The 243,793-nt window shown below is 39.2% G+C and overlaps 3 protein-coding genes, 1 long non-coding RNA gene, 1 other non-coding gene and 1 pseudogene across 7 annotated transcripts; 2 read left to right on the top strand and 4 right to left on the bottom strand.

The window, feature by feature from the left end:
- Positions 1–25,903: 25,903 nt before the first annotated feature.
- Positions 25,904–31,653, bottom strand: HHEX (hematopoietically expressed homeobox). Its single transcript, XM_059899591.1, has 4 exons — positions 31,226–31,653; positions 28,954–29,132; positions 28,706–28,756; positions 25,904–26,980 (listed from the first exon to the last, which is right to left on the bottom strand). The coding sequence occupies exons 1-4, from the start codon at positions 31,587–31,589 to the stop codon at positions 26,768–26,770; spliced, it is 807 nt and encodes a 268-aa protein (XP_059755574.1). The 5' UTR covers positions 31,590–31,653; the 3' UTR covers positions 25,904–26,767.
- Positions 31,654–54,506: 22,853 nt separating this feature from the next.
- Positions 54,507–114,935, bottom strand: KIF11 (kinesin family member 11). 2 transcript variants are annotated; one of them, XM_059899790.1, is made up of 23 exons: positions 114,859–114,935; positions 110,850–110,982; positions 110,522–110,619; positions 110,355–110,433; positions 109,078–109,263; positions 108,825–108,949; positions 106,252–106,342; positions 105,457–105,699; positions 103,970–104,065; positions 99,717–99,805; positions 95,684–95,771; positions 94,746–94,934; positions 93,904–94,111; positions 92,499–92,671; positions 90,686–90,811; positions 83,831–83,989; positions 79,321–79,427; positions 65,815–66,094; positions 63,164–63,386; positions 61,786–61,937; positions 60,769–60,885; positions 58,606–58,752; positions 54,507–54,579 (listed from the first exon to the last, which is right to left on the bottom strand). In XM_059899790.1, exons 1-22 carry the CDS (start codon positions 114,933–114,935, stop codon positions 58,621–58,623), a joined length of 3,171 nt encoding a protein of 1,056 aa, XP_059755773.1. In that variant the 3' UTR covers positions 54,507–54,579; positions 58,606–58,620. The 2 variants fall into 2 exon arrangements, with proteins under 2 accessions (XP_059755773.1, XP_059755772.1); XM_059899789.1 differs by lacking the exon at positions 54,507–54,579 and having other exon boundaries at positions 58,532–58,752.
- LOC132350619 (heterogeneous nuclear ribonucleoprotein A1-like) lies at positions 81,904–82,916 on the bottom strand (annotated as a pseudogene).
- Positions 114,936–127,572: 12,637 nt separating the features above from the next.
- On the bottom strand, positions 127,573–131,796 carry LOC132350350 (uncharacterized). The gene is made up of 4 exons (XR_009497900.1): positions 131,389–131,796; positions 130,760–130,932; positions 128,486–128,552; positions 127,573–127,898 (listed from the first exon to the last, which is right to left on the bottom strand). It is a non-coding gene; the product is annotated as an uncharacterized LOC132350350 (long non-coding RNA).
- IDE (insulin degrading enzyme) lies at positions 131,709–243,212 on the top strand. Of its 2 annotated transcripts, none has more exons than XM_059899491.1 (25): positions 131,709–131,915; positions 174,891–175,075; positions 176,441–176,648; positions 179,734–179,903; positions 192,914–193,036; positions 197,530–197,642; positions 198,212–198,374; positions 199,093–199,185; positions 199,623–199,714; positions 200,533–200,613; positions 202,129–202,232; positions 212,729–212,831; positions 214,760–214,882; positions 217,096–217,178; positions 220,901–221,045; positions 222,903–223,013; positions 224,977–225,097; positions 227,916–228,007; positions 229,006–229,117; positions 231,308–231,475; positions 232,814–233,086; positions 234,174–234,235; positions 239,405–239,477; positions 240,185–240,252; positions 240,906–243,212. In XM_059899491.1, the coding sequence occupies exons 1-25, from the start codon at positions 131,818–131,820 to the stop codon at positions 240,999–241,001; spliced, it is 3,060 nt and encodes a 1,019-aa protein (XP_059755474.1). In that variant the 5' UTR covers positions 131,709–131,817; the 3' UTR covers positions 241,002–243,212. The 2 variants fall into 2 exon arrangements, with proteins under 2 accessions (XP_059755474.1, XP_059755473.1); XM_059899490.1 differs by lacking the exon at positions 220,901–221,045 and adding an exon at positions 220,269–220,413 and having other exon boundaries at positions 131,711–131,915.
- TRNAG-GCC (transfer RNA glycine (anticodon GCC)) lies at positions 147,268–147,340 on the top strand. Its single transcript has one exon. It is a non-coding gene; the product is annotated as a tRNA-Gly (tRNA).
- Positions 243,213–243,793: the final 581 nt, after the last annotated feature.

Genomic DNA, 243,793 nt, shown 5'->3' on the forward strand with positions numbered 1-243,793 from the left:
ATCTAAAGCTAACACTGGAGGGGCTGGCTTGGGTGGGTTAAGGCCAGGATAGAACCAGTAGTGTGATTAGAAGACCCTCTGCAAGGGTCCAGAGCTCCAAAGTATGGGATGTAGTCACCTGTTGTATAAGGGATCATTGTAAGGGTTAAATAACAGTAAATTACTTCAAGAGAAGGGTATTAGCTTTTCAGTTTAAGATCCATCATTTGGATTGAAATCAAATGGAAAAAATCTGTTTGGTGCTCAGATCTGAGTTTGAGGGGCAGTGTGTGACCTCCGCCCCCCAACAAATCGTCCTCACCAGCCTCCCCACCCACAAGCATGGGTCTGACACGCATGCTGTTTGGTTTACGAATAGAAGCAGGAATTGAAATTAAGTCACATCAGCTGTTCATGACCTCAGGTCCAAGCAGTCCCACAATGAGATCAGGAGCCTTGGAAAAACAAGTCCTTGAGGAAGGGAGGCTTTGGATGGCTGAAGAACTTGAAAGGGAGTGCAGGGGGGAATCCCAAAGGGAAGGGGGGTGCAGTCACACAGCTGGAGGACCACTGAACGCCATTTTGCCTGCTTCCCCATTTCAATCAGGGTCATGCCAGCCGGGATTAACGTGAACGAATCAGCTGGCATTTGTAAATGATAGTTTGTTGTGGTTGTTAAATATTTCAAAAGTACAAGCAATTGAAGGAGTATTCTAACAGCCATGTATGCGATTGAACAGATATTGACATATTTTTAGCCTAATTCCATAAGCCATCTTTGTAAAAAGTGTTGGAAGTGTGATTCCTCAGGGGGCTCTGGGGTAAATCATCTAGAGAACAAGACCTTAGATGTCATCCGAGGCAGTTGCGCTGTACAAACGAGGGGGGAGAAGGAGGCCAGGGGTGGTCATGTGACCACCCACCCAAGGTCTGACATGTGCTCGGAGCCAAGCCTAGACCCAGGTCTCCTGACTCCCACGCAGCACTCCTTCCCCTCCACCCACAGCCCGAAGTCCTCCAGCTGTCTGCCTGTACCTCCCTTTGCCTTTTCAGAAGCCTCAGGCCCCACCCAAAATCTAGCTACGCCTTTTTCCTTTTATTGATTTATTTACTTTTAAGTCAGTGTAAGATTTACTGGCCTCTCAGAAAGATTCTTTGGAATAGGGCGAGTTCCTGACACACTAGTCAGAGAAGAGTCAAACTGCTTTCAGCAGTCATAACAACAGTAACAATAACAATGACAACGGCTAACATTTCTTCAATGCTCACTCAGTGCCAAGCCCTCTGCCAGGTGTTCCGTGGACACTGTCTATCTAACCTGCACATTAGGACTCTGGGGTCATCACCATGATTCCCATTTTAGAGATGCGATAACTGAGGCTTTGAGATGTTAACACCCGTGGGCACAGCTAGAAGGAGCTGGGACACCAGAAACGGCCCACCCCACTGGGGCATGGGTGGAGCTGAAGTGTTTTGCCAACGAGACTCCTCTAATCTCCTCTATCACACTATGACCTAAACCAACGGGATTCCCAAGCCCGACTGTGCACAAGAACCCCCTGGGGAGTTTGTTAAAAATAAGATGCTCAGGCCCACCATTTACCTACTGAATCAGAGTGTTCTAGTCTATAGCCCACAAATCTGTCTTAGAACAACCTCCCCAGATGCTGCTGGTGTACACGGGGCTTGGGAACCTCTGTTTAAGGCTGTTGACTTTTCCGGCCGGCTGGAGCCAAAGAGTCTAGGCTGCAAGACCTCCTGCCCTTCTCTTCCCTTCACGGTGGGCTGCTTCTAGAGTTCCATGAGAGTGAGGCTGCTGTGTCAGGGCAAGGGTCCTGGAAGGTGCCTGTTTGCTTAAGAAAATGTAGACATCTGGGCCCTCCTGCCACTTGCTTGCTGCCCAAAGGGAGAATTGTTACATGCAAGCAGAGGCCAGGTGGCCAGGAAAGCGGGGGAGACATAGCCGTCCAGCTGCCCCACCCTTTCCTTTCTGAGGAGTCACTCAGGAGAAACCCCAGTCAGGCAGCTGTCCTCCTGCCAGGGGAGAAAGACAGTTTTTCCCTTTGTATCCATCAACTCTTCTGGTCGGTTGGTGTCTGGCAGAGCCAGGGGTCAGGAAGTCCAAAACAGCTTGGTCAATATTACCGAACTGACTTCACCGCATCCAAAGAAGGCAGAGCCATGGGAGGTTGGCCAGGGGAGGGGCTGAGAGGCTGCGTGGTCATTTGATGAATGGGAATCTGAGGCCCAGAGAGGGAAACAGAGGGGACGTATCTGTATTTTGACCCATATTTATCTATGAGAAGATTCAGCCTCAAAGAGACATTCAGAGGGTCACCCTGAGTCAAATTGTGTTAAATAGGCAAGCAGTTAGTCAGTTCATTTGTTAGCGATCCAGAACAGGGACAGAGTGGCCCCCTGGTTTACCAAACTAGCTCTCTGAACTGTGTGAGCATCTCTCTCTTTGTCTGTCCCTCTGGTATATAGTTATTAGGTAGGTTTGGAAAATATGACACCTGTGTCAGTGGAAAGTCATTGTCAGAAAGCATTATACATATTGCCTACACTTCTTCCTTACATAAATCTCATGCCCACATCCTGGACTGCAGCTGGAGTACACTGTTGGGTCCAAGCACGTGGTGAATCCAAGGCTTGCCAAAACCTGGGTCTTTGCAATCATTTCTCTTTCCATATCTTATCTGATTGGTCATCATCAAATGGTCCTTCAGGTTTGTCAGTTCCACCATAGTTCAATCCAATCCCCCTTCCTTTAGATTTTAAAATTGTAGACAAATCAAGTGCCACATAGTTTCTTGCTATGCTGTAGAATCTCCAGCTTTCAGAAGAATAACAGCCAACGTTTATTGAGCATTTTCTATGTACCAGGCACTGTTCCAAGCACTATGCATGCCTTATCTTATTGAAATTTTGCAACAGCCTTTTGAGGTAGGTACCATTATTGTTCCTACTTTATATAGTAAGAAATCTGAAATTCAGAGAAGCTCTGTGACTTGCCTTAGGTCATTCGGCTGGGATTCAAATAGAGGGAGACTTCCTGCAGGACCTGCCCCTTCACCATGGAGTTCCTCATAATTCTGGAAATAGGATTTGAGATGTTAAGATCCATCTATTTTATAAAAATTTTAATGAACATTCATTATCTTTGATAGGGACAGTCCTACAGTGTTTACAAAGGTGATCTGAGAGATAACCCTTCCTCTCACAGGGAGTCAGACAGGTATTCAACTAATATAATCAAAGGTTGAAAGTCCTGAGGGCTACATTGGAGGCACAGATAAAGTGCAATAAAAATACAGTAAGAAGAGGCTTCCATGGTGGTGCAGTGGTTGAGAATCCGCCTGCCAGTGCAGGAGACACGGGTTTGAGCCCTGGTCCGGGAAGATTCCACATGCCACAGAGCAACTAACCCTGTGCGCCACAACTACTGAGCCTGCGCCCTAGAGCCCAAGAGCCACAACTACTGAAGCCCGGGCACCTAGAGCCCGTGTTCCACAGCAAGAGAAGCCACTGCAATGAGAAGCCTGTGCACCGCAACGAAGAGTAGTCCCCGCTCACCACAACTAGAGAAAGCCCATGTGCAGCAACGGAGACCCAACGCTGCCTAAAACAAATAAATTTATACAAAAAAAAAAAATTAACAAGGATAGTCAACAAGCAGGCAATCAGCAATGACTTCCTAGTGGAGGTGACACAGGTAACCTCCTTGAATGACAAATAGTGCACTACTGGTAGGGATGGGGGAGTGCAGTCCCTTGCTGCCAGGCAGCGTAATATAGTGAGTGGGTTCAAATCCACTTAACTAGCTGTTCAGCTTCACCTCTGAGCCCTGGTTTCCTCATCTGGGCAGGTGGAGGTAGTCACATGGATCTCTCGGGGTTGTGGTGATTGTTGTGGGACGAATGCATGTGAAAACCTAGAACAGCACACAGGAGGGGCTCACTGATGCTATGTTCCCTTTTGGGTTCATTGGGTCATTTCAGAGCCCATTACTCTGGGGCCACTGTCCAACAAAGCCGAGTCTGTGTTCCTCTGAGAAAGCACTCTTGCCAAGGCTCTGCTTCAGTCAAATGTTCAAAAGAGGCCACTTCAACTCACAACAGCGTTTGTAAAGGCAATGAGCACTGAAGCTTAACTCCAGTGGTGTGGCTAGGAGCTCCTGTAATAGAACAAATGGATTGTTTATCAGCTTTCTAGCTGTCCCTAACAAAACCATGTGAAATGAGGCATTAAACTCCCAGCTTTTTAAAAAGATGACAAACACTGGCTAATTTACTGGAGTAGCACACACTGAGCTGTTTAGTTTTGCATTAAATCTGTATCTAGCATTTTCATTAACAGGGGCAAAATGTAGACTCTATTGATGCTTCAGTACCCATTTCCAATTAGTGCTTAACATTTAAAACTGTGCATGAAATTGTAAATGTATCAGCAAACACATAAGAAGGACCAGACTAAGTGCTGTGTGCGTATTCACAGCCAGCCATTTCTGAGGCTGCCAGTGGATTATTGCAGGGGTTATTTGCCCACACTTGCCTAGGCTGTGAATAGTTAATATCCCTGATTGCTTAGTTAAATACACTTTTAGACTGAGAGACAGGCATGGAAGAAATAGGGGATCATATAATTTTTGTGTAATGAACAATGAAGTCATGATAGACTTCTTGATTCATGGTTAACAGTTCTAGCTTAATTAGGCTAGTATCTTTCTGAAAAAGCTGTTCGCTTCCCTAATTATCACTCATGGCCACAGTGGCGCTGAAGTAGCTAAGGAATAAAAAGGACTAAAGACTTCAGAGCAAAAATAATTATTTTTCAAAAAGAACCTAATTTGTGCCATCACTAAAACTAATAAGATAAAATAATTTCCCCATTATGAAATGAGAACTTTTTTTTTATAATCTTAACTCTTGACTCAGATATGTCATATGTGGTTATCCAAATGGCTGGGGAGAAACTCTGTAATATAAGATAATTTCACTACTCAGATCGGGAATTCCCTGGCAGTCCAGTGGTTAGGACTTGGCACTTCCACTGCCAGGGCCCGGGTTCAATCCCTGGTCAGGGAACTAGGATCCCGCAAGCTGCCTGGCGCAGCCAAAAAAAAAGAAATTCACTACTCAGAGTAACAAAATGTAGTAAATGCTATATAAATGAAAAGTGATACCATTCAGAACGAGGAAGCAGGTTAGTGTAATTTTATGGAAGTAGATTTTGGAGTCAGACTACTCAGATTTGAATCCCAGCTCTGGTCCTTGCCAGCAATTACCAATTAGCAGACCCACCTGAATAAGAGATGGAGGAGGGTTAGTTCTTCAAAGGAAGTGAGGTGGTGTCCCAAGAGGAGAAACGAAAGGGATACAAGGAGATGGAAACAACAGATGTCTAGGCTACTTCAAAGGTTGATAATGTAACTGCGGGGTGGAGGGCAGAGACTCTCAAATCCATAGGACAGACCAGGGCCCAAAAGCTAAGGCGTATAAGTTGAGGCTGAAGATTCATTTCAAACTAGCATGAGGGTCCATAGAATAGGTTCACATCCAGCCCTACTATACAATAGCAGCTCCATATTCAAGGTGTAGCCCAAGCACAGCGGGTATGGTTACCACAAGCCAACAGAGCAAGTTGTATAAACATAGTCTAGAGGAAGAGATTTATGGTTGGTTTTAGAAAGTGTAGTGGGGTGTGTCAGACTCTCCAGGAGAGCCAGTGAAATGATCTATAGACTTTCAGATATTTGATTTTGACTTTGTGATTCATCATTTTGTTTCATTCATTCAGGTATCCTCTCTGAAGTCACAGCACACAAAATTAGACACGAACTGTGACGGAGGCCATTTCTGAGTGCTTCAGTACCACCCATCACCCCTACCCAATCTTCAGGATGGCATTTGGTTCTAGGAATACCCACAGGGATTCTGGTACTATCTTGAGGGATCTCTGCTTTCTGTTATGGTCCCAGGTTTCCAGGGAATAAAGTATGACTATCTAGGCCTCTATTTTCCAAGCTGTGTTCACAGAATAGTAATTCTAAGGGAAATAATGGGTGCTACACAAGCAAAGAGTTCTGGGACCAAACAAATGTTAAGGATACTTTGTTAAACAAAGTTAAATTTATTTCTCTTTTCTGCAGGACTTCTCAGAGCCTTTACGATGTTATTATGGCCATGTAAATATCCAAAAGAGAATAAGGTACGCCAAATTTTGCAAGCTTATTTGACCCCAGAATCTTTTCTTCCCCATATCCACACTCTGTGAGGCTGGTATTTTTCTAACAATTACTTTGGAAACTATTTTTCTAAGCTTGGAACTGAGAACTTCTACTTCCACCTAGAATGTAGAAAGCCTCAAGGGAATGCCGCTCCCACAATAATAAAATGGATAATCTACAAAACTAAAATTTTTGAGCCCATCAGAAAACTGAGGTGCAAAACAACCAAGGCAACTGAATTCCACAGGATGACAAGCCCTTCTGAGGAGAGAAAAGACATATCAACTGTTTCTCTCATGGCAAAGAGTGGGAAGAATAGGTAATCACCATAAAACTGGGTAAAATGAAAAAGTTTTAAAGGCTGAGCGTGGGCTAGCATGACAGTTGAAAATCCCTAAGCACTCCAGACGCAAGAGGAATCCCTACCTGCTTGCCATCTCTCTTCCATCAGCTTCTACTTGGTACCCATGAGAAAGACTGGAAGCCGACCGTAGACCTGAGAGATCCTTTCTCTTGGTGCTACAGTCCTACAGTGTCTGCCAAGGTTTGAGGGTGGAGCAGGAGTACCTGGAGAAGCCCATGCATACTGCGAGCCCTAGCCTGGAGGACAAGGTGATGCTTGTCTGCCCCGGGAGGAGGGGCAAGGGATACTCTTGTGCCGAGGATTCAGCTCTGATACAAAGCAGAGGTCTGCAACAGCTGGGTGAGGGACAGGAAACCCTCTTGGGCCCAAGATCCCCTACTAATACAAAGCAGAATTTAGTTGCTATGGGGGAAAGGGCAGGAAACCTGCCTGTGCTCTGAATCCAGAACTTAGTAGGAGGCAGAGTTTGCCTGTCACTGCGGGGGTGGGGGGGAAGGGCTGAAATACTGAAAAATCACCACCCTGGCGAATTTATTCATGTCAATGAAAGGGTCAAGTCAAGGTGGAAGAGGGAAGGCTGGCTGGTTGGGAGGCTGGGGAGAGATAACAGGATATCATAGTGGTTACTAGGGTGGGCACTGAGGTCAGACAAACCTGGCTTGGGGCCCATGGGCTACCACTGAATAGCTATGTGACCTTGGGCACGTTACCCAATGTCACTGAACTTTAGTTTCCTTATGTAATGTCAGGATGAGAGTAATAGTATCTTCCTCAGAGAATTGTTGGGAAAACAGGGCACAGTGCCTGGCACACAGAAAGCAATCAATGAAGGGTAGCTGTTGCTTTGATTACAGCAGGTGTTGGAAACTGATAAAGAACAGTTGAGTAATAGTCTGCTAGGGCTGCCATAATAAAATACCATAGACTGGGTGGCTTAAACAACAGATACTATTTTCTCACAATTCTGGAAGCCGGAAGTGTGAGATCAGGGTGCTGGCATGGCCAGGCTCTGGTGAGAGCCCTCTTCCTGATTTGCAGATGGCCACTTCTTGCTGTGTCCTCACATAGCAGAGAGAGCAGAGGGAGACAGAGAGAGCTAGCTCTCTGATGTCTCTTCTTACAAGGTCAGTAATCCCATCACAAGGGCCCTACTCCCTCATCTAAACCTATTTACCTCCCAAAGGCCCCATCTTCAAATACTATCACATTAGGGGTTAGGGCTTCAATATAGAAATTTGGGGATATAGAAATTCAGTCCCTAGCAAGTTACAAAGGGCACTTTCCCAATTGTAGTGGAAAATTGTTGTTTTTACCTGACAATTATTTGGTTCCCCCTTTTCTGTTAACATATGCCTAGTTTTCTACTATGAATTCACTTACCCACTCCTAATTCATGGGATTCAGGTGGGTCTGACCCCTCTCCATCCCTCCCTTTAGGGGTGAGGACAAGACCAAGACATGGCCAACAGTCATATTCCATCTCCAGGCTATAGTAATCAGTTCAGAGATAAATGCATGTTCACCAAGGCAGTCCAATGAGAGAAAGTCCTGGGACTTTTGATGGAACTGTTGGGGAAGAGAACTACTTCTCTCTCCTGAAGTCGCTAAACCTGGAGTCACTGACCATAAAGAGAGAACCTGCCTGAGATGGAAGCCTCTGTGTTTAAGAGGAAAGAAGAGTTGAAAAATAATGATGGAGTCCTGAAGACATTGAATGCTAAACCATCAATTAATTTAACTGAATTAATCTCCTTCTAATATTGAGTGAACCCAAGCATTTTCTCTCAAATCAATTTGATATTTGACCAAATTAAATCTTTGTTGTTTCACTACCTAAATGTCAATCAACAGATGAATGGATAAAGAGGATGTGGTACATATATACAATGGGATATTGCTCAGCCATAAAAAAAAGAATGAAATGGCGCCATTTGCAGCAACATGGATGGACCTAGAGATTGTCATGCTAGGCTAAGTAAGTCAGAAACAGAAAGACAAATACCATATGATATCACTTATATGTGGAATCTGAAATAAGACACAGGGACTTCCCTGGCGGTCCAGTGGTTAAGACTCCAAGCTTCTACTGCAGGGGGCACGGGTTTGATCTCTGGTCGGGGAACTCACATCCCGCATGCCACATGGCATGATCAAAAAATAAATAAATAAAAATTTAAAAAAAACCCAACACAAATGAACATTATCTACAAAGTGGAAACAGACTCACAGACATAGAGAACAGACTTGTGGTTGCCAAGCGGGAGGTTGGGTGGGGAAAAGGAGGATTTGGGAGTTTGGGATTAGCAGATGCAAACTACTATGTATGGGATGGATAACACCAAGGTCCTACTGTGTAGCACAGGGAACTATACTCAATATCCTGTGATAAACCACAATGGAGAGGAGTATGAAAAGGAATGTGTATGTGTGTATAGCTGAGTGACTTTGCTGTGCAGCAGAAATTAGCACAGTGTTTTGGATCAACTATACTTCAATAAAATTTTTAAAAATCTTTATTGTTTCAAAAATACATCAAGGGAAAAGCTTTGTGACCCCAAATTAGGCAGAGTTCTTAGACACAACATCCAAAGCATGAGCCATAAAAGAAAAAATTGATAAATTGGACTTCATCAAAATTTTTAAATTCTGTTCTATGAAAAGCACTGTTAAGAGAATGAAAGGACAAGCCACAGACTGGGAGAAAATATTTGCAAATCACATATCTGATGAAGTGTTTATATCCAGAATATATAAAGAACTTTCAAAACTCAATAAAGAAAAAACAAATTATTTAAAATGGGGAAAAGATTTGAACAGACACTTCACCAAAGAAGACATACAATGGAAAATAAGTACATGAAAAGATGCTCAACATTATTAGTCACTACAGAAATGCATATTCAAACCTCAATGAGACAACACTATAAGACCTATTAGAATGGCTCTTAAATTTTTTTTGACAGTACTAACTGCTGGTAAGGATTGGGAGCAACTGGAATGCTCATATACTGCAGGTGGGACTCCACTGTGGCAGATTGAATAAGTGTCCCCCCCAAAATTCATGTCCACTCTGAACCTCAGAGTATTACCTTATTTGAGTAAGGTCTTTGCAGATATAATTAGCTAAGATGAGGTCAGAATTGATTAGGATGGGCCCTAAATTCTATGACTGGTGTCCTTGAAAAAAGAGGAGAGGACACAGAAAGACACATGAGAGAAGAAAATCATGTGAAGGCTGAGACAGAGATTGAAGTGACACAGCTGAAAGCCAGGGAATTCCCAGGATTGCCAGGAGCCATCAAAGCTAGGAAGAGGCAAAGAAGGATTCTCCCCTAGAGCCTTCAAATGGAGTATGGCCCTGCCAACCCCTTGATTTCAGACTTCTAGGCCCCAGAACCGTGAAAGAATAGACTTCTGTTGTTTTAAGCCATCAAGTTTGCGGTAATTTGTTACAGCAGCTCTAAGAAAGTGAAAAACAGTTTGGCAATTTCTCATTAAGTTAAACCTGCATTTATTACGTAACTCAGGAATCCCATTTTCAGGTACCTACCCAAGAGAAATTCACACAAAAACCCTTACATGAACTGTTTATGAAGCTTTACTTGTAATCTCCAAAAACTGGAAACAATCCAAATGTCCTTCAAGTGGTGAATGGATAAACAAACTATGGCACATCCATACTATGGAATACTACTCAGCAGTAAGAGAACTAACTATTGCTAAAAGTAAGAACATAGATGAATAGAAAATGCACTATGGTAAGTGAAAAAAGCCACACTCAAAAGGCAACACACTGTATGATTCCATTTGTATGACATTCTAGAAAAGGAAACACTACAGAGACAGAGAGAAAATTAGTGGATACCAGGGATTGGGAGTGAGAAGAGGGGCAGGATGAGGAGGAAATTTCTTGGGGTGATGGAACCATTCTCTATCATGAATATGGTAGTGGTTATACAATGGTGCATTGTCAAAACTCACAGAAGTATACAGCAAAGAGTGAATTTTACTGAATGTAAATAATAAATAAATAAATACTACATCAAAGCTATAGAAACAGCTTGCCAATATAATAAGCACTGTGTATTTGCTTTCAATGTCATACACACAAATGATGGCAAAATCTTCATTTGTATATTTGCTTTGACACATCTAAGGAGGTTAAGATTTCTTTCAACAACAATTTAGTTCAAAACACATTATTGAGCATCACCCATACTCAGTAGTTTCCTGTCCTGTGAAGGAGAATGACAGAAGCATACAATATTGACAATGTGGAGGGTTTCAACAGGAACCACTTTTGAACTGTTGTGATAATAAATCAGATTTGTGTAATTTTCTCAAAATAGAAAATAACATCCATCTGAAAAAAATAAGATCACAAAAAAGAGGAAGGCAGAAGAAGATGCAAAACTGTCTGAGCAGTCACAAACCTTAAAAATTAAGTATTAAATGCAAAAAAAAAGGCGTTTCAGTATATCTATTCGGTGTAACCAGGTCATTTCTTACCAAGTAAGAAATGCTCACTATTACAAACAGATTTCTAGCCTTTTACCTAAAGAAAACAATGTTACTAAGCTCCAGTCATCTTTCATCTTTGACAGAGACAGTATGTGTAATTCTTAAGAAAGCAGGCTCTGGAGTTGGATAATCTTAGTTTTAATCCTATATCTACTACCAAGTCTGTAACCTTGGCCAAACCACTTAACCTGAAAAATGTGGATATTAATAGTTACATTACAAAGTTGTCACACAAATTATATAACATAATGTGTGCTAAGGTTTATAGTAGTATCTAGCATATAATAAATTCTCAGCCAAAACAGTCTTGAAAAAAAAAGTTGGAAAGGTCACATTTCCCAATTTCAAAACTTACCACAAAGCTACAGTAACCAACACAGTGTGGTACTAGCACAAGGTTAGACACATAGACCAATGGAATAGAATTGAGAGCCCAGAAATATATCCATACATTTATGGCCAATTGCTCTTCCATAGGGGTGCCAAGATCATTCAATGGGGAAAGAATGATCTGTTCAACAAGTGGTGCCGGGAAAACTGGATATCTGCCTGTAAAAGAATGAAGTTGAACCCCTACCTCACACAATATAAAAAAATTAACTCAAAATGTACCAGTGACTGAGATATTAGAGCAAAATACATAAAACTCTTAGAAGAAAACATAGAGGTAAATCTTTATAACCTTGGATTTGGCAATGGATTTTTTAGATATGACATCAAAAGCATGAGCAACAAAAGAAAAAAATAGATAGATTTGACTTCATCAAAATTTAAAACTTTTGTGTGTCCAAGGACATTATCAAGAAAATGAAAAGACAACCTAGAGAATGGGAGGAAATATCTGCAAATTATATATCTGATAAGGCTGTAGTAAATTGTATAATTAGTTTATCCAGAATATGTAAAGAACTCTTACAACTCAACAACAAAAAGACAAGCAACCCAATTTATGGGAAAATTACTTGAATAGACATTTTCTCCAAAGAAAATATATAAATTGCAAATAAGCATATGAAAATATGCTCAGCATCATCAGTCATTAGAGAAATGCAAATCAAAACCACAAGATACCACTTCACACCACAATGATGGCTATAATCAAAAAAAAAGGAAAATAACGGGTATCAGTGAAGATGGAGAAATTGGACTCCTCATACATTGCTGGTGGGAATGTAAAATGGTACAGCCACTACAGTAAACGTTTTGGCAGTTCCTCAAATAGTTATAGAATTACCATATGGCCTAGAAATTCCACTCCTAGGTATATACCCAAAAGAATTCAAAGCAGGTACTCAAATAAATATGTGAACACACACATTCATAGTAGCACTATTCACAATAGACAACAGGTGGAAACAACCCAAATATCTACTAACTGACAAACAGATAAACAAATTGTAGTATGTACATACAATGGAACATTATTTAGCCACAAAAAGGAATGAAGTATTGATACATGCTACAACATGGATGAACCTCAAAAACATTATGCTAATGTTTTAGAAGCTAGACAAAAAGACTACGTATTGTATTATTCTATTTATATGAAATATCTACAATCGGTAAACCCATAGAGACAGAAAGCAGATTAGTGGGTACCAGGGACTGGGGGCAAGGGAGAATGACAAGTGCTTGCTTAATGGGTACAGGGTTTTATTTTGCAGTAATGGAAATGTTTTGGAACAGAATAAAGATGGTGGTTGCATAACACTGTGAATGTACTAAGTGAATGTTCACTTTACAAAGGTTAACTTCATGTCATGTGTATTTTGCCTCAATAAATTCAAAATTTGAGTATCAGTTATATCTAGAAAATATTTAACTTTACTGAGAACATTAATGAAGATTTGAAGAAATGGAAAAAAATATAACCCTCCAGTAAGTGTTAGCTATTTTTTTTTTAATCTAAGGTTTTGCCTAATACAACACTGAAATAGTATAATTTAAAATATGAGTGGACTGGACAGCAGGACATCCGCTCCTCCGTGTCAGATGATTCAGACAGTGAGACATATAAAGCTTCCTAAGTTCTGGGCTTCTTCAGTCTGGTGCTTTGTACGTCTGACAGTCCCTTCAGCTGAATAATGGTGTAAGAATAATGAGCAGGAAGACCTAGGTATGGTAGAACTGGATGCTAGATGTTGTCTATTCAAAAAGCTGGCCCACACCTTGCAAGAAGGAGAAAGCTGGTTATATCTAAGGATGAGTAGGAGATCTCTTCCTTCTGCTGCAAAACACAAGTTCTGGTCCTTAAGCCCAGCCACAAATATAGGAAGTACAGAAACCAAATTGTAAGAACATTGTAATTAGTCCAGAAACCAACATGTTTTTAGATATTTAATATAGGAAAAGGGCCAAAAAGCAAGGATTATTGAATGAATGACTATTGAATATTGGTTAGATATTTGAGGGAAATTTTTCATTTGGTTCCTCACCTCACACTGTAGGGCAAAATAAATTCCAGATAGATTAAGAATTAAATGTAGAGATAAAGGGAAGGGGCTGGGGGGAGAATGGAAGGGAGAGCCTTAGGGGGAATTTTTTTAATGTACATGGATGCTTATTAGCTCTCTAAATGAGGAAAGACTTTCTAAGCTTAAGTGAAATAAAAGAAATCATAAAGAATATACTGCTACATTTGACTACACAGAATTTTTCACGTCAAAATTACAAGCATGTATTTTAGAAACTGAGAAATATTTCTATAATAAATGAGACAAAAAGTCACATTCTCCAACATAAAGAGTTCAAGTAAATCCATAAGGAAAAGACTAAAACACAAAAGACAATATGCTAAAGAAGAAAAAGAAATAAAGAGCATATAAAATAATTCAATTTTTAATAATAATAAATAAACATAAAATTAATATATTATTCTCCTCCTGTATGATTAAGAAAGATTAAAAAAATAGCACTCCCCACTGGTGAAGGTGTGGTGAAGTGAGCCTTGTTCTCCACTGATGTAAATTAATAGAACTTTCCCAGGAAATAATTTCACAATATTTATCAAATATTCATCCCTCTGACTCACTATGAATGTGCTCTAGAATGAATTAAACTGAAATGGAGGTAAATTGAGCTCAATTTAGAAAATGTTATAGCAACAAACAATGTTACACAACCCAACAATTAGGAATTAAGAAATATGGCATTGCTATATAAACATATACTGTATTATGCAATCATTAAAATGACATCTATAAAAGAAAATATTCAGGGCTTCCCTGGTGGCGCAGTGGTTGAGAATCTGCCTGCCAATGCACGGGACACGGGTTCGAGCCCTGGTCTGGGAAGATCCCACATGCCGTGGAGCAACTAGGCCCGTGAGCCACAATTACTGAGCCTGCGCGTCTGGACCCTGTGCTCCTCAACAAGAGAGGCCACGATAGTGAGAGGCCCGCGCACCGCGATGAAGAGTGGCCCCCACTTGCTGCAACTAGAGAAAGCCCTGGCACAGAAACGAAGACCCAACACAGCCATAAAATAAAAATAAATAAATAAATAAATAAGCAAATATGGTTAAGAAAAATATATTTTAAAAAAAAGAAAATATTCATATTTACATAAAATATTTTAAACACAGGAAATAAAATTACACATTCAGTATAATCTCAATTATGGTAAAACATAGGGAGTGAATTGGCAGTATCTATCCAGATTTAAAATGCACATATCACTTGACCCAGCAAATGCAATTCTAGGAATTTGTCCTAGGTATTCTACAGCAGAAATGACACGTATGCAAGATATTTATTGTAGCATTGCATGTAATAGCAAAAGGCTTCAAACAACATAATTGTACATCAACTCTCCTCAACTTTACTTGAAGGATTTTTTGGTTCCAAGTAAAGCAAAAGAAAGAGAAGGGTGAGAAAAGGAAGGAAGGGCAGGATTAGAGGGGAAGGAGGAGGAAGGAAGAGAGCTGGCCAACCGTGGACCTGCCCGAGTGGGAGTCACCTGGATGAAGCCAGGGAAGATGGAAAGGAAATGGTGACAAAGAGACTACAGTTCTGGGTGTGGGATGCCAGATGATGTCATTTGTTAGGGATGCTTTGATTGTCGTTTGATCACACTATGTTGGGGGGAGAAGTGGGCACATAAGGCCCAGGATGAAAATGAGGAGAGAAGAGGACATTGGTGGGGCAGTTCTATAAACAGGACTGCCTCAGTTGGTTATTTAGAACTCTGGACTGCCCATGTGTCATTAAATGTTTTGCTATGGATTGTTTGGTTAAGAGCTTTTGTAATGGCAAACTCAAGAACTGAAATAGTATGGAATTGTTATATAGCAAGCAAATCATTATTATGCTTGGAATAGAAATATATTTGTCTTTATCGGAAATTCAAAGGATGTTTTCTCTGGTCTTCAAAGTCACACTACTTTGTCTTATTCAGGTTTATATCCCCAGTGCTTCTCATAGCCACTAGCACATAGTAGGTGCTCAATAAATGCTTGCTGAATGAATGGCTGAATTAATTTAATAATTTGATGGAAGAATTGTAATCAACATTAGCATACTTAAATACTCTATTATTTTATGGCCAGTCTGGGAATTACTAGAAAGATTTTCCCTTAGAACACTTCCCTATGGTGAGCTGTCATAGGCCTTGAAAGAGACTGAGCCTTGAGTCAACCTTACTGAGTGCAAGTAAAAGCAGCAGCCCAGCACAGGAACTTAACACCAGAGAGCCAGTAAAATGAGAGATTCCTCCACCCCCTCAACACCTCAAATGTATAACCAGTGAAATACAGATTAACGTGTTCTTTAGAAAGATACAGAATAGAAAAACGTAGCATCTTAGTGTTAAATGCAACATTAAAAATGACCCAGGGAGTTCTCTGCTGGCCTAGTGGTAGGGATTCCGGGCTTTCACTGCTATGGCCCAGGTTTAATCCCTGGTCAGGGAACTGAGATCCCACAAGTTGTGCAGCACGACCAACAACAAAAATAATAAAATTTTAAATTTTTCTAAAAAAAAAAAAAGACCCAGTCCAAGACCCTCATTTTATTATGAAGAAACAGACTCAGAGAGGGTAAGGGATATGTCCAAAGTCACATCACTACTTAACAGCAAATCCAGGAGTCAAAACCAGGCCACCTTTTCATGGCACCTTCATAATCATTAACTGCAAAGTAAAAGGAACATAAAAGTAGAGTAGGATGCAAACAAAATTCCTAAAATTACTGCATAAAAATACTATAACTACTAGGAGACCCTATGTCCAGAATTAAAATAAATTTGAGGTTCTTCTTTGCTCATTTGACTTGTTATTACTTAGCTTTCTTACCATGAACAACCATGTGTAACATAAATTAACCTTGGAAAGTTGTTTTTAGAAAAAAATTGTTTTAACTTTCCTGAGTGGAAAAAAATAGGCAGTAGCTTAGTTACTAATATTCCCAACCCTCCTGGTATGCAAAGGGTTGCTGTCATTTGTTTCTTTTTTTAAAAAATAAATTTATTTATTTATTTTATTTTATTTATTTTTGGCTGTTTTGGGTCTTCGTTGCTGCACGCGGGCTTTCTCTAGTTGCAGCGAGCGGGGGCTACTCTTCATTGCTATGCTCAGGCTTCTCATTGCGGTGCGGTGGCTTCTCTTGTTGCAGAGCACGGGCTCTAGGCGCGCAGGCTTCAGTAGTTGTGGCTCACGGGCTCTAGAGCACAGGCTCAGTAGTTGTGGCACACAGGCTTAGTTTCTCCATGGCATGTGGGATCTTCCTGGACAAGGGCTCGAACCCGTGCCCCCTGCATTGGCAGGTGGATTCTTAACCACTGTGCCACCAGGGAAGCCCTGTCATTTGCTTCTTGATGATGCCTGTGGTCTTCCTGCTTTCTTTCCTTCCAAGCACCTAGGAGTCTTGGAATTACAAATGGATCATGTCATTTGAAAAATAAATGTCTAGTTATAATATGTGAAGTGTTATTGTTTTTAAATATTTGTAAACTTTGTGGTACAGTTTTTAATTTCAGATGGATTATTTAAAGTAGCGTGAAAATTCATACAATGAACTACTACACAGCAGTTGGAATGAACAAACAACATCACACAATAATGTGGGTGAATTTTACAAATAAAAAAGTGAACTAAAGAAGCCAGAGACAAAAGAGGACTGTATGATTCTATTTATATAAAGTTCAAAAATCAACAAATGAGTCTACACTGTTCGGACTCAGGATAGTGGCTTCCTTTGGGGCAGAAGTGGGCACAGTGACCCAGAGTTGCTATAAAAGGAGCTTCTAGGGATCTAGTAGTTTTATGTCATCATAAGGATTCCAGTTACCTGGTGTCTACATTTTGTGAGCCATACACCTATGATTTGTGAACTTTTTTGTATGTAAATTATAGTTTACTAAGACATTTTCTTAAAAATTAAAATAAAATCAACATTAAAAATTTCATTTGTTTAAAAATATATATTTTATAAACATATACTTTAAAAAGTTTTTGAAAAATAAAACACCATACAAATGTAAATATATTTTAGCGTCCCATGTTCAGATAGTACTCAATAATGGCTAAGATTCAGAACAATATATTCCAGAAATTGCAGGCTTAAATTCCCTGGTTACCATTAGTATTGTGTTTTTCTTAATGCCTGAAATAACATCTAAACAAGGGGCAGCTGCTTCAGGCAAAATCATATTTGGTGATTTTAAAGACCTTAATGAGATCAGGTAATTGCTTGGTAAAGCTAAAAATTTTACCTTCAATTAACTAATCAACAGCACCATACATCATCATAACTATCTCACTCCCTTCCACCTACATACCATCAACTCAATACATGGGAGGCAGGTGTCTAAGAAACCACTTCCTCTGGACATCTGAACCTGCGCTCAGGGGCCATTTTTTAAACATTTATTGAATTAGTCTGCCTAATTTAAAATTAATGGAAAGTCCGTAGTAATAGAGACTCCATAAGCTGCTGAGGAAAGCTAAAACATGGAACCAGGGTGCGAAGCAAACACATTTAATGTTCCTTCTACATTTATTTCTTTGCAATTCATGTACTTTAAGAAATCATTTAAAAACATCTGGATTTCCTGCTTCCATTTGCTAAATGGATCATGCTGATAAAAATAGTAGTAATAACAGGCTACTCCAAATGGTGTCATTTTTCAGTAAACCAGGTATATTTTAAATGAAACTCTTGATTGAAATTGAGAAGTGTGAATTGGAAATTGAATGAAATTGCCAAATCTAAGGGAAAGATGGCCAATATAAACCCACAGAAGGACTTCCTCTTAAAATTCATGTCCGTCAAAGTGAGAGAGTGGCATGGACATATATACACTACCAAACGTAAAATAGATAGCTAGTGGGAAGCAGTCGCATAGCACAGGGAGATCAGCTCGGTGCTTTGTGACCACCTAGAGGGGTGGGATAGGGAGGGTGGTTGGGAGGGAGATGCAGGGGGGAGGAGATGTGGGGGGGAGGAGATGTGGGGACGTGTGTATGTATGGCTGATTAACTTTGTTATAGAGCAGAAGCTGACACACCATTGTAAAGCAATTATACTCTAATAAAGATGTTAAAAAAATTTTTTTTAAATTCATGTCCATAAAAAGAGGGGGGAGAACATCTTTTAGCGCTTGTTTAAAGCACTAAACAGACCTAAACCTTTCCTCCTCCCACCCATGACCAAGCCTGGCATAGACTCTCCTGTACTTGCAGCCCTTACTACGCTTTCTACTGTGCTGTGGGAATCATCCAGAGAAGCTATATTTCTGATGGTCAAGGAAGAGGAAACATAATGAGAGTGAAAGGCTTGGAGAGGAGGGGAAATGTCTCTCCTTTCCGTTGGGGAGGGCACGTGGTTTTCATTTTCATTCTGCAGTACAATATTTATTAAAAGCTTACTGCATGGGACTTCCCTGGCGGTGCAGTGGTTAAGACTTCACCTTCCAATGCAGGGGGTGTGGGTTCAATCCCTGGTCAGGGAGCTAAGATCTCACATGCCTCCTGGCCAAAAACCCAAAAAACATAAACAACAGAAGCAATATTGTAACAAATTCAATAAAGACTTTAAAAATGGTCCACATCAAAAAAAAAAAAAAAAAAAAAAGCTTACTGCATGCCAAACCCAGTGCTAGATGCTGGGGACCCCATAGTAAGCCACTGAGCTGCTCTGTGTTCAGAGGCCCTTGTGGAATATGCATTAGTGGATCAGATGAGGAAGAAATGTAATGATACTAGACAGTTTATATAATGGGAACACCAAATAACATAAGCCAGGGACAGATATTTTTTTAAACACTTTAACAGATATAAAGTGGTTTTTTTTTTTTTTTTTTGGCCGCACCTCACAGCTTGCGGGATCTTAGTTCCCCGACCAGGGATCGAACTCGGGCACCCTGCAGTGGACATGGTCCTAACCACTGGACTGCCAGGGAATTCCTAAAGTGTATTTTATAACGCTCATTTCCCCAGAAAACTGGAAATGGTGCTCCAGTCAGCTTATTAGTTTCTTGTGTAACAGAGTAATGTGCTATACACACAGAAGCTGCACAACCCCTATACTGTGTGGTAATCCCTTCCAGATTTAATGCCGGACTTGAATTAAAACAAAAAGATTACATAAAATGAACAAAAACCCTCAACTCTCTTCTTACAGCTAGAATTAGACTTGGCTTGATACCTTCTCAAGGGTACAAAAGATTAAATGAGGAACTTCACATTACAACATTGACTGGTACAGTAATTGAGGTCTTGGGCTTAACTTCTTGGTGACAGTTTCCTTATCAGGAAAACAGGGTGATAACAGTAGCCACCTCAGAAGATTTTTGTGAGAATTAAATGATATAAACTATGTGAAGGACTCATATAATATTTAATGCATAGTAAGTGCTCAATATATGTTCATTCATTCATTCATTCATTGAACACATACCAGGGAGCACCTATTATGTGTCAGGCTGGAGATACATAGCAGTAGACAAAACAGATAAAAATTCCTATGCTGCGGCAATAACATTTCATTGAGAGACAAATAAGTAATAAATAAATAAGCTGAAATATGATATCCAATTGTAATAAGGGAAATAGAGAACATTAAATTGTGGGAGGGGAATAGGGAAGAGGGAGTTGTGATCTTAAACAGGATGGCTAAGGAAGGCCAAGCCTGAGGGAGGCAAGGGAGCCAGCCAGGAGACTGTCTGGGGAAGGAGAGTTCCAGATGGAGGAAAGTGCAAAAGTAAAAGCAAAGAGATGTGTGTGACCGGAAGGGGAGGATGCAGTCCATAATCCCTTTTTCCAGAATGCTGGAACCCAAACACCTCTGAAGATTCTAGTCATACTTATTCCCTGCCCTCCTTCCCTTCCAGGTCTGTGAACATGATTATCTCTCTCTCTCTAGAACAGCACTCCATTTACTTTCCTCTGCGTTAGGACCTCTGGAAGGCTCTGCCAGGGCATCCTCAGCCTACCCCTTGCACCATCTCTTGGGCAGCTCCACTACCCCCCAGTGCACAAATGCTTGACCCCTGGGGACGCAAGTATTATTACTTTTTGATTATTATTATCACTATTATTGCTTATCCTGGTTCAAAAAGAAAATAAATAAATAAATAAAAAGCTAAACTAAAAGAACTGTCCTTGGAGGGATGGGGGCTGTGTATTAGGACTCCAGCAACATCGCCCTCAAACTTTAGAATTTTCACCTGAAAGCTGAAAATTTCTATATATTTGAAGAAAATCTTAGCCCTCATTGTGACATCTAAAGAATTGAAACTAGTCATTTTCTATTCTTAATGGGGAAATAAACTGAATGAGGAAGAGGAATCTTGAGATGCAGGAAAGGGGGGAAGGTTGTAAAAAGGGAATAAATTTTTAAAACGTGGAGAGGTGAGGAGGGATAAAGGACATAAACTACAAAAGAAAAATATAAACAAGTTGAATGGAGACAAACTGAATAGGTATTTCTCTTCCTGCCAGTCTCTATGAATTGGGGGTCGGGCAGGGATGAGGTTACGTTAACCCTTTCTTGTCGTAGTGTTATGGAGTGATGAGATGGGTGATGAGATTTTTGAATTTTTAAGATTTTGAATGATACCAAACTCCCCTTCCAAATTAGAAAAAAAAAAATTCTAACGCTTAAAAAATTTTTTTAAGTGAGAAGTTATCTCCTTAGCTTTCATCGAGAAAATCGCTTGAAATTGGCAGTGACTTTTTTAAGCAGCCACACGAGAAAGTTTTCGGCCGCCTCGAAAACCTCGCGGCTACCGCCGGATGCTCCAAAGTCAAGATCCTCCTCAGACAGGAAATGCCTTTTCCAGCCCCAAGGTCTCCTCCCCGCGGCCCTCTCTATTGTCTGGAGAGATTTGTGTACATCCGACTGAAGAGGTTTCCCGCCTGCAACTGCGAATCAAAGAGCTGCTTCAAAAGAAGGGACTCAGTGGGGGCTTTTTAGCTTTTCTGGCTGACACTTGGCGCCCACTGTGTGCCAGGTATTGATGCCTCCTCTCAGGTGAGCCGCCCACCTCTCGAGGAATTGAGGCTGAGAATTGAGCCCAAGGCCCACAACCAGCAAGGGAGGTGGAGGGGACTCGTCTGCCTTACTTCCAGCCCTGCTCTTATCCACAACGGTAAGATTCCTGAGTAGGGTTCCCCACAGCCATATCTGAAGGGGTAGCTAATGTTCTGTAGACCTTGGACCTCAGGTATACTGGTGGGTGGGAGGAATCTCCAAAGTGCTTCTCATTCGGATTCAACAACAATACAAAAAAAAAAAAAAAAAGTATCAAGGGATAAAATCAGATTAGATAGAGATTCCAGCTGGAATTTCATGAAACCCAAAGGGATGAAAAGTAAATGTTAGTACAACATCTGATTATTTTTACTACGAGATACCAAACTCCTAATTAGAGGCATCGTGAGTGATTGTTTAGTTTTCCACATTTGTCCCATGCTGTCAGTATTCACATAAATATCACCTCCAATCACAGATTTAGAGGAGCATTAGATTTCAAAATCATTAGATTTTAAAGAAGAATCAAAAGGGTGAGATTTTGAGTTCCCGTTGTCTTCCACAAGGCAGTATAACTGGAATGGGGGTTTTTGGTAAGTGTGTTCTGTCCCCAGCTAAATGCATTTCCCCCAAGTCTAGATACATTTTCTTAAATCCCTGCCCTGCCCCCATTAACTAAAATGAATATTCACAACAATGAAACCACACACAGAAAAAAGGTTGTCAGAAATGTTGAAAGAGAATAGGTACTTTCACTATCAGAGATGGTTTCCTCTTTTCCCACAAGATGTCTTATCAGCCTTCACCCTGAGAAAACCATAAAAAGTAAGAAAAAGAAACCTTATGCAACAGTTTTCTAAATAAAATACTACACAGCGGCCTAGTCATTCCTAAAAGTGATGTTGTTTAAAGAGTCAAAGTACATCATCCAACAAAATCAATATCCTATTAAGTTAGAAAGGGTTCTGAATATCAAAGACTGACGAACTGAATAACTTAAAGTATAAGTACATGACCCAGGGGATTAATCACACACTGTCATGGTGAAATTAGGGCAATTCTTCCAATCATTAACGTTTTGCTTACAAAAATGTGCTTTTCTGTTTGTCTTTCTGCTAAATGATAACCGTTTTCAAGTTGAATCTCCTGATAAAAAGAGTTAAAAACAAGACAGGAGTTGTGCTGTAAAGGTCATACATGCTGCTTCAACATGAAATAGCCAAAAGACAAACAAATGAAAAATGCCTGGATTGTAGGAAGAATTTGTAAATATTCATTGGCAATCTGCAATGGGGCACTTTAGAAAACAGTTAATGCCAACCTGTGTCCTGAAAATACTGTACTTCCTCCAGGTAACATGCTGTGGATTCTTAAGGACATGTTTAGATTCAGAACATGATCAACTTGAAGAGAATTGGGAATAGCTTTAAATTGGAAAACGGCCTGGTTTCAGGGATTGTCTACTTTAAAACAGGATTTCACTCCTCAGTTTTTCTAGTGCCAATCAATACATAAACCTGTATTCCTCTGCTTGATAGTCATGATACAGTTATTCTCAAGAATAAACATTAACCAGAGGTTATCTCCAGGAGCGAAACACACACACACACACACACACACACACACACTGATTTCAGGATTGCTTTAATTCAATATTAGGCCCATAAGCCTCCTGTTCTCCCCAAACTCTGATACAGACAGTCCTCTTTTCAAATGAGACTGACTATGACCTTTGAAACCTTGATGAAACCTGTCAAGCAGGGACAGGGAGCCTGGAGCCTACAGTTGAGGGGAAAGGAGACCCTCCCACTGGATGTCTACTTTGGGCTCTGACATTGAGGAGAACTGAGCTGGGAATTGGGGTGCTGGTAAGGGTCATGTAGATCAACTAGACCATCTTCATTCAATAGATGAAAGAACTGAGGCAAAGAACTAAAACTCCAACCCAAATCTTTAAACTTCCAGGCCAATGCACACCTCTCTACTTCAGGACCCAGTACAAATTTTCTCAGAAATTAAAATTTACAGGTAGGGATTTCCCTGGTGGTCCAGTGGGTAAAACTCTGCGCTCCCAATGCAGGCGGCCTGGGTTCGATCCCTGGTTGGGAAACTAGATCCCACATGCATGCCGCAACTAAGAAGCCCGCTTGCCGCAGCTAAAAAATGATCCTGCATGCCGCAAGGAAGATCCCGCGTGCCGCAACTAAGACCCAGTGCAGCAAAAATAAATAAAATAAATAATAAATAAATAAATGTTTTTTAAAAAGGAGTCCCCTGTTGATTAAAAAAAAAATTATCTGAAAGTAGCAATATAGCAAGTTTGATGGAAAAAATTATTAAAATAAATAAATAATAAATAAATAAAATTCACAGGTAATTCCAGGGGCCTTCTTGGAATCTAAGGAGGCGGGGTGTGACAACCCTCTAAGTGCAACGACTTTTTCACTCTCTTCATCTGAGTGCTCATGTCTGGGAAGCCACAGCCCTGGTCAAGCCAGGCCAGGGGCAGAGGCATTCCTTCACAGGACCTCAGCCCAGAGGCACCCAACTCCACAATAACTAGAGGCCTCCATGGAGGCCCAGGCTAGAGGAAGGGATTTCTTTTTTTTTTTTTTTTTTCATTTTTACTGGAGTGTAGGTGATTTACGATGCTGTGTTAGTTTCAGGTGTACAGCAAAGTGAATCAGTTATACGTATATCCATTCTTTTTTAGATTCTTTCCCATATAGGCCATTACAGAGTATTGAGTAGAGTTCCCTGTACTACACAGGGTCCTTATTAGTTACCTTTTTTTTTTAATTTTATGAATAATGTTTATTTTTCTTGTGAAATTTTTCTTGTAATAGTATACAGTTTCTGACTTGTGTCTTTTTTTTAAGTTTAATTTTTATTTATTTATTTATTTATTTATTTATTTATGGCGGTGTTGGGTCTTCGTTTCTGTGCGAGGGCTTTCTCTAGTTGTGGCAAGCGGGGGCCACTCTTCATCGCGGTGCGCGGGCCTCTCACTATCGTGGCCTCTCTTGTTGCGGAGCACAGGCTCCAAACGCGCAGGCTCAGTAGCTGTGGCTCACGGGCCTAGTCGCTCCGCGGCATGTGGGATCTTCCCAGACCAGGGCTCGTACCGGTGTCCCCTGCATTGGCAGGCAGATTCTCAACCACTGCGCCACCAGGGAAGCCCTAGTTACCTATTTTATATATAGTAGCGTGTATATGTCAATCCCAATCTGAGGAAGAGATTTCTGGACTCTCCCCTCACAGATCTCGCTCATCATTTTCCTGGAATGTCAGGAACCTGACGGCCCAAGTAGGCAAGCAGCTGGGCTGGCAATACCCGGCCCAGTCAGAAACCTCAGCCCACCCTTCCTCGCAGCTCCACACCCACCCCCAGCTCAGCACTTCATTCCTCCCCAGCTCACAATACCTCTTCCTCAACCCTGCTCCCTCCCCTCAACCGTGAACCCTGCTCCCACCTCCCCTCGTCCTCCTTCTCAAAGCTGCCAGCCTCCTGTTCCCACACTGGCAGGAATTGTCGGGAGGAGGGGAGCAGCTGAGGGAGTGAGGGGTGAACGCGGGTCCCACCTGCTTTTTCCACACAAGGAGCACCTCAGAGCCCCAGACCAGCAGCTTGGACAACACCTGGGCACTTGTCAGAAGTGTAAATTCCCTGGCCCACCCCAGACCTACCCAAATCAGAAACTCTGGGGATGGGTTGGGCAATGAGTTCCAAAAAGCTCTGCAGGTGATTCTGAAGCTCGCTGGAGAAGGAGAACCGCTGTCCTGGCACAAAGTACTCCCCTCCCCCTAAGCGGACCCCCAACCCGGGCTCGGCAGCCCAAGGATGACGCAGTGTTGACTCACGCGGGTCAAGGACGGCGGCCCGGGCTGCCCGGCCAGCCAAGGTGAATCGATGGCGTTCAGCGGCCCCCGCGCTCCGCCGCGGCGCAGCTGCTCTTCCCTTCCCGCCGCCTGGCGCGCCCGGGGCTCGGGGTCTGCTGGCCTCCTCCGCTGCTCCAGACACACACACCACTCCCCGCCCCCCACCCGCCAACCCCCAGCAAACGCCCGGGGAAAGGCTCACATCTACCTTTCAGGTGCCAGTCCCAGAACCGCGCCCCCAGGACGCCAGGAGCCACGAGCCGCAGGAGCGCCGGCGAGACGCACCGCCAGACGCTCCTGCGCAGGACCTCACGCCCCGGCCCCGGCCCGAGCGCCCAGCACCGCGCCAGTCAACCCAGGCGCTGGAAGAAAAGGTGTGGGTTTGTTTTAATCGAAGAATGAGAGGTCCAAAGAGGTCAGTCATCCCACCGACGGATTTATTTTATATACAAGTTACTCATTTTAAAAAAACAAACAAACCATTTTGGCCATGTCTTTTTTACAGTGAACAATTATATATACACACATTATAAACACTGTTTAATATAAAACACAGTATCTACAATCTACTTACATTTAATTAATCTGCTACTTCTAGTTCATCTGTGATTAATTTTAGTCACTGAATCAGAGTCAGTTTCTCTGCTTGAACTGGACTGTACTATCCCCTTAACACCTTGGTCAAACAGGTTCTAAGTGACAGTGCAAAACAAGCATTTAAGATTATCAACTTATACTGATTATATATCTCTCTGACAAAAAGAACACATGCATCCCCGAGACAAAAGCTCTGAGATGGTTTTGGATTTAAGGCAGCAGTGTAAGAATGTAACAAAAAAGTAAGGAATGTTTCCTTTAAAATATTACAAGGCTGCCTGAATTGTGGGCCCCCTTTCCAAAGCATACCTCTGGATTTGGGATGTCCCTTTACTTTTCCATTAAGTGGGATGTAGAAACAGGTTATAGAAAAATCATTCGAGAAATTCCTATTAAAATCTTTAAAGTTATAACTTAAAAATTTAACAAAAAAGTTCAAAATTACTTTTTATAAATAGAAAAAACAAGTTACTTTTTAAAAAGGGGGTGAATTTAATCAGTGACGAGTCCCTTTATCATACACTCTAAAATCAGTTCATAAACTATTTAAGTCAAAATTAAGGTTTCAATGTGTTTGTTATTTAGCCAGTGCACCAAACATTTTAGGTTTCCAGAATACCCAAAATTGATTCCCTTTCTCATATAGTTTTCCAGTTCATCTATGGAGATTTTCTGTAGCAAATGTTATTCCAAAGCCCAGTTTTCTGAACATGCCAATGTCAGTGGTCATCATCCAGCATTAAAATAGCCTTTATCACCCTCGATGTCCACTTCCTGATCAGAATCCTCTGAAATCTCTGATTCAAGGTCTTCCTGGGAGACAGGGGAGGGCGAACATTGAGAGCTATCCAAAGCACCTTTATTCTGTTCACTGTCTTGCCTCTGGTCACAGGAATTGTCCAAACTTTCCAGTTCTTCTTTTTTATTGCTTTGAGGGTTCTCCTGAATGAAGAGGATGAAAATGGAGATTGGTGGGATCATGAGATATGAAGAAGTGAGAGACATAAATCAAATGTCTTTTCATCTTCTATCATCTTTTTAATTTTTAGTTTATCAACTGCTTTCAGGTATAATATTTTTATTCAGAAAATACATACTTGTGCTTCTTTCTCACTTTGGAAGAAATAAAGTTCCTGTCATAGCCAGAGAAAGATTATACTCTTGCCAGATAAGAACAACCAATCACAAATATAAATGTAAATGTGTTATGTCAAATGAAGGCTTAACTCCAGCCCAGACCCATGGTCTCAAGGTTCTTAAAAGTTTAGGGAGAAAAAGAAATTAGATCACTACAGATACACACTATCTTTATTCTTCAAATATTTAAACCTTGCCAATTAACAAAGTCTTCCGACATTTAAAAAATATGAATGCTAAATAGTGAATTAAGGATAAAGTTTCAAAATTATTAGATTGAATCCTTTTTTTATGCATTTTCTGGAGTAAGTTCACAAACATATACACACATAAATATGTGTAGCAAGTTACACAATCATGGCAAAGAAAAAAATGCAGAACTGGAAGAATGTTGCTAACTGGAAAGGGAGACAAATATCATTTACTTAAAAAATCTGGAGGAAATTCCTGGAAAATATTCCCATATTACATAGGAACCACTGTTTTTAAAGTCCCTGGTAAACTACCTTTGACCAAGAACCAAATAAGTTAGTAAATTTTTAATCCTGTTTTTGTCTAAAATGCACATAGACACTATGAGGAAATATTATGATATACTGCTAAGGTTTTTTTTTCTAAAGCAAGACTATAGAATAATAGATTTACCAAGCTTACAACTATGTAACAAGTCACAAGTTCAGATATTGAGAGGGAATGTGAAATTTATCCCTAAATTTTAAAATGCACGCTGCTTTCAATTTCCCCACTCATTATTGTTTCAAAACTATTTCATTTATTATAAACCGTATATAGACTGGCAAATGAAAAATTAAGCATTTGTCAGATAACTTTGGAGAAGACATCCAGATTAGGACATCAAAAACAAATCTTTAGCTTTAAGTCAACAGAGCTTCTTTAAAAACTGAATTAGCCTTTACTTTTTATCACATATTGCGTAACAAGGTCATTGGAAGAAAGACTGTTAGAAAGTTTAAGCTGCCTTTCAAACAGGCTTGGATATCCTCTTACTGTTTTTATATTCATTTTAGGAGCTAGAATTAGAGGGAAAATAATTTTTAAACACTTTGATATTTAATTCTTCTAAAAAACAGTGCAAACAAGACTTAAAAGTGTTTATTTCCTTATATTTACCCTTGAGCTCTGCCTAGTTTTATTGTGGCTGTGTAAATAAAAGAAACAATTTTCTCCCAAAGATAACTGCTTAAGTCATTTACTGTCAATTACTTTATCTTTCCTGCGTTAATTAGATAAACAACATATGGGGTTTATAAAACAATTAGCTGGGAGTTTTACTAGCCAGTGTGTGAAAACCCAAGCATAATTGATATAGGAACCGCATTAGGTGCTTTTAGCATTACTGCCGCCTGAACAACTCATCCTGAATTTCAGCAGGACTATTTGCCTTTTTAATCAAGGTGAAGAGGTTAAATAGTCCCTCAAATGACTTTTGCATACAACCTGTAACAGGCCTCGCATTGAGATAACATGATAAAAATATTTATTTCCATAGAAACAGAACCATGTCAATACCTGTTTTAGTCTTCTCCATTTAGCGCGTCGATTCTGAAACCAGGTTTTGACCTACAGGAAAGACAGAAAGAAAACTTGCCAGGAGCCCAGAATCCCGAGGGACCTGGGGAGGAGGGGAGAAGCCGTTCAGGAGCTGCTGAGCCAACCAGCGCTCCAGGCGCGCCAGAGCTCCCGGTGGCTCCACTGTCTCCCTTCTGCCCCGCGACCCCCGCCCCAGGAGCCCGCCTGCGCCCCGCGAGCGAGCTCACCTGCCTCTCACTAAGCTGCAGCATCTTGGCCAGACGCTTCCTCTCGGGCGGGGAGAGGTATTTCTGGGTCTCAAACTTCTTCTCCAGCTCGATGGTCTGGTCGTTGGAGAACCTCACCTGGCCGCCTTTCCTTTTATGCAGAGGCCTCTGCAGGAAAGGGCTCCAGAGCAGGGGTTTGCCTGCGGGCAAAAGAGACGGTTAGTGAGGGCCCTAAAGCGGCGTGGCCCACCCGGACCTGCCTGCACTGGGGATGACAAAGAAGGCGAGGGGAGGCTACGGGACACTCAAGCAGACACATTCACGTATACCCCCTGAGACGTGGACCCAACACGCTCCCACCAATACACATCATACCCAGAGACACAGGAACATCCAAAGTCACACACCTACACGGCATGTGCACAAAGATCACACGTGTATGCTCACAGACACACACCACCATCACACCCATGGCTAAGTACAATTATTTTGATCCCCAAAAGAACACCGACTCTAGGTTGAGCTTAAAATACCATGACCCTCTTTAATCAGTCGCTCTCAAAATTTATACACAACTTTTTTAGTCTAGAGGACCTGCAGAGAGGTCCTCTCCCTTGGTGAACCGCACTTTCCAAATACCCGTTAGGTTGGGGAAGAGTGGGTCTGTCACACTAGCCAAGGCGTTGCTGCCAGGGGCCGGCGGCCTGGCTACAACGGAAGCCCTCCGGCCCGAGAGCAAGCTTCAGGGCGCGTGGAGCTTCCAATCCTGGCTGGAGGGCGCCGGGCCTCCTCTGATTTCACACCCGGCCGGTGGGGGCGGCCAGTTAGAGCCACCCCGTGGGCTATGGCAACATTTCCGTCAATGTGTTTCCTGTTGGTCTATCTCGAAAAACCCTTTGCTTCCTCCTGCGCAGTCCCAGCAGTAACCCAAGGAAACCCAGGGCGCGCTCTGTGAAAACGTTTGCCCCCAGGCCCGGCCTGGCTGAGGGTCCCCCTCGGGGCCCAGAAGGCAAACAGAGCCGCACCGGGCCTGCGCCATCAAATCCTCAAGAATGGAATCAAAAACACAATATAATAACTTAAAAAAAAAAGAACTAAAATATAATCCCCCCCAAATCTCTAGCGACGAGAAAGGAAGGTGGAGAACTGAGTGAGGGGCCACACCATAATACTGATGACATTAAAATGTCAATTAATTAATATGTTAGTTGTCTCCAGGGTGCCTGCAGAAGCTGCCAATAACAGAGTAGATTTAAAACCCTGGCGGCCCAAGGCAAGGAGCCCCGTTTTATTTACCCGGGGGCACCAAGGGCCACCCGGAGCGCAGATCACGGGTGGCTTATTTCTTAGGCCACGCACTGAGGGGACAAGTCCCGCAAACTCTATGCGGCCGACGTGTCCGCGCTGCCCTTCCTATTCCAAAGACGTGTGGGTCAGTCCGTCCGTCCGTCCGTGGGTCTGCAGGCCTGCGCTAAATGCTTTGAAAGTTGGCAATGTTGTTTTTTCGAGATTTTGCTTACGTCAGGATTCAGACTGGGGCAAAACAGCCTCAAAAAAAAAAAAGGGAAGCAACTGGTTATTTTAGCTGCCATAAAGTCACATCCCACACAGAGGAAATGAACAATATCAGAAAAACGGATCCCGGCTATCAGAAGTCGAGTGTTTCCTGAATTTGTCTGTATTGAGGATGTCGATAAAATAATCAGCAGCGTGCACTACTCCGGGGGAAGGGTCTGCTTCATGCAGCCAGGAAAACACTTAACAGCTTCTGAAACCAGATTTACTCCTATCGAGAACTCAAGATTTCCTGTATGAACGGAAAGGGTCAGGCTCTTTCACTGCACAAGCTTGTTGAACCAGGTCCAGCCCCGTAACCACCCCGGCCCGGCAGCTATCCCTGCCCCGCAGGGGCGGCCCGGGGCGCTTTGGCTCTCCCTTCCCAGTCCCTCCAGCTAAGGGAGCCCCACCCGGGCGACACGCGCCCCCAGGACTCCTCCAGCCGCGGGCCCCAGCGGCAGCGCCCGAGGTCCGGCCCGGGCCCGCGCGCCCCGACGCCTGCAAGGTGCAGGAAAACCAATCTGAGTCATGGTGCGGGCAGACTGGGCTGCCCGCCGCCGGAGCCCGCGCCTGCCGTCCCCCGCGCGCGCCCGACAGCCGCTTTTCAATCTCTTTTGCCACAACTTTCTGTTGCCTCCCCTCCGCCCCCGCCGCCTCCTGGGCGCTGCCACCTGCCGGGTGGCGCCTTTCTCGCCGCCGCCCGGGCTCGGCCCCGCCATGACCCCGGCCGCCTTACCCAGGGGGTCGTGGCGGAGCAGGGCGTGCGTGTAGTCGTTCACCGACCGCGGGAAGGGGTACAGAGGGCCCCCGAAGCCGCCGGGTCCGTAGGCGGCGGCCAGCGCGGCGGCGGAGTGGTGCGAGAAGGCGGGGTGGATCGGCGTGGGCTCGTATACCGGGGTCCGGTAGGAGGACACGAGGCTGGTGAAGGAGGAGTTGGGGGACGGCAGCGTGGGCGTGGGGGTGGGCGCGGCGGGCCCGCGACCCAGGATGTCCTCGATGTAGAACGGCGTCGGGTGCGCTGGCTGCAGCAGCGGCGTGGGCGCGTACAGCGGCACCCCCAAGGCGCCCGCTGCCGCCGGTCCGGGGTGCGGGTACTGCATGGCTCCGCCGCGCTCCGGGCCCTCGGAGAGCTGCCGGCCCGCGCCGCGGCGCTACATTTATCCGCGCTCCGCGCTCCCGGCTATAGGCTCTGCCGGCCGCGGGGTGGGGCCGCGCTCTCTGGCCCCTTCCTGCCGCTGGGCCCTGCGGCCAATGGCGCGGAGCCCCCGGAGCCGTCTCCCGCCCCCACCCTTGGCCCGCCCCCGCCGGCCGAGGTCCCCGCCCCTGGGACGCGCTTGCTCCCAGGCTCTTAGGACCCTGCGCCCAGCTGTACCCTCGCCGCCGGCGCTCGGGGCTCCAGGCACCCTGCCCCGGGACGCCCTCGAAGGAAGCCCAGGGCCGCGTCTGTCAGGCGAGGCGCGAGGCAAGCAGCTGCCTGGAAGGCGGCCTCAAGCGGCCCTAGCCCCGGCGGCGAGGCATCTCCACCGAAACTCGGGGGCACTGGTCCAGGCCCGGGACCGGGGAGGCGGTAGCCGGCCCAGGCAAGGGGCGACTGGACTCGTGCCCCGCAGGCGTAGAGGCCCCTGGTCGGGCCGCGCCTTCGCAGGCCTGAGAGCACTCACCGTGGTCAGCGCGCTCCCTGGAGTAACGGTAGCATTGGCTGTTGCCCCGGGCGTCTCGGGAGTGTTCGTAGCGGGAGAGAGTGCCCTGGGTTCCTGGGGCAACTCCAAGGAGAGAGATCTACGGCCCTTGCCTGCGTCCCAGCGTGGTAAGGACGATTAGACTTTAGGTGCTGCGGACTCTTGCTCTCTAGCCCGTTTCATCTGTGGGCCCCGGGACTCAGCCACTTCCCCGGGGACGCTGGCAGAAGTCCCTTTGGGCAGGAATCAAGGGAAGGCAGAAGCTGTGCAGTCTTCTCTGACCCAGTGGGGGCTGCTCCCTGTCCCCTATCCCCGGGTCCTGGGGGATCGCAGCTGCGCGCAGCCCCGCTTTCCCTTTTTGCACGTGTTTGCTATTGAAGCTGTGACGCTACCCGGTGTGGCCTCAGCTCTGTGCGGCTCCACTCGCCTACGGGGCAAGGGGGCATTTTCTTGATTGACGCCCTCCTGCGGCTGTCACACCTCGCGGTGAGCGGTTTCTGCCAAGGTCCTCCATTAATCGTGGAAATGAAAAAACTTCCCGGCTTTTTCTATTGAGAGTTTTTGTTTACATCTTGGGATTATTTCTCTGACTGCAGTGGGAAGGCGGTAGGAAGAGTGGGCTGGAAGCCGGATGGCCTGAGTTCAAGTTTCAGTCCGCACTTTTTTTGTTGAGCAACTACTGTGTGCCAGCAGTGAACAGAACAGATGTAGTTCCTGTCCTCGCAGTGGCAGGAAACAAATTTTAATACAGTGACTTATATATGTGCTAGGAAGGAGAAGTACGTGATAACCCGAAACCTTATAACAAGCGGACACCACCTAGCTGGGTGAGGGAGATGTGTTAAGGAAGAGAAAGTGTTCCCCAAGGAAGTGATGTTTGAAAAATGAGTAGGTGTCTAGGAGCCTAGAGAGGAACTAACATTTCAAGTCCAGGGAATAACATGTGAGTGTCCTCAATACAACTTTTCAAGTCACCCTCCCGGAGCTTTTCTCATCTGAAACAATTAGGGCTTAACCTAAAGGTTTCTGATCTTTTTGGGTTGGGGTCATAGGCGTCTTTCAAAATCTGACGACAGACAAGAGCTACAGACAAACACAGCAAGTGTAATATGCTATCATTTCAGTTAAAACGTTGGGAGAAGGTAAGAATATTTGTGCCTTTATTATACAAACTATCTCTGGAAGGATACACAAAAACCTAATAACATTGGCTGTCTGTGAAGAGAGAGGTGGAGATGGAGGGAGAATGTACTGTACACTTTGTGACTCTTTGGAGAATTGAACTGTGTGGATGTGTGACCTATTCATCGTATAAGTAGGTCCTTGAAGCCGTGGCTGATTCTAGGTCTGGGGCAGGAAACGTACAAGGTGAGCTCCAGGTATCTTGTGCCAGAAACCACAGACAGAAAACAGGAACCGGCTTGAAGGGTTTTCCATTGGCCAAATTTGGGGTAATTTAAGCATCAAAACTATGGATTATAAGAGTTCATAGTATTACTGTTCATAGTGATACTCAGAGAGAGAAAGGGATGGTAGATGGTAAAGCTGGAAGAATGCTAGCTAACAAATGTGGAAACATTGATAAAATCAGAAAATGTATTAATTCATTCAAGAATCATCCAAAACCATCAAGTGAAACATCGTTGAGGATGAGGATTTTCACAAGATCTCATAGTATCACCACAATTGATTGGATTCTGGATTTTTTTTAAGCTCTAAAAGACATTTAGGGGGATAATAGGGGAAAATTGAATAGGAATTTTATGTTAGATGACATTATTATATTAATGTTCATTGTTTTAGGTGTGATATTGGTATTGTGGGTGAAGTGTCCTTATTCTGGGAGGTACAAGCTAAGGTATTTGGGTGTGAAGGGTCATGAAATCTGCAACTTACTTTCCAATTGATACACATACACAAATATATACATATGTGTATATGTATATACACAAAGAGGGAGATAAACCAAATTAGAAAATTTATTTATTTGTGAATTTAAGTGAAGAGTATACAGATGTTCATTGTACTAGTTTCAGCTTCTCTGTAGGTTTGAAATTTTTTAATATAAAAACTTTAAAAATAAGTATGAATCTATATGTTAAAAAATAAAAACACTGTTTCGGTTTTTTTAAAAGCTAAAAATTATTTGAATTATTTGTTAAGTCTGCATACAAGTTCAGGCAGTGCGTTCCTCCTGGAAACCATCTGTGGAGGGCCATTTGCGAATCATCGGTCTCTCTGGGGTCTGGTCTGATGTCATGCCCCCTCCACCAGCCATAATTCTCCTCACATGGCCTGATGGAGAATTCAGGAAGGTGCTGGGAGACTGAAAGTGAAGTGTATTCTTCTGTGTATCAAGGACAGAGACGGGATTTGGGGACAAAGAAAGGACAGTTGTTATGTTAAAGGACTTCAGAAGTTATGTCTGTTTTAAACTAAGCAGGTTACTGTGATTATTATTTTCTCACAAAATGTTTCTCCCTCATCTTTTTCTCATTTTTCCTGCCCCTTCTTCCTAGCAAGTAATTGAGATGATTACTCCAACTCATTTAATGCCCTTACAGTAAATCACTGGCCAGCCTTCATTCTCCATCTTTATAAATAGTATGAGTTTATAGTTTATTCTGTGCATGACTCGGCCACCAGCCAAAAAGATCTAAGTCTACAAACATTCCAAAAGTATATATTAAAATACTAGGGAAATAATCAATATAGGAAAAGGAAGCATCATTCCTTTCTTTGATTTAGGCACAGACCCTGTGAGGTGATGGGGATCTAATAAGGCATTGGTATAACATTCCAACTCAGCTACATAATCCTAACCAGCAAATTGAAGCACTTAATTCTGTTAAGCTGTATAACACCATGTCTTCTAAATCGAATCGTCAGATCCGTGTTCATTTCGCTATAGTTAAAAAAAATTACAACCACATTTGTGAATGTCACATTCATTGAACTACATAATTTTTAATATCACTTGTGTAGGTTTTATAGTTTGTTTTATTGTTTTAAAAGTCATCTGGGGCTCTAAAAGAACTAGATTTTCCCAAAGTTGTCCTTAAAATTTTTTTTCACCCAGTCAGAACTAATAAAACAAAACTGTTGTAGCTATTTAATTCAGAATCTCTTGGAGTTTCAATATTTTTTCTCTGCTGGATACTAAAACCAATAAAGCTACATGAGATTTTAATTATATTCTGAATTAAAGAAGACTTTAAAAATTTGGCACCATTTATTTTAGTCACTTCTATTGTGCAAGATACCAAACTTTGTAAGAAGAGAATGTGGTTCTCACCTCTAGTTTATCTAGTAGGAGTTTAGGTAAATTTTTTGCAACTTATTTTCAGTAATTAAATGTACATAGAAGTAAAACTTCAAATGAGCTATAGCTTGAGAGCATGAATTGATTTTATTATAACATTTAATTCTATTTCACTGTATTGTATTTTATTTAAAATTTGACAAAATCTAATTAATTAGTGTTTCAGGGTTTTACTAACTTAAAAGATGCTACTGCGATCAAAGAAATATCTTGTCCATGTCATGAATGGGATCAGAGCTCTGGAAAACACAGGCAGTAGTCATCACGATGTTGATTCAGTGGTGTTCACATTTTACATACTGTAATGTACTTTACATAACACTGTAATGTGGGTAAATTTTAGCAACCACTGAGCTTTGGGTGGAGCTTATGATATTTATTTGCTCAATTTAAAAAAGTGATGAAGAACTCAATAACAAAAAGAGAACCCTATTTTTTAAATGGGCAAAAGATCTGAATAGACATTTCTCCAGAGACGATACACAAATGGTCAATAAGCATGTGAAAAACTGTTCAATACCATTAGACATCAGGGAAACAAAAATCAAAACCATAAGCAGATACCACTTTATACCTCCTAGGATAGCTATAATAATTTCTTTTTAAAAAAACAAAATAGGGACTTCCATGGCGGCCCAGTGGTTGGGTCTCTGCACTTCCACTGCAGGGGGGACAGGTTCGATCCCTGGTTGGTAAACTAAGATCCCACATGCTGTGCAGTGTGGCCAAAAAGAAAACAAAAAAAAGAAAAGAATGACTCTAAACGGGAATTCCCTGGCGGTCCAGTGGTGAGGACTCCACAGCCAACAATAAATAAAAAAACAAAATAATGAATGTTGGTAAGAATGTGTAGATTTAGAACCCTTGTACATTGCTGGTGGCAATGTAAAATGAAGCAGCTGCTTTGGAAAACACTCTGGCAGTTCCTAAAAAGGTTAAACATAGAGTTACCATATGACCCAGTAATTCCACTCCTAGGTGTATACCCAAGAAATGAAAACATTTATCCATACAAAAACTTGTACACAAATGTTCATAGTAGAAGTATTCATGATAGCCAAAAAGCGGTAACAGTTCAAATGTCCATCCACTGATAAATGAATAAATAAAATGTACATCCAAGCAATGGAATATTATTCGGTAATAAAAAGGTATGAAGTACTGACACGTGCTATAACATAGGTGAACTTAAACATTTTGCTAAGTGAAAGAAGCCAGACACAAAAGGCCACATATTAGATGATTCCATTTATATGAAATGTCCAGAAAAGGCAAATCTATAGAGACAGAAAGTAGATTAGTGGTTGCCTAGGGCTAAGGAAGTTGGGGATAAATGAAGGGTGGACTGCTAATGGGTACAGAGTTTCTTTTTGAGGTAATGAAAATGTTCTAGAAGTTATTGTAGTGATGGTTACACAACTTTGAGAGTATCCAGAAAAGAAAAATGTTTAATGGGTGAATTATATGGTATGTATTATATCTAAGTAGAGCTGTTATGTTATTTTTTAATGATGAAAGGACGTCACATGAATAATAATTTTAACAAAGGCTACAATGTCAGAAGTGATATTTTGACATGTAATCCAAATCTGTGGATATTCATCTAAGCTCCCAGGCAACAATCCTTGAGAAAGAACCAGAAATGATGAACCAGGACTCTTGCTGTGTGGACCATGGGCCCTTTCTATTCAGCACACCAACCTACTTCCCTGGAGTCTGTGTTCCCTCATTTGCATTTTTTCACCAGGCAGATGTCCTTCTTTCTAATCACCCCCTAGAAAGGAGAGGAAGAAGAAGTTTATTACCAAGGAACCAAATGTCGGAAGAAAAATTTAAAGCCAGTTTAGATTCTGGTCCTGATTTTTTAATTTTCATGAAATCATTTGAGATCTTATGGGCATAAAATTCCCCTGTCCTTAACTCTAAGGAGCACTCTAAAGATTCTATTCTGAAAACAAACATGGTTACCAAGGGGGAAAGGGGGGAGGGATGAACTGGGATTGACATATACACACTACTATATATAAAATAGATAACTAATAGGAACCTACTTTATAGCACAGGGAACTCTACTCAATACTCTGTAATGACCTATATGAGAAAAGAATCTAAAAAAAGTGGATATATGTATATGTGTAACTGATTCACTTTACAATACAGCAGAAACTAACAACATTTTAAAGCAACTCTACTCCAATAAAAATGTTTAAAAAATAGTTTAGCTGGAAAAAACAACATTCTATTCTGAGAAAAGGAAAAGGCAACAAATGTCATGATGCCCCGACCACAAAGAAGTCTCAGGTCTTATTCAGCAGGACTGTGGGGGTCATAAAGAAATCTTCAGTTCAGAGAGGTAGAGGGGAAACATTCTGGAAATCCTAAGTGTGGGAATCAATAAGAGCTGGAGATGATCACCTCCTAGAAAACTGAGTAAAGTGCTTCATGGTAAAGACACTGTGAGCTGCCTACAGGAACCCACTCTCTTGCTTGGCAATGACCTCAGATAAAACATAATCTGGCTTCCCGAGGACACATTTTTCCCCCAGCTGTGAAATGGGTCTGAAATACTGAATTGTTTCAGATAACTCATCAAAGATGTCTGAGACTATCAGGAGGGGTGGGAAATATTGATCATGCCAATGTTTGACCTAAAAGGGAAATTCCTACCTGAAGTTATAGGTCCCAAGAAACTGATAACATCAGTTGCTTAGAAGGGAATGGCATGGTGGCACAGATGTAGGGGAGGGGAGTGTGAATGAGATGGGAAGTGGCTTTATGCTGTATACCCTTTTGTACTTTTTGAATTTTGAACACCGTTCCTGAAACAGTGTCTGGCATGTAGTAGGTGCTCAATAGATATTTTTGAAAGGGTGAATGGAGTCAAACAAATGTGATTTTTTGCCATAGAGCAGAGATTGGCACAACATTGTAAATCAACTCTACTTCAATTAAAAAAAAAACAACGTGATTTTTTAATGCTAGCTCCACCATTTTTATTGCGAGCTTTGATTAGTTTCTTAACCATTCTGAGCTCCACAGTTTCCTCAAAAGCAGTATAGGGATTGTGATAATGTCTCTCTCATAATACTGTTATGAGGATTAAATGAGTTATTGCATGTAAATCACTGGCATACACTAAACAGTCGATAAAGAGTAGTTGCTGTGATGATGATCACGATGATGATGATGATGATGACAACTACAACAATGATGGTGGAAGAGAAGCAGACCAGAGGGATCTACTAATTCTTCTACGAAAATAGAGCATTGCTCTAGTCAATATTGCTTGAAATAAATGTGCATCATCTGGATTTGGGTATCTTTTATTTCTATTTTTATTTTTTTTTAACTTTTTTTTTTTTTTTTTTTTTTTTCACTGTGTTGGGTCTTCGTCTCTGTGCGAGGACTTTCTCTAGTTGCGGCAAGCGGGGGCCACTCTTCATCGCGGTGCGCGGGCCTCTCACTATCGCGGCCTCTCTTGTTGCGGAGCACAGGCTCCAGACGCGCAGGCTCAGTAGTTGTGGCTCACGGGCCTAGTTGCTCCGCGGCATGTGGGATCTTCCCAGACCAGGGCTCGAACCCGTGTCCCCCGCATTAGCAGGCAGATTCTCAACCACTGCGCCACCAGGGAAGCCCGGGAATCTTTTATTACAGGGAGGTTTTTCAATTAGAAATGTACTTGAGGTCTATTATTCTGTAGAGGATATAAAGATTAATAAGAAAAGGTCCCTGCCCTCAAGGAGCTTTGTTATAATAATATGGGTGAATGAATGTCTTAAAAACAAACTCTAGACTATCTGATTGCTGTTGTTGTAGTGAATTAATTAAAATGAACACACTGCATGAAGATTCAAGAGCTGGAAAGTTCAATGAAGCTAATACTCAAGATTCTGCAGTTATTACAGTTCTTAGTGTAGCAATGAACCAGATATCACATGGAGGACATTCGAATCTTCTTCCCTCTTCTTTGCTTAGCATCTGGGCTTTTTGTATACTGTTTTTATATATGCATAGATATGAAAGGTAGTATTACCCACTGGTTAAAAACATGGACCTTTCTCTGACATTTCCTAACTCTATGACCTTGGCAAAGCATTTACTTTTCCTCGGCCTATGTTTTTTATTTTAGCCTAAAAAAAAAAAAAGCTAATAATCACACCTATATCATACAGTTGTGAGGATTAAATGTACCACTGCCTTTAAAATTTTTAGCACTGTACCTGACCCGGTCAGTTCTCAATTTCCTTCTATTTGAAAGGAGTAGAATAAATTTTGCCTGGCGGCAAGCAATAAGCTATAAAGAAATTAGTTTAGCCCGTCTTTCCTTCTCCCAAGTTGAAAGGCAAACAATTTTTGGTTGTTTGATTTTTTAACCTCATAAATTATACAAAATACTATTTGCATGGCTTATGTTGAAGGAAAACAAAATTGATAAAAGGAGCGGGGCTGTACATTTCCTAAATCTTTGCTAGTTTAGGGAAGATGGTTCTGATTTGTTTCTCCTTCTGAGTTCATGATCTTGATTATTAGTCCCTCCAGCCACTCAGCCACCGAAGCTAAAAAGAGAAGAGCCGTGTTTGAGATGGGGAAGAGGGAAGCAGAGAGAAGAGAGATTGAATAGTTGAAGTGGGAGTAGTGGAAAAGAGGAAAAGAGAAGATGACTGCCCAGGTTGATTTGGGGAACTGAACTTAAGAGCGTACAGTCCCCAGGACGGGAGAGGCCTAATGGTTCCTGAAGAGCAGGGGCTGTGTCTTAGTCATCCCTGTCCTCCACCAGCACCCAGCACTGTCCCTGGCATCAGGATGGCATCATCAAATGTGGGTCACTGAGTATCACCCCAGCACTTCTCGGAGAAAGAGCAGGATTATATAGGCTGAAAGCCCAACCCTGAGTACAAAAGGGGCTTGCTGGGTTTCTAGGGAGAACGAGCCATTCTGTTTTTCTGAATCAGAAGGTGAACATCTGGATGGAGCAGAATATTTAAGAAGTCTCAGAGGGAATGAGGACAAGGAATATGGACAAGAGCAGCAGTCACAGGGGCAGTTGCTGTGGTGACAGCAGCTCCTAAACTGGGTGGCTCATGGCACTGAGCCACAGTTTGTGAGGCCTTTCTCTTTCTTGATCATCAGGAGCAATGATTGTGGAAGTAGAGCAGGAGGATGTTACACATGGAGTTCCAGCCTTCTAGTTGATGGAAAACTAGCCACAAAATGACTGTAGGCTCATTATTTTCCACCTTATTAACCCTCTAAGGCTGGAAACCCAAGAAACTTTTGCTCCCTTTTTGTAATCCAGCAGATAGGTAACAACTCCATGTTATAAATGAGGAAACACGCCCAGAGAAGTTAAACAACTTGTCCAAAGGCACAGAGCGAATAAATAGCAAAGCAAGGATTTAATCTTGGATATGATTCTTGAACAAGATCTTTCTGTGGTGCCATAAAGCCGTTGCTATTGGTTAAGCAATTGTAAGAGGTGCAAGTACTATTTTTAAACAAGAAGGCCATACCTATCACTTTATTCCCTGCGTATGCACCCATTCCTGGGTATTCTGGGACATTAAAGTGAAAAACAGGAAGTCTCCACGAAAGAAAACAAAAGGAGAGCAAAGGTTTTTTTTGTTTTTTTTGGCCATGCTGTGTAGCATGTAGGATCTTAGTTCCGCGACCAGGGATCAAACCCGTGCCCTCTGCAGTGGAAGCGTGGGGTCTTAGCCCCTGCACTGCCGGGGAAGTCTCTTTATTAATCTAAATGTATAAGCAAGCATATATTGTCTATTATGATCAGGTACATAAGTACATACATATATAGATACAGTGTATACAAAATTATTAATCAGCACCATGCTCAAAATAAATTAGATTTCTACCACCTTTTATTTTTAAAATTATAATAATTGCATTAGGTTATTGTTTTTTTCTTTTTAATTTTTGAATTTTATTTTTTTATACAGCAGGTTCTTATTAGTCATCAATTTTATACACATCAGTGTATACATGTCAATCCCAATCGCCCAGTTCAGCACACCACCATCCCCACCCACCGGCCGCTTTCCCCGCTTGCTGTCCATACGTTTGTTCTCTACATCTGTCTCAATTTCTGCCCTGCAAACCAGTTCATCTGTACCATTTTTCTAGGTTCCACATATATGCGTTAATATACGATATTTGTTTTTCTCTTTCTGACTTACTTCACTCTGTATGACAGTCTCTACATCCATGCACGTCTCCACAAACGACCCAATTTCGTTCCTTTTTATGGTTGAGTAATATTGCCTTGTATATTTGTACCACAATTTCTTTATCCATTCATCTGTTGATGGGCATTTAGGTTGCTTCCATGACCTGGCTATTGTAAATAGTGCTGCAATGAACATTCGGGGGCATGTGTCTTTTTGAATTATGGTTTTCTCTGGATATATGCCCAGTAGTGGCATTGCTGGATCATATGGTAATTCTATTTTTAGTTTTTAAAGGAACTTCCATACTGTTCTCCATAGTGGCTGTATCAATTTACATTCCCACCAACAGTGCAAGAGGGTTCCCTTTTCTCCACACCCTCTCCAGCATTTGTTGTTTGTAGATTTTCTGATGATGCCCATTCTAACTGGGGTGAGGTGATACCTTATTGTAGTTTTGATTTGCATTTCTCTAATAATTAGTGATGTTGAGCAGCTTTTCATGTGCTTCTTGGCCATCTGTATGTCTTCTTTGGAGATATGTCTATTTAGATCTTCTGCCCATTTTTGTATTGGGTTGTTTGTTTCTTTAATATTGAGCTGCATGAGCTGTTTATATATTTTGCAGATTAATCCTCTGTCCATTGATTCGTTTGCATATATTTTCTCCCATTCTGAGGGTTGTCTTTTCGCCTTGTTTATGGTTTCCTTTGCTGTGCAAAAGCTTTGAAGTTTCATTAGGTCCCATTTGTTTATTTTTGTTTTTATTTCCATTACTCTAGGAGGTGGATCAAAAAAGATCTTGCTGTGATTTATGTCAAAGAGTGTTCTTCCTATGTTTTCCTCTAAGAGTTTTATAGTGTCTGGTCTTACATTTAGGTCTCGAATCCATTTTGAGTTTATTTTTCGAATAGATCTCGAATCCATTTTGAGTTTATTTTGTGTATGGTGTTAGGGAGTGTTCTAATTTCATTCTTTTACATGTAGCTGTCCAGTTTTCCCAGCACCACTTATTGAAGAGACTGTCTTTTCTCCATTGTATATCTTTGCCTCCTTTGTCATAGATTAGTTGACCATAGGTGCGTGGGTTTATCTCTGGGCTTTCTATCTTGTTCCATTGATCTATGTTTCTGTTTTTGTGCCAGTACCATATTGTCTTGATTACTGTAGCTTTGTAGTATAGTCTGAAGTCAGGGAGTCTGATTCCACCCGCTCCATTTTTTTCCCTCAAGACTGCTTTGGCTATTCGGGGTGTTTTGTGTCTCCATACACATTTTAAGATTTTTGGTTCTAGGTCCGTAAGAAATGCCCTTGGTAATTTGATAGGGATTGCATTTAATCTGTAGATTGCTTTGGGTAGTAGAGTCATTTTCACAATATTGATTCTTCCAATCCAAGAACATGGTATATCTCTCCATCTGTTGGTATCATCTTTAATTTCTTTCATCAGTGTCTTACAGTTTTCTTCATACAAGTCTTTTGTCTCCCTAGGTAGGTTTATTCCTAGGTATTTTATTCTTTTTGTTGCAGTGGTAAATGGGAGTGTTTCCTTAATTTCTCTTTCAGATTTTTCATCATTAGTGTATAGGAATGCAAGAGATTTCTGGGCATTAATTTTGTATCCTGCAACTTTACCAGATTCATTGATTAGCTCTAGTAGTTTTCTGGTGGCATCTTTAGGATCCTCTATGTATAGTACCATGTCATCTGCAAACAGTGACAGTTTTACTTCTTCTTTTCCAATTTGTATTCCTTTTATTTCTTTTTCTTCTCTGATTGCCGTGGCTAGGACTTCCAAAACTATGTTGAATAATAGTGGTGAGAGTGGACATCCTTGCCTTGTTCCTGATCTCAGAGGAAATGCTTTCAGTTTTTCACCATTGAGAATGATGTTTGCTGTGGGTTTGTCGTATATGGCCTTTATTATGTTGAGGTAGGTTCCCTCTATGCCCACTTTCTGGAGAGTTTTTATCATAAACGGGTGTTGAATTTTGTCAAAAGCTTTTTCTGCATCTATCTAGATGACCATATGGTTTTTATTCTTCAATTTGTTAATATGGTGTATCACATTGATTGGTTTGCGTATATTGAAGAATCCTTGCATCCCTGGGATAAATCACACTTGATCATGGTGTATGATCCTTTTAATGTGTTGTTGGATTCTGTTTGCTAGGATTTTGTTGAGGATTTTTGCATCTATATTCATCAGTGATATTGGTCTGTAATTTTCTTTTTTTGTAGTATCTTTGTCTGGTTTTGGTATCAGGGTGATGGTGGCCTCATAGAATGAGTTTGGGAGTGTTCCTTCCCCTGCAATTTTTTGGAAGAGTTTGAGAAGGATGGGTGTTAGCTCTTCTCTAATGTTTGATAGAATTCACCTGTGATGCCATCTGGTCCTGCACTTTTGTTTGTTGGAAGATTTTTAATCACAGTTTCAATTTCATTGCTTGTGATTGGTCTGTTCATATTTTCTATTTCTTCCTGGTTCAGTCTTGGAAGGTTATACCTTTCTAAGAATTTGTCCATTTCTTCCAGGTTGTCCATTTTATTGGCATGGAGTTGCTTGTAGTAGTCTCTTAGGATGCTTTGTATTTCTGTGGTGTCTGTTGTAACTTCTCCTTTTTCATTTCTAATTTTATTGATTTGAGTCCTCTCCCTCTTTTTCTTGATGAGTCTGGCTAGTAGTTTATCAATTTTGTTTATCTTCTCAAAGAACCAGCTTTTAGTTTTACTCATCTTTGCTATTGTTTTCTTTGTTTCTATTGCATTTATTTCTGCTCTGATCTTTATGATTTCTTTCCTTCTGCTAACTTTGGGTTTTGTTTGTTGTTCTTTTTCTAGGGCCTTTAGGTGTAAGGTTAGATTGTTTATTTGAGATTTTTCTTGTTTCCTGAGGTAGGCTTGTATAGCTATAAACTTCCCTCTTAGAACTGCTTTTGCTGCATCCCATAGGTTTTGGATCATCGTGTTTTCATTGTCATTTGTCTCTAGGTATTTTTTGATTTCCTCTTTGATTTTGATTTCCTCTTCAGTGATCTCTTGGTTATTTAGTAACATAGTTTAGCCTCCATGTGTTTGTGTTTTTTACGTTTTTTCCCCTGTAATTCATTTCTAATCTCATAACGTTGTGGTCAGAAAAGATGCTTGATATGATTTCAATTTTCTTAAATTTACTGAGGCTTGATTTGTGACCCAAGATGTGACCTATCCTGGAGAACGTTCTGTGCGCACTTGAGAAGAAAGTGTAATCTGCTGTTTTTGGATGGAATGTCCTATAAATATCAATTAAGTCTATCTGGTCTATTGTGTCATTTAAAGCTTCTGTTTCCTTATTTATTTTCATTTTGGATGATCCGTCCATTGGTGTAAGTGAGGTGTTAAAGTACCCCACTATTATTGTGTTACTGTCGATTTCCTCTTTTATAGCTGTTAGCAGTTGCCTTACGTATTGAGGTGCTCCTATGTTGGGTGCATATATAATTATAATTGTTATATCTTCTTCTTGGATTGATACCTTGATCATTATGTAGTGTCCTTCCTTGTCTCCTGTAACATTCTTTATTTTAAAGTCTATTTTATCTGATATGAGTATTGCTACTCCAGCTTTCTTTTGATTTCCATTTGCATGGAATATCTTTTTCCATCCCTTCACTTTCAGTCTGTATCTTTGTCTGGTTTTGGTATCAGGGTGATAGTGGCCTCATAGAATGAGTTTGGGAGCTCCCACCAAGGAGTGCTTCCCAGAACTTCTGCTGCCAGTGTCCTTGTCCCCATGGTGAGCCACAGCCACACCCCACCTCTGCAGGAGACCCTCCAACACTAGCAGGTAGGTCTGGTTCAGTGTCCTCTGGGGTCACTGCTCCTTCCCCTGGGTCCCGAGGCACACACTACTTTGTGTGTGCCCTCCAAGTGTGGATTCCCTGTTTCCCCCAGTCCTGTCAAAGTCCTGCAATCAAATCCCACTAGCCTTCAAAGTCTGATTCTCTAGGAATTCCTCCTCCTGTTGCCGGACCCCCAGGTTGGGAAGCCTGACATGGGGCTCACAACCTTCACTCCAGTGGGTGGACTTATGTGGTATAAGTGTTCTCCAGTCTGTGAGTCACCCACCCAGCATTTATGGGATTTGATTTTACTGTGATTGCGCCCCTCCTACCGTCTCATTGTGGCTTCTCCTTTGTCTTTGGATGTGGGGTATCTTTTTTGGTGAGTTCCAGTGTCTTCCTGTCAATGATTGTCCAGCAGCTAGTTGTGATTCTGGTGTTCTCGCAAGAGGGAGTGAGAGCACATCCTTCTACTCTGCCATCTTGGTTCAGGGCCTTGCAGTCTGAAGCATAAGGAGGGGCTGAATTTCCTAAAGCACAGGCTGGTGGAGGCTCTTTGGGCTGAGCAGGAGCTGGAGCTGGAGCTGCAGCAGGAGCGGGAGCCGGATCCCGTGCTGGAGCCTGTAGCCAGGGCGAGAATATCTGCTTCTGGTATTGCAGCTGCCCGGGAACTTCTCCAATTTTGCACTAGGTTATTTCAAACTCCATAAATTAAAACTGTTTTGATTACATTTTAATCATCCAATATTGTGTTTTAAATAAGTCTAAGACACTTTTTCATACAAAGGATAGACAATAAGCCCATTATTTATCTTTATAGAAACTTCAAGCAAGTATTATTAGGTTCATCAATTCATGGTCTATCCCCATTGATAAAAAGAAAAATCAGAGTGATTCTAAAAGTGTAGCCTGATTTTGTTTTTGCTCTTCTAATTCTGAGTTATCCAACCAAGTGATCTATAATTCAGTGAGAAAGTAACAACAGCCATTTAAAATAATATTTTTAATAAAATATCTATGAAATGTTTTTTACCGGTTTCTCATCTTTCTCTTCCTCTTTGGGGGAACAAGTACCAAGTGAGATCCGCCACTGATGCTTCTGTTGAACCAAAGCCACTTGCTGCAGCAGATAATTTGCCATGCAAGGTACAGTAGCAAGGTTTTCAATTTCCTTCAAAACAAAAGCTTTTCAGTATGGAGATTAGGTTAAACCTAACAGGATATCAGATCACATTGTTTTTTTTTTTTTTTTTTTTTTGGCTGCTTTGGGTCTTCATTTCTGCACGTGAGCTTTCTCTAGTTGCGGTGAGCGGGGGCTACTCTTCATTGCAGTGCGCAGACTTCTCATTGCAGTGGCTTCTCTTGTTGCACAGCACAGGCTCTAGGCGTGCAGGCTTCAGTAGTTGTGGTACACGGGCTCAGTAGTTGTGGCTCACGGGCTCTAGAGCACAGGCTAAGTAGTTGTGGCTCACAGGCTTAGTTGCTCCGTGGCATGTGGGAACTTCCTGGACCAGGGATCAAATCCGTGTCCCCTGCATTGGCAGGCAAATTCTTAACCAGGAAAGTCCCAGATCAAATTCTTACATGCTCAGGACTTTTCAAGTACACATTGGGGAAGTATCTTTGAAGGCATAGGTGGTGACCATAAAAACTGCGAAAGACTCGGATGCTAAGGAGCCGGAAGAAATAATAAGTCAACATATAACAATTTTGTTTAAGAAGAGTGAAATGGGAAAAAAACAGGCACACATCTAAAAGGAAACCTCTCTTGAAATCAGTCCCACTATTTATCTAACAAGTTAGAAGTTGTTAGCAGGAAAGTACACTGATTCTGCTCCCACCTAGGATGTAGAAAGCTGAAAAGACCATTGTTGCCATTCTAACAAGAAAAAACTAGACAAACCACACAATCATAGCTTTTCTGAACCAATCAGAGAGCTGTCTTAGGACAGCCAAGCAATCTGAGGAAAGAGAAGACTTCCCAGAGAGAGACAGGGATGAGCAGTAGCTGACCTGGAGGAGGAGACACCAGATATCGTGCAAGCAGGGAAGAATTCAGCTAAAATATTTAACAAATTGCCAAAGGTTTAATGTGAGCTAGCATGAAAGTATAGAACCCCTGGGAGCTGCAGACACAGTGGGAATTGGCACACACTAACAGGCTCTTCACAGACTTTACCAGGTGCTCAAGAAAAACAGAAGCCCAGGCAGGAGACCAGAGAAAGCCGCCATTTGTGATGCATGCTTGGAAAAGAGAGCAGCCACCACTACAAAAAAAGGCATGAAGCTCTGCCCAGACCCTTCTTCCTTACAGACCAAAGCCATAGGGAGAAGGGTAGAAAAACTTGTGGCTCCCAGGGAACAGGTGAAAACCACTGTGACTGAGATCAAGGTAAAAAAACTGACAAAAACCCTCTACTTCTAGGGGAGGAGCAGGAAACTCTCTCCTGCAAAGAACCTGCCAAAATTACTGGCAGAGTTTTGCTACCCCAGGGAGGGACAGGATCACTGAGAAAGCCCAAATCCCCTGAGACCCAGGACACAGGGCCTGCTAGGACTAAAGCTGGACCTGGGCAGCAGAAAACCCTCCCCAATCCCCAGCTCCAGGCCAACAAGACCCACGAATGAGGGAAGGGAACAGCAGCCTTCCCATGGCGGAAGGCCAAAAGTGTGCTCAGAGACCCTTCCCCAGTTCAGGCACACAGGGAAGGCTGAAAGCTGAGGATGGAGTAGGAACACTGAAAAAGCCCTCTAGCAACCTAGCTCCTACCCTAATCCAACTACTGAAAACCAAAAGAAAAATTAGAAGGCAGCCAGAGAAAGAAGACATTAAATGCAGAAGAACAAAGATAAGAATTACACACCAGGCTTCTCATTAGACACTGTGCAAACCAGAGGACAATGGAGCAACATTTTTAAAGTACTGAAAGAAAATAACTGTCAACCCAGGATTCTACACACAATGAAATATCTTTCAAAAATGAAGACAAAATAAAGAATTTTTTAGAAAACAAAAATGACAGAATTCATTACCAGTAGTCCTGTACTATAAGAAATATTAAAGGAAGCTCTACAAGCAAGAGGAGTATATCAGAGAATCTGGTATCATACACAAAGAAATAGATCTATAAAAATAAATGAAGATCTCTGGAAATGGTTAAAATAAAAATAATAGAAAGACATTCTTTCTCTTATTTTTAATCTCCAAAAGATCATTGTCTTTCAAAAAGAAATATAGTACTGGTGTATTGTGGTTTTATTGCAAATATGAAAGTAAAATGAAAACCACAGAGATGAGAGAGAATAATTAGAAGTGTGCTTTGTTAGGTTCTGAAGCTAAATATGACTCAGTATAATTTTTTTTTGAAGGCAGACTGTGATTAATTCAATATATATATTGTAAGCCTTTGGACAAAAACTAAACAAAAAACATTTTTTTATTTGGCTGCACTGGGCCTTTAGCTGCAGCATGCAGGATCTAATTCCCTGACCAGGGATTGAACCTGGGCCCCCTGCATTGGGAGCACGGAGTCTTAAATGCTGCCACCAGATAAGTCCCTAAACAAAATTTTTAATGGAGATAAAATGGATTCATAAAAACATTCAATTAATTCTAAAGGAGGAAGAAAAAGAGAAAAAAAGAAACACAGAACAAAAGAAATGCAAATCAAAACTACAATGAGGTATCACCTCAGAGTGGTCAGAATGGCCATCATAAAAAGTCTACAAATAATAAATGCTGGAGAGGATGTGGAGAAAAAGGAACCTTCCTACACTGTTGGTGGGAATGTAAATTGGTAGAGTCACTATGGAGAACAGTATGGAGGTTCCTTTAAAGACTAAATATAGAGCTACCATATGATCCTGCAATCCCACTCCTGGGCATATATCCAGAGAAAACCATAATTTGAAAAGATACATGCACCCCAATGTTCACTGCAGCACTATTTACAATAGCCAGAACATGGAAGCAACCTAAATGTTTATCAACAGATGAATGAATAAAGATGTGGTATATTTATACAGTGAAATATTACTCAGCCCTAAAAAAGAATGATATAATGCCATTTGCAGCAACATGGATGGACCTAGAGATTATCATACTAAGTGAAGTAAGCCAGACAAAGACAAATATCATATGATATTGCTTATATGTGGAATCTAAAAAAAAAAAATGATAAAAATGAACTTATATACAAAACAGAAATAGACCCACAGACATAGAAAACAAACTTATGGTTACCAAAGGGGAAAGTGGGGAGGAATAAATTAGGAGTTTGGGATTAACATATACACACTACTATATATAAAATAGATAATGAACAAGGACCTACTGTATAACTCAGGGAACTATACTCAATATTTTGTAATAAGCTGTAAGGAAAATGAATCCAAAAGAAATATATATGTATGTATAACTGAATCACTTTGCTGTACACTTGAAACTAACACAACATTGTAAGTCAACTATACTTCAATCTTTAAAAAAAAGAAACCTTAAAAAAAGATAAGAAATAAAAAAATTAATTTGTACTGCTAAAAAAAGAAAAAGAAGAAACTAAGAACAGAGGGAACAAATAGAAAACAACTAGCAAGATTATATATTTAAACCCAATAATCACATTAAATATAAGTAGTCCAAATAAATGAATTAAAAGATTGTCAGACTGTATAAAGAGCAATTATCATGTATAAAAGGCTCACTTCAAATAGAAAAGATAGACAATTAAAAGGAAAAGAATGGGAAAAGATATATAGGCATACCTCGTTTTATTACACTTCACAGATACTGCATTTTTTCCAAATTGAAAGTTTGTGGTAAACCCCACATCAAGCAAATCTATTAGCATCCTTTTTCCAACAGCATTTTCTCACTTCATGTCTCTGTCACATTTCGGTAATTCTCTCAGTATTTTAAGCTTTTTCATTATTATTGTTATATTTGTTATGGTGATCTGTGATCAGTGATCTTTGAAGTTGCTATTGTAATTGTTTTGCAGTGCCACAAAACATGTCCATGTAAGATGGCGAAATTAATTGATAAATGTTGCCTGTGTTCTGACTGCTCCACCCACCAGCCATTCCCTCATCTCTCTCCCTCTCCTTGGGCTCCCCTGTTCCCTGAGACACAACAATATTGAAATTGTTAGGCTGATTAATAATCCTACAATGACCTCTAAGTGTTCAAGTGAATAAAAGAGTTGCACATCTCTCACTTTAAATCAAAAGCTAGAAATGATTAAGCCTAGTGAGGAAGGCATGTCGAAAGCTGAGAGGCCAATAGCTGGGCCTCTTGCACCAAACGGCCAAATAGCCAAGTTGTGGGTGCAAAGTAAAAGTTCTTGAAGGAAATTGAAAGTGCTACTCCAGTGAACACACAAATGATAAGAAAGAGAAACAGCCTTATTGCTGATATGGAGAAAGTTTTAGTGATCTGGATAGAAGATCAAACCAGCCACAACAGTCACTTCAGCCAAACTTAATTCAGAGCAAGGGCCTAATTCTTTTCAATTCTATGAAGGTTGAGAGAGGTGAGGAAGCTGCAGACGAAAAGTTTGAAGCTAGCAGAGTTTAGTTCATGAGGTTTAAGAAAAGAAGCTGTCTCTACAACATAAACATGCATGGTGAAACAGCAAGTGCTGATGAAGAAGCTGCTGCAAGTTATCCAGAAGATCGAGCTAAGATAATGAATGAAGGTGGCGACACTAAACAGAGTCAATGTAGATGAAACAGCCTTCTGTTGGAAGAAGATGCCAGCTAGGACTTTCATAGCTAGAGAGGAGAAGTCAATGCCTGGCTTCAAAGCTTCAAAAGACAGGCTGATTCTCTTGTTTAGGGCTAATGCAGCTGGTGAAGATGTGAAGCCAATGCTCATTTACTATTCCAAAATCCCTAGGGCTTTTAAGAATTATGCTAAATCTATTCTGCCTGTGCTCTACAAATGAAACAACAAAGGCTGGATGACAGCGTGTCATCTTACAACATGATTTACTAAATATTTTAAGCCTACAGTTTGAGAGAATTGACTTCAATTTTGAAAGAAGTACTTCTGTGGGTAAAATGCTATCAAACAGCATTGCATGCTACAGAGAACTCGTTCCTGAAAGAGTCAATAGATGTGGCAAACTTCACTGTTGTCTTATTTTAAGAAATTGCGACAGCCACCCCAGCCTTCAGCAAAGACCACCCTGAACAGTCAGCATCCATCAACATCGAGGTGATACCCTCCACCAGCAAAAAGATTATAACTCTCTGAAGGCCCAGATAATGATTAGCATTTTTTAGCAATAAAGTATTTTTAAATTAAGGTTGTACATTATTATTATTATTTTATTTATTTATTTGTTTTTTGGCTGCATAGGGTCTTCATTGCTGCACACTGGCTATCTCTAGTTGCGGCGAGTGGGGGCTGCTCTTCACTGCGGTGCAGGGCCTTCTCATTTGCGGTGGCTTCTCTTGTTGCGAAGCATGAGCTCTAGGTGTGCAGGCTTCAGTAGTTGCAGCACACAGGCTCAGTAGTTGCGGAATGCAGGCTCTAGGGCACGTGGGCTTCAGTAGTTGTGGCACACGGGCTTAGCTGCTCCACGGCATGTGGGATCTTCCTGGATCAGGGATCGAACCCATGTCCCCTGCACTGGCAGGCGGATTCTTAACCACTGCGCCACCAGGGAAATCCCTATTTTTTTAGACATATGCTATTACACACTTAACTGACTACAGTCTATAGTGTAATCATAACTTTTATATGCACTGGGAAACCAAAATATTTGTGTGACTTGCTTTATTATATTCACTTTGTTGTGGTGGTCTGGAATTGATTCCGCAGGCTTTCCAAGGTATGCCTGTATCATGCAAACACTAAGAAAGAGAAAGCTGGAGTTGTAAATCAACTATACCTCAATTTTAAAATTAATTTTTTAAAAAGGAAATTTAAAAAAAAAGAGAAAGCTGGGGTATCTACATTAATATAACAGTTAACATTAGAATAAGGAATGTCACAAAGGATAAAAAGGGACAATACTGATAAAGGGGTCGATTCATCAAGAAGTATAACAATTCTAAGGATGTAGGTACGTCACAACACAGGTGCTAGAAATGGAAAGAACTGAAAGGAGAAATTTAAAAATTCACAGTTGTAGTTAGAGTCTTCAATTTTTTTTTTTTTTTTTTTTTTTGCCACACCGCATGGCTTGTGGGATCTTAGTTCCCCAACCAGGGATTAAACATGGGCCCTTGGCAATGGAAGTATGGAGTCTTAGCCACCGGACTACCAGGGAATTCTCAAGACTTCAACATTTTAATTAATAGAACAACTACACAGAAAAATCAGTAAGGTTACAGAAGACCTGACCACCTTATCAATCAACTTCGTCTGACATTTACAGAAAAATCCATCCAATGATAAAATACATTCTTTTCAAGTTTAATATTTTACTTAGACTTTGCTTATCAGTCTAATATTAATTAGAACCTTTACTACCTCCCAGATAATCAAAGAATCTTTGAATCCTTTAGCTCCTCTTAACCTTCTTCCATCTTTTTTTTTTTTAATATTTATTTTGGCTGCTCTGGGTCTTAGTTGCGGCACACGGGATCTTCGTTGTGGCATACAGATTTCTTAGTTGTGGCATGCAGGCTTCTTAGTTGAGGCACGTGAACTCTTAGTTGCAGCACGTGAACTCTTAGTTGCGGCATGAATATGGGATATAGTTCCCCAACCAGGGATCAAACCCCAGCCCCCGGAATTGGGAGCATGGAGTCTTACCCACTGGACCACCAGGGAAGTCCCATCCTTCTTCCATTTTATGTGCTATTCTTGAGGGTTTTAATTCCATATATATTTTAGACCCTATAAAACATTGTTATTGTTTTATAGTGATTATTTACCTTTCTGATGCATTTATATTTTCCATTGTTCTTTATTCTTTCCTGCATCTCTGAGATGCCATTTGGTATCATTTTCTTTTCACTTAAAGAACACTCTTTAGTGTTTCCTTTAGTGCCAGTTTGGTGATGACAAAAATCAATTTTCATTTCTTAGACACATAAGATGCCTTTAATGAACCATCATTTCTGAAAAATATTTTCATTAGGTATAGAGTTCTGTGATGGCAATCAGTTATTTTGTTTCAGCAGTTTAAGTATCTCTATTGTTTTTACTTTCTTATTTCATTTAACCTTTTAGCAGTTTGCCTATGGTGTACCTAGGTGTGATTTTGCGTTTATCCTGCTCAGGAATTACAGGGCTTCAGTCCCATTCTCTCTTTTTCCTTATGAGGCACTAATTATATGGATGTTAGATATCTTCACCACATCCTGTTTCTTTCATATTTCTCATCCTTTTGTCTTGCTATGCTTCAGTGTAACAATTTTCTTCTAACCTATCATCCACTTTTTGAAACTCTTTTTAACTGTCTATTCAGCAACTAAACGCATCCCCTGTATTCATAATTTATTGTATTTTTCAGTTCTAGAATTTCCATCTGATTCTTTTTTTTTTAATTTTAAAAGATCTTGTTTGGGAATTCCATAAAATTAAACATTTAAAGAATTTTGGTAATTCCCTGGCAGTCCAGTGGTTAAGACTCAGCACTTTCACTGCCATGGCCTGGGTTCAATCCCTGGTCGGGGAACTAAGATCCTGCAAGTTGCATGGTGTGGCAAAAAATAAATAAATAAAAGATCTTGTTTGGCAACTCAGTTAGCTGTAATTTCTGTAATTTGTTTCTGTTGTCTTTTCTGTGGGTTTTTGGTCTGTCTCTTGGTATACTAGGTTATTTTTTTTAATTAATTAATTTATTTATGGCTGCATTGGGTCTTTATTGCTGCGCGCGCTTTCTCTAGTTGCAGTGAGTGGGGGCTACTCTTCGTTGCGGTGCATGGGCTTCTCATTGCGGTGGCTTCTCTTGTTGCAGAGCATGGGCTCTAGGCGCTTGGGCTTCAGTAGTTGTGGCACACGGGCTCAGTATTTGTGGCATGCAGGCTTAGTTGTTCCACAGCATGTGGAATCTTCCTGGAGCAGGGATCGAACGCGTGTCCCCTAAGAATTGGCAGGCGAATTCTTAACCACTGTGCCACCAGGGAAGTCCCTAGAATAAATCATTTTAAAGTACATAATTCTGTGGCACTTCGTATACTCACAACGTTGTACAACCACCACATCTATCTAGTTCCAACACATTTCTAACATCCCAAAAGAGAACTCGATATTCATTAAGCAATCATGCCCTTTCCCTCAACTCAAAACAGCCTTGGCAACCACCAATCTGTTTCTATGAATTTACCTATTCTGGATATTTCATAAAAATGTAAACATACAATATATGAATTTTTACATCTGACTTTTTACACATAGCATTATATTTTCAAGATTTATCCACACAGTAGCATGTATCAGTGCTTCATTCTTTTTTATGGCTGAGTAATAATCCATTATATGTATATAACACATATCATTTATCCATTCATATGTTGATGGACACTTGGATTGTTTATACCATTTAGCTCATAGTGCTAACACGAACATTTGTGTACAAATTTGTGTGGATAAATTTTTTCTTTTCTCTTGGGTAGATACCTAGGAGTAGAGCTGCTGGGTGAAATGGTAATTCTACATTTAACTTGTTTATGAACCACCAAACTTTTAAACAGTGGCTGAACCACTTTACATTCCCACAAGCAATATGTGAGAGTTCCCATTGAACATCTTCACCAGGACTTGTTATTTTCTGTTTTTACTATAGCTATCCTTGTGGATGTAGGGTTATCTCATTGTGGTTTTGATTTGCATTTTCCTGAAGACTACACTCTTGCTGCTTTCTAGATTCTGTCTTCAGTTTTAACAGTTTGATTGTCTTGTTGTGGATCTCTTTGAGTTTATCCTGTTTGGATTTATTGAGCATCTTGGATGTGTAGATTTGAGTGTTTTAACAAATCTAAGAAGTTTTCAGCCATTATTTATTCAAGTATTGTCTGCCTCTTTCTTTCTCTCCTATTCTTCTGATACTCTCTTTTTTGTAAATATTGGTATGCTTCATTGTGCTCCACATGTCTCTTAAGTTCTACTTTTTCCTTCATTCTTTTCCCTTTTTGCTTCTTCAACTGGACAATTTCAATTGACCTAGCTTCAAGTTCACTGGCTTTCTATTGCCTGATCATATCTACTATTGGAAGCCTCTAGTGATTTTTTTCATGTCAGTTATCTTACTTTTCAGCTCCAAATTTGTATGGTTCCTTTTTATGGTTTCTTCACGGATATCCTCTATTTGTTGAGACATTTTCATACTGGATTCCTTTAGCTCTTTGAGCATATATGAGACAGTTGATTTAAAGTCCAAAGTTTCTGCTCCCTCAGGGATGGTTTATGTTCATTTCTTCTGTGAATGAGCCATACTTTCTTTGCATAATTCCTAGTTTTTGTTGAAAACTGAACATTTGAATATTATAATAGGGTAACTTTGGAAATCAGATTCTTCATGCTTCGGGGTTTGTTTTTGTTCCTTGCTGTGGGCTGTAGCAATTTATTTAGTGACTTTTCTGAACTATTCTTTTGTAAAGTCTCAATTCTTTGACTTACGTAGTCTCTAAAGACTATATTTTTGCTTGTGTTCAGCTAGTGTGTTGACAGATTTCCTTGAATGCTAGTAGCCAAAAAATAAATACATAAAACAAGAATAAAAAGAAAAAAAAGGAAAAAAAAAATCCTCCCAGTCTTTGTAGGTTGGCTGTGTTGGAGCACTCCTTTAAGTGCTTAGCTAGGTCATTTTAAATCTGCTTAGCCTTCACTTCCTGCTTGTGCTGAGCCTAGAGTTCAGCCAGCAGTGAACACTTAGGTCTTCTCAGGTCTTTTCTAAGCATGCAACTTGGCCTAACTGATGGCTTTCTCAGTTCCCTAGTATACACTGTTGTTTGTGAGTAGCCTAATTTCCCTAGGAAATTCTCTCCCATTTTTTCCTCTCAGGCTTTAGGCACTCCTTTATTTACCTCAACTGTAATCCTTTGCCAAAGGTGGCAGCAGGTTGTTCATTTGCCTTACAATATTTTTGAGAAATACCTGCCATTTTTCCACCCTGAGTTCTGAGTTAGATGAAACAAAGGCAAGTGCCTTGCTTCAGTCCTTCAGGTTGGCTTAGACAGGTTTCAACAAACAACTTTCTGAGATTAAGATCTCCTCTGCTCCTTCAGGACCAGGGAACAGGGTCTCACTCTGAGAACGATGGGCTTCTGCATGTCTTCAAGACCACCACATAGCTGGGAAGGGGAATGGAACAAGGGCAAGTAAAACACCAAAAAGCTTTCCTAGTTTTTAAGTCACTTTGTTCTTGATTCAACATTTGCTTACAAGTTCTGACAAAATTGCTTCTGAATGTTTTTGCCTCTGAGGAGGAATGGGTCCTTGAAGCTACCTACTCTGTTTTTGCTGAGGGTTATTTGTTGAGTCCTTGACATTGTATATTAAAATTTACAGAGCTAATTTAAGGCTCTGGATGTTAAAATTCTGCAGATTTATTTTTGCTTCTGTCAGGCAGTTCAACCAGTTGCATTAGCATTCCTAGATAACTTTAAAACTTAGGGAATGAGATGACTTAAAGCTGGACTTCACGCCCTGTGAGGCCCAATCTGTTTCTCATTAATCTTACACTAAATCATAGCCCCTTCAAGTGCAACTGAAAGCCGGGATGTTTACCAAGGCCCTTCTTCCTTGCTGGTACTTCTGTAGAAGTTTTATTTTAGGAATTTTAATATAACTGGCTTAACTCTGTAAACATACCCATTGCCAAATAAGAAATAATGAGACAACCAAAATTTAGAAACCAAATTTATTAATCATGGATTTACTGAGGGTAGCTTATTTTTTTAGATATTATCCATAGCTTATGTTGACATCTGATTTTGCAGAGAAATTATATGATCATTTTTATTAAGATAATTAGCACTCTGCAAGGCAAACTTAGTTCCTTGAAGTAGCACATTTTCTAATTCTCCAACAGGGTTTGGTTTTACTTAGCTATCAGAATCAAATCTGAATTTATACACTTAAACTTGATGTGTGCACTAAATTTATTCTTCACATATATTCCTTCTAAGTGCTCTGGTTCTTCATGCTCAAACATCCTAACTTCCAGAAATTTGGCTGCCAGATCAAAATTGTCAGGGCCCTTCTAATAAGGGTTAAGATTTCAATAGCGAAAAATATATACACACATATTTTATTATATACAAAGAACAACAAAAAGTTTCACCAGGTAAACAAAAGAATATAAATGATAGTCATAATTAATAGCTTCAAAAAGCGCTTAAACACTTTGAGCTTTTGCACAAGATACAGGCTTCAAAATAGGGTCACATAGCCATTAATCAGAACTCCAGGTAGTTCTCTCATAATAGCAATCTATATTCTGGAGAAGATGGCTTCTTATGAACTCTGTGGGGACTAATGTGTTAGGCCTCATAAAGGAATGAAATGCTTTCATATCTAGGGGGAAACAAATTAAAATATTGAAGGAAGGGATACTTCTAGGGTTGTGTTTACTGTTGACAGCAATTTTAGAGATAACCACAGAAAAGTGTAAAAGATTCCTAGGTAAAATTCTGGCTCTCTCATAATAATAATGGATACCATTTTGTAGCTCTACAAATGGTTTGGTGACAAAAAAAGGGAGAAAGTTTGCTGAGAAGGCAGAATGAAAAAGTCTAGGGAAGGAGGCAAGCAAATATAAACATAATTCAATCATACCAAGAAAAGAAAGGATACGGTCCTTCCTAAAACCATGCGCTGGTGATATTTACGTATATAAGTTCAAGCCTAAAAGAACACTGCAGCTTCTATATATCTGCTATTTAGTAATATACTAGAAAAATATTTTTCATTTGTTATGAAAGAGCTATTTTATATCAAAAGCTAGAAATGCATATTTACTCAATGCAAATCCCAAATGAAACCCAACTTAATATACAGTAAACTACAGCAATGACAGAAAAAAATGGGTAGATAATAAATTCAACTAATTTACAGTACTGCCTTGATATTTTCTACTCGTTTTTAATCTATACACAAGGCTCAAGTTCTGGGGTTACAGGTTTTATTTTTCATTTTTCTTAGAAAGTAAAATTACCTGTCCTCAAGTTAACTAAAAATTGTTCTGGGCTCGTAGAGGTAATCTGCTCTTCATAACAGATTGCTCTGTAGTTTCTTCTACTTTAGACCTCTCCAGCGGATTAATGCCTCTGTTTTCTTTATCTTTTCCATGTGATTTTTTATGCTGTGGATTTAAGGGGGAAAATTAAGTCAATATAAAGTAACATCTAATACATATTAATCATATTCTATTTTCATAGTTCTCTGGTTTATAGGCAAGAAATTAGGTGTGGAAAACTTTAGAAAACACTCAGCACAAATTTGAGCCAACAATCTGGCAAGTAGAAATGAATGCCTTCTTCATTTTATCACCAAGAGGGGGTTGAAAGAAATATTAATTTTCTGTATGATTTTCCAAGGAATAATTACAGATTTTACTGTAGGGCAATGGTTCTCAGTAGGGAGATTTTGCACCCAAGGGGACATGTGGTACTGTCTGGAGACATTTTTGGTTGTTAAAACTAGGGGGTTGCTACTGGCTTCTAGTGGACAAAAGCCAGGGAAGCTGCTAAACATAATACATAGGACAAGTCACCACAACAAAGAATTATCCAGCTCAAAATGTCAATAATGTGGCTGCTAGAAATCTTGCTCTAGGGAAACAAAGATTTGTTATTGTACAAAAATGGCAATTCTGGGAATTCTCTGGTGGTCCAGTGGTTAGGAGTCCGTGCTTTCACTATTGAGGGCCTGGGTTCAATCCCTGGTAAGGGAACTAAGATCCTACAAGAGGTGCAGTGCGGGCAAAAAAAAAAAAAAAAAAGGCAATTCTATTTTAAGCACAGAATCTGATATACAGGCTACCTCAAGACACTTTTTATTTAAATTGTATCTTATCTTTTAAAAAACTTATATTTCTCATTTGGAAATATTTCATTGGAATCCTTGTACTTGCCCTTAGAGAGGCTTTAAGTAACTGACGACTTTCATTGTAGACCCACTCAACAATTCTTAGACAAATCATAAACCAACTTTAAAGTTTTTAACCCAGAAAATTTCCCCATATCAGACTGCTATCAGAGTAAAAATAATTTCTGTACTTCAGCTAAAGGTCTAAAATCCAATCCCAAGTCTTTTCTGGTACTATAGGAACTTCTTTTCCATAGCTGAACCACTAAGCCTGGCCTTCAAAACATCATAAACTTTAATAACGAAAGGATTTCCAAACAGGGATTAAGTAGTCACTAAGGTTCTCTTCTCTTAACTTTCCCCCTTTTCTTAACTTTATAAGATAGAAGAGAGGGTCGATAAAGAGAAAGAAATATATCTAGAGTTTTCTAATAGTAAAGAATGAAGCAAAAGGTAGGAAGACTTTGGAGATAAAACTGCTTTGATGCAGACAGAGAGGAATTTAATAAAATCTGAGCTAGAAGTTTTAACAGCTTAAATCAGGGATGGAGAATCTTTAGATCTTGGTGGAAAGACCTGCAGGTCTATTAAAGACAGGTACAAGCATATACATATCAGAAGCAGCACTTCAACTATAAAATGTAGACATCAATGTCCTATGTAAGTAAGGAAATCCTTACCTCACAGACTGTCTAGGCTCATGACTTCAAATTAGAGGGAAAGATGTAGATAGTTTACAGTGCCATACTCCCAACAGTGATGAAAAAGTGATAGGAGAGGGCATGGGATTTAAACACACAAGATCAAGGCAGGAGGCTACGTGGGGGAATAGTGAATAGGAGAAAAGCCTCAAGTTGGAGAATCAGTCATTTAACAGAGAGGCATTCGGTCTCTCAATCTTTTAAACTTCTTAGCCTTCAAAGTCTGATCATAGACAGAGACAGGCTCCAGGACTTCCATGTCAAAGGTGAAGGAAGAGAGAAATGACTGTTTTTAGTATCACTCTTAGTATGTAGGAAGCAGATAAAGGGATAAATATAACAGCAGAAGATTACCAGCTAAGGATGGGATTAAGTCCTATTTTGCCTTTATTTATCCTACCAAAAACCCCTAATCGATTATCATACTTGTGTAAATAATTTAAATCAGAAAAGTTAACAAGCCATCCCAAAGGAATGACTAAAATATTTTTTCTATTCCACCCACCAAGAGTAATGCCTTTATACTGAATCGCAAATGACTGACTTACATCAGATGTGGAAGGGTTATCTGATAGGATATAATGAGGTACCTGGAAAAATGGAACCCCACCACTTGATGAACAATCCAAACTAGTGTCTACAGATGGTTCTTGACTTAGAGGTTCTTCAACAGTGTGCACCAGAACCGCCTTTTCTTCATCCAAGTCCTAAAATAAGAAGCTGATAAGTGATTAAGTCCCAGGGCTTAAAAACCTTCACACAAGTAAAGGCAGTTTTCTTCTTTGAAAATAACACAATGTCCATTACATAAAAGTTAAACCTCAACAAAATCAGTAGGGAGTCTACAAAGTAATGAAAATAATTCCTATTATGTTTTCATATAGAGGAGTACCTATAATAAAATGTTAAATATGGTAATCTCAGAATAAAGAGATTACAGTTTATTTTTTATCTTCTTTGTTACTTTCCAATTTCCCAACTTTTCTATAATTACTATAGTTAAGGGCACAGATTGTGGAGCTAGGTTCTAATTCCACCTCCATCCTTGTGACTTAGGACAAGGTAATTCTTAGTTTCCTCACCTGTTAAAATGGGGATAGTACTAGCATTCACCTTATAGAGTTATTGAGACAATTAACTGAGTAAATATATATGTAAAGTGTTTAGAACAGTGTCGGGCACATAATAAACACAACATAAACATTGTCTATTATAATTATCTATGAGTCTAATCATAAAAAATGGCCCAATTAAAACAAACAGGCTTAGCAGTCAACTATCCTTAATGAGACAGGGTAGGACTGAAGGGCAAAGAATAAAATTCTTCTCGTGAAGATGATGACATCAAGAGTTTATGGGAGGGACTTCCCTGGTGGTGCAGTGGATAAGATTCCACGCTCCCAATGCAGGGGGCCCGGGTTTGACCCCTGGTCAGGGAACTAGATCCCACATGCATGCCGCAACTAAGGAGCCCATGAGCCGCAACTAAGGAGGCTGCCTGCTGCAGCTAAGACCTGGCACAATCTAAATAAATAAATAACTATTTTTTTTTTAAAAAAGAGTTCATGGGAGAGTTCTAAAATTACGATGCCTAAAATAAATTTTACCTGACTGGTCTCTTCTTTGTTGTTTTCTGAACAGTTTAGTGTCATTAACAGCTCAGGCTGTTTCCTTTTCAACTGATCAAGGAGCTGTTCACGTGGCTGGGTTCTCACCAGTGTTGATGGGTATAAATAATTTTTCCTCTGTGGTGTCGTACCTTTAGTGGACATAATATAAGTGGTAAAAACTGAAGTGTGGGATATGAGTAAGGTATTTTTTTAAATGCTAGAACTTATACCTCCCAATAAGTCTTTGTCTTCCAAAAATAGAACCATTGCCACATATGAGAATCAGTCTTGCTATCTGTCAGGCATATGTTGCTTAAAATATTTCCTAACTTGACAACTGATCTTAAATAGACTCAACCATTTTCAAGATTCCACCTACACCAAAACATGAAATTTTCCATCTCTGAGCATGTATAGAAGATGTATTGTAGGATCTAAAAGGATTCAGAGTGTTCTGAGGAATGGCAGCATGATCAGTTTGACGGGGATAATCATTTCACTACATTTGGTGGCAGCTACATATTAACCAGTTACCTTTCTTTATAATAACTCATGCTCTCATAATTTACACAGGCACTTGCTTTTTCACTTAATGTTTATATTCCTTATTTCATTGAAAAGTGGACAATAAATATCAAGAGTCTTTGGGAAAAAATAAATTGACATCCTTTAGTGCCATCCTCTTTTATAATTGCTAAAAAAAAAAAAGCTTTAAAGTGTAATTTACACACCACAAAATTCACTCAGTAATTTTTACTAAACTTACAGGGTGTGCTAGCCCTACCACAATCTAATGAATAACTCAATTACGCATCCTGTGTGAAACAGTTTGTTACACCTTCTTTCATGAAGGCGTCCCTGAATCATTATAGCCTACACTGATCCTTGCCATCTCTGACCTCCCAAAACGGTAATTCCTAAATGCCAATCTAACAGTCATGACAAAATGAGAGGTACACATAAGAAAATGCGCAATGTGGTAAGCTCTGCATTAAACTAGATTTATTTAATTACATTCCTCCACTATTTTTGGTATTAAAATGTCCTTTTATAAACAGTGCTAGATAGATGGTTGGTTTTCTTTTTATTTGCTTTTAAAATGTACGCTCTTAACCAAAGCCAGTTCCCTGAATGTTTGTAAACTTTTACTGAATTTATGATGCCCAAGTGTCTGGGAGTATATGTCATGTGCATCATTTAATGCTTGATCAAAGCTATTTTGGTGTTCTAATTTTTCCATATTTGAGTTGATCAGAGTGAGATGGTAAATTCCTATCAGACAATGGCAGGACCTGGTTTTTCTGAACATCTAGCACTGTATACAGTTGAATTCAACTTCAAAAAATTTAACAATTCCATTTCCCTTTTAAAGTACCTGTTGGGATATCCAGTTTCAGATCCTGTTGCAGAAAGCAATTAAGCTTAGTCAAACCAATTTTTACAGTTTTATTAAGTTCTTGACTTTGTGTCATTAATTCTTCTTCATCAATAGTTATCTGACCAAGAAGAATGTTATGCTGGTTCTCATTAGCTGCTTTATGCCCAATTAATTTTTCAGTAATCTCTGAACTTGAAGCCTCACAACCTTGTTGTACAACCTGTAAATGATGCAAATGAGACTTCATTATTAAAATCAAAGTTGTCGGTGCTTTATGCAATATTTAACTTCTCCTTACCTTGAAATTTTCCATAATAAAAGTTTTAGAAACTGCAAAAGTAGAAATAATAATAATAACCCCCTTATATTCACTCCCAGCCTCAACATTTATTACTACATGGGATATAGATCAAACAAGATTGGCCACTTACTCCTGCTCTCCACCAGGATTATTTTGAAGCAAATCCTATATCATTTCATCCATTTACTTCAGCATACTTCTCTAAGAGTTAAGAGCTTCTTAAGACCACTCTCACTTCTAAAAAATTTAACATTGGTTTCTTTATATCAAATGTCTAGTCAGTGTTCAAATTTCACCAATTGTCTGTTTTTCAGACTTGTTTTGTTTGAATCAGAATTCATCATTATATTTGGCTGATATGTCTTAACTGACTATATAATTTATCATCCAAACAGATATTCTCAGAGTAAAAAGGGCCATTAATAATAATAACCCCAGTGCAATAGATATAAACAAGGACTATCTCAGGAAAACCGGGTCTTAAGGCCCTCTTGTCTTAACTCTCTCTTGATATAAGTTATCCTTCCTCATACTTTTCTCCTTGAAAAAAATTTTCATTGAAGAAACCAGGTCTTTGTGCTCTACTGAATACCTCTATTTCTGGATTTTGTCGATTGCACCTCTAAGCTGTTATTTTCACATGTTCATCTGTCCTCTGTATTTTCTACAAATTAGTTAGATCTAAAGCCTTGATCTAAATCAGGTTTTAACTTTTGGGCAAGCATATTTCATAGGTGGTACTGAAAGCACATAATGCCTGGTCGTGTCTCTCACGTTAGGATTAATCAGTGTGGGGAACTCCCTGGTGGTCCAGTGGTTATAGGACTCCACGCTTTCACTACTGAGGCCCTGGGTTCAATCCCTGATCGGGGAACTAAAATCCCACAAGCCACGTGGCACAGCCAAAAAAAAGATTAATCCATGTGTTAGAGTGTGGTCACCCTCTTAATTATAAAGATCTCCTTCAGCTTTTGATCAAATGGTGTAAGCAGTCATTAATGTCCACAGGGATTATTTCACTAAGGGTTGCAAAATTGTGATATCCTAATTCTGTCATTTCTTCTGCATTTTATTAGCTGGGATTCTTCTTTGAAACAGTTTTCTTCATCCATTACCCTGCTGAACCAAAATAGAGTTCTTTCAGGAAAGACAGATGGATGCTCAATTGTTTCCCTTTATTTACCACTTCTCAGAATCATTTCTTGCTTCCCTAGCGTGATCCAAAGGAGACTAATGAAATTTTTATGAATTCATCAATTTTAACATATTTGACGTATCTTAATCTATTGTAGCAATTACTCTTTTTGATGCTCAAATTATACCACCTTTAAACAGGGGAGTGTCATCAAGTTGGCTCCTAAGTCTTTTTGACACAGCCCCACTAACCCTTAACAGCTTCCTTACGTTCTGGTATGACAAGATCTGTAGGCTCATCTGGTACACTTCCTGCGCCAAACCTGAAATTACCTATTTTTCCACTAGTCATGGTTCCTTTTAGTGAAAATAGCTTATATAGCTTAAAATACTTAAGTTCTTTTACCTAATTCCTGAGAATATTAGTAAAATCCTTTTATTGCACAGAAGAAAAACCAAGCCACAAAGGGCTCATGCAAGTGTTAAGTTCAAGCAAACCCACAAATCTATCAGATATCTTCTGAGTAACCAGAACAATATCCTAAATAATTAAAGCAATAACAGTTTGAATGTACCTGGAGAAAAGTAAAAAGCATACATAAGTGAAAAGTATTATATATCAAAAGACGGGGTGCTCTTAACTGAAGGAACTAACAAGTCAAAAACCACAGATAGATATAGGACAGATCAGATAAATGTTAAATAATTTGAAGATCTAGGAAACATATATGTGAAACAAGATCATATATAAGCATACCAACTGTTACACTTAAAATTTTAAGTCATTAATTATATTTTAAGGGCTTCCCTGGTGGCACAGTAGTTAAGAATCCGCCTGCCAATGCGGGGGACACGGGTTTGAGCCCCGGGCCGGGAAGATCCCACATGTCGTGGGAACTAAGCCCTTGAGCCACAACTACTGAGCCTGAGCTCTAGAGCCCGCGAGCCACAACTACTGAAGCCCGCGCTCCTCAACAAGAGATGCCACCACAATGAGAAGCCTGCGCAACGCAATGAAGAGTAGCCCCCGCTCGCCGCCACTAGAGAAAGCCCGCGCGCAGCATCGAAGACCCAATGCAGCCAAAAAAAAAAAAAAAAAAATATATATACTTTAAAATATCATGTGTTTTGAAACCAATTCTTAGCCAAGAATATTTAATTTTCTGATTATCACTATTCTCCCCAAAGGAGGTTCCAGTTACAAAGTTATTACCTTCAATAAATTCTGAAGTTCCTCTTCCCTTTTATTTAAGCAAGATACCCACTGTTCAGAAAAACAAAGTGTGCTTGTGTTCAGAGCCTCACATCTCTGTTCATTCTCTTGAGATATTACTTCAAGGTTGCTACTGAGTTTATCACAGTGTTTCTCAGACTCTTCAACCAGTTTTGTACCTTCCTGGTTAAAATGTCTGAGTTCCGCTGACAAGTCATCAAAATCAGCACCAAATTTTTCACTGTGAGAAGTTGTTTTGCTGATTATATCTTTAGATTTCCTATAGGAAAAGAGAATAACACTGTTAACTTGAAAAACTAAGACTCAAAGGATACATAACTTGCCCAAGATCACACAGCTCAAAAATGGCACATTCAAACCTAAGCAGTCTAATTCCAGAGCACAAGCCCTTAATTGTCTTTTCACAGCAGACTGGCATCACATCTACGACTAAATGACCTTTGAAAATATCTCTTTTCTTATAAAACCTTTTCCAGATATGACACTTTACTTTGTACCTCTTAGAATATTAACTATATGGTAATTAAAATGAACTCTGCCAATGTGTTTTACTCCTCCTACTAGATTATGTTACTTAAGGACACCTCCTACAGCCTCTAGTCTCTAGTTTAGTCCCTAAACTGTCCACAATCAGTTAGTTATTCTGTTCTTAGGCAGTTTTGCCTTGCCTATGATACAAAATAAATCATAAAAATTATAAATATTATAAAACAAAGTCAACTATAAAGCTATCTAACAATTAAAAGAAAATTATATTGGGGTGAGACAAACTATACATATAGCACACATAGTACAATGTAACATAACCCTGATATAAAACTAATATCAAAATATACATTTAAAATTCATTGATGGCTTCCTTCTCTTAGTAAAGTTCCCTATAATAGCATTCAAAGTCATCTCACAGGAGCAGAGTTAAACTTTGGGGAATGAAGGTTACCCTCTACTACCACTAGATGGTACACCATGTGAGCAAATCACATGAGGAAGCAAATGTGCTGAAAACCGAAGTTCAACTAAAAATTAAGTGAAAATAATTGAAAAAGGAAAAGAAAATTAAGTGGTAAGCTTGGAGACTATCAACACAAATCTATCCCCTCAAGGAATCAAAACCCACTAGGAATAAAAAGTGGGGAAACACTTTCTAGATTCAGAATCTAGAAAGAAGAATTCAGAGTGGAAACATGACATAATGAATAGACCAACAACAGGATTGAAAAACAGATGATAGGAGTTAGGTAGTAGGATAGGTGATAGCCAGAATTCTAGAGCAGAATCATTCAGTAGAAATATAATGTGAGCCACATATGTAATTTAAAAATTTCTAGAGGTCATACTGAAAAAGAAAATAGATAATCAGAGTAACACTGTATTGGGTAAATATAGCATATGTAGACGTAAAATACATGAAAACAATGCATAAGAGACAGGAAGGAGGAATTGGGAATATACTGTTAAGGTCCTTTCATTACACATGAAACAGCAAATTACTTGAAGGTGGATTAAAATTATTTTAAAATATATATTATTAATCCTAGAAAAAACAGTTTAAAAAAGTAATTCTAGAAGTATAAATGATAAGTCAATGGGAGAGATAAAATGAAAACATAAAAATGCTCAACTTAAATTAGGAAAGGAAAAAAGGAAACAAAGCACAAACGATGCAACAAACAGAAAACAAAATGGTAGACTTTAACCCAACTATATCAATACTTTAAATGAGAATGGTCTAAACACACCAAATAAAAGCCATACATCGTGAAATTTGATAAAAGATCAAGACCCAATTATATGTTGTCTACAAGAAATCCACTTTAAATATAAAGAGTAACGCCAAGGGACTTCCCTGGTGGCACAGTGGTTAAGAATCCACCTGCCAATGCAGGAGACATGGGTTTGAGCCCTGGTCTGGGAAGATCCCACATGCCACAGAGCAACTAAGCCCATGCACCACAACTACTAAGCCTGTGCTCTAGATCCAACAAGCCAAAACTACTGAAGCCCTTGCACCTAGAGCCCCTACTCCGCAACAAGAGAAGCCACCGCAATGAGAAGCCCGCGCACCACAACTAGAGAAAGCCTGTGTGCAGCAACAAAGAAGCAACACAGCCAAAAAAAAAAAAGACTCATGCCAAAAATAAAGGAATGGAGAAAGCTTTATTATGCAAATAACAATCAAGGGAAAACTGAAGTTTGTGTATTAATTTCAGACAAAGTAGACTTCAGAATAAGGAAAATTATCAAGGATAAAAAGGGACATTACATAATGATAAAAGGGTCAATTATCAGAGATGTATCAACCCTAATGTGTATACATCTAACAACAGAGCATCACTTATATGAGGCAAAAACTGACAGAACTGAGAAGAAAAATAGAGAAATCTACAATTACAGCTGGAGATCTCAACACCCCTCTATTAGTAATTGATAGAATAAGTAAACAAAAACTCAGTAAGGATACAGGTGACATGAACAGCACTACCAATTAACTTGACCTAACTGATGTGTTTAGAACACTTCATCCATCAAAAGCAGAATACAGATTTTTCACATATGCGTAGCATAGGAACGAAGCATGCCAGAATAAAACTACTAATGTTCTGAAAAATAAATTGTTATTGGAACCACAGCCCAAAAAAGTGGCCCAGGACCTGCCTACTTAAAAAAGAAGACTTAAATAGGATTCTGAACCTCCTAACATAATAGTCAAAATGTTCAAGATACAATTAAAAACCACTCTGGAAAATCACAACTTGAATGAATAAAGATAACAGGTACCAACACTGAGATACTTCAAATGTTGGAACAATTTGGCAAGGACTTTAAGTAGCCATCATAAAAATGTTTCAATGAGCAACTAAAACACACCTAAAGGGGAGGAACCAAGATGGCAGAGTAGAAGGACATGCTTTCACTCCCTCTTGTGAGAACACCAGAATCACAGCTAGCTGCTGGACAATCATCGACAGGAAGACACTGGAACTCACCAAAAAAGATACCCCACATCCAAAGACAAAGGAGAAGCCACAATGAGACGGTAGGAGGGGTGCAATCACAGTAAAATCAAATCCCATAACTGCTGGGTGGGTGACTCACAGACTGGAGAACACTTATACCACAGAAGTCCACCCACTGGAATGAAGGTTGTGAGCCCCACGTCAGGCTTCCCAACCTGGGGTTCCGGCAACGGGAGGAGGAATTCCTAGAGAATCAGACTTTGAAGGCTAGTGGGATTTGATTGCAGGACTTCGACAGGACTGGGGGAAACGGAGACTCCACTCTAGGAGGGCACACACAAAGTAGTGTGCACATCGGGACCCAGGGGAAGGAGCAGTGACTCCAGCGGAGATTGAACCAGACCCACCTGCTAGTGTTGGAGGGTCTCCTGCAGAGGCAGGGGGTGGCTGTGGCTCACAGTGGGGACAAGGACACTAACAGTAGAAATTCTGGGAAGCACTCCTTGGCGTGAGCCCTCCCAGAATCTGTCATTAGCCCCACCAAAGAGCCCAGGTAGGCTCCAGTGTTGGGTTGCCTCAGGCCAAACGACCAACAGGGAGGGAACCCAGCCCCACCCATCAGCAATCAAGAGGATTAAAGTTTTACTGAGCTCTGCCCACCAGAGCAACAGTCAGCTCCACCCATCACCAGTCCCTCCCATCAGCAAACTTGCACAAGCCTCTTAGATAGCCTCATCAACCACAGGGCAGACAGCAAAAGCAAGAAGAACTACAATCCTGCAGCCTGTGGAACAAAAACCACATTCACAGAAACATAGACAAGATGAAAAGGCAGAGGGCTATGTACCAGATGAAGGAACAAGATAAAACTCCAGAAAAACAACTAAATGAAGTGGAGATAAGCAACTTTCCAGAAAAAGAATTCAGAATAATGATAGTGAAGATGATCCAGGACCTCAGAAAAAGAATGGAGGCAAAGATGGAGACGATGCAAGAAATGTTTAACAAAGACCTAGAAGAATTAAAGACCTAAAGAATTAAACAAACTGAGATGAACAATACAATAACTGAAATAAAAAATACACTAGAAGGAATCAATAGCCGAATAACTCAGGCAGAAGAACGGATAAGTGACCTGGAAGACAGAATGGTGGAATTCGCTGCTGAGGAACAGAATAAAGAAAAACTAATGAAAAGAAATGAAGACAGCCTAAGAGACCTCTGGGACAACATTAAATGCAACAACATTCGCATTATACGGGTCCCAGAAGGAGAAGAGAGAGAGAATGGACCAGAGAAAATACTTGAAGAGATTATAGTCGAAAACTTCCCTAACGTGGGAAAGGAAATAGCCACCCAAGTCCAGGAAGCGCAGAGAGTCCCATACAGGATAAACCCAAGGAGAAACACGCCGAGGCACATAGTAATCAAATTGGCAAAAATTAAACACAAAGAAAAATTATTGAAAGCAGCAAGGGAAAAACGACAAATAACATACAAGGGAACTCCCATAAGGTTAACAGCTGATTTCTCAGCAGAAACTCTACAAGCCAGAAGGGAGTGGCATGATATACTTAAAGTGATGAAAGGGAAGAACCTACAACCAAGATTACTCTACCCGGCAAGGATCTCATTCAGATTCGATGGAGAAATCAAAAGCTTTACAGACAAGGAAAAGCTAAGAGAATTCAGCACCACCAAACCAGCTCTACAACAAGTGCTAAAGGAACTTCTCTAAGTGGGACACACAAGAGAAGAAAAGGACCTACAAAAACAAGCCCAAAACAATTCAGAAAATGGTCATAGGAACATACATATCTATAATTACCTTAAATGTGAATGGATTAAATGCTCCAACCAAAAGACACAGGCTTGCTGAATGGATACAAAAACAAGACCCACATATATGCTGTCTACAAGAGACCCACATCAGACCTCGGGACACATACAGACTGAAAGTGAGGGGATGGAAAAAGATATTCCATGCAAAAAGAAATCAAAAGAAAGCTGGAGTAGCAATACTCATATCAGATAAAATAGACTTTAAAATAAAGAATGTTACAGGAGACAAGGAAGGACACTACATAATGATCAAGGGATCAATCCAAGAAGAAGATATAACAATTATAATTATAAATGCACCCAACATAGGAGCACCTCAATACATAAGGCAACTGCTAACAGCTCTAAAAGAGGAAATCGACAGTAACACAATAATAGTGGGGTACTTTAACACCTCACTTACACCAATGGATGGATCATCCAAAATGAAAATAAATAAGGAGACAGAAGCTTTAAATGACACAATAGACCAGATAGATTTAATTGATATTTATAGGACATTCCATCCAAAAACAGCAGATTACACTTCCTTCTCAAGTGCGCACGGAACATTCTCCAGGATAGATCCCACCTTGGGTCACAAATCAAGCCTCAGTAAATTTAAGAAAATTGAAATCAGGGCTTCCCTGGTGGCGCAGTGGTTGAGAATCTGCCTGCTAATGCAGGAGACACGGGTTCGAGCCCTGGTCTGGGAAGATCCCACATGCCATGGAGTGGCTGGGCCCGTGAGCCACAACTACTGAGCCTGCGCATCTGGAGCCTGTGCCCCGCAACGGGAGGGGCCGCGATAGTGAAAGGCCCGCGCACCGCGATGAAGAGCGGTCCCCGCACCGCGATGAAGAGTGGCCCCCGCTTGCCGCAACTGGAGAAAGCCCTCGCACGAACCGAAGACCCAACACAGCCAAAAATAAATGAATAAATAAATAAAGTAGCTATAAAACGCAGCTAAAAAAAAAAAAAAAAAAAAAGAAAATTGAAATCATATCAAGCATCTTTTCTGACCACAACGTTATGAGATTAGAAATGAATTACAGGGGAAAAAATGTAAAAAACACAAACACATGGAGGCTAAATAAACAATGTTACTAAATAACCAAGAGATCACTGAAGAGGAAATCAAAATCAAAGAGGAAATCAAAAAATACCTAGAGACAAATGACAATGAAAACACGACGATCCAAAACCTATGGGATGCAGCAAAAGCAGTTCTAAGAGGGACGTTTATAGGTATACAAGCCTACCTCAAGAAACAAGAAAAATCTCAAATAAACAATCTAACCTTACATGTAAAGGAACTAGAGAAAGAAGAACAAACAAAACCCAAAGTTAGCAGAAGGAAAGAAATCATAAAGATCAGAGCAGAAATAAATGAAATAGAAACAAAGAAAACAATAGCAAAGATCAATAAAACTAAAAGCTGGTTCTTTGAGAGGATAAACCAAATTGATAAACCATTAGCCAGAGTCATCAAGAAAAAGAAGGAGAGGACTCAAATCAATAAAATTAGAAATGTAAGAAGAAGTTACAACAGACACTGCAGAAATACAAAGCATCCTAAGAGACTACTACAAGCAACTCTATGCCAATAAAATGGACTACCTGGAAGAAATGGACAAATTCTTAGAAAGGTATAACCTTCCAAGACTGAACCAGGAAGAAATAGAAAATATGAACAGACAAATCACAAGTAATGAAATTGAAACTGATTTAAAATCTTCCAACAAACAAAAGTCCAGGACCAGATGGCTTCACAGGTGAATTCTATCAAACATTTAGAGAAGAGCTAACACCCATCCTTCTCAAACTCTTCCAAAAAATTGCAGGGGAAGGAACACTCCCAAACTCATTCTATGAGGCCACCATCACCCTGATACCAAAACCACACAGATACTACAAAAAAAGAAAATTACAGACCAATATCACTGATGAATATAGATGCAAAAATCCTCAACAAAATCCTAGCAAACAGAATCCAACAACACATTAAAAGGATCATACACCACAATCAAGTGGGATTTATCCCAGGGATGCAAGGATTCTCCAATATACGCAAATCAATCAATGTGATACACCATATTAACAAATTGAAGAATAAAAACCATATGATCATCTCGATAGATGCAGAAAAAGCTTTTGACAAAATTCAACACCCATTTATGATAAAAACTCTCCAGAAAGTGGGCATAGAGGGAATCTACCTCAACATAATAAAGGCCATATACAACAAAACCACAGCAAACATCATTCTCAATGGTGAAAAACTGAAAGCATTTCCTCTAAGATCAGGAACAAGGCAAGGATGTCCACTCTCACTCAACATAGTTTTGGAAGCCCTAGCCACGGCAATCAGAGAATAAAAAGAAATAAAAGGAATACAAATTGGAAAAGAAGAAGTAAAACTGTCACTGTTTGCAGATGACATGATACTATACATAGAGAATCCTAAAGATGCCACCAGAAAACTACTACAGCTAATCAATGAATCTGGTAAAGTTCCAGGATACAAAATTAATGCCCAGAAATCTCTTGCATTCCTACACACTAATGATGAAAAATCTGAAAGAGAAATTAAGGAAACACTCCCATTTACCACTGCAACAAAAAGAATAAAATACCTAGGAATAAACCTACCTAAGGAGACAAAAAACCTGTATGTAGAAAACTGTAAGACACTGATGAAAGAAATTAAAGATGATACCAACAGATGGAGAGATATGCCATGTTCTTGGAATGGAAGAATCAACATTGTGAAAATGACTCTACTACCCAAAGCAATCTACAGATTCAATGCAATCCCTATCAAACTACCACTGGCATTTTTCACAGAACTAGAACAAAAAATTTCACAATTTGTATGGAAACACAAAAGACCCCGAATACCCAAAGCAATCTTCAGAAAGAAAAACGGAGCTGGAGGAATCAGGCTCCCTGACTTCTGACTATACTACAAAGCTACATTAATGAAGACAGTGTGGTACTGGCACAAAAACAGAAATATAGACCAATGGAACAGGATAGAAATCCCAGAGATAAACCCACGCACAAATGGTCACCTTATCTTTGATAAAGTAGGCAAGAATACACAATGGAGAAAAAACAGCCACTTCAATAAGTGGTGCTGGGAAAACTAGACAGCTACATGTAAAAGAATGAAATTAGAACACTCCCTAACACCATACACAAAAATAAACTCAAAATGGATTAAAGACCTAAATGTAAGACTGGACACCATAAAACTCTTAGAGGAAAACTTAGGAAGAACACTCTTTGACATAAATCACAGCAAGATCTTTTTTGATCCACCTCCTAGAGTAATGGAAATAAGAACAAAAATAAACAAATGGGACCTAATAAAACTTCAAAGCTTTTGCACAGCAAAGGAAACCATAAAGAAGACGAAAAGGCAACCTCAGAATGGGAGAAAATATTTGCAAACGAATCAACGGACAAAGGATTAATCTCCAAAATATATAAACAGCTCATGCAGCTCAATATTAAAGAAACAATCAACCCAATCCAAAAATGGGCAGAAGACCTAAATAGACATTTCTCCAAAGAAGACATACAGATGGCCAAGAAGCACATGAAAAGCTGCTCAACATCACTAATTATTAGAGAAATGCAAATCAAAACTACAATGAGGTATCACCTCACCCCAGTTAGAATGGGCATCATCAGAAAATCTATAAACAACAAATGCTGGAGAGGGTGTGGAGAAAAGGGAACCCTCTTGCACTGTTGGTGGGAATGTAAATTGATACAGCCACTATGGAGAATAGTATGGAGGTTCCTTAAAAAACTAAAAATAGGGCTTCCCTGGTGGCGCAGTGGTTGGGAGTCTGCCTGCCGGTGCGGGGGAGACGGGCTCGAGCCCTGGTCTGGGAGGATCCCACGTGCCGCGGAGCCACTGGGCCCATGAGGCACGGCTGCTGAGCCTGTGCGTCTGGAGCCTGTGCTCCGCAGCAGGAGAGGCCGCAATGGTGGGAGGCCCGTGCACCGCGATGGTGAGTGGCCCCCGCTTGCCGGAACTGGAGAGAGCCCTCGCACAGAAACGAAGACCCAACACAGCCAGAAATGAATAAATAAATAAATAAATTTATAAAAAAAAAAAAAAACAAAACTAAAAATAGAATTACCGTATGATCCAGCAATCCCACTACTGGGCATATACCCAGAGAAAACCATAATTCAAAAAGACGCATGCACCCCAATGTTCACTGCAGCACTATTTACAATAGCCAGTTCATGGAAGTAACCTAAATGCCCATCGACAGACGAATGGATAAAGACGTTGTGGTACATATATACAATGGAATATTACTCAGCCATAGAAAGGAACAAAATTGGGTCATTTGTTGAGATGTGAGTGGATCTAGAGACTGTCATACAGAGTGTAGTAAGTCAGAAAGAGAAAAACAAATATCGTATATTAACGCATGTATGTGGAACCTAGAAAAATGGTACAGATGAACCGGTTTGCAGGGCAGAAGTTGAGACACAGTTGTAGAGAACAAACGTATGGACACCAAGGGGGGAAAGCCGTGGGGGGTTGGGGATGGTGGTGTGATGAATTGGGCGATTGGGATTGACATGTATACACTGATGTGTATAAGATTGATGACTAATAAGAACCTGCTGTATGAAAAAATAAATAAAATAAAAATTCAAAAAAAGAAAAAACCCCACATCTAAAGGAAATTCCCTGGCGGTCCAGTGGTTAAGACTCCATGCTCTCACTGCCAAGGGCCTGGGTTCAATCCGTGGTCGGGGGACTAAGATCCCACAGGCTGCGAGGTGCAGCCAAAAAAAAAAGAAAACACATCTAGAAAAAAAAAAAAGAGAGAATCTTAACAAAGAAATAGAAGAGAATTTTAAAAAAAGAAGCAAATGAAAATTATAAAACTGAAAAACGTGGTAACTGAAATAAAACACCTCACTGAATGGGTTCAACCTAGGTTAGAGATGACAAAGGAAGGGTCAGTGGACATAAAGACAAAGACAGATTACAGGATTTATTCAATCAATCAACGAAGAGAAAATAGACTAGTATCTATAGCCTCAGAGACCTATGGGACCATAATAAAAGATCTAACATTTGTGTCATCATAGTTCTAGAAGCAGAGGAGAAAAATATAAGGCTGAAAAAATGTTCAAAGAAATAATGAACGGAATTCCCTGGTGGTCCAGTGGTTAGGACTCAGTGCTTTCACCACTGTGGCCTGGGTTAAATCCCTGGTTAGGGAACTAAGATCCCACAAGCCAAGCAGTGCCACCAAAAAACAAACAAACAGACAAACAATTCTTGGTTTAAAAAAAAAAAAGAAAAGAAAGAATGGATGAAAATTTCCAAGTTTGGTGAAAGGCATAAGTCTACAGATTCAAGAAGCTGAGCAAACCCAAATTGGATTAACTCAAAGAAATACATAAGAAGACACAATATAATCAAACTTCTAAAAACTAAGGACAAAGAAAAAATCTTGAAGGCAGCTACAGAGAAATTGCCTATAGGCGAACAATCATTTGAATACATGGATTCAAATGATGGGATTTCTCATCTCATGGAGACCAAAAGGAAATGAAACAACATATTCCAGGTGCTGAAAGAAAAGACCCGTCAACCCAGAATTCTATAGCCAGTGAAAATATTTTTCAGGAATGAAAGGAAAATCAAGATATTCTCAGACAAAGGAAAATAGCATTTGTGGCCAGCAGACCTGTTTGGAACTTCAGGAAGGAACAATTTAATGGGCAAAAATAGGGGTAAATATCAGAATACCCTGATCCTCATGAGTTTAGAATATCTATAGGCAAAAAACTGAATCTTGACAAACCCCACACCTTAAACAAAAAATTAAAAATAGATCATGGATTTAAATCTTACATAAAACTATAAAACTTCTAAAAGAAAACATAAAGCTGATCGGAATATATGATAAGGATGTGAGACTGGCAAGCAATGAGGCTATAAAGCAACACTAAACACTAGTGCAGGAATCAGCTTTTCTTAAAAACTTTTTCTTAGAAATCCAGATAGCAAATATTTTAGGTTTACAGGTATATAGTCTTTGATGTAACCTTTGCAGTGCAAAGGCAGTCAAAGATAGCTAAAGGCAACACATAAACAAATAGGCAGATTGAGTAAACCAACATGACTGTGTCCAATAAAATTACTTGAAGTAGCAGGCATCCGGCCCAGCAGCCATAGTTTGCCAAACCCTACTCTAATTAGTAAGTATATATTTCATCATGGATATGGGTTAGAAATTGTGAAATTACTTAATGTGTATTCTAAAATTGAGCAAATAGGTAGATATATTGTGGATGAAAGCCAGGTTTCTGTCTGAAAAGGGAGTACAAATACAGAATAGAAAGATATTTAAGTGTACATATATATATACATTCACATATGTATTTCTAGCTATGTCCACCTGGGGAGCCTTAGAAGAAATGACACCCCAGTAGCAATAAGAACACCTAGTGGGCTTCCCTGGTGGCGCAGTGGTTGAGAATCTGCCTGCCAATGCAGGGGACACGGGTTCGAGCCCTGGTCTGGGAAGATCCCACATGCCACGGAGCAGCTGGGCCCGTGAGCCACAATTACTGAGCCTGCGCGTCTGGAGCCTGTGCTCCACAACAAGAGAGGCTGCGATAGTGAGAGGCCCACGCACCGCGATGAAGAGTGGCCCCCACTTGCCACAACTAGAGAAAGCCCTCGCACAAAAACGAAGACCCAACACAGCCATAAATAAATAAAATAAATAAATAAAGCATGACACAAATCAAAAAAAAAGAACATCTAGTGCCCAGATCTTGGTTTATATTAATATGATTTCAGAGCTAGGGCTGAGAAAGTACAAGATACCTGGAATATCTTGCTATATCAGAAAGTAAGAAAATGATCAAAAAGGACAGATCATATCAAAAGGACACAGGAGAAAAGTTGAAGACGCTCTTACTAGTCAAAACTGGGATAATTTGAACATCAGAATAAATAATAGTGGACTATACCCAGAGGATAAAAGAATCCATGAGTACATGCTAACATAAATAAATGAATAAGAATAAATGGCAGGGGACTTCCCTGGTGGTTCAGTTGTTGAGAATCCGCCTGCCAATGCAGGGGACACAGGTTCGAGCCCTGGTCTGGGAAGATCCCACATGCCATGGAGCAACTAAGCCCATGCACCACAGCTACTGAGCCTGTGCTCTAGAGCCCGCGAGCTGTAGCTACTGAGCCCATGTGCCACAACTACTGAAGCGAGCACACCTGGAGCCTGTGCTCCGCAACAAGAGAAGCCACCACGATGAGAAGCCCACGCACTGCAAGGAAGAGTAGCCCCCGCTTGCTGCAACTAGAGAAAGCCTGCATGCAGCAACAAAGACCCAACGCTGTCAAAAATAAATAAATTTATTTTTTAAAAAAAGAATAAATGGCAGGACAAAGGGAAAATTCTTCCTCTCAGTAGAATGCCAACTAACAAATGTTGAAGGAATGATGGGATTAGAAAAAAAGATCATTTGACAACCACTATCATAATCGTTTCAGAAATACATATCAATAGATTCTAAGAGGAACGGGATACTTATATAGTTTCAAAGTATCTCCCCTTATGTTCTTTATCAATTGCAAAGGAAATCTAGAGGACAACATTACAACCAAATTATCAAAGTTAAACCTCTTGGGCTTCCCTGGTGGCGCAGTGGTTGAGAATCTGCCTGCCAATGCAGGGGACACGGTTTCGAGCCCTGGTCCAGGAAGATCCCACATGCTGCGGAGCAACTGGGCCCGTGAGCCACAACTACTGAGCCTGCGCGTCTGGAGCCTGTGCTCCGCAACGGGAGAGGCCGCGATAGTGAGAGGCCCACGCACCGCGATGAAGAGTGGCCCCCGCTTGCCACAACTAGAGAAAGCCCTCGCACAGAAACGAAGACCCAACACAGCCATAAATAAATAAAACTAAAAAAAAAAAAAAAAAAAGTTAAACCTCTTGATATCTGAGATGCACTAAGAACATACCATCTTTGTGGTTTTCTTGACAACTGCAACTAATCATGAAAGCCAACCCCAACTGAGGGACATTGTACTAAATAAATATTCTATGCTCTTCGAAAAAGAAAAGGCTATAAAAGACAAAAACTAAGGAACTGCTCCAGATTAAGGGAGACTCAAGAGACATGACAATTAAATGCAATGTGTGATCCTGAAGTAAATCCTGGACCAGGAGGAAAATCTTTTTCTTTTCTTATAAAGAACATTAGTGAGAGAATTGGCAAAATTTGAATTAGATCTGTATATTAGATAATAGTAGTTCTCAATATTAATTTTCTAATTTAAAATAACTGTTGTAACAGATAACTAATAAGGACCTACTATATAGTACAGGGAACTCTACTCAATATTCTGTAATAACCTACATGGGAAAAGAATCTAAAAAAGAATAGATACATGCATATGTATAAGTGATTCACTTTGCTGTACACCTGAAGCTAACACAACATTGTAAATCAACTATACTCCAAAAAAGTTAAAAAATAAAAAAATTTTTTAAAAATAAAATAATTATTATATAAGACAGTAGCTTATGTTTTTAGGATACACACTGAAGTATTTGGGGGAAAGTGGAGATTATAAAGACTGTAACTTATTCAGAAAAGATATATTAAAAAGAATTTTAAAACATCTTACTGCTCTGTATTTTCTTGAACACTGCTAAGTGGTTTCCACATGTTTTCACACTTTTCCTCCAAAGCACAGAATCTCTCCTTCCAAAGACTGATTAACTGGCAAAGTTCCTGTAAGAAAGGTGTGGGGAAGGAAAAGACTGAAATTATAACAGTTAAACTTTTTTCTATACTGATATAAAGTATTTTCCCATAGGTGAGAATTATAAAAATTCCTGACAAGGGATCTTTAACTCCATCTCTCTCACATACAGGAGATTTGTGGAAGTGATATTAAAAGGATAATAATATTACAGGCATTTTTTAAAAAAGTAAATAATTAGCAAACTTTCTTATTTTAACTATAAGTAACAAGTTACTTTCCGTGTACCTCAAAACTAACCAAATACACCAAAATGTCACATTGTGTTTGAGAACCACTTTGACAGATATACATAGTTGCTTCTTAACTGATAACACTACTAGAAGACAAAGTAATGCTGAAAATCTAATGGGTCAAGAAGTCCAAAAATATTATCAGTTAATAGAGCTGAAACATTTTACAGAACTTAGTTGGATCATATTAATAAAATGTAAATAGAGGGAATTCCCTGACAGTTCAGTGCTTGGGACTCTGTGCTTTCACTGCCAAGGGTGCGGGTTCAATCCCTGGTTGGGGAACTAAGATCCTGCAAGCCTCAAGGTGTGGCCAAATAAATAGAGCTTAACCTTTTCTCATACTTGGGATCTTTAAACACATTTCTGAACAACACATAAGCTGACAATACACATCTAACACTTTGATTATGAATAGAGTGTCAGTATTTTTACTTATCTCAAAGTAGAGGGAAATGCAGGTATTTTCAAATTTATCTACATGTAGCCAGGTGTTCAGAGTTTACATCATTGGTTTGTCAGCACTAACCTCAAGTTCTAGAATATCTCAGAAATAGCTCAGTTAGTAAACTTGCTTCCTTTAAGCCAGGGAAGTCAAACCACTCATGCTAAAATACTTTTCATGGCATAGGTGGGTTTTTTTTTTTTTAATTTTTTTTTAAATATTAGGATGTTTTTAAGAGCACTTTTTTTTTTTTGGCTGTGTCGGGTCTTAGTTGCAGCATGTAGAATCTTCATTGAGGTATGCGGGATCTTTCATTGCGGTGTGTGGACTCTTCCTTGCAGCGTGCAGGCTTCTCTCTAGTTGTGGTGCGACGGTTCCAGAGCATGTGGGCTCTGTAGTTTGTGGCACGCAGGCTCTCTAGTTAAGTTGCATTAGCTCAGTAGTTGCGGTGCACGGGCTTAGTTGCCCCACGGCATGCAGGATCCCAGGTCCCTGACCAGGGATTGAACCCACGTCCCCCGCATTGTAAGGTGGATTCTTTACCACTGGACCACCAGGGAAGTCCCGTTTTGTTTGTTGTTAAACAGTTGCTTGCCAATTTTAAACATTTCAAAACAGCTAATTAATAAAAAGCTGATCTACATACCTAAAAAGATCTAGGCAGGTTTAAGGTAAACTTGTTGCAATTTCAAACAGCAAGAATATGTTCTAGAAACATATAGAAGAGCCCCTCATAAATGGATGCCTTTCAGGCAGTATAATCACCACCACGGCTATAAGGGGAGCTAACTATTGTTAGATGCACTTGAGGCCTCAGTTCCCTCATTAGAAAACTAGGCTAGTAATAGAACCTGTATCTATATTGGTGGGAGGAATAAACACACAGTGAGTTGCTCAATAAATGTTAACTATCATTTGTACTAATTTCCAATATTAACCTTTTGTCTGAAAAGTTACATGCTTATCAATTAGGGAAACAAATAATCTTATTTTAAAGTTGCTTTCTTTTTTTTTTCCATTCCATTCAAGAGGGTTTTGTTTTGTTGTTTTTTCGGCCGTGCTGTGCAGCTTGCGGGATCTTAGTTTCCCCACCAGGGACTGAACCAGGCCACAGCAGTGAAAGCACCGAGTCCTAACCACTGGAATGCCAGGGAATTCCCTCAAGAGGGTATTAAATCATTTATTGATTACACATGATAATGGATGATACACAAGCTTCATTCCCATCTAGAACTTTATCTGGTACCATAATTCAATTTAGATATATTGCATAGGATGTGCCAACAATCATATTAATAACCAAAAACCTCCATGACTTTGCTTAGGTGACCCTTTTAAAACTGTGAACTCCAGGTCACAACACAGTAACTGTCAGTTCAACTACACCAAGGTTTCTGAAGACAATGTCTTCTCCACCCAAGCAGGTTGTAAATAAATTTGGAACCTGGCATCACCATGAAGAAATTCTAACTTCACATAGCACATTTTAAAAAAGACATGTTTATTCAGTGTCATGATCAGACTATTACATTTAGCAACCAACAGCATGGGTGCAAAAAAAAAATCTACATTAAAACCCTCTGTTGGAATGCCTTACACTTTCCACAGAACAGAAACTAAAACAGCCTGTTATACAATTATTCTCAAATGCAGTCCTTGAGTTTTTTTTGCCCATATACGAGTATTGTCTAAAACATGTCTTCTTTATAGCAGCTAGGACCTGCCACCACTGTGTTTGGCTGAGTTCACAAATCTGTTGACCCTGTAGCTTCCCTGTCACTTCCCTGGCTCTCCTCTCCTGCTAAGCTTTGTTTCCTGGCAGTAATCAAAACCTCCTGCCACTGCCATAGCTCCTGCTGCTGCTGGAACCACCATAGCCACCTTGGTTTCATGGTTTGGCAAAGTACTGACCACCACCACCACAGGGGCCAGCACTTCTGCCTCCAAAGTTTCCTCCTTTTATGGGTTCAAAATTTGAAGATTGATTGTTGTAATTGCCAAAATCATTGTAGCCTCCACCACCTCCAAAAGTGCTTCCATCATTACCAAATCCATTATAGCCATCCCCACTGCCACCATAGCCACCACCACCCTGGCTGTCACCAAAGCCAGCTCCACCACTGAAGCTTCCTCCATGAACAAAGTGGTCATTCCCACCAAAACCACCTCCACGACCACCACCAAAGTTTCCAGAACCAGTTTGACCTCTTTGGCTGGATGAAGCACTAGCCATCTCTTGCTGAGATAGGGCTTTCCTTACTTCACAGTTGTGGCCATTCACAGTGTGGTATTTCTGAATGACAATCCTGTCTACGGAGTCATGGTCATCAAAGGTTACAAAAGCAAAGCCTCCCTTTTTGCCACTGCCTTGGTCAGTCATGATTTCAATCACTTCCATACTGTTCAAAATAATCTTTTAGGTGATATTCTTCAGTGTCTTCTTTAATGCCACCAACAAAACTCTTTTTCACAGTTAAGTGGGCACCAGGTCTTTGAGAATCTTCTCTTGAGACGGCCCTCTTTGGTTCCCCAACTCTTCCATCCACCTCATGTGGCCTTGCCTTCAAGGCTGCATCCACCTCCTCCACAGTGGCATACGCAACAAACCAGAAGCCTCTGGAGCGCTTGGTGTTTGGATCCCTCATTACCACACAGTCTGTGAGTGCTCCCCATTGCTCACAATGGCTCCTCAGACTCTCATCAGTTGTTTCAAAGCTCAAACCTCCGATGAAGAGTTTCCGCAGCTGTTCGGGCTCTTTGGGAGACTCTGACTTAGACATGAGGGCCCTGGAGGGGGGGAGACTTTAACAATGCTCGCTCGGTGGCGTCCATGGGCAGAAAGCTAAAGTTGCTTTAATTCTTATCTAAAAACCTTAGATGTGTTTCCCTTCTCATTTCAGGTGACGTGGATATGAATTCCCTTTCCCTCACTTCCCAAAACAAAGAATTCTTTACTGGTCACTAAACCATGTCAACAGTTTCACTGACCAAAGAGTTCTGTCATGTAGTAATAGCCTCATTTAACAGAACTTCAGAATTCATTACTACGGGCTTAAGAATACCAGAAATTATTTTCCATATATCTGATATTTATAGATTATGACTTGCCTGGCTTGAAGGTTTGGTTTTGATTTAGAGTGTCATATACTGAGGAATAGTTTACATGGAGCAAGTCATAAATTACATGTATCAATAAAAATTAAGAATTATATCAATTTACTACAATGTAAATGCCTGATACTGATGAGACAAAAATAGTAAAAGAAAGCAGGGAATAATAGTTTGTGAAAGAGAATAACTATCCATGTTACATTAAAAACAAAAACAACAACAACAAAAATCATCAAGTTAAGATGTAGATACATGTTCATTTTAAATGCTACGACCATTTTCTTCTAATTGTACTCCTGATGGTATATTTCTGCAGTTCATCTTTCTTCTTGATGTGAGAAAAGGACTGTATGTCTTATCGTGCTTTAGCATAGGGCTCTACGTGTAGCAAATCATCAAATATTAACTGATCAAGAGAAGTACTCTCAATTATTTCACATTAATTACTGTCATAAGCAAAAGTGGCTATGGTATTTTCAGGATTCTAATTTAGTTATATAGCTTTCAGTCTGTAACAGGGATAATCAAGTTAAAGATCATAATACTTTCTTTTTACACTCCTTAAATCACCTAAATAAGATACCTGTGAATGGATTTTCTTTATTGTCTTCAGGTCTTCAGTTAAGTTTTCACATAGCTTCTGTGTTTCAGCCAAGGAAGAAATTGTATCTTCTTTTAGTTCATGTAGATTGTTACACAGTGTACTGAGAAATCCATCCATTTCCTTCTTCTGATCTTCTATCTTTGAAGAAAAAAAAAAATTAATTTCGAGGAGACCTTCCAGATGGTGGAGGAGTAAGATGTGGAGATCACCTTCCTCCCAACAAATACATCAGAAATATATCTACATGTGGAACAACTCCTACAGAACACCTACTCAACGCTGGCAGAAGACCTCAGACTTCCCAAAAGCCGTGTGGCTGACATGGTCTTGGTGCTCCGGCCGGGTGTCAGGCCTGTGCCTCTGAGGTGGGAGAGCCGAGTTCAGGACATTGGTCCACCAGAGACCTCCCAGCTCCACGTAATACCAAATGGCTAAAGTTCTCCCAGAGATCTCCATCTCAACGCTAAGACCCAGCTCCACTCAACGACAAGCAAGCTACAGTGCTGGACTCCCCATGCCAAACAACTAGCAAGACAGGAACACAACCCCACCCATTAGCAGAGAGGCTGCCTAAAATCATAATAAGGTCACAGACACCCCAAAACACACCACCAGACGTGGTCCTACCCACCAGAAAGACAAGATCCAGCCGCATCCACCAGAACACAGGCACCAGTCCCCTCCACCAGGAAGCCTACACAACCCACTGAACCAATCTTAGCCACTGGGGGCAGACACCAAAAACAACGGGAACTACGAACTTGCAGCCTGCGAAAAGCAGACACCAAACACAGTAAGTTAAGCAAAATGAGAAGACAGAGAAACACAGCAGATGAAGGAGCAAGGTAAAAACCCACCAGACCAAAAAAATGAAGAGGAAGTAGCCAATCTACCTGAAAAACAATTCAGAGTAATGATAGTAAAGAAGATCCAAAATTTTGGAAATAGAATGGAGAAAATACAAGAAACGTTTAACAAGGACCTAGAAGAACTAAAGAGCAAACAATGATATAAACAATACAATAAATGAAATTTCACAATAAATGAAATTAAAAATTCTCTAGAAGGAATCAGTAGCAGAATAACTGAGACAGAAGAACAGATAAGTAATCCGGAAGATAAAATAGTGGAAATAACTACCGCAGAGCAGAATAAAGAAAAAAGAATGAAAAGAATTGAGGACAGTCTCAGAGACCTCTGGGACAACACTAAACACACCAACATTTGAATCATAGGGGTCCCAGAAGAAGAAGAGAAAAAGAAAGGGACTGAGAAAATGTTTGAAGAGGTTATAGTTGAAAACTTCCCTAATATGGGAAGGAAACAGTCAATGAAGTCCAGGAAGCACAGAGAGTCCCATACAGAATAAATCCAAGGAGAAACATGCCAAGACACATATTAATCAAATGATCAAAAATTAAATACAAAGAAAAAATATTAAAAGCAGCAAGGGAAAAACAACAAATAACATACAAGGGAACTCCCATAAGGTTAACAGCTGATCTTTCAGCAGAAATTCTGCAAGCCAGAAGGCAGTACAGGACATATTTAAAGTGATGAAAAGGAAAAACCTACAACCAAGAATACTCTACCCAGCAAGGATCTCATTCAGATTCGACGGAGAAATTAAAACCTTTTCAGACAAGCAAAAGCTAAGAGAATTCAGCACCACCAAACCAGTTTTACAAAAAATGTTAAAGGAACTTCCCTAGGCAGGAAACACAAGAGAAGGAAAAGACCTACAATAACAAACCCAGAACAATTAAGAAAATGATAATAGGAACATACATATCCATAACTACCTTAAATGTAAATGGATTAAATGCTCCAACCAAAAGGCACAGACTGGCTGAATGGATACAAAAACAAGACCTGTATATATGCTGTCTACAAGAGACCCACTTCAGATCTAGGGACACATACAGAAAGTGAGGGGATGGAAAAAAGATATTCCATGCATATGGAAATCAAATGAAAGCTGGAGTAGCAATTCTCATATCAGACAAAATAGACTTTAAAATAAAGACTATTACAAGAGACAAAGAAGGACACTACATAATGATCAAGGGATCAATCCAAGAAGAAGATATAACAATTGTAAATATTTATGCACCCCAAATAGGAGCACCTCAATACATAAGACAAATGCTAACAATCATAAAAGGGGAAATCAACAGTAACACAATCATAGTAGGGGACTTTAACACCCCACTTTCACCAATGGACAGATCATCCAAAATGAAAATAAATAAGGAAACACAAGCTTAAAATGATACATTAAACAAGATGGACTTAATTGATATTTATAGGACATTCCATCCAAAAACAACAGAATACATTTTCTTCTCAAGTGCTCATGGAACATTCTCCAGGATAGATCATATCTTGGGTCACAAATCAAGCCTTGGTAAATTTACGAAAATCGAAATCGTATCAGGTATCTTTTCTGACCACAATGCTATGAGACTAGATATCAATTACAGGAAAAAATCTGTAAAAAATACAAACATGTGGAGGCTAAACAATACACTACTAAATAACCAAGAGATCACTGAAGAAATCAAAGAGGAAATCAAAAAATACCTAGAAACAAATGACAATGAAAACACGATGACCCAAAACCTATGGGATGCAGCAAAAGCAGTTTTAAGAGGGAAGTTTATAGCGATACAAGCCTACCTCAAGAAACAAGAAACATCTCAAATAAACAAGCTAACCTTACACCTAAAGCAATTAGAGAAAGAAGAACAAAAAAACCCCAAAGTTAGCAGAAGGAAAGAAATCATAAAGATCAGATCAGAAATAAATGAAAAAGAAATGAAGGAAACAATAACAAAGATCAATAAAACTAAAAGCTGGTTAAGAAGATAAACAAAATTGATAAACCATTAGCCAGACTCATCAAGAAAAAAAGGGAGAAGACTCAAATCAATAGAATTAGAAATGAAAACGTAGAAGTAACAACTGACACTGCAGAAATACAAAGGATCATGTGAGATTGCTACGAGCAACTCTATGCCAATAAAATGGACAACCTGGAAGAAATGGACAAATTCTTAGAAAAGCACAACCTTCCGAGACTGAACCAGGAAGAAATAGAAAATATAAACAGACCAATCACAAGCACTGATATTGAGACTGTGATTAAAAATCTTCCAAAACTCCAATAAAGATGTTAAAAAAAAAAAATCTTCCAACAGAGAAAAGCCCAGGGTAAGATAGCCTCACAGGCGAATTCTATCAAACATTTAGAGAAGAGCTAACACCTATCCTTCTCAAACTCTTCCAAAATATAGCAGAGGGAGGAACACTCCCAAACACATTCTACGAGGCCACCATCACCCTGATACCAAAACCAGACAAAGATGTCACAAAGAAAGAAAACTACAAGCCAATATCACTCATGAACATAGATATAAAAATCTTTAGCAAAATATTAGCAAACAGAATCCAGCAGCACATTAAAAGGATCATACACCATGATCAAGTGGGCTTTATCCCAGGAATGCAAGGATTCTTCAGTATACGCAAATCAATCAATGTGATAAACCATATTAACATATTGAAGGAGAAAGACCATATGATCATCTCAATAGATGCAGAAAAAGCTTTTGACAAAATTCAACACCCATTTATGATAAAAACCCTCCAGAAGGTGGCCTAGAGGGAATTACTTCAACATCTAAAGGCCATATATGACAAACCCACAGCAAACATCATTCTCAGTGGTGAAAAACTGAAACCACTTCCTCTAAGATCAGGAACAAGACAAGGTTGTCCACTCTCACCACTATTATTCAACATAGTTTTGGAAGTTTTAGCCACAGCAATCAGAGAAGAAAAAGAAATAAAAGGAATCCATATCGGAAAAGAAGAAGTAAAGCTGTCACTCTTTGCAGAGACATGACACTACATAAAGAATCCTAAAGATGCTACCAGAAAACTACTACAGCTAATCAATGAATCTGGTAAAGTTGCAGGATACAAAATTATTGCACAGAAATCTCTTGCATTCCTATACACTAATGATGAAAAATCTGAAAGAGAAATTAAGGAAACACTCCCATTTACCACTGCAACAAAAAGAATAAAATACCTAGGAATAAACCTTAAGGAGACAAAAGACAGGTACACAGAAAACTATAAGACACTGATGAAAGAAATTAAAGATGATACAAATAGATGGAGAGATATACCATGTTCTTGGATTGGATGAGTCAACATTGTGAAAATGACTCAACTGCCCAAAGCAATCTACAGATTCAATGCAATCCCTATCAAACTACCAATGGCATTTTTCACAGAACTAGAACAAAAAATTTCACAGTTTGTATGGAAACACAAAAGACCCCGAGTAGCCAAAGCAATCTTGAGAACGAAAAACGGAGCTGGAGGAATCAGGCTCCCAGACTTCAGACTATACTACAAAGCTACAGCAATCAAGACAATATGGTACTGGCTTAAAAACAGAAATATAGATCAATGGAACAGGATAGAAAGCCCAGAGATAAAGCCACACACATATGGTCACCTTATCTTTGATAAAGGAGGCAAGAGTATACAATGGAGAAAAGACAGCCTCTTCACTAAGTGGTGCTGGGAAAACTGGACAGCTACATGTAAAAGAATGAAATTAGAACACTCCCTGACACCATACACAAAAATAAACTCAAAATGGATCAAAGATCTAAATGTAAGACTGGACACTATAAGACTGTTAGAGGAAAATATAGGAAGAACACCCTATGATATAAATCACAGCAAGATCCTTTTTGACCCACCTCCTAGAGAAATGGAAATAAAAACAAAAATAAACAAATGGGACCTAATGAAACTTAAAAGCTTTTGCACAGCAAAGGAAACCATAAACAAGACGAAAAGACAACCCTCAGAATGGGAGAAAATATTTGCAAACGAAGCAACTGACAAAGGATTAATCTCCGAAATTTACAAGCAGCTCATGCAGCTCAATATGAAAAAAACAAACAACCCAATCCAAAAATGTGCAGAAGACCTAAATAGACATTTCTCCAAAGAAGATATACAGATTGTCAATAAACACATGAAAGGATGCTCAACATCACTAATCATTAGAGAAATGCAAATCAAAACTACAATGAGGTATCACCTCACCCCAGTCAGAATGGCCATCATCAAAAATCTACAGACAACAAATGCTGGAGAGGGTGTGGAGAAAAGGGAACCCTCTTGCACTGTTGGTGGGAATGTAAATTGATACAGCCACTATGGAGAATGGTATGGAGGTTCCTTAAAAAAGTAAAAATAGAACCAACATATGACCCAGCAATCCCACTACTGGGCATATAACCTGAGATAACCATAATTCAAAAAGATACATGTACCACAATGTTCATTGCAGCTCTATTTACAATAGCCAGGACATGGAAGCAACCTAAGTGTCCATCAACAGATGAATGGATAAAGAAGATGTGGCACATATATACAATGGAATATTACTCAGCCATAAAAAGAAATGAAATTGAGTTATTTGTAGTGAGGTGGATGGACCTAGAGTCTGTCATACAGAGCAAAGTAAGTCAGAAAGAGAAAAACAAATACCATATGCTAACACATATATATGGAATCTAAAAAAAAAAAAAAAAAGGTTCTGAAGAACCTAGGGGCAGGACAGGAATAAAGACACAGACATAGAGAATGGACTTGAGGACACGGGGAGGGGGAAGGGTAAGCTGGGATGAAGTAAGAGAGTGGCATGGACATATATACACTACCAAATGTAAAGAGATAGCTAGCAGGAAGCAACCACATAGCACAGGGAAATCAGCTTGGTGCTTTGTGTCCACCTAGAGGGGTGGGTTAGGGAGGGTGGGAGGGAGATGCAAGAGGGAGGAGGTATGGGGATATATGTTTATGTATAGCAGATTCACTTTGTTATACAGCAGAAACTAACACACCATTGTAAAGCAATTATACTCCAATAAAGATGTTAAAAAAATTAATTTCTTTTCTTAAATTAAAAATGTTTTGGGCTTCCCTGGTGGTGCAGTGGTTGAGAATCTGCCTGCCAATGCAGGGGACACGGGTTCGAGCCCTGGTCTGGGAGGATCCCACATGCCGCGGAGTAGCTAGCCCCGTGAGCCACGACTACTGAGCCTGCGCGTCTGGAGCCTGTGCTCCGCAACAAGAGAGGCCGCGACAGTGAGAGTCCCGCACACCATGATGAAGAGTGGCCCCCGCTTGCCGCAACTGGAGAAAGCCCTCGCACAGAAACGAAGACCCAACATAGCCAAAAATAAATAAATAAATAAATAAATAAATAAATAAATAAATAAATAAATAAATAAAAATTTTAGAAAAAGGTCCTCAGTTTATTTATTTATTTATTTTTATTTTTTTGAATACATACAAAATAGAAAAGGTAGAAAACAGTATGCAGAGAAAAGTCCCTTTCCCCTTCAGCCCCTAGAACCTCACCCAGTCCCACTCCCACCTCTGAGATGATTGTTACTATTTCTAAACACTTTCAGAGATTTTTTATTATCCATGTTGAGGCATTTATGCATACATATATGGGTATACGTTCATATATATATCTTCCTCCCCCACCATATGATAGACCGCTATATATGCTACTATGTGAAGTTAAATATTTATCTTGAAGATCATTCCCTCTTATTTTTCTTCACCATGATTCTGCTGACCACATCAATGGCAGAGAGCATCCTATCTCCTCCCTCTTCCAGATTCCTTCTCACAACCCATGGGTTTTGCATGTAGACATCTCTCTAGATGTGGCCACAGATAGAGTTTCTTTCTTAAACAACAATTTGAGATAATAAGAATATTTGTTACCTTATTAGCCAGTATCAATGAAGTCTTGAAAATATGCTTTAGTTGACTATTGATTTCCAGTATAGATACCACAGTGGGGGATAAAACTGTGTCCAGTGAACTGAGGAGGTCACTCTTAAGTACATTCTGGTTTTGAAAATAAACAAACAACTCTTTAAAAAGAATATTTTCACTTCCATAAATCTGGCTGGTTAAATAAATGATAATATCTTAAATACTGTGTTAACTGAACACATGCATATTAAAATCCTACGTATCCATTCTCTATTCTGTATACCCTACAGAGCCTATTTATTACTAGAGTTTATATTCATCATAAATTACTTAATCCTGCATACAGTAATTACGAAAATGGTTGCTTCATGTACAATAGATTTTTAACAGTCTAATGCAACAGAAGTCAGAAGAATTCAGATGAAAGGAAAATGACAGTCATTTGATAAGATTTCAGCATTGCAAACAAAGGAAGAAAAAAAAACACCTACAACTATATTTTAACGAAATAAATTTCAAACAAGTTTAGGTTACTAAGTCAAAAAGGCTGAAACCAAATAGTCTTCAAGAGTAGGCCTTGGGCTGGAGGTATTTAAATTTGAAGACCTGGCAACTTATATCCTATTGTATCAGAAGAACTTGTCAAGGTTCTTCTTGTTCTTGTCAAGTTACATAGAAGAGTTGAGAAAGTACTGTAGATTGGGAATTTTTATAAAAAGAAGAAAACAATTCTGAACCAAGCTCCTTTTACTAGGGCAAGCATGAGGAACTATAACAGAAATAATTAGTAAATACTTAAAAGGGTACTGGTTTTCTTTTGAAAGAAGAGCGAGCATACTAATTTCAACTCATTCTGTGGGAGCAGCAATCATCTCCTCAGACTCAAGCTTGCTTATAGCTTGATAGACAGACATCAATAAATACAAACTACCATTTAGTGAATGAATCAATTTCCAAAAAGTTAGTACCAACAGAGTATCTTTTAACTTTGTTAAATTTGGGTGACTGAAGAAATCTACCAAATAATGTCATACAGCACTGAATTTAGGCAGTGTCAGTGAACACTGGCAGTATTCACTTGGAAAGTGTTCAACAAATATTGTTAAACTCAAAAAGGGAGGCAGAGAGCCTGTACAAAGAAAAAAAAGTGAGATGACCAAGAACTTCCTAGACAAATGATACAATTACAAAATAAAGGGTATATACAAATCAAGTATGGAAAAGGTAAACAACATTGTGTAATTAGATGGCTGGCTTCTACAGAATGATGAAAAACAACCTCACAGTTAAAGTCCAGAAGGGCTTGACCACACATACCTGACACCACAAATTATTATATACATTCTCCAAATTCTATAAGTCATTTTTCTTGTATATTTTTCTGTATTTCTGTAGTTTTAAAATTAACTACCTAATATCTCCTGGTTGGGTCAGTGTAACATTAGCATGACTATTCCAGAACCCTTGAGGAAAAGATGAATGACCAATTTCTGAGCCAGCTAACAAGTCATGGGTCCCTTGAATTCATGTGGAGCTAAACCTACTCTTTCTAGTTATTAAAAGGCTTACTAACTCCTACTCTTTATGTTACAGGATTTAAGTGAAAAAAGTTTCAAAAGTTGTATATATGCATTTGGAAATTAATCTTTCTGGGAGAAAAAAACAATGAAGAGATTTGCCTTTAAAAATATAAACCTACTCTCTTAAAGTGATATGTTTACCATTGTGTCTAGTAAAGCTTAAGATGAAAGAATAGCAGTTAACATTGTTTTTGAAGACTTATCAAATGTAACCCTTCAAAAATAAGAGATTTACTAACAATCAATTTCTGAAGTACGGTTTTACTTTCTGCTGCTAATGACTGTTCTTTTAATATCATATTAGAAATCTGAGAAACAAGTGTAGACACATTTTCTGGAACAGATGTGAGAGATCCAAGTGCTGTTGTAGTAATCGTGTCTAGTGCAGAGACACTGGAAGACAGCAGGTTACCTATACCAAAAAGAAAAAAGAAAAAGAAGATTTAAACTCGGCAATAAATATATTTAAATACAAATACAACCTTCAAAGAGGTTGGCAAAATTATATCCTTGTTGTGGAAATTTGTAATAACAAATAAGCTTAAAATAATTGGCTCACTACATAAGCATGGAATTATTATAAATATAAATTAAATACGTTCCTGCAGTACTCAGTAAGCACTTGGCACATCTGTAGATGTATCAGACCCAAAACTGTAACTCAGTGTAAATCAAGAGTTAGAATATTCTAAAAACTAATCTCTAACTGAAGGTAATACACAGTATTACTGTAGATAAAAGAGGCTAAAGAAGAGAAACTAGAAATCAATAAACAAAATTTTTAGTGGTTAGCTTAGAGTGACTAGACTCTAGGTGATTTTTACAATTTTTTACATTTCTGCATCTTCCAACTTTTCTATAGTGAAGACAATACTTTAATAATAAACAAATGGGGGACTTCCCTGGTGGCGCAGTGGTTAAGAATCCGCCTGCCAATGCAGGGGACACAGGTTCGAGCCCTGGTCGGGAAGATCCCACATGCCAGGGAGCAACTCAGCCTGTGCACCACAACTACTGAGCCTGCACTCTAGAGCCCACGAGCCACAACTACTGAGCCCGTGTGCCACAACTACTGAAGCCCAGGAGCCTAGAGCCCATGCTCCGCAATAAGAAAAGCCACCGCAATGAGAGGCCCGCACACGGCAATGAAGAGTAGCCCCGGCTCGCCGCAACTAGAGTAAGCCCGCGTGCAGCAATGAAAACCCAACGTAGCCATATGTACATACATACATACATAAATAAATTTAAAATAATAATAATAATAAACGAATGGATACTTACTTTCCTAAATGAAGATAACAACAATGGTTATGGTTAAAAATAATACCCACATATTCTGACAATATAGCAAACATTCAAAATACACATTCTCAAAAGAAAAAAAAGTTGGACAATGTTTATGCACAGAAAATTTCAATAAGGAAACACAAGATATGTAACAAGATATGTAATATGAGTTTTATAGAAAAAACTCAACTAACATTTGTTTTAATTCAAAGGCATTAATCCCTAGTCTGAATAGTGTGTGCATTGGAGGGGACTAGTGACACTGTCACCTGAGTTTTTATGATATTTAATTATCAGTTTTTAAATTAGTCTCACACTAAACACACAAAGATTAGAATTAGAAATGCCTGAACTTACCAAACAAGGTTTTATGAACTTCTAGCATGGCCTTTTGTTTTGTGCTGCCATCCTTAATTAATTCTTCCATACTATTAAACAGACTATTCAGGTTTTTGCCAAAAATATCCTGAGCTTCTGCATTGTGCTGATCAACTGCCTTCTTACGATCCAGTTTAGAATGGAGACCAGATACATCTTTTGTAGTTTCTTCAACTGTGTTAAGCAACTATATATGATTTTTAAAAATAAGTGTTGATAAGATGGATATGACAAAAGCAGTCTAATGAAAATATCTGTGCTTCATAAGGATTTCTCCTGATAAGAACTAGTAAATTTTACATATTGTATCAGAAGAAAAATTTAAACTTATGCTAATTTATCCAGGAATGTTTATTTCCCCTCCCCTAGCCATCTAGACAAGGAAAACTGATTTTGCCAATCTATTTTAGTAATTATGCTCCCTCACAAATTTTTTTCCCCATTATGTGTTACTAATTCCTAGGAAAAGTACACCTAATAAAAAAAAAATTGAATACTCATTAGAAGATACTAAATTCTTGAAGACTGATTAATCTCAACCATGACCACAGGTAAAGCATTACAACACCATTATTCTAAACATCCACAAAGTATATTAAAGTCATGTTCTATTTTCAAAACTTTAGGAATAGTTTTTTCTTAACTTAGCATCTCCAGTGAAGAAAATTCATACAAAATAGTAAAATAATGTTTCTTAAATGGGTGGAAGTATCATTTGGGGTGGATAAATAGAATTTCACAATTAACGCTTAAGCTAAGAGTTACTTCTACCCATTCTTTAATTTCTTTAATGCAAGTACAAATTAAAACAAAGGACAAACCCTGCTGGCAGTATCATGAAGTTTCTCCTCAGTACTTTCCAAAGCTGACGTGAAATATTCTTCTTCAACAAGCTGTAATTTAGTTTCTTGTAAATGTCTTTGAGTGGTTTCAAGTTCCTGTGTCTTATTTTGCAGGTCAGATTTACACTGGTCAAGTTCATTTTTATTATCCATAAACAATTCTGTAACCTATATATAACACATTAAACATTTTTTTTTTAAGAATTAGAAAATGCTGAACTGGTTGTTGAGATACCTGGCTAGTTCATAATATAATATCAGAAGAACCAAACAAATTATTTCCATGTAAAAGTTGTAACAAGTTACCAGGTAGGTTAGAACATTTTATACGGCATCTGGTTTCTTCCTATAAATTCATTAAAAACAAGTAACAGGGTAGCTCCCTGGCGGTCCAGTGGTTAGGACTCTGCGTTTCCAGTGCAGGGGGCACAGGTTCGATCCCTGGTTAGGGAACTAAGATCCCACAAGCCATGCAACAAACAAACAAACAAAAAACAAGTAATAGGTCTAATGGAGTGGTGTTAATTCTTCAGATTCCTTCCAACACTGCCAGTGTGAGGGTGGCACTGAAGGGTCAGGTCTTTCTACCTTAGTTATTTAACATCTGGTTTCTCCCAACATCTGCATTTCCTCAGCTGATAAACATGTTGATGAAAATGTCTCAGCATTCACTATTTAGCTTTAACATTAAATTGTACAATTCAGTTAATTTCTTAAAATGTTGCATTAATATGTGTCAAAATAGCTTCTTCATTATCATTGATGATAGTAAAAAAATTGTGATATAACTTACTTTTAGTTTAAAGGTCAGCAAGAAAAAAAAATCTTAAAGAAAAAATATCAGGTTCCTCACCTTCTGAAATTGTCTTTTAATATTTGCTTTTTGCATGACATTCAATACAGTTTTGAATGCTTACCCTACTTAGCTCTTCCTCAACAGCAGCAATTTTTTCAAGCAATTCTACAATTTGTTCTTCTTGAACAGTTAGTTTTCCACTCATGGCTCTAAAATAAAATTTGAAAGGAGTTTGACAGTTAATATTTTTTCCTAATTCTTATAAAATTTATTCTAACACAATTGAGGCAGTTACATGTAATCTCTACCATTTATCACTATCATGACAATGATGCCTAAGTGTCAAGCGATAGATACTAAGTGCAGAAAACAAATGTATTCTTTGTCCTTGGTTTATAAATAGACTTTTTCTTGTTTTCTCCATTTTGAAACTGAGAATCCCTACCTATGAGGGGGAAAAAAGATGTGTGTATATATAATTTAAGAAGCTACAAAGATGACAGAAGATTATAACCCACATAAAAAAAGTAGAGGTGGGACATACAGCTAGGTGTCTATCAGGAATCAGGAATATAAAGTATAAACCAGACACAAAGAATCCAGGAGAGGCTTGTGATGTGAAGGCATGAGGTGTCACAGGAGGAAGGGTGGAGGTAAGGGGCTAAAACCTGGGAAACTAAAGTATGTATATAGAGCAATTACACCCCCTGCCCCCAGCACCCATACCCCCGTACACACACATACCACTGTCACACCACCGCAAAAATCCTCATGAGATAAACGATTATTCTCTAAAGCACAGTTCCTCAGCCTTAGCACTACTGACATTTTGGACCAGATAATTCTGGTCTGCTTTAACGGGGCTCTCTGATTTTTTGAGCATTAGCAAGTTTCAGAAGTCAGTGCTATCTTTTGCATTCTTCTAGTTCCCTCGTAACTACCAATCATTTTCTATTCCACACTGTGCTTAAATGGCAAAGAATTTTAAGAATGTAGATTTCTTCAAATTATTAGCTAGAGATATTGTTAATTAAAGGAAAAGACAGAACTGAAGTATAAGAGGAGAGTTAATTCTAACAGTCTTTTGATAACTATATTAGTTCTTTATTGGAAATAGCTCTTTAAAGTAGAATGGGATATTTGAAATGCTTTTCCTATACTGAATATACAAGAGGGATGCAACATTGTTATTTAATGAATGATATAGTTTTGATAAATAATTTTTAATTGAAGTATAATTGACTTACAATATTATATTAGTTTCAGGTGTACAACATAGTGATTTGATATTTTTATACATCACAAAATGGTCACCACAATAAGTCTAGTTACCATCCGTCATCATATAAAGTTATTACAATATTATTGACTATATTCCCTATGCTTTACATTACATCCCTGTGACTTACTTATATAACTGGAATTTTGTACCCCTTAATCCCCTTCACCTCTTTTGCCCACTCCCTCACCACCCTCCTCACTGGGAACCACCAATTTGTCCTCTGTATCTATGAGTCTGTTTCTGTTTTATTATGTTTGTTCATTTGTTTGGTTTTTTAGATTCGACATACAAGTAAAATCATAAATTTGTTTTTATCTGACTCATTTCACTTAGCATAATACACTCTAGATCTATCCATGTTGTCATTAATGGCAAGATTTCATTCTTTTTCATGCTGTGTAGTATTTCATTATTTATGTATCACATCTTCTTTATTCATCTGTCAATGGACACTTAGGTTGGTTCCACATCTTAACTATTATAAATGGTGCTGCAATGAACATATGGGAACATATATCTTTTCCAATTAGTATACTACCTCTCCCAGTCTTAAAGGCATGGATGTCCTTGTATAGACACATCCCCTGTGCAGACAGCATGTGCTGGGTTGCTATGGCAGGCCAGCTGGAGTAGGCAGAGGCTGGAGGGAATGATATAGTTTTAATATAGTTTTAAAAGGTCTATTAAACTTGGGATAAATGTTTAAATGTTGGCTGCAGCTTTTGTGATCCTTCTCTGACTTACAGTATAATAATTCTAAGAGCTTTTTCAGAATGAACTTTATTTCAGATCATGCCTCATGCCTATTATGAGTACACACTGTCCTTAAAATAATGGGATGGACAAACTAAAGTTATTTCTTAATCTAAACTACATCAAAGAGATGAACAGAAGATAAGAAAATTAGTCTGCAGTGTCCAACGTTTGACTATTAACAGCAGAAGATACCATATTAGCAAATCAAGAGACAAAACCACTTGTAGATATCCACTGGTTGCCTACTAAGCACCTATTTCCAGCATCCAGATTTCCTCTGGGGAATTACTCTCCCCTGACTGTACAGCAGCCAACCTGTATGGGGGCCGGGGTGGTGGGGGAGCTAAATCCATCCCTAAATCCAGGGAATAAGCCTGACTGGCTCAAGACAATCAGGGAAATTCAACTCCTTTGCCTTTGTATGGGTTCATACAAGGACATAACTGAGGACTAAACTAATCAACAAGTGATGTTCCCCTGGCCAGTCTTGATGGTTAAAGGACAGGCAGCCTCTCATCCACACGAGACATGAACGAGAGAAGGTAGCTGTTCTGCTGCTGACCGTCTTCCTTGATGAACAGCTAGCCCTAGAAGAAAGTTACCACTCAGGACAGGAAACAGGATCCTTCAGTTACTGGACTAAATATCCTTGCTGTTTTAAGTCAGTTTAAGTTGGGTTTTCTAGCATTCTGATACCAAACTTAAAATACAAAATGTTTTTATTGAGTAAGATATAACATATAAAAAATATTAAAATGATAGAAATAGGGACACCTGTAAAGTGAACACTTGAAAAAAAATAATGCAGCACTAGTGTGTATGGTAGAGGAGTATATCTGAAAACCAGAGAAACAGAAAAAAGAAAACACTTTAAAATACCAAGTTTAAGAATTAAGTACAAATTTACAAAAGATTTTTGTAAAAATGTTTTTGCCAACTGGGTATGGGCCATGAAAGGAACAAACAAAACTAAAGTCACATAGGAAGAATAAAAGGAGAATTATTGTTTAATACCCTACACAATATAAATACACAATATAAATTGGAGCATTTGGAAAACTAACATATGAACAACGATCAGGAGGATATAGCACATTATGGTAATTGAAAATAAATGGAAAAAATGAGTTTATTAAATGATTTATACACCATTAGAATGATCATGTAATGTAACATCTATAAAAGAGTAAAAGGTTATATTAAAATGCTTTTGGTTATTATCAGAAATGCCCTGTGAAAGTCACCCTCCTTAGTATCTTCAAGGATAAACGCATTCAGGAATTTTCAAGTTATAATCCTTAGCATCCCACTTGCCTTCTGCCTCTGTTATTATTGTTGTTTCTACATGAAGCTTCAGTAGAAGCTTTCCTTAAAACAAACTACTCCAGGGTTAAAAAGTGAACAGAGGGAATTCCCTGGTGGTCCAGTGGTTAAGAATCCGCCTTCCAATGCAGGGGATGCGGGTTCGATCCCTGGTCGGGGAACTAAGATCCCACATGCTGCGGGGCAACTAAGCTCACATGCCACAACTACTGAGCCTGCATGCCACAATTAGAGAGAAGCCCATGTGCCGCAACTAAGATCCTGCATGCCGCAACGAAGACCCGACACAGCCAAATAAATAAATAAATAAATAAATATTAAAAAAAAAAAAAAAGTGAACAGATTAGTGGTTGCCAGGGGTTAGGGATCATTGGGGAAGAAGGGTGAATGAATATGACTACAGAGGGGTAGCAGGAGCAAGATGTTTGTAATGATAGGATAAATCTGCATCTTAACTGTAGAACTATAGCAAATCTACAAATGTGATAAAATGAGGTATAATTATACACACACATTGTACTAGTGTCAATTTCCCAGTTTTGATACTGTACAAACAGTGACTTAAGATGTGGGAAACTGGGTGAAAAATACATAGAACCTCTGTGCTCTTCTTGCAACTTCATATGAATCTATCATTATCTAAAAATAAAGTTACATAAAAAGAGTTTTAAACTGTTTCATAACTACTTGTTAATGTCAAAACGAAAAGAAGCATCTATAGGAGGCACTTCAAATAGCCTATTACCAGAAAATGCTTATTCTTAGAAATTAATTTCCATAGCCAAGGGCTTACCTGAAATTTTCTTCAGAAATGTACACTCCATTTTTTTCACGGGCTGCAGCAAGATCTCGTTTCAGACGCTCTATCTCTTCTGTATACTCCTATGCAAGAAGAATGTCATGTCAATTTAGCACTTCAGTTTGGGGAGGATATGCAATAAATAAAACAAAGTTAGCCCTCCTATGTTTTTTTTTTTTTTTTTTTTTTTTTTTTTTTAAATTAATTAATTTATTCATTTATGGCTGTGTGGGGTCTTCTTATTGCAGTGGCTTCTCTCGTTGTGGAGCACGGACTCTAGGCGCGTGGGCTTCAGTAGCTGTGGCTCGAAGGCTCTTGAGCGCAGGCTCAGTAGTTGTGGCACACGGGCTTAGTTGCTCCGCGGCACGTGGGATCTTCCCAGACCAGGGCTCGAACCCATGTCTCCTGCATTGGCAGGCGGATTCTTAACCACCGCGCCACCAGGGAAGCCCCCTCCTATGTTTTTTAAAGCATAAAAATGTATGGTAAAAAGTCATAACCATACTTTTCATTCAATATTACTCTGTTTAGAATAAAGTGTTTCAACAGCTTCCAAAACTCCTTTAAATGCACTCATTATAAAAATACAGGCTTCTGAAGAAAAAACACAACCTCCAGTACCCAGGTTGGTCTCTAAATAGCATCTCGCATTAAAAGGAACCAGGATTTCTTAGAGAAGTGTCTGACTCTAGGACTGGAGCAAGAAACATTCAGGATGAACCTGCAACATCTTGTCAAAGAAAATAGGAAGAAAGCCAAAGAAGCCTAGGCTAGTGAAAAGGACTCAAGAACCCACTTAAGAGGTACCCACTGATCAAAGACGGGACAGTTTGAACATCAGCGAGGATATTAACTACAATTGGTAAGCACAAATGTTTTAAGTCCATGAGTTTATAATGATATTAAGAAAGCTGGGAAACCAACTCATTATTCTCAAAACTGTCAAAGGAAATGAATCAAGCATTTGTCCTGCCTTTCCTATAAGAATTATACACTTGGGTAGCTGAGGGAAAGTTCCTCTTTATAGAGGTAGCCCAGCAATCAACTAAGAAAGAATAATTGAATTAGAAAATTATCATTTTGCGATCGTTAAAGAACTAATGGATCAAGTCACTTGAATATAATCAATTCCCCTCAAAAAGAGAAAGAACCACACATTATGTGCTTCCTAGTGGGAGAATATACCACCACCTATGAAGTAGTTTGGCCAAAAATATATAAATAAATAAAACCTGCATCTATCAAGCCTCAAAATCCAACTACCAGTTTATAGAAAATACGAAGAATAGAACATGTCAAGATAGTATAGGAAACTTCTACAGGACAATAATACAGATACTTCCACAAATACATTATAAGAGAGAAAGTAGATGGAAGAAGAACCAATGTATTGAAACCTAAAGATAGATCCAAAAGTTGCAAAGGGTAAACCTTAATTGGATCCTAAAACAAACTATTAAAAATATACACTGAAACAATTGAAATTTTTAAAATGACCGAATATTTTATCATCTTAAAGAATTACTGTTAAATATTTTAGATTTAATAATAACATTAGGGTTCAAATATTCAAGTGTCTAAATAAAATTAATGCTTATAAAGGAGCCTGGCATTTTAAAAACAATGACTATAAAATCACTGTAGTTTTCCTCAGGTCCTGACAATTTTGAGGCTCTTTATGAAAAAAGAGGTTTTCTCAAATAAACTTCCTTTAAACTGTCTACCTGATTCCAAGAGGTATTACACTTTGCTGTACACCTGAAATTAACACAACATTGTAAATCAACTATACTCCAATAAAAATTTTTTTTAAAAAGCTACAGTAATTAAAACTGTATATAAAAAAATTAAAAAAATAAAAAAATAAAACTGTATATTAGTGGAGGGACAGACATAAATCAATGGAACAGAATAGAAAGCCCAGACATGTGCCCACACAAATATACCCAACTGATTTTTCACAATGGTGCAAAATCAGTTTAATGGAGAAAACATAGCTTTTTCAACAAAGAATGCTAAAGCCATCCAGACACCCCATAGGTGAAAAAAATGTACCTTGATCTAAGTCTTACGCCTTATACAAAAATCAACTCAAAATGGATCATGAAATTAAATGTGAGATGTAGAAATACAAAACCTTCATTTAAAAAAAAAAAAGGAAAAAATCTTCAGGATCTAGAGGTAGGCAAAGAGTTCTTGCAATTGACACCAAAAACACAATGCATAAAAGAAAAAAATTGACAAATTAGACCACATCGAAATCATAAACACTTGCTCTGCAAAAGCCCATAAGAAGAGGATGAGAAGACAAGTACAGCCTGGGGGATAATAATTGCAAACCATGTTTGTGACAAAGGACTAGTATGTAGAATATATTCAAAACTTTCAAACCACCACCACAACAACAAACAATCCAATTAGAAAATGGGCCTAAAAACATGAACAGGCATTTCACCAAAGAGGGTAACAAACAGCAAATAAGAACATGAAAATACGTTCAACATCATTAGCCAGTACAGAAATATAAGTTAAAACCACAGTGAGATATTATTTATTACCTATCATACTCATCAGAATGATTAAAATAAAAAATAGTTACAACACCAAATGCTGGTAAGGATGTGGAGAAACTAGATGACTCATACATTGCTAGTGGGAATGTAAAATGGTACAGCCGCTCTGGAAAACAGCTTGGCAGTTCCTTAAAAACTTATCATTCAATTACCATACAACAATTATACTCTTGGGCAATCATCCCAGAAAAATGAAAATTTATGTGTACACAAATTACTGTAAACAAATGATCAAAGCAGTTTTATTTATAATTGTGAAAAATTGAAATCAGCCCATATGTGTTTCAACAGGTGAATGTGACAACAAACTGTATGTATGGTATACACATACCATGGAATATTCCTCAGCACTAAAAAGGAAAATCTATTGATATGCACAAGTCAGGTGAACCTCCAGGGAATTATGCTGAGTGAAAAAAAGGCAATTCCAGGGCTTCCCTGGTGGCGCAGAGGTTAAGAATCCGCCTGCCAACGCAGGGGACACGGGTTCGAGCCCTGGTCCGGGAAGATCCCACATGCCGCGGAGCAACTAAGCCCGTGCACCACAACTACTGAGCCTGCGCTCTAGAGCCCGCGAGCCACAACCACTGAAGCCTGTGCGCCTAGAGCCCGTGCTCCGCAACAAGAGAAGCCACTGCAATGGGAAGCCCACGCACCTCAACAAAGAGTAGCCCCCGCTCGCCGCAACTAGAGAAAGCCCGCGCGCAGCAACGAAGACCCAATGCAGACAAAAGTAAATAAATAAATATTTAAAAAAAAAAAAAAAAAGGCAATTCCAAAAGTTTGCATACTATATGATTCCATTCAATAACACTTTTGAAATGGCAAAGGTTTAGAAATAGAGTACAGATAGTGGATAGCAGAGATTAGGGAGGGGAGGTGAAAGTGGGAAGGAAAAGATTATAAAAGGGCAATGAGGAATCCTTATTGTGATGGAACTGTTCAGTATCTTGACTGTGGTGGTGGCTCCATGAACCTACACATGTGACAAAATTGTATAGCATTAACTAAACACACACACGTGAATACAAGGAAAACTGGGGTATAAGATCAGTGAGTTGTTATTAATGTCAATATCCCTGTGGTGATTTTTTACTATTTTGTTTGATAAAATGTACAAAGGATCTCTCTGTATTATTTCTTTCAACTGCATGTGAATCTACAGTTACCTCAATAAAATCTTCAATTAAAAAAAAAAAAACCAATACCAAGAAAAGGAAAAGACAAGCCAGACTGGGAGGAAATATTTACAAACAATCTCATAAAGGGCTTGTATCAAGAAGATATGAAAAACTCTTTACAACTTAATAAAAAGACAATCCAATTAAAAATTGGGCAAAGGATTTAGTAGATATTTCACAAAAAAAGATATACAAATGGATAATAAACATGTGAAAAGATGCTCAATATCATTATTCATTAGGGAACTACTAATTAAAACTCCCTTGAAGCACCATTATACACTTAAATTTTGCTGACTTGATAGAGCTGGTAAAGTCAACATATTAGCATTAGGAAAAACATTTTAACACATAGGGTATTTAGTTCAAATCATTAGATGAAAAGCCTTACCATAGGCAATTTAATAAATTTTTTTAACAATTATCTATTTCAGTTCCTCATTTTCACATTTGTCAAACAAGATTACATTACTCCACAAAAATTCACAAATACCTTAATCAGAGCTTTTTTGGTGAGTTTCTGGTTAACTTCAGGCTTATTGAGTATGTTCTTTGCTCTGTGAGCATATTCCAATGTACTCAGAGTTTCCTGTGATGAAAAGAAAAGGCCAATTACTGAAAATATTAATTTTCAACAAAAGAAGCCACCACAATGAGAAGCCCACGCACCGCAACGAAGAGTAGCCCTGGCTCGCCGCAACTAGAGAAAGCGTGCGTGCAGCAACAAAGACCCAACCCAGCCAAAAATAAATAAATAAAATTAATTAATTAATTTTAAAAAAATGTTTAGACTTAGATTTTGGTGATAGTTGCACAGCTCTGTGAATACAGTAAAATCACTGAATTATATACTTTTAATGGGTGAATTTTATGGTATGTGAATTATATCCCAATAAAGATATTTTTTTAAATGAAAGGGGAGTTAGAGACCTTTCCTAATTCCATTTAAAGCACATAACCCAATAAAAGATTTTACCATCTTTGTTGTTTCTCTTGGTTTTCCTACCTGTTCCCACACATCCAACCCCATCTTCAGTGCTCTCTAAGCAGCCTCTAAAACAGTAGCATTCACTTAACCCACTTCTAAGTCCTCAATCAGACCATCCACTGCTAATGACCACAGCAATTTTCTTTGAAGACTGTGTGGAAAAATGCAATTAAGTAACTAGTTTGGTTTTTTTTTAATTGGGGTATAATTGCTTTACAAAGTTGTGTTAGTTTCTGCTGTACAGCAAAGTGAATCAGCTATATGTATACATATATCCCCTCTTTTTTGGATTTCTTTCCCATTTAGGTCACCAGAGAGCACTGAGTGGAGTTCCCTGTGCTATACAGTAGGTTCTCATTAGTTATCTATTTTATACACAGTAGTGTATATATGTCATTCCCAATCTCCCAATTCATCCCACCCCCCTTAAGTAACTATTTATTTATTTTTTATTTTTTAATTTTTGGCTGCATTGGGTCTTTGTTGCTGCACACTGGCTTTCTCTAGTTGCGGCGAGTGGGAGCTACTCTTCGTTGCAGTGTGTGAGGTTCTCATTGCGGTGGCTTCCCTTGTTGTGGAGCACGGGCTCTAGGGTGCATAGGCTTCATTAGTTGTGGCACGCAGGCTCAGTAGTTGTGGCTCGCAGGCTGTAGAGCACAGGTTCAGTAGTTGTGGCGCATAGGCTTAGTTGCTCCGCGACATGTGGGATCTTCCCGGACAGGGCTCAAACTCATGTCCCCTGTATTGGCAGGCGGATTCTTAACCACCGTGCCCAGGAAGTCCCAGTAAGTAGTTTTTTAAGATTAAAAACTGTCAGAAAGGAGAAAGACAGTTTTTTCAGTGGTGTCCTCCTCTACATGTCCACATGCAATGTCCAGATTCTTTTTACTGTAGTATAGAATGAATGAAGCCAATTGATGAACTTTAAAAATATGTGATATTAAATAAGAATTATAGCTACTACACTTCCGGATACCTTTCAAAGAGCTTACCTCAAGATTGAGAGATGCAGGAGAAATTGTTGCAATTATAGATGTTCTTGTACGCCCCCCAAGAGAGTCCTGGAGAATTCTAGTTAGTTTAGATTCTCGATAAGGAACATGAGGTGTTCTTTCTACAAGAGCAGTAATAACCCTTCCCAAAGTCAACAGGGATTGATTGATATTTCCAGCTTCCCGAGCTCTCTTGTCAACTGCTCCAGAACGTCCAATGTTTTCACTTCCTGCAAGATCAACCTTAAATTTTAAAAATAAAAGTAAGTTCTCAGTCTATTGGATTTGGAATAGAAGACTTTCATTCTCGTATTGTACATAAATATATTAAATAGCCAGTAATTTTTCTATAATTAACAATCCACTACAAACCTAATAACCCAGTGACTACAAAAATATTGTCTATAAATACAAACCTTCAAGCTGCTTTATGAGGTGATAAAGAATTAAACATTGGAATAGAACTACCATCTGACCTAGCAATCCCACTTCTGGGTATGTATCCAAAGGAAATGAAATCACTATCTCAAAGAAATATCTGCACTCCCACATTCATTGCATTATTCACAATAACCAAGGTATGAAACAGCCTAAGTACCCATTGATGAATGAACAGATAAAGAAGATGTGATGTGATACACACATACACACTTGAATATTATTCAGCCATGAGAAAGGATATCCTGCCACACTGTACATTTTAAATACATAATTTTATTTGGCAATTATGCCTCAATAAAACCAGAAAAAAAAAAACAGAAAGAATGAAACAGTGGTATTAAGGTTGATGCTTACCAAGTTCAACTTTCCAATTTTAACAAGCTCCTCTCCATCAATTGTAGTTTCTTTCATATGTATGGTAACAGAGAAAACTGAGTGGGAACGACTAGAAAACAAGACCAAGTTGCCCAGTCATTATAATACAAAACATTATTTGCTTTCTATAAAATATTGAAAACAGCAAAGAAAGATCTAAATCCACCAGGGTAGAAAAAGATAGTATCAGAGAAGATACTAATAAGATTTTGGAAGACAGTGGATGAATAGAATGCTAGGTTTTTGTTTTTTTGTACCTGCTGCCCGCAGGGGAGATCCCAAAAGGGAAGGCTTGCAATCGATCTTTCTACTTATAAGAACCACTTGAGGGGCTTCCATGGTGGCACAGTGGTTAAGAATCCGCCTGCCAATGCAGGGGACATGGGTTCAAGCCCTGGTCCAGGAAGATCCCACATGCCGCAGAGCAACTAAGCCCGTGCACCACAACTACTGAGCCTGCGCTCTAGAGCCCACGAGCCACAACTACTGAAGCCTGCATGCCTAGGGCCCGTGCTCTGCAACAAGAGAAGCCACCGCAATGAGAAGCCCGTGCACCGCAACGAAGAGCAGCCCGCCCCCAACTAGAGAAAAGCCCGTGCACAGCAATGAAGACCCAACACAGCCAAAAATTTAAAAATTTAAAAAAAAGAACCACTTGAAATGTCATTACCATAAATTCAAACAGCACCAGGCAAGCCATCTGATTACTCCCCTTCAAAGTCAATTGTTCTAAAAGTACATTGCTCTGCTTTGAGAATGTCATCAGAGATAGGTAGCTCCTTCCACTGAACAGCAGAAATTAGTAAACAGCAGTGTTTACCAAAACACTACAAGATAATCACTGCTAGACTATAAAGTTTTCCAAAGTCTGTCTTATGCTGTATACTGACATTCAACTTTTATCTGAGAGATATCAAAATCATATAGACAACCAAAGACATCATTCCTTTCTGCATCAGTGACATTTGGTAAATGACATTATGTTTGTTAATGTCATTGATGGTTGGCATATGGTAATTTTTAATTTCCTCATTTGTACTTTTCACGTTACTTGGAAAATTTTACAATAAGTATCATTTTTACAAAATTATTTGAATTATTTTATATAACAAAAGAGGAAGGGCACATGGAAAAATATAAACTATAGATTTGAATTATAACATGCATCTCATGTTTTCCTACCATAATTTATCCATTCTTAATTGAAGATTATGGAATTAATGTAATTAAGCACAAAAGTTAACTCTGATTTTGGAAAAATGAATTACGTTTTCCTTCTCTTTATCACATACATTCATAAGAAGAGATCTTTATTCCAGTCTATGTACAAAAAAGGGAATCCCTAATTATTCAAATTTACAGAATAAGAATTTCATATTTCAGAGAAAAGTATTTAGAGAAAAGAAATTTTCTTAAGTTCATTCCTCAAATTCTAAATAAAGTTATAAACCAATCATTTAATGAAAATGGAAATTTCATTCTATGATTGGTTTATAACTTAATTTTTTAAATGGAAAGCTATTATAGGAAAATTTAATTAAAATTGTAAAAGCACCCATAATTCCATGATCTTAATTACTTTCATGTTATGCTATTTTTCTTCTTTCTTTAAATGCATACATATTTTTACAGAGTTGCAATTATAATCGTTATAGCATATTGTAGAAATGTCCAACTATAAGAGAGCAAAGAAATGAGAGTTAGCCCTAAAAGTCATTTTGTAGCTCAGGGAAAATGATATTCAGATAAGTTTAACTACCTGAAGTAACATATTTAGTTAACTGCAGAACTGGAACTAAACACAAATATCTAACTCCTAATCCATAGCTCTTTCAATTACATTCTGATGTTTCCTTCAAAGACTAGCAGAAAAAAAAATCACCTCTGACTTGGTGAACTGCATTTGGAGGGTTTGGGATGCATCCTATAAGGGGTACTATCAAATATGCCCCTTTCTCCTCTTGAAAGCCAGTGTTAGTGACCATTTGTCTTCCTACATTAAAATGAAGCCATTTGGGAAAAAAAAAAAAAAATCACGTTGCACAACCTAAATATATACAATTTTGTCATTTATACCTCAATAAAGCTGGAAAAAAATAAAATAAAGTCATTTGATTTTCTTCTAATCCTTACTCAAATCAGGGGTTTTCAAACTGTGTTCTCAGTACACTGAGAGGCTCCAGAAAAGTGCTCAGGGCAAACCTTCCTAAGGCTGAGGAGGTTAGCCTCTGAGCATCCCACTGCCAAATCAACTACAGCAGCCACATTTTAATCTGGGCTCCCATGTATAATTTCATTTGGGAAAAGAAATCTTCTCCTTAAAAAGACTTAATACTTCTGCTCAAGTTCAACTTGTCTTTGTTCTCCTTTCAACATTCTCCCAACATTGGTGCTCTCCCTATAAATCTCAAGCCAATTACTAAGGCATGCAATCTAGCATACAATCTAGACGTGTGACTCACATACCTTGACTCACCCCACTTTGATTCCCCAAGTTCATAATTCTTCTTAAAAAGGAAATGGAGCTGTGGGGGAAACAATGGCTTTCTCACCTAGAGTAGGCATTCATCAAAGTTGCTGCAGTTGTCCTTTTTGCTGCCCCCTTCTCCAAAATTTGATAGACTTCATCTTTGTTGTGTACTGTAATTTCTTCTAAACCTTTGATTATCACTCCCCTCTGACAAAATATCAAAAAAGCATCCATTAGATTGGTTTAAAATATATATATATATATATATATATAGACTTCCCAAAGTATCACACATTAACATTTGGAGACATTTCATTCTCAAAGACTGAAGTTACCTTGTTACGGGGATCATCAAACATCTGTAGTCTCTCAGAAACATCAGAAGATGGATTAAGGAGATCAAAAAGCTCTTCATTATAGATTTCCAACAGTGACACTTTGACTGAAAATTCAGTACCGTTATCAGTAAGTTTCTCAAAAATTTGATGAAGAGTACGTGGAATTATACCAGCCAAAGGATCCTGAAATTGTAATGTTAATAAAGACTTTAAAGAATGCCGTTTACTGCAATAGTTAAAACACATATAACAAGGGCCTCCTTTATAGTATATTTAAACATAAGTATGTCAAAACAGGTTTAAAAACAAAACAAAAACTAACCTGTTGGAGAAGCCAAGCCATTTACAACAGTCTGTTTAATAGTAATTATTCTTCCTTACACCTTCCACAAATCTGTCATTCCTGTCAGCCACTTTATGCCTGAGCATTACACAGAAACCAATTGAACCAAGCTACTTATAAAGCCAATTTCAATAATCCTTTCCAAGTTTTCTCATGAGAACATAACACCACCATGTTAATCAGAAGTGGTTCATCTAACAGTATATTCTCTAATTCTGACATAAAACAAAGTTGTTTCTCAAATGTCTAAGCATCCTTAATAAAACTGTTACGACTCTCTAAATTTTGAAACTGTGCTTTAATCCTGTTCCATATCTCCTATGATTACAATTCCATAACTTTATTATCCATGCATAAAGTAAGTTAATACCTCAGGTATGTAACCACTAGAAAAAAGGATCTACCTAAATGTTGATAATACGGAAAATTAACTTAGTCATTAAACTCATTTAAACACATTTGATAGAAATCTTTGTGAAACGTACTATGTGCTTTCTATAATATCCAACAATACAGCTATCTTAATTTCTTGAACACTCAAAGCCATCATTAATAAAGTACCATACCGCTTCCCCCGTATGCTAACTTTATGATACTAACTCCCGCACTGCAAGGTTTTCCCCTTCAAGCCCTACTCACATTCCACTTTCCCACAATAGTCTGCTCCAACTATTCTCTCCGAAACAGACCCTTCTCTTATCACGTAACTGTGCCATATGTATTGCTCCTCTCTCTCCCAATAAGAATGTATGTTTCTTAAACAAAAGCCATACCATATACTTTAATTTTACTGTAGTAGTAGTTTATCCTAAATTCATGTTTGACATGGGTACTGTGATCTTTTCCATTTCAAGACAGGCCTTCAACCAAGTTTTATTTGGCTATTCTTCAGCCACTTTAGAGACAGAAGTCTGTTATAAACAATAAATACCTCCTCCCAAGTATATTCTTCATTAGGGGACCTTTCACCTTCCATTGTAAAGGTTTTTCCAGTGCCAGTTTGGCCATATCTGTCAAAATTAACAAAAGTGTTAAACAAAAAAATGAATACACTCATCTAAACCTTTTCATCAATTTGAAAAATAGTGTTTCACTCACGCAAAAATAGTGCAGTTATAGCCCATAATAACTTCATCCAGAATTGGACAAACGACACTTCGATAAACGTCAATTTGTTTAGTAGATGCTCCAAAAACCTATCCAAAAAAAAAAAGGCATTTCTTAAAAAAAAAAAAAACTTCAGAATAACTTTAATAATTTTGTTTTTAATATATTAACTTATTCAGCCCACTAGAAACCATTTGACAACTTAAAGGATTAACTGAAATTTGTAACTGTACACTAGAACCTACAGAAAATATGTGTACTAGGATAACTTTACATTAGTGAATAATAAAGAAGTAGAAGCATTTTAGGAAGTAAGTACCATATCAAAAGTATATGTTTTCCTTGAGCTTTTGTCGGCCAATCCTCCAGTTCGTACACTAACTTCTTTCCGTATGTGATCACATTCTACTACAGAATGGGCATTAGCTTTCCGCTCTGCCAAATTAAATGGTCTGTAAAAAGAAACACACAAGGTTATTCAAGAACTCTTAGTTATCTGGTTACTGATGACATTTTTGTTAATACCTCAGACAAGAACAATGTGAAGTTTTAACTACATTGTTAGTGATAGAGATTAAATGAGGAGTAAATGACACTGCTAAGGCAGACAGCAGAATTTTAAGGTTTCAATTCCCAGAAATAAAATTAGTTTCTTAAAAAGTTTTGAAAGACATGTACAACTTTGACAGTTTCTTGGAGTAGATGCTAACAGAATTAACTTGTAAAAAATGCCAAACTTATTTTTTAGAATTCTATTTCCACTGTTCTTAGAATCCGGTCAAGTTAGGTTATGATGTAGTAGAAATAACATGCCAGATTTGCGTTCAAAATATTAACCTGCCAGTGGATAAATGGCACAAAATAAAAAACAGATTAAAATAATGACTAATACGTTGAGTGCTTACTAGGTGTCAGGTACTCACTGTTCCAAGTGCTTCACATGTATTAACTCAGTTTGTCCTCACAGCACTGTGAGGTCTAGTGGGGAACAGTGACATAAAACAAGTGATTATAAGAGAGGTGATGTTTAGAAAGGGTACGTAAAAGGTAGGAACATACAGCAAAAGTTTAATGTGGCCTTAATTGGGACAGGGTGGGAGAGGGGAGAGGCATGGGTGACGGGAAAGACTCCCTGTGAAGTAATCTAAGATAATAAATGCCTCCTTAGGCATTTCAGTAGAGTGAGGACTCTCCATCCAGTCTGCTTGGGAAATGTAGCCCTTTGTGCCTGTCTCCTCATTTGAAAATTAAGGTTGGTAATAGTACCAACCTCACAGTGTAGGGAAAGAAATCCTGTTTAATTTATTGTTTCCCCAGTGTCTACTATGCTTAGCACACAGTAGGCACTCAAATATCTGTTATACTACACTGCTTAATAAATGTCATCCTAAGGGGAATGATCGGAAAGCTAAAAAGAACCATAGTCCACAGAATAGCATCTATAAGATATTGATATATTTAACGCACGTCTGGGCCAAAGGGAAAGGTGTACTCTTGACCTGAGTTCATTTTTCCCATTCATTATCACATACTGTGACAGGAAACACCAAATAGGAAATTATCTTTCCCCTCATTACTAGACGAACCTAGGTGCTATTTATTTTAAGAAGGATACCTCAATGTCCTCTGGCATGCCCCACCCCCTAGCATGTTTGACTGGTCAGAAGACCAAATTTGTGATCCTGGGAAATTTAACTCAGTAACTTCCAAGTAATATTTGGTCATGCTGTCATTTGTCAAATGTACTGAAACCTACACAATGCACATAAGTCACAGTATGCAGTATTATTAAAAGTTCAACAAAATTAAGTCAATACCAACTTGTACTGAGGTAGGACAAAAGTATCAAGTGGAATGAATTCCTCTCATGTGGTTAAACCTTTTCCAATTGGTCTAATCTCTTGCCTGGATGTGTGATTAAGTTACCAAATGAATACCATTCAAGCTGTCAGGGCAGAGTAGTAGAAATTCACACAAATCACACATTCCTAAGAGCTATCAAAGCTCCCAGAGAGAAGCTTAAGGGACTGTTTGCACTACAATAAAGAGTGCTGCTAAGCAACTATTTTCCTATCCAGACTTCTTTAATTAGATATTGCAAGGTTTCTGCTGATGACACTAGCAAACCCATCAATTTTAGTTGGCCTCACTACAGTATATTAAAATTCAAACAACCAAAATGGTAAAGAAAGACAGAGGATTTTAAAAAAAAAAGTCGTGTCCAGCGGACTTTTTGAATGAAGTGCTAAATCCATTCATTCATTCCATAAATATTCATATAGCTGTTGTACAAGTAAAGAATATCGTAAAGACTGTATTCATTGTAATCAAGTAATGAAGTCATCTCTTCAAATTTTGCTGATCTCTTAGGCTACAAAAAACTGTGCCAATTAAAAGTTTAAAACTGGGGGAAAAGGGCTTCCCTGGTGGCACAGTGGTTAAGAATCTGCCTCCCAATGTAAGAGACACAGGTTCGAACCCTGGTCCAGGAAGATCCCACATGACACGGAGCAACTAAGCCCGTGAGCCACAACTACTGAAGCCTGCGCGCCTACAGTCCGTGCTCCACAACAAGAGAAGCCATCTCAATAAGAAGCCCACACACTGCAATGAAGTGTAGCCCCCGCTCACCGCAACTAGAGAAAGCCCGTGGGCGCAGCAGCGAAGACCCAATGCAGCCAAAAATAAATAAATTTAATAAATTAAAAAAAAAACCGGGGGAAAAAATCAGATAAGAGTATGTGACAGAAACCACATATGACCTGCAAAGCCTAAAATATTTACTATCTGGGCCCTTTACAGAAAAGATTTGACAACCTCCGAGGGCCTCATAAGTTGTTTATTTAGTAAAGTTTAAGGACATATTTGCATTAGGAAGGCTATTTGAAAAAGAAAAGGCTAACTTGAAAAGAAAAACATCTCTTTATACTGAAATTATTGTAAACATTAGACACAACCTAAGCAATTTTCATTAGTGATAAAGTAAAAGAAATCTTTTTTTAAGTTAAGCCTTGAAATGTATGGAGATAATAAACATGAAGTTCAGGATAATGTTTAACTCTTGGGGTAGAGAAAAGGGATGCGGAGGGATACTCCGGGACTCTAGATGTAATGATTGTTCTGTTTCTAATCTGGGTGATGGATACGCAGATGTCTGTTTCATTGTTCTCTATAACTTTTTAAAGGTCTGACATATTCTGTAACTAACAATAAAAATGAAATTAAAGAAAATAAAGCCACACAGAAAAGGTAATACCACTTGACTTTACTAAACAATCAAAAATCATCTAAAAATTTGCATTTGAATATAGGCTGTTTTTTTTAATCTTGAAAACAAGTAACTATTAGCAGAAGCCCTAGAGTGCAACTAGAATGTAATTGGCTAGACTTAAGGTTACCACCAAATGTCTTCTCTGGCATCTACTTTAGAAAGTTAGCTATTACCTTTGATATCTACAACTCAAGTCACCAAAGCTGTGTAGGCAATAACCTAAGAAAGTTTGTTAATACACTTTTTAAATAACCTTTTAATTTTAGAATACGTTTGGACTTACAGAAAAGTTTCTGATAGTTGGTAGTTTTTAAAACAACAGCAGCAAAAACAGACATAAAAAACACACAAATACCAGTAAACTGTGGAGGGCCTCAAGTATGTTCAAGTATGTTCTTCCTCTCCTAGCTCATTTTAAAATTGGGAAGTGATATGGAAACAAATCAGGGGAGAGTTGAACCCCTTCACCCACTCACTGGGAAATGTAGCAGAACTTAAGTTTTCTCCTTGATCTTAAAAACATAAACTCACTCTACAACTTAATTTTTAAATTTTAAATACAGTGATGTTTACTTGTTTAGTAGGGATTAAGGAAATATTGCATCTAGAATAAAGAGAAGAGGGGACTGATTACGTTTTTAGAGGTGATGGAGAGGATGGTAATCCCAACATAAGTGCTAAAACATCTGTAAAGTAGGTGTGCAGTCATCTCCAAACGGACCAACTGCAAGGACTGACACCTAAAATCTTTGTCGACAGTAGTTTTTTAGAAAAGAACACATTTCACTAAAGAACGGCGACCAAATTCTCCTTCTCAATAGCAGTTTAAACTATAAACTCAGATATAAATGTCCTTTCTTCTGAAAAAAAAAGAAAAAATACTAATTTACTCCTCACAGCAACCTGCTGTCATTTTATCAAACAGAACGCAGATAACTATCAAACAGGAAGGTCTGGTCCCTTCAGAAATTGCAAACAAAAGCCCTCTCCTCGGACCTCGCAGGAAGGAGCCCTGCAGCAAAGCCCGGGACTCGGAATCATGCCAAGCTCGGCCTACCTGCATCTCACCACCACTTGGATGTTCTTCCCCTTCTCATCTTTCTTCTTCGCAGATGAATTCGGCTGAGACGCCATGACGGTCCCCGCCGAAAATTCAAGGCCTGGTCGCGGACTCGGGCGCCGTGGGGCGTGGAGCGGCTCGGCGGCCGGCGTGGACCCGGGTGCCCTCCTCCCCTGTCGGATATTGGCGTGGCCGGGGAAATCGCTCTCCACCAGGGACTGTGACTGGCCCCGGCGTCTGTCCTGCACCCGCCCGAGCCTTCGAATCACCGACCTAGTCTCCGCCCGAAGCCCAGGAAACCAAGCAACGACTCGGCGCCTCAATTTGAAAAAGGAGCCGAGTCTCCGGGCCAATTGCAGCGCAGGCGCGCAAGGCACCATGGGACGCGGTGTCGTCACCAGATCCCGCCCCCGGGGCGTGGCCCGCGGGAAAGTAAATAGCAGATCCGACCATGCCCACCCGGAACTCGTAGTCTAGTGGGAGAGTCGCCGGGCTTAGTAGTGTTACACTTCAACTTGCTCAACTTGGTCAAATTACATCGCGTCTCTAAACCAAAATTTTCTCATCTGCAGAATGGGAATAATAGCAACCGTCTCAGAGAACTGTGTGAGAATTAATGAGGTGGTGCGGGTAAATAGCTTAGACTAGAGCATGGAAGCGCTCAGGAAGGCTGGCCGTGATTATAATTGTTATTAGAGAATTGTAAGAGAGTGCTGTGGAAGCACAGAAGAGAGGTGCAAAGCAAGCCCCTTTCTCGGAGGAAACGTCCAGACTAGTCTTGAAGAATAATTAGGAAGTGTTAAGGCTACCACGGGTACGAAATCGTGATGAAAAGGACACTGAATGTCACTTTAGGACTAGGAATTTATCCTTCAACTGATGAGAAATCGTCATCCCCAAATGATTCGAAGAAAGAAAGCAAGATCAGTTTTGCGCTTTCCGACAGCCGTCCTGCAGTAACTGCTGCAGGCTCAGGGAGCACTTCCCTCTGTCTACGTGGCGCAGCGTCCGGCAGAGTCTCAAGGAGGTTGCGCAAACGCCCGCCCCAGTCAGCCTACAAATCCCGGCAGCCCGCGCACCCTGGCCCGGCTCGCCCTCAGTGACCGCTGGCTTCCGTAAGGGTACTCTGGGCGTTTGGGCAGTGCTTGGGGTGACTCGACGAGCTTAGATGTGGGTTGTGGACCCAGGAAATAATGAATCATGGGCCTGTGCCATAGTCGGCGCTGGGAACTGCGCCTCTGGGCCACACTTAGCCCACGGGAACCTAGATATCCTAGTTTCTTTTTTTTTAATTAATTAATTAATTTTATTTTTGGCTGCGTTGGGTCTTCGTTGCTGCGTGCGGGTTTTCTCTGGTTGCGGCGAGCGGGGGCTACTATTCGTTGTGGTGCGCGGGCTTCTCATTGAAGTGGCTTCTCTTGTTGCGGAGCACGGGTTCTAGGTGCGTGGGCTTGAGTAGTTGTGACGTGCAGACTCAGTAGTTGTGGCGCATGGGCTTAGTTGCTCTGTGGCATGTGGGATCTTCCCAGACCAGGGCTGGAACCCGTGTCCCCTGCATTGGCAGGCGGATTCTTAACCACTGTGCCACCAGGGAAGTCCCAAGATACGTTGTAGTTTCTTAAGTGACAGCCAGGTGGGGTGGAAAGCTCTCAGGCCCCTTTAAGTGTTCCTCTGCTTATTAACCTCCTACATTCCCCCAAGGAAACATCTACATCTACAGCTTAGATGGATGGTCCTCTCCATCCTGCATAGCCAGGTGCCTACTGATATCTCCTCTTAGATGGCTCACCAGCATCTCACAATGGACCTGTCCAAAACAGAACTCTTTACCCCCCTTACCGCCACCCTCATCTTTCTCATTTAGACACGTGGTGCTAACCAGACCTTTGATTCCTTTCTTCTCCCTGTCCAGTGCAGTCCTGTTGCTTTTATCACCTCTGTCCTCCACTCTATTCCAAGTCTCTTTTATCTCTTCCCTGAATAACTGTCCTTAACAACCTCCTTAACAGGTCTCGCCACTTCTGCTCTTTTCCATTCCCACTGCATCCATTCAGCAAAAGGAAGGCTATTTTTAAAAACGAACAGATTATGCCCTTCATGTACTTTATAACCTTACATTAGCTTCTCATTGTATGCCTAGAATAAAATCCAAACTCTTTACCATGTTCTGTAAAGCCCTTGTCAGGAAGGGAAAAATTTCTCCCTTTACCCATGCTGAGTTCTTGTTGCTGGACTAATAATGAAATTGACACAAGACAGATTAACAGGCAGAAAAAACTAATTTTAATTGGAGCACAAGGAGGTCTCATAGAAATGGGACCTAGGAAGTGGCCAAAGCAGGCAGCTTGTAAGTTTTAGACAAAGAAACGATAAATTTATGAAAAATTGACAGGACAGAGAAACTTAGTTTGGGGTGCTCAATTAGTGAATAATCTAAACAGAGTTTAGGCTTGGGGTAGCAAATTAAAGAAGTAACAAGATCTGTTTATATAGGCTTCTTGCCTGAATTCCCTGTCTCTGGCGATAAGGGTGTCCTTTTACCTCTAGATGCAGGTAGTGCACCTTTCACATGAGAGGTTTATTTCCTGCTCGCAGGGAGACAGAAGGGTCAACGTGTCCCTGTGGCAGTGACCCTTTCTTAAGTAACTTTAATTCCAAATCATCCATATGCCACTGAGGTACATTTTGGGGGCAGCCTATCATGGGCCCCAACACCCTCATGGTCTGGCCTTGGCCAATACAAACAACTCCAGCCTCTATCCACACAGCTTACTACCATGCTCCAGAACTTCTAAGCTCTTTCCTGCAGCCAGACCTTTGTATTTGCTGTACCATCTCCCTACAGCTCTCTCGTTTGGCTCCTTGCATGGCTTACCCATTCTCATCCTTCAGATCTCAACTCAACTTTCTCTTTAAAAACGCCTTTCTGGACCATTCTATCTAAAGCATATTCCTCCTTTAATTTTCTGTCTCAAGATGCTGATTATTTCCTAAATAACACTTACTATAATCTATAATTACATTGTCACTGTATTGTCTGTCTACCTTGCTAGAATGAAAGATTCTTCAGGGACTGTGATTGTTTTGCTCAATACTCCCCGACCAGGGATGGAATCTGTGCCCCCTGCAGTGGAATCGCGGAGTCTTAACCGCCAGGGAAGTCCCTCCCAGTGTCTTGAATGGAGCCTTACACAAAGTAGTCACTAAAAAAATATATGAGTACCTGTAGGAAATTACTTAACCTCTCTCAACCTTGGTTTCCCTATCTGTAAAATGGAGATAATAATTATTACTATTATTGTAAGAATTAAAATAATAACATGTGTAAAGTACCTGGCACATAATAGGTCAAAAAATGTTAATTTCTTCTCCTTTTCTTTCTCATTAGTAAATATCTAAACTATATTTAGGGAATTCCCTGGCAGTCTAGTGGTTAGGACTAAGCACTTTCACTGCTGGGGCCCAGGTTAGATCCCTGTCCAGGAACTAAGGTTCCACAAGACGTGTGGCACGGCCAAAAAAATAAAAAAACAAAAAACAATATTTACATTAGCAGTCATTTGGGTTGATGCAAGAAATTCAAGAGTCTCCATTTGTTAATAGTTATAGCTGCCATTTATCTAGGGCTACCATGTGTCAGACTTTATGAAAGACTTTGTGTGCACCATCTTATTTATCTTCAGAACAACTCTTTGAAACAGAAACTAGCATTTCTCACTCTTTTATGAATAAACAGGCCAACTAAGTATATTGTCTGTAGTCTACAGCTAATAAATAACAGAGAAGGAACTCAGAATTCTTTCTGATCCCAAATCCCAGATTGTTGACTGCTATCTCCCTCACCTAATTCACCTAATTTTTTCATGTGGTCAGTGTACCTGCATCCCATTTTCATCATACCCTTATTGAGTTGCTTATTACAAGCCAGGCATTGTAGAAATAGGCTGAATTATAGTTCCTGCCCTCAAGACTAGACTAAATCTAATGGAGATGGCCGGGGTCTTATGGAAATTTGTAAGAGTTTTGTTCCACTAGGCAGGTGGCTGTCATTGATATGTTATTTTACACTGTCTCTGTAGAGCTCAAACTACTCAAGCGAGTCAACACTTCTCTCTTGAAAGTTTGCCCATGTTTAGAAATTATTTTTAATACTCTAGGAATAGTTAACCTAAATTCTACCAGTGCAATATCATTGGCCATGTGTTTGACCTGGCATTCTTTCTTTTAAGAGTATGTATATTTCTTGTATAAATTTTTTTTTTTTTAAGTGTCATTTGTTTTTTGCTGCTGCTGTTATCTGTTCTGTTATACTTGGTTAAATACGTAGTTGTTTTTTTTTTTTAATTTTATAGCTACTTTATTTATTTATTTTATTATTTATTTTTGGCTGTGTTGGGTCTTCGGTTCGTGCGAGGGCTTTCTCTAGTTGCGGCAAGCGGGGGCCACTCTTCATCGCGGTGCGGGGACGACTCTTCATCGCGGTGCGCGGGCCTCTCACTATCGCGGCCCCTCCCGTTGCGGGGCACAGGCTCCAGACGCGCAGGCTCAGTAGTTGTGGCTCACGGGCCCAGCTGCTCCGTGGCATGTGGGATCTTCCCAGACCAGGGCTCGAACCCGTGTCCCCTGCATCAGCAGGCAGACTCTCAACCACTGCGCCACCAGGGAAGCCCGTATAAATTATTTTTAATTGAATTTTATTTTTCTTAAAACGTAGACATCATTTTGAAAGTTAAATAGTTTCTAAAGGGCTTATAAAAACAACAAAAAAGCTATTTCCCTGCTTTATCTCACCCCAATCCCTCCAGACCTCCACTCCAGAAACAACTACTTTCAACTTAGCTACTTTTCTAGCATTTACACATTTTCATTTTTGTAAAGAATTTGTATGTACTGTTACCTTTTGATTAATCAATTTTAGACTTTATTTATTGACTTCCTCTTATGGAAGATGAGGATTTAGTTCTCAAACCTTACTATCCCCTCTGCTTTCCCTCCCCCATACCCACAATATCACAATTTTTGTTAAATCAAAGACCTGTATTTAGGTCATATGCCTACTCATAGCTGAGCATTTCAATCTAGTGAGATTGTTTCCTTTACTTTTTGTCTATTCTAAAGTTAATAACTGCCCAGTTTTGTTTGATTAGTTTTCCTTATTTTCCTAATTCTTCCTATAGCCCCTCAGTAAAACTTTCCACCAATTCAATCACAACAGAAATCTATCAGTTTCAAGTTGTTTGTAATTGAACTGCTTACTCTCTAGGCCTGTACCAGCTGCCATCCTAGGGTTTCCCTTGGCTTGTTTTTGGTTTTTTCCTATTTATTTATTTATTGGCCATGCTGTGTGGCATGCAGGATCTTGGAATTCCCTTTGCCAGTTTCCTGGGTTGGAGATCATGTTTTCTGGATCTCATCTGTGTACTCTTTCTTGCTTTACTCCCTTATTTACTCATGTACCTTCCTGAGAAACAGTGCAGAGGAGATACATTTCTTGAGAACTTGCTTCTCTGAAAATGTTTTTATTCTACTCTGACTCTTGATTGCTAGGTAGGTTATACATAGAGTTCCAGATTCTAAGTATTTTTACTTCAGATTTTTTTTTTTGAGAGGTTTATCAGTTTCCTATGACTGCTGTAACAAATCACAGCAAACTTGGCGGTTTAGAACAAAAGAAATTTATTCTTTCACGGTTCTGGAGGCTAGAAGTCTGAAATCGATTTCACTGGATCAAAATCAAGGTGTCAGGGACCTCCCTGGTGGTGCAGTGGTTAAGAATCCTCCTGCCAATGCAGGGGACACAGATTCGAGCCCTGGTCTGGGAAGATCCCACATGCCGTGGAGCAACTAAGCCCGTGAGCCACAACTACTGAGCCCGCACGCCACAACTACTGAAGCTCCAGCGTGCCTAGAGCCCGTGCTCTGCAACAAGAGAAACCACCGCAATGAGAAGCCTGTGCACCGCAACGAATAGTAGCCCCCTCTCGCCACAACCAGAGAAAGCCCGTGGGCAGCAACAAAGACCCAACACAGCCAAAAATAAATAAATTAATTAATTAATTAAGAAAAAAAGAACATCCTTAAAAAACAAAAAATCAAGGTGTCAGCAGGGCCAGGCTCCCTCTGGAGGCTCTAGGGGAGAATCGGTTCCATGTGCCTTCCAGCCTTCTGGCGGCTGCTAGCATTCATTTGCTTGTGGCACATCACTCCAGTCTACCTCCATGATTTCACTTCTGTGTCAAATCTCCTTCTGTCTCTCTCTTATAAGGATACATGTGATTACATTTAGGGCCTACCTAGGTCATCCAGAATACTCACCCCCATCTCAAGGTCCTTAATTTAATCACATCTGCAAAGTCCTTTTTTGTTTCATAAGGTAACATTCAAAAGGATTAGGATATAAATATCTTTGGGGGGACTGTTATTCAGCCTACCACAGGAAGGATATCATAAAAATACCTTATTTATTTTGATGCTGTTCTGTTAAATGCCTTAATGCTGATAAGGAACCTGAATTTATACTCTAATGGATTTTTTTTTAAGAGCTTTGGTTAGCTGATTAAACAAGCCAATACAAATATCCCAAATAAGATTAAATGTAGTGGACTTCCCTGGTGGCACAGTGGTTAAGAATCCGCCTGCCAATGCAGGGGACATGGGTTCGAGCCCTGGTCCGGGAAGGTCCCACATGCCGTGGATCAACTAAGCCCGTGCGCCACAACTACTGAGCCTGCGTTCTAGAGCCTGCAAGCCACAACTACTGAGCCCGCGCGCTGCAACTACTGAAGTCCTTACGCCTAGAGCCGGTGCTCCTCAACAAGAGAAGCCACCACAATGAGAAGCACACGCACTGCAATGATGAGTAGCCCCCGCTCACCGCAACTAGAGAAAGCCCGCGAGCAACAAGGAAGACCCAACACAGCCATAAATAAATGTATTAAAAAAAAAATTAAATGTAGCTAGGGACTACCCTGGCAGTCCAGTGATTAAGACTCTACACTTCCACTTCCACCGGTTTGATCCCTGGTCAGGGAACTAAGATCCCGCGTGCCGTGCCGTGCAGCCAAAAAAAAATTTTTTTTAATGTAGCTATACTCTGTTCTCTATCAAAAGTAGATTTCTCTTTCTGTGAGCTGTTATACGGGACCCTCTAGCTGTCAGTGGTTTTATTGTATAGCCCGTTTATATCCATCACAAACACAATCACTCAATATGTGTATAATTGTCTGGGTTGTGTAACTTGATATAGATACTTGTGGGAAGTCATAAAACATGGCTAGAGTAGGAGATAGTGATTATTCATTAATTACACTCTCATTAATCACTTCAGAAATAACTGAACTTTGGGCTTTGAAAAACTCACTGATCAAAATAATCAATATTTGTTCTACAATCAGTATTTAGTCTACAATCAGTAATTGTTCCACAAATACTTTTAAAATCTCAGTGTGGAGGTACCACCTCACATACACTAGGATGGCTATATTTTTATAGAAGTGGGTAATAACAAGTGTAAAGATGTGGAGAAATTGGAATCCACACACATTGCTGGTGGGAATGCAAAATGGTGCAGCCTCTTTGCAAAACAGTCTTGCAGTTCCTCAAAAGTTTAAACAGAGAGTTACCACATGACCCAGGAAATCCACTTCTAGGTATACACTCAGTAGAAATGAAAACAAATGTCCACATAAAAACTGTACACAAATATTCAATTGCAGCGTTATTCATAATAGGAAAAAAAGTGGAAACAACCCACATGTCCGTCAACTGATGAATGGATGTTTTAAAAATGTGGTACATCTAAGCAATGGACTACTTACTATCCTACAATAAAAAGGAATAAAGTATTGATACATGCTACAACATGGATAAACCTTGAAAAGATTATGCTAAGTGAAAGAAGCCAGACACAAAAGACCACATATTGTATGATTCCATTTGTATAAAATGTTCAGAGGACTTCCCTGGTGGTCTAGTGGCTAAGACTCCGCGTTCCCAGTGCAGAGGGCTTGGGTTCAATCCTTGGTCAGGGAATTAGACCCCGCATGCGGCAGCTAAGACCTGACATGGCCAAATAAATAAATAATTTTAATAAAAAAAATTTAAATGTTCAGAATAAGAAAATCCATAAAGACAGAAAGTAGATTAGTGGTTACCAGGGTCTGGGGGAGGGGGGCATTGGGGTTGTGGTGATTGCTGATTGTGTTTCTTTTAGGGGTGATTAAAATATTCTGAAATTAGTGGTGATGGTTGCACAACCTTGTTAATATACTAGAAACCACTAAATTGTACACTTTTAAATGGCAAATGTTATGGTAAGTGAATTATATCTCAGTAAAAATATTCTTCAGTGTGATTTTTGGTATTTGAAACAGAAGTACTTCTGCATCTTCTCTCTGCAGTGATTAATTTTTAAACACAGAAAGTGTTTCTGGCAAAAAATATGACTCTAGACACAGACCTTACACCCGTCACAAAAATTAACTCGTAGTGGATCACAGATGTAGATCGATTTTTGTTTGTTTGTTTTTGTTTCATTTTTTGTTTTTTTGGCCACACCATGCTGCTTGTGGAATCCTAGTTCCCCAACCAGGGATCGAACCTGGGCCCCTGGCAGTGAAAGTGGGAGTCTTAACCACTGGACTGCCAGGGAATTCCCTGTCGATCGATTTTTTTTTTAATCTTTTTTTTTAAATTTATTTTTTAAATTTTTGGCTGCGTTGGGTCTTCGTTGCTACGTGCAGGTTTTTCTCTAGTTACGGTGAGTGGGGGCTATCCTTTGTTGTGGTGCGCAGGCCTCTCATTGCGGTGGCCTCTCTTGTTGCGGAGCACGGGCTCTAGGTGCCCGGGCTTCAGTAGTTGTGGCTCACGAGCTCTAGAGTGCAGTCTCAGTAATTGTGGCGCACAGCTTAGTTGCTCTGCAGCACGTGGGATCTTCCCAGACCAGGGCTTGAACCCGTGTCCCCATCATTGGCAGGCGGATTCTTCACCACTGTGCCACCAGGGAAGCCCTGTAGATCGATTTTTGATCTGTGGTTGGTTGAATCCAAGGATGTGGAACCTGCTAATATGGAGGACCACCTACACTGTACCAAGTTATATAAGGGACTTGAGCATCCGCAGATTTTGGTATCCACGAGAGTCCTGGAACCAATGCCTGTGGGTACTGACGGACCACTGTATATACCCAAAGAGGCTGAAAACTTATGTCCACACAAAAACCTGCCTGTGGATGTTTATAGCAGCTTTATTCATAATTGCCAAAACTTAAAAGCTGCCAAGATATCCTTTTAGTAAGTGATATATCCAAAGAATTGAATATTGTTCAGCCATGAAAAGCAATGAGCTATCAAGCCATGAAAACACATGGAGGAAATTTAAATGTGTATTACTAAAAGAAAGAAGCCAATCTGAAAAAGCTACATACTGAATAATTCCAACTATATGACATTCTGGAAAAGGCAAAACTATGGAGACAGTAAAAAGAGCAGTGGTTGCCAGGAGTTAGAGGGGAAGTAGGGATGAATAGGCAGAGCACAGAGGATTTTTAGGGCAGTGAAAATACTTTGTATTATACTATAATGATGGATACATGTCATTATATATTTGTCCAAACCCGTAGAATGTACAACATCAAGAGTGAACTCTAATGTAAACTATGCACTTTGGGTAGTAGTGATGTTTCAATGTGGGTTCATCAATTGTAGGAAATATACCTCTCTTGTGGAGGATGTTGATAGTAGGGCAGGCCATGCAAGTGCGGGGTCGGGGAGTGTATGGGCTATCTCGGAAACTTTCTCTCGCTTTTCCTGTGAACCTAAAACTGGTCTTAAAAAAAATAGTCTTTAAAACCTTGAAAAAAAAAAGTGCTTCTGTTCATTTCACAGAGCTTTATTTTTACCTTCACAATAAAGAAAAGCATTTTAAATAGGCATCCTACTATCCTAGTGCAGAATTATATTTTATTGAAATATAAATCTGTGTTTTGTTCTCACTGTATTTCCTTCCAAGCAGGAAGCTAGGTCTTTTCGAAGAATAATTTAAGGATGGCAGGCGTTTGCTACTATCTTGGAACTTCTATGTGAAACCTGTTGGAAGTTATTAGTAATCTGGAGAACTTAGTGTTTTATATAAACCACCAACTCACCGACATTTGATTTTCCATAGTAATTAGTTTATACCTATGATTATTACCATAATTTTTATGTCCTTAAATTTTACCCTAATAAGTATTATAGCAGATATGATTTTGCAACCACAATCTTGGGTGGTGTAAGAAATATCACATTACTTTATTTTATTTAAATGATATTAAAGGTGACCCTGAGTTCCTCTTCCACCTGGAAACTTCAACCTTGATTACTATTGTAGATCCCCCCCACAACTCACACTCTGGGATGTGCAAAGGTCCAGGGGTTTCACACAGAGAAAAACACGTGGGAAGAGCCCTCCAGGCTTTGATTTATGTGAGTTATTTCTGATATGCCTATTGTGCAACTGCATATAGCTCCTGAAGAGTGGGAACTCTGCTGCTTTTGTGCCACCATTAGGACAAGGGCATTGCTGCCCCAGAACTTTGAAGACAGTGTATTCTAGGTTCTGCTCCTGCTGAGAAGTCCATAGCCATTCTGACTCCCAGTCATTTGTTTGTGGCCTCTTTTTTTTTTTCTCTCTCTCTGGAACCTTAAATAATCTTCTCTCTCCCTTCAACGTGCTGAAACTCTGCAATAATCTGACTTGGTGTGCATCTATTTTCACCCACTGAGCTGACATTTGGTGAATCCTTTCACTCTGGCAACTCATTTCCTTCAGTTCTGGAAAATAATTTTGAAGTATCCATTGAATATTTCTACTGGTTTTCTTTTTTTTTTTCTGTTCTTTCTTTCTTAAACTCCTATATATATATATATAATAGATTGCCACTACCTAGTGATTACTATTAATATTTTGATGTATTTCTTTCCAATGTCTGTATTTATATTTTTAATAATTGAAATCATAGTTAAATATGTAGTTTCACAACCTGAATTTTTATTTAACATAACTTAAACATTCTTCCAAGCACTAAAAAAGTGTTCATGAATATTTTTACTTGTATGACCTTTTAAGGCTCTTGAGCAACATCTATGCAATTCTTTAGTGACTAGTCAAGGAGTAATAGACTTTAGCTATCATTTTCCATAGTTGCCAGAATCATGTTAGGTTTAATTATTGTATGTCTATGGATATGAATGCCAAAGAGAAAAAATAGTAAGCATGTCTGCTTGTGCTTATAAACCGAGGAAAAATCAGTTCATGAACTGTACATAAATGTGTTAAAAAAAAAAATCCTGAAATGCTTAAGTATTGAGTTTCCCCAAATGCAAATTTTTGTTACTATTTAGTGTTCTAATAGTAGCATCTCAGTAGCAAAGATTCATTGGGAGAGAAAGGGAAAGAAGAGGTTTCCAATACTCTGAACTTCTGTCAAGTTCCAGAACATGCCAGACTCTCTCTTGTCCTTAACCTTTGTGATTGATGTTTCTGCTGTCTAGAGTCTTTCCCTCACCTGTTCTTGTAATTGGTTCCCTCTTACCTTTCAAGTCACAACTTAAATGTCACTTCCTCGGAGAGTCCTTCCCCAACTACTCTGTCTAAAGGAGACCCCCAATCTCTCTCATGAAACCCCCCTTTTTTTTTTAATAGCTAGATCCTGCATTCTTTTTTTTTTTTTTTTTTTTTTTTTTATTTATGGCTGTGTTGGGTCTTCGTTTCTGTGCGAGGGCTTTCTCTAGTTGTGGCAAGTGGGGGCCACTCTTCATCGCGGTGCGCGGGCCTCTCACTATCGCGGCCTCTCTTGTTGCGGAGCACAGGCTCCAGATGCGCAGGCTCAGTAACTGTGGCTCACGGGCCCAGCTGCTCCGCGGCATGTGGGATCTTCCCAGACCAGGGCTCGAACCCGTGTCCCCTGCATTGGCAGGCAGATTCTCAACCACTGCACCACCAGGGAAGCCCGAAACCCCATTTCTTTCTTTCTCCACATAGCAAAAGAAGATGCTGAAATTTTACTCTCTCTGTTTTCCTTTATCTGCCGTACCTCAGGACTTTTTCTCTAGAGACGGAGGGTGTCCAGGAGAATTAGTGTTCTTATAGCAGGAATGCAAAGAGAAAAAACAATATTCAATGTGTGTAATTTTCAAACTAGGCTCTTAAGGGAAGGCCCTGAGAAGAACCCTGAGCAAGGCAGTGACAGAGAGAGAAGCAGATGACTGCCCTCCACAACTTTCAAATTCTAGTTGAGAAACTCCTGGGTGGTACCTCAGATGGAGAGAAAGGGATGTAGGAGGAAGAAGCTAATGGAGGTCAGGGGCTGTTAAAACACACACACACACACACACACACACACACACACACACATAAATCCCAGGAGAGGAACTGGTGGAGAGTTAGCAAATGAGAAGGGCCATGGAAGCTGGCTCTCCATTGGCAGCTGCCTATGCAGCCCAAACCCTGAACCCTATGCTCTGAACTTTTACTGCGCATCCACCTAAACTGTCCCATGTGCACACTCCTGTTGTCAACAGCCCAGGACATGCATAAGGCCCCTCAGCATAGATGGTGAGATCTTTGCCACCTCCCTCTACCCAGAGGGGCAGTAGAGTTGATGGAGGGGAAGTCCCAGAACTGTTAATTGGGTGACGCTGACAGCAGGAAAATCCACCACGGTTACTCTAATTTATTTATTTATTTATTTATTTATTTATTTATTCATTCATTCATTCATTCATTCATTTATTTATTTATTTATTTATGGCTGCGCTGGGTCTTTGTTGCTGTGCGCGGGCTTTCTCTAGCTGCAGCGAGCGGGAGTTACTTTTCGTTTCGGTGTGCGGGTTTCTCACTGTGGCGGCTTCTCTTGTGGAGCATGGGCTCTAGGCGTGTGGGCTTCAGTAGTTGTGGCTCGCGGGCTCTAGAGCGCAGGCTCAGTAGTTGTGGCGCACGGGCTTAGCTGCTCCGCAGCATGTGGGATCTTCCTGGACCAGGGCTCGAATCCGTGTCCCCTGCATTGGCAAGTGGATTCTTAACCACTGCGCCACCAGGGAAGTCCCCTCTAACATTATTTTAATCAAATTATATAATTACTTTATATACGTATTAATTTATTTGTTACTCTCTCTCACTATAGTATCAACCCCACAAGAATAGAAACCCGTTTGCTCTTTTCTCTGAGGTATCCTCAACATCTAAAGCAAGGCCTGGGCCCATATTTGTTGAATGGATAAATCAAGAGTAGTCTTAACTGTGGAAAATATGAATTATAAATTTTTACATTAATATCTCAAGAACTGCCCATAAAGTAAGTCAAATTCACCATTAAGGACTAGCAAGTAGGAGTCATTTAGGAAAACTTTTAATAAATTTATAATTAATAAATCACTTATCTATAAACATTTGAAAAAATTAAAGTTGCTTTTAGGTATTTTATTACCATAGTACTGTACTTAAAACTAATATACATTATAAAACTTTTTATCATGGAAAATTTCAAACATATACAAAATCAAAGGGAATAGTATTATAAATCCCCCAGACATCCATTATCCAGTTTCAGTAATTATCAGTTCATGACCAATATTCCCCCTCTTACCTCATCTTCCACCGAAGATGGAATTATTCTGAACCAAATCCTAGGCATCATATTATTTCAAAGGACTCTATAAAAAAAAAAAGCTGCTGTGAACAGCCACTAACATAACCCACAAATTGATTATTTAATATCATCAAAATTCTAGTCAGTGTTCTTATTTTTCTAATTGTCTCATAAACATTTCTTTTCCACAATGGGTTTGTTCAAATCAGGATTTAAACAAGAACCAAGCATTTCATTTGGTTAATGTCTCTTTTCTTGCTTTACATTTTTGAAGATGATCTGTTTTTGAAGATTTTATTGAAGTATTGCAAAAAGCAAAGTATATAAATCAAAAGCTCAATTAATTTTCAAAAACTGAACACACCCATGTAAAACAAGCTCCCTGCATTCTCTTTCAGTCACTGCAGACCCCAGAGTACTCATTAACCTGACTTCTAATACTATAGATTAGTTTGGTCTGGTTTCAATAGGGCTTGAAAGAGCATGGACTCATATAGCATATACTCTTTTGGGTCTGGCTTCTTTCATCATGTTTGTGAGATTCATTCATATTGTCCAGTGTAATTTGTGTATGTTCATTTTCATCACTGTATAGTATTCCATTGTGTGACTATTCCCCAGTTTACTTTTCCTGTGCATTTTACTCTTGATGGCATTTGAACTGTTTCCAGTTTGGGACTATTAATAATTATGCTGCTATGAACATTCTAGTACATGTATTTTTGTAGATGTATGTTTACATTTCTGAGTATACAGCTAAAGGTGGAATTGCTGGGTCATAACATACGCATGTGTGCAGCTATAGTAGATACTACTAAATAGTTTTCCATGGCCTATTTGCCCTCATGCCATTAACATATTATCTCAATTACTATAGCTTAATAGTAACTTTTAATATTTGGTGGTGGGAATTTCCTGGCAGTCCAGTGGTTAGGACTCTGTGCTCTCACTGCTGAGGGCACGGGTTCAATCCCTGGTCAGGGAACTAAGATCCCACAAGCCTCGTGGTGTGGCAAAAAAAGAAAGAAGAAAAAAGAAAAAAATTTGGTAGCGTTAAGTGTTTCAGATTCTGCTTCAAGATTGGCTTGGGTCTTCCTGGCCCTTTGCAGTTTCATTCAAATTTTATAACAGCTTGTCATAGCCTGACAATTGTAAGTCCCTTTTAATCCATAGGCTTCTCCTTCCTCTTTTTTATTTTGCAATTTATTTGTCAAAGTAATAGAGTCATTTGTTGTGTAATGTTCCAAACATTCTAAACTTGCCCAAACATTCTAAACTTTGCTGATTGTATCCTTATGGTGTAAGTTAACACATTTGTCCCCTGTATTTCCTATAAATGGTAGTTACTTCTAGAGGCTTAATAAGATTCAGCAAACATGCACTTGACAAGCATTGCCTAAGCATTGTGCTTGCTGCCAGATGATATACAAAAATGATAAAGACATCATTCCTAATCTACTGCTTCTTACCCATATGGAAGGTTAAGAGTCAAATAAATGCCTTTAGAGAGTGGCCGCTCAGATCAGAGAGTGTTACTTCCAATGGGGTATGTGAGGAATGGAATTGAAGGAAAGTTTTGTAAAGGCAATGCCTTTCCAACAGGGCTTGAAAGAGCACTGACAAGTTAGTATTGTTGTAAGCATCAATTAGCTGTGACGGCTGTGTGAATTGGAGTTGGTGGATGGCAGGTGTAGAGGCTAGAAAGGTGGGGTGAGTAAGGGCCCCCCAAAAGATATGTCTACGTCCTAAACCCAGTAGCCTGTGTTACATTATTTGGAAAAAGTGTCTTTGCAGATGTAATTAAGTTAAGGATGAGATGAGATCATCCTGGATTACCTGATTGTGCCCTAAATCCAATGACAAATGTTCTAATAAGAGACAAAAGAAGAAAGACACAGAAGAGAAGGCAATGTAAAGACGGAGGCAGACGTTGGAGTGATATGGCCTCAAGCCACGGAAGCTGAAAGAGGCAAAGAAGGGATTCTCCCCTAAGACCTTCTGCAGGGAGTGCAGCCCTGCCAACATCTTGATTTGGACTTCTGGCATCCAGACTGTGAGAGAATAAATTTCTGTTGTTTTAAGCCACTAAGTTTGTGGTAATTTGTTATGGCAGCCACAGGAAACTAATACAGATGGGCTGGAACTAGAAAGTAACATTGTGAAATTTTACCTTACACTGTACTAGGAATGCTTCCTTCTCTCTGCTATCTCAGTTTTCATCCATAAAAGGTTTGCCTTTAGCAAAAACTGGTAAAAAAGATCCCCGAGTACCTCTTTGATGAAGCAACCAGTTGATTAAGGAATCCTCCTGAATTCCCATTTGAAGTTATAACAGGATTCAGAGCACTGTCTTGGGCTGTAGTCTCCGGTATGCCACATCAAGAACCTAAAAGCACTTAAGCTAGAGAGTTGCTGACCCTAATTTCGCTTTTCTTTAAAGACCCCTGTAAAATAATGTAACGGAAAGTCAGATTCATAACAACTATTAAATTATTTTCGGATGCAAAACAGCAGAAAGCCATCGGGAGGAAAAAAGTCTTGTCTTACAAATAGTGACTGAAGTACACTGACAATAGTAGTAGTACTACATATAAATGTTTTTAAAAAAAATATAGTAGTAGTAGTACAGAGTGGTAGTTTCTATTCTAGATTTGTAAACCCCCGAAAGCCTTGTTTTGCTGTGGCCTGTCCCATCTCCACCTTGCTCTTTGAAGGGTTGCTAGTTTCCCAGGATGGAAACTCCTCCCAGGGTCCCGGCCTCCATCTGGGGGGGCCCTCGAGTCTAACTTCTCCCCGGTCCCCTACCCCGCGGTCCACGTCCCCACCGCGCTCTAGAGGGAGCCCGCGGGCCGCGCGCCCGCCGCCGACTGGTTTTATGCGAGGCCGCCTAGTCCGCGGACCTTGTTCCAACACCTGCACTGCCGGGGCCGACAACCAACGAGGGCGCCTCCGCAAACGTGGTCCCTTGGGTCCTCACAGTATTCGTGAGCCCCCTGACCCCTGCTAACACAGAGCCAGATACACATCGCCGCCCTCACGCGTGCGCCTGGCGTGAGCCGGCCGGGCCCCTCCCCGCTCCGGGAAGCCTGGTGGCTGGGTTCCCACAGCTCCCCGGCCAGACTCCGGCCCGCCCGCTAGCTCCGGCCCTGGCCGCCCTCCGTCCCCGCCCTGTCTGGCTCCAGGCAAAACCCGGGGAGGCGGCCGCTCGGAGGCTCCCGGGAGGCGGCGCGGCGCGGCGCGGCGCGGCGGACTGAGCATGCGCAGTGAGCAAGGCCGGCTCCGGCGCAAGAAGGAAGCGTTCGCTGTGGTCCCGGCGGCTGCGCTGGGGTATGCAGTACCGGCTAACGTGGCTGCTGCACCCCGCGCTGTCCAGCACCTTCCGCTCGGTCCTCGGCGGCCGCCTGCCCCGTCCGGAGCGCCTCTGTGGGTAAGCCGAGCGGAGCGCCTGGGCCCTCGGGGCCCTTGGGTCACGGTGGTTTGGAGCTCGGGTTGCAAAGTGGTGATTCAGCACTTAAAGCCGCCGCCGCCGCCCCTCACGCCGCCTGTCCCGCCGGCCTGGGGCCCGGACGGCCGCACTGAGGCCGCCCGGGGCCCGGAAGGGCTGCTCGCGGGGCGGGAGCTAGGGCCCTTCCCCGGAGAGGAAGGTGTCCCTCGGGCGGTGAGGGCGGATGGAGGCTGTGACCCGGGGTCAGCGGGCGTGTGTCACAAGTGCGGGGGGCGCGGGGCGCGGGCGCGGACAGTCACCCCGGCCCGCTCCCGGGAGCCGCGCCGGGCCGCGCCACTCTCGGGAGAGTCTTCCTGTGAGGGACTGGGAAGCCGAGGCGGACTGTCCCTTGCCATGGGGTAAAGGATCTGAGTCCAGGGAGACCGCTTCTCACCTTCCTCTCAGCTCCGCTTTTTCCTCTGCGGACTGAGTTTCCACTCCTCTATGGAAACGCCAGCCTTGGGAAGTGTAAAAGTTTGCCGGCCTCCGCCTTAGCGAGTAGCCGAATGTTGGCTTTACTGTGGGAGGGAATTTGGGAGCCGAAAGATACCCTGGGATCCTTCATCGCAGCTCCCTTGTTTTACACCTGGGACAGCCGAGGTCCAGGAGAGATTGTGGCAGAAACCAGGATTGGGACGCAGGTTTTTGCCATCCGGTGGCGTGCTCTCTCCACTTGGCTGCTCTGTGTGTGGTAGAAATTGTCAGCGTTGTAGCGAACGCTGAATACCCTTTACTGTGAATAAAGAGGAATTGGCAAAGATGGGTAGTATTGTCTTGCCCTACTTAGGTACATTATTTGAACTCTTCGTCTGGTTTAACAAGTATCTGGGACCTAATAAGTGCAGGGTACAGTGATGACCCTCTGTGTAATATGGTCTGCCTTCATAATTGCTGGAGCGGATTGAGATGCCACGAGAGCATAGCCAGCTGAGAGGGTCAGAAGCTGGGCAGGATGTGTTTTAGGAGAATGGTGCGGGACAAAGACAGAGGAGGGGGTCTGGGCTGGCCTTTGAAGGAAAGGCAGAAGGTGGGTGTAATCCTACCTAGGTGTGCAGGTTAGCCTGTCTGTGTTGGGAGGACGGTGAGCAGATTAGTCGGAGCCTTAGAGAATTTCCTTGGGGGAATTAGGAGGAAACAAGTCCTGTGTTATAAAAGTAGGATAATGCCAGCTTGACCTTTGGATTTTAGTTGGGCTTTTTCTGGTGAATAATAGGTAGGGAGCCATTAGGAGTTTTTGAGGTGGGAAGTGATCTAATGAAACTGGTTGTTTAGGAAATTAGTTTGGTAGCTGTGTGCAGGATTGTAAGGGAGTGGAGAGGCCTGAGGCAGAGAAACTGGTTGGGCCTTAGTCTTTACTGCCTGAACTAGGATAGTAGTAATGGTACTAAAGGAGGCCTAATGCAAATGAAGAATCTGTGGAACTTGTTTTCCCTCTTGTGATTCTACATCCCAGAATCCACTACAACATGCAAAAAGATCCCTGAGTTTAGAAAGGGAAGTGGAGGTGCTGAGCATAGGTGGGGTACCTTCCTGGGCCTCCTTCATGTCAGAACACTTTTTAAAATTGTTGCTAATAGGCTGTGTTTCGCTCCACCTTATCTCCAGTGTACAGAATTTGTGATTTTACAGAAAGCATCAATTTTAAATTTTATACAACTAAAAGGTTTATATGTTCTACTTGCAATTCACTTTTCTCTATGGTTTTCTGCCACTGTTCTTCACTTTCATTGATGAAGTCCAGGGCATGGGTTGAACAACCAGAGCTTCAAAATATGGTGGTTCTCAGAGAGGGAAATTCGAAATTCAAAGCGTAATAAATGAGATCAACCATTTAGAAAGCTCTACACTAAAAATTAGTGTCTGAAGCTAGTAAGGAAAATGCAGGTCCAATCAAAGGGATCAGGGTGTAGTTTTAGGAAGGAACATACTAACACCGGAAGTTACCATATATTCCCATCTTAAGGAAGGCACTCAATCCTACTCTACATAGTAGGAAGAATGAGTTAACAGAGATGGTTACGTAGCTATTTACTGGAAGAGCTGGGATTTAACCAGTGTCTGTCTGGTGCCAGAGCCTGAGCTCTTAACTGTTATTTTATACTGCCTTTGCCAGTGTTTGGGCGTTCGTTTCCTGTTCTAACCTCTTGAGAAAGAAGTGGTCTTACAGCATTTGTATAAGATCAATTCATTTAAAAAGCAGCCTCATTGTTCTCTGTTCAGCCATATTGGATAAACGGGAGCTCTGCAGAATCATCTGAACCTAGGGGAACCTGGAGGTAATAGCCCAGTTCCTGGCAACCACTTGAAGCACTTGAGCACCAGTCATCTCACTTTGCAGGTAGCTCTACTTTGCCTTTCTCTGTTCTACAGGCTTAAGAAACAGTGGTTTGCCAGGTGGGGCTACCTATTAAGATTCAGGCTTTTAAACCACTTTTAACCAGAACAATGTCTTTTAACAATTTAAAAGGACCGGATGCACTTGAATATCTTTAGCATTAGCCGCACACATAAAAAGTTCCATTCTGCCTGTCTGCCTTAAAGGTTAGAGCTGGGCACGGTCTCATTAGAGAGTAATGTGGGGAGCGGAAGTTCAGTATATGTTTCCTTGAGAATGGGTTTCCTTTCCGTTTTCCTGTTGGTATTTTATATCTTCTAAACAGGTACCAGAGGCTCAGCCTACCTTTCAGCCAGGGTGATAAGGCTAAACTCTCTTTCCATAGGGTTAGATCCTCTAAGGTATGTTGGGCTCTGAAGGCTTGGGTAGTGTCTTCCTAACTGGCTTGTCTTCAGTCTGCCCTCACTCTTCTGTCTGTTCATTCAGCCTTACTTGAATGTCTGTTCTGTAGTGATCACTCACTGTGCTCAGTGCTGTGGGGGATGCAAAGACAGTCAGTTATAAATTCTGTCCTCAAGGAGTATTCAGTCATGTAGTGACTCGTCCATTCCTTCACCTCTGACCTTTCACTGAACATCTCCATTTTTGTGTTCTGTTCCTTCTTTCAATTTATTTTGAAAAGCAACTCAGTATTATTATCACAGTACTCCTTTTTTTTAAATTAGTAGATCATGTTTTCCTCTTTTTAAAAAAAAAAAATTTATTTATTTATTTATTTGGCTGTGCCAGGTCTTCGTTGAGGCACGCGGGATCTTCAGTTGCGGCACGTGTGTGGGATCTAGTTCCCTGACCAGGGATGGAACCCAGGCCCCCTGCATTGGGACCATGGAGTCTTAGCCACTGGACCACCAGGGAAGTCCCCACAGTACTCTTCTTTTAAAATGGTACTGGGCCTCCCTGGTGGCGCAGTGGTTAAGAATCCGCCTGCTAATGCAGTGGACACGGGTTCGAGCCCTGGTCTGGGAAGATCCCACATGCCACGGAGTAACTAAGCTCATGCGCCACAACTACTGAGCCTGCGCTCTAGAGCCCGTGAGCCACAACTACTGAGCCCGCGTGCCACAACTAATGAAGCCCGCACTCCTAGAGCCCGTGCTCCGTGACAAGAGAAGCCACTACAATGAGAAGCCCGCGCACCGCAATGAAGAGTAGTCCCCGCTCGCCGCAATTAGAGAAAGCCCACGCACAGCAATGAAGACCCGACGCAGCCAAAAACAAATAAATAAATAAATTTTAAAATAAATAAATAAAATAAAATGGTACTTATAAAATTCTTATAGAGTTAAAAGCTATAAAAGCTTTTATTCTTCCCAGAGAACTGTATACTTTCTCTTTGCCTATTAAAAGTATGTAACTAAAAAAAAAAGAAAGAAAGAAAAAAGTAGGACTCACAGGCTGTTCCCCGAGGGGAGGATATCACACAGCTTGACATATTTATCCCATGAATGAATTAATGGTCTTCCTTCAACACTGGTTTTCTCTGTTGATTTTCCTAGTTTTGCATATGTTGGTGTTATCATTTTCTCAGTTTAGCTTGAAAATTGGAGTAATCTATGAATCTCTCTTTTCCCTTCACTGCCTATTCCCAAGACCAAACTCTCTTCAATCTTTCATCTTAAAGTTTCTTGGAGTAAACTTGATTATCCATCAGGATCCTAGTTCAGGCCATAATAAATCTTCCCTGACATCTCACATCTTCAGGTTTTATAACTGATTTTTCCAGCCTCCTATTTTCCTATTAGTTGATGCTTATCATTGCTGTTGTCTTGTTTAGACACCACCAGTGGTTATGCACTATTTCAAGATCAAGTCCAAACTTCTTGACCTAGCATTTAAGCATCTCATAAGTTGGTCTTAGCCCAACTTTTCAACCTAACTTCACTCTTCTCCAGTCAGACTCACTAATTTACTGGTTCTTGTACGTGACCTGTTGATTCCCATTCTAGAATGCCCTTCCCTCTTTTCTTTATATGACTCAACCTGTCCTTTTTAGACCTTATACAGGTCACACAGTTATCTTTCCTTTTTCTGAACTTAATGATTTTAAGATATTTTGAAATACCCATTTTACATTTAACCATATACTGCCTCATAATTTTTGACTCTTTTAATTATTTAATATTATACATGCCAGAGTGTATAGGACAAAGAAGAATAACAAAATGAACACCTGTGTACCCACCATCTAGTTTAGGAAATTTCTGGTAACTTTGAAGCCCTTTGTGCTCACCTCCCCTGGAGAGGTGATGTTATCCCTAATTTGGATATTAATTCCCTTGATTTTTCTTTATTGCTTTATCAATCTTAATATATTCCTAAACAGTACATTGTTTAGTTTTGTCTGTTGTTGACCTTTATGGAAAATTTTCTTCTCTGAGTTACTTTTTTTCATTTAACAGTATTTTTGAGATTCATTCACATAGATGTATGTGTTCACTGTTGAAAGACAATCTTATGTGAAAATGTCACTAATTATTTTTTTATTCTGTTGTTGATGGAGATTTGAGTTGTTTCTTTTTTTTTTCTATCACAAATAATCCATGTGGTAGGCTTGCCCCAGTACCCAATCTTCTCTACCTACACTCACCAGGGTTCTCATCCAATCACATATATGTGTTTCGTCCAATTTGTAGCCACTTACCACATGTGCTTATTTAAATGTAAATTAACTAAAATTAACAATTCAGTTCCTCAGTCACCCTGTCCACATTTCAAGTCATATGTGGCTTGTGGCTGCCAAATGGGGCAGTGCAGGTATAGAATATATCCATCATCACAGAAGTTTTATGAAACTGGCTTGATCTGTGTTCGGGCAATTCCCAAATGTGTATCGCTAGCCAGAACCTCTCCCTTGAATTTCAGATTTAGGTAATAAACTTCCTACTCAACATTTTCCTTTGTATGTCTGATATACATCCTTTTTTTTTTTTTTTTTTTTTTCCCGCCTGTTTTGGGTCTTTGTTGCTGGGCACGAGCTTTCTTTAGCGGCAAGTGGGGGCTCCCGTTCGTTGCAGAGCACAGGCTCTAGGTGTGCGGGCTTCAATAGTTGTGGCACACGGGCTTCAGTAGTTGTGGCACACGGGCTTAGTTGCTCCGTGGCATGTGGGATCTTCCCGGACCAGGGCTCGAACCCGTGTCCCCTTCATTGGCAGGCGGATTCTCAACCACTGCGCCACCAGGGAAGCCCCTGATATACATTTTAAACTGATCATGTCCAAAACCTGTCACCAAATCTTCTACGTCAAAACCTACTCCTGCCACCAACTTCTCCCTTATCTCAGATAATGACACCTCTGCTCTTCCACTTGTTTAGGCTAACAACTTGGAATCATCCTTAACTCCTTTATTGTTCTCATAGCCCTCATCCAGTCAGCATATACATCCAGATTCAGACTCTTCTCACTGCCACCACCCTGGTTCTAATCACCCTTTTACCCAGATTACTATAATAGCCTCTTAACCAGTTTCCTTGCTTCTGCACTTGCCACTCTAACCATTATAATAAAGAATATTCCTTTGACAGTTCATCTGATGCATATCAATGTTTGTAATCGGTGCTCTTAATAGTTTTAATTTTTTAAATAGCTGTATAGTTGCCTTTGTAGTATAGCAACAAAGTCTCACTCAAGATCAGTTTATGAGGAAGATAATACTGCTTATTATGGAGCTTTTTGTCACAAAGGATCCAAGTTCACTTGCAATAGTAACTGGATAAAAAATATCCAACAATTCAATGACTAGCATAATGGGCCCTGCAACTCATTTGTTTTTGTTTTTGTTTTCTTCTGTCTATTAAATACAAAAAAAATGCCTTGTGGGGCAAGCCTAATGCGTAATTGACTTTCTTAAGGAATGAGATTCTGAATTCAGTACTTGCACTGGTGATTTTTTTCCTGAAGAACACATGACCTACTACATATATGCTAAAAATCAAACATTCTGCCTTTTAAGGGAAAACTTAAATGAATCTATTTAATACATGGCTGATGTTAAAAATTAATTTTTATATTTACCAAAGTAATACAGGCAGAGTTTTAAGAGTTAAATAGTGGGCTTCCCTGGTGGCGCAGTGGTTGAGAGTCTGCCTGCCAATGCAGGGGACATGGGTTCAAGCCCCGGTCCGGGAAGATCCCACATGCCGCGGAGCAACTGGGCCCGTGAGCCACAATTGCTGAGCCTGCGCGTCTGGAGCCTGTGCTCCGCAACAAGAGAGGCTGCCATAGTGAGAGGCCTGCGCGCTGTGATGAAGAGTGGCCCCCACTTGCCGCAACTGGAGAAGGCCCTCGCGCAGAAACGAAGACCCAACACAGCCATAAATAAATTAAATAAATAAATAAATAATTAAAAAAAAAAAAAAAGAGTTAAATAGTACTAAAAGGTTTACAGCAAAAACAGCAGTTCCCTGCTCCCAGAGGCAACCACATTCAACTTTTGTTTCTTTTGGGCTGCACTGCGCTGTACGCAGGGATCTTAGTTCCCCAACCAGGGATGGAACCTGCGTCCCCTTCAGTGGAAGGGCAGAGTCTTAACCACTGGACTGCCAGGGCAGTCCCCACATTCAACTTTTTAAGCTATTTATTTTGAAATTTATTTTAATATTTCCAAATAATTTGCTAATACTGTTATTCCTTGATTTCTTAATTTTAGGAATTATCTGTTGATTTGTTTTTACGGTAGGTAAAGATTTAATTCTCTTCCCTTATCCTTCCTTCTTGCTCCATCTTACCAAACTAGTTATATCACAGATTTTGGATATAGCAGTCTTCAGTATTTATATTATTATGCCTTTGCAAATATTATTCACTGCCAGGCTAAGTAGTGTAATCTGATTACATTCTTTTTCTTGTTCATATTTTTGTTTTTGCCTTTTGTCATTTTCTGTTTACTTATTTCTGCTTCTTCCCAGTTGCTTCCACAGCCGCTTAGTACAATTTCTCACATGACCAAACTTATTAAATGATGTACTGATTCCATATTTTTTCCTTGGAGACTTTCCCTCCAGACACTTTCCCCTGAGCTGCAGTCTGGACTAGTTTTGCTCCAGGCCTGCTGTGAAGTGGTTGCCTGGAATTTCCCGTTGTTTCTCTCTAATAATGAATTTCCTGAATCTCATATTTTGTTCTATCTTGGTTTGCTCCTTCATTCAAAAGATACGTGGTATATTTGAAACATGTATTCCAGTAACTTCTTGAGAAAGAGAGCACATGGGAGATAACTTTTTAAAGATCTTCTAATGATTTCCTAAACAGAAAAGTGTAGATTTGGGTTTTCATATGAATCTACATATTTGTAGAATAAATCTACAAAATTGAGAAAGATGATCTGAATGGCCTCCACTCTTCCATCCAGCTCTAGAGTTGTAGGATTCTAAATACTTGAGAATTAAATGATTTTACAGATTATTTAGCAACTGGTTAAAGCAACAGACTTTTGAAGAGGCCCTTTGCAGAACTTTGACAAAAAAAAGACATATAACTTTTCTTTTGCTCCCCTTTCTTTTGATTGTTCTTTGCGTATTTCCATTTTATTTATTCTTTTCTTGCAGTTTTATTGAGATCTAATTGGCATACAGCATGGTGTAAGTCTTAGGTGTACAACATAATGATTTGACTTACATACATCCTGAAATGATTACTACAGTAAGTTTACTGAACATCCATCATCTATATAGATACAAAATTAAAGAAATAGAAAAAAATATTTTTGCCCATGATGTGAACTCTTGGATTTACTATCTTAACAACTTTCATATATAGCATAGAACGGTGTTAATTATATTTATCATGTTGTACATTACATTCCCGGTACTTATTTATCTCAAAACTGGAAGTTTGTACCTTTTGACTGCCTTCATCCAGTTCCCCCTTCCCCTATCCCTCCACCTCTGGCAACCACAAATCTGACCTCTTTTTCTAGGAGTTTTTTTTTTTTTTTTTTTTTTAATATTTTATTTACTTATTTGGCTGTGCCGGGTCTTTAGTTGCAGCATGCGGGATCTTCGTTGCCGCGTGCGGGATCTTTAGTTGCAGTATGTGGAATCTTTGGTTGTGGCATGCAGGATCTAGTTCCCTAACCAGGGATCGAACCTGGGCCCCCTGTGTTGGGAGTGCGGAGTCTTAACCACTGGACCACCAGGGAAGTCCCTGTTTGTTCTTGAAGTATAATTGACCTATAATACTATGTTAGTTCCTGTTACACAATATAGCAATTTGATATTTCTGTACATTTCAAAATGATCACCATGATAAGTTTAGTTACCATTTCTCATCATACAAAGATATTACGTAATTATTGAATATAATAATTCAATAATTGGGGACAATAATTCAGTAAGTGGGGACACACTATACATTTTATACCCATCACTCATTTATTTTGTAACTGGAAGTTTGTACTTCTTAATCTCCCTCACCTATTTCTCTCCTCCCCTAGCCCCCTCCCCTCTGGCAACCACCTGTTTGTTCTCTGTATCTGTGATTCTGTTTGTTTGTTCATTTGTTCTGTTTTTTAGATTCCACATACAAGTGAAATCATACAGTATTTGTCTCTCTGACTTATTTCACTTAACATAATACCCTCTAGGTCCATCCATGTTGTTGCAAATGACAAGATTCCATTCTTTTTTATGGTTGAGTAATATTCCATTGTTTGAGATATATATACATATATACACACACACACACACACACATACACACACATATACACACATGTATCGCTCCCATCTTTATTCATCTATTGATGTGCACTTGGATTATTTTATAATTTGGCTATTGTAAGTCATGCTACAATGAAATGATATATCCAGTAAGGGGTTAATAACCAAAATATTCAAAAAACTCATACAACTCAACATCAAAATAAACAACCCAATCAAAAAATGGGCAGAGAGGGACTTCCCTGGTAGTCCAGTGGTTAAGACTTCGCTGTCCAGTGCAGGGGGTGTAGGTTCAATCCCTGGTCGGGGAGCTAAGATCCCACATGCCTCGGGGCCAAAAAACCAAAACATAAAAGAGAAGCAATATTGTAACAAATTCAATAAAGAGTTTAAAAATGGTCCACATCAAAAAAAAAAAATCTAAAAGAAAAAAAATGGGCAGAGAATCTAATAGATATTTTTCCAAAGAAGACATAAAGATGGCCAACAGGCACATGAAAAGATGCTCATCACTAATCATCAGGGAAATAAATCAAAACCACAAAGAGATCTCACCTCACATCTGTCAGGATGGCTATTATCAAAAAGACAACAAGAAGTGTTAGTGAGGATGTGGAGAAAAGAGAACCCTTGTGCACTGCTGGTGGGAATGTAAATTGGTGCAGCCACTGTGGAAAACAGTATGGAGGTTCCTCAAAATATTGAAAATAGAACTACCATATGATCCAGCAATTCCACTCCTGGGTATGTATCTGAAGAAAATGAAAACATTAATTCAAAAAGATATATGGAGTCCTGTGATCATTGCAGCATTATTTACAATAGCCAAGATGTGGAAGTAATCTAAGTACCCATCAGTAGATGAGTGGATAAAGATGATGTGGTGTACACACACACACACACACACACACACACACAATGTAGTATTACTCAGCCATAAAAAAGAATGAAATCCTTTGTTTTTAATTGAACTTAAAAGATTTGTTTTTATGGAGCAAGTGCATTTCAGATTTTGCTTTTCAAACAAGAAGAAATGAAAACAAACATTAGCTTTCTTTTTTCCTTCTTTATTTGGTTGGTGAAAGTTTTCCCACCTTCCCTTCTTCCCTAGGGCTACTCAGTGGTTTTTGTGTGCTCTGCTGATGGCTAATACAAGTCACCATGTACACATCATTAGCCGCTATCTGAAGGGGCTAGGTATTGGGCACCATTTAATTTAGGGTAAAATATTCTTGAGCTCAGAGTCTGTTCCAAGAAGATATCAGTGAACTGGACTCCTGGTTCTGAGTTTGTACTCCAAACTGCCATCCCGTAACAAAATGTCTTATTCTTTCTATAAGTCTCTTCCCTTGGGAGCCAGTGTGATACAGTGGAAAAGTCACTGTCTAGTAGTCAGACCTGAGTTAAAGCCCTCTTTGGCGTGGGTTGGTTTTGTTATCTTGAACGGGTTACTTTGCATGGGCCTTTTTTTTTTTTTTTTTTACTAGGCATTGGACTAAGTAGCTTCAAAATCCCTGAGTCCAATAAGTTTTGATTTCTGAACAGCATTGGCTTCTACTGATGTATAGTCTCTTTTGTTTTCTTGTGCTAAAATGTTGCTGTCTCCTCACTTTGTGTTGTTTTTATTTTAGAGAGATTCTGGCCAACTATAAAGTATGTGGCTGTGGACCAGTAGGCTGGGATGTGGCATGCAAATATGTTTTGCGGTTGTTATTTTTTATGTTATTATTTATTTATTTGAATTTATTTTAGGCTGCGTTGGGTCTCCATTGTGGTGCATGGGCTTCTCATTGCAGTGGCTTCTCTTGTTGAGGAACGTGGGCTCTAGGCATGTGGGCTTCAGTAGTTGTGGCACACAGGCTAAGTAGTTGTCGCTCGTGGGCTCTGGAGCGCAGTCTCAGTAGTTGTGGCACACAGGCTTAGCTGCTCTGCGGCATGTGGGATCTTCCCGGACCAGGGCTCGAACCTGTGTCCCCTGCATTGACAGGCGGATTCTCAACCACTGTGCCACCAGGGAAGTCTCTGCAGTTGTTATTTTTTAAATGTGTATAAACACTTAAAAATCCCAAGAGTTCAGTCCCTTTAGGGAAAGTGGCATGATGTGTGATACTGGGCCCACATTACTCTCTGGCAGCAGTTGGCCTGAGCTGAGATTTACTTCCCTTTCATGTGGGACATGTATTCCTTCTCACCACAATTTGCTCATTTATGTTACCTGTTTGGCCTTGTAAGCATGTAGATTCATGAGCCTTGCTATGAAGTGATTAGAAGAAATCAGTCTTATTAGTTTTTAGTCATAGTTTTTGGTAATAGTAAAAATGAAGCAAAATACACATATAAATTGCTCTGAAGCTACAGAAATGATTGTGTAATCAGGACTACCCCCTGCTTTGTTTATGGTTTACAAAGAATTATCACATCATGTTATTTGATCCTTATGGCAACTGAATGTAGTTGACAGAGAAATAAAAGAATCCTACATCTCTTAAGAAGTTGAATTCAATTCAGGTAGCTCTGCTGCCTCTGAATTCACCTTATAGTCTAGAACCTGGGCAAGGCTGAAGGAGTGAGAGTGGGTGGGTGTAGAAGAGCATTAAGCTTGTTTCTAGGAAAGTAGGTAGAGCCGTCAACCTGGGCTAGATGGGCAAACATAAAAGGAGTAGCAAGTCTCTTCCAATCTGTGAGGCATCTCCAGAGATGCCCAACAAGAAGAGAGCGGGAAAAGTGAAAAAATTAGTGTACAGCATGTCAAGAAGATGATAAGTATAATGTAACAGAGTGGGGAAGGCCAAGAGAAACAAGATGACTACATTAGGGTCTCTGGTAGATCAGGTCAGATAAATAAGGCAGATGTGCACACTGACACTGGGAAGATACCATTCCTAGAAGCTGAGTAGACAAGGCTGTCTGGTCAGTTGGATACATGGTTAAAACAATAGACTTTTTGGGCTTCCCTGGTGGCGCAGTGGTTGAGAATCTGCCTGCCAGTGCAGGGGACACGGGTTCGAGCCCTGGTCCGGGAAGATCCCACATGCCGCGGAGCAACTAGGCCCATGAGCCACAACTACTGAGCCTGCGCGTCTGGAGCCTGTGCCCCGCAACAAGAGAGGCTGCGACAGTGAAAGGCCCGCGCACTGCGATGAAGAGTGGCCCCCGCTTGCCACAACTAGAGAAAGCCCTCGCAGAGAAATGAAGACCCAACACAGCTCAAAAAATTAAATAAATAAATAAGTCAGGAGCTCTTCAAAAAAAAAAAAAAATAGACTTTTTTTCCCCTAAGGTAAAATGGATATTTGTTTGTACTTAAACTTATAAATCGACCAGCCAAACTGGTACTAATGTTATCATGACTCAGCAAAATACAAAGCCTCTTTCCATAAATATTAGAGTAATGGACAAATTAGGGGTTGTAATAATATAAATGCTGTATATATGTATAATAGCTTTATTGATACCATCCAATTCACTCATTTAAAGTATGCCATTAAGTGGCTTTTAGTATATTCACAGAGTTTTGCAGCCATGACCACAGGCAATTTTAAACATCTTTACCCACTCAAAAAGAAATCCCTTACCCTTTAGCATTGACTTCTCATTTCCCTCTTCCTCTAGCCCCTGGCAAGAATTAATTTGCTTTCTTTCTCTAAGGATTTGCCTATTCTGAATATTTCATATAAATGGAATCATGCAATATGTGATCTTTTGTGTTTGGCTTCTTTCACTTAGCATAATGTTTTCAAAGTTTATCCATGTTGTAGCATGTGTCAGTGCTTCATGCCTTTTTATTGCTGATTAATATTCCATTATATGGATATGCCACATTTTATCCATTAATCAGTTGATGGACATCTGGGTTGTTTACAGTCTTGAAATATTATGAATAAGACAGCTATGAACATTCAGGTACAAGTTCTGTGTGGATATATGTTCTCATTTCTCTTGGTGTGTACCTAGGAATGGAAATGCTAGGTCATATGGAAACTGTGTTTAACCTTTTCAGGGACTGCCAGACTTTTTTAAAGCAGTTGTACCACTTTACATTCTTACCAACACTGTACGAGAGTTCCAATTTCTTCACATCCTTGCTGACACTTGTTATTATATATGTGTTTTGTTATAGCCGTCCTGCTGTGTGTGATGGTATTTCATTGCAGTTTTGATTTGCATTTCCCTGCTGGCTAATGATTTTGAGTATCTTTTCATGTGCTTATTATCCATTATTATATATCTTCTTTGGAGAAATGTGTATTCAGATCCTTTGCCTATTTTTTTCAACTGGGTTGTCTTGTTATTGAGTTGTAAGTGTTCTTTATATATTCTAGATATGTCTCTTATCAGATATATGATCTGCAAGTATTTTGTCCTATTCTGTAGGTTGTCTTAATGGTGTTCTTTGAAGCACAAAGTTTGTGGGGTTTTTTTGGCTTAAACAACAGAAATTTATTTTCTCACAGTGGAGAAATGGAGGCTGGAAAACTGAGATTGAGGTGTTGGCAGTTTGCTTTCTCCTGAGGCCTCTCTCCTTGGTTTGCAGGTGGCTGCCTTTTCTGTGTCCTCACGTGGCTTTTCCTCTGTGCCCATGCATCCCTGGTGTCTCTGTATGTCCTAATCTCTTCTTATAAGGACACTAGTCAGATTTGATTACGGCCCACCCTAAAGGCATTTTAACTTAATTACCTCTTTAAAGACCCTATCTCCAAATACAGTTACATTCTGAAGTAGTGGGATGTTAAAAAGCAAGACAACAGGCCCAAAATGGAGTTGCTTATACAACTTGGAGTTGCTTATAAGCCCCATGTCATCAAACTGAGACTTAATTACAGTTTTGGCTCTCCCAGAAATGGAATCTTAAACCAGTCAATCAGGAATTGTCTGATCTGCACTAGTTAGATAATCTGCCCGAGAGACCTCTGTCATCCCCTAAAGGAAAGTGACCTTACAATAACCAACCCGCTTTTTTGCCTTGTATAATTGGAGCTCCTTTCTATCTGCTGCATTGGCTGCTGCCCAGTTCTAATTGATTTTTGCTCAAATAAACTCTTAAAATCTTTAATATGCCTTAGTTTATCTTTTAGTCATAGGAACTTATGAATTGGGGGGGGAGGAGCACAATTCAGTCCATAACAGCAACATTAAGGATTTCAGATTTGCTCTTAAGAGCAATGGAAAACCATCGAAAGATTAGAAGCAAGGGCTATGTTAAAGGGGATGTAGCCGATGCTTCTAGACATCATTTCTTTTTACTAACAAAACCCTGTTTTTTGGTCAAGGCTTCAGTGTGTTCAGTCAAAAATGCAAACTGGTTCCCTTGGCACAAGGAACCTCTTGGGAGGCCATGTGACAGTATAAGTGGCTAATGAGATATAATTGGGAGGTCTACTGAGTGGACTTAAATAGTCTCAGGGGAGGCTGTTGTTTTACTGAAAAAAGGTATGTTCCTTTATCCTACACTCTTTCTTCTTCCTATCTGGGAAAAGGATACAATGCTTGGAGGTACATAAGTCATCTTGAAACCATGAGGATGAAGGTTTCATGCTAAGGATATAGAGCAGGCAGATAGGAAGAGCTTGGTTTTCAGATCACATCCTTGAGCTGCTATATAAGCTCTGGTCAGTCTACATCCAGACTTTTTGTTACATGTGAATAATAAATTCCTACTTATTTAAACCACTGAGGTAGGGATTCCTGTTACAGCTGAACACACTACTTCCTGGTACAGAGGGCTAGAGGAGAAGGAATACCAGTTTAGAGGCCTTTGTCAGAGTCCAGACCAGAGAAGACAGGGACCTGCATTAGAATGGCAGCAATGGCCTTGGAGCAAAGTGGACGGATCCCAGATACAAGATACATTGCCTGAGCGGCCTCCACATTTGATCCCATGAATTTCCCCTCGCTTGTTAGGGCCTTTGAGTTTGCTTTATTTGCCTTCCCTTAAAGTCCTATAGCATGCACAGCCAATAAACATTTTTGGAGCACCTACTCAGTGGTGGGTCCTGTATTTCTGGGGTATTTTTCCCTGGCTACTCATAAGTACATTGATCACTCTTTCCTGTGAAGTCAGTTGTTTTCAACTTTATGTCTGTAATCCACAGTAATAAACATATTTTATATCATGACTGAAACACATGCAGCTTGATATATAACTGAAAAAGAAAAGTTTCACAAAGCAGTATTTGAAATATGTGCCATAAGCTTCATTATTTTTCATTCTATTCTACTGTTTAAAAAAAAGATGCTGGGACTTCCCTGGTGGTACAGTGGTTAAGACTCTGCGCTGCCAATGCAGGGGGCCTGGGTTCGATCCCTGGTCAGGGAACTAGATCCCATGTGCATGCCACAACTAAGAGTTCACATGTCACAACTAAGGAGCCTACCCGGCACAACCAAATAAATAAATATTTTACAAAAAAATAAAAAATAAAAAAAAGATGCTGATCACATCCACCACTCACTAAGTTTGCTTTCATGATCCACCAATGAGTCAAGGACCATGGATTGAAAACTCAATCTCTATCATTCTTTTGGCCGCCATTATTCACTACCTAGTGATATCTCTTGAATTGATATTTATGTTACCATCTGGACCATGAGCCCCCTCCCTGCCTTACTGTATCTATCCATAGTGCCTGGCACTGTGCCTGGCACATAGTGGATTGTACGCTCCTTGAGATCAAGAGCCGCACAGTGTGACCCTTTGAGTCCCCTCAGCACTATGAACATGAGAAATCCATCCTTCCAATTTGTCTGGGGTCGAGTAGGGGGAGGTCTTTTTTTTTTTTTTTGAATTTTATTTATTTATTTTTTATATAGCAGGTTCTTATTAGTCATCCATTTTATACACATCAGTGTATACATGTCAATCCCAATCTCCCAATTCATCCCACCACCACCCCACCACCCACCGCTTTCCCCCCTTGGTGTTCATACGTTTGTTCTCTGCATCTGTGTCTCTATTTCTGCCTTGCAAACTGGTTCATCTGTACCATTTTTCTAGATTCCACATATATGCGTTAATATGCGATATTTGTTTTTCTCTTTCTGACTTACCACTCTGTATGCCAGTCTCTAGGTCCATCCACGTCTCTACAAATGACTCAATTTAGTTCCTTTTTATGGCTGAGTAATATTCCATTGTATATATGTACCACATCTTCTTTATCCATTCTGTCTGTCGATGGGCATTTAGGTAGCTTCCATGTCCTGGCTATTGTAAAGTGCTGCAGTGAACATTGGGGTGCATGTGTCTTTTTGAATTATGGTTTTCTCTGGGTATATGCCCAGTAGTGGGATTGCTGGGTCATATGGTAATTCTATTTTTAGTTTTTTAAGGAACCTACATACTGTTCTCCATAGAGGCTGTATCAATTTACATTCTCACTGACAGTGCAAGAGGGTTCCCTTTTCTCCACACCCTCTCCAGCATTTGTTGTTTGTAGATCTTCTGATGATGCCCATTCTAACCGGTGTGAAGTGATACCTCATTGTACTTTTGATTTGCATTTCTCTAATAATTAGTGATGTTGAGCAGCTTTTCATGTGCCTCTTGGCCGTCTTATGTCTACTTTGGAGAAATGTCTATTTAGGTCTTCTGACCATTTTTTGGGTTTGTTTTTTTTTTTAATATTGAGCTGCATGAGCTGTTTATATACTTTGGAGATTAATCCTTTCTCTGTCGATTCATTTGCAAATATTTTCTCCCATTCTGAGGGTTGTCTTTTCGTCTTGTTTATAGTTTCCTTTGCTGTGCAAAAGCTTTTAAGTTTCATTAGGTCCCATTTGTTTATTTTTGTTCTTATTTCCATTACTCTAGGAGGTGGGTCAAAAAAGATCTTGCTGTTATTTATGTCAAAGGGTGCTCTTTCTATGTTTTTCTCTAAGAGTTTTATGGTGTCTGGTCTTACATTTAGGTCTCTAATCCATTTGGAGTTTATTTTTGTGTATGGTGTTAGGAAGTGTTCTAATTTCATTCTTTTACATGTAGCTGTCCAGTTTTCCCAGCACCACTTATTGAAGAGACTGTCTTTTCTCCACAGTATATCCTTGCCTCCTTTGTCATAGATTAGTTGACCATAGGTGCGTGGGTTTATCTCTGGGCTTTCTATCCTGTTCCATTGATCTATATTTCTGTTTTTGTGCCAGTACCATGTTGGCTTGATTACTGTAGCTTTGTAGTATAGTCTGAAGTCAGGGAATCTGATTCCTCCAGCTCTGTTTTTTTCCCTCAAGATTGCTTTGGCTATTCGGGGTCTTTTGTGTCTCCATACAAATTTTAAGATTTTTGGTTCTAGTTCTATAAAAAATGCCATTGGTAATTTGATAGGGATTGCATTGCATCTGTAAATGGCTTTGGGTAGTATAGTCATTTTCACAATATTGATTCTTCCAGTCCAAGGACATGGTATATCTCTCCATCTGTTTGTGTCATCTTTGATTTCTTTCATCAGTGTCTTATAGTTTTCTGAGTACAGGTCTCTTACCTCCTTGGGTAGGTTTTATTCCTAGGTATTTTATTCTTTTTGTTGCAGTGGTGAATGTTTCCTTAATTTCTCTTTCTGATCTTTCATTTTTATAGGAATGCCAGAGATTTCTTTGCATTAATTTTGTATCCTGCAACTTTACCAAATTGATTGATTAGCTCTAGTAGTTTTCTGGTGGCATCTTTAGGATTCTCTATGTACAGTATCATGTCATCTGCAAACAGTGACAGTGTTACTTCTTCTTTTCCAATTTGGATTTCTTTTATTTCTTTTTCTTCTCTGATTGCCGTGGCTAGGACTTCCAAAACTATGTTGAATAATAGTGGTGAGAGTGGATATCCTTGTCTTGTTCTTGATCTTAGAGGAAATGCTTTCAGTTTTTCACCATTGAGAATGATGTTTGCTGTGGGTTTGTTGTATATGGCCTTTATTATGTTGAGGTAGGTTTCCTCTATGCCCACTTTCTGGAGAGTTTTATCATAAATGGGTGTTGAATTTTGTCAAAAGCTTTTTCTGCATCTATTGAGATGATCACATGGTTTTTTATTCTTCAGTTTGTTAATATGATGTATCACACATTGATTGATTTGCATATACTGAAGAATCAAAGTTTTACTTATACATTTTTTAGTTTTGGCTGCGTCGGGTCTTAGTTGTGGCACGCAGGATCTTTATAGCGGCACGCAGGCTTCTTTCTAGTTGTGGTGTGCGGGTTTTCTCTCTCTAGTTGTGGCATGCGGGCTCCAGAGCACGTGGGCTCTATAGTTTGCAGCACATGGGCTCTCTAGTTGAGGTGCGCAGGCTCAGTAGATGTGGCATGCGGGCTTCGTTGCCCCATGGCATGGGGGATCTTAGTGCCCTGACCAGGGATCGAACCCTCGTCCCCTGCATTGGAATGCAGATTCTTTAACACTGGACCACCAGGGAAGTCCGTGAAGCACAAAGTTTTAAATTTGGATCAAGTTTAATTTATCATTTTTTAAACTGCTTACGCTTTTGAGGTCATACCTAAGAAACCACTGCCTAATCCAAGGTCATAAAGATTTACCCTTATGTTTCCTTCTAAGAGTTTTATTGTTTTAGTTTTTACATTTAGGTCTTTGATCTGTTTTGAGTTAATTTTTGTATATGGTGTCCAGCTTCATCTTTTTGCATGTGGATGTCTGATTGTCCCAGCACCATTTGTTGGAAAGACTATTCTTTCCCCCATTGAATTGTTTTGGTATCCGTGTCAGAAATCAGTTGATTGTAAGGGTGAGGGTTTCAATCTATTCTATTAATATGTAAGTCTGTCCTTATCCAGACCACACTACTTTGATTACTATAGCTTTATTGTAAGTTTTGAAGTCAGGAAGTGTGAGTCCTCCATCTTCGTTCTTATTTTTCAAGATTGTTTTAACTATCCTGGGTCCCTTGCATTTCCATACAAATTTTAGGATGAGCTTGTCAATATCTGCAAAGAAGCAACCAGATGCGATTTTGATCTATGTGGGGAGTATTGCTATCTTAAAGATATTAAATCTTCTAATCCATGAATATGGAGTTCTTTCCATTTATTTAGATCTTCTTTAATTACTTACAACAGAGTTTTGCAGTTTTCACTGTATACGTTTTCTACTTCCTTGTTAAATTTATTTCCGTTTCATTTTTTGATGCTATTGTAAATGGACTTGTTTTCTTATTTCAATTTTAGTTTGTTCATTGCTATTATAGAGAAGTACTGTTGATTTTTTGTTTTCTATATACAAGATTATGTCTTCTGTGAAAAGAGCTAGCTTTACTTCTTCCTTTCCAATTTGGATTCCTTTTATTTCATTTTCTTGCCGAATTGGCCTGGCTAGAACCTTCAAGTACAGTGTTGAATAGAAATGGCAAGAGTGGACATCCTTGTCTTGTTCTTGATCTTAGGGTGAAAACAGTCTTTCACCTTTAATTATGTTGCCAGCTGTGGCTCTTCCATAGACACCCTTTATCAGGTTGAGGAAGTTCCCTTCTGTTCCTAGTTTTTTGACTTCATTATGAATAGGCGTGAAGAGATGTATTTTGGGCTTCCCTGGTGGCACAGTGGTTAAGAATCCGCCTGCCAATGCAGGGGACACGGGTTCGAGCCCTGGTCTGGGAAGATCCCACATGCTGTGGAGCAGCTAAGCCCGTGCGCCACAACTACTGAGCCTGCGCTCTAGAGCCCACATGCCACAGCTACTGAAGCCCACACACCTAGAGCACGTGCGCTGCAACAAGAGAAGCCACTGCAATGAGAAGCCCACGCGCCACAAGGAAGAGTAGCCCCCACTCACCGCAACTAGAGAGAAAGCCCGCTCACAGCAACGAAGACCCAATGCAGCTAAAAATAAATAAATTAATTTTAAAAAAAAAGATGTATTTTAAAAACAGCCTCATACTTGGCATTGAAAATATTGCAAATATATTAAACAAAGTTTTTTCCTGAACCATTTGACAGTAAGCTGCCAATTTGATGCCCTGTCACCACCTAATTCTTTACTGTGATTTCCTGTAAACAAGGACATTCTCCTATATAACCGCAATATGATCGTTAAAATCAGAAAATTAACATCGATTCATTACTGCCATTTAAATCTCAGATCCCATTCAGATGTCACCAGTTGTCCAGTTTTATCCTTTACTGAAGGATACCTTAATGAAAGGATTCATTTCAGAATTAGCGTCGTCTTTAGTTGTCGTGTCTCTTTAGTCTCTTCAGAAGGGAAGTTCCACATGAAATCCAAAGCATTTCATGACCTTGAATCTTTTAGAATTTACAGACCGGTTACTTTTAGAATGTCCCTAATTTGGGTTTTTCTGATTATTCCTCATGGTCGAATTCAGGTTACCCAGCTTTGGCAGAAATATCACAAAATTGATGCAGTGTATGTTTTCATTGCATCCTATCAGTTGACACTCAGTTTTGTCCTTTATTGGCTATATTTACTTTGATCACTTTAAGATAGTTCCTCCCAGGCTTCTCCCCTGTAAAATTACTCTTTTCCCTTTGCTGTAAATATCTTCAGGGGAGATACTTTAAAACTATGTAACTATAATGTTCCTTATCAAACTTTCAACTTATTCATTTTATTTATTTATATCAGTATAGACTTGTGTTGTTCTGTTTTACTTAAAGAGTTTTACTCTGCTACTGTTGTGATTTAATCTGATGCTCAGATTGTCCCACACATGGGCAGTGGGGACCCTTTCAAGCTGGCTTCTGTATCCATTTAACATCCATCTTTCTTTTGGTATTTTTGTATTTTTTGGCACAATGAGATATACCAGGCTCATTGTCTCATTTCCCTGTCCCAGTCCTGGAATCAACCATTTCTCCAAGGAACCCTGGTTCCTTTTAGTGGAGAATAAAATTTAGAAACCAAGTTCTAGGTGCTAAATGTACTCATCTGCTGTTTGGGGAGGAAGAGGAGGAAGATAGCTACTTCCAGGCCCTCTTATTAGACAGAGCCAGAGATACATGTATATACATAAATAGGTATTTGATATAGATACAGATACATAGATATAGACAGATATTCTGTACACAGACCCATGTTAACATCTGTATTTATTTCCTGTCTGTCTATATGTGTATATTGAAAACCATGAGCCATACAGATAACCTCCAATTCCAATCAAAGACTACGAAGTTCATTTTAGCTTTTTTCCTTTCCGTGTTTGTAATTCTTTGCCCTGATAGTGAGGACCCTGGTTCTTATTATTCTTATTAAATACACTTATTTAATCCATCCCGCTAGATGTAACCAACATCTCATCATTGCCGCTGCCCCCTTCCCTTTGAGGTGCTTCCTGGGCACTGTTGCCCTGTGTTGGGCTGCCCCAGGAGTGGTTGCCCTTTTTATTCTGTGAGAGCTTTGACACCCCGCTTGAGGCTGTTTTCTCAAAAGTATGCATGCCTCCTTAACCCTGCTTGGGCCTCAACTACCATGCTGGGCCACCAAGAGCAATTCTTCTCTCCTCACCCCACTCAGGAATGGGGATATTTTGAAATTTGCATTAGCCTTTATTTTAAATACCCTGAAGTTTGTAAATAGAGCCGAGTACAAGGCCTAACTTTGTATGTTGTCTATAAAATTCAGGGAATAGAAAGTGATGGAAAAGGGTTTGGGTAACCACGTACTCAAAAACAACACTGTCTTGTCTTTTTTCCTAGGGGTTTTCTGGTTGGTGGCTGTAAAACAGGTGGTGTTTGAATAGGAAGTCGTAGGTGCAGAGTGGGTTGTTGGACTTAAATTTGTAACCATTTATATGGGAAAAGTATATAAGCACATTTTCTAGAAGGAGACACATTAAAAATGTGTTTATCTTTAGATGGTGGAATCTAGGTAATTTGTATTTCCTCATACTTAAAAAAAACTATATACAAGTAGCATGGATAACTTTGTTTCTTTTATTATATGAGTAATTATAAAATAAAAGAAATAAAAATAAAACAAGTGCTTTAAATGCACAGTACTGAGAACTTTTGCTTGATGGTCCTGGGATACGGGAGAAGAAAAACGAAAAACGTATGTGCCCATATTCTTAGGAAAGCCTTTGATAAACATTTAGTTTAATTTAGTTTTGTTTTTTTCTACCTTTGGCCTTCTAGTAGCATAGAATCCAGGCTCTTAACATCTTCCGTAATGCAGTGTAGACATCCCAATGCGTTAACTTTTTTTTTTTTTTTTTTTTAATTTTTTTTTGGCTGTGTTGGGTTTTCGTTTCTGTGCGAGGGCTTTCTCCAGTTGCGGCGAGCGGGGGCCACTCTTCATCACGGTACGCGGGCCTCTCACTGTCACGGCCTCTCTTGTTGCATAGCACAAGCTCCAGACGCGCAGGCTCAGTAGTTGTGGCTCACGGGCCTAATTGCTCCGCAGCATGTGGGATCTTCCCAGACCAGGGCTCGAACCCGTGTCCCCTGCATTGGCAGGCAGACTCTCAACCACTGCGCCACCAGGGAAGCCCAACTTTTTTTTGTTGTTGTTGGGGACAGAGGGTCTGGATACAGATGTATTTTTAATTTTTTAAAAAGCTTTTTATTTTGAACTAATTTTAGACTTACAGAAAAGTTGCAGAAATAATACACTTCCCCTATACTTAATCATTGTATAATTATCAAGAATAAGAAATTAATATCTTTACCTTTGTAGTTGATAGATATCTTGTAGGAGATACTTTGCGACTGTGCAAATCCTTTTTTACCTTACTTTTTAGCATCCACCAGTAGATCTCTGCAACAATTAGTACTGCACTAAATGATGATTATTTCCCTTTTTATTTATTAATTGAAATTCTGTGAGGGAGAACTGTTTTTCTCCCTCATTTGTTTACTTATTTACTTATTTCTTTCTGTATGGATTCACAGATATTTATTTTACTCTACGGGTTAAAATTCATTGCTATCATTATTTATGTGTTGAACAAATTGTTCTAGCTTTGGCCATTAGGAACGCATTTGGGTTGGCTCCTGTGTACTTTCAATAAGCCCCCATCTTTTTTAGAGAACTTCTTTACTTCTGACACTATAAGGTGTTTCAGACTCATTTCGTATTTTCTTTGTCCTAGCCCTGAAATCAACTGCTTGGTTCTTTTTATTGGAAAATGATGTTTAGGGATCACAGTCTGGACACTAGATGTACTTACTGTCACTGAGGTGTCATTGTGTTTAGTGGATAGTCTAGCTACCCCCACACATAAACATATTTATGTTTCTAAATCTGGATAGATATATTCCAAATCATGAGTTTATATTGATATCTCTGATTCCAATTTAGTATTACAAAGCTTATTTTAGTCTTTTCTTTTTCCCTATTTATAGTTTCTTCCTCTAACAACAACTACACTGGATTTCATTATCTACAGTTTATTTACTTATTTGATCAGTTCTGGTATACATATAAAGTGCTTTCATAATTGCTAGCCCACACCTCTGTAAGAAACACTTTTGATAACTATATCATAACATTTATGTACAGTTCTTTCTGTCTTTATTGTATCCAGTCAAAATACTATTTTCCAGTTAAAGTTAGTTCATTTCTGTCTTTTTTTTAAATTACTTTATTTATTTTTGGCTGCAGTGGGTCTTCGTTGCTGCATGTGGGCTTTCTCTAGCTGCAGCGAGCGTGGGCTACTCTTCATTGCGGTGCGCGGGCTTCTCATTGTGGTGGCTTCTCTTGTTGCGGAGCACAGGCTCTAGGCGTGTGGGCCTCAGTAGTTGCATCACGCGGGCTCAGTAGTTATGGCTCGCGAGCTCTAGAGCGCAGGCTTAGTAGTTGTGGCGCACGGGCTGTTGCTCCGCGGCATGTGGGATCTTCCCGGACTAGGGCTTGAATCCGTGTCCCCTGTATTGGCAGTCGGATTCTTAACCACTGCGCCACCAGGGAAGTCTCAAGTTAGTTCATTTCTTTCCCACCCTCTTCAGTATGATTATGTTCATTTCTAATACAGTTCGTTTCTTTTGTTAGTATTTTTATTTTATTTTGCACGCTAACATCCTGACTGATTTTAATGGTTTTTTATTGTTTTTAATTGTGAAATATACATAAGGTTTACCATTTTAGCCATTTTTAAGTGTACAGTTCAGTGGCACTAACTGTATCACATCAGTGTGATTACATTGTTGTGCAACCATCACCAACATCCATCTCCAGAACTTTTTCATTTTCCCAAACTGAAACTCTGTATCCGGCAAACAGTAACTTCCTATTCCCTGTTCCCCTCAGCCCCTGGCAACTACCATTCTACTTTCTGTCTCTGAATTTGACTACTCTAGATATCACATATAAGTGGAATAACAGTCTTTGTCCTTTTGTGACTAGTTTACTTCACTTAACATAACGTCTTCAAGATTCATCCATGTTGGGATTCTGTATTAACTTTTGAACTGTACTGTCAGAGTCTTGGGAATGCTTGATAGTATCACTGCCCCTGAGGGGCCCTGAGATGGTGAGGTGGGGACTCTGACTTCCTCTGCTCCTCTTGAACCAGAGTAGTTGAGTTTTATGATTTGCACTTCTATAAGATTTCAGTAGAGGGAAGCATATTTTCTTTTTAAAAAAAATAGTTTGGGAATCACATTATGAATAGTATTCAAGCCTCTACTTTAATACTAGGTGGTCAGGTGCTTCTGACACGACCTAGTCAGTGAAGGCTATTCTAACTGTTCATCGGTTACATAAGCATCAGTAGCTCTCCTTCCACCTTCCACCATTAAACTTAGTTTTGCCTGCTGAGGCAACACAAAGTGGGTTTGCTCTTTTACCTAATAGTCTTGGATATTTGAACGTTGCTTTTATGGATTGGTCATAGTATTGTGGAAGAGTCCATCCTGATACAGATCTTTTTGGGACTAGACGAGAATGTAGATAATTATTCTTTGGCTCGCATTGCTGTTGGGATCCTGGAGCCACAACACCTGGGACTCTGCCATTCACCTCATGTGGCCTGGTAATCGTTACTGCCCTGTTCAAGCCTTTTCCCTCATCAGCAAAATGGGGACAATAATAGTATCTACCTTACAAGTTTGTGGTGAGAATGAAATGAGGAAATGCATGTAATGTGTATGTCTCCATCATATAGTTAAGTGTTCAATAAATGTGGACTAATAACAGTAACAATGCCACCATTGCTATGAAGAGGAGAAGAAAGTGTTATGTATTTTATTTTTGGATGCAACAACAGGGGTGTAATTTCAAAGTTGTAGGCAGCCACCTAGATGGGGCTTGAGGGGTAAGTTTTTTTAAAGTCTATCTAAATAGAATAGCATCTGCAATTAAAAAAAAAAAAAGTCGTCAGAATCTAGGCTCTTACCTACAAAACTACTTAAAATTCTTATCCTATTTGTAGAAAGTAACAAAATGAATCCTAAAATTGACAGCAACATTGGGCCAAACCACATTAGGTCAGCAATTGAGAAAGTAGGTTCCGGAATTAGGCTGTGGGTTCTGTTCCATTGTCTGCTTAAAGCTTTTACCTCACATCACAAACGGTTCAAAAAAATTTGTTTGGAAATTGCCCAAGTTGTGAGCCAACAAACTAGTTTCTTAAGGGAACCAAGTTGTCAGCAGCAACAGTGAATGGAAATGGAGCTCAGGTTTTTTCTTTATTAATCAGCTTTATGTATTGTGATGTTGCTGATGCAAGTTAACAACAGTAACAAAAAGTTCACTTTGGGCTTATAAATTTACTAAGCAGAGACTAGTATGTTCAAGTTCAAGTCCATTAACTTTTATCTTTTAAAAGATTCTTTCTGTACTGACCTGAAAAGTACAAAGAATAAAGACCACCTAATAGTTTACTACCCATAGATAACCATACTGAACATTTCTGCGAGTATCCTTCCAGGGATTTAGTCTCTGTACATAAGATAAGCTTTTTAACTTGATGGAGTGATTAAGAAGAGCATGGTGCTTTGGTGTCTAAAGACTTGGGTTTAAATCTTAGTCCTTTTATTTAATGCTTGTGTGGCCCTAGCCAAATAACTTTATGAGGTTTAATTTCCCCATCCAGGAAAAACAGGAATAATAGGATCTACCTAAGGGGTTTGTTGAAGGTATAATCCCTACGAAGAGTTTATGCTGTGTAAAATACTGACTGAGCATTCAGTAAGAGTCTGTCCCAGTACCCTGGCTGTGCTCCTTCTAAGGCAGATCCCTTTACTTGTGTACTAGATTGCTTACTCAAGGACAAGGTTTCTACAAACCTCTCTCTTTCTCCTTCATTATCAGTTTTCCCCCTCTCTTCATTTAAGCCTTTTCTGGTTCAGATTTTTAAAAATAAATAGGTAGGACTTCCCTGGTGGCACAGCGGTTAAGAATCCGCCTGCCAATGCAGGGGACACGGGTTCGAGCCCTGGTCCAGGAAGATCCCACATGCCGCGGAGCAGCTAAGCCCGTGCGCCACAACTACTGAGCCCTCATGCCACAACTACTGAGGCCCGTGCCTAGAGCCCATGCTCTGCAACAAGAGAAGCCACCAAATGAGAAGCACGCACACCGCAAGGAAGAGTAGCCCCCGCTCGCCACAACTAGAGAAAGCCTGCACACAGCAACAAAGACACAATGCAGCCAAAAATAAATAAATTTTAAAAAATAAAAATAAATAGGTGGGCGTTTAATAGATAACAGCTTTCTGTGTTTTGATGAGTCTATCTCCTGGTTTTATTTTAAGTGGGTTAAATTGGTTGCAGTTATCCATTATTTTTGGATGATGAAGTCAGAACTATAAACTAGGGTCTTTCAGCCTGAGCACTGTTGACATTTCGGGCCGGATAATTTTGTCATGAACGTTATCCTGTGCATTGTAGGATGCTTAGCAGCATCCCTGGCTTCTACTCGCTAGTTGCCAGTTGTACCTTTCAGTTGTGACAATTCATTTGTGACACATTGCCAGATGTCCCCTTGGGAAGCGAGTGGTTCTGTTGAGAACCACTGACTATAAACAGTGGCTTGCCTATAGTGATTATAAAGGGATAATTATTTGCCTGTTTTTCTGATAGTGTTATAAAGTACCGTCCTATTACCAGGCTGTCCTGGAGATGACAATATACAACTGGAATTTGAATGGGTATATGTTAAGAATGCCAATAATAACATGGTGGCTGTTGAGGTGGTCTATTTGCTTCTCACCACCCTAGGAACATAATAATGGTGATGATTATAAGGTTACCATTAGTGGGTGCCTACTATGTACCAGACACTGCCTGGGTGAAGTTTATTTATACCTTTTGTACAGGAGAAAAGCTGTAAAGGCTGTCCAAGTCTGATGCAACTTTAGGTACCTCTGTCAGTTTAGTGCGCCCATATGAATACTTCATGTGACTCTTGATTGGCAGTACCAGATGAGGCCCCAAAGCCGTTTGACCAAGAGTTCAATAGGATCCAGGATCTGAGCAACATAGGGGTCATTTGGTAAAGGTGAAGGTATATAATTACTGAACATTGTCTGGAAGTGGTCATTGAGTCAGTACTGGCATGGAAAATCATACTGAGGCAGAGTACAGGTCAAGCTTTCTGAACCAGCGTTATCTGAAGAGGGCAGGATTCTCTTTCTGTCAGAACCAGGGTGTACATGTCAGTGGAACTGAGCCTTCACATGGAGATTCACCACTCGGTACAGAATATAATTGTTTGCGGTTTGCTTTCCTTGGAGGGCTGTCTTGAGAGAATTATTTACAGATTGGTAACTCTTCCTAGACTGTGATTTGAATTAATCTGTAGAGACCATGATAGGGATCTTTGAGCTGTCCTTGCTCTTCTGAGGTCATGGAGAATCTATGAGGAAGATGACCCATGTGTAAAATTAATTCTGAGTTTGAAGAAATGTTCACTTTATATAGTATTCTTTTTTTGTTTTAAAAAAAGAAAAGAACCTGTCTAATTCAAATCCTGGGTTAGTGGTGGGAATGTAAATTGATACAGCCACTATGGAGAACAGTATGGAGGTTCCTTAAAAAACTAAAAATAGAACTACCATACAACCCAGCAATCCCACTACTGGACATATACCCTGAGAAAACCATAATTCAAAAAGAGTCATGTACCACAATGTTCATTGCAGCACTATTTACAATAGCCAGGACATGGAAGCAAGCTAAGTGTCCATTGACTGATGAATGGATAAAGAAGATGTGGCTCATATATACAATGGAATATTACTCAGCTATAAAAAGAAACAAAATTGAGTTATTTGTAGTGAGGTGGATGGACCTAGAGTCTGTCATACAGAGTGAAGTAAGTCAAAAAGAGAAAAACAAATACCATATGCTAACACATATATATGGAATCTAAAAAAAAAAAGGTTCTGAAAAACCTAGGGGCAGGACAGGAATAAAGACACACGTAGAGAATGGACTTGAGGACACGGGAGGGGGAAGGGTAAGCTGGGACGAAGTGAGAGAGTGGCATGGACATATATATACTACCAAATGTAAAATAGATAGCTAGTGGGAAGCAGCTGCATAGCACAGGGAGATCAACTCGGTGCTTTGTGACCACCTAGAGGGGTGGGATAGGGAGGGTGGGAGGGAGACACAAGAGGGAGGGGATATGGGGATATATGTATACATATAGCTGATTCACTTTCTTATACAGCAGAAACTAACACACCATTGTAAAGCAATTATACTCCAATAAAGATGTTAAAAAAAAAAATCCTGGGTTAGAAGTTGTTGTTTAATGTAAATGTTGAAAATTGATGGGAGAATTTATTTATTTTAAGTTTAATTATTTTGCTTTTATTTGGATCACATTTATTGCTTGTCACTCTTAACTGGTTGCTGAGAGTGTCAAGTTTTATCTTTATATCTTAACTGGGGTCTAAAGTAATTACTAAAAGCTAGCCTTCAAATCATACATAATGAGTAAAGACTTGTTAAATGATTTAACATATTATTGACTCAGTTGACTCATGCTGTGCTTATTACATGGGTCTCCTTATTGTTGTGGCCAAGAGGACATCAACAGAAATAATTGTCTCAGGACACACCTGAGAAGGTTTAGATAATTATTATGTTAATTGGACTATTATTTCTTCTGAGCCTTCTTAGTTTAGCACCTGTTTGATATGGATAGCTACTTCTCAACATCTAAGTGGTACTATTTCCAGGATGACTTTTTTTTAAAAGTAAATTATTTATTTTATTTATTTATTTTTGGCTGTGTTGGGTCTTCATTGCTGCGCGTGGCCTTTTCTTTAGTTGAGGCGAATGGGCTACTCTTCCTTGCGGTGCTCGGGCTTCTCATTGCGGTGGCTTCTCTTGTTGCGGAGCATGGGCTCTAGGCGCGCAGGCTCAGTAGTTGTGGCTCGCAGGCTCTAGAGAGCAGGCTCAGTAGTTGTGGAGCACGGGCTTAGTTGCTCCCTTAGCATGTGGGATCTTCCCGGACCAGGGCTCGAACCCGTGTCCCCTGCATTGGCAGGCAGATTCTCAACCACTGCACCACCAGGGAAGCCCGGCAGGTGGATTCTTAACCACTGCGCCACCAGGGAAGTCCCTCCAGGATGACCTTTGATGGATGATCTTTACAGCCTTGAGTAATTCATTTATCTCCCTCCTCTTTTATTTTACTATGTTTTATATTTTCAAAAACTCTATTTTAAAAAAACTTTTAATCGAAATATATCATAAGCGTTCAGCTTGATGAATTTTCACAAACTGACCATATCTCTGTGAACATACCTGTATAACCAGCACATGGTCAGCATCTCAGAAGCCCCCCTCATGTTTTCTTCTGTTCACTACCCACTACCCCCAAGGGTAACCACCATCCTGACATAAAGCATAGCTTGATTTTACTTATTCTTGCACTTTATTTAAATGGGAGAAAAAAACATTTACTCTTTAGCATCTAACTTCTTTCGCTCAACCTTACATTAGTGAGATTCATCCTTATTTTTGTTCTTTGTTCTAGATTATTCATTTTCATTGCTGTATACTATTCCATTGTGTGAATATATCGCAGTGTATTTACCTTTTCATTGCTGATGGACATTTGATCTTTTCTAGTTTTGGCTATTATGAATAGTATTGCTATGAACATATAAATGCATTTATTTGGGGTATATAGCTAATACATGAACTGTTAGGTCATATTGTCAGCTTTAGTATATACTGCCAGTTTTTGAAAATAGTTGTGGCAGTTCGCATCCCCATCGGCAGTGTATGAGAGTTTGGGTTGCCCTCTGACTTCTCTATCACTGGTGTTTTTTATTCTTTTCATTTTAGCCATTCTGGTTGGTATGTAGTGGTATCTCAGAAAACCTCCTGTGGCAGAAATCAGCTGTGAATTTGGGGCATCTTAGAGCTTTAATCTGTCAAACCAAGCTCATGCACCCACCAGAGCCTCATTTGTTTCTCTTGCCTTAGTAGAGTCCTTCTTGGGTCAAGATGATCTTTAGTCTGCACCCAGAATTGGCAGATACCTCCAGAGAAGAGAATAGGTGATGATCATCCACTCACCTCAGAGGGCTCTCCCCTCTGGAATTCCAGTTTATCCAATCCTCATTGCTTCCACAACTCTCCAACATCTATGAAAATGTGATTTTTAAATTTTTTGTGGCTTTTTCTAGTTATTGAAGCTGAATCAGGTTGCCACAACCTATTATATCCTATGCAAAAGTGGAAGTTATCAGTAGATTCTTGGGATTTTCTGTGTGCCCAGCGATGTCACCTGTGAGGAATGTTAGTTTTTTTCCCCCTTCCTTTCTCATCTTTTTTTTTTTTCTTGCATTATCAGACTGGTCATAATTACCAGTACAGTGTTTAATAGAAGAGGTGATAGTGGCATCTTTTTTGTAGGGATGGAGAATGAATGCATTATTTTATCATTGTGTATGACAATTGCTGTGGTTTTTGTAGTTTGTTTTCGATGAAGGAATTCTCTTCTATTTCTAGTTTGCTGACATTTTTTTAAAGACATGAATGGTTATTGAATTTAAATACTTTTTCTGCACGTACCAAGATGATTATATGACTTTCTGTTTTTTTCCCCTATTCCTATGGCTTAATGTATGCTTCTGAAAAATCACGTATAATCTTACCATGTCTGCTGTAATAGTATTTTCATATTCCCTTTCATCCATGAGACAATTCTGTACAGAGAGACAATTCTCTCTTTAAACCTGCTGTACATTTAAACCTACCATACATTTTCCTTTTTATTTTTTATCAGCAAAGTAGATAATATAGTTCTCAGCCCAGAGACTACTTTGGCAGATTGGAAACATTCTTCCAGGCTCCTACCACTACCTCTCTCTATTTTATATAGGGAGGAATGCGTGAAAAACTGAAAAATCTCCTTAGAGCATGATTTTGACCTATTTTAATTTTTATTTCCTTGTTTTTGTTATTTGGGATTGTAAGGGAGGAGAATGGGGTCAGGGAAGGGCTGAGGGGGTGATGACGGGGATCTGGGGAAGAAAGCCGTATGTGATTTCCTTAAGCCTCACCTTCTGCTCCTCCCCTTCCCACGCTTCCTCTTTATAGTTCCAGCTTTGCCACAAATCAATTGTGTAAATGACCTTGGACAAGTCACTTAATCACTGAGCTTTTGTTTCCTCATCTGAGATTGAGGAGAATGGCCATGAACAGCTGCTGTGACCTGCCACTTACAGAAAATGGAAAGATTCAACGAGCAGTTTATAAAGCATATGACGCTTCTAAAATGTGAACGATTTTTTAAAAAATATCTTTATTGGAATATAATTGCTTTACAATGTTGTGTTAGTTTCTGCTGTACACACATATCCCCATATCCCCTCCACGAGTGGTTGTTAGGATTAGTTTTCTACAGTGGCATCTATCTCACATTTTCTAACAGCCTGAAAGTTACCTGTGGAAGAAGGATGCTTGTGAAACACCCTCGGCCCGCAAACTACGACTGTAAGAAACCTGTAGTTAACTGTGGCAAGAGGTATAAAATGGAGGTTTTGTTAATTTGTTTAAACCTTCGTAAAGTCTCTATAAATTGTTCATAGCTAAGCTTGTCACTTTTGGAATGAACAACCATTGATATGTATGTACCAAAGCTAAAACAAAATTTGCAAAAGCTCTTTTTTCTAAAATGATACTGCTGTAGGATTTCTTTAAATTAAAATAACCCTTGTTCACTTAAGGGTTTGTTTTTTCATTGTAAACTCCTTTCCAGAGGGCACAGAGTTCGAACAGTTGACATGCTGCCTGGCACAAAGGCAGAGCATCACATCATGGGAAAGTAAGACTTAATTGACAGGATTTTAGTTTATACCCACCTTTATGATCTATCTGGCGCATGAAGTGAGATACACTGGTCCTGTAACTGAAGAGCCATAGGGTAGATCAGGGGACTGGTACCAGTCCGAGGCCTGTTAGGACCTGGGCCGCACAGCAGGAGGTGAGCAGCGGGCCAGCAAGCGAAGCTTCATCTGCCGCTCCCCATCACTCTGCATCGCTCCCCATCGCTCCCCATCTCTCCCCATCGCTCCGCATTGCTCCCCAGTGCTCCCCGGCGCTCCCCATCGCTCGAATTACCGCCTGAACCATTCCCACCCCCACAACCCCCACCCCCATCTGTAGAAAATTGTCTTCCACGAAACTGTTCCCTGGTGCCAAAAAGGTTGGGGACCGCTGGGGTAGATGGTTCCCTGAGACATGTCATTTTTTAGGTCAAGTAACATGGATAGTATTGGGGAATATGTGGTCTTATAGTGAGACATCCGAGGGCTCGTATCACCACTGCCTTGATATTCTGTTTTACTAACCTCTGCCTTGTACAGGGAAGAAAGGGTGTTTGTGGAGTGGTTCTGATTCAAGGCATTTTCTCTCTGGGTACCTCCTCCACATTCAAGAGTGCCATAGGTAAGCTTCACTTCCGCCTGTGGTTTTGGGAGTGGATGGATGGATTCCACAGAAGGGAGGTTTTGATTTATAATTTGACTATTAGCCCAGTCATTTATGTGTTCAGGTTTATAGGTCATCCATTTAGAAATTAGAAATGGATCAGGTCTAACTTTAAATATGTCTCAGGCTATGGGGTGGGTAGGGAGCAAACGGCAGAGTAAACTTGCTCAATCTTCTATTAAATCAGCTGTGAAACACTTAGAGACATGAGAAAAAAGACTGTAAAGGGTCATCTGAATAAAAGATTATTTGTGTAAAAGTTTTCCTCTTGGTACAGGAAGTTATAATTGATCTGTTTGGGAATTTGTTTTTGCAGACCTGCAATTTAGGCCTAGCCTAGATAAAAGTCCATGATCTTTCAGTGGAAGTTCTGGTTGTAGTTCTGTTAACATCAAGCTCTTGGTTTTCCGCTGAATGCCTCACATTTTTTTCTTCACCACCGTTCATTTGCTCAGGTCTCCCCTTCCTGTTATTTGGCATGCTTCTACTCACCTGCTCTCTTTCCTGTGTCCCCTCCTGGACTGAGTTAGATGCCCCTTTTATTACTCCCATAGTTCCCTGGGGATAACTTTGTCACCACACTTAAAAAATAATGTCTTGTTTTCATCTCTGTCATAAATCTGGGTTCCTTCAGAGCAAGGGCTCTGGTGTATTCATCTTTGTAGCCAGTGTGTATGGTGTGGTGTCTGGACCTTAACTGTTTGGCTATCAGGGTGCTGAGGTAGACAAGGACTGGGAGTTAAGAGCTAAGTCCTAATTGTAACTTTTTGCTGTATCATCTTGGACAAGTGATCTTCAGTTTTCTTAAAAGTAAGATGAGGGGACTGGCTCACCTGGGGATCTTGTTAAAAATGCAGATTCTGGCTTAGTAGGTCTCTAGTGGTTTCTGATATTTTGCATTTTTAACAAGCTTACAAGAAGAGCTAGTGCTGCCGGTTCAAGAACTACAAAGGACTAGATAACATTTAATGGCTTTTCCAGCTTTTACCCTCTGTGATTTTAGTCACTGTTTTAAATGCTGAACAAAATTACAAGATATGCTGTAATTGCTAAACATCTCTCCAGTTTATCAGAATGTGAAACACTGACAATTCTGTGCCTTATTATGAAGTTGTATGATAATGTCCCTGTATTACTTCCAAGATTTTGACTTCGACAGGTTAAAAATATCAAATAGATGTCCGGAAAAGCATTTGAGTTAGCACTAGCTTGTCATCTAAAAGTCAGTACTTGCTTGCTTGCTCTTTGGTGCATGTTAGAGAACATTTGCAATAAATAAAGTGCTAATGAGGGAGTTGAGTTGGGTGGACATGTGATCTCATCAGTATAAATACAAACAGGCAAGCTGTTGAGAAATTCATCATCCTCAGAGGAGTTCCTGATCATTTCTTTCAGTTCTCCAGAAGGTGGGAATCAAATTGTCATATGACATATTGATAGATATGCTGTAGGTAAAGGCAGACTGTACCTATTGAATATGGATTGCTGGGGATGGGTCTTGTTTGAAAACGTCGCTACTGTTTCTTTTAGCTTTTACTTCCTCAAGAAGTCACGATATTTGATTTGGGAGCATTGCCAGCTTAGAAATTTATAGTTGTCCTTGATCTGGTGTACAGGTGTCTAAAAGTAGTTGGGTTAATTTTTATGTTTGATTCATAGAAAAAAAAATCCATCTCTTTACTCTTAACCACACCAGGAATATTAAACGGACATAGCTTCAATGTCCAAATGAGTTATATACATGCCTGTGATGAACTCTGATCATTTTTTTTTCCTCTAAGAAAATGAAAATCTGGACAAGGGAAATTAAACCATGAAAAAAGTACAGAATGTAGCATATAGTTGAGGGTGGTTATCTTAATTATAATGAAATTTTCACCTCCCACAGAATAAGACAGTTTGTCCTACCAAAGTGAGCTGTATTTCATGTCCTGACTATGGTTGTGGATTGAACAGAAGTTTTAGAGCTTGCTTCATCATCATCATCATCATCATTGCATTTTAATCATTTGTAACCCTTGGTTCCCCTAGCTCAAACTAGCTGGGACAAACACAGTAGAGGGAGTTGGGTATAAGCAATGGCAATGGAACCAAAATAAATAGCCTTTGGTTTTTGCTCCCACTTAGTGGAATCCATCGCTAGAATTCCAACCTTCTCCCTCCCTCCTGGTAGAGCCTTACAGGAGGGAGCTTAGGCATCCTCTGTGGTGCACATGGAGCTTTTTTTTACTGTTGCCTTTTTTTTTTTTCTTTAATAAATTTATTTATTTATTTTTGGCTGTGTTGGGTCTTCGTTGCTGCGTGCGGGCTTTCTCTAGTTGCAGCGAGCAGGAGTTACTCTTTGTTGTGGTGCATGGGCTTCTCATTGCGGTGGCTTCTCGTTGCAGAGCACGGGCTCTAGACACGCGGGTTTCAGTAGCTGTAGCACGTGGGCTTAGCAGTTGTGGCTTGCGGGCTCTAGAGCACAGGCTTAGTAGTTGTGGCGCGTGGGCTTAGTTGCTCCAAGGCATGTGGGGTCTTCCTGGACTAGGGCTCAAACCCGTGTCCCCTGTATTGGGAGGCAGATTGTTAACCACTGTGCCACCAGGGAAGTCCCTAATGTTGCCTTTTAATGCTGTCCTTCTTGCTGGGGGGTCTTAATGGAGGCTACCTAGTGGCTTATTTAATCTTAATCTTGCTGCTAGGTTGGAACTCATTTTTAAAATAGTAATGTATGTTGAACCCAAATTAAAGTTTTTGAAGCCAGCTGTGTATCAAAGGCATTTGCTGCAGTCCAAACAGGTTGTCTTTTGGGAAATACCTTAACCAGGATTATTATTGTTGTGACCCTCTTTGGAGGCTTAGATAGACCATTTTTTATTACCCTGAGAATTTTTTTTTAACAACAGAACACTATTTGAAGACTTTCCACTTAGACATTTTAATTTGTCTTCGATATTGAACTTAAGTAGCTTATAGCTAATGAAATAGAAAGGAGTTCTTAATAATAATAATGCCTTTTCACTTTCAAATTGCTTTTGAATTGTCCATGGTGGCCTTATAGCTCCAAAATGTTAGTATTATATTTTATGCTTTATTTTTAAAGAAATTAGTTTTTACTATAAAGAGGGCAAGATTATTAATACTATAAAGTACTATGTGTTTTTTTAAAAAATCAGTATTACACATTTAGTATGACCTATAGTGTTGATCTCCAGAATTCCAAATACTCTCCTCAAGAGAAGATCTAGGGGACATTTTCATTTTTATAATTTTTATTTTATATTGGAGTATAGTTGATTTACAATGTTGTGTTAGTTTCAGGTATACAGCAAAGTGATTCAGTTATACATATACATATATCTATTCTTTTTCAGATTCTTTTCCCATATAGGTTATTACAAAACACTGAGTATAGGTCCCTGTGCTATACAGTAGGTTAGGGGACATTCTTTTTTTTTTTTTTTTTTTTTAGGGGACATTCTTAATAAGAGTGAACCTCTTTATTTAATCAGTTGTTCAGTTGTTACCCAGAAGACTAGTTACAGATGATTTCATAGAGAAAGATATTCTGATAGAAGCAAACTGGATTTTTCCCTCTCTTAATCTCCAGAGACTTTTTTTTTAAAACATAGGCACATTCCAGTACCAATTTTTAAAATTAATTAATTAATTAATTTTTGGCTGCGTTGGGTCTTCGTTGCTGTGCGCGGACTTTCTTTAGTTGCAGCGAGCCGGGGCTACTCTTCGTTGCGGTGTGCAGGCTTCTCATTGCGGTGTCTTCTCTTGTTGTGGAGCGCGGGCTCTAGGCGTGTAGGCTCAGTAGTTGTGGCTTGCGGGCTCTAGGGTGCAGGCTCAGTAGTTGTGGCGCATGGGCTTAGTTGCTCCTTGGCATGTGGGATCTTCCCGGACCAGAGCGCGAACTCGTGTCCCCTGCTTTGGCAGGCCGATTCTTAACCACTGCGCCACCAGGGAAGTCCCAATCTCCAGTGATTTTAACACAGAAAAAAATTTTATCCAAAATTAATTGCGTGCCTATTTATGTCACCTCTGATTTACCATTAAATCTGGATGTCTGTCAGTCTTTAAAGAGCAGTTAGATCCACTTCTTTTGTGTTCCAGGTAAAAAGCATATGTGTTAGCACAGGATCATTTTTTTTCTCTGTAGTTTCGGATAAGTTTTTGGCTTTACCTGATTAGTATATTGACCAGGTTCAGCTTTTGTCTCCTAAGCAGTCCCCAACATAGACAAAAATAGCATTCACTCTTAGTCTCAAAAACATACATGCTGCAGATCTGGAAAATCTCTTCACTGCACTCATACCAACTTACGGGCGCAGTGAAGGGATAGGTCCCTTCCCATCAGTGTAACTCCAGCCTTCCTAGAGAAGAAAGGAGAGGATTGTCAGAGGAAGTGAAGTCCTTTGTAAGAGAAATCAAACATCTCTGTTAAGATCATTGGACTGTTCCTACTCTGACATTCAAGTCTTCACCAGATTACAAAAGTTTCTTGGGGTCCTTCCAACTTTTTGTATGTTTGTTTTTATGTGTTTGCTTTTGCTGCCTTCATAGGACAACCCAGGTCTCTTATTTTTATTAGGACTTCACAGGATTTTTCCTCAATGGTGTTGTTTCCTAGGTTTTGAGCATGTGAATATCAAACCCATCAGTTCCAGATCTGCCCTATCTCTGAATATCATAAGTTTGAGCAGTGTTTTGGTTAACCCAATAATAATACTTTCACAACTTCTCACCTCACTTACTCTAGTAGATACCTCTGAAATATGTGGGAAAGCAGTTATTGGTAATTGAAAACTCTTCTAGGTCAGCACACTGACCAACTCATGGCACAACCAGTCCTGTTGCAGATCCCCATCGATGTGTCCTCCTAGGTACAAATATGGCTCCTCAGAAACAATATTGTTATCATTCTGTGAAAGAATGATGGTTAAGAGGGAGGAGAGGAATGATTATACCCTATAGATAGGCTATAAAAAGTTTCCTCTAGAATCTGGATCAAAATGGTGGATTAGGAAGATCCTGAGCTCACCTCCTCCCCTGGACACACCAAATCTACAACTACATATAGACAGCTATCTCTGAGAATGACCTGAGGACTAGCAAAACAGATTTTCAGATTTGTTATATATGAACCTCATGGTAACCACAAACAAAAACCTATAACAGATACACAAAAAATAAAGAGAAAGGAATACAAACATAACACTAAAGAAAGTCATCAGAGCACAGGGGAAGGAACAAGAGAATAAGAAAGAAACAGAAGAATTGTAAAAACAACCATAAAACAATTAACAAAATAGCAATAAGTATATCCCTGTAAGTAATTAAATGTAAATGAACTAAGTGCTCCAATCAAAAGACATAGGGTGGCTGAATGGATTAAAAAAAGACCCATTTATATGCTGCCTGTAAGAGACTCACTTCAGATTTAAAGGTGCACACAGACTGAAAGTGAAGGAAAAAGTGAAGTGAAAGTGAAGGAAAGTGATGGAAAAAGATATTTTATGCAATAGAAATGAAAGGAAAGCTGGATTAGCAATATTTACATCAGACAAAATAGACTTTGAAACAAAGACTGTCAGGAAGACAAAAAAAAGGCATTACATAATGATAAAGGTATCAATCCAACAAGAAGATATAACACTTGTAAATGTGCATCCAACTCAGGAGCACCTAAATACATAAACCAAATATTAATAGATGTAAAGTGAGATATTGACAGTAATAAAATAATAGTAGGGGACTTTAAAGCCTCACTTACATCAATGGATAGATCACTCAGAGAGAAAATCAATAAGGAAACATTGACCTTAAATGACACATTATATCAAATGGACTCAATAGATATCTACAGAACATTTCACCCAAAACTAGCAGAATATACCTTCTTTTCGAGTGCACATGGAACATTCTCCCAGATAGATCACATCTGGGCCACAAAACAAGTCTCAGAAAATTTAAGAACACTGAAATTATATTAAATAAGCGTCTTTTTGGACCACAATGGTATGAAAATAGAAATCAGTTACAAGAAAAATGGAAAAAACACAAACACATGGAGGCTAAACAACAGGATGCTAAGCAACCAGTGGGCCAGTGAAGAAAGCAAAGAGGAAATCACAAAATACCTTGAGACAAATGAAAATGGAAATACAATGTTCCAAAATCAGTGAAACAGAACAAAAGCAGTTTTAAGAAAGAAGTTTATAGCAATCCAGGCCTACCTCAGGAAACAAAAAACTCAAATAAATAATCTAACCTTACACCTAAAGGAACTAGAAAAAGAAGAACAAATAGAGCCTAAAGTTAGTAGAAGGAAGGAAATAAAAAATATCAGAGCAGGGCTTCCCTGGTGGCGCAGTAGTTGAGAATCTGCCTGCCAATGCAGGGGACACGGGTTCGAGCCCTGGTCTGGGAAGATCCCACATGCCGCGGAGCAACTAGGCCCGTGAGCCACAATTACTGAGCCTGCGCGTCTGGAGCCTGTGCTCGGCCACAAGAGAGGCCGTGATAGAGGCCCGCGCACCGCGATGAAGAGTGGCCCCCGCTTGCCGCAACTAGAGAAAGCCCTCGCAGAGAAACGAAGACCCAACACAGTCATAAATAAAAATAAGTAAATAAATAAAAATTTAAAAAAAATCAGAGCAGAAATAAATGAAATAGAGACTAAAAAAACAATAGAAAATACGATGAGACTAAAAGCTGATTCTTTGAAGAGATAAACAAAATTGATAAACCTTTAGCCAGACTCATAAAGAGAGGACCCAAATAAATAAAAACAAATGAAAGAGAAGTTATAACTGATACCACAGAAATGCAAAGGACCATAAGAGTCTGTGATGAACAATTACTTGCCAACAAATTTGACAACCTAGAAGAAATGGATAAATTCCTAGAAACATACAATCTTCTGAGACTGAATCACGAAGAACTAGAAAATCTGAACAGATAGATCACTAGAAATGAAGTTGAATCAGTAATCAAAAAGTTCCAAACAAAAGTCCAGAACCACACAGCTTCACAGGTGAACTCTACCAAACATTTAAAAAAGACTTAATATCAATCTGTCTTTCTCAAACTATTCTAAAAAAGAGGAAAAGGAACGTTTCAAAAATCATTCTACAAGGGCAGTGTTACCCTGATACCAAAACCAGGTAAAGACACTATAAAAAAAAGAAAATCACATGACAGGGTTCCTGATGAACAAAGATGCAAAAATCCTCAGCAAAATATTAGGAAACCAAATTCAACAATACATTAAAAGGGTCATATACCACAATGAAGTGGGATTTGTTCCAGCAATTCAAGGATGGTTCCACATCTGCAAATCAGTCAACATGAAACATCATATTAACAAAACGAAGAATAAAAATCATATGATCATCCCAACAGATGCAGAAATAACATTTGACAAAATTCAACATCCATTTATGAGAAAAACTGTCAACAAAGTGAGTATAGAGGGAATACAACCTCAACATAATAAAGGCCATATATGACAGACCCACAACTAACATAATACTCAATGGTGAAAAGCTGAACACTATTCCTCTAAGATCAGGAACAGGACAGGAATGCCCACTCTCACCACTTTTATTCAACATAGTAATGGATTACTATTTTCAGATGACATGCTACTGTATATAGAAAACCTTAAAGACTCCACCAAAATGACTGTTAGAACTAATAAATGAATTCAGTGAATCTGCGGGATTCAAAATCAGTATACAGAAATCTGTTGTGTTTCTGTATAGTAATAACAAACTTTCAGAAGGAGAAATGAAGGAAATAATCCCATTTACATTTGCATCAAAGAGAATAAAATACCTAGGAATAAATTTAATCAAGGAGGTGGAAGACCTGAACTCTGAAAACTATAAGACGTTGATGAAAGAAATTGAAGATGACACAAATAAATGGAAAGATTATATTATGCTCATGGATAGGAGAATTAATATTGGTAAAATGTACACATTACCCAAAACAATCTACAGATTCGGTGCAATCCCTATGAAAATACTAACGGCATTTTTCAGAGAACGGGACAGATAATCCTAAAATTCATATGGAACTGCAAAAGGCCCTTAATAACCAAAGTAGTCTTAAGAAAGAAAAACAAAGTTGGAGCTATCATGCTTCCTGATTTCAAACTATGCTAGAAAGCTATAATAATCAAAACTATATGGCACAAAAACAGATGCATAGATCAATTGGACAGAATAGAGAGCCTAGAAATAAACCCACTCACATGTGGGTCAGTTAATTTACAACACAGGAGCCAAGACCATACATTGGGGAAAAGACATTCTCATCAGCAAGTGATGCTGGGAAAACTGAATCACTTTCCTATCCCATATACAAAAATAAACTCAAAATGGATTAAAGACTTAAATGTAAGGCCTGAAACCATAAAACTCCTGGAAGAAAACATAGGCAGTATGCTCTTTGACATCGTTCTTAGCAATATTTTTTTGGATGTATCTCCTCAGGCAAAAATAAACAAATGGGACTACATCGAACTAAAAAGCTGTTGCACAGCTAAGGAAACCATCAACAAAATGAAAAGACAATCTACTGAATGGTAGAAGATATTTGCAAATGACATATTTGATAAAGGGTTAATATCCAAAATATATAGAGAACTCACACAACTCAATATCAAAAATATCTGATTTAAAAAATGGGCATTTAAAAACTGAATATACATTTATCCATGGAAGACATACACGTGGCCAGCAGACACATGAACAGATGCTCAACATCACTACATCAGGGAAATGCAAATCAAAACCACCTCACACCTGTCAGAATGGCTGTCATCAAAAAGACAACAATTAAGAACCATTGTTACTTTAAATTAAAAAAAAAAAAAAAAAACTTGAACATGATTTTTTCTGTACTGAAAGCTTGAATTATTCGTTTTATATTTGGATCCTTCTGAATCTTTTCTTAGTGTAACTTTTGGAATATGAATTTATAATTGAATATTGAGATGTGAAGCCGTGAAATCAGAAATATTAACAAATCAATGTAAGCAAGAAGTGCCAATTGCCAATCATCACAAGACAGGTACAAAGAAATGTGAAGAAAAAAAAAAAAGACAACAAATTAAGTGTTGGCAAGGACATGGAGAAAAGGGAACCCTTGCGCACTATTGGTGGACTTCATGCAATGCCCCAATTGTATGAAGTTTTCTCAAAAAATTAAAAATAGAACTACCATACAATCCAGCAATTCCACTTCTGGGTGTTTATCCAGAAAGTATGAGAACACTAATTTGAAAAATATAGGCAGACCTATGTTCATTGCAGCATTACTTATAGTAGCCAAGATATGGATAAATGGCAAATAGCAAAATTTCATTATTTCTCATGGCTGAGTAATATTCCAGTGTGTGTGTGTCTGTGTACCATACCTCACACACACACACACACACACACACACACACATATACACACACAAGAATATTACTCAGCCATGAAAATAATGAAATCTTGCCATTTGCAACAGCACGGATGGACCTAGAGGGGTATTATGCTAAGTGAAATAAGTCAGACAGAGAAAGACAAATACCGTATGATTTCACTTATATGTGGAATCTAAAAAACAAAATAAGTGAACAAACAAAACAGAAACAGACTCATAGATACAGAGGAAAAATTCTTGGTTGCTAGAGGGGAGGATGGAGGGGGATTTGGGCAAAATAGGTGAAGGTGATTAAGAGGTATAAATTTCCAGTTATAAAATAAATAAGTCAATGGGGATGTAGGGAATATAGTCAATAATATTTTAAGAACTTTGTATGGTGACAGATGGTTACTAGACTTATTGTGGTGATCAGTTTGTGATGAATCACTATGTTGCACACCTGAAACTAATATTGTATGTTAGTTGTACTTCATTGTACACATTTTTTAATCTGATGATATATTATATGGGTTTGCTTGTTACTCTTTGTTCATTAAAAGAAAAAAGCACAATCCAACAATTAATAATTTTTTTCTTTTCAGTTTCCAAAAAAAGACTTACAGCAAAATGAATAATCCAGCTATCAAGAGAATAGGAAATCATATCATCAAATCTCCTGAAGACAAGCGAGAATACCGTGGACTAGAGCTGGCCAATGGGATCAAAGTACTTCTCATCAGTGATCCCACAACAGATAAATCATCAGCAGCACTTGATGTACACATAGGTACAGTTTAAAATTATGAATTAAGCTTTGTTCAGTTTCATTGACCTAATGTTGACAATTATTAGAACTCTCCATATTTGTGCGAATGGAGACCTGGTAGTTACCAGTTCGATGTACCTTACTTTGTATAGTAGCCCTGTACAGCTATAGGTAATCTACAGTTGTCTAAGTTAAATCACCTTACATTTACCAAAAGTATCTTGTTAGGTTCCCAGCTAAGGTGACCTAGAAACAAGGAAATTCATTCCCATCCTTTAAGACAGTAACAGTTCTAATGCCTTTACTTTTATAAACTTTTGATATACTAGGGAATACCATATTTCCTAAATTCTTGTGTGCACATTTCTTCCACTTTTAATGCTACTTTAATCAAGTTATTTCTTATTTATATGTACATTTAGTTTCTTTTTTTCCTCTCTGAAAAGCTTTTATTTAACTCAATGGCATTTTAGAATTGGGAAAATAAGATAATAACCATCATAAGTTGAACAAATAATTATTGCCAAGCACAGCTCAGTGTGCTTTGCAAATTATCATCTAATTTGTATTGCACAACTTTCTAAGTAAAGTATGTATACAAAAAGTGACTGAGGGCTTCCCTGTTGGTGCAGTGGTTAAGAATATGCCTGCCAATGCAGAGGACATGGGTTTAAGACCTGGTCCGGGAAGATCCCACATGACGCGGAGCAGCAAAGACCTTGCGCCACAGCTACTGAGCCTGCACTGTAGAGCCCACGAGCCACAACTACTGAGCCCGTGTGCCACAACTACTGAAGCCCGGGTGCCTAGAGCCCGTGCTCTGCAACAAGAGAAGCCACCGCAATGAGAAGCCCATGCACCACAACAAAGAGTAGCCCCCACTCACCGCAACTAGAGAAAGCCTGGGCGCAGCAACGAAGACCCAGTGCAGCCAAAAATAAATAAATAAATAAAATGTTTTAAAAAAAAGTGACTGAAGCAAAATATTTTGCTCAAAGTTTTACAGCTAGTAGAGCTGCTAACCCCCAAACTTATGCTCATAGCACTATGCTATATTGTCTCCTGCAATAAAATATAAGAGCTAGAAAGTTTCTAGCTCTTATAAAACAGTGAATTCAACTCTTCCTCTTAGTGTGATATGTGAGGAAACTAATGTCCAGAGGAGATAAGTATCTGCCCAAGGCCACCAACTAACTGATGTCAAAAGCTGGGGCTTGAATCTAAACTGCACCATTTAGAGTAGCCTATGCTTAACTTTCTCTGACTGTGGTTGGAGTTATCATGCTAACAGAAGTTCCAAATCATCTGTGATTCATCTGTACTCCACAGCTTTCAACATTTAAAAAAATGATTTATTATATATGTATATTTTCTCTTCTCTTTCAGGTTCCTTGTCAGATCCTGCAAATATTGCTGGCTTAAGTCATTTTTGTGAACATATGCTATTTTTAGGAACAAAGAAATACCCTAAAGAAAATGAATACAGCCAGTTTCTCAGTGAGCATGCAGGAAGTTCAAATGCCTTTACTAGTGGAGAGCATACCAATTACTATTTTGATGTTTCTCATGAACACCTAGAAGGTGCCCTAGACAGGTAATGCTGAAAATACCCTATGAATTTATCCACCTTTGTTCACTTATCATGTTAATAATAATAATTAATATTTTTACAAATATGTCTTCACAGCTTTATAGCTTAACAAAAGATATTTTAACCAGTATTTTCCCCCTCTGGATTTTATAAAAAAGAAAATAATGAATGATGTCATATATTTACTTTGTGGTAGAGGAAAAATAATGGCATGACTTTAAACCAGCCTTTAAGCCTACAGAATATTTTATTGACTTATAAAATTCTCACCAGGCCTTCCCATTGTAACTGGTATTACATATGAAGCATGTGATGAAGAATAAACTGTAATAGTGTCATGGATCTCCTTTCAACCATACTCCTGTTCCAGAATGCTAGAACTTAAATAGTCTGTTCTCCTTTAGTTCCTCAGTCCTCAAGGATACTTAGTGAATACAGAATGTTTTGACCTGCTGTTTCAACCCTGGGGACATTTTGTGAAAGTATTTTCTGGAGCAAACTCCATTAGGCTATTTTAATTTCTTGGTCAATTTTCTATACAGCTAACAATATATAATTTTTTATCATATCAGTGATTTGATTCATTGTTCAAAGTGTAATTTTTCCCGTGGTGAATTTTTACAGTTTTCTGTGTTACCAAGAAGGTGTAATTCTGCAGCCTTTTGATGGGTCGATAATGAAGTTTGATTTCACAGTTTTAGTAATTCTCAGCTTTAATTGCTTACTTATATTAATAGTCATTTTTTTTTCAAACCTAATAGTTTGAATTTATTCTGTAGCACAAAGAACATTAACAGAACAAGGCCATGGGTTCAGGATACAGGACTGGGTCGGAGTAGCCTGTTTCTTATTTATTCTAGCTTATGTTTCAGTCTTCAGGCAGCAGCTTGGAGGTGTAATCATCTTTTATATGTATTCCCGGAAGACTTCCATTAATGAGTTCCCTGGGACCATACACTGAATTTAATTTCCTGCTTTACAAATGCCTCAGCAGATGTTCATATAATAGATCTCTGTTTGATGGCGGATGTCTGTTACTTGGATCAGAGTAAAAAAACCACTTATACAGAGCATCTTTCAAAAATATTGATTATACTGTGTCAGAATCATGACCCTTTATGTGAACTTGTCCAGCTATGGTATGTAGCTATTAGGCACTTTTCCCAGCCTGAATTGAGGTAGATAAAAGTGGTTATATGTCTAGAATTATGTTTCCATATATCTTTGAATATAGGCTCCAGATAGATGGAGTTTCCCTTTGGATTGGTACGCGTAAAGTACTTAGCACAGGATTGTATTCACTATGTGCTTAAAATAATATCAAGTAATGATAACAGTCTTTTGACAGCTGGACTGAGGTGCAGTTGCTGAGATGTTTATAAACCCAGGAGTCTCTTAGGCCCACTGAATAGTAGTCGCATTCAGACAGAGCCTCTTCTCTTGGCTTCATCTGAATTCTGGACATTGTTTTTTATAAGATGGGGTCTAAAGTTTCTTAAGAAGACTTATTACTATATGAAATCATGATTTAAATTGCAACCTGATATAGGAGAGTTAATTTATTAACTAAAGGAATCTTAGTTCAGCTTTGGTACTACTATTAAAGAATAGCCTCAAGAAAAGCATATTGGTTACTTATATTAAAGTTACATGCCATGTTATTTGTTGAACCACTGCTTATTAAATTTTTAAAATTCTCTTAATATTTCATAAAAGCCCATAATTATGTCTTAGTCAAACTACTGTGTCATAGGTTTTTCACTCCATTATTTTTTCCACTAATTAAAGTTTGTTTCCTTTTCTTTATAAGAAGGAAAAATATTCAGATAGAGCCTTTTAAAAACAGGTCACTTAGTTTGTCCTAAACTGCCTGAGTCTTAGTGAAATTGCACTTAAAACTGTAAATGTAAGATTTATTGCCTAAGAACCATCACCTGCCTTTTCCTTTCTTGGAGAATTAGCCATATACAACAGGGATTTTCATAGACATGCCGAATTGTAAATCTTAAGTACATTGCTGCTGTCTCATAAGTCTGCCCTGACTTTTTGTTGTTGTTGTATTGTGGTTTATAATAAGAAATATATATTTGGTCTTTGTCCCTGGTCCTGGCCCATAGCTCCTAAAACCCTTGGAATTTCCTAAGTGATGAGAGCCAAAGGTTGCTTTTTGTTATTTTAATGCAGTGACGTTGGGGACGTCCCTTGATAATCTGAGTTTGGGGGCTGGTTGCCTGGGGAGCCAGCCCTGTGATTAAGGGTTGGAACTTTCAGTCCAGGGGCTGGAGATTGACTTCAGTCACCAGTGGTTAGTGATTCACCCAATCCTGACGAAGTTTGGAGAACTTACAGGTTGGTGAACACATGGAGATTTGGGGAGGGTGGCCTGCCTAGAGGCATGGAAGCTCCATACCCTTCCCACATACCTTGCCTTATGCATCTCTTTCATCTGGCTGCTCCTGAATCATATCCTTATCCATACCCTATAATATAAATATATAATATTTAGATAAATATATAAATCATATCCATAGCCTATAATAAATCCAATAATTTAGTAAGTAAAACATTTCTCTGAGTCCTGTAAGCTGATCTAGGAAATTAATCGAACCCGAGGAGGAGGTCGTGGGAACCTCTGATCTACAGCCAGTTGGTCAGAAGCCCAGGTGACAACCTGGACTTGCAATTGGTGTTTGAAGTTGGGGGCAGTCTTGTAGGACCTGTGAGATCTGATGATATCAGTATTGAGTTGAACTTTAGGCCACCCAGCTGGTGTCGGAGAATTGATTGGTGGTGTGGTAACAACACATGGGAATGGTCAGAATCAGAGTTGTTAATCTTTTTATATTTTCACTAATTATTTAGCATATCTGGGGCAGAGTTCTCTGAATTTACATATGTATGATATTATATTTTTCTTCTGTTACTTAGAACTTATGTTCCTTTTTTCTTAGTAGCAATGGTAGTTTTTTCTTATTCTGTAGAATTCTTATTTCCTATCTAAGTTTCAAACATATTTTTTTAAACATATTTTTAAAAGGCCACTTAAAATAACAGCTTTCAAATTGTTAATTATGTTTCATACCCTTAGGTTTGCACAGTTTTTCCTGTGCCCCTTGTTTGATGAGAGTTGCAAAGACAGAGAGGTAAATGCAGTTGATTCAGAACATGAGAAGAATGTGATGAATGATGCTTGGAGACTCTTTCAGTTGGAAAAAGCTACAGGGAATCCCAAACACCCCTTCAGCAAATTTGGAACAGGTTTGTCAGCTGCGGCTCTAATGCATCTGTTCTCCTTGACCTCATTTAAACCATGGCCCCTTTGCCCAATATTGTATTTTACAGTTCAGGATAGAAGATTGCAGAACTCCTTGTTCCTACCTACCCTGTTGTTCATAAACTCAGAGTCTGGAGCTGATAAATGGTTGTTATATCATTGTTACTCCTTGGTATTTCTTAAACCATGCCCCTACACATATGTTATCTGGCAGGTCCCTATGTAGACACCTATATTTGTGATTCGTGACCTAAAAAGAGGTTAAAGCTTAGGTATGTGAGCTTCATGGAGAAGGTGATAGTTTATTGAGAAGAAGAGTGACCAAATATGAAGCAAGTTTGTTGGATAACAAGGTGATAGAATTGAATTTAGATTTTAGAAATAGTAAGAATAAAGTGGCAATAATCCCTTTAACAGATGAGTAACATTTTGGCTAGTAGTTCAAAAAGAAGGATGTCAACAGGAGTTGGGCCCTTGGCATTGGATATTTTTTTTAATTGAGGTGTAGTTGATGAACAATATTGTGTAATTTTCAGGTGTACAACAGAGTGATTCTGGCATTGGACTTTGTACATAATACGTGGAATGATATTCTCAAAATTGTAGTAACAGTGACCTAAGCAGTTATTTAGCCCTCTAGAGGTTACTCTGGCCATCCCATACAAATAGGGGTCTGACTGTTTAAGGAACAGAGCAGTTAGAGTTGTGAATAAATATTTTTTAAAAATATTTATTTATTTATTTGGCTGCATCGGGTCTTAGTTGTAGCATGTGGGATCTTTTAGTTGTGGCATGTGGGATCTTTAGTTGTGGCATGCAGGATCTTTTAGTTGCAGCATGCAAACTCTTAGTTGTGGCATGTGGGATCTAGTTCACTGACCAGGGATTGAACCTGGACCCCCTGCATTGGGAGCTTGGAGTCTTAGCCACTGGACCACCAGGGAAGTCCCTGTGAGTAGATATTAACCAGCATTTCAAAGGGAGGAGATAATAGATCTCTTTATTCTGAATAAATAGAATGCTCACTTCAAGGCTTGTTGAACCCCCCTGCTCCCATCACCTCCACCTCTACTATCTACAGGTAGATGCATAGCATCTGCTCCGGGCATGACTATAGAAGACACACAAGGTCCCTGCTCTCAAAGTGCTACAACATGCTGGTAGGAGATTAGAGGTGGGGATAACAGGGAGTAGAATAAAATAAATGTAGAGATTCTTGATTTTACGATTGTACCCTTTTTCTTTATTCAGTTTTTCATTAAAAAGTACATTTAGGGCTTCCCTGGTGGCGCAGTGGTTGAGAGTCTGCCTGCCAATGCAGAGCATACGGGTTCAAGGCCCGGTCCGGGAAGATCCCACATGCCGCGGAGCAACTGGGCCCGTGAGCCACAATTGCTGAGCCTGCGCGTCTGGAGCCTGTGCTCCGCAACAAGAGAGGCTGCCATAGTGAGAGGCCCGCGCGCTGCGATGAAGAGTGGCCCCCACTTGCCGCAACTGGAGAAGGCCCTCGCGCAGAAACGAAGACCCAACACAGCCATAAATAAATTAAATAAATAAATAAATAATTTAAAAAAAAAAAAAAGTACATTTAATTTAAATATTTAAATGATACAAAAGTATTTTTTTTAAAAAGCAAAAACAAAAAGTTGCCCTTTTCTTCATCTACTCTTGCCATTACCACTTCACCAGATGTAATCATTGTTAAAGGTTGCTGTGATTTTAAAATACTGCTTTGGGGATTATGAAATAGCATAAAAATAATAGATTGTTTAGTGTACTTAAAGTTTATGCTTATTACATAAGTTAATTTGGGGGACTTTAAAAAAAGACTATAAAGACAGCTTTCTTTCAGTTTGGATACCATTCTAATATATCTAGCAGCAGCCAGGGAATTAGCATAGCTTTATAGAAATAGGAATTTTTAAAAATTGTAATTAGAAGCAATGATACTGTATTCTTTAGACTTATAATATTTGGCACCCTGTGACAGCATCATTGCTAAGGTGAATATTGTGGTCTCTAAAATGTCTATGTAATGATTATCTGAAAAGTGGCTTTCGTAGAGAACATCAGCATACATGGTATATCAAGAGGGACTGAGTTTTAAAAACCAAATTTCAAAATCACTACATCCAAATGAGTGTTGTCCTTTAAATAGTCCCTTTGGCAGGTTAGATACCTCCACCAACAATGCTGCTATTGTGCAGAACATGTTAGAGCTCCTCTTTGGGAGTTGCCTTCTTTTAAATAGTCTCACTGGTGATAAATCACAATCAGCATAATCAGGAAGCAGCCACAGATCTTCCAGAAATAAATCCAGTGAGTAAGGTGAGCAGTATTACCTCTGGTCACAAACAAGAAACAATCTTAAAATGTCCTAGAAGAAGGTTTCAGGAGTTATGGGCAAAGAAAAACATTGAATGGTCAGTTACGTGGAGGTGGAGTTTAAGAGCATATTTGTTTTTTAACCACTGACAAGGCTGGGCAGTTAGCAAAATATGAGGTAATATAAACAGCTAAAAGGTGAGTTAGCCAGACTCAGTACAAAAGTACAGAAAATGTGATATAAGTAATGCAAATACCAAGTTACCTACTGATTTTAGAAATATAAACTAACATTGAACTTTTTGGAGTAGAGGTTCTGTCGATTGTTAAGGTCACAGGCAAGTTTGAAAGTATGATGAAAGCTGTTTACCCTTACCTGAGAAATTACACACGTATAAAATTTTGCAAAAGTTATTCTTGCAGAAGAATCCTTGTCAGAAATTCATACTTAATTTACTTCTGTTATTTTTTAGTAACTTCAGATGTTTCTGTGAGTGTGGGCCATTTTGTCCATCAAGGGATTATGATTTATTGTTTTAACATTAATATTTAAAATATTAAAATATTATTTTAATAATATTATTATTATTTAATATCAGGAAAAGCTGGGTATTTTTAAATGAACAAAAACCAAGCATTGTGTTCTATATTTTTAAGAAAACCTTATAATAAAATGTTTGTCCTTAACGGTACTTTTTCTTTATACAACCCACAGTAAGAAGCATATTTTACTCAGAGCACATGTATGCGTGTTTGTGTGAGCAACTGAAACAAAAGTTTTACCAAACAATATCTTTCTTATATTTTCAGATGTAGTCTGGTACCCTCTGTTATATTCTGTTTCTTTTAAAAAAAATTCTGGTCTGCCAATACATTAAATTTATTTCATCACAATCGAGTGGGTCCCAACCTACAGTTTAAGTAATTCAGAGTGAAAGGCAGTCATTTCAGTAGACCCAGGAAAAGCATTTGATAAAACTCCTTCATGAACAAAACAACAAAAAAGCACTCATTCATGAACAAAACAACAAAAAACTCTTGAGTTGATAACCTATGCCAGACATCATGATTAATTCTGAAGTTTCAAAGGGATTTCTGTTGAAAGACAAAAACAAAACAAGAATACCCTCTAATCACTTTTTTGTTCAGTTGTGCCGTAGGTACTAGTCATTGCAGGAAGTTAAGGGAAAAAAACGTGATAAGTAAGAGGTTGAAAGGAAGCAAAAGGAAACTTTCCTTATTTCCATATGATGTGATTACATAAAAAATTCAAGAACTCTTCAGATCAGTCATTAAAAATAAGATTATTCACCAGTGTTGCCAAAAGAAAAGAAACACTAACATTGCATTTTTGTATCAATAGTAATCAATTAGAAAAATGCTACAGGAAAAATTATTTCATTTACAATATAAAAATAGCTATAAGGTATTTAGAAATAGCTCTAACAGAAGAGCAAGAAATATATAATGGATATAAAAGAATGCCTGAGTAGGGCTTCCCTGGTGGTGCAGTGGTTAAGAATTCGCCTGCCAATGCAGGGGACACAGGTTTGAGCCCTCATCCAGGAGCATCCCACATGCCGTGGAGCAACTAAGCCCATGTGCCACAACTACTGAGCCTGCACTCTATAGCCCGTGAGCCACAGCTGCTGAGCCCACGTGCCACAACAGCTGAAGCCTGCGCGCCTAGAGCCCATGCTCCACAACAAGAGAAGCCACTGCAATGAGAAGCCCGCACACCACAACGAAGAGTTACCCCCGCTCGCCACAAATAGAGAAAAGCCCACACACAGCAACGAAGACCCAATGCAGCCAAAAATAAATAAATAAAATAAATTTTAAAAGAAGAGGTTGTGCATGTGAAGTGGTTAGCCAAAAGTCTGGCCATAAAGGTGCTCAGTAAATGATAGTAGCCTCCATAATAACAATGTCATAGAGGATCAGTAGCTGCGAAAGACAGCAAAACTTTGAAAAGGTCTTTGCCATGAAGTCGTGAGGGGCAGCCAGGGCTGCTTGAAGAGTCAGTGGGTTTGATGAACTGACTGTTGGGCAGTGTTACTAGAGAAGTGTTGTTCTCCTGTTCTCTTTTTAGGCTGAACCAGTGGTTGGTGACCACATTCCCTTTGCCCCTTCATTTATCACTCACATATGCCTTTAGTTTTAGTTCCATAGTTCCTGATAAATTATATGTCTTTTCTCTGCCCTGTTGCCTTTAAAAATTTTTTTCTCTGCGTCTCCATGGAATAAAAGCAGAAGCACTTGAATTTTTAAAAGTAGTTTGGAACAGGAAAGGGAAAACTTAGTTCTGGTTATTCTTTAGTGATCTGTTTCTCTAATCATAACCCCACAGACACTGTGGGAGCAACTGGGTTTAGTCAGCTGAGAAGGAAATAAAAGAAGGAAGTCAGGATGTGGGTGAGGGAAACAAAACAGGCACTCCTTGATAGAATGAAAGGCAAAGTGGGAGAGTGCCTGGAAATAGAGGGTGGAGCTGTATTTAGATATGGGTGATGTTTTTCTTTCTTAATTGTTATGCGGCAATTATGTTTTGTAGCACGTACCACAGGATCATAAGAATCTGAATAGGGTGTTATAAGTGCGCTCAGATTATCTCTCTTTCTCTCTCAGTTGACAAGTAATTTTTTAAAGGTCCTCTACATGTAAAGTGCATTAGAAAATGCAAAGAAGTATAATCAGTGTCTTTGCACTCAAGATGTTTCTGGTTTAGTTGGAGAGCAAGTCAAACCCAGGATTTCACTGGAGTATAATCTCAGATTTGATTTTCCAGGAACATAATCTCTTCTCTCTTTTTTCCTCCTTGCTAATTTTTACTGAGTGCTGTACTAAGCACTTTGCCTGGATTATTTAACTCAGTTCTCACAATATCCACAGTAGGTACGTGCTCTTATTATTTCTGTCTTATAGATGAGTGAACTAAGACTTCAGAGAAGGTAATTAAATTGCTTAGGGTCACTCAGCTTTTTGAATGCTGGAGCCAGGTCTGGTGCTTTTAACTACTATTCTACCTGCTTTAGGTTTGCCTAGAATTAAATTCTCCAGGATCTCAGAGGAGACGCAAATTGAATTTTCCTGAAGGTTGGGTAGGATTTTCTTAAGTAGAGGAAGAGCCACTCAAGAAGAAAAGGAACAATATTTATTGTATGAGTATTAAGTGCCACACACTGGGTAGGTGTTTTACCTAATATGATTTCACTTAAATTTAACCACAATACTGAAATTTTCATCATCCCATTTGACAGATGCCAAAACTAATACTGACAGAATAATTAGACCAAAGTTTCATAGCCTTGTGGGGAATACAAGGAGGAGGGAGAAAGGGAGGGTGGTAGCAGAAGTGTCTGTGTAGGTTATGGGATTCAGTATCAAATCAGTCTGAACTCTTAAGCCTGTGTTCTTTGTGCTAATGTTAGGTTGACCCCCAAAACCATGACAAGAAGCAAAGACCAAGGAGTGAGCCCTTGGCTGTTATTGGCCATAATAAAGGATGCTTTTGTAGGAAGGAGTAGGAAAATGGATTAGGACCAAAAAAAATATTGTGAAATATGAACCAGAAGGTAGTTGAACATCTCTTGACCCTGGGATGATGATAATGACACAAAAAATTAGACCCCAATAAAAGTTAATCATTTACTTTTTTCTCCCTTTCCTCCCTCCATCCCTTCCTCTTCTTAACTGAAGAATTTAAAATGTACGAAAGTAGACAAAATACTGTAATGAACCCTGTGTATACATCACTTTGCCCCTGGCCAGTCCTGTCTGATCTGCATTCCCAGTCACCCCCGTGTATTATTTTGAAAAGATCCGAGACATCATATCATTTCACTCACATATATTTCATTATATGTCTCTAAAGATAATGACTTTTAAAAAACAAGGTAAAAGTACCATTATCATTAATATCATCAACTATGCAGGTAGTGTTCAAATTTCTAGTTGTCTCATAAAAGTCATCATTTTTAAAGGTTTATTTGAATACAGATCTACTTAAGTGTCAATTGTTAGTGATTAATGTGTCTTTTAAATTTTTAGTCTATAGGTTCATTCTTCATCTCTCTCCTCTGCTCCCTCCCTTTGACCCCCTGGAATTTATTTATTGAAGAATCAGGATATTTATTGTGTAGAACTTTTCATAGCCTAGCTTTTGCTGATTGCATTCCCAACAGTGTAGTTTAACATATTCCTCTGTCTTCTGTATTTCCACAAATTGGCAGTTGGATATAGAGGCTTGGTCAGATTCATTCTTGTCTTTTTTGTGGGAGGGCTTCATAGGTGGTGATGTGTTCTTTCATCAGGGGCGTATAATGTCTACTTTTCTGTTTATGATGTTGCAGCCATCCTCAATGCGTCATCTCTCTAATTCTAATTCTGTTGTTTTTTCTCATATTGATTTGCTTGAATACTACTATAAACAGAAGATCTCTTTTTCTACTTTTGCCTACCCAGTGGTACAATTATTATAGGAAAGGCAAGACAAATGTTTGATTCATTCCCTTTATTTACCAGTTTTCAAAATATTGAATTGGTTCCCTAGCATCCTTGAATGATGACTAATTTGTGTTTTTTTTTTTTTTTTTTTTTTTTTTTTTTTTAAACGTTTTTTGTTTTTTGTTTTTAATTTATTTATTTTTGGCTGTGTTCGGTCTTCGTTTCTGTGCGAGGGCTTTCTCTAGTTGCGGCAAGCGGGGGCTACTCTTCATCGCGGTGCGCGGGCCTCTCACTATCGCGGCCTCTCTTGTTGCGGAGCACAGGCTCCAGACACGCAGGCTCAGTAGTTGTGGCTCACGGGCCCAGTTGCTCCGTGGAATGTGGGATCTTCCCAGACCAGGGCTCGAACCCGTGTCCCCTGCATTGGCAGGCAGATTCTCAACCACTGCGCCACCAGGGAAGCCCTAATTTGTGTTTTTTAGTATCATGATAAACTCATAGATATAAACATATTTGATATGTTTCAGCCCGCTTAGTCATATATTATTCTCCAAATTTTCCCCTGGCTTTTGTTAGTATCTTTTTTTTTTTTTTCCTTGCTAGGAAATGTGTCTATGGAAAACTAGAAATTGACTGAAAACTGAAAACAAGTGTACAGGTGCTTTATTATGGCATTTAAGAGGCTTTCACTTCAAGTCCCCTTTTCTTTTGTAACTCACATCTTGTACTTACATGTACTTACCCAGCTGCAGAAGAATTGTCCTTCTTAATTTTTTAGGAAAATTTATGTATCTCCAAAGGCTTTGGTCTCTTCCAGGATTTTTAGAAGATTGCTATAGCAAGAAGAAAGAGCTTAAAAAGAAAAAAGAGGTTATAATAATTCCAAGTAACTAACTGTAGATATATTAACCTAACCTTCAGAATCTCGGATTTTCAGAGAACAATTAAGAGTTTCATGGTTATAACTATCAAATGACTTTTCCCTGAGAACCTTATGAGACATACAGTTGGAGCCAGCTTTGATTTCTAAAACACATTTCTAAAACTTCAAACTCAGTCCTTCCCACAGAGTATAAGAAATATTTGGCTGGCTTTATAATTTTCCAGGAAAATACATTCTATTTACTTGAAAATCAGCACTCATATACATTAGTACTGAGTTTGTAAGCTTTTTTTAAAATAGAATTTATAGTTCTTATAATGAAAATATAAAATAAAATTTACTGAGCTTACAATTTACAAAACCGTCTTCATATCCGTTATCACTTCCCGTAAACTTCACAGCAACCCAAGTTCCTATTAAGTAATTATTGTCTGACAGATGCTATGCTGAGCCTTAACACAGATTATTCATTTAATCCTCATGGCAATCCTGTGAGGCTGGTTCTCTTATTATTCGTATTTACCAATAAGGAAACTGGGGCTTAGAGAAGTTAAGGAACTTGTCTCACAGCTAGTAAATGAAGGGGTCAGGGATTGACCCTTGCTTTTAACAATTGGGCATGTACCCATATTACCCCCATTTTACAGATAAAATAAATGACCCCTTGGAGATATTTGTAGACTTTTCCAAGGTTGCTTAATTAGGCAAGGATGGAGTCAGGATGGGAAACCCTGAATCTCCCAACTGCCAAGCCAGTGCTGTCTCCTGGCAGGCCCAGAGCGGAAGGTCCCAGTGGGTCAGCAATCCTGACATCCTCAAGCCTCTGCTGGAGCTCACTCTTACGGTGAGGGAGCCAGAAAGGTAGGATTCAAGATTTTTGTAGCAGCATTTTAATTTGATATAAATGACCCAGCTGAATTAGTGTTAAATTAGGACAGTATATGTCTAGAGACTGAACTGGTATTTGTTATCCCAGCCATATTCACATTGTTCTCCACATATGGATTCTTAGGTAGAGGAAAGTCATCTGGACCATTTACTGAGCTTTCTTCCCTGCTTTGGTGGAACGGTTTCTGTGCTGTACTCAGAAGCCAGGAATCCCTCCTACAATTCAAATCGTAACAGAAGTAGATACTGTTTATTGCCTATTTTCTGCTGTACTTCAAGTATTATATTAAATTCTGTAACATTTTTACAGATTTATTATTTGTCATAAAAGAGATCAGTATAAAAGCATTTGCCAGATCATTCTTTACACACTACTTAAAGAAACAGAACCTTACTAATACAGTTTGAGCATCTGTTGTACACTTCTCCAATTGCATTTTTCTCCCTGCTCCCGAGAGATAACCACTATCTTAAGTTTAGTGATTGTCACTCCCATGCTTTTTTTTTATAAAACATTGCTGTCATGCATTTATTCCTAAGCAATATGTTGTATAGTTTTTTTAGTTGTATAAAAATGGTATTTTATTGTGAGTAATCTCTACCACTTGTATTTTTTCATTCAGTGGTATATTTGTAAGGATTATCCATATTAGAGAGTGTGCCTCTGATAAGTTTTTTAAATATATTAATTAATTAATTAATTTATTAATTTATGGCTGCGTTGGGTCTTCGTTGCTGCACGCAGGCTTTCTTTAGTTGTGTCGAGTGGAGGCTACTCTTCGTTGTGGTGTGTAGGCTTCTCACTGCGGTGTCTTCTCGTTGCGGAGCACAGGCTCCAGGCATGTGGGCTTCAGTAGTTGTGGCATGCGGGCTCAGTAGTTGTGGCACGCAGGCTGTAGCGCAGGCTCAGTAGTGGTGGCTCACGGGCTTAGTTGCTCCGTGGCATGTGGGATCTTCCCGGACCAGGGCTCGAACCCGTGTCCCCTGCATTGGCAGGTGGATTCTTAACCACTGCGCCACCAGGGGAGCCCCCTCTGATAAGTTTTTTATTTTTATTTTTTGCTGCTATCTGAAAAATTTATAAAATGCATATACTATTCTTTATCCATTTTCCTGTTGATGAAACATTGCTGCTATAAGCATTCTTATACATGTTTCCTTGTACACAGTTCTCTAGGGTTCTGGGAGTGGAATTCTGGGAGTGGGATTACTGTATATTAGGATATGTACATCTTTTAGATTAAACAGATATTGCCAAGTTGTTTCCTATAGTGGTTGATCCAGTTTGCACTCCCTCATGCAGCGTCTGAGTTCTCATTTCACCATCACCACAACACTTGGTGTCATCAGACTTTCTATTCTATTTATTGGTTGTTACATATTAGTCTTATGCTTTTTTACATCTTTTTTCTTTTTTTAATTTGGTGTTATATAAATCTATCAATGTCAGGACAGCAGATTGAGCTTAAGAGAAGTAGGGTGACTTGTTCAAGGTCATGCAGCCAGAAGACATTTGACCCTGGATTTGATGATATCTCTGCCAACACCAAAGCCAGTGCTTGTTCCTCTGCACCTCCCTACCTGGGGATGATGGCACTGATAGTAGCAGAGTCTACTCAGTAATTTAAGGACTAATTATGGAATTCTGTGCATTATGTCCTGCTTTTCCTGCCATTTCCTCAACTAACTTTCTTGAGAACTTCCACTATAGCTAGCCTTCTTTTTAAAAAACTTTTTTAAAAAAATTGTTATAAAAGGGCTAATAAACTTAATAACAAGCCTGACTCTTTGGCCCATTTTTACCTAATATTCATGTTTTTCTGTCAGTGTATTAAGAGCTGACTATCCTGACCCCAAGAGAGTAATAGTGGAGAACTTTTTCCTCTTTCTGATTCAGGAGCTTCTAAGGATACAGCACTGCCATTCTGGGCTGTGTTCCCAAACAGACCACAGTTTCCTTGTGTCATCATATATTAGAAAGCCTAAAAGCATCTAGGTAGCAAATAAATGAATATGTAGATTCACAGAATGGCATCTATTTGTGGCTAAAAGCCACTTTTCAGAACAAACGTGATTGGACCTCTGTTTAGAAGTTTGGCCAGAGATACAGAATCACTAGATTTTTGTACCTTAGGTAGGTCAGGTTGCTGTTGACAGAGTGGCTCCTTTGGCTCGTTTTACTTTTAACTTTTTGTTGAAATATAATAAATGTACTGAAAAGTGTGTGTCTCTGATAAATTGTTGTTGTTGTTTTTACTCTGCTGCTATTTGAAGAATCAGATGAATGAATATACTGCTATTATTTATGTACAACTTACTGAATTTTCAAAACCTCAGTACACCATGGACCCAGCACCCAGTCAAGAAGCAGATTACCAGCAGGATAACCTCTGTTCTGACTTTTCATGACTCAGATTAGTTTAGCCTGTTTTTATGCTTTATATAAATGAAATGATGCAGTGTATACTCTTCTGTGTCTGTCTGGCTTCTCTTGTTCAACCTTAAAGTTGTGAAATTCCTCCATGCTGTTGCATATGAACAGTGGATTCTTCGGTTTTTTTTGTGGTATACTATTCTGTTGTGGTCCTCTGGATCTTTTCACTCTAGCATTGTCGGTTATTTTGCCAGTGATACATGTCTGAGTGTATTTGGGGTATGTTCTTGCTTTATCTCTGTGTTTTTAAATGAACCTAAAGATAAAGGGTAAGGATTAGAATGGTAAGATATTCAGGTACATTAAAATCAAAGCAGAATGAGCTAGAACTAGTCAAACTGAAAGAATTTTAAGTTCTAGATGGAGGCCATGATCTTGGTTTTTGTATACTCTGATTTGAGATTTTTTTTTTAACCAGAACATTGACCAGATTGTGAATAGGCATATCACACTTAGACTGAAAATCTGATTTCTATCTAACACTATCACATTTATAGTCTGTTGAAATAAAACGTAATTTCTCCAAACTTGGGTGTCCCAGTGTGTGGATCTTGATGCATATATTGTGGGACTCTGAGCTTGGCAGTATAAATGAGTAAGGAAGCTCTAAGGACTAGTCTCTCTGGAACTGAGGCTTTTATAACCTTCATTTAGTAGAAAAGGGAGGTACCATCAATACTCAAGCTTTACCTTAATATGAGAGAACTTCAAACCATTACCCAACAAAAAGCTTTTTTTTTTTCTTTTCCTTTTTTTTTCTGAGGAGTTAGGACCCTGGGTACTTTTTAGATCACCTGGATTCCTCAGGTAGAATGAGGGGGTATTTTAGGACCCCTAGCAGAGCAGATCTGGAGTTGAACTGGATCTTTAGTGAAACTGAGAAGACTGATAAAGAACCTGGAGACTTGATTAGCAGGCTATGCTAGTGAATATGAGTACATTTGATTGCTTTCTGACTAGAGAAAGGTTAACGAGTACTTGCTGGGCTGTTTCTTGCACACTCCACTAGATCTGTTGATTGAAGCATTCTGGGGCATGAATCTTGGCTCAGAATCTTCAGTTCTACGTGGCTAAAGACTGGGTCTGAGAACGCCATCTGATGGCTCTCTCTAGATACCCAGTTTAGTGAAGGGCACTCTCCCAATGCCAGTTCATCAGCCATTATAATAACCCAAGGGGAAAAAACACATCAAGAATATGTTCTGCCATAGTTTCATCTATGCAGGTGAAAAAGAGTAGCCCATTTAATAGTATAAGCAGGACCAATAATAAAAGTTATTATACTAGATCTTAGGGTATTTCTAGTCAAGATGCCATTTTTAGAAAGATACCAATCATTGAAATTCCACCTCCCAGCCTTTAAATGGCAAGATTTTTATTAGAAATGTACTACTTAGAGAGTTTGACTATTTGCTTTTGACATGCATATTTTATCCTAATTGAATTAGTTATTAAATTTCATAAGAGATCTCATAGTGGTACGCTGTGTACATCGCTTGAGACTTACAAAAATAGCATTGCATCCTATTTTTACCAGTGTAGGTCAAATTCATGAGAATTCACATCACAAATTTAATGCTTCAGCCAAGAATAGTACATTTCTTTCCACAAGTAACTTGGCAAGTTCCAAAAAGATCCCTCAGTGACTATGTTCAATTAATTACGGAGCACCTAGGGAATTGGAAGTTAAAGTAAGTGTGAATGGAGGCCATGTGGATCTCATTTTGTCTTATAAGTGCTCATAATACCTACTATCTCTTAGGAATTTTAAGAAGTATAATTTTTATAAGGTACTTTAAGGTCTTGAGGGAAGACTCTCTATAGATTAAAATGTTACTAGTTTGTACTATACTATCCTGTTTATCCAGGTTATGGTCAAACATATTTGACTAATCATTATATGTGTTTGTTTGGACTCTATTTTTTAAGTTTACCTTATAACAATGTCAGTAATAATTATATGGCTTTAAAATTTGCATATTTTGCTTTTTCTTAGAAATGTTTTTCCTTCCTTTCAGGTAACAAATATACTCTAGAGACTAGACCAAACCAAGAAGGCATTGATGTAAGACAAGAGCTACTGAAATTCCATTCTACTTATTATTCATCCAACTTAATGGCTATTTGTGTTTTAGGTCGAGGTAAGAATCGTTAAAATTTCTTCATGGTGTTGGATAATCTTAGTTTTCCACTTTGGCTTTTTCAAAGTATTGGAAGAAGGATATAAGACACTTCCTTTTATCTGTTCAGAGGCTTTTGAAAATGATCTTGTTGGAGAATATGTGGAGGGGAATTTTGTTTTTAACTCACTGTGTTCTAAAAAGAAGCTTAGGTGATTTTAAATGGAGACCTGAAGAAAATATAAATTAATAGCAAGGAAAAGAAGTATAAAGGACAAGATTGAGAGATTTGACCTTATAAAATTCAAAAAAAATAAAAAAATTAAAAGACAGATGATTATAAACTAGGAAAACTATTAGAAAGCAACAAAGTTTGGTATTGTTTCCCCTATTAAATTACCATAATTTTGATTTGGGTTTTGTTTTAACTAATACCCATTATGAGGAGAGGTGCTCTTTTGTATTTGTGGTGTATACAATTTATGCAATTCCTCCACACTTTCTGGAGGACAGTTTAACAAGATGCATCACCCTATAAAGTACATTTTTACTTCTAGAAGTGCAGTCTAAGGAAATAATCAGAGTTGTTCAAACAGGTGATGTACGAGGATGTTTCAGTATAGTATTTATTAGTGAAAAGTTAGATACAAGCTAAATGTTCATTAACAGAAGATTGGTTAAATAGTGATGTTGTAGGTATATAATAGAGCATCTTATAGAAAATAGCATCCCTTCTCCCACTTCCTCTCCTCTCACCTGCTTTATTTTTCTTTAAAACATTTATCACCACCTGAAATATTAAATATTCTTTATTGTTGTCTGCTGTACCAGAATGTAAGTTACTTGAGAATAGAAACTGTTTGTTCACTGCTTTGTCTGGGTTAGTGCTTGACACATCATAAGTACTCAGTAAGTAAATATTGCATGAATAAATAGTTTCATGACAGTGTTTTCATAACTTGGGAAAATATTCTTATTGTATTAAATAGAAAACAAAAGCACTCTTTGAAAGCACTGTGTGCTATCTGATCCCATTTGGGGATTTCTAAAAAATTCTAATAGGCATAAATGGGAGACATAAGACAAAGTAGAAAAACATACCAGAAATTTAATAATGTGGTATAGTAGTTAAGAACTCATGCTCTAGAGTCTGAGAGCTTGGGTTTGAATTCCTAATACACCACCTACTCAGTATGTAGTGGCTATGAGCTAACAAAGTTACTTCAGTTCTCTGCACTTCAGTTTTTGCATTTGTAAAATGGAGGTGGTACCTCATACCTGTTGTGAGGTTTAATAGAGATAATGCAGAAAAAGTGCATAGTGCCTGGCAACACAGTAAAATGCTCCATAAATGGTAGCTACTTTCAGCATTCCGTAATCATGAGCTTATGGGCGACTTTTGTTTTCTTCTTTTGTTTTTGGTCTTGTTTTTTTGCTTTTGTTTTTCAAAGTATTCTGCTATTGGCAAATGTTACTTTTGTGGGTAGTAAATAAACAACTATATATATTTTAACTTGGTAATAGGAACAAGGATATAAAATGGATCCAAGGAGTAAGGCTAATAAAAAAATGTATATTATAATCCTGTGTGCTTTCTAAAGGTACGTAGATCTGTAGAGTGTTAAAAAATATCACTTGGTATTTAGAGCCTAGTCCTGGGAGTAGGTTTCTAAGCTGTATTTTTGTCCATGTCATCTTGAGATAAAACACATGATTTCATTATGCACTTATTAGGCAAGTAATAATGACAACAGATGACGCATACATAAGCCCTGCCCTCAGTGTTCTTGGTTTAGTGGAAATGACAGAATAAGCATCTGAAAGAGACAAAGAGTTTCTTTGTTCCAGTTCCCTCTCCCAGTGTGACTGACCTCCTGTGCTCAGCTCAGTGGATTTGATGACATGTCTGGGAGAAGTGTCCTTACAGTACAGTGGTGTGTGGAGGAAACAGGATCTCTTAAAGGATTAATAGATAATCCGCTCCTTCTTCTAGGATGAGGGGAGAGGAAGAGTAACCATGTGGAAGGATCTCTGTCACAAAGGGACAAAAAAGTTTTTCTCTCTTCTCCCACGGGGTCCTCCCTCTAGTTGTGGCAGCACCAATTACCTGGACACTTGACAAATAGGTAACCGTCAAGTAGAGACCCTAGGATTGCCAAGTCCTGGTAATGTAAAGATGAATGGGACTCAGTTCCCTGATCTCTGGTAGCTCACAGTGAAGACAGATGGTGCATTATTGTACAGCTGCCTTACCTTTAAAAAGCTACATGGTGAATTTGTGCTTCTAAAAGGAAAGGCATTCCCTAGTAGAACCTTGCTCTAAAGGGCCTCGCTGTCGTCAGCACTTCAGGGTGACAAATCATTGTTGACTGCCCATCTTGTTTCCAGTTACGTGTCCCATCTGTGTGTCTCTTTATGTCTTTATGTCAGGTGTCTCTGACATCTCTTGCTCCAAATACACCCGATTCATTCCCGAGTTCACTTGTCATATAACAAAGAGCCACGGGTTGGCCTTTTATTTGGCTCTGGACATTTTAGGGTCCTTCATACGTGTCAAAAGAATCAAAGTAAAAATACATATGTTTTATAAATAAAGTGCACATGCCCACATTCATAGGCCTAAAAGAGAACTTCATACTATCTATAGGCAATTCTCATATAGTGAGTAAGTGCTTTTTAGAGAGTTCATGGAAAAGTTCAAAATGGGTCCTAGAATATCAAGGGAAATTTCTTATTCGATTCAAATGCTTCCTGACAGTGACAAGTAATGAATGTTTATACCATTTATAAATAACCTGTTTTTGAGGAGGCAGAATCAAGGTGAGTGGTTATCTTCTTTATAAAAAGATAACCTTTTCCACTTTTTTCTTTTTGGAGTAATAGTAATATGTGTGCACAGAAAAAAATTTATCCCATACAGAAAGATATAAAATGGAAATCACGTTCTTCTTCCTTATCCCACCTTATGACCACTATGCCCTCTCCTCAAAGATAGTCACTTTATATCATTTTTTGTTATACTTGCAAAAGTAGAATTTTGTTAATATACTTGGATTTATGTGTGTCTGTTAAGAAATTAAATGAGATTATACTACATGGCACTGAAGTCTGTGGTTTTCACTTAATAGAGCTTTGAGATATTTTCATATCAGCACATACAGACCTCTCCCTCATTAATGGCTACATAATATTCCAATATACAGACTTTTTGTAACATGCACACGTTGATAGATGTTTAGATCATTTCCAGTTTTTATTGTTATAAATGGTGTTGCAGTGAACATCTCATACTTTTGCAAATACAACTCTCTATTAAAAATATAGATAGATGATAACATAGAAGAACTTCACATAAGTGGCTATATAATCTTATCAACAATTACAAATCTTTGCATGAGTTTGACACAGTATGGTACAGAATCATATAGTGTTAGACCTTGAAGAGACTTGTGATCATCCTACCCAGCTTTCATGTTTTATAGAACCTGGAGTGGTTAAACAATTTGTCCAAATAGTCTCTTGACATAATTGGTTGGTGAAGTTGGGGTTAGAATTGAAGACCCAGGATTCTTCTCACCATTTTATACTATTCCCCCACAAAATCAATTACTTACAAACTCTAATATTTGACTTTTAGCAATGGGTTTAGACTGTGTCTATTTATAAAGTTAATGTTAAAATCTGTCAGTGGTTTCGTATGTGCCTTTTGGGAATCGTAGATAAAATAGTTTCCAAATGCCACTCATTATTCTATTATTGTTTCCAATATTTGTTTGAAATTTATTACAAGATAATATTTGTAAAACAGTTTTTTAAACCATAAAGAGACAGATATGTGTGAGGTATAATCAATATCAATACTGCATAGCTTCAGAAGTTATATAGGCACTGGTGGGATTTTACTGAACGCTTCAACTTTATCAGATGGAGTTTTTAAAAAATTCCTAGGTTTTCCTTTTAATAGTCCTGAGATTTTTCAGGCAATCGTAAGGTGTTTTCTTTCCCCCCCCAGCTTTACTGAGATATAATTAAAATATAACATCGTATAAATTTAAGGTATACAGGGACTTCCCTGGTGGCGCAGTGGTTAAGAATCCGCCTGCCAATGCAGGGGACACGGGTTCGATCCCTGCTCCGGGAAGATCCCACATGCCGCGGAGCAGCTAAGCCCATGCACCACAACTACTGAGCCTGCGCTCTAGAGCCTGCAAGCCACAACTACTGAGCCCATGTGCCACAACTGCTGAAGCCCGAACACCTAGAGCCCATGCTCCGCAACAAAGAGAAGCCACCGCAATGAAGAGTAGCCCCCGCTCACCTCAAGTAGAGAAAGCCCGTGCGCAGTAATGAAGACCCAGCGCAGCCAAAAATAAATAAATTTATTTTTAAAAAAAACTTAAGGTGTACAAAATAGTGATTTTATATATGTGTATATAATCCTAAGATTTTTAAATACTACCCATCATGTGTTATGATTAGTTTAAGTTCTGTTTCCATTGTCTGTTTTCTTGTAGAATCTTTAGATGACTTGACTGATCTGGTGGTGAAGTTATTTTCTGAAGTGGAGAACAAAAATGTCCCATTGCCAGAATTTCCTGAACATCCTTTCCAAGAAGAACATCTTAAAGTAAGTGCATGTATTTCTAGTATTTTTTTCTTTTTTAAATTTATGGACATAATATATGCCTGGTTTACCAAAGAGTACATGAACATTTTTGGAGGTTCCATTATTTACATAGTTTTTAATATTTGTCTGGTTTATATTAAAATCAAATCAAATCAATTTCACATTTATTAGGGACGTGTATCACCAAAAAGATAACAATATGTTCTGATCTTTGCATGTTAAAAGTAGTTTTGGTAGCTATAACCTTGGCAGACTGTAGAAGCTGTTATCCAGTGCCAGAAGGCAAGTATCCAAAAGTATTGAGCTGCATGGTCAAGGGGACCAAACATGGACTGCATACCAACTGTAATGAAATCCCACTAAGAAAGAGCCCAGGTCGTTTATTTCAGTGTGGTCAGTATGGTTTTCTCTGGCAGTTGATTCTCTCCTGAATTTGGGATTTTTCCATGAAAATCGGTATTCTTTTTTTTTTTGAAAATCACTATTCTTCATAGTTTGTAAGTATTTTATTCAGTAGGAGTTGTACATAGCTAACCTTTTGTGATTTGTTTGTTTTATTTTTTCCCCAGCAACTTTACAAAATAGTACCCATTAAGGACATTAGGAATCTTTACGTGACATTTCCCATACCTGACCTTCAGAAATACTACAAATCAAATCCTGGTCATTATCTTGGTCATCTCATTGGGCATGAAGGTCCTGGGAGTCTGTTATCAGAACTTAAATCAAAGGGTGAGTCTCTTGGACACCAGCTTCTGAGGGTAGTACCCCACCTCCACCATATTTTTTTACTCTGACTCTCATTTCTCCTAAATATTTTCCTGTGAAGGAACATTTTCAGATGATACCGTTTAGGGTTGATGAGAGTGAGGTGTTGGTTGTTGTACACTTGTTTTTTGCTTTGGGGTTTTTGTTTTTGTCTTTTTCCATAATTTGTTTTATCCTTCAGTATTGAGCTGTGAAGTTTACATATTTCAAAAGGTATTGTAGTGCATGTTTTAAATAAGATAGAGGTTAAAAAAAGTAAAAGCTCACATTGGGTATTCTTTACCATCTCTATGAAATGTGCTGAAATATTTATTTGCCTGCTCTTATCCATCAAACCAAAGGGTATACTAGGATCAGTCAATAGATTTCCAAGGTTCCTCTCCACTCAGACTCATTTTATATAACACTTAAGCACAGTCATCTACTCTTGATTTCTTGATTTGGGAAATGATTTGAAGCATCCCAAGGAAAGCTCCCAAACTAAAAAAATCATTTGAATCTTTTGCAGTGTCTGAACTGCTTTTCAGTGCTTTTCTGAACTGATTTTTTTTCCCAATCTTTTCTGCAAGAGGGCCATTCTATGTGTTCCATTGGGAACATACAGAATGAATTTTTTTAAAAAATTCCTTGTCTTAAAAGAAGACACACATGCAATCATGTTGATTTCCTTTGAATGTTACAGGCTGGGTAAATACTCTTGTTGGTGGGCAAAAGGAAGGAGCCCGAGGTTTTATGTTTTTTATCATTAATGTGGACTTGACTGAGGAAGGATTATGTAAGTATTGACCTTTTTGTTTTTGAATGAAAATTGATTTCTTATGATTTACTTTTATTAACTTATGCTGTGGATCTGTTTTTTGCTGTAAAGCTATAAACACTTTAATTCATACCATTTTATCCATTGTATTTATCATGTGTAACTTCATTTCATGGATGATTTTCCCTCCTTAACAACTGATCATTATGTTGTACTTGTAAAATGTGTACTTGACTTTTTATTTGCTCATTTACTACCCCAAAGCCCCTTCAGTCACATATACCAAATCCTGGAGGGCCATGTATGTGGGACCCTAAAACCAGTCTCAGGGAGGTGAGAACTCCCATCTCTAAGAGGGACCGTCTTCTACTTACCTGACTTTACCTTAGGAGTGAGCTCATTGCTTTGAAGGATTCGAGGACTGAATGGTTTTTAAGTGTGCCCCTTTTTTCCAGTACATGTTGAAGATATAATTTTGCACATGTTTCAATACATTCAGAAGTTACGTGCGGAAGGACCTCAAGAATGGGTTTTCCAAGAGTGCAAGGTACTTTTGTTTCACCAAAATTTTTCTTAAGGAAATTTTTCAAGAAACAAATATATGTGAATTAATTTAAATATAAGGAAGAGGAAAGAAATCAGATTGCTTTTCTATCCCTCAGAAGAAAGTCAGCAGTTTCTTGAGGTTTTATCTATCGGGGCTTACTCTATTCTCTGCCGGCCTGAAGTTGCATGAGCTGTGTCATTTTCAGATCTCGTGATAAAAATTTGTAGCATACTCTCAAAGAAACAGTGAATTGTTATATATATGATTGTGTTCTTAAAAGTGATTTTATTGTTGTTTGTATGGAAAAGCCTGGCCTTTTTTTTGTTTTGCATAAAACAGAAGGTATTTGTCTTTTAAATGTTTAAAGCCTTCTTTTAAGAGTTTTTTAAAATATCTACTATATAATTAAGGACTATCAAGACTCTGAAATGTATTTTAGGATAAGAGATAACCTCTTTACATAGATAAAAGTTTAAAGGTATAATCTCTGCTTGTGAAACTTATGACAATAACTTCTAATCAGGTTGCAGTTCTCTGAAAGGGTCAGCAAAATCATCATGTATGCAACTGTTGGATCTCACAAGCTTCCTCCAAAGTTTTCCTAATTCTTTGACTAATAGTTTCAACAGAATCATATTCTGTGTTTGTTATTTTCATTCATGTTCTGTACATTCCTAAATCAAGCATAGCCTTTTTTTCAGAAAGTGTGATAGTTAAATATGGAGTAGAAAGTCTATAGTGCAAACCAATCCCCCCCCAAAAAAAGTATTTCTAAATAATAGGTGACTTATGTCTAATTGATTTAATTTTTCATTTAGGACTTGAATGCTGTTGCTTTTAGGTTTAAAGATAAAGAGAGGCCACGGGGTTATACTTCTAAGATTGCAGGAATATTGCATGTAAGTTTATTGTTATTTTACTCTATACATTGGCATGTAGAGTATTTCAGTGATCTTGTATAAATAATGTTACTTTCATTACTATACAAATGATAAAAATTGAAGGTATAGTCTAAAACTTTAGACTTTGTAGCAACCAGGTAAAATTTGATGTGAAGACATTCTTTAAATCTTAATTTTCATCATCCTAAAAATCATCATCTAATATTTTCATTTCATAGACATTTTGCTTGTTGGCTTTAAATATTTTTCAATTCTACAATGTGTCAGGTGCTACTTACGTGAAAGCTATAAATCATCCACTTTTCTCCATTTCCATTGCTACCACCCTCATATGAGCTACCAGCATTTCTTGCCTGGACTACCATCATAGTCTCTTACCTGGGTTCCCTGTTTGCCTTCTTCTCCCCCACCTTAGTTTATTTTTCCAGCCTCAGTGATCTTTTGAAGACCCAAATCAGATTGTTCCACTCCTCTGTGTCAAGTAAGTTTCCCATCAGAGTTGGAACAGATCTAAATTTTTACCTTGACCTACATGGCCATCTGGTCCCAGCCTTTCTCTGACTGAATTCCATACCACTCGCATTCCACTCCAGCTACACTGGCTATGTGCCTAATCTTCAAGCATTAAGTTTACTCCTCCCTCTCAGGGCCCTGACATTTGCTGTTTTCTCTGCCTGGAACACTTCTGGTTTTTCCATGACTAGGTTCTTCTTATCATTTGGGTCTCCACTCAGATGTCTCTCCCTCAGAGAGACCTTCCCTGACCTCCCCATCGTGACCCTGCCCCTTTTAAAATTTTCTTCATAGCACCTATCACTGTAATGACAGTATTTGTTTGTTTGTTGTCAGCCTCCCTCCCAATTAGAATATAAGCTCCTTAGAGAGCAGGGATATCATCTGTCTTATCGACCATTGTATCCACAGCAGCACCTAGAACAGTGCCTGGCACAGAGTAGGTGTTCATTACATACTTGTTGAGTGAATGAATCAGTCTATCTCAGTAAGTTGCTCGTACTAAAAAGCATCTTCTACATTATTTTTCTTTACTAACTGAAAATATAAGCCATTTTTCCTACACAACAACTTTCTAAATGCTTGTCTGATTTCATTCATAGAAATTTGAGTAGAAATTCTGTTTATTAAAATGTATGTACTTTATATTAAGAATCCTACAGGTGTCAGCATTTAATCATCAAATTTTCTTTATTAACAAGTACTCAGTTTTAGCTAGAGGTATTACTCACATTTTTCCCTGAAAAAATGTGATTTTGTTCTCTATAATGTAAATGTGTTTAGGGATTAACTGCAGAATCATTCCACAATATTAAATTGCTTAAAGTGTGGTAGGAAAGAGAAAAGATTCAGAAATTTTTCCAGTGGAGTAAAATTTAATTGAAGGGAAGAGGGGGGTGTAAAATAGAGGATTTAACATGTTAGAGATCTGTTTGCTTTAATAAGTTAGACTCTATTGTAGCCTTGCAAATTTTATTTATTTATTTTCCTTTTAAAAAGTATTATCCCCTAGAAGAAGTGCTCACAGCTGAATATTTACTGGAAGAATTTAGACCCGATTTAATAGAGATGGTTCTCGATAAACTCAGACCAGAAAATGTCCGGTGAGTTGCTCTACAGATTTTACTGTTACATACTAAATTTTCAATAATGATTGGAATCTGAAAATTTGAAATTGTGAATAAAGTGCTTTTAAAGTTCTTATCAAGCATGATTACAAAAGTAGAGAGAATAAGTAGAATGAAACAGTACCAAACTTCAACAGTCAATACACGGCCGGACTTTTTTATCTTTACCCACACTTGTTCACTCATCCTCCCTCCACTCTGTGTATTTCTATTTATTTATTTATTTATTTATTTTTGGCTGTGTTGGGTCTTTGTTACTGCGCCCGGGCTTTCTCTAGTTGCGGTGAATGGGGGCTACTCTTCGTTTTGGTGCGCGGGCTTCTCATTGCAATGGCTTCTTTTGTTGTGGAGCACAGGCTCTAGGTGCACGGGCTTCAGTAGTTGTGGCACGTGGGCTCAGTAGTTGTTGCTTGCAGGCTCTAGAGCACAGGCTCGGTAGTTGTGGCACACAGGCTTAGTTGCTCCGCGGCATGTGGGATCTTCCTGGACCAGGGATCAAACCCGTGTCCCCTGCGTTGGCAGGCGGATTCTTAACCACTGTGCCACCAGGGAAGACCCCTCCCTCCACTCTAGATTATTTTAAATCAGTATCTCGAACACATGAAGATTCTTTTTTTTTTTAACATAATCATAATTTCATTATGAATAAAATATAGTAATAGATCGTCTTAACCAGCCTTCATCCTTACTCAGATACCGGAAGTGTCAGCTCACTTATCTGGTTTAAAAAGCAAGTGAGGACACCCTCTTTTTTTTTAAGTAGAAGTAAGGATTACAATCTCAGAATGCTTCTGACTGACCAGTGGTTAACCAGGAGATCAAAAGTTGGAGAAGCTCTTACAGTAACAGAAGTATTCCTGTTAGAGGAGGGTCAGCCCTAAAGAGCTTATGAACTACCACATGATATTTCTGCCTTAAAATTTAATTTCATCTATATTTTCTGAAGTCAAGAATAAAAGGAATACACTTGGCTGGCACATACTTTGCATTTTTTCTTTTTCTCCTCTTTTGAGCACATATTTCCAAAATTCTCCTGGGAACTTAGTGATTGAGTAAATATGTTTTTTGGAATAGTCATTTTATGAATAAAATCAACAATCTGGTAGAACTTTTTGAAGAAAAAATCCTCTGACAGACTGTTCTATCAAAGTCGTTTTCCTAGTTACCATTGTTTGAACTTTTTCAGATATACCCTAGCAACAAACGGTAGGAAAATTAAGTTAAAAGGAATATTATTGCTGGTTACACAAATCTGTATATGTGATAAAATGACATAGAACTATACACACACATTGTACCGGCACCAATTTTGTTTGTACACATTGTACCAACATTGTACCAACACCAACACCAATTTATAATACAACTTATAATACTTTTGATATTGTACTGTATTATAATTATGTAAAATGTAACCATTGAGGGAAGCTAGGTGAAGAGTACACAGGACCGCCCTGTACTATTTTTTTTTTCCATAGTGTACACATTATTTTTTATTTTTTTTTTTATACATCAGGTTCTTATTAGTTATCTATTTTATACATATTAGTGTATATATGTCAATCCCAATCTCCCAGTTCATCCCACCACCACCACCCCCTGCCACTTTCCCCCCTTCGTGTTCGTACATTTGTTCTATCCATCTGTGTCTCTATTTCTGCCTTGCAAACCGGTTCATCTGTACCATTTTTCTAGATTCCACATATATGTGTTAATATACGATATTCGTTTTTCTCTTTCTGACTGACTTATGACAGTCTCTAAGTCCATCCATGTCTCTACAAATGACCCAATTTCATTCCTTTTTATGGCTGAGTAATATTTCACTGTATATATGTACCACATCTTCTTTATCCATTCATCTGTCGATGGGCATTTAGGTTGCTTCCATGACCTGGCTATTGTAAATAGTGCTGCAATGAACATTGGAGTGCATGTGTCTTTTTGAATTATGGTTTTCTCTGGGTATATGCCCAGTAGTGGGATTGCTGGGTCATATGGTAATTCTATTTTTAGTTTTTTAAGGAACCTCCATACTGTTCTCCATAGTAGCTGTATCAATTTACATTCCCACCAACAATGCAAGAGGGTTCCCTTTCCTCCACACCCTTTCCAGCATTTGTTGTTTGTAGATTTTCTGATGATGCCCATTCTAACCAGTGTGAGGTGATACATCACTGTACTTTTGATTTGCATTTCTCTAATAATTAGTGATGTTGAGCAGCTTTTCATGTGACTCTTGGCCATCTGTATGTCTTCTTTGGAGAGTGTACACATTTTTGTTATTTTTATTTTGACTTGGTTTGTGTGTGTGTGTGTGTGTGTGTGTGTGCTTTAATTTCGTCTCGTCTAGATTATCTATTTCCATGTGTTAAGGGAAGCTTCATTTAGAACCTTGGGACCAATAGTATAACTCCTGCTTGAAACAATGGTGGCAAAAGTAAAAACTGCTCTAGAATAAAGGAACATTATAGCTGTCTATTTTACATTTCTTAATCTAATACAGAACCAGCCACATGACAACATACATATGTTTTCTCTTCACTATGCTCCTAGTTTATATGCTTACATATGACATTTTTACCAATGTAAAATCTATTCATGATGTGGAGAAAACAAGCAATGCCACTTTAGTCAGGATGATGGATGAAGACAGCATCCTCATCCTTGCAGACAAAGATGGGAAAAATGTTAAAACTCCTCCAAAGAGGAGGTAGGAGAAGAAGAACTCTCAGTATATTCAACTATTTGTAAATTTTGGAAGAGCAGACTGATTTTTCCTATGTCTCCCAGGATGATTACTCCTAAACCCAGCCATTTGGTGTGAATTTGTAGGTATCAGAGGTAGAGGTGGGGGTGGAGCTGAATTATTGAAGAGATTGCAAAATCTTGCACTGGCAAGGGAAGGGGATTCCTTTCTTATCCAGAACTCTACTTTGGAGTTGGAAGTGGAGACAGCCACACCCTAGTTCCAAGGACTCCAGCCAAACATCACAGCAACAATGAAATTTCCAAAACTTCTGCAAGCCAGTGCAATCTTTATTTTATTACAATTGCCTCAGGACCGATAGTGCCCTGGCCATCAAAAAACATCATGATCACATGATGATCTTGATTATATGCTGAGTTGTTGAATAAACTAAACTTTCCGCCCTGTACTATTTTTGCAACTTCCTAACTGTAGGAATTTATTATTATATCAAAACAAAAACTTTTTAAGTTAAAAAAATTATTTACAATAGCAACAAAAACAAAATATTTAGGAATGAATTTAACCAAAGATAAACAAGACCTCTACACAAAAAACTACAAAACAGTGCCCAGAGATATTAAAGACCTTGTTTGTAGATTAGGAGACTTGATTTTATTAAAATGTCCATTCTCTCACATTTGATTCACAGACTCAATATAATCACAATCAAAATCCTAGTAGGCTTTTTTTCTTTTAGAAATTGGTAAGCTGATTCCAAAATTCATGAGGATCTACAAAAGACCTTGATTACCCATAACACTCTTGCACAAAAAAACAAAAGTTGGAGGACTAAAACTGCCAGATTTGAAATCTTACTATAAAGCTACAGTACTTAAGACATTGTAGTATAGGCATAAAGATAGGCAAAGAAATCATTAGTACGGAACAGAGTCTAGAAATAAGCCCACACATATATGATCAATTGATTTCTTTTTTATTGTGGTAAAAAAAAACCCACATAACATAAAATTTATCATCTTAACCTTTTCTTGGCCACGCCACGCAGCATGTGGGATCTTACTTCCCAGACCAGAGACTGAATCCGTGCCCCCTGCAGTGTAAGCCCGGAGTCTTAACCACTGGACCGCCAGGGAGGTCCCCATCTTAACTATTTTTAAGTGTACAATTCAGTAGTGTTAAGTATATTTGTATTGTTGTGAAACATCTCCAGAACTTTTTTAGCTTGCAAAACTCAATCTATACCCATTAAACAACAACTCCTCTTACCCCTTCCCGACCCCACCATCTCCTGTTCACAACCGTTCTACTTTCTCTTTGTGTGAATTTGACTACTTAGATACCTAATATAGATGGACTCGTGAAACATGTCTTTATTTCACTTAGCATAACATCCTTAAGGTTCATCTATGTTGTAGCATGTGACAGGATTTCCTTCCTTTTTAATGCTAAATAGTATTCCATAGTATGTATACACCACATTTTCTTTATCCAATCATCATTGGTCAGTTGATTTTTTTTGACAAAAGCACTGACATAATTAAAACGGGAAAGGAAAGTCTTTTTAACAAATGGTGCTCTTCCACATGCTGCATAGCCACATGGAAAAAAGGTTAAATGTGACCTTTACCTCACAACATTCATAAAAATTAATTTGAGATAGATCATAGACCTCAGTATGAAAGCTGAAACTAGAAAACTTCTAGGAGAAAGTACAGTTTGAAAATATCTTTAAAACCTTGCGATAAGCAAAGATTTTTTAGAACATAAAAAGCAGTAACCATTAAAGAGAAGACATTGATAAATCGGACTTCATCAAGATTTAGAACTTCTGTTCTTAAGGTGATTTATGCATTTGCTTAGATGATTAAAATACAAGGAAGAAAAATACTCAGAACACACGCTAAATCATTTTAAGTAAGTAAAACAGTTTACCTATTTCTATTTTCCTCAAAGTAGCTTATACATTCTGAAAAAAAAAAAAAACCTAAATTCTGTTGAATTTTATTATATACCTTCTAAAAACAAAACCTCCTATCAGGGTGAGATGTGACAGGGTGAGAGAGTGTCATGGACATATATACACTACCAAATGTAAAATAGATAGCTAGTGGGAAGCAGCCGCATAGCACAGGGAGATCAGCTCGGTGATTTGTGACCACCTAGAGGGGTGGTGGGATAGGGAGGGTGGGAGGGAGGGAGATGCAAGAGGGAAGAGATATGGGAACATATGTATATGTATAACTGATTCACTTTGTTATAAAGCAGAAACTAACACACCATTGTAAAGCAATTATACTTCAATAAAGATGTTTAAAAAAAAAAAACCTCCTATCAAAATGAGCAGAAAGAGCTTTAAACTTAATCATAAAACTCAATAAACACTTTTTAAGGTTTCTTCACCTACTAGTCATGCTATCTTGGAGAGATCACTTTTTTCCTTCAACCAGTGTTTATTGAGTAACTAATGTGAAACCTCAGAGTTCATTATTCTGCAAAGGGGACATGTGAAAAGTTATATAATGTCATGAACACTTACTCTCATTTAATTTCCTGGAAAATTGCCCACCTGAAAAATGAAGTAGTGCTTTATCTTTCTATGTGATGCAAAATGATTTAGCAAAGTTGAAAACTTGTACAAATACGAGGTAATCCTATTTAAGATTATATCATATAACAAAGATGTGCATTTTTTGACAAGAAAAATCATGATCTAATTATGTTCGTATAATTTTTGCAGCCCTAGATCCAGTTATTTGACCCTGCAACACTTTCTTTCTCTCTTTTTTTTTTTTGGCCTCACTGCGCAGCTTGTGGGATCTTAGTTCCCTGACCAGGGATGGAACCTGCACCCTCAGCAATGAAAGTGTGGAGTCTTACCCACTGGACTGCCAGGGAATTCCCAGACCCCAAAACATTTTACAGGAGTGAATTTGCCAGAGCATACATTTTACTTCTGTTAAATTGCCTGTTTCTAAATTCCATATGTTATACAGTTACAGTTGAGAACCTCTTTTTCTCTCTACCTTCACCTTTAATGAGAAAGCACTTTTTCTCTATAGGATTGATCTCTGTGGCTGTTATAATTATAACTGCAGTCAGTGACATAGTGCAGAACAGCCTGGGATAATAATGCCAACTGCCAAGCCAGATTGGGGTTGCTGGAGGGTAAGATTATTTTGTTTAATACCCACTGAGACAAGTTTAACATTGCAACCAGGTAGGAAAATTAATAGGAAAATCCTTCAGAATGAAAGGAACCTTAAAGGTCATTTAATCCAACCTCTGTTAAGTATATATCTCTTCTGCAATATCTCTAACAAGTAGTTACCAGCCTCAGCTTAAATTCCTTCAAGGATGGGGAACTCATTAAATACCAAGGTAGCCAGTTCCATTTTTGCCAGTTCTAATTGTTAGAGAGTTCTTTTCAATGTTGAGACTTGATTTACCTTTTCAAAGATGTTTACCTGTTACTATTTAATCATCATCATCACCCACCTTCTTTGATCCTATCATTTGGTGCCCATTTTACCATTTTAAACCTACAAATACAGCTATAGAGTTTTTGCCACATGCCTTGCTTAGGTCATAAATAAATCCATTCGTTTGGGAGGAGTTATTCTTGGTAAATCCATGTAGGTCCCAGTGATAACTGTCTTCTTGTCCAGATGTTTGACAGTCTGACAGTTGACTGTAGAATTTTGTCAGGAGGTCAGTGCCTAATCCACTGGTTTATGGTTTTTAGGCCACACTCCTTTTCCTTTCTGAAAATCAGAGCATTTGCCCATCTTCAGTCTTCTGCCTCTTCTCCTGTCATCCATTAATGATAAAAGGTGATAGGCAGTGATCCTGCTGGGATTTGTTAGTTGCCTAAGCATCAGAGAATGTGACTCATCTGTGTTGCAGGTGTGAGTTCATTTGAGTCACCCGGCTGGCTCACTCACCTGTCCTGAGCTTCAACTCTTTTTTTCTGTTGTTTGGTCCACCTTTGCACTTTAAAGATCCATGAAGTCCTGTATCTGCTAACATGGGATCAGCATATCACATTTTTTTAAATTAATAAATTAATTTTTCGGCTGCGTTGGGTCTTCGTTGCTGCGCGCAGGCTTTCTCTAGTTGTGGCGAGCGGGGGCGACTCTTCGTTGCGGTGCACAGGCTTCTCATTGCGGTGGCTTCTCTTGTGGCAGAGCACTGGCTCTAAGCGCACGGCTTCAGTAGTTGTGGCACATGGGCTTAGTTGCTCTGAGGCATGTGGGATCTTCCTGGACGTGGGATCAATCCTGTGTCCCCTGCATTGGCAGGCGGGTTCTTAACCACTGCACCACCAGGGAAGTCCCAGCATACCACATTTTGCTTTAGGTCATGTGTCTTATTGGATTATGAGTTCCTGCCAGGTAGGAACTATGTTTTAAAACATCTTGCCCAGAATTCAAGCTGATTGAATTCTCTAAACTTTTAGCCTAACCTTTCTTGATTCCTTCTTACTTTAAGAAACCCTTTTTAAAAAAAATTTTTGAGCACTTTTCATGAACTTCAATTTCTTAGCACTTTAGCCTTCCTGTCACTGTTTTTTAAGTTTGATTTAGAGTCTGTCATTAGTAGATTTTTTTTGTGCCTTCTTTCTTCCTCTGTTGTGTATCTTTTAAAAATATGATTTGATATCATGATATTGTGGAAATCTACTAGTAGAAGGACAGAGTTCATCTAGTTTGAATCCCTGTTTAAAAAGTAATGAAACTGAAGCCCAGAGACTTGCTTAATTTAGATCTTAACTGTGATTTTGGCAAGATCTCAAAGAAAGTGAGTCACGGTATCGACCAGAATCCAAGTTTCTCATGGCCAGGTCTGTTCACTTTCTACTAATTCTTTTTTAATTTATCACAGTTACCTGTGAAGCCTCTTCTCATTCTTGGCTGTCTTCCCTCTTTTCTCTCTCCGGGATTATTTGCAAAGGTCTCATGAGAATTCATTCCTGGGGAACCATATTGCCTTTTAATGTCTGTAGTCAGGATTATTTCTGAATGGATTCCATCAGCAGCAACAGCTATTCATTCCCACTGAACACTTCTAAATGGCTGACTTGAAGTCAACAGTCAGCATTCATTCTAGCCCACTGTTTCCTTTTCTTACTGTTGTAAGCTTCAGTATGAAAATAAGAGGCCATTTCTTCTCACATTTCTAAGGACCATGTCAGTAGCCAATTCTTTGTGGGTGGAATTGAAGAGTAGCATTCCCCCCTCACCCCACAACACACACACATATTTAAGAAAAAAACTCATGGAGACTATTTTTTAGTATAATTAGGTTTCCAGCAGGTAGTCTAAGATGCTGCAGTGTCTGTGCCAGTTTTTCTCAATTGTCTGCAGTTAAATATACTGCAGCTCTCTGTGGTGTACCTCAATTATTGTGACTCTTTTCTCCTTTTCTCCTAATTCAGGTGCTCTCGCGGTTCCACACTCTGGTTCATAGATTTCTGTATACATTTGACATGTGTCTACTCTGTCTCTTCTGTTATTCGCCCTTCGTAATTTATTTGAAAATACATACTCTTCCATTGTATTTCAGTTTTGAATTCCTCGATGGTACACTAACTCTTGGTCTGCAAAGGTATCTCTTTCTGTTAGGCCAATATTTGGTATTTCCCTAGTTTGAGGAGCTACACTTATCTACTTCATATTTACTTCTTATGGTAATATGTCAACTGTTACCCCATAGACTTTACTTTGGTATCTAACTATCTAGATCCCTTAGGATTGTAACTAATAAATCTCCCCTCTCCTCCTTTTTTAACCTGAGCATTACTGGACAGCCTCCAGGGTCTGCTTCCTTCTGTGTCATATAGTCATCCTCCAGAGCAGTTGATGGCTTTTGCCGAGTTTTTTCACTTTCTCTCTCAGAACTGAGTTTAAAGTTTTCTTATTCCAGAGGGCAAGTCCACTGCCAAATGAATGCTCCAGTCTTCACAAGTTGTAATCAATCCCTTGTTCATTATTCTGATTCATGGGCTGTCATTCAGGGAAACCAGAGCCATCTATGTAATAAACTTCCAAAATCAAGCATCTCATGGAAGAGAAGATGGAATACCACCTCTCTACCCCGGAATTCTACTTCCTAACGTGTTTTTCAGAGGTCTCCCTGAGAATCAATCCATTCATTCTTTGAAAAATCAACAGGAATAGAAGCAATTTCTATGACTGACTCTTAGCTGGCTCTGTCATGTATTGAATGAATGCCCTTAAGAAACATCACATACCCTTCATGTGGCCATGTGCGTTCTGTATACACTGCACATACCCCTCATAAGGGATTTTCAAATAGCCAACATGTATCACTTCTTCTAGATACAATAACAGAACTCTTTCATCTGTTAAACCCTATGATTCTTCTGTATGTTTCTGTCGAACATATTCTTATTTAGCTTGTTTTCTAGAACTGCTAGTGGTCAGTGGCAGCTAGGCCAGATCAGGAACACCTTAAACTGGAAGATTAGTCAGTCATTCTAACAGATAGGTGAGTCAGATTGCTTATGATATCTACCCTGAAGCAAGTGAGAAAGCCAAGTCTAGCTAGCCAGGTAGAGTATTTTATCTAGAATGAATAAGGAATAGATGGTGGTTCAGACAGTCAGGCATTGAAATGGAGGAGGTCCAACGATGGGCAGGTGTTTGGAACACAGAGATGAGGATTCTGAAAATTAATGGGTGTTCAGCAGAGGGGAGTTTTGACTGCAAGTAGTGGGCTTTCAGCCGTGAGACCGACATTCAGAGGCTAGAACCTAACCTCTGGGAGGACAAGTGAGAACAAGCAGGAACAGACATGAACCTAGTTATTTGAATTGGGACATAAAGAAGAAGTGAAACCAATGACAGGACTGTCTGCATGGCAGGCCTTCCAAGCTCTTGGCCCAGCACTCTGTCTGCAGGATTCAGAGTAGGATGGGTCCCAGCCTGGGGTTGAGGCTGCCAGTGAGAGTGAAATGATTCCAACTTCGACAGTTAAAAGGCAGCAGAGGCAGACCTGTCCGTGACGATCCGCACAGGGACAGAAGCTCCGCTGGTACAGAGCTCCTTTCGCTCCTCTACTTGTAATCTTTTGACATTATTTTACCTCTACCTTCTTCCCTCCCTGAACTTTTTTTCCTTCTGACTTCTCTTCCGTGCTCTTTCTACTACCCCAGCAGAGAAAGATAGAGATGTTTTCTTGGTCTTGTTCCTGTCTCCCCTAGCAGCAGGAAGGCCAGTGTACATGTAGTACATACAGTTGATGGTGGTGTCTGGCAGGAAAAAAAAAATAACAGAGTACAAACTTAGCAAGTTATAATGAAAGTGTGTTTTTAATTTTTTTTGGATCTCTGAATGAGCCAACAAATTTTCTTATCCATTCTTGTAACCCTGGGGCCTGAGCTGTTCCCGGGAAGGAGTACTTTGTTGTGCTTTTTTAAGGACAGTTTTTCAACTGACCTGGTTCCACTTTTTTTCCTAGCTACTCTTCTTTTACGATTTTAGTCAATAGCATTCACAACAAGAATCTTTCTTGCAAGCAGCTTTTCATACCAAAAACGATGGACTATAACCAAAGGATAAAAGAGAGTATGATCAAAGACTTCTATACATACATTGCCATTTCAGCTAGGCCTCATAGGACTTACAGGGTTGTAGAGGCCCAACACATTCTTGGATATTATTTATATTTTCGTGAGTCAGATTCTATAAATTTATGTATACAACATGAGTTTATAGGTTTTTTTTCCATCTGTCTCTAGGGTTGCAATAGTTTCCAAATCTTTTGAAGGAAAAACTGATCGCACAGAAGAGTGGTACGGAACCCAGTACAAACAAGAAGCTGTACCAGATGAAGTCATTAAGGTAGGGTTAACCCATCTGTGAATAAGCTGATGTGTGAGGGACACACGAGAATATGAGCTCCCTAGATCAACCAATTCACGGCCCGAAGTGTGGAGAGTGATGGCCCAGCACTGCCTGTACCATCCCAAGAGGAGTGAACAGGGAGGTGGAGAGCTGGAGCTTAGGTTTTGCGTGAAGAAATGGTACTGTAGCCACCTTCTCGTCTGTCTGTCAGACCAGCAGGGCTGTAAAGCAGACTCCAAGTCTCATGCTGTCAAAGATCAGTGAAGTCCAAAGTACACAGGGTTGCAAAGGCACCAAGACAGGCAGGAAGAGATGGAAATAGAGAACCTGAAAGACAGATGCAAGGGCTGAGAGCTCACGATCTTGCTGTGAACACAGGTGGGGAGCAATTTCTGGGATTCATACCATCTTCACTTTAGGAGGGGCTATATTTTATGCCTCATATTGTATCGTTGCTCTTATTGTCAACATAGGGTCATTACGATTTGTTTCAAAACAGGTATGTATAGATAGTATGTTACCCCATTCATCAGGAGTCAGGATTTTGTTTGTGAGTCTTATCTACTTGTCTGGTACTTTTTCTTTTTTGGTTCTCATTGGCTGTGTAGCTTTGAGACTGTGTCCTTTATTCATGGGGAGACACCAGAAAGCCTTGCTCTGACTAAATTCTAGTTAAACTTGGGTAATGGATATTTCTTAAATGTACCAGGGTAATGACGATACAGAAAAAAGTAGTTTAAGAAAGAAAAATTATTACTGGTACTTTTCTGACATACTCACAGCACATAAGGAGATGACTGAAGCCCTTTAGTATGTGAAAATGTCCATCTTACTAAACTGTGAGGAAAGCTGATCTCCCATGAATTAGTGCTGGGTGTGAACTAACCCTCAAACAAGAGAAAACCCCTGTTCACCAAATTCTGACCATGACAAACCTGCCCCAAATGGGAATTTAAACAAATTGATCTGGAAGCTCAGCAGTGAAATTACTTGCTGAGTGTTTACCAGTCCCTACAAGTCAGCCATACTGGGGACTTAAGTTGCTACATATAAATAATATGGCCAACATCCCCACCATCCCAGTGCCAAAAGACACAAATGCAGGGACCAAAATAGAACTACAAGAGCTGCAAGGCTGTGCCACATGAGCTGGAGACCAAATTACTGAACCCAGAATCATTGGCAGTTGGTTGCTTTTTTTTTTAAATAATGAAAAGTCTTATAAATCAGAGTTCATCAATCGTGGTCTGATCTGCCTCACTTAGCTTTTGCAAGTAGCCCATGGAACAGATCCAACCTGCAGGTTGTGTCAATCCTGTTCCACAATCCAGATTTAAATCTCAACTTTGTCCTTAACCTTATGCTTGAGATATCGGTCCACTTGAAAATGCATGTGGTCGTCTGGGAGAGAAGTAGACCAGGCCTTTAGAAGTGCTGAAGTCAAAGAAGCCCCCTTTAACCTCGTTTTCAAGCCATACATGCAAGTAATTTAGTGTAGCTGAAAGTTTAACTCTTTTAAATGACCTGTTGTCTAGCAGTTGTGGGTATTTATCTCTGTGCAGATTATTCTCCATTCTTTAAAGAGCTGGAGCAAACATGATCTTCATATGGACCAGTTAGCCTGAGTTCCACAGTCTCAGATTGTTCCTTCACCTCAACTGGTCATTTTAGACATGTGTAAAGAGGAAAGATAGATAAGTGTAAAACCTTGATTAGTTCCAGAGACTCCAATTCAAGTTTTATGAAAAGTCATTGATAGATCTTGGGAGTAGCCTTTTTATATATGATGGAAGAGAATGCCGTGTGACATTTATTCTCTTATTATTTGCCTAGATATTAAGCAATGTGACTGTTTTAAACTCTTAAATCAGATTCTAATTGCTTTTGTGTGTGTGTGTGTGTGTGTTTTTTCACTATTCATCCAGAAATGGCAAAATGCTGATCTGAATGGGAAATTTAAACTTCCAACGAAGAATGAATTTATTCCTACAGATTTTGAGATTTTATCATTAGAAAAAGAAGCAACACCATACCCTTCTCTTATTAAGGTAATATGTTAATCACTGATATTAAATTTAAGGGACAGACCTATTACATAGAAGGGACTAGAGAGATGGTTTCTTGCATTTGGTACTATGTTGATTTGCGGGGCTCACACCCTATAGATAACAGAAAAGTTGCAGAGAGAATAACTACAAGAAATATTAAAAGGCTAGACATTTTAAAACAAACAAAACTACTCTACAGCATAGAATCTAGGGAATTGTTTTCTTTGCAGACAATAAAATAGTAAGTCTGGAATGTAACTACAAGTCTATTGAAAGCGGACTTTTTTCCATGTTCACTGAAGGCCCAATAAGGAAGTAGATTTATGCTGCATCATGAAAGTTAGAGATAAGAAAGAATCTCTAAAGCCTGGAAGAGAGCATATCCAGGGGAAGCTGTTGGATTTCCTGCCCTTAAAAACAATTCTTTCTCATTTTGACAGAGCGCTATATGAAGTTAATGGAGTTATAAGCCAGTGGGAAGAATGACTGAGAAGGGGGTTTTCTTTTTCAGAATGTTCTTTTCATGTCATTATTTCACACCTTGGGTAGATTGTGTAGAAAAATGGATCAAATTATTACAGCACATCCTTTTTTCTAAACTTTAAAACTAACTCTTTCTAAACTTACCACCATAGACAGACATCTTTCTTTCCCTTTTCTTCAAATGACCTAACATTCAGATTAACTCAATGAGATGAGAATTAGTGTTTAGGACTATGAAATTTAATTTATCTCAAGCAACTAGATTATAAATGAGACAATCATTTTTCTTTAAAAATGACATTTTAATGAGTTATAGGTTAGGTTATTCAAAGAGAAAGCTTATTTACTTCTCCTATTTTTATTTTTTGTTTGTTTTAAATAGGCCATCTTAGCATAAACTAAGGAGAACATTAAACCATTTATATCTCTTGTCAGAGTTTCAAGGTAGTTTCAAGTGAACTTTAAGACTTTTTTTTTTTAATTCATTTGGCTGCGTCAGGTCTTAGTTGTGGTATGTGGGATCTTCTTCGCGGCATGCGGGATCTTTCGTTGCGGTGTGTGGGCTCTTTGTTGCAGCGCGTGGGCTTCTCTCTAGTTGTGGCATGCGGTCTCCAGAGTGCATGGACTCTGTAGTTGCGGCACACGGGCTCTCTAGTTGTGACGCGCAGGCTCAGTAGTTGCGGCACACAGGCTTAATTGCCCCACGGCATGTGGGGTCTTAGTTCCCCAACCAGGGATCGAACCCGCATGCCCTGCATTGGAAGGCGAATTCTTAACCACTGGACCACCAGGGAAGTCCCTAAGACTTTTTAAAATATAGTATGAATGAGTGAGTGGAGAGGCAAAGGAGTGGCTTATTTGTTCATCCTTGGTTGTGTTAGTTATCCGTTGCGGTATAACAAATTACTCTAAAATTCAGCAGTTTAAAACCACAAACACTTATTTTATCTCATGCAGTTTCCAAGGGACAGGAATGTGGAAGTAGCTTAGTTGGGTAGTTCTGGCTCAGGGTCTCTCAGGTTATGGTCAAGCTGTGGGCTAGGACTTTGATCATCTGAAGGCTCAACTAAGGCTGGAGGATTCTATTCCAAGTTCAGTTATGTGGCTTTGGGCAGACCTTAGTTCTTCGGTACATGGGTCTCTCCATAGAGTAGCGTGACATGGCAGCTGGCTTACCCCAAAGTGAGTGATCCAAGAGGGAAAATGAGTGATCAAGGTGGAAGTCACAGTATCTTTTATAATCTAATCTCAGAAGTGTCGTATCATCACGTCTGCCATAATCTGTTGGTCAGACAGAGACCAACACTGGTCCAGTGCAGGAGAGAGGACCACACAAGGGTGTGAATTCCAGCAGGCAGGGATCCATGTGGCCCACTTTGGTGGCTGGCTGCCACACACCCACCCCCCAAGGACTCCTGCATCCAGAAAGACAGGGACAGGACAGTTGGTATTGGCTTCACCTGTCTGTCTCTTCCTCCACTGTCTCCCCGTCTCTTTGACCCAGGGTGCTGTTAAGAGGGTGATTTCTCTCTACTACTGGAATCACCAGTCACCTCTCCAGCTTCCCACCAGCTGACCCTCTGAGTATGCTTCAAGGCCGTGGGTCAGCAGTCTCTCCAGAACAAAGCTCAGCTATTGCCTCTGTCCTCCTCCTCTTGAAGAGTGATTTGATTGAAGATTTTTGCTGAATGTGCCTGTATTTCCCTAAACATACTGTTTCTCCATCACAGGATACAGCTATGAGCAAACTCTGGTTCAAACAAGATGATAAGTTTTTCTTGCCCAAGGCCTGTCTCAACTTTGAATTTTTCAGGTACGTAAAATGAATCTAGCTACAAAGCTTCCTATGAAAATCAACAATTACATTTCTGAAAGTTTTCTTTGCTTCCTTAAGGACCTATGTCTGGAAATAAAAGGAATTAGAGTTTTTTAGCCTAGACAAAGGAAGGCTGCTCCTTCCTGTTAAGGGAAGGCTGTAGACTCACCAGAAGTTTCACTGAAGAAAGATTAAATAATTTGGGGTGTTTTTTTTTTGTTGTGGTTTTGGTTTTGTATTCCTGGAACTTGCCCAGAAGAAGAGGTAGTAGTTAATAAATGATCTTGAATCCCTTCCAGCCCTTTAATTGTCTGGAGCCCTCAGATATTGCTTTCTCTATTCCTGGCTTGGTAGAAGATGTTTAATAAAATTTATGAATAATGCTACTGTTGCAGTGATTTCTCAGTATAAATCTTTAGTTTATCTCTGTCTCATTTTATTTGTGTGATAATGTTATCACTCAATTCAAATTTTACTTTGTGAGTTTGCACTCTATAATTTTATATTTCTAAAATTCAGTGGTCTGTGTTTATAAAATAAACCTATCATTTTTTAACAATGTTCAATATAATGATCAACTTTTTCATTAATTTTTATTTGATTTGCTTGGCATGAAATTAAAGCTGGATGTGTTTTAAATGTTTTAGAAAAGAGAAAAAGAATCTCTTAAGTAGGAAGTTAATAGTTCACGAACAAGTATGTTGAGATTGTAGAGATGTAAACATTATTTACAACATGAGATTCATAAATTATCTAGAGCTGCACTGAGATTGTTGGTGTTGTTTTTTGCTTGTTTGTTTGTTTACATCAAACATGGGCTTTCTGATTATGGCTTACCATTGGTAGAGAGCATTACAAAGCTGGTTTTATTTTTTGATAGTTCAGGGTGATATTTTTAACACTCTAAGCAGCTTGTCACACTTTCCCATCTGGCTTCTATGATTTGGCTTCAGAATACCTTTTGAGAGACCACTTGACATGTTTGTGTTCTCTAAACTGCCTAGCATAGTTCTCAGAATTTAAAATGTCTGCTTCCCACCAATCCCTCTCCGTGTTCTGGTCTCTCTAGAGGCAAACACTATTAGGTTTCTTGTACGTTCTTAAATAAATTTTCTGTTTGTGTATATCCTTTTAATCTTTTCAGAAATAGGATAATATTATGCATATGTACAGTTTTTAAAACTCTGTGATCCATATTTAAGCATATAACATCTGGTTGCAAAATAATATGTTTTAAATTAACAAGTGAACCAGGATTTAATAAGCATTCCACTTGAATCATGTTCTCTTTTAAAAGTTGGTTTAGGACCCTCTCCAATTCACCAGCATAGCTGCTGTGGATGCAGCATTTTAGGACACTTCTTGGAATTGCGTTCTGAGCTTGATCCATATGACTTTGAACTCCCACATTTGTTTTTTTCTAGCTTTTCACTTCCACCTAAGGGTGCCTGTGGGGATGAGCCCTTTTAAGGACTCTCTTTTGTTTTGCTGCTTTTGTGAGTTGTGCTAGTAAGTTTCTGAACTGCTTCCTTCTATTTGACTAAAGAAGGAAGTCTTCATCATGTATAATACTTAAAAAATTAAATGACAGAGTGTTATTTAGATTTGCCAGGTGGAGAATGTGTAGCTTTAGAATTTTCTCTTTGATTTTAATTCTCTGTAGCTAAGCATTTTACCCCTATTTTTACTTAATTATCAGTTTTTGATAAAATTTCTGGCTCTGATGTCAGTGCATTGGTTATATTTACTGTGCTATAGATAGAGTGAAACTTTTAATTTGCTGCCAAACAAACCAAGCCACGAGGCTACCTCACGTCCTTTGTACTGGCTGTTTCCTCAGCCTGGAAAGTTCTCCACCCAGATATCCCCAGGGCTTGCTCCTTTGCTTCCTTCAGGTCTGGACCCAGATGTCACCTTTCAGAGTGGCCTTGATTAATAATTAGTAAGAATTTTAATAATAACAGTTTAATTTATTAATAACAATTTTATGTAAATTAGCAGTCTTCCTGTCCCACCACCACTACCCATCACTCCTATTCCTCTTACCCTGCATAATTTTTCTCCATAACACTATCACCACCTGATGTATCATATTTAAATTTATTATTTGTCTCTTCCAACTAGGCTCTAAACTCTGTGAAGTCAGGGACTCTGCCTGATTTGTTCCTTCTTTATTCCCAGTACCTAGAGAAGTGCCTAGCACTGTAGTGAGAATGTAGTACATATTTGTTGAATGAAGGAATCTTTTACTTCTCATAAAGGTAAGCAGTGTCACATAGTCAGATGAATAGGTCATTTGACTTAAATCTGAATTCTAACTCTGCTGCTACTAGCCCAGGTGACATGAGGAAAATGATGCTTCTTATTTGGGAAATGAAGATTTAAGTTAGGTCATCTCTGTGGTCCTCTTTAGCTCTTGCACTCTGTAATTATTTCCTCTCTTTTGTTGCTCTTTCTCACTTAAAAATTTTCCTGTTTTAATATTTTTTCCTAGTTCTGGCTGTAGTTGTATGATGGATATTATCAATTACTTTACTGACGGTGTTCCAGTCTCTTGGCTTGGGAGGAAACTCAGAGATAAGCTAACATTTTCACAGGTCTTAGTTTTTCTCTTTCAAGTCTCAGTTTTTCCCTTTTAAGTTTATATAATCATAGCACACAAACTTCTCAATCTCATCCTCCTGTCCCCCAAGGGTATGGCTTGCTTAGAGGGGGAAAGAGGACATGCACGTGCTGTATCAGCTCTATCAGCCATGCCTTGTCCTATTAGCCTAAATGTAGGCATGCGTTTTGGCCTGTTCCTCCTCCTTACCTACCCAGTGTTTCCAACTTGTCAGTTCTACCACGCCATCTGGGGTAAGCAATTCCTTCTCCCTCTTCACCACTACCAGCACACATGGCATATTTCAAGCTTCTTTTTTAAACATCTTGTTTTTTTTCCTCATGAGAAGAGTCAGATTCAGGAATTAAAAGTGTATCTTCAGGAAGTTATTTTAACCCCTGTTCAGTTCCTTGATCCATCTCGAAAGGCCATATCACATTGGGAAGTAATAAATCAGCTATTTTACTGTCAACATTTTCTTCCAGCCCATTTGCTTATGTGGACCCCTTGCACTGTAACATGGCCTATTTGTACCTTGAGCTCCTCAAAGACTCACTCAACGAGTATGCATATGCAGCAGAGCTAGCAGGCTTGAGCTATGACCTCCAAAATACCATCTATGGGATGTATGTAAGTACCCACGTCTTAGAGCCTTCCACTCATCAACATTTTTTATATTGATTTGCTGGAAGCATTTTTGATTGAGGGTGTGAGTTTAATTTCTTTTTTTTGTGACTAATCATATTTTCGCATCATTTAATTTTTAAGTTAGCTCTTACTCTTAAGTATTCAGCAATATACCATTCATATTATGCAAATTTTCCTTGATTTCTTTTTTTTTTAAAACATCTTTCATCAGACTGTCATATTTTTCTCCTCAAAACAAAATTGGACCCTGATTTAGGTTTAGATCTCTCCCATTCTGTATCTGAAGTCTTGGTCTTTGACAACAGAGAATGAAGTCTTCCTGCCATTGTAAAACAGAAGGTTGGCCTATACTATTTCCCTAGAAATTCAGATCATGAGGCTGCATATTCATACTCTTCGGTCATGTTTCTTCATTACCATGCCACTGCTTGAGGTATCAAAGCATTTCTTTTGTTTTTCTTTTTGTTAGTCGCTACATTTATGCTGATCCTCTCCATTGCAACATGACATACCTGTTTATCAGGTTATTGAAGGATGATTTAAAAGAGTATACATATGCAGCACGCCTCTCAGGTTTGAGCTATGGCATTGCATCAGGAATGAATGCAATACTTGTAAGTAAAATGAACACGAAAGAAAAGGCGTCACACCGTTTAAGCATTATGTTGAGCTTGGGAAAACTATTAACTTCTGCATTTTAAAACAAGAAGATTGATGGTTTTTTCCTTGCACCTTTTTAATGATTGAAGAACTCAAGTTAGTATTAGTTTCACTAACAAATGATTTAGTAGAGTTTAGTGCATCTTGTGAACATGTATTTGTGCTACATTTATTTGCATGTTCATTTGCATGAAATGTTTAACATATTAATCCTGAAAGCATGTTGTTCTTTCCATGTATTTGAATATATTAACATCTGTAAGTGAAAGATACCCATAGTTACTGTTGTGGTGCTGAATTTTACTTATGAGCTTCTTTATTTCTGCTGACAGTAGTAGAAAGTTCCTGTGTTCAAACACGTCTGACATTTTCATTTAATTTATTTTGTAGCATGTATCATTAACTACTTTTAAGTGTGTTTTAAGATAAACATTATTAAATGCATCCCAAGAAATAACTAGATCCTTTCTCTTGAAACCGTTTCTGTTATGTTTCCAAACTTATATCTCATTTCCAAATTAACACCCCTCTTCTGGCACAATTCATCTTCACTTTTCTTAAAAATATATTGTATGTTTTCATAACAACTAAAATGAGAGCATGCACTGTGTACTCTTTCTATACAAAAGGTTTTAGGGTTTTTAAATTTTATTGATTTTGCAGTGACTTTTTTTCTTCATACAAGTAACTTTTCTGGTAGTTTTTGTTTCATGTATAAGAATGTATATAACCTAACCATTCTCAGAGTCCAGGGAAATTTGAAGCTCAGAGATCAAAATAAAATCCAAATAGAAAAGTAATAATCTATGGTTTATTTTTTGCTGTTGAGTTTTAGTAGCATATCACCATTAAAATAAATAATTTTTAATTTGTGACAAAATGGGCTTTCTGCTAGTTGTCAGTCTAGTTCCCACAGTACATGATGTGCTTTCCATGGGCAGTGACCTTCACTCCTGCTGAGATTCTTGCCTATCAATTTTCACAAGGTAGAGGCGTCCAGAGATATTCTAGTTGCAGTGTATCCTCTACTTCTGTGGGTGCCACCATGTGGCAATATAATAGTAGGAAATGTGATAATAGGCTTCCCCTGCTTTTCAAAATGTTATGCTTTCAGAAACTATTAAAGTCAATTGTCCTAAGGCAAAATCCAGACAGTACATAGAGTGTATCCTTACTTCACATCTGTTTTGCCACTGGCTTTTGGTACATCAGCAGAACTCATCAAACAAGCAAGTAGTGAGACCTATGGACCATTATTGGGCAACATTGAACAAGAAAAGTGGCAAAATGCCATATAATACAAAATTGGGGCTTCCTGATTTCTTAAAAGATGATTTTTTTAAATATTTAAATATAAACAATTTGGGGACGTATCCAGTAGTTGGCTAGGTAACCCTCCCCTCTGATTTTTACCTTCTTAACACAACTATAAAAATCTTAAGCCTGCCATTCTTTAGAAATTCTTTTTGAAGGTTAAATTTAGAACACATTCTATAATTAATTTTGATTTAATGAGAACTTGAATTTTGATGATATATAGTGTGTACTGCCATAGTTTGGCACCAGGTAGGTTTTTCTGCTATTGTTTTTGTTTAGGAAAAGCATATGCTTTAGGATATTAGTAAATAAAGATGGTCAATGTTATCTTCCTAAGTGTTGAACTATATTTATGAGAAATGAAATTCATTTAATTTCTTGTTTTATTTTTATTTTGATACACCTGGTTTGGGGATTTTCTACATGTTTTAAAGTCAAATTGAAGGTGTTTCATGTTAATTTTAGACTTTTAATATCCTGAACTCTTTCCGTAGCTCTCGGTGAAAGGTTATAATGACAAGCAGCCAATTTTGCTAAAGAAGATCATTGAGAAAATGGCTACCTTTGAGATTGATGAAAAAAGATTTGAAATTATCAAGGAGGCAGTAAGTTTTCTCAACTTATTTTTATAATTTATTTTTTTATTCATAAGGTGATATTGCCACATTATGAACATTTTTGAAAAAGAGGCGAGGAGGAAAAGAAGCATTCATAACCCTGTAGCAGTCATTTTATCCTATCTTTGCTAAATCCTATACTCTGTCCAGAAGGAAAGCCTGGGAGACTCTGGTGGACACCTGGCCCCCTTCTCTGTAGGCCCTAAGAGCTAGGATAGCACTGACTTTCAGAGAGGAGCCTGAGGTAGACCTAGCGGCTTTCAGGGACTCCTTGAAGGTTTCATCCAGTCTCCATTTAAGAAGAACACTCCAGGGCTTCCCTGGTGGCTCAGTGGTTAAGAATCGCCTGCCAGTGCAGGGGACACAGGTTCGAGCCCTGGTCTGGGAAGATCCCACATGCCGCAGAGCGACTAAGCCCATGCGCCACAACTGCTGAGCCTGCACTCTAGAGCCCGTGAGCCACAACTACTGAAGCCCACGTGCCTAGCTCCTGTGCTCTGCAACAAGAGAAGCCACCGCAGTGAGAAGCCTGTGAACTGCGATGAAGAGTAGCCCTCGCTCGCTGCAACTAAAGAAAGCCCACGTGCAGCAACGAAGACCCAACACAGCCATAAACTAACTAATTAATTAATTAATTAATTTTTAAAAGGGGGGGAAGAAAAGAACACTCTATTCTGCAGGCAGGGACCTCAGCCTTCCATGACAGCCTTGGTCACATTAGGGCAGACTATTTAGGCTTGATGTATCTTCCACTTAAATTCAACTCATGGTTGGCCCAATAATGGAAATATGGGATGGATACCTACTTTAAAAGCCAAACTATGACCTTCATTGTACACCCAAAGAAATTATCATCAGTTTTCAAATCAAGATTCAGTATTTTATATATATACATATCCATGTTGCTTGCTTAGAGAGACTTTTGGGATGACCTTATGGTGAAGAATTAAAGGATGCCAAGAGTTGGAGGCCTTGAAAACTGGGGATAACTTTCTGAGGGATAAAAGAGATCCCGTAGTGAAGGTACTTAGAGTATATGTCAGATGCTGGGGGTAAAGCAGCAGCCTGGACAAAGAAAAAGTATGCTCAGGACTTCTCTGGTGGTCCAGTGGTTAAGACTCCAAGCTTCCACTGCAGAGGGCACAGGTTTGATCCCTGGTCGGGGAAGTAAGATCCTTCATGCCATGCAGTATGGCAAAAAAAAAAAAAACCTTTTGAAAATACAACATGCAATCGTTTTTTTTTAAATTTATTTATTTTTGGCTGCATTGGGTCTTCGTTGTTGCACGCGGACTTTTCTCTAGTTGCGGTGAACGGGAGCTATTCTTCGTTGCGGTGTGTGGGCTTCTCATTGTGGTGGCTTCTCTTGTTGCAGAGCATGGGCTCTAGGCACGTGGGCTTCAGTAGTTGTGGCACACGGGTGTAGTTGCTCCGCAGCATGTGGGATCTTCCCGGACCAGGACTTGAACCCGTGTCCCCTGCATTGGCAGGCGGATTCTTAACCACTGCGCCACCAGGGAAGTCTGCAATCATTTTTAAGACTCAGTGTACACACCTCACTCCTGATACTATTTCTGGTGTTATAAGGAACATATATGTTAATTGAATTTAATTGAAGTTCTGTTCTCAGAATTTTACATTTTACATTTCTTTAACTTTACATTTCTTAATTATGGGGCCAAAAAACAAAAAAATTACTTTAAAAAAAAATAAGACTTCAAAAGAAAAGAAAGAAAAAAGAAAAAGCATGCTCTTTAGTTTAAGTATCAGAAGGAAGAGAAGAGTAAGTCCCATTCTAAATTACATAACTTCGAAAAGGAGGATGAAGCAGATATCCCTGCGTCCCATTTAACACATCATTTATGCAAAATGAAGTTTGATTATAGCTGACCTTTTGAAATGATTTTAAAAAGATCGATAAAATTAACAAACCCACGTCTCCCTTCACTAGTACATGCGATCTCTTAACAATTTCCGAGCTGAACAGCCACACCAGCACGCCATGTACTACCTCCGCTTGCTGATGACTGAAGTGGCCTGGACTAAAGATGAATTGAAAGAAGCCCTGGATGGTGAGACTCTTTCTACTGATAGCCTAATGCTTTCTTCATTTTTTTCTAAAATCATTTTGGTTTATCCTATTACCTAGTGTTTATGCTTTCTAATAACTTGTAGTTCCATTAAAGCCAGCTGTGCACACTGTTTTTTGGTTTTTTGTTTGTTTGTTTTTGTTTTTGTTTTACAAAAGCAGTGGTGGCCTTTGAAGTGGCTTTTGTATTCAGGCAGTTTAACCACATTTGCTGTTTTCATCCTGGACCCACAACAGTCACTTATTACTGTTCATAGATTTTTGCAGATGACAGTGTTTTGACCCAAGCACTTACCTTGTTAATATTGAAGTTTTCAGAAAAGGAAAAAAGGGCTGAGCTTGAAAGTCTTATCACACAGAAAGAATGCTTAGGCATTTTTAGATATATTCAGTTTGGTTAAAAAATGGAAAATATGTAAAGCCTGAAGAGTCATCTTTTGTTGCTTTTTTCCTAAAATCTTAAATCTAGTTTTCAGAGCTTTTGCTTTAAAGTCCTAAATTCCTCAAGGGCAGTGAATTATGCCTTCCTTTTATCCTCTTTATTTAGTATCTAGTATATTATGCCCTCAGTGTGTGTCTAATGAATGTCTATTCAATGGAATGAAATTACTTTCAGGGTTGTTTCGTTGGAAAGAATATAGACCAATATTACCCTTTATTATTGTTTTATCTTTCCACTTCTCAGCATTACTTTACCAATTAATCTTTCTTCCTACATGCTCAGCAATAAGAAAAAAGAAGTGTTGAATTTTTAATGATCTTTTATGACAAGTCCTTACTTATTATGTATCACTACGCCTTTGATGACTTTAGTGACAAATCAAGAGTGAGGTATTGAAGGTCATTATTTTATTGGTTGAGTAGGCGTATAGATTATAAAATTCATTAACTAGAACAGATACGTTTTTAATCTGGACAGTTAATACACCTTTCTTTGCAAAATGATTATGAGTCACATCTGGTTGTAACAGCAGGAATTTTACCTTTTTAAAAAAATACCACAAATTGATTTTAAATACATTTTCAAGAAACCGAACCTGCATTCAGCATGATCCAAGAGCAGAGATTTGGGGATTCCCACCCCCTTTGTTAGATTCTGGGTCAGATGGTATATGAATTGTAAGCAGAATTAGTTCTAAAGTTTCACATAAGCATGTGATGCCTTCCTAAAATGTGTTTTATAAAGAGAAAGTTAGCACTTTTTCGGTTGAAATTTTCTGCTCTAATAATCATTCTGTTTTGATATATATATTCATCAATAATCCGGTAATGCCAACATGGCTTAATCTGGACACAACTCAATATGAGAGGCTGGCTCCCCCGTGACTCTACATCTGTCAGCTATCCAGGTGCCAGGGTAGCAAGAACCTCAGAATTCAGTGTGGTCCAACAGCATTTACTGACTGCCTGCTATGCACCAGGCGCCAGACTGCAGGTGCTTGAGATGAAAAAATGATCAATTAGGTGGGGTTTCTTGGATCAAGGAGCTCCAGTCTAGTGGCAAAGCATAAATGTAAAACAGATTGTTTTTTGTAGAGGCAAAGAGACTGAGTATTGTTACAGAAGTCTGCAGAGAGAGCTGAGGGGGTCTAGTGAAGGGGACTTCTAGGGCAGTGCAGTGGAGTGGGATGGGTATGCATTTTGGAATTAGACTCAGATTCAAATGCAGCTCTGCCACTTACTAGCTTGATGACTTTGGACAAGAAACTTACATTTTCTTAACTTCAGTTTTCTCACCTTTAAAATGGGGATAATAGCACATAATTTATAGTTTATAAGATAACATCTATAAAATGCCTGATGCATAGTAAGCACTTGTTAATTCCCTTCCTATGTCTCTCTTTAAATTTTATTCACTAATTTTAGCATCCATTGTAGCATTTATTAGTATGGTGTCCTAATGGAGAAGGGACAACTCTTCTTTACTGAAGAATTAAATCAGTACATGTAAAAGTAATGAGAGGAATGGAAAATTCACTATTAGGATTCCATAATAATAATTGATACAGGCAGTATCCACCGCTGGATGCTAAATTAGTGGGTAAAAGTTAAGTAAGGACAAGATATTTGTGTAGTCTCAAAGTATTTCCTCCAAAGTAAATATTTAAAAATTATAATGGGAAAGAAGGCATTGGTGGAGTGGCTTTTCCTAATTGCTTGTAGAGCATACATGAGTTACTTAATTATAACCAAAAGATTAAAACAGTCCCTTGGCAGACAGCACTATAACCACGTGGTCAGTGTTTACATCACCAGTATTACAGCGTAACAGCATCATGTGCCCCCGATTTGATGCCCTGAGAAAGACATATTACCTCTGGGGTATTCTTTCTAAGAATACAGAAGCTCAATTTAAGCATGAGAAAACACTAGACAAGCCCAAATAAAGGGCATTCTATAAAATAACTGAGCAGTACTGCTTAAAAATCTTAAGGTCATAGAAAGGCAAGGAAAGACCAAGGAACTGTTACAGATTGGAGGAAACTAAGGACACATGACAACTAAATGCAAGGTGGGATTGTGGATTAGATCCTGGAACAGAAAAGGGATATTAGTGGAAAACCTGAAATCCAAATAAAGTCTGTATTTTAGTTAATAGTATTGTCCCAGTGTTAACTTCTTAGTTTTGATCATCATCCTGTGGTTGTTAAAGATGTTAACGTAAGAGAAAACTGGGTGAAGGGTATATAGGAACTCCCTGTAATATTTTTGCAACTCTTCTGTAAGTCTCAAATTATCTCAGAGTTTTTTTTAAAAAAACCTTATAGGTAGAGCTTACTATTTCTTACACTTGTTTACAGATGTTACCCTTCCTCGCCTTAAGGCCTTCATACCTCAGCTCCTGTCACGGCTGCACATTGAAGCCCTTCTCCATGGAAACATAACAAAGCAGGTGGGGGATTGAGGTTTTAGCAATAATCTTTTATGCATCATTGCAAGAGAAAATTTTACCCTAGTTGGTCTAAGATTACTAACTAACCACCACAGTGTGGCTGTATAAGCACATTAGTGTTGATTCAGGCTTCCCTGCCCTATGCAGGAAGGTAGGGGAGGGTATAGGGGGAGCAGAATGATCATGGTTAACTGTGGACCTACTTTCACAGCTGTCTCCTCTGTTTTTGCCTGCTTCGTGCAATCATTGAAGGAAATGGGAATAATTATCCCTACTCTGTAGGACAGCAGGACTGTGTAGTGGATAAGAGCACATGGTGTAGAATCAGCCTGGATTCAAATCTTGACTCTTCCGCTTACAAGTTATGTAATCTTCTAAAAACGTCTTAATCTCTCTATGCTCAGTTTCCTTATCGGTAAAATTACTTATAAGGATTAAATTAAATAGTACATTCCAAGTGTTTAGCATGTGGAAAGCATTCCAGATTCCCTTGGTAGTCTGTCTTAAGAGCCCACACTCTCTACCACTCTGTTATATTGCCTCCAAAACAATATGCCAAGGTCAGGTGCTAATAAGTGGCTGAGACAGTATTCTTCCCCAGGTCAGTTTTATTCAGAATAAAGCCTCATGCTTACCTCCTTTGCTTTGCTATAACCCCAGGTGTCTGTGGTGTGGGTCATTGACTTAGGACCACCTTTCCATCAGCAATAACCTCTCCAGCTTTGGCAGTGCCTTTTCCCCAGAATCGAGATCAGTGCTGATGATTGTCTGGGTCTCTGTTTCTCTTCACTACTACCATACTGACTCTATTGCAAATTGATGAGTTCAGTTTTTATCCATTTGAACAGGATCAAATGTATTTAAGATTTAAAAATCCACTTTTATGATAAACTAGGTTAGTTTGTTTCACAAGCATGTTGTTTCATATTGCATGGACTACTGTCTAATCAAGATACATTTGTGATTTGTAATGTGCTATGACCTATCTTCTTCCACAGGCTGCATTAGGAGTTATGCAGATGGTCGAAGACACCCTTATTGAACATGCTCATACAAAACCTCTCCTTCCAAGTCAGCTGGTTCGGTATAGAGAAGTTCAGCTCCCTGACAGTAAGTGGAAATGTTATATCTTTGGTAATGGACTACTTTGAGATAATATTGTGTGTGATTACAGATGGGTTGAAGTCACTTGGATGATAATATATAGTTTTATGGTAAAGATCTACTGGGATCCTCTACTATTTATAGCTAAAGGTAGATAATTCTGCAGGAAAATTATCTGTAGGAGTGCCAGAGAGGTAAAATTGGAGGTAGGCAATTATTTTGAAGAGAATGATACTGGAATTGACTGGTAATTGAGTGTAGAGGAGTTAGGAAAAAAATCACAAAACTAAAGAAATGTTGACTGTGAAGCATGAAATAAAATTTATTTATAAAAAATGTAAATCAGAATTAGGAGTGCATAGGAGTCTTTGGCAGAAGACTCACAGGTGCAGATAACACCATGTATTCATTGCATGCATATTTGATAAGGAATTAATATAAAGAATTGATAATAATATATTGGAGTTTGCAATGTTGGGTTACTTTTTTTTTTCGGAGGGAATTTATTTATTTATATTTTTTGGCTGTGTTGGTTCTTCGCTTCTGCGCGAGGGCCTTCTCCAGCCGCGGCAAGCGGGAACCACTCTTCATCGCGGTGCGCGGGCCTCTCACTATCGCGGCCTCTCTTGTTGCGGAGCACAGGCTCCAGACGCGCAGGCTCAGCAGTTGGGGCTCACGGGCCCAGCTGCTCTGCGGCATGTGGGATCCTCCCAGACCAGGGCTCGAACCCGTGTCCCCTGCATTGGCAGGCAGACTCTCAACCACTGCGCCACCAGGGAAGCCCAATGTTGGGTTACTTTTACATTAACAGTGGTTTCCTTTGATCTAGAACTCATTAAGCATTATTTTTAATATTGTTCAGAATTGTATGGTGGGAAGTATGTTAGACCAGGGATGAGAAGCATTGATTTTTTTCTCTAACCTTTTTCTAAAAGTAATCACTTCCTCTTCTGACCCCCCAGCACAGGTTTTCTGAACCTTTCCTTGTTTAACCTACTCAGCACTTCTTCTCTTGTATTGGGATTGAAGTGCATCTCCATCTCCCCTGTTAGGCTATACATTTCCTAAGGCTGGGGTCTGTGTCTGGCTCACTTGAGTAGCTACTAAAGCATTACCTCAGGATCTCTTTGTTGAATGCTCAAAGACACTTTGAGCACAGCACTGCTATTCTGCATGGCCAGTCATTACAGACCTGGTAATGGTTACTTTCAAACTTCACTTAGTTTGTTCCTCAGTCACCGCAGCATGGCAGAGAGGGAGAATCAGGAACTGCCATTCAAGGGAATTCCCTGGTGGTCCAGTGGTTAGAACTCTGCACTTTCACTGCCTAGGGCCCTGGTTTGATTCCTGGTTGGGAAACTAATATCCCACAAGCTGCTCGGTACAGCTGAAAGAACAAGTGATTGAATGAATGAACAAACTGCCATTCAAAAACCATAGCACATGGTCATCAGGCAATGACTAAACACTGTGTATTTGCTTAGTCACATTTACTGCTCATGAAATAGTTATCAGATCATAAAGCATGGCCATCTGTTTATAACTTTGATGAATACTTGATCAGCATATCTGAGTTTTTGTCTTAGCTCTCCACCATCCAACTTTGTGTCCTTGGACAAGTCACCCCGCTTCTCAGGGTCTTAGTTTCCTCATCTCTAAAGTAAGGTGTTAGGCTAAGTCATCTCTAAGCATTGTGCACATTTGTGTAAATTTGTGAATTGACCTTCAGTGTGGGTGTTGGTAAACAATATTAGGAATAGAATGCTAAATAGATAATGGCACAACTAGTAATTTAAAAATTGTTTTGTATGGTTATTAAAACATAGGTAATATTTCTGTTGAAGTTCTTATAGATATTAGCTAGTTCTAATCTAGTATGTACACTACATTGTAGATTTCATTAACTATGGATCTCATCTAGCATTAATACTTAGTCATAAAATGGGTTTTTTATAAGTGTTTTGCCCTTTAAAGTCAGTGAGTGTTTATCGAGGGCCTACCAAGTACAGGTCACTGTATTAGGATTCCCTTGGGTAAGTTGAGTTTCACATTCGTAATGAATTAATTGTAATAGTTTGGAACTGCCAAAAGACACCAACCAAACTGAACAACTTCATAACAGCCAAACAAAACAGTAACTTTATTAAACCCTAAATAAATTTTTGAACGTGTTGCTGTCTTCTTGAAACTTCCTAGGAGGATGGTTTGTCTATCAGCAGAGGAATGAAGTTCACAATAACTGTGGCATCGAGATATACTACCAAACAGACATGCAGAGCACCTCGGAGAACATGTTTCTGGAGCTCTTCTGTCAGATCATCTCCGAGCCGTGCTTCAACACCCTGCGCACCAAGGAACAGCTGGGTGAGGGGGAAGCAGGGGATGGCAGGATACCTCAGTCCTTGAGGAACAGCCATTGTCCTCGAGAGCATTCTCCACATGTACAGTCCCCTAGCATGATGCTTCAGGCATGCTCTACTCAGAAAGACTGTGAAAGCCTTGTTTGTGGGGAATCCGCTTCTAGAAGATAAGCAGTTAACATCTCATGGACATTAGAGCAGTTCTTAAGGAGATGATACTGTGTTTACATTACATACGAGTCTATAAAAAGGTCATTTTGGGTGGGATGCTAAGGGAAGTCTGTTATGGGTGACAAGGTGGGAAGCAAGCCATCCACAGAAGCTTAGATTTACTGAATTTTGGGTTCATTGAGGGGGCAGGTATTTTCTTTTGTTCATCTTTGTTTCCCAAGCCTGGGGCACATAGAAGGTACTCAGTAAGTGTCTGTTGAGGAATTGTTTCGGCAGAGTTCTAGGCACTGTTAAAAGCCTTGGAGATCCTTACAGGTTTGATCAATTAAGGAAAGAAACAAGCCCCAGTAATGTACTTTGAATAACCAATGAAAAAGGATTTGGGTGAGTGTCCCCAAGTAACAATCTTTTTTTAAATAACCACAGTGGTAGATGCTGGACAGCAAAAATGGATAAGTTATGGATGGTCTTTCCCTTCATGGAGCTCACAATCTAGTCAGGAATGCAGACCTGTAAGGAATAATTTTAGTACAGTTTGGCAAATGCTACTAAGAGTGTTCAAACTCTAAAGGCTATGCTGAAGGTAGGGAGGTGTGCTTTGAGGCAGAGCAGCTGGAGAAGGCAAGCCACGAACGCTGTTTAGGAAAGATGTAGACGGTAGGTAGTGTATGAGCTCACAAGGTGACAATGGAAGTATGACCTTCAGTTACTTGGTCTAAAGGTTTGCAGTCTGAATGGAGTTGGTCCAGGAATGGGTTATCTAGCAAGAAACGCAATAGTGGCGGCAAGTTCACATAAGGAGCTTGGATGTGAAAGGAAGCCCAGCTAGGACAATGGTTAGGGGATGAAAATGAGTCCAGCATTTCATAGGGATGAGAATAACTTTAACATGGATTGAAGGGGATTAACTAGCAGACAGGGAGGAGCTTGGGAATATTGAGTTTGAAAGATGAACAAGGGTTTTCTCTCCAAATTGCTAACTATTCTTCAGAGAGCTCTTCTGCCCTGTGCTTAGGAACTGAAGATATTTTAATAGCTCATTTCTTCAGAGGTGAATAATATGAAGCCCTAAAGTAGATTTTATTTGCTCTGACAGGATAATTTTTGAAAGATTAAAAGTGACCCATGTCTCAAATGCCAAGATCCTCACTGGCTGGTGTTTGCGTTTCAGGCTATATTGTCTTCAGCGGGCCACGCCGAGCCAATGGCATACAGGGCTTACGGTTCATCATCCAGTCGGAAAAGCCACCTCACTACCTAGAAAGCCGAGTGGAAGCTTTCTTAATTACCATGGAAAAGTCCATAGAGGACATGACAGAAGAGGCCTTCCAAAAACACATCCAAGCGTTAGCGATTCGTCGACTAGACAAACCAAAGAAACTGTCTGCAGAGTGTGCTAAATACTGGGGGGAAATCATCTCCCAGCAATACAATTTTGACAGAGGTAAGGCAAAATTAGGGCCCCAACATTCATGGCATGTAAGTAAAACATTTGAGGACATTGATGCCATTCTACAAAATGGTATTTGTTTTGTAAGTGATGTTCCAGTACGATTTGGGATGGGGGTGGAGGCATACCACCTCTAAAGAACCTTTATTTAATGTAACAATGATTTCCTAGTAGAAACTTTATCTTTTTTTTTTTCCTTCTCTGAACTAGAGCTGGGTCTATCTGTATCTCATAATAATGCACTAATAATAAATCTGATTTCACTTGTTGTGTTCATTCAGTACGCCCCTGAGGCTCTGAGCACAGATATGTAGGTATTTCTCATAACTCTAAATGGAAGATGTGCAAATTGAACTCTCTTGAGACAGGCGCTGCCCTGGAGGCACAGGGGTTCAAATGTTTTCCTTTAGGGATCTCCCAAAATTTGTCAGTGCTTTTAGATTTGGGAGAGCTGTGCTCCCCAAAGGGTCCTGCTTACCAGCTTCCTTTTGCCTTTCTTAGAACAGAGCTTAACAATGGAGTGCGCTCAGCTACACTAGAAGTCAGAAAGAGTTGGGTTGTGTTCTCATTGTAACACCAGCAAGCCAAAGATCTCGGCCAAGTCACATTTTTTGGGCCTCTGTTTCCTTACCTGTAATTTTTCTAGCAGTTGGATTCACCGTTAATAGTACTGGGTTGGCCAAGAAGTTCGTTCGGGTTTTTCCGTTAAGATGTTACGGAAAAACCTGCGCGAACTTCTTGGCCAACCCAGTACCTACCACTTATTGAGCATTTGCCCTGTGCCCCTGGTATTGTGTTATTGTCAGTTAAGTAGTTGTTATCCCCAATTTCTAGATGAGGAAACTGAGGCTCAGAAAAGTTGAAGTGACTAGCCCAAGACCCAACAGCTCATGACTAGAGAGACATGATATCCTCTTACTTTTTACTTGAAATTTATTCCCTTACTACTTGCAGGAGCAGATGATCACTCAAAAAGATGGATTCTTAAGAGTGTTGGAGTGAAGTATATTGTCATTTAGTGTAGTATTCTGGGATACTTAAAATGAAAATATTGTAAATTCTTGTTTGATTACTTTTTCAGATAATATGGAAGTTGCCTATTTAAAAACACTTACCAAGGAAGATATTATCAAATTCTATAAGGTAAGTTCAATTTGCATGTTTAGATTTTACTGATAAGGAAATATTGTATGCACTGTGTTGTGTGTTGCTGCTTTGAACCCATTCAGGCAGGATTTATGAAGGCATTTTTATGGACCTAAGTATTTTTGACACATATTACTGTTAGGAAGAAGAGATAGTCCCTGTTGAACCCAGTACTGTTTTTCTCTCCCTCTGGACCGAGGACCATGGTGGCCCTTCCTGGCTTCCAGATCCACCTGTTTAGGTTACCCTTTTGTTTCTTCTCTCTGTTCCTCGCCCCAGCCCACAAAGAACATCGCTGAGCTTTTGGTGGGAAGAAAGAGCAAAGAAAACAAATAGAACTTGGGAATCAGATTATTTTCCAGTCTCTGACAACTATAAATCATCTTCACTAATTTAGGTGCCACTATGGCTCCTTTTAAAAATAAATGATTACTCACCTTTGAACTGTGTTCAGAGATCTTCTGAGTTTTTTTTTTTGTAAATTGTGTTCATTGAAGTATAGTTGATTTACGATGTTGTGTTAGTTTCAGGTGTACAGCAAAGTGATTCAGTTTTTTAGATATATATATTCTTTTTCATATTCTTTTCCATTATAGGTTATTATAAGATATTGAATGTAGTTCCCTGTGCTATACAGTAGGATCTTATTGTTTGTCTATTTTATATATAGTAGTTTATATCTGCCAATCCCAAACTAGAGATTTGTGAGTTTTATTTTTATTTTTTTAAAGTAGAATGAAAGACTTCTTTTTTTTAAGTTTTTATACTAATTATTATTTTTATTTATTTATTTATTTTTGGCTGTGTTGGGTCTTCGTTGCTGTGCGCAGGCTTTCTCTAGTTGCGGTGAGCGGGGGCTACTCTTCGCTGCAGTGTGCGGGCTTCGCATTGCGGTGGCTTCTCTTGTTGTGGAGCACTGACTCCAGTAGTTGTGGCATGCGGGCTCAGTAGTTGTGGCTCGTGGGCTCTCGAGCGCAGACTCAGCAGTTGTGGCGTACGGGCTTAGCTGCTCTGCGGCCTGTGGAATCTTCCCAGGCCAGGACTAGAACCTGTGTCCCGGCATCGGCAGGCGGATTCTTAACCACTGCGCCACCAGGGAAGTCCCAGGTTTGTGAGCTTTAAATGCCTGAGCTCACTGAGAAAGTTCATCAAGAGAAAAGAGAGGCACCACCACTAAAGTTTTCCCAGTACAGCTTGAAGAGGTTTACACCATCTAAATTTTCCCCACCTGTAACAGAATTCATAGAAGGGTAGCAAAAATTTTAAGTGGGCATATAATGTGTAGTAACCATGCTAAGTGCAGAAATTAAAAATTTATGCTGCAATGGAGTTGTACCTAAAGTGTTATATATATTCTTTGTAATGTATTGGGACCTCTAATTTGTGTAAAATACTTTTATGTCTGTTTTTTAGGACAAGGAACAAAATTCTACTCCATAATTACCATAGTACCTTAGAATTATACTCTATCTAGTATCGTTAGCCACTTCCCCTGGTTCATATCTGATTTATAAGACACCAGGTTTTTCGTTGGGAGCTCAGGTCCTGCCTCATGCTAACATCTCTGGGAGGGATGTCATCTGCTTTTCAAGGTCATTTTTCAGGGATCTGTTGTAACTGCCGTAACAGGAGTGGTGCTTGCAGTTCTCATTGGAATGATTTTGTGAAATTAGTTGTACAGTGAAGGCTAATCAGATCTAATTCACCACGGTTGGTGCTGTGTGGGAGAGTGAGGAAAAGGAAATAGCCCTGAGTTGGAGGTGCTGATAGTTTCGTAGAAGAAAAGGGTGATTTAGCACTGTCTGCCAGTTACTTACACTTCCCCCCAGATCCTCTGCAGGACGACAAGGTTTCTGGTCTCTGTATGTGCAAACATGTATTCATATAGCCAGTAACACTTTAGCAATAAGAAAAGAGAGACAGTAGCAATTTTAGGTTCAAAATTTGACAGTAAAAGACAGTATTTTGAATGTTCCTTTCTCAGCAATGGGATTTGAACCATTTTGGCTATGGACATGGCTGGCTGGGCAATTTACCGTTTTCTTTACCTCATGGCTCCCTTGCATTGTGTAGAGGAATTGTGCTTTTTTGCAGTGATAGTCTTTTAAAAAATATATATTTTCACAAGGGAGAGGCTAGGCCTGTGAAGGGGCAGTGGGTATATGGAAGATCTGTGCACCTTCCACTCAATTTTGCTGTGAACCCAAACTGCTTTAAAAAATAAAATCTATTTTAAAAAAATGTGTGTATGTATGTAACGAAAACACATACTTTTTTTTTTTTTTTAATTAAAAAATTTTTTTCTTTTATTTTTTGGCCGCACCATGCAGCATGTGGGATCTTAACTCCCCGACCAGGGATCGAGCCCATATCCCCTGCAGTGGAAGCACAGAGTCCTAACCACTGGACCACCAGGGAACTCCCAACACATACATATTTTTTAAATAAAACAATATATAAAATAAGATTCTGTTCTGAAATATAACCCCAGGTAGTCTTTGTGTCTGTGGAGAGAGAGCTGCAGTAGGACCGTGGTGGGCAGAGTTGGGTGTGAGAGCAGGGCTCCAGGACACGTGTCTGCTGCCAGGCCGTTCAGCCGTCCAGAGCCCTGCTCAGAGCTGCTGGCCTCCCTCAGTGGTCTGTGGGGCAGCAGCAGGAGCACATGTGGCCCCTGAGCACAGACTCGGGGCTCAGCCGTATCACCAACTAGCTAGCTCTGTGACCTTGGCCAAATTACTTAAGCTTCCTTATTTACAAAATAGAGATTATGGGGTATTCATTGAAATGAGGTATGTAAAGTGATTGGCACTTAGTAGCATTTATTAAACAGTCTCTATTGTTATCTCTTTATTAGTAATACTCAATCTTAGGATTTTTAAATATTTTAATTAGAATGTTTTAGATCGGAATATGTTTTCCTCCTTGGTGTTATAAAGTGGGTTTTAGTTGTGTTGATTTACTGCTTAAGACTGTTACACTTCGTGAGGTTAGTTACTTGTTCTCAACTGCCTACAAAAGAGGGGGCTCGTGTTCAGCTCTTTTTGGTTCCTAAGACATTTATTTTAAGACGTTATTAGTTATGTGTGTTCAAAAAGAATGATGACTTAATATGACTTACTGTGATGTTTCCAGAAGAAATGAAGATTTCTCTTTCCTTCCACAAATTCTGTTATTTATTTGAAGTTACAGGTGGTACCTGATTATTGAATTTGTGAAAATAGCAGTTATAAGACTGACTTTCTTGTCTTAAAAAATGAGAGTATTTATTACCAAGCTTACGCTAAATCTAGAACAGGCTTTCCCTAGCTATATTCCATGGTACAAGATACTAATACGGGGTACCTAGAAAAAAGGGTTTCATGACCATGTACGTTTGGGAATGACTACTCTTTATTCTCATTCTTGGAGAATCACAGAGCATGTTAGCTTTTGAAAAGTTCTAAGAACCCCATAGTTAAGATTTCTTTAGCCCAGCATTTGTTTAGTTTTGATTAACAAAATACTTCCTAAGCTGCTATCACTATGGACACTTTTTTTTTTTTTTTTTGCACAGAATACCTATAAGTATCTCTTAGGACTCTAGTGTTCCTTAGAATAGAGTTAGCAAGAAAATGCAATTGGTTGTTTTTTAGAAAAATGGGGATTATCCAAAGTTGGTCAGGAAATTGAACAGGATGTTCTGCTGTAACCGATACAGGTTAAGAGGGCAATGAAGGTTTGGGTGAAAAGGGATCAAGAATAGATCTTTGGAAGCAAACGTTTTACTCCAGTAAGTAAGATGCTCTCAGATGAGGCACTGCATGTTACTGGAGGCCGACCTGGGCTGAGCTCCTGAAAGAGGCTGTTCTGGCAGCTGGCAGAGCCGTGGGCAAGCTTGCTGTGCAACCTCAGCAGGGCTTCCATTGCAGCTGCACAGGGCCAGGCTTGCAATAACTGTTACGTAAATAACCGTGAGTCAGTCTGGCTTTGCTGATGATCTCTTCCTCTGAGGTTACAAAACATTGCTGCTGGCTGAGGCATCAGGGGAAACTTCGTCGCAACTCGTGTTTTCCCTTTGCAAAAGACAGATGCAGGTCCAGCATCAAGGAAAATGTGAGGAGACACTTCCCCACAGGATCCTTCTGCCAACATACCACTCCTGGCTTTCTTGGTAGTAACTAAGGGGAGTCCCTCAAAGCAACGTGGTGGAATGGAGAGAACAAGCACACCTCACTTCTGGCACCATCCCTTCCAAGCTGTGTGACTCCAGCCGTGTGACTCTTTGTTTTAGAGTCAGAGTCTCTAAAATAGGAATCATCATGATGTTTAGCTTACAGAGAATCAAGTGAGCTGACATAGGAGGGAGGCTGATACAAGATGACACTCAAGAGATGTTAGTTTTCTTCTTTTCTTAGGGGGGCAAGCATTGTAGTCATCCCTTAACTAAGCTCAGGCCATTGTCACTGCAGATCACTAGGTGCAGCCCTGCGTCACACCCCAGTGAGAACTAAGCTAAGGTTTTAATCCCAGCCCAGGTACTTACTAGCCGTAGGAGCTTGAGCACTTAATCTCCTTGGACTCAGTTTTCTCATCGTAAGATGGGGTTAAGAATAATTCTTGCCGGGCTTCCCTAGTGGCGCAGTGGTTAAGAATCCGCCTCCCAATGCAGTGGATGTGGGTTCGAGCCCTGGTCTGGGAAGATCCCACATGCCGTGGAGCAACTGGGCCTGTTCGCCACAACTGCTGAGCCTGTGCTCTAGAGCCCACAAGCCACAACTACTGAGCCCGCATGCCACAACTAATGAAGCCCGCGCGCCTAGAGCCCGTGCTGCGCAACAAGAAGCCACCACAATGAGAAGCCAGCGCACCGCAATGAAGAGTAGGCCCCGCTCGCAGCAACCATAGAGGGCCCGCGCACAGCAATGAAGACCCAACGCAGCCAAAAATAAATAAATTAATTAATTAAAAAAAAAAAAAAGAATAATTCTTGCCTACCCTCCTAATCTTTGTGGAGTTCAAATGAAATGCTGTAGGTAAGGGGAAAGAAAGGGAGGCGTCTTTACTGTTTCTGACTGCGTGAGAGCTGATTGTTCATGGTCGTAAGAGATGTTCATGGTCGTAAGAGAGCACCTCATTTTAAGTTCCTTAGTGGGGCAAAAGGGTGACCTTGCTATTCTTTCCACCCAGGAAATGTTGGCGGTAGATGCCCCGAGAAGGCATAAGGTATCCGTCCATGTTCTTGCCAGAGAAATGGATTCTTGTAAGTACTGAGTATTGACTTTTTCAAAAGTGTGTTTTGAGGCACACGATAGCTGTAACATGCCATAGCCACATCCTTTATAGAGCACCAGGAAGTAAAGGGGCACAGAAGGGGAACTAACTGGAGACAAGGTCTGCTCTGTCAATGCAAAAATAAGGGGAAAAAGGAAATGAGGCAGTGAAGGAGGGAGCCAACAGCAGATGACACAGTGCCGAGCTGGCCACAGCTCCATAAGAAAACAAGGCCAGGTGCTGGTAGGACATCTCCAAAGAATCTGTATGGAACAACTGCATGTGGCGGGGGAAGGGTGAGCAGTTTATCTGTCCTTCCCATCGCCTGTCTCTGACTGGCCAGGGTTTGCCCCATGACCATTTACTCCCCCAGCCTTCCAGGTTGTTTTACTGGGTCCTTCCGGGTGGCCAGAGCCTCAGGATCCAGTGAGGTCAGAGCTGGGCACTAAAGCAGCTGCGGCCAAGGCTATTTAAGCACAGTAACATCATGAACCATCATTAGGGACACTCTGGATAGGAGGTAGGACAAGCGAACAAAGCCTTGGGAGCACACACCCTAAAAGGATCTGAAAGGTACATGAACGGGGCCTGGTGCAGATTTTTAGTGAGCTGAGTCTGGTTTGTGTTTGTTTGTTTGTTTGCTCTTGTGTACAAGTATCAATAAGTGCAAAGCATTAAACCTTTTGTTTTTTATAGGTCCTGTGGTTGGAGAGTTCCCATGTCAAAATGATATAAATTTGTCACAAGCACCAGCCTTGCCACAAGTAAGAAATATAGATTTCTTGTTAGCTTGCCCTGTTAGAGGACTTTCTACTTAGAAGGAGCTTGTTCACCAGGACACATAAGACCTAGAGATTTCAGGTTACGAGGTATTCGGGCATCTACTTTAGGTCTCCCGTGAAGACCAGGTTGCCATTCTTTCCTTTTTCAGCTGCAGAGACTCAGCCTTTGCCCTTGTCCGCCTTGTCCTCTAGCTTGAACAGTTGTGTTACTCTGCAATGAGTCATCTCCAGCCACATTTGTCCCAGCCTTTTCCATGGTGCTTGTGCATTTTAATCATCTGGAAAGGTTGGGATTTACTTGCAAGAAGAGGAAGCTGGCAGTGTAAGCAGGCTCTTGCCGGGTGGGCACACTGGCCTCTACCACTCCGCCAAAGCGGTGGTCCTGAGCCCTCAGTGGGCCTGCCCTTGAGTGCCCGGAGGAAAGCCAAGATTCTTCCCTCTGGCCCAGAGTCCCACTGGGGACATTCACCATAGGTTTGCATAGACCCTCTGAGCTTACTGATCCAGGAAGAGAGGTCAGTAGATATAATATGTAATATATAGTGTAGAAACTAGTATGTATATGTAAAAATAAAGTTTATGTCCTGTTCAGTCTGCTTTTTAGGCTAAATACACTAAAACTTTTTTCTTTGCAGCCTGAAGTGATTCAGAACATGACTGAGTTCAAGCGTGGTTTGCCACTGTTTCCCCTTGTGAAACCACATATTAACTTCATGGCTGCAAAACTCTGAAGATTCCTCACGGGCGGGAAAGTGCAAGTGGATGCATTCCTGAGTCTTCCAAGGGCTAGGAAAACAATCTTGGCCACTTTAATATTTTCTGGTTCACTATTAGAGAGACAAACAGAAAAAAAAAAGTTGTCAAATGTCATTATGTAGAAATATTAAAAATCCAAAGTAATTAAATTACAAAATCTTATAGATGTAGAATATTTTTAAAATACATGCCTCTTAATATTTTAAAAGTTTTCTTTTCATTACTAAGAGAAATGTCCCTTATATAACAATACTTAAAATGATGGATGATACTCCTATAGAAACTTTCTTCCTTATTCTGTAAAATAGTCACTTGTCAGAAGAAAAATATGTTAGCTTTTTTCTAAAAGCCTCCTAGGTTGACAGAAAAGACTTCAAAACATATAGAAAGATAATACCTTTTTAAAAATGGATCCTCAATTTTGCTTTCTACTTAATGGTTTCATGTAAATAATGGAGAACATTACATTTGGCAGATAATGAACAAAGCAATGTAGTTTTCTTTTATTAGTGAAATTGATTATATAAGGCATGGTTTTAATCTTTTTATAGAATTTGAACATGTTTTTTATTCAAACTAGTAAAATGCTGGAAAACTCTAGAACACCCTACTTATTTACAGTGCTAGAAATACAGACTTACCTTACATCAATTTTGTCCCAAACTGAATTTCTCAGGATTACTGTGATTTGTTTTTTTCTGATTGAATTATATTGACGTTCTTGTTGTTCATAGTTGGTTTGCAGTGTTCCATCAATGTCACTTTTTCCCATCAACACGTTGCTGTATTTATTTAACAAAAACAAACAGGGTCAACTTCAGATCCCACTGAGTGTGTGACATGCTTTTCCAACATCATCTATTCTAAACACCTGTAACTTTTTACTACCACGAAATTGCAGTCAGTATACGAACCAAAATATTTGCCCCATTATGAATATAAAAGGCAACACGTGCAAAGACACCTTTTTGGAGGTATAAAAAGGAAAGCCTTGGATTCTTAAATAGCGTGCCCTCCATAGAGACTCTAAATCCTGTTTTGCTACCAGTCTAATACTGCCTTAAGTGTAAAGTTATTTTTTGAATATATAAATTCAAACATACAAACACACAGATGATGACTGGAGTGAACTTTTAAAAAATATTTTTTTCATGAGATACAATTTTGGATGAAATTGTTACTGTAGATTTAACAGCTGTTTTGAAATATTTACTGTTACTAAAACTTAAAGAGAAATTGGAAACCTACAGGCACTAGTAACAGTAAGTGGCCCTGTAGTTCACTAACTCAGGCAAAGTAAAGAATGGCATTTTGAAATGACATTTTACCTCCATATGACTTGATTTGCCAGGACTTCTTTCTGTAGAGTCATGTCGTTTCACATCTTAAGTTTTCACATTTGCTATTTTTCTGAATCTGAATTTGGGGCAAGAATGATAATTACAACTGTGGAGGCTGCTTTTGAAAGCAGGGCTCCCTTTCTACTGTCAGATATATGTGGTGCTGTAACCGTCTTTTTATCCCTACCTTCAAGAGCTTCCTTGTATGAAGCCTGTCTTTGTCCATCAGAAGGTACATGAGTCATCATCACTTCCTTCTGGTTTTATGCATTTGTAGACTATGCAGCTTTTCATCAAACTGCAAATATATACGAGAGGGATCAAAAACTAGTCCTGAGTGCATAAATCCACCACTGGAAAAGTAAATAATCCACTTATATCTTTTCTGTGGAAAATTATGTGCTACTGGGTAACTTTTAGCTCTTTAAAAAAAAGGGAGGGGGTGAAATTTAACAGTGTCATTTTTATGAGAAAGTCACGTGAAGAAATCTGAAAGGCATCTCATGTAGTCTTACAGGAATCTGTGGTTGCTCCTGAGCGTGCTCTAGCATTGTCTGGTTTCCGCTTTGGATCCAGAGCTACTGTGGGGTCACTCAGGCATACTTATGGATTCAGCTACATGGGTCCAAACTGCAGTCCCTGAGCAATAACAGACAACCTGGATACTGCTCTTCACTCAGCGCTTAGTAAATGAGATTTGTGAAACACCCTAAGGTGTTAGTTACCCGTGACTTTTTGAGAAGTCTTCTTTTTCACTACTTGATGTGGAAGAGAGAGCATGTGACACAGCCAGTATGTGGTAGAGTGCTAGGGTAATCCTGTTTACAATAAATTGCCTGAATTTCACCTCTGGAGTTTGCATTTGTATTATTTTTACAGTTTCAGTGGCCAGTCCTCAACCTACCTCTCCACATCCCGATTTGACGATCTTTCTTGCTTTCATTGTTCCTAATGTAGAAAGCAGTGGATTTTTTTTTTTAAAGTGAATCTGGGTAACAGTGATTTAGTCAAATAAATGGGTCAATTTCACGTCTTAAGAGTACATCACTTTTGTAAAACAGGAATCTCAGTGTGAGAGGCTGAACTCCTTGCTGACCCCAAACCCAGAAAGGTTTGTCCTGTGAGTTACAGGGAGGAGAATTCAGAAGGTAGAAAAAATATTTCTCTCCTCATCTTCCTCGCATGTCTCCAGCAGCAGGTTAGGCAGATATCTTGTCCGATCCCTGGCTTCTTACTCTCTGTCAAAATAATCTTTCTACTCATGAGGTTACCACTGGTTTGACCAAGCATTTCAAGAGGGAATCTGGTTGTTCTTCAGCTTCCAACCTAGGACAGTAGTGCAGGGCACATGGTCAGCTCTGTGCTCAAGGAGGACACAGCTGCCCCATCCGGAGGCCTGGAGCCACCCCAGGTTTTAGGGCTTGGTG

Source organism: Balaenoptera ricei, chromosome 16 (assembly GCF_028023285.1).
Source record: "Balaenoptera ricei isolate mBalRic1 chromosome 16, mBalRic1.hap2, whole genome shotgun sequence".
In the NCBI taxonomy this organism is placed as follows: Eukaryota; Metazoa; Chordata; class Mammalia; order Artiodactyla; family Balaenopteridae; genus Balaenoptera; species Balaenoptera ricei.

Excerpts from the sequence above, each read along its gene's own strand:
- HHEX (XM_059899591.1), bottom strand. The coding sequence starts at position 31,589 with ATGCAGTACCCGCACCCCGGACCGGCGGCAGCGGGCGCCTTGGGGGTG. Across the intron at positions 28,757-28,953 it reads TGCAGCTTAGTGAGAGGCAG|GTCAAAACCTGGTTTCAGAA; the intron begins GTGAGCTCGCTC and ends TCTTTCCTGTAG. Across the intron at positions 26,981-28,705 it reads AATGGAGAAGACTAAAACAG|GAGAACCCTCAAAGCAATAA; the intron begins GTATTGACATGG and ends CTCTTCATTCAG.
- KIF11 (XM_059899790.1), bottom strand. The coding sequence starts at position 114,935 with ATGGCGTCTCAGCCGAATTCATCTGCGAAGAAGAAAGATGAGAAGGGG. Across the intron at positions 104,066-105,456 it reads CTGCATCTCTCAATCTTGAG|GAAACTCTGAGTACATTGGA; the intron begins GTAAGCTCTTTG and ends TTTTCATCACAG. Across the intron at positions 92,672-93,903 it reads AGTTCATAAAACCTTGTTTG|GTAACCTGCTGTCTTCCAGT; the intron begins GTAAGTTCAGGC and ends TTTTTGGTATAG.
- IDE (XM_059899491.1), top strand. The coding sequence starts at position 131,818 with ATGCAGTACCGGCTAACGTGGCTGCTGCACCCCGCGCTGTCCAGCACC. Across the intron at positions 228,008-229,005 it reads ATGGAAACATAACAAAGCAG|GCTGCATTAGGAGTTATGCA; the intron begins GTGGGGGATTGA and ends CTTCTTCCACAG. Across the intron at positions 239,478-240,184 it reads TGCCAGAGAAATGGATTCTT|GTCCTGTGGTTGGAGAGTTC; the intron begins GTAAGTACTGAG and ends TGTTTTTTATAG.